Source organism: Aethalodelphis obliquidens, unplaced genomic scaffold (genome assembly GCF_003676395.1).
Source record: "Aethalodelphis obliquidens isolate GAN/ISIS:26980383/991018 unplaced genomic scaffold, ASM367639v1 scaffold29, whole genome shotgun sequence".
Classification (NCBI taxonomy): Eukaryota; Metazoa; Chordata; class Mammalia; order Artiodactyla; family Delphinidae; genus Aethalodelphis; species Aethalodelphis obliquidens.
In genome coordinates, this window is record NW_020837973.1 from 11,377,900 (window position 1) to 11,649,592 (window position 271,693).

Sequence of the window (271,693 nt, forward strand, 5' to 3'; positions counted from 1 at the left end):
AAAATTTTAAGGAAAAGAAAACAAATGGGATTTACATATGTGGTAAGTAGCACAACATTGTCTCTCTTTTTTTTGTCATTAACCCACCCCCAGCACTTCCTAGCACGTTTGTATCAGAGTTACCATGCTGTGCTGCCCTCTGTATGTGCTATAGTACGCAGAGGGACCAGCAAATAAAATTTCAATTCAGATATAAGACATATAATCATAACATGATAGTCATTTCTTCATGAAGGAGAAATTGAGCTGTTTTTAAAATTACTTAAGGCAAGAGGATTCTGAGAGGTTACATTACTTTTTGTTTTCTAACTTTCAAATTAGAATTAAGAATAAGAAGTAAAGATAGTTACTTAGGTGCCCAAGGGGAGCTGTGGTTCAGGTTTAGCGTCCTCTTTTTCAGTTCGTGGATTGCATACTAGAGTAATTTATCAACAGCCCCAAGTGCTTTATTTGCCCCAGTGAAGGACTTTATTAAAGGTGTGATTTCCCCTAGTCCACTTTCAGCTGCTCCAATGCAGCATAACCATCTTAGACATTTAAGACACCCTATTTAAAAGACAATCAAAATCATGCTTCCACGAGACATGCTCAGATTAGCAGAGTGTATTACAGAAGCCAACTGCTAGAGTTCCAATCCTAGTTCCACCCCGTATCAGATATGTGACCTTACCCTCTGTAAGGCTCAGTTATCCCTCAAAAGACAAGTGAACATTTTAATAAAATCTACATCACAAGGCTGGTTTGAGTATCATATTAAATAACGCATACAAGGTGTTTTGTACAATACCTAGCATTTCCCATGTTTTCTAAAACACGTGTAATATAGAAGTTGCCAACCACACCTCTTGTGCTATGGGAACCCTAACTGCTGTCACTCACTCAGGCCTTTCTGAATGGTCATTTGCACATGGATCCCATGACTTGAAGCCCAGCCAAGGTGGATTTGACCAGGGCAGGGAGCCTGGAACAAGGACAGGTAATCTATAGGCCGATGAGAGAGCCGTAAGGTGGCCTAAGGCTAAATCTTTGCTCTAAAGGTATGACTGCAATTTACGAAACCAACCGAAAAATGCTCTTGGGCAGGAAGAATGAGACATAGCAGAAGAATCCAGTGGTGGCTATGGTAGAAGCTAAATGATACATACGTGGGGGACGGTCAGTAGAAGACATGAGGGAACAGAAGTTACAAATAAGCAGAAGCACGAGACAAGGAGAGAGTCAGCCTGTAGTGGCAACTGGTAGGAGAGGGCCAGACAGTGAGAACAGGAGTCAACACAGCGAGTTTACAGCAGGACAAAATAAATGCTGGTTGCTAAGGAGGCCAGAGAATACGCTGGCGTCTGTGCCATTCTCTCCAGCTGGGCCCATCCTGCCTGCGCACAGGCAAGGGCAGAGGGCGTATGTCTGGCGGTCCGTTGCCCAGATTACTCAGAAACCAGGTCCGCGAGCCTTCCCTTCTTCTTAGTCCTCGGGCTGCAGGGTTTCCACACAAGCAGCAATGCTGAAGAGAAGCCACAATGTAAAAGCATAGCTGCCTGCTTTATTGCCCCTGTGGACTTCGGCAGAGCCAGCAGGAAGAGCTGTACTTTTCCAGTCCCCAGAAACTATCTGAAAAGCGCTGGCTCAGATCAGCCCCGTGTACAGAGTGTCTCGGTCCCTGACTTTTTCTGATTCCCTGGCTCCCTCAGCCAGACCTTCACTTCCTCGGTTCTTCCTACATTTGTATGTGCACTAATTGCTACAGCAAGCACCTCATTCTCATAATATTTTCAGTTATTCTGTTTTCCTGACTAATACTACTTCTAACCCTAATTAATGATAATTTAAAGGGCTGGTGGGTTTTGTGTGTGTGTGTGTGTTTACCTTATACCAGACGCTGGTCTGAGATTGCTACATGAATTCGATCTTTTATTCCCCACAAAAATTAAATCAGTTGGTATTGTCATAATCTCCATTTTATAGGTGAAGAAATTACAGGGTGGCAATTCTAAGTAATTAGTTCAATATCATTTCCCCTAAAGTTTATAAGTATGGCTGTTCATGTTTTATTTGCTTCTCACTATGTCATTACAATAAGTCCAAATACCCCGTTTAACGTGTATGTGTGTTGGTTTCTTGAAACCTTAAAAAAAGCCTGACTGAAATTCTTTAATCTATTTTCATATGTATGTGTCCTTACATATTTTTTCTTTGAAAGTCAGTACAAAGAGATTACTTACTAATGCAGATTCATAAAGAATCACACTTATGTCCAATACAAATGGCATTGATGTAATTAAGAAACAGGGGGCCAGTGTGGCATTACAAACAGAAGCAGGGGCAAAGTGATAGGAGGTGAAGTCAGAGTAGTAGCTGGTGACAAGATCATATAAGACCTAGCAGGATGTGGTGGGGATCTTGGTAAGGCCAACAGGACAGCAATCCTTTGCAGATTTTGAACAAGGGTAGGGCATAACATGATTTGTGTTTTAAATGGATAACTCTGACTGCTATTTGGAGAAAAAAAAACAGTTGAGATGTGAGGGTAGAAGAAGGAAGACCAACTAGCAATCTGTTACAATCGTCCAAACAAAAAACATTGGTGGCTTTGATTAGAGAAGAAGAGGTGAGCAGGTAAAGAAGGGATGAGATTCTGGCTCTGTTGAAGAGGTAACTGTCAAGATTTGCCGAAGGTCTGGATGTGATGTGTGCATTACTTTTCTATTGCTGCACAACAAATTAGCACAAAATTAGCAGCTTAAAGCAGCAGCCATTTGTTATCCTGCGGTTTCTGTGCATCAGGAGTCCAAGCATGGCTCACACAAGTTCTGTCTTCAGGGCCTCATGAAGGTGAAGTCAAGTGTTACCTAGGCTACATCCCTATCTGAAAGCTCAAGAAGGGAAGGATCCACTTTATAGCCTCCTCAGGGTGTAGGCAGAATTACTTTCCTTGCAGCTGTAGAACTCATGGCATCCTGCTTCTCCAAAGCCAGCAAGAAAGATAAAGAAAGACTCTGCTATTTGAACAATTCTCTGTCTTCAGGGAACGTCCAGGTCCTCTAATAATAGGCTCGCCTAACCAGGTCAGGGCCACCCAGGGTAATCTCTCCTCTGATTAGCTCAAAGTCAACTTCTTAAGGATCTGATCTCTTGACTTTTACCACACAACATAACATAATCGTGGGTGTTATACCCCATGCACTGTGTATGCCATATTCTATAGCATAGAAGCACATCGTGGGTCCCAGAGGCCACAGCATGTTACTTCCCACTCACACTCAAGAGTAAAGGATTTCACAAGGATATGGATACAAGGGGGTAGAATCATGGGGTGCACCCTAGGGTATGACCACCAGAAATTGTAAGAGAAAAAGAAGGGGCCTGGATGGCTGCAGGTCTTTCACCCAAGCAACTGTAAGAATTGAGCTTCCATTGACTAAAATAGAGAAGATGGAATAGAAGGTTTGACATGAGAGTGGAAAACCAAGAGTTTGGTTTCAGGAATATTGTATTTAAGATGTTTATTTGACATACCAGTGGAGATGTCAAACTGGGCATATGCAAATTGCAGGTGACATGGGAAGACTGCATGACTGTCCAGGCAGAAACTAACATGTGGTACCTGCCTGGGTGAATTATCCACATTGCAGATTCCTTGCCTTCCATCTCGATAGTTCTGAAATGTGATGGGTCAGTGTTCCACAACTGATCAGCCTGAGTCTGCTCACTCATAAAAGACTAAAAAAAAACAATAACAAGAACATATCAATTCACTGTAGCAAATGTCACTATAAAGCAGACTGGATATTCACATAACTATAGTGAGCACTTCCCCTATACAGGTCTGGGGTGGACACTGCTAATCTAATGACTCCCATTTTTCTAGGAATAGACTATAACTGACTACCTGCCCTACCAATGGACATATTCCTTCCTTAACTCAGAAAATGTCCCCCTTTCTTTTCTTCTTACCAACCACTCTTGAAATATGACCTACTTCCATAAGAAGTAGTGGCTCATTACAATGATAATTTCTAAAAGGATGGAAAGGCTTTTTAATAGAAGGATGGAAAGTATAGGAGTCTTGGAAAAGCCTCACCACTACCACATATCATTCTGAAATGTGTCCTGAGTAAGATAACTCCCTCTTGAGACTCCCCGCTTTGGTTTTTAATAGGATGCTGCTCTTAAATGTTATATATTCATTTCATAACTCTCCAAGAACAGTTTATCACTTTATTTTAAATTTTCTTGAGGTTCACCTAACTGTGGCCACAGTGTCCATACCTAATAAGGTATACATCATTTCCAATTTTACAGATGAAAATTGAAGCTCAAAAAAGTTAAACAACATCCCTAAATCCCACATCTAGACAGGATCAGGGAAGTTCAAGCTCAAATCTAGAAAACCTCAAAGGCACACATTCTTTCTTAAACAACTACAATTTTAAAACTGTGCTCTATGGAGGCTAGGGTATAAGGGAGTTATGGTGGCGGGGAGGTGGGGAATAAGTTTAAAGAATTAGGAAATTCTTTCTTCCTGTGCAGAGTAATTAGAAGTTAGTTGAATAGTCCTAGAAAACAATTGTCTATCATTCTTCCAATATAGTTTCAATAAGTGGAATAAGCAGATTAATACATCTCCAAATCCCTATTTCCTCCTGAAATCACCATTGATCCTTCAATATCTAAGTTCAAATGACTCTTTAGTAAACCCCAGACAAAATAAATAGCCCTCTCATAATGTTCAAGACATGCATCTATTTTAGTACTTACTATATTTATTATAATTATGTCCCTCTCTGGCTGTCTCCCTCACTAGTCTAGGAGTATCTTGAAGGTGGATGGTGTGTCTCAAGAAGCTTTATTTCTTCAGCACCTAGGACAGTTCACCTGACCCTAAAGGGACTGTTGAATGAATGAAGAAAGAATGAACAAATGAAAAAGCAAATGAACAGCGTTTTATGACCTATCACTGTCACTATTATTGCAATAATACAATGCCGAGGACAGAATTCTCCAAGATGGAATTTTCTTCTATTTGATTAAACCAAACAAGAAACAACTTAAAATGTAAATTCCAATTTACATCCTGAAATATGTATAGCTTTAAATAAATGAAATGGCTCTTAATTATGGAGTATAAGTTTACTCTGTGCCAAACACTGCGCTGTGCCCTTTACATATATCATCACGTTTTTTATTGTTGTTGTTGTTGTTTTTCCGGTACACGAGCCGCTCACTGTTGTGGCTTCTCCCATTGCAGAGCACAGGCTCCGGATGCGCAGGCTCAGCGGCCATGGCTCACGGGCCCAGCCGCTCCATGGCATGTGGGATCTTCCTGGACTGGGGCACGAACCCGTGTCCCCTGCATCGGCAGGCGGACTCTCAACCACTGCGCCACCAGAGAAGCCCTCATGAGTTTTAATCTTAACAAAAGTATGAAGAAGTAGGTATTAGTATCTCCATTTCCATACATAGTAACTGATTCTCAGACCATCCTGCAAAAACCACACATTTAGCACATTATACAGCCAGGATTTAAACCCAGCCTGTCTGGTTCTAAAGTTCATACTCTTCACCACTAGTTTATAATACCCTTAAAAATGCTGCTAAATAAATCAAGGTCTGTGGTAATTCAATGTGGAAGAAAATATAAAACAGAATGAAAAGCTTATTGTTTTGCTTTAGTTTCTTTGACTATTTGTTCAGTGCTTCAGGGCGTGTATACCTTGAATAGCTATTTTATTGGGGAACATTTAGAGTGACTCTCTGGGGAAGCTCTTTTATCACTGTAGCATCTCAGTATGGCACTAGTTCCAGTTTGTCTGTCTGCTGTTTGTCTGCTGAAGCTGTTTCATCTGAGACTTCTTTGCATCTAATGTTCATGTGTGTCTTACACTGTGTCCAACCATTCTGGTAGTAGCATATGGTTAGTTTTGTTAATTGGGCTTTTTGTTATGCTGTGTCTGCAAAGCTTCTTTTAATTTATATTCAAATATTTGTCATCCTCTGGCAGCCTATTTTGTGATGTCTGTGTTTGTTGTGTGACCCATGACTATAGCATGTTTTTCAAGCTGTGTTGTGACACACCATTTGAAGATGCCCACCATATGCTAGCTTCTTACTACAATATAATTCCTGCTCTGCCTCCTTAACTAGCCAGTAGAGTTGGCCTTGGGAGAGGGTAGGGAAAAGCAAGAGTCATTGTTTCAGCCATTCTAGGCAACTAGCTTGTTAGGAATGATACAGATGGGATGAAAGTTGGATTGTTTATCAAAGACAGAGCTCTAGATGATTCATGTAGCATCAAACATCTATAAAAGCCTACCTTTTTAAGGAACCTCCATACTGTTCTCCATAGTGGCTGTACCAATTTACATTCCCACCAAGAGAGCAAGAGGGTTAAATTGAGTTATTTGTAGTGAGGTGGATGGACCTAGAGTCTGTCATACAGAGTGAAATAAGTCACAAAGAGAAAAACAAATACCATATGCTAACACATATATATGGAATCTAAAAAAAAAGAAAAGAAAGGGTTCTGAAGAAACTAGGGGCAGGACAGGAATAAAGATGCAGACGTAGAGAATGGACTTGAGGACATGGGGATGGGGAAGGGTAAGCTGGGATGACCGGTGAGAGTAGCATGGACATATATACACTACCAAACGTAGAATAGATAGCTAGTGAGAAGCAGCCGCATAGCACAGGGAGATCAGCTCGGTGCTCTGTGTCCACCTAGAGGGGTGGGATAGCGAGGGGGGGAGGGAGGGAGACGCAAGAGGGAGGAGATATGGGGATACATGTATATGTATCACTTTGCTATAAAGCAGAAACTAACAACAATTGTAAAGCAATTATACTCCAATAAAAAGAAAAACAGTTAAAAAAAAAAAAAAGCCTACCTTTTGCCAAGCTCCGTGCATGGGTCAGGCTCAGGAGATTTAGTAAAAGAAGATAAAGTAGGGAGACCACCAAGAATAGTACTAATTCCAGACTTTTGAACCTAACTGCCTGCATTGGAATCTCAGTTCCACTAATTACCAGCTGTATGCCCTTAGACAAGATACTTTACCTCTCTCTGCCTTAGTTTTCTTGTCTATATAATGTGGGTGACAATAACCTATATTTCATGGGATTGGTGGAAAGATTAATGAACTAGCACCTGTAAAGCACTTAGAATAGTGCCTGGGACACAGTAATACTCAGTAAATATTACCCATTATTGCTATTACTTTTTTATACAATTTCTAATAAATATAGAAATCTGGTTAGTACAAGGTCTGTTGCAAAGCAGAAATAAAAAGTCCAAAAGAGTCTTATCAATATTTTCCAAACTACATTCTGGAGCAAATTAACAAGTTTAAAGAAAAATGGTCCTGAGGTTACACACACATGGAAAATTCTGAGTTGAATAGATGGCTGTACACATCACAAAGTCTGCAATAGGCTGATGTATATTGTGACTCTCCAAGAGGAAAGAGAATATGCAGCCCTCAAGTGTTTTGAATACAGGAATTTCATCTAGATGTACATCTTAAAGGACGAGTTTCCATATAAAATCCTTTAGGAAGTTCTGTTCTGGGTAAAAATTATTAACAATTACAGCTAGCAATTAGAGGGAAGTTAGAGTTGCAGATATTAACCATATTCATAAATATTTAAGATTGAATTCTTGGATGTTCATGTGAAATTGCAATTATGTGACCCGCCCCCCACACACACACACACAGAATTAATCCACAAAGCAATCTTCGGTATTGCCACAGGAGACCAAATCCTGTGACATTTTTGGTATCTTGTTCTTTCTGGAATGACATTTCTCAGAGGAGAAGCCCTAGAGCCCCTAAATCTCCAAAATAAAAGAGAGAAAATGCAGCTGGGATTCTGCAGACTGCTGACACCTCTACACTGCTCATGTGAAATCATGAAGATAGAGAATATTGTGCCCTGGCAGAGAATGTAAAAACCTATTGATTTTCTTGTTTGTCCTATAATTTATCAAATGTTTCTCTAATTATGGGGGAGTTGAAGAAGAAAGAGGGTAAAGAGAGGACCTAAGGGAATGTAATGACAGTAGCCAGAAAGTAATAATGTCTGGCAGACAGCAGTATATAGAAACATTTCCTCTTGGCTAAGGAACTCTTTTATTAGTCTTTTTTTTTCTATTAAAAAAAGTTTGTATGGAAATATTTGACCAGTTTTAATGCAAATATAAAGCTTAAATATTCTTTCTACACTGTGATAGATGCTAAGGGGGAAATGATGAGTGTGACACAACAGTCTCACACCTCTCCTCACAGGTAATCACACAATTTCAGTTCATAGCACTGAGCAAGGTAGTTTAGGAGCTGGAGAAACACATGGATGAGTCATTTAAACTCAAGCTGGCTGGGGAAGAGTCAGGGGAATCCTTCCAGGGGAAGTGAAAGCTAAGCTGAGGAGTAAATAGGAGTTAGCAAGGTGATGGTATGTGGGAGGAAAGATGAGTTTTACAAAAGAGAAAAGCCTAAGGGCAAGAGAAAGAAGAACAGGGCTGAGAACTAGAAATAAGCTTCATATGATTGCAGTGCAGAGTGCACAGGAGCAGAATGATGAGAGGTGAGAGGGAGAGGGAGCCCTGGGTAGACAACGAATGATTTCATGTCAAGTTAAACAGCTTGCTTTTTCTCTTGAAGATTATAGGGAGCTATGCAAGTGTTTTCAGCAGAGCAGGAACATGATCAACTGCCCTTTAGAACAACTCTAGCTGCTATGAGGAAATGAGTTTGGTTGGGAACAATATTTGTAGCCAGAAGACCATTTAGGAGACTGCGTCTGTTTAAAAAAAAAAAAAAGGCAAGAAATGATGGTGGGAGAGATGTGAGAAATTCAGGAGGTAAAATGTGTGATTGGTTTAAAGTAGGAGATGAAAAGGGGAGGAAGGATTAAAGGATGACTCACAATTCCTTAGATGTGGATGCCACTCATTGATTTCGGAGGACAGAGAAGCAGAACAAAGGTTGAAGGTAGTTCGTTTAACATGGAGACGACCAATGGGCAGTTGGAGAAGTGGACCTGGATCTCGGTTGTGAGTCATCTATGCTGGAGACACGTTTGGGTGGTGCCTAAAGGAGTGTATTGAGAGAGAATTTCTAGGGTGATACCTGAAGGAGAACCAGAGACAAAGAACCACCAGAGAGACTGAGAAGTGATGACCATAACTGGAAAAGGAAAATCAGCAAGAAGAATAAAAGCATGCTCAGCTGCACTGTGTGATGCTAAGAAGTGAGAAAGGTTAAGTCTGGGAAGCATCCTTTAAGTGCAACACCATTTCCACTGTTTCTGTAAACCAGTAGCAACCGCAGAGTGAGCTGAAGACTGAGCAAAGACAAGGAAGTAGGGTGAGGATGTGCTCTCCAGGGGTGGCTGTGAATCAAGGAAGAGTGATGTAACAGGGAGCTGTAGGAAGATGCAAGATCATGGAACGAGGGTTTCTCCTGGGATCAAATTTCATTTAGAGAGGAAAGACTTGGATGTTTAAATACTGATGAAAAGGAGACAGTAGATAGAAAAAAAATTTTTTTGGAATAGTAGATTGAGTAAGGCCTCTGCAGAGACAAGAAGGGATAAGATCCTGAGGTCAATAGCCCTTGGTTTTGTATTCATGTCAAAAAAAACACAGACGTACATCTATCATATCACCATTCCATGGGCCTTTTGAGTCTCCTTTGTAATAGTTGTCTGTAGTGAGCTACATGCAGACAAGACCTGTAACTATCTTACTCATCAATGTACCCATCATACCCACAGATGATGCTTGGTAAACATGTAGTTAGATATAACAGGTAATTTTTAGTACTTCCATAATGGAGGGTTTAAGAAAGAGGACTTGGTATAAGGACCAGAGGCCACAGCATGTTATTTCAGGACCTAAATGTTTCCCAAACTTACTAGTAGCTCAAAAACATCCTCTGCTAACTCAAACCTTAAGATGCTACCAAGAGGCAACATGGCTTAGTGCATGTTCATTCCACTGCCTTTGGACCCAGTAGGCCTGGGTTTGAGTCCCATACTCTACCAGTTATTAGGAGTGGTGGACCTCAGATGTAGTGTTCAATATCTCTTAACCTCAGTTTCTTGCTCAGCAGAAGCTAGGAGGAAGAAAGACCTGGCACGGGGAGAGACAGGAGCTGAAGCAACCCCAGAGCCACAGAACCCTCCAATGGGCTGTCAGGGAGCAAACATTCAGAACCAAGGACTGTATATATTGGCATCCAAAAGTTTTCAGGATTTGGTAAAGAAAAATCTAACAGAGCTCTACCAAATAGCTATTTTTAGGAACTTGCTTTATTCATAACTAAGGATGATTTTTAGTAGCGTTGGAATTGTACATAAGACTGTTTAAAACATTTGTTCTCTTAAGCTCCTCTCCAGTAGACTGATGGTCCCAGCCCAGCCTCATATCACACAGCAAGTAACAAAGCTAGAATTCAAATCCATATCTAACATAAAACCTAGATATCAAATCCCTCTTACAAATCTACTATGATATGATAACCTATAGAAAGATGGGCAAGAGACTGAAAAGGCACTTCATGGAAAAAAAAAAAAGATATCCAATAGGTAATAAATATATGCAATGATGCTCAATATTATTGATCATCAGGGAAATGCAAAGTAAATCCACAAGGAGATACCACCAAACCCTAACATAATGGGTGAAACTTAGGAGTTGCTGGAATAGTCAGGCATCTTATCTTTAGAACACAGGAGTCTTCTGGGGTTACCGTTTGGTTTCGTTTGGTTTGATTCAATTTATCTGTTTCAATTCTCAATTTTCCCTTCAGAGTCTAGCTGCCAGATAGGCAAATGTTATCTTTATTGCTATGTATTTATATATTGCATATTAATATATACATATATCTATTTATTGAGTTCTACACTGCTGATATGTGCACTTTCTTGAAATATTATATCAATACTTCAATAAAAATTCTCTAAAAACAAAGAAATAAATTTTCCTGCTCCTACTCTGCTTCTCTTCTCTTCGTCTTACCTGATTCGTGGTCTACATACCCCACTGCACTTCTGTCCCTTTCTAGCTGGTGGACACTACCTTCTACCCAAGCCTTCCTCTGGAATGTGCTTGCCCTCAGTCTACACATCTTCCCTGAGAAGCCAGCTCCCCTTTCCTCTCCTAAGACCTACCCTCCCCCTTCCCACAGGGAACCTCTCTGACTGTGCTGGGTCTTCTCACAACCCCTTACCATGGTCTCTTTAGGAGAGGGGAAGAAGGAGCATGTATTCCACCATAGGTTAGCTTTCTACATATTGGATCTATTTGCCTCTTATACTCTGTATATTTCAAAATGATGTTGATATGGACCTGGCTGTTTATTTCAGAAACTTTCCAGCTAACATTTTACCATCTGGGCCACTTAGAGGATGATAGCTAGATATACACATGCCCACATATATACTAACATCTTTTGATGACATCATAATGCCTCCTTTTAGTATTATCCAGGTACACAAATACCCTGTTTTATTGTGATGACTGACACCATGAGGCAGTATTGGCCGTCTATGCGATATTTCAGAATGGACTTTTTATTACATGGGGAAAAAGAGGAGAAAGCAGCTTTCTTAAATCAGGAAGTTTCTTCTTTTTAAATTATAGATACGCTAAAATAACATCTTGCTCTGTAAGCAGAAAAGTTCTTATAATTTACCTACAAGTAGTTATGAAGCTAATATGAGAAGCCTCTGTGATTATTTTTAAGATTACTTTGCTGACACCTACTGGATAGGACCTTTTACACAAACATATAACACAAGTGAAGCAATAAAGATTCCCTAGTCTAACTGGAATGCATGACATCTTTTTTTAAATAATGAAATGGATGGGATTAACTAATTAAATTAATTTCAATTCCGTGTGTGGTCTAGATTAATTTTCTTTCCCTTCATTTTCTTTGTTTCTTTCTTTTTTTATGGGCAGGAAATGTATAAAGATCAAATATTTCAAATTTTTTCAGCTTGGAAAGAAAAGATATCACTTTTCTTTAATACAATAATGAATTGAGAAAGTCTATTTATACTTAACACGCTGTATCTAAATTGTCATGTTCCTGCTGGTAGATTTCCCAGTTTAACAAAACAGATGAGATGAAACAATATTATGTAATTAATCAGTTGGTATCTAATGAGAAGTTAATATGCTCTCTTTAGTCTTTAGATAAAGTCCTTTTAATCCCATCCAGGTGATTATGAACATGAATTCCAAAATAAAACTAAAATTTATTTAATGGTTAACTAGAGGTAATAAAGCTATAATTTTTAGAGAAGGGATAAGATCCTGAGGTCAATAGCCCTTGGTTTTGTATTCATGTTTAAAGGGTTTTGTACTCATGTTTTAAAATTTTAAAACCCTTAATAAATTTACAGCTACAATGGAACTTAAAATTTATTTAGTCTGAACATTTGATTTTTTAATTGTACAAAGAGGGAAACCAGAACCTAAATCCCAGACCATGGCTTCATAGAGTTTCTACTGTATCATTGGCCCTTAAATATTGCCTTGTTATTTATCCCATGATATCAACTCTTTGCATTATATAATGGATTAAGATCATTCATTCAACTCCTTGGTTTATCAGATGCTCACAATGGAGCAGATGATCTGGTGACAAATTTAGAAAAAAAGGTATTATCTACTGATGCATAATCAATAACCACAAACACAGCAGCATAAAACAACACGTTTATTATGCATAGTTTCTGTAAATAGTAGCTATAGTTTCTGTGGGTCAGGAGTCCAAGCATGGCTTAGCTGGGTCCTCTGCCTCAGGGTCTGACAAGCCTGAAACCAAGATGCTTGTTGGGGTTGTGGTCTCATCAGAGGCTCAGCTTGGGGAGGACCTACTTCCAAGCTCTCTCAGGTTATTGGTAGAGTTCATTTCCTTGTAGCTGCAGGACCAAAGGCCTCATCTTCTTGCTGTTTGTAGGAAAGAGATTGCCCTTATCTCCTAAGCACTGCCTGGAGTTCCCTGTGTGTGGGCTTTCCCAACATGGCTGCCCACTTCTTCAAAACCAAGAAGGGAGAGCAATACTCCCACAAGACAGTGTTACAGTTTTATGTAGCATGACCACAGAATCATGCCATAAATGTAATCACAAAGATCCATCACCTTTGCCCTGCTCTATTGGTTAGAATCAAGTCACAGGTCCTGCCCACACTCAAGAGAACTCTAGGAGGTGGGGATCTTGGTAACCACTCTAGAACCTGTCCCCCCGACAAACGACATCCAAAAATATTAAACTCGGGTTCATATCCATCTGGCATCTAAAAATATGAAAGTGGCCACGTATACAATTTTGCCTGTAAAGTGCTAACGTGTGTATGTTTAATTTAATATAAAATAACACCCAAGTGCTGCTGGTCCCTTGCACAAATGAAACAGCTCCAGAGAAATGTCCTAGAGTGAAGCAACCTCTGACCAGGCACCACCAATAACTGCAGGAAGATTCCATCACTCCAAGGAGTCTGTGAATGCACTTCAGGGAGAAATGATAGATGTGACAGAGGAAAGCTTGCCTCAAAACAGCCACAAAATAAGCAAAAATAATGAAATAAATCCATTTGCATGAACTCTACATAACACATAACTATTTTAAGTTTTAAAACTAATTCTTCTGGAAAGTGTACAACCAAAATATTTATTGCTGACAGTATACCACATTTTTCAACACCTCTTTCAATTGTCTTGACTATAGTTTTAAAATAACATTATTTGAGAGGCTTCTGCTATGAGCCAAGCAGTTAGTTTTTTTCAACTTATTCATCCTTCATTAATTCTTGGAGTTCATGGACTTGGATTTGAGAAGCACCATAGAGAGTACTAGAACAGATGTAGGGAATGTTTTACTGACATGAATAAGCAATACTTAGTTGTCTCCTATGTTGCAAGCGTTTGGCTATGACAATATGTGAGGGTAATTTTGTGGTTTTAAAGATGAATTACAACTAACTAAGCACTGACTCAGCAAGTTAGCATACCACCAAATTGATAATGGATATTCAATCATTCTTATTTATTCTTCAAAATAGCCTTGTAAGTCACAGTATTACCCTTACTTTATAGATGAGGAAAACAGTGCTTAGAAGTTAGGCAACTAGCTCAACATCAAGCAGATAATGAGTAGGAGTGTGCTGACTTCATATCCAGTACTATTTCCATCATAGAATAAATACCTAATGTTCTTCTTTTAAATCAACTTAATTCCTATGTCTTAAAATATCTAAAGGAAATGTCTTTGCTCCCAATTGATACTATTTGCTGTAGTTGGCCAAAAGGCTTATACCTATGTCTGTTTTAAGTTGATTTGAAACGTGTGAGTGTGTACTTCACAATTATTTTTTTAATACCCATTGGATAAACAAATGAAATGTATAAAAAGCAGAATGTCCTTGATTATCCAAACACTGCTATGATGGTGGTGTGTAGAGAGGGGAGATCTCTGGTTGAGCTCTGGGCCACTGAGATCCACAGATTCCTTGGGGGCTGTGAGGCTCCCAAGAGAAGCTGTGGAGATTTCATGACAAGAAGCGCATTGTGGCAAATAGTGGAGCTATCAGTCCTCTATGTGCCCTGCACCTATATATGGCAGTTTAGATTTTAAAAACCATATCTCTTGGAGGGGGAAGGGTAAGCTGTGATAAAGTGAGAGAGTGGCATGGACGTATATACACTACCAAACGTAAAACAGATAGCTAGTGGGAAGTAGCCGCATAGCACAGGGAGATCAGCTAGGTGGTTTGTGACCACCTAGAGGGGTGGGATAGGGAGGGTTGGAGGGAGGGAGACGCAAGAGGGAAGAGATATGGGAACATATGTATATGTATAACTGATTCACTTTGTTATAAAGGAGAAACTAACACACCATTGTAAAGCAATTATACTCCAATAAAGATGTTAAAAAAACAACAACAATAAAACCATACCTCTTAAAATCAGGTGAGGAAGCATGAGTTATTCAATAGGTTTTGGAAATTGTCTATTTTAAAAAATAGATTTACTTCACCCCAAAACCCAATTTTTACTGCATTAAATATAATTGTAAAAACACCAAAAATATGATACTTCTGTGTTGGGAAAAGTTTTTCCTAGTGTATCACCAAAGTATACACAGACACAGACACACAGACACACACACACACACACACACATACACACACACACACATGACTGTAGACGTACTCTATTGTTCTGTCCTGCCAGCATCCGTTGCCTCCTTTTTTCTAGTAAGAGAATACGTCTGATGATTTCAGGAATCATCCCTTCCTATTGCTTAGTCCTTGTGACTCATCATCTCTACTCTGCAGTTTCAGATCAAGACCAACCCCTGGTCCATCAGAGCCACATCCTTCAGGACACTTCACATTCATGGAGATGTGACCTGAGCCAGGCCAGGCAAAGCCTTTTAAGGGATCTGCTAAGAGTCTGGGAAAAGACTCTCTCTCCTGGGTCTTGGGAACTAAAGATCCAGTAAGTCTGAATCTGCTGAAGGGGTAAAGAAGGTTAAGGAGGAGAGAAGTGTTGAAGAGGGGAAGGAGGACAGCAGAAAAGATAAGAAAGCAAATGCAAGATGAAGGAGAAAAAGAAAAAGAAGACAAAGATGAAGACTCCTCCCTCTGCAACATATTTTTGAAATAAATTGTTTTAGCCTTAGGATGGTATTTAAGCCTCAAAATTACTTTGAATTATGGAATGGAAGGGAATTACCAATTTTCAACAGTTGAATTTCTTTAAATGACTATATTCAATCTTGCTGTTTTGGGAAATCCTTCAAAATTAAAACAGAAAAATGGTCTACTGATGGAAGTGAAAAATACTTTCATTAAGAAAGGAAGCTGTGAATGTGTGTGTTTTCTATTTTGTTTTATCCTATACAGGAGTCTAATTAAGAACCTTTTCCATTTCCCTTCATCACTCGTTATTGAAATTCATGGGGTTTGAAGGAACCTTAAGGATAATGAGGAGGATATGATTTATTATTATTCAGAAAATTTTACTGATCAGAGAAACCAAGAGCTTATGTTAGCATAAAATACTTAACATCACATTCTGTATTTACCAAAATTGATGCACAATTATATCAACTAAGTTACACTTAAACTGTTGTTGGAATAATTTATCTATGAAAATTAACTTGAATAACATTACAATCAGTGGAAGGACTGGGAAAGGAGAAAGCATAAATAGCATAAGTAACTAATGAAGTGAAATAGTAAGTGAAAAGGGACTGTAGTTCACACTTAGAAACAAGTTAGGGCTGTGTGTTTTCCCTTCACATGGAAGATGAGTAAAAGTGATCTGGTGTGCAAATGTCACTGATGGTGGAATGGCTGAACTCCTGCGTTTCAGGGTATGGCTTTATTTTAGACCAACCACTGTCTTCCTACATGCTCTGTCCACATTCTTGTCTCTGCAGTTTCCAATATTTGTGGAAGATTCCATCTTTTCCTGGTTATTTTCAGTTTTGAGAACAATTTCATTCAGGTAACTATTAAAGGCACTTATTCTCACTCCTCACATATACAAGTAGAAGAACATTCATTGAAAGAAGCTCTCATCTCTCTTTTGTGCCTCCCTCATTACTTCTTTTTTTTTTAATATTTATTTATTTGGCTGCGCCGGGTCTTAGTTGCGGCATGCGGGATCCAGTTCCCTGACCAAGGATCAAACCCAGGCCCCCTGCATTGGGAGCAAGACATCTTCACCTCTGGACCACCAGGGAAGTCCCTCTCATTACTTCTGGAGTAGTAATCGTCCAACTCTTCTGTGACTGGGTGAGCAAGTTGATTCTAGGATAAGGTTTTAGCTGAGCTGTATCAGACACAATAAAAGCCTTATTCTCCAACCAGCTTTATCTGTCAAAAGTTGAAATGATGCTGTATTTTAAATTTCCCTCTTTCCAACTCCTAAATCATTCAGTTGATTTACATAAAGATCAGGCAAGGAAGAAGGATGTTAACTGTTGGCTTCCTGAATCCCAGTGATAAGTGAGATGCCCTTTCAGTCATGAGAATTATGGCCTAATATTACATTTAATTCGAAACTTCTCCTCTTCCTTCATACAGGCTTGACCCATTGTCCACGTACCTCCAGTGGGAAGGTGTGGTTCATTCTTTCATTCTTCTGATCTCTATTCACTAGGCAATGCCCACCCTTCTAGGCCTCTGTGATGGCCCTACTCAGCTCTCCTTTCTCACAGCCAAGGGTTCCCACACCACAGCAAGCTGCTGTCTTGGGAGAGTTCTTTCAAGATAGTTTGAGCCCAGTCACCCATCAGGGAGGCAGTATGGCAGCCAGACTCACAGTATTTAAACCTGAGTTTTTCGTTTACCATCCAAGTGACCTTGAACGAGTCTCAGTGCCCCATACATAAAGTAGAAAAGCTAAATTACCAGTATCAAATGGTTGGTTAAGGATTAAATGAGTTAATATACATATAAAGTGTTTAATATAGTGCCTTGCATTTTGTACTTGTTATGTAAGTGTTAAATAAAATTAAGATGCCAGGGTCCCTTTCCAGGAGGTACTCCCAATCTTTCCAGTGGTTCTCTTGGTGCCTTTCACTTGCCCGGGATCAGAAGCAGATCCTCAGCACTGTCCCTAGGCTGACAACCTCCTTCTCTCAGGGATTCCTCCCATGAACTTCCATTTAGAGTCTAGACTTCTGCTTTTATAGGTTAGAGGAAGTATAGGGGGAGTTTCAAAGGACCGTCTTGGCTATCTCTTAGCAAGTCCTGGGATGGGGGTATCTGGCTATGGTCTTTATGATGTGAAATACTAAATGCCAACTTACAAACATAACCAACATTCTGGGCAACAGTCAATTACTTATGGAAAGCTTTCACTACATGCAGCAGAATGTTACACACAGTGACTGAACTGAAAACCCTCAAACAATATGAGTCAGCTCTGGTTAAACCACATCAGATTAGGGAGGTAGAGTATGAGACACCTAGTTAACAGAGATGCATGTCTCTCTATACCTTTCTAGTCTCTCATCTCAGCATCCCTATACTCTTTCCCTCTGTTCTCACTGAACTATTTTTAATTGCTTAAACCTCACTTTTCGCACTTCTCTGCTTCCCTGCAGCTCCTCTGCAAGGTGTGCCCTTTCAATCCCTCTCTTAAGAAACCTTATGCTGCTGCCCAGAAAGCAAGTCATTCCTGTAGCCCCTGCACGCACCCCCTACTTCGTCCTTCGCACACAGTTGCTGTGAGTTATTCCCATGTCTGTTGCCTATAGGAGACAGAGAGGCCCTCAGGTGCAAGAACCATCTTCCTGTCTTGGGGCCCCACCTTATGACATGGCACCTGGCTCCTTCACAGCCATTCAGGGTTTTAGTAAATAAGTGATATAAGATTGTACATCATGGAGGAATCTAAAAAATCTAAAAAATAAACTAGTGAATATAACAAAAAAGAAACAGGCTCACAGATATAAAGGACAAACTAGTGGTGACCAGTGGGGAGAGGGAAGAGAGGAGGGGCAAGATAGGGGTAGAGTATTAAGTACAAACTATTATGTATAAAATAAGTTACAAGGATATATTGTACAACACAGGGGATATAGCCAATATTTTGTAATAACTATAAATGGAGCACAACCTTTCAAAATAGTGAATTACTATATTGTACCCCTGTTAACTTATATAATATACAGCAACGATACTTCAATAATTTAAAAATTTTTTTTAATAAAAATAAACAAAATATTGGCTATTAAAACATAAGATCATATATTATGGGATAAACTTTTGTTCATCTGAGACCTGGATTGCAGAATTTGTCCTGGGAGAAAGGAGCTAACTTGATTCACTCATCACCTTAATGGGCCAATTTTGTCTGGAGAAGAGGAGTAGGGGTAAAAACAACTAAATTTTTTTTAAAAAGCAAGAGTTGTTTGGGATCAAATAAAAAGCAAGGAAAGAGAGGAGAGGAAGTCAGGCAAGAGAGAGGCTGAGCAACTGCATGATGGGAAGCTGGAGACTGAGTAAAAGAGATGCCCAGTAAAAACTGCATGGGCAGGCAGGACTTCCAGAATGGTCAAGTGACAGTGTGTAACCTCAACACAACATCCATTTAACTGGTGAGATTACTTTAAAAAAAAAAAAAAACGTGTATAGTCTCTGGAAATTGTCATAAGCAAATAGCATACAGCAAATGGAGAAACGTGTATTAAAGAAAATTCACTAAATCTCAGTAAAAATAGTGAAAGTGTGGCATTGAACTACGATGTGTTCCCACCCTCACCTCCATCTGTGTGTTATGAAATCTTTACACCAGGAAGGTTCATTCAAGAAGATGGGGCTTTCTCTCCGCTCTCTCAGCTCCCAGTCTAAGGCTAAGGTTTCACCTCAGGAGGGCCAGGTTACTGCTGTTTCTCAACACCCCAGTTCTCTGTTACAGAAACTCTATTCCCAGTGGGCATGGTGGAGGGGATTGAGGCTTGCTACCTTCACCCTACAGTCACTTTGGGGCGGAAGTTCTATTCCCAGAATGGCAGGTCAAAAACATTGGGACCCCATCACCTCCTCCTTGCTCATAAAGCAGAGTTTGCATGCTTGGAAAAGCAAGACAATAGACCAGGGGTGCCCTCTTCCAGAGCAGGGAGTGTCACTTGGGTTTTGCCCAGAGAGAGAGGCAGGACTTATGGACAAAGAGCTGCACAGCTCTGCCTGAGGGAACTGAGTTTATCTGGAACAGAGTATGAAAAATTGCATGCCTAAGTGTCAAAAACAATGGAGATATTGGTGGTAAGCAATTAAGAAAGGCAGTAGTTCCATAACATCAGTAGCAACCAATGAAATGAAAGAGCAGTAGAACTTTAACAAAGAAAGCCAAGGAAAGAGATGGCCAAGAGAACCTCCCAGAGGTTGCAGTCAACTCAGGAACACTGTGTCAGCATTCGACTGCCTCCACTCAGGAGCAATAAGAGCAGGGCGTGGGGTAAACTTAAAAGCAATCTCTAAGCCACACAAAGAAGCATCAGCAAGGGGCAGAAGCCTTATTGTCACTAGAGGCTTAGTAGGTCCCACATCTTTTCAAACCCTGTCTAAAACTAAGCTGTTCTAATCCAGAAGCAACTCCTAGGAAGCCAGGTTTCAAAATAAAATCATACTCATCCTTTGTAGTCTGGAAGACTACACGTCTTCAAAACTGCACCGTCTCAAGGGTGATTAGAGAAGGAACTTGCAAACTACTGGTCCCTGGCTGAATGTGGGACAAAAATCACAAAATCCCTAAAATGTGAAAGCAGTCTCAAAGCCACTCATATATCCAATGAAAAAGAAGGAAATTCTAACTGGCTAAGAAGCTAAAGCACAATTTTTGACCAATGACACAGAAGCTGATGCAGGAGCCACACCTAGGTAGCTAGGCTATAAGACAAAAACAAAGGGGAAAAAAATCTAAGCAGGGACATCTGAGCCTACCGACTGCTACCACTACCGACAGAACCAGTTCAGCCAAGTCTCTAAACAAATCAACAATTGATGAAACAAACAACTAAAACAAGCCCCGTGGGGGAGGAGTAGGATCAGTATCCAGACTGACTACAGTTTGTTATCTAAAACTGTCCCTTTTCAGCAAAAAAATTATGAGACGTTCAAAGAAACAGAAATTTGACCCATGCCTAAGGGTAAAAAGCAAGCAATAGAAATTGCCTTTGAGGGGATCCAGATGTTGGACTTAACAAAGATTTCAAAATACCTATTATAAATATGTTCAAATGACTTTTAAAAAGCCCTGTTTAAAGAATTAAAAGAATTCATCAAGTAGAGAATATTACTGAAAATATAGAAATTTTAAAAAGAATCAAATGGCAATTCTATCAATAGCATTGAAAAGTACAATGCTGAACTTTTTTTTTTAAAATCACTAAAGGAATGTGTATTAGTTTGGTAGGGCTTCCATAACAAGGTATCACAAACTGGGCAGTTTAAACAACAGAAATTTGTTGTCTCATAGTTCTGGAGGCCAGAAGTCTGAGATCAAGATATTGACAGGGTGGGTCCCTTCTGAGGGGAAAATCTGTTCCAGATCTCTCTCCTAGCTTCTGGCAATCTTTAGCATTCCTTGACTTTGGCCATCACCTCAATCTCTGCTTTCATCTACACATGGCTTTCTCCCTGTGTGTGTGTCTCTGTGTTCAGATGTCCCTTTTTCATAAGGACACCAGTCTTATTGGACTAAGGGCCTACCCTACTCCAGCACGACCTCATCTTAATTAATTTCATCTGCAACAACTCTATTTTCAAATAAGGGCATCTTCTTTACACGGTCCAACCCATAACGGAGTGCAAAAGTAGATTTGATTTGACATAAGAAAGAATCAGCAAACTTGAAAATAGATCAATAGAGATTATAAAATCTGAAGAATAAAGAGGAAAAAGAATTAGGGAAAATGAACAGAGCCTCAGAGAAATGTAGGCTTCATTAAACACACCAACATATGCACAACAGAAGTACCTGAAGGAGGGGAGAAAATATATTCAAAGAAATAATGCCTGAAATTGATGGGAACTAGAGGGTTGGAAGGGGCAGCAAGAAAATAAGTGGGGTAGAAAGTAACTACAACATGTTTTATAGCAGCAATATCTACTCAATTTTAATTTTTACTATCTGTGGTGCTTTGTTATTTTGTTACCATATAACCCAAACCTTCAGCAAAACTCTACTGTACACAACAGCCATGTGCAACTAGTGTTGGGGAAATTAAGGAAAAGAACCACTGAGGTAGGAAAGAAAGCACTGGGCACAAGTAGCAAAATGGAAGGAAGATCAAGAAATCAAAGCCAGGGCTAACTGAGCCAAAGCAGCCAGGAATCAGCTGAACGATTGCAAGAGATGTTGGGCTTCCTCTTAAGACTACACTTAAGATGGGGTTTGAACCACTTTTAACGGAATCTTCAGGGACAAGGTTAAAACCAGCCAGGTTGAAATTTTTATTATAAGTTCAAAAATGGAGAATATAGTTATCGTCCAAATGGTATAAAAGCTCTGTGGAAAAAGAACTTGGTCTTAGTTGCTTTTTTATAACTTAACACATGGTTTCAAAATATGTCTAAACAATGAGCTGCAGAGCACAGGAAACCATATGGCTTTTTTCTTGCATCAGATACATGTGTGTTTTTCTTTTAAGGGTGATTTAATTCACATCACATTTTCACATACTTTGGGGAATGGGAGTAAGTCGAACGTAACAACCGTAATTTCTCCTGTAAGATCATTTCCACATCTTTCAACGTGAATCTTCTCACCAGAGGGAAAGAGCTCCAAATTGCTTGGCTGCCGGCTCACTTCATAATGCATCAAAACTTCAGATATACTCCAGCAGGGAGCCATTCCAGAAGGGACCCACCATTCACATCATTGCAAGTCTCTTCAAAAATTGTGTACCCATTTTGTTCAAGGCAAACCCTTTTGTGTAAAACATAAACGCATTTTAATAAAGATTCTGTAAATCTTAGATTTGAGGACATCTGTGAACTGTAAACAAATATATATGAATGCAGAGAAGAGTGAGGTGAACTAACAGGAAAGTCTTCCCTTGAGTGCAGAGAATGTCAACATTGGGGTTTTTCTATTTTTAATGACATGTACCATGGCAACTGTCCTCTTTTCCTCTTTAACACAATAAAAACAGCATTATTCTTGAATGAGAAAGACTAACATTAATGTCATCCTTTTCCTTGGAATAGAAAATTATTTTTCCTAGTGTTAAGCAAACCTGAGACTTAGATTTAGCAAAGTGAAAGCACTGCTGAGAAATGTGCAGTGGAAGCTCCCGGACCCCAGTCAACCTGTAGATGGAGGAATACCTGATAGAGAATGTGTTGTCTCCAAGCTGAATTTCAGGGTGAGCTGATAAAGACTAGTTGAGATTAATGAGGGTGATACAGCCCTGAAGCCGGAGCACCTACAGGAAGGAATGTAAGCACTGCAGCCAGGAAGACATCATTTACAGGCTGTGCGAACTTGGCCCCTGGCCAAGCTACCTTTTTTGCACCTTGTTTTTCTCACATATAAAAGTAAGAATACTTTTTAACCTCACAAGGTTTTTCTGGGGCATAAACGAGACACTGCGGATAAAACACCTATATGCTAATGTCGTGCATATAGGTTTTTTTTCCTACTGTCATCCCCAACTTATAAAATAGGTTTAAGATAAAATCTTTACAATCAGAGATCTAAGATAAAATCTTTACAAATCAATGATTAAAGGACTGATCATTTTGTATAAATATTTGTTCTAAGAAGAGCATTTTTGTTGTTAATAAACACATCATGCAGAGAATTCATGACCATAATTTAGAATGAAAGGAGAGTTGAGCTGAAAACAATGTTTGATGCTCAGATAAAGGAAAGTAAAGAGACAACTCATGTCACCTAGAAGCATCACACCTAGTAGCACTTCCTGAGAAATTGTTAATTTAAATCAGTAGACATGAAGTTATTAGGAGACAGAAAATGCCACAAAGCCCCTGTAACCCTTTCATAGACTCTTAACAGGTCTTTACCCTCCTGCAATGCAGCATGTGTACTTGTCAGCTTCTTCATCTATGCAAATAAACAGGAGACAGATGGTAAGGGTTATACTTGTGTTCTGGTTCTAATTGCCTTATTGTTTTTTAATTTTCTGCAAAATAAATTCATTTCATTAGCCAACATTCAGACAATTGACTAACTGATCCTTTTAGCAAGTCTACTAACTGATCCTTTTAGCAAGTCTACAGCATTTATCTAGGACAATACTATTTAAAATTGCTGTTTTTAGGGCATCCTATAGGGCTGATATTAAGTAAATGACTAGCTTGGAGAAACTGAGAACATACTATAAACTCTTGGGACTTACAGGGGCTGCTGGAAAGCAGGTTTCCCTGTGTCCTTAGTGAGCCAACATCCATTTTGCTGTATGAAGAAACAGAACATCATAAATGCTTAATGGCACATCTGGGAAAAGGCAGATCTGACCCAGATTACAGGCTCCACTCCTGCTAATTAAGTGGCTTTGAGCAAGTGACCCAGACTTTTTCAACCTTGTGTTTTTTGTTTGTAAAACAGGTGCTGACAAAAATACCTGCATTGGGCTTCCCTGGTGGCGCAGTGGTTGAGAGTCTGCCTGCCGATGCAAGGGACACGGGTTCGTGCCCCGGTCCGGGAAGATCCCACATGCCGTGGAGCGGCTGGGCCCGTGAGCCATGGCCACTGAGCCTGTGCGTCCGGAGCCTGTGCTCCGCAACGGGAGAGAAAAAAAATACCTGCATTATAGAGTATTTATGAGGTTTGAATAAGTTAATACCAAAAAGAACTTACTCAAACTTTAATGTTCAGGCAAATCAGTAGGAATCCTGGTAAAATGCAGACTCTGATTCAGTAGATGTAATTCAAGACCAAGATCATGCACTTCTACAGGGTCCCAGGTGTTTCAATGCTTTTGGTCTCCAGACCATCTTTTCAACAGCAAGCCTTTAAAAAAGCCTTCTCAGGTCTGGCACATTGTAAATACTCAGTAAATATTTGCTTTATTATTGTGATTAATAATTAATTAAGGGCCCCAAATCAAAGAACTCTGCATGCAGTCCTTCCTTTCAGCTATGGAATGCCTTCATAATTCCCTACTAACCCACAGAAATAGTGTTTTTCAAGAAAAGTTTGCAGACAGTAAAATTAAAATAACATTGGGGTAGTAGGCTAAGTAATGGCCACCCAGAGATATCATGTCCTATGTCAGGAACAGATATGCAGATACCTGGAACCTGTAAATGTTACTTTATAAGGAAAAGGGGCTTTTGCAGATGTGATTAAGTTTAGAATTTGGAAATGAGGACATTATCCTAGATTATCTGGGTGGGTCCTAAATGCCATCACAAGTGTCCTTGTAAGAGAATGACAGAGGAACACTAGACATACCTACAGAGGAGAAGGTGACACGAAGAAGGAGCTAGAGATTGGAGGTAGGCAGCCAGAAACCAAGGAATGCTGGCAGCTGCCAGAATCTGGAAGAGGCAAAGAAGGATCCTCCTAGAGCTTCCAGAGGAAACAGAACTACTGGCACCTGGACTTTGGACTTCTGGGGGCCAGAACTGCAACAAAATTTATTTCTATTATTTAAGCCACCAAGTTTGTGATACTTTATTACAGCACTCATAGGAAATGAATACAATTGGTTTAAGTAAAATGTTTATATGTATACAAGTTAAGTTGCTAATCACTAGAAAGCTAAGCATGTTTACATAGTAAATTTTTTCTCTTTGCTTAAATAAAGGGTCCGACCTTCATGAAAGTCATAAAGAGATTGATGGCATATTAACAATGAGATTTTATTTTAGGAAATTAGAAAGATCCTATATTCTGCTTCCACACAAAATGTACAAAGTTTCAAAGAAAGTTGCCCCCATTCTAATGGTGAGAAAAAGCCAGAAACTATAAAATTATAACTTGTGTGAGATGAAGACCTGGAATTGAAGAGACCTCTGTTTTGTGTGCTTCACTGGCCTAGATTATTATTTTCACCTCTCAGGAAACACTCCCCTAATTTTCACGGAAGCATTTTTGTGATGTAGAAGGTGGTTGACCTAGAATATATCTGAGGCCCTTCCTGTCCTCCATGCCCTGGAAGAGGCCCTGACTCAGCTATGTTCAGCCTTTCACATCTGAGAGTACCAGATTTTATCAGAAGACATCCTGCCGGCCATCCCTGAAAGAAATGGAAAAAGGAAATGGATTATTTGGTTATCACAGTTTTGTTTTCAAATTTAACCATATGTTAAAAGGGTTTTAAAGAAAAAAGCTGACAACCCAGGGCTTCCCTCGTGGCGCAGTGGTTCAGAGTCCACCTGCCGATGCAGGGGACATGGGTTCGTGCCCCGGTCTGGGAAGATCCCACATGCCACGGAGCGGCTGGGCCCGTGAGCCATGGCCGCTGAGCCTGCGCGTCTGGAGTCTGTGCTCCGCAACGGGAGAGGCCACAACAGTGAGAAGTCCGCGTACTGAAAAAAAAAAAAACAAAATAACCTGACAACCCAGAATTCTATACACCACAAAAAATTTTAGGTGAAATACTTTTCTGGACAACATAAGCTGAAAAATGCCAGCAGAAACATTCTTCAAGTAATGTTCAAAATTCATCAAGCAAAAGCGCTATGATAGCAGATGCAAACTCACATGTACACAAAGAAAGGAAGAGTGAAGAAAATGGGGACAAAAAGTCAGATAAATACATTTTTTCTTATTTTTAATCATTCTCAAAGGTAACTGGCCAAGATAAGATTGTTACAGTTATGGCGCTTAGAACACATTTAAAAGTAAAATGTATACCAATTATGGCAGAAAGGATGAGAGAGAGGGACTGTAAGGTTCTGATACCTGAAGTGATGTAATTTGAAAGTAGATGGTGATAAGAAAGAGTGTACATTGTAAACCCTTGTGAAAGAAAAATTGCCCTGGACAATTGTTAAAAAACAGCAAGGAAGACTTTATTGAAGACTATTGCAATAGGGGGAGAGAGATTGAACTCAACTCCATAGAAACAAAAGACGAGAGGATTTTTACACACTGGGTGAGCTGATGGAAATTAGGGCAGGACGTGAGGGGGAGATTTTATTGATGTGAGCAGGCAATCTGTGTTGGCTAATTGTTGCTTATTGAAGTTAGGCTCCTACCCTCCCACAAAGACTAGGAGGCAGGGCCCCATCTTCCTTGAGGATCACATTCCAAAGGGAGGGCTCCCAGGCCCTTGAGAAAGACTTACCTCTCAAAGGCTCAGAGAAAGAAATTACAAGAGAAGGGAAGACAGGGCCCTGTAGTCAGGAATTAGCCTGTCTACACTTGGGTCAAGGTGAGAGGTCAGTAAGGCAATCTTGGTCACCCTAGGACAACCATCGAAAAGAAAGGAAAATGAATGAGTTGTAACTAATAAGCCAATAGTGGAGATAAAATGGAGTCATAAACAATACTCAATAAAAAAGTAGACGGAAAAAGAAAAAAAAGGAAGAAGAGATGGAACAAACAGAAAGCTAGTAAGATGGTAGATTTAAATCGTCATACCAATAATTACATGAAATATAAATGGTCTATACACGTCAATTAAAAAAGACATTACCTGTTTATTATTAAAAAGAACAGAACTTTATAAGAAACCCATTTTAAGTGGGAGGTTGGGTTAGCAGATGTAAGCCATTATATATGGAATGGCTAAACAACAAGGTCCTACTGTATAGTACAGAGAACTATATTCAGTATCCTATGATAAGCCATAATGGAATGGAATATACTAAAAAAAAGAATGTATGTATATGTATAACTGAATCATTTTGCTGTACAGCAGAAATGAACACAACATTGTGAATCAACTATACTTCAATTTAAAAAAAGAAACCCATTTTAATTATAAAGGCACAGATAGGTTGAAAAGAAAATAAAATGATGGGAAAATGTAATCAAAAGAAATCTGGAATGGCTAGATTAACATCAAACAAAGAAACATCAGGAGAAGGAATATTACCAAGAAGTTTCACACAATAATAAAGGAGTCAATTCACCAGGAAGACACAAGCATCCTCAAAGTGTATGTATGTAAAAACAGAGCTTCAAAATCCACGAAGGGATATCACATAGTGTCTTGTCAGCAGCATTGGTACCACCTAGGAGCTCTGCTAGAAATGCAGAGCCTGCCCTACTGATTATAATCTGCATTGATAACAAGATCCCCAGGTGATCTGAGCAAATAGTAAAATCTAAGAATACTGATATAGTGCATCATGTCACATTTCTAATACGGAACTCCGATGATATGTTTTCACAGCACTTCTCCCAACCAGAAAAAAAAGAGGGTAACTATGTGAACTGATGATATGTTGATTAATTTGATTGTAGTGATTATGTCACAATGTATACATATACCAATCATCAAATTTCATACCTTAAATATATACAATTTTTAATTGGCAATTAAACTTCAACAAAGCTGGGGAAAATAGTCAATTAAAATATATATTCCTCCACAAATGCTGCAATAAGATAAAACAAATCTATAAATCTATACATAACTCAGTCTAATAATTTCTATTACCTTAATTTTTTTTTTTGGTACGCGGGCCTCTCACTGTTGTGGCCTCTCCCCGTTGCGGAGCACAGGCTCCGGACGCGCAGGCTCAGCGGCCATGGCTCATGGGACCAGCCGCTCCATGGTATGTGGGATCTTCCCGTACCGGGGCACGAACCCGTAGTCCCCTGCATCGGCAGGCGGACTCTCAACCACTGCGCCACCAGGGAAGCCCTATATCTTTTTCTATGTATCGCTCACACATGTCAGGCTATCCAGTCTTAAACTGAGATCATATAAAATTACCTGCCTGAATAACTGCTTATTTTCTGTGTCTCGTCCTCTTATGTGAATGAAATCAGGGACTGTGACAATTTTTTTCCCACCATCATTCCACCAGGGCACCAGAGTGCCTGACACGCAGGAGGTGCAAAGTAAATATCTTTAATAAATCAGTATTGAGACAGATGAAAAAGATGGCTCTATCACCCTGCTATGGCAACGGGACCCTCACTGTAGTTTTCTCCACATCCAAGGTGGTCAGGGACTCTCTCCATCAACTGGAAAATTCAGTCAATTGGTCTTCCCTTGATCCCCTGATTCAGTAGGATGCTGAGCACCCTTCAATGGGTGGGAGCTGGGGAGTGGGGAGTGGAGGTGAAGCAGGAAGGGGCCTCACTGGCATCTCCACGCTTTAGTGATGACCCTTGCTGAATTAGTTCCTAAAAATTTCTAGCTGTTTTCATGGTGTTCTTTTCTACTTTGGGTCTCCAAAACTCATACACATATACCTATGGAGTATATCACAAAATTATATAAATTATACATTTTCAAGTTATTTGATTATAAAAGCCAGTTTTGGAAGCTTATTTCTGGTTACTCAATGGCACTCACCCCCTTGTTCATAAATAGAAATTACAATTCAGACATTCATTAACAACTTTTTATTAATCTGCATTATTTTTACATTTTCATTATGTATTCTTCAAAATAAAATGATTGTTTTACAGCAATTCACACAAATCAACTGATATATTAATTCAGACCAAAAGAAGCTACTCAAATGAAAATAGCATTGTCCAGGATGGGTAGGTATCACATGAACCACTCAGGCCTAATTCTCATCATACTTAGCATAAAATGATACTTGTCACAGAGCAAATCCTAGTGAGAGGGACCCACACTGGTCTCCTTGTAACCCTTCCTCCCTATAAAAAAACTTTTTATCATTGGAAGCATGAAGTTACACAGATCTGAAGTTACCCAATTCTATGCTGCAATTCTAAGTTAACACTGACCAAATTTCCTAGTCAACAGGTTATAGATGAAACAATTTTATAATTTATAATCATAATTTAAAATAAAAATATGTGAAAAGTTCCTTAGGTAGTATTTTCCTAATTAATAAAAACTTATGTGAAGTTCCCACCCACTATCTACGACTTTTATCCTTTCTCTACTTTTTTCTTCCAATCATTGCATTTGTTCAAGTCAACTGAAAACTCTACCATTGGATCATACCTGTTTTTATTTTCCATGTTATTTTCTAATTTTTGTCCACACCAGATACATTTTACACTTATAATCACAGTGTACTTGATATTTTGTTAACTATGTCTTTCAATTAACAGTATGTGCTCACCATTTCTGTGTTATGAAATCTTCACTATTGTTTTTCATGATTGCCAAATACTTCTGATTTCCTTAAGATAGACTTATTTTTGAACTTTTAGGGTATTTTTTATGCTATTAAATACATTTATATATATGTATATATATATTTCTTCAGTCTTTTAAATTGTTTCCTGGGTGTAGATTTCCAGGAGAGAAAATAAGGATCAAAGCATGGAATGTTTTTATGATTCTTTCTGTGCTTAGTTATTTAATCATTTTACAAAAAGGATGGGTCAATTTACATTGCTCAAGGAGTCTGTGAGTGTATCACTTTTACAAAGACCTCACCACGGTTCACTTTAGCTTTAATTTTTTAATTCTAACAAATATCAGTTAGTATCTCATTAATAACTATCAGTGGGGTTGAATGCTATTCTAAATGTTTATCCTGTAGGATTACCTGAATTGTCTATTCATCTATTCACATTCTTAACCCACCCTTCTATTTCCTTCCATTTTTTTAAAAGGTCTATTTAATTGGCTACTTGAGCCATGAAAACAAATCTCTTACCTGACCTAAATGCAAAAGGCAACAGAAGCAGAATCAGCACAAACTTGTCATGATACCTTAGAGAATTGGGCTGTCACTAGAACCACCACATTAACAGAAGAATAATCCCTTCAAGGGAAATACCATCTGTTTAGCCTAGTCAGTCCTTGGAGTTGAAGAAGAAAATGTATTATTGTGGATTTGAGGGCCGCACGTCATTAGAAAGTTGTAAATTTTACTTTTAAATCACCAAATAACTTTTCACAAAAACACAGTGATTGGTCATGAACGATGAAACAGGCTAAATGTAATCAAGCATCCCGCTAGAATAGGGAACACTGATACAGCTCTCACTGCATGACCAACCTGATTTACACACTGTCCACACAGAAGAAAAAGGTTATGATACTTCAGATCCTGCATTTATTGGGTGAGAGACATGCCCCATGTTACTTGACATCACAGAGAAGGGCGACCCCCCGGAGCACCCAGTGTTCGGGGGCCTGGGCCGTCCTGAGGTCCACAGCAGCGATGTAGTTCAGATCTGTTCGGACTGGCTTCTTGTAGATGGGACAGGAGTACAACCGAGGGTCTCTTACAGCTACAAAAAAATTCATAAAAAAAACCTTGGTGAATTTCTAATTTAAGCAGCCCCAAGCCCAAACAGAATGCAGAGCCAACTCTGTGCACTCCGAAGGTCATTCCAAAGAGAGATGGGTTTAGTAGAATGAGGGAAATTCTTCCTGAGGTCAGATAATCCCTAGATGCGAAGCAGAGGCTACCACAGGTTTCCAGTGGGTGTGACAAGACACCCAGACGTCCTCACATTTACCCCACTCACCCCCTGTCACATGTCCTTGACATTAACCCCTGCCCATGTGACATGACCGTGAACCCCCCATTGCTCCCTCCCTCTCCTTTCCACCTGTCAATTCAACACCCCTCCTCCACCCCGTCCCCTGTACTTCTTCCCCACCAAATCTTGTGCCCACACACCCTCTCTATATTTCCCTTGTGACTTGCCTTTGTCTTTTAATCAGACATCCAGCACCAATGCTCACTATTATTTCACTATTATTATTGCAAAATCCCATCTTCAACCCTCTGTGCCACAGTCCAAACCACATTTGAAATCACAGGACAGAGAATGTTCCCCACCCCTACCAGGTGTTGTGAGTTCTCCATGTGCGTAGAGACATAAAAACGGCAGGGAAGCAGAGAACCATGCCACCGTTCAGCTCTCTAAGATTCAATCTACCTTTTTGGAGTACATGAACAGATGAAGTCTCCAAAATCACATATGCAATGAAAGACAATCTGCCCCTTCTTCAAAGGTCTTCTTTTATGCATTCTGTCCAGCCTTGGCATCCCCATATTGAGGACTGATGCAGGTCTTGTGGGGCCTCAAACTTACACAGTTTGGGGGAGGGGCTTCTTTTAAGAAAAAAGTACAATTTGCAAATATAAAATTAAGCTTTGGAAGGAGCCTCTGCACTGAGCAGCCTTAGAGTTTAAGCTTCACCTGCTTCTGGTTAAATCCACTCTACCTACAGTAGTTTATCTGCACATCTTGTAACACCCATCTCGGGAAGCAGTATATTATTTCCTCTTCTCTCCCGGACTATAAATTATTTCAGGATGAAAGTTGTGTCTGCACTCATCCGTGTACTTCTCTGGAAGGCCAATATTATAAATGACCCTCACATAATTATTGAGATGAAAACATACTTAACTAAGAGGATAACTTTGCTTTGGTGACTTAGTGTAACAAACATGTAACTTTCAAAATGCAATATTAATATATTAATGATACTGAATTTATTTCCCCAAACTAATTTACTCAATAATTTAGCTTTTCCTGACACATCAAAAAAGTAAGGCACTATCAGAAATTAAAGTCTCATTTTTTGACCCAAGAAAACCTTCAGCCTACTGTGCCATGTGTTTTTATACCTCCACTAAATTTAATTAATTTTATTGGAAGAAGTTAAACATTTGAATATGATAATATTATACAAAAGTTTCAATATAAAATAATCTAAAACTGTAATTCTTAACCAGGTGTGATTTTTAGCAGGGGACATTTGCCAATATCTAGAGACATTTTTAGTTGTCTAAAATGGGAAGGACATTTGCCAATATCTGGAGACATTTTTAGTTGTCTAAAATGGGAAGATGCTACTGGCAACAAGTAGGTCGAGGCCAGGAATGCTGCTAACATCCTATAATGCACAAGACAGACCCTCACAACAAGAGTTATCTGGACCAAAAATGTCAATAATACAAAGGTTGAGAAATGCTGTTCTAAAACATAGTCATGACATATATACACTAATATGTATAAAATAGATAACTAATAAGAACCTGCTGTATAATAAATCAATTAATTTAATTTTTAAAAAATAAAGAAAAAAATATTTAAATATACAAAACAAAGATGGCTCAATGTCAGAAAATCTACCCATGTAATTCACCACATTACACAACTAAGATAGGAGATATGATTATCTCAATGTAGAAAAAATCGTTTAATAAAGTTCAGTACAATTTATAATTTAAAATTCTGAGCAGGGCTTCCCTGGTGGCGCAGTGGTTGAGAATCCGCCTGCCAATGCAGGGGACACAGGTTCGTGCCCTGGTCCGGGAAGATCCCACATGCCGCGGAGCGGCTGGGCCTGTGAGCCATGGCCGCTGAGCCTGCGCGTCCAGAACCTGTGCTCCGCAACGGGAGAGGCCACAACAGTGAGAGGCCCGCATACCGCAAAAAAAACAAAAAAACAAAATTCTGAGCAAACCAGGAATAAAAAGGAACTTCCTAAACTTAGTAAAGGTTATGTTAAAATTTATAGCATATAATATACTTAGAGAAATTTTACATGGATTTTCTTGAGGCTCAGAAACAATTTTGATCAAGAACATTAAGAAGAGAAAAATAAATAAAATTGGTAAGAATTAGAAGAGCAGAGTATCAACTATCACAATAGAAAAACAAAATCAACAAACTTTTAGAACAATTAAGAATATTCACCAACTAGTAAGGATCTTGCTGGATTCAAGATCAACCTGTGCTGGCAACTGCCAACTAAAAGTTTTAATAAAAAATAGGATACAGGGCTTCCCTGGTGGCGCAGTGTTTGAGAGCCCGCCTGCCGAGGCAGGGGACGCGGGTTCGTGCCCCGGTCCGGGAAGATCCCACACGCCGCGGAGCGGCTGGGCCCGTGAGCCATGGTCGCTGAGCCTGCGTGTCCGAAGCCTGTGCTCCGCAACTGGAGAGGCCACAACAGTGAGAGGCCCGCGTACCGCAAAAAAAAAAAAAAAAATAGGATACAGTTTTTTAATTTTGACAAAACCATAAAGTATCAGGGAATTAACCAAGTGATCTGTATAGAAAATACTTTAAAACTTTAATAAAAGATATAATAAGGATGATCTGAAAAAATTAAAAAATAAATAAAACAAAGTCGCAGATATTTTACAGTACTTTAAAATTATGTATTTGCTTAATCCCATGAAATTAATTATTAGAAACCATCTAAATTAATGTAACACCTAATTTTAAGTCTAGATGCTAATTTTTAATTACCATGAGAATGTCATTAGTGATAATAATTAGGCAAACATACAAAAAATCTGATTAAATAAATGAATGACAGTGAATTTGAGGAGTGCAGTTAATGCTAACTACACTGATATATTTAAACCCTTTAATCCTAAGACCTGAACATATAACAAATATTTAACTAATCGTTCTTCTTGATGCACACTTGACCAACAATCATTTAATAAATCTTGATGTAAGCCCTTGGAGTTTTACATTTGAATCAAGTGATAATTATAACTGCACCTTGGGAAGTATTCGATTACTTGGGTTTTAATCCCAAAAGAAAAATAGAATTGGAAAAAATAGCATTCTTTTCAAGAAGCAGTAAAAAAAAAAAAGCAATTCTCTGAAATATTTATCCAATTTTATTTATTTTTAATTGCTTCAGAAGGGAAGGAGCCCACACCAAGTCACAGCATGCAGCAACCTTCTGCAGCAGGATTAGCAACCACCGAAAATATAATTTCAGGGCAAAAGTGCTGACAGATGCTAAACAAGCACATAAAGAGATGATTTGAAACCGTTACCTCTGGTTAGACAAATAACTTTGAAGACAAAAATAAACATGCTAAGTAGGTAGAACAAATTAGCTAAATATGTTTAAAGCCTTGGGGCTCCAGAAGGAGGAGAAGAGGGTATCTAAACCGCGAGCTGTGTGCTTTAGTGTGCTAAAGGTTTTAATAAAACGCCTTGAGGAAATTTCATTTTCTAGCTCGATAACTTCCCTCTCTAGCCTACATTTTTCATCCAAACGTAAGTATATCATTGCATCATATATTCCTTCTAATATCCAGAATAACCAAGTTACATAGAGATTCCTTATGTCATTCCTTTATTTAGTCCCTCTTTTGCTAATAACATTTAGGTTATTAAACAGTGCACTCTTCCATGTGTTATTTCTTTTAATCCTTCAACAAGCATGAGAGTTATATTAATAATAATAAAATTTTTATTGTTATCTATTGTATGCTAATTATGTGCTGGACATTGTCAGTTTAATTCTCTCAACAACCCAATGAGATGGGTACCATGATTAAATCCATTTTACAGATGAGAAAACTGGAAGAACATAAGGAGGTGAGTTACTTATCCAAGGTTGCAGAGCTGTAGGTGATGAGTCAAACCTGGCCAGAATGGATCCAGAGCCTAAGCTCTTAATCTCAGCAATAGTGTGACGTACTATGCGTATGTGTCTCCATATCTTTGCAGAAATATGTAAATGTGGACCAGAGATAACTAGATACCTGACTTCAACTTGTGGCATAGCTGAGACTCCTCCAAAGCTACATGACTAACTGCTAAGGTGATAAAGCCATGAAAGCACCCCAAATATCCAGGCTCCTGGCTCACTGCCTTTTACCTGAGGACATGTGCCCCCCTATGGGGCAGGGAGGTGACCTTCAGCATGGGGAGAGGAGCCACAGGGGGTGACAGCTCTCACGTGCATAGGGCAGAGGGCTTTACTCTGTCTACTTCACCAGGTACCTGAGAAATATTAATACATGACTTCAAAATGCAAGGAAACTGTCCTCATTTCCAATTAAGCCTGTATTTTCAAGCTTCATCCCTAAATGCAGTCTTAAGTAGAACACTACCACAAGAATTCCCAGAGATCTGCATTCATCCCACAACAGACAAATGTGATTCTCATAGCAGTTTTAGTAGCCAGGAATCATAGGCAAATTACCTAATATCTCTAAACCTTCATTTTCCCATCTGCAAAATCGTCATGATACATCTTACAGAGTTGTTGTAAAGACTAAATAAGTTAATATATGTGAATGCCTAGCATAGTATAATGCTTGCAATGCAGTAGATGCCCAAGATGTGTTAGATTTCTCCCCTCGCTCCCTGTACATACACACACACACACACACACACACACACACACACACACACACACATGCACATATACACTTACCTTTTCACTAAAACAAATTGCCCAGTCTCAGGTTCCCCGTGACTTTAACAGAGTTCAGGTTTACAAACTGAAAGTGGATTAAACGTTGTGGGGCTCAGGAGTTAGGAGGTCTCCAGCTCCAGGTCGCTGTGCGGGGCTATTCCCACTCCAGGCCCACAACAGCACGGTGTTGGATCAGGGTGGGTCCTAGGGCGTTCTTAGAAACACTGTTCCTCTAGCAGGAAATAGTCTCATTAGCTGCAGGGACCCTGAGATTCTTCACATCTTACTTAGTGACCAGAGATACATGTAAGTCTTGCTTTGTTCCCCCAAAATTCTAACCACTGCTTTCCCATCACATGGGCTTCAGCACCGAAGTTGTTAGAAGCATCACTCTCTCTCTATAGGAGACACATATTTCCTGTAGCTGCCTCTTTTCAACTTCCTTTGAGAACAGAGGATCTAGAGTGGGTACGGGTGGCTTTACTCTCTTGGAGTATTTCGTACTATTTGGGTGACTCTCCCGTGACAAGAAATATAAATAAAACAAACATTTGGGGATATAGCTCAATATAGAGCTCAATTTTGATATATTGATAAACTCAATTTTTAGCTTTGAAATAAATATCTAGACTTCCTTTTAAAAACAAATAAACCAGTCCTATATGTAAAATTCAATGGTGAATGATTTAAACTGAAATTGCCCTTCCTATTAACATAAAAAACAATCCATTACAAGAATTTTAATTTTAAAACACTACACTTTTGGAGCGTCCTCTAGCCATTAATGATGTTAAACCTCTTTAGCTCAATTAGAGCCCTATTTAGTCATCCAAATGGACTGAAAATTAGATTTACAGTAGGAAAAGAGTAATGGAATGTTAGTTTTCTATCACAAACAAAACACCTCTTCAACCACAAAGCAATTTGGCAAAAAGTTTCCACCAACTTCTACTGAAGCCAAAAAAAGAATAAAGAATTACAGTTTTCCTTTACTTTTTTCTTAGTACTTTGAAATTAGTGAGTCACTTTTTCCTTTGCTTATTTTTATTTCCTCCCTAACCCTACAGCTAACGAGCATCACCACAGACTAAAGCCCAGCAGCGTAAGTACAGTCCTTCCATACCAACGTATTCTTAACTCATAAAGGACTGCCTGTATTATAAACTTATTGCTTTATTACTACGCTGCTGAGATGTTCAAGGTCATGTGGCAATGGATTTTTACAATTTAGTCACAAGAAATAAAGTAACACCTAACTGAATGTGAGAAAGATTTTTCTTTCACTTTATAAGGGCAACATTTTTCCAACAATGTTGACTAGATGCAACAAAATTTCTAAAATATTACTTTTGGCTAAAAGAACATTTGATTATTATTTCTATAAAATAATCACTGTCCTGGGACTTCACACGACCGTAATTGATTATTATTTCTAGAATATAATCACTGTCCTGGGACTTCACATGACCATAATTGATTATTATTTCTAGAAAACAATCACTGTCCTGGGACGTCACATGACCGTAAGGATTAATGAACATGAAGCCACAGGCAGTGTGTTTGCTGAAGCCCAGGCAGACACATGGATAATTTCAGATGCAGCGAGGGCATAATGAGCGACACCCTGTACCAGGAGGCATACTGAGTACTCTACGTCTCTCTTCTGATGCTCAGCTCTCCTCATGGGCTCCCCTTCCTTCACACACCGTCTTTCTGTTCCTCAAACACAGCACATTCGTTGCTACCTCTTGCCTCTGCACTCTTGCCTTTGCCCCATGGATACTAGTCCAATGTTCAATGTTCTCTCCTCAGCAAAGCCTTCCCTGAACCCCTGAATTCTCTCACTCCCTGACACACCGTGTGTATGTGTTCTTTACAGAAACAAGAACTATCTGAAAGTGGTATGTTCATTTACACTTGATCCTCGTTATTCCTGGGACATACGAATCTAAAATCTCACGGAGTCTGAATTACCGATGGCTGCTCGGGGAAATACAGGGTCAGGTTCCTGCAAGCCTCTGGTCAGAGCATTTCCATCAGCCCATCAATACGTAACCTTGTTCTATGTGTGTTTCTGTTTAAAGTCACCTTATTAATATACACTGTTGATTCATTCACATTGAACTCAAGGTCAACAGCACTATGACTCATGCCTGATCAGAGCATGTCTAACACACATGTTTTCTCCGTAAGGCACATCGCCGCCTTCTTGCTCTCAGGGACACTAGACAACACTTCAGCACTGCACACTGGGGCCATTTTCAACAATGAAAAGTAGAAAAATGTGAAAAACATAGCACAAAATAGACCATGGAAAGGACACTTGTTTACGGTCTGAGCTGAAACAAGAAGTAGAGCACAGGCTTGTTCAACCTCAACTAGGAACACTCATGTCAGGAAACTCAAACGTTTCACTGCTTTGTACATGTCCATGAAAGACCGCGAAAGTGCCACAAGCAGTGACACTGGGGTCACAGATAAATTTTAGAGTGTAGGCAAAATCATACAGAATCCCTGCGTAACAAGGATTGACTATATTTGCTTCTTTTTTCAGCTACCTTCCCTCTTTGAGACTGAGCTCCTTGCAAATGGGGATTCTGCTTGGCCTTTTCTCATTGTTGCACCCCCAGCAATACAGTAGTGTGTGTCAGATGGTCGACACCAGATAAATATTAAATGGATGACCCAGTGAGCCAGAGCTCTTTCCCTCTGCCAAGGAAAGTCTAACTCTAATGCCCTCTCATGCTCACCCTTATCCTCCAAAAGTCATCTCAGAAGCAGTCTCCACCAACCTCCCAGGCCTAGTTATGTTCTACTTCTAGATTCCCTGACCATCCTGACAGCATCTCTATCATAACATGTGTCAAATTCTACTTAAATTATTTATTTACTTATCAGGCTCCCTCACCAGACTGTGAGTCCCTTGTGGGTGTGATCTGATTCATAATTATCTTTCTGTCTCTTGCAGGTAAGCTTGTGGCTGGTATAATTAGTCATGCAGCAAACATCAATATTCGCCTAAAAAATACTCAAAGTTTATACACTCTCTTCCCTTGACATATATTTACAAATGTAGTACTTATCTAAAGGATGGAGGTACTAAAAGCTCTCTTTTAAAGAGAGATTGTTTTATCCCTTGCTTGTTTAAAGAAAAATCTTTTGTGCTTCTGTTGTAAAATTAGTACTTCCTTGGGAGCCACTATCCTGGCTTCCTCTTGAGTTTATGGCTTAATAGTGACCATCTCACTATGTATATGTATATCAAATCATCATGTTACACACCTTAAATATATGCAATTTTTATTTAAAAAGGAAAATAAATAATTTTTTAAAAAAATAAAAAGAACAGGGAATCTCCTCATATGGTGAACGGTGGTTACTGCTGAGGAGATGTTAGCTGAGTGCAATGCAACATCAAAAACCTCTAGAAAACATCAAGCCAACAATGGAAAATAGTTTAGGTGTTTTTAGCCTTGTCAAACAGAGCTTTGATAACTTTGTCAAAGTATTCTTCTTTGACATGTGTGTTTCATAGAAGTATTATCACATTCATAGGCTGATATGTGAACCCAGCGTTTTACCCTTAGCTACTGGATTAAGTTGAATGTCCCTGAATTCAAACTGGATTTCACAACCTGGCTTAAATCTCCAAGCTGGTGGAGACACCACCTCCCGTAGCCCTGTGCAGTCCTGCCTGGAAAGCCTTCTTTCCACTACTTACCTCATCATCCAAGCCCCATCTATCCTTCCAAGCCCATCCAGGCCCAACTGCCCCTAAGATCCAGCCCCTAACTATTTCATCCCACTGTTATCTCACCCTCCTTTCTCACCACTTATTTACTATTCCAAACACCTGTTTCTTATCTCATTAGCTAATGCTACTTTATCTACTTTATTAGATAGGCAAGAACTATCTAGAACCATTGCCTCCCAGGAGCGCTCAAGAAAGAGTTCAGCAGTCAGTCAGTACTCATTAAACACAGGTGTGAATGTGAAGCCACTTGATAACATAGTATAATCCTTATCCCATGATAACAAAAATGACGATATCCTGTGTTTATAACATCATCCAACCTAATAATACCAACCATCCCTCAATGCACAAGACAACTTACTGCTGTTTTCGGCATAAATTCTTATCACAGGCATTAACTCGAAGAGCACTTTCGGTTTGGACTCGATGAGTTTCATGTTCCTCTTGTCCCAGCCAGCACCTTCAAGATACAAGCCGTAGACGTAGATGCCCTCTGTGGGAGGGGCAGAAATGTCATCCTTCATCCACTTGGTGACTTCGTTGCAGAGCACCATATTGTCCAGAGCCCAACCTTCATTGGCCCGAGTTATTTCCTACTCAGGGCAAGAGCAAAAGCAAAGGATGAATGAAATCAGCAACTAGAGGTTTGTCTTCATATAAAGAGCATTATCGTGATGACACTGTAGCCCCAAATTATCCAGATCCAAAGAAGGTAGGATAGTATTTAAAGAGTTTTAAAAGATTCTCTTATAAGCAATACCCATGTCCTAATTTAACCCCTTGTACTTTAAAAGAAATATCAAATCAAATCAAATATAACAATAACAAATATTTTGAAATCCCAGCTAGCAGCCTGAGAACAAGCGGGATTTATGTTCAGGACAAAGTAACTGCTGGTGTCAAGAAGAGACAATCATTCTCTGTCTTATTCTACTCTTTAAAACCATAATGAAAGAAGAAAGCCTGGGAGAGGAAAATTATAATAACACAAGTGAAAATCAGAGCTATTACCTGTCGCATTGCAGTTAAAAATCCTTGGGGGTTAAAAAAGCCTGTCATCCAGAAGCAGTGGGGCCGGTCATTGAAAACCCAAGAGGTAAACTGGCAGTTTCTTTCAATAAGCTCAGTAAACCAGAAACCCAATGTACTTGAAACCCAAGATTCCTGAAATGCATACATTAAACCATGAATTAATATAGGTTTAATTCTGCCGTGTAACTGGCTACGTTCACAGAAGAAAACAGTGGTGAAATAACAATTTCACTCTTAGAATTTAGAAGTCCCTAAGACATAAATTTTCCATGGGTTATGACATTTAAGTTTTCAAATTATTCTTCCTCCTTAATGATATATGATAGAATCAGCTAGTCATCACATGGATTTCAGGTCAATCCAGTTCAGCACACTGTTCAACACATCTGTTTTCAGTAGAATCTCCTTCCACATACAAATATAGTCATGACCAATTTTGCCATAAAGAAATTAATTGAATTAAATTTAACAGGTTTCAACTATTTTTCCTTAGGCTACATTTTCAGTAGATACATTATAAAATAAGATTTCTATTTATATAAATGTGCTCATGGCCTTATCAGCACTTTAAAATATATTTTGTGAATGATAAATCATAGAAGCCTTTCTCCACTTATCATTTTTTATGAGGCAAACAACAGTTATTCTCTGAAGTTTTTGTCCCTTAGACTGCACTTTTATTTCCTCTGATGAAGGGGTAGAAATGGAAACACAGGTCTCTTTACCACAAATTAATTGCATTCATTGCCTGTAACGTTCTGCCTGAATTCACATGTGGAACTCCTATTACTACAATTGGCATGGAAATGTCAGTAATGTTATCAGCAGCCACACTAGAAGGTATCTCCAAATCATATTTTATAACATTTTACTGTAACTGCAATATTTTATGTGTGAATAAATGTAGTGATCAACCTGGATAGATAAACTACTTGAATTTCAAATATCTTAAGAATTGATATGCCTATTTTTCAAGAGACAGTGAGATTCCCAAAGACTGATAATAAGTAGAATAAAAACCTGTATAAAATGATATTAATTTAAAAATGAGGTAACTCATTCTATCACCTCTTTATAGATGTGTTAACTGAAAGAGGTGTGTTTATATGACATTTGGTCTGAGGGCACAGGGACTCAATAAGGGGATGTCTCCAGGCAAGGATCCCTGTTACAGAGCCTGCAGGTGCTGACCAAGCTGGGCGAGCTGTTTAGTGGAAAATGAGCCTGCAAGGGCCAGTGACCGCAGAGGTTCTTCCTCTGTCACTGGCAATGAGAAGAGTGCCTCTGGCCTTGGCAATGAATTTTTTGAAGGTGAGGAGAGAAAGGAGTCTGGTCAAAGCTGATTCTGAGTTTCTAGACTGCGTGACTAGAGGGATGGATGGTGGTTCACCAAATAAGATGGAGAAGACAGTAGAACACTCCCCAGTTACCATATACTGCCTTTGGGACCCACTGCCTTGGAATCTGCCAAAGCCCTGGGTGAGATATCAGAGTCTCAGCACTAAGTGAATCTCTTCTGAGAGACTCTCAGTTCTAACCCCATCCTGTCTCACCATCCCATTTACCTGAGTATCCTCCAGAAGGTTCCAGTCACCCCAGGACCCAATATCGTCTCTATAAGTTGCCCTCCCTGGATAACCCCACCCTCCTGCCTCCCAAGTCCTTCCCCTGGACCCTCAGCATCTTCAGAGCCATGATCAGCAAACACCTCTACAGAGACACTCAGGTACTCATTTTACTCTTCCAAGTAAAAAAAAAATTTCTTAAAACCACATCTATCATACAAACTGTTATATGTAGAATGGATAAACAACAGGTCCTACTGTATAGCACAGGGAACTATATTCAATATCCTGTAATAAACCATAATGGAAAAGAATTTTTTTTAAAAACCCAGATCTTGGTGCATATATATAATGGAATATTACTCAGCCATTAAAAAGAATGAAATAATGCCATTTGCAGCAACATGGATAGACCTAGAGATTATTATATGAAGCCAAGTAAGTCAGAAAGAGAAACACAAATACCATATATCACTTATATGTTGAATCTAAAATACGACACAAACAAACATACCTATGAAACAGATTCACAGACGTAGAGAACAGACATGCAGCTGTCAAGGGAGAGGGGCTGCGGGGGAAGGACTGGGAGTTTGGGATTAGCAGATGCAAACTATTATATATAGAATGGATAAACAACAAGGTCCTACTGTAGAGCACAGAGAACTATATTCAATAGATTGTGATAAACCATAGTGGAAAAGAATATGAAACAGAATATATATGTATAACTGAGTCACTTTGCTGTGAAGCACAAATTAACACAACATTACACACCAATGATACTTCAATAAAACTTAAAAAACCCACACCTGTCATTTAGCACAATTAACAATACATAATAAGCATACAGTTAAATTATTATCTTGTTATCTTGAGAGATACATACTCACATATTTACCGACGAAGCAAGGAAAAATGTGTCTCTTTGGTGTGACTTTTGATACCTGCGTGTGTCTAGGAACATTCCCTTCTATAAGACTAACATCACGAGCTTTGAAATCCATGAGCTTGGGTTTACATTCTGATTCTTAGACTTCCAAGGTGTGTGATCTGGGAAAAGATTAAACACCCCCCCCCCAACCTCAAGTTCCTCATCTGTAAACTAAGGGTAATAAATTGCAAGATTTAAATGAAACAGTGCATATAAATTGCCTAGCAGAGAACCTGAGATGTGGGAGATGCTAAATTATTTCCTTCCCTACCCACAATCCAAAACTACAGGGCTCTAAGGAGATTAGTCCCTAAGCAAAAGAACATTATTAAGTACATTATTAACATCTTAAGAGCATCTTAAGTACATTATTCTTACGTGCTTTTCACTGGCCAATTACAACTATTCACAACAACAAAGTGATTAGGCAGAATAAGAGCTGAGCTAAACGTACTTTTTTCCACCGAGCAGGAATTCTGGCATCGAACATGCAATTCAGTGCGTCTTGTAGATTTTCACTCATGATGATGGTACCATCAATGGCAAGTTTTAGCTCGGTCAGGGTGCTTCGGACTAGGGTGAGTACCCTTTGCATTCTGTCTATCTCCTGCCTGAGGAAAATGTTCATCGGCTGGAATGGCCCCATCTTTTGCAGCCTCTCCTTTACCTGCCGTGGAGACACCCAGCACGTGAAAAAGTAGACAGCTACTAACGTTATATAACTGGTACCCTAGGGCTTCTGAAAGGGCCCCAAATTTTACAGTTCCATAAACAGTAAGCTTTTGTTTTTTTTTTTTCACTGCCAGAAAACCAAGAAGAAATAAAGAAGAAACGTCTGTTAAATGACCAGCTGATTTTTCATCCCATGTGAGAGAAGACAGGCCTCCATAAATTCACAGAATATACAATCCATGTCCACAAACATGTAGCCTTCCAAACAGCAACTGCACTTATTGGGGAATATTCACGACTGCCACTCCAAGACTTGCGAACACACACATGGACACACACAAGCAGATGTGTACACATACACAACAATTCTTAAGGCTGCCTCAAAACACGAGACTTCTGTTTTAAAAGCTTTCGTTTTTTCCATCAAAGCATCTATCCATCCACCCACCCATGCATTTCTGTCTTACAAGTGTTTATTCAGAGTCTTTTGTGGATCAGATATCATGCCACGTTGAGTTGCTTTATCCTAAGCAAATTTAGCAAAAGGAAGGTGTCTCTTCTAAACCCCATACTTACCATGTTTATTTATGTAATTATTATTATATTTTTAAGGCATTTTTATTGCTTTATAAATATTTCAACCACTGTTAGACATGAATGACCGCTTTCCTGATACTATAATGAAAGGTGCTTACGAAAGCTGGTAGCAGTATTGATTTTTTCCGAGCAAGTGATCAGAGATTCTTCCAAGGGAAATGAGTCCCTTGGTGACAGTTCCTTGAGTTCAGACTGCAGTACTAGTACCCAAAATGGCCTGCTTCATGGAAAATAATAGGATGCTCAAGTAACAAAATGCTGCAGACTTCCTTCTGAAAACCAGGTGGAAAGGGCAATATATAAAGAAACACAGTGGTCTTGTGACAAAAATGTCACAAGGTTAGTCCAGGTCATCTCTTAAGACTACATGGATGGGACTTCCCTGGTGGTCCAGTGGTTAAGACTCAGTGCTTCCACTGCAGAGGGCATGGGTTCAATCCCTGGCTGGGGAACTAAGATCCCGCATGCCGTGGGGTACAGCAAAAAAAAAAAAAAAAAACTGCATGGAAAGTAAGCCACTTACTTTTGCTTTTCTCAAAGACTTAAACATGTTATCAGGGTAAACCTTTTCACAATAATTGCTAAAATGTCAAAAAAAATTAACTTTCACAATCATCAATTTTGCTTAGAAGTTACTTGCGTATTAAAAAGACAAATCAATTTTCCAAACCCATGAGATGAAGAAGCTGCGGAGTTAACGATATAACTATAGACTCCCTGAAATTAAGAAGGCCTGAATTACACAACATTTTTCTAAATAATCAATGCTTTACTCTAAGAATACATTTTTTTTTCCTCTGAACAAATGACAATGTGCAGTGCCTCCAGGGAACGTTTTAGAAAAGCAATCCTAATCCATCGGTCCACACTTGTAATTTAATTATGAAGATTAACGTTCTCATCAGGTTTCTTTATTATTTCTCGTTTGAGATGATTACATTTATAAATTCAAACACTTCTTTTTCTGGTTCTTCAAGAAGCAAGTTTTTTAAATGATTTTTTTTAATTTCAGAAAAATTATTTTTTGCCCTCCTCCCTTCGTCCTCACTCCCCCAACCAACCAGACACATCCACAGCTGACGTTTTGTCAGGATGCCATCAACTCACTTCAAATGGACCATAGTCTGGGGGCAGCTTCTCTAGCATGTCATCAGCCAGCCGGGCCACCACCGCCTCTCGGGTCTCATCCCCTCCACCAGAGCTATCCTTGGGCTGGATGCCCAGAATGGTGTCCAGCACGTCCTTGGCCAGCTTGCTCTGGTAGGTGATGTCGGCATTGGGGTGCAGCCAGAACACCTCAGGGCTGTCGTAGGTGGGCAAGCTCTGAACAACACAGACCGTAAGCACAGAGCTGCTGACACAAGTACCAGTTAAATTACACTGTCTTAGCAAATAAGTACGTTTTTATTAGGATAAGCATTTACATGATATGTCTTATTCATGGCAGGCTGCAACCTCAAAAATTTTTCCAGGGAAGAATCAAAAGTTGTCTTGAAAAACAATCAACATAATTGGCTCATGGTTCTTTAATATCTGCACTTCAAGCAAATTCAATCAAAAAGACACTATCTTGTTTTATAATATATTTGTAAGATGGAAAGGGAACTATGGATTGGTATTTTGTTTTTTGAAGGTCTCGTCTAATTCAAACCAATTGTTTAAATAAATGGTGTATAACTGTTACTAAAAATGACAGTTTTAGAAATTATGGCCCAATAAGACCAGAGGTGGGAAATGTACTTTCCCAAGGAGAAGGACAGAGACTAAGAAAAATGAGAAATATTGAAAGAGCAACAAAGTTACAGAGAAAAACAGACAGCAAATGAGAAGCAAAACTAGCAGGTAAATACTCTGCCAGCTACCTGAAAAAAAGAAAATTTACCTACAATTTGATGTATAATTTTATGTGCGAATTGTATCCTTACCTTTATTCATGGTTTCCCTCCCTTCTAGTCCATTATTTTATTCCTTTTTACGTAATGCCTTTTTATGAGCTACCTCAAATTCATTGTGAAATGAGGCGTATGTAAATAAATATAACGTGCAGGTATACCTAAATTTATACCTTCATAGGCATTCTCCTATTCAGTGCTAATGATTTAAAGCACATATAGTACAGTTAAGACACATATATTTGTAGATTTGAATTAATAAAAGTGTAGGGGTGGTGATATATGATAAACTCATCACACTTATATATAACGAACCTCTAAATATACTGATAAATTTAGCACTTGGCAGGCTGTTGTGCTTTACTTTGTTTATCCTGAGATAAATCTTAGAGGCAAAAGAGATCACTAAATGATGATCTAATGAATTCAAGGGATTGAGACAGAAAATGTAGTTACCTGGAAGGACAAATCATATTTTTTCCCAAATCTCCTGTCAAAATCCTATTCCTACTTAGAGCAGGCCTTCTCAGTTGGAGGCGATTTTGCCCCCTCCAGGGACATTTGGCAATGTCTGGAGACATGGTAGGTTGTCACAACTGGGTAGAAAGTGAAACTGACATCTAATGGGTAGAGGCGAGGGAGGCTGCTAACCATTCTATACAGGTCAGTCCCCCACTCAAGGAAGTATCCAGCCCTGAATGTCAACGGAGCCGAGGCTGAGAAACCCAATCTTAGAGGAAGCTCTTCTACAGAGTGCGTTCCTGAACATACTCATAAGCTGTCCATCAGGCCAGGATTAAGGAACAGATGTCACGGGATAATGCAAGTGGATTGAAACAGAACAGATTGAGTCTAGAGGCTGCCTTTGGGTAGAGAGCTCCAGGGGATTTGTGTAGGTTCCCTGGTTCTAAATCTGCCCAGTCTATCGTCTCTCCAAAGAATATTCCTCATGGGGCATTAAAAGGGGAGGAAAGAAGGGAATTCACATAAAACACACCCTCCGAACAAATATAAACAGTTTAATCATTAGGTGAATATAAACATATGAAGACAGCATCTATGGTGCTCGGAACCTTCCATGTTCAGTATGAATCACCATTAAAATTTATTTTCAAAGAAGTACATACAGTACAAATAAATATCAAAAAGTCAACTTGCTATAGATACTTGCTCTATACAAAAAATTCTGAAGACGACAAACCTGAATATACTGAAGATAGTTCTCCACCGTGCTGCATTTTGGAATATTATATCCTTGGTAAAAGCTAAAATCCGGTCCAAACATATTTTCACTGAACCAAACCTTAGTAAGTGTGTTCAACAATCTCTTGTCATAGTCATCAGTGACTCTGCCTCCGTACTGAATCTCTCCTATCATGTAGCGTACGGTGGTCCAGGAGACGCCCTGGGAAAATTTATAGAATGATTGTGGACTGACTACTGTCTCACCCCCTTTTTCCCTGCCAAGTAACACCCATGTAATCATTGTCATCAATGTCATTTACTCATTCATTTATTCACTCCTCAGTAATGCGAAAAGTGCAGAAAGAAAGTTAAATAGGCAGACATGAGGGGTAACTCAAAGCTCGTGATCATGACCTGAGATAGATTCTCTTGGTGCATTCATGTTTCTATACTTTGATTTCAATAGAAAAAAAATTGTTTATTTTTTGAGAAGATAGAGGCTGTTCTTTAAAAAGCACACACTCCAAAAGTAACCCAGACTCTAAATTTTTCATGTTTTAGGATTTTAAAAAACACACTTCTTCATCCATTCCCCCCTCCCTCCAACAGACCCCGTTAGGTTGTCTTACTTGTAATGTCAACTTGTCTTTGAGAAGTAAAAACATAACCAAAATTTGTTCTTTTTTTCCCTAAAATCAAGAGGCTAGTGTGACCCAAGCTGCTATGACTTAAAGAGAATGACTTTGCCAGCACAGAAAATCATCACTCTTACAGGATTAACGCCAAGGCTGGGCGGTCATGTTAGTTCAAGGACCCAAGTCCACAATCACCGGGGGCACGAAGCAGTGTGTGCACAGTACCTTTTTGAGATCCATGTCGTCTAAGTGGTTTTGGATGAACTGCACCGTGGCATTAAAGTCGGCTTGGTTAAATTCGTAGGGTATGTTCCACCCCAGGGGGCCGAACTTGCGCCTCTCCTGGACGGTGGAGTGCAGGAAAGCCACGGCATACAGCATGGGCTTCCACTGGGCTACAGCACTCACGTCCAGCAGGTCTTGGCTCACACCTGTTGTGGTCAGTTAGGTGAAAAACTATATCATCTCTCAAACATCTTTACTTTCTACTACTTTTATAATCTATTAATTATTTTTTGTAAATTCCTGATATTAAACTTCACTTATCTTGAATTACTCTTACCATATTCATATGACAGTTATAATTTAACTTTTGGGTACCCAGAGGGCATTCCTCTCTGAAAAAGATGCACAGAGATTTGAGGCGGTTGGGGGCTTGCTAACATGGATCAAGTTCTTGGCCAACCTAACAAGATAATGCAGGGATAAAACAGAGATGGAAGAATAGTGGCAGTAAAATAAATATTGCTGCTATTACTACAACTACTACTACTAATAATACCTATTACTACTACTAGGGGCATGTACACAGGTTGCAATGGCTTCTATATACTCTTTTAACAATTTAATATTAATTAAAATCGTGTATATAGAAGCCCATTACTACTGAAAAGTACTAACTATTAGATATAAAATAAGCTGTAAGGATATATTGTACAACATGGGGAATATAGGCAATATTTTATAAATGGAGTAGAGTCTTTAAAAATTGTGAATCACTCTATTACACACCCATAACGTATAATATTGTACAGCAACTATATCTCAATTAAAAAGAATAAAATATAATAATAAAATAAAAAAGAAGCCCATTGCAACCTGAGTATACTCCCCCAAAATAATTATGATTCCTATATATGTACATATTATATTGCATATATAATTATAATTTTTTCACTTGAAATCTTTTTTTACTGACATCATCCTTCCACATCTATTTTATTGGCAAAAATTTGAGACTTGCTGACAACTCCAAAAAAATTTCTTTGTAGATTTTTCAGATTGCTATGTAATAATTATTATCTTGATGATTATTATTAAATACACTATTTTAAATTAAATTTACTCCAATTGTCCTGGATAGTTTTTATTATCACTATTTTAGGCACAAGAAAACTGAAACTCAGGTTGTTTGAGTGATTAGCGCCCAAGAGAAAAAAGCATTTGTTCAGGCAGTATCAGAGCCGGGATTTCTAACTCCAAGTCCATACTCTTTCTGTGACAATGAGCCTCAGACAGGAAGCTATGACACAGAAGGAGCAAATGAACAGAGAGTAATCTCAGCTCCAGTTGTGATAGGAGGGGCATTTTGGTCTGGTTTGGTGGCCATTGTCGGATTTCTAACTTAGCTCACATTCTGACATCCTGACACACAACTTCATGCAATGAAAGTAGAGACCATAATTGTGACTCAGCCTCTCCTCTTGCAAGAGGCTACTGCCCTACGTTAGGTATGGAGCACGAAGACCATAAACGACATTATCCATTTTAGATGTTAACTTAGAAAGGCAAGTGTCTAGCAGAGAATAGCATAGGCCAAAGTAGAGCAATAGTGGGGAAATAGCAAAAATATAAGGTGGAAACCTGAGCTCTAACGCCATAACACGGCCAGCGGATATTCCACACGGAGCAGGACAGAGTGGGCTATCCCCTCACCATCATGTTGAGTCATAGCACCACTTCCTATAACTAATCCTAGCTAATTCATTTTTCATAATTTCTTTAAGAAAACAATTTAAGCACAAGAACTCCCGCAAACTTGGAAGTATTCCTCGACTCACCACCATATGTTCTTTTCAGTCCTGCCCGGAGTCCCTGGGGGGGCTCATTGGCAAATTTAATGGACATCTGAAGGAGGGTAATGGGAAACTGTTTATGAGCCTCGGTCGTCATCCACAGGCGGAAAGCATCATGTACAATCTCGGTTTCTATAATTATGTCCATTAGCTCATCCATGAAATCGAGTCCCAGATGGCAGTTCTGCAAAAGTGCCCATCCTCCCTACATCAACAACAATACATGGAAATTAGTCGATTTTGTGTTTCACCCAGAGATTTAAATTAGTATGTTCTTTAGAAATTAAGTAATTAAAATTTAATAGAAAAGCACGCTAACCCCTTTCAAGTACTCTAGGTCCAATCTAAGGATATGATCATGTTGAACTGGGATAGGTTACATTTCTTCTTATTCCATGTATGTGTCTCACAGTATACTAGTATGCCACCTGGAGTAATAATATATAGTGGGGGTCATGAACATCACCAAAGTGAAACATAAAAAGAGATAACGGCACTTCCAAGTAAAGATGTTTGACTGAAAACCGTCACTTAGCTGCCTCCCCAAATTCCATGAAAAGTACAACGAAGGGACTTGTTTAAAGGTATGAACTCTGAAGGAAAAGATAGTGAAGGTGAAGACAATGTCAATAACACTGAAAACAGACTCAAGAAAGCTGAACCCTAAACTGACTGCTCGGGGAGAGCTGAGACGTAAACTGATTTATAGCATATAACTCCCAAAACACTCAAGAAGAGGTGACGAAGGTCCTTCTGGAAGTGGGGGAAGACGATGGACTAATACAAGAAGATTGAAAGTCCAGACCCCTGACCTGTTTCCTTAATGGAAGGTGGAAAGTTGATTTTCTTTAGAAGGCGAAACAGACAGGGTTTGCAGTGGAAGAGAGCAGCCTGTTAAGAGTATAGGAACCTCACTGAAAACAGGTAAAAGAAAGCTTACCTATTGAATTTGGAGACCTATTACCTTCCTTCTCCCACTGAGTTCCCAGAATACAGGCAGCAAGGTATATACCCTCTAGAATAAGGAAGAACCTTCTCTGGGGAATCTGACCACTCTAACAGTAAGAGCCTTAGAAAATAAAAAGCCATATCTCTTGTATAAATTATTCTATGAGCATAAGAAGATTCTTGTATAAAGCAACACAGGCAAAAATTTAGGTCATGAAATAATAATTTATTCAATACCTAATCTATAGAACATCTTTTGCCAAAATCATCTACCATACCCAGATCATAACCTCGAGTTGTTTTCTTGACTCTCTGACTTTGGATCACTTAGATTTGATTAGTGTAAAGATTTGATTAGTGTAACCTGAGATATTTTTCTTTCCAAGAAACAAACTAAGCACCAGATATAAAATCTTAGTCAAGTTACATGTAAAACTGATCATTTTGGAATGTCACATATTCCCTTACATTTTCTTCAGAAGTATATAGCACTGCTGAATAAATAACTATTTATTTTGTCCTATGAAAATTTAATTGACACTATCCACAATTCAAAAAAAAGGGAAATTAAATATAAAACATAACTACAAAAAGCCTTCAGATGCTCTCTTTCATCCAGCATACAAGTGACTCCTGATCTAAGTTTCTTAGGTGAGAACTTGGAAGGTTCAATCTTCACCCGTGGAAAGGAATCTTTGGCCAAAGTTGTTTCTTTGGCATTGCCACACTCTGTATGAATATTCTGTGTTCTTACTGAGCAGATCATCCATTTTGCTATTCTTGGGTAGTTGGTTCACTCTGTCAGAAAACACTATTGTCTCTGACAAGTTATAAGCATGCTAATAATAATAAAGATTTTTAAAAATTTTTTACTTGAAATTAAACTACTAAACAAAAAACACAGATAAATTGAAGGCTAAAAATATTCCATTTAAATTCGAATTTAGTTGCCTGAAGCTATTAGTTACACCATTATTTATTTTAAATTCAAGATAACTCCATGTCCTGTGAATGTTAGTGTTTTTGCTCTAAGTACAGTACTATGCAGAGGAAGGAAGTCAAGGGGGAGGGAGGATGACGGGGGAGAGGCCAGGACGGAGGCCCACCAAGCCCTCGTGTCAGACCAGACCTAGGATTCTGAATCATGGATGTATTTTTTCATCTCTCAGCATATTTAAATCAGGTGCTTTCTGCCCTCTCCCTCCCAACTACAAACTAAGTGCATCAGACAGAGCACAGCACACATGAGAGACCTCTCCCTTTCGCCAAAGCTGAGGGCAGGGCACAGCTTGAGGACGGAAGAGGTAAATATGGAGCTTCCAGAACACAGTAAGCTCAGTTCCAGACCAGGGGAAGGGGACCAGGATGCAGCACAGTGGTAAGATTCTAGAGTCAGCAGCTGGGACCTAGAACCCAATGGTTTCAGGGTGAGCTTAGCGTTTGGTCTGCTCTGTACACTGTTGAATTTGCAAGCTGCAAAGGGCTCTAGGAGACCCACCTGGAAGGCAACAGGCCAGGTTTCCTGAAAACCTCTGGTACCACCACAGGATAATAGCAGATTCCTGGCCTCTGGGATTGGGGGCAGGCCTAGGGGACCCCAGGGCACAGATGATGCATTCTGGAACCCAAGAAAGGCATGGTGCTGTAGATTCTGGAGGGTTATGGATTCCAAGAGCAGAGCTGGAGGGGTTGGAGCGTATGGCAGAGAGGAGGAACTATGAACCCTACAGAGCGTTTGGGACCTGCAGTGGGGTTGAGCGTTATGCAAACTGGTCAGGAAATAAGATGTTCTGACTGGGCAAGTTTTCCATAAGTCAAGGCTCAGCAGAAAATGTTTTAAGTGTGTCCATTTTTCCATGGAAATTTTCTAATAGATATCATGCTTTTTCCTGTTTAGTAAACAGAATACAATACCTAAGTTTAAACTCTTAAGGATTCATAAGCTCTCTGCATCGTTATTCTATAACCTGCAATGTCAACATCATAACACAAAAGGAGACATCTGGTCTCACATTCGCCATGGTCTGCTGCAGGAGCTTGCGAGCGTGGACCTCCTGGCCCTGCCCCATGGACACGTAGCGGGTTTCTCTTTTTAATCTCTTCCCCAAGGCGATGATGGAACCTGTGGGGTCTGAGCCCATAGACAGGAGACAGATGAGTGGTGTCCGTGGATCAGATTCCTCCCATGTCTTTTCCAAGTCCAGGATAACACCTTCCGCATACTTTTCTCCCATGGAGTCCACGATGTACTTACGTGCCTGCCAAAAACAGTACACGGGTCACCAAAACTAGCTCCAACTCCTTCTTGTGCATAATTCAATGTGGTTTCCAAAATTCATTTTTGTAGATTATCTCAACGATGTCTACAGTAACCCTGCCAGGAAAATAGGGCAGAGGCTTTTTTCTCGTTGGTTTATCTGTTTGTTCGCTTGCTTGTTTGAATCCTCACTCTGTAGAAGCTGAGTTACTTGCCAAAAACACAATCACCCACTTAAAAGACTAGAACCCAGGTTGGCTGACTCCTTGTCTGGGACCTGTTTCCATACACCAGCTGCTTCATGCTATACAAAAGATTTAAAATATCAGGCAACTCTATTATTGAGGATGCTTTAAGGGAAAAGTACATGCATTCAAGTAATCAAGTAAACAGTACAATGCCTGGGATTTAATGGGTACTTAACAAATAGATAATTACTGCTGAGTGACTACTTATGTAGTGAAATTTATTGCATACTTATCAAATTAATTAATTTTTAAAGATTTAATCCAATTGCATTTGGAGCACACGGTACCACTTAATTTTGTACCTCTTAATATTTTTTCAAGGTTGGCCAGATCCAGGATTGAAGTCTCTAACCTGAGTATAAATGCCTGTACATTTTTTACAGCTTTCTGAAAGGTACTTTACAAGTGTGCCTGACATGTTCTTTGGCTTCTCCAAAAGTCTACTTGTTTACACCTTCATCACAGCCACTGGGCAGTGTGCTTCACGATCAGGAAGGACTTCAAAGGCTGGACGCTCAGGTGTTCCACAAATTGCAGTTGTTTCTCAGCCACAGGCACCTGGGTACCTGCCATCATTGCAGCATCTCTCAGGATCCAGGTGTTTTGTCCTCTGGCATAGCAAGGAGTTCAAAATGGCCAATCTTGCCATAGAATTCAGCACTGACCCCACCTGGACATTTCCATCCAAGCTATGAGCTAACATACTGTTACCTACACATACATCAGGAGCCAGGTAGTAAATATATTAGGCCTTCGTGGCCATACAGACTCTGTTGCCCAATTCAACCTACCACTGCAGCATAAACAAATGATAGTTCATAAATAAATGAGCATGGCTATGTTCCAATAAAAGTTTATAGACACTGGAATTTGAATGTTATATAATTTTCACATATCACAAAACATTATTCTTCTTGGCTTTTTTTCAACCATTTAAAACTATAAAAACCATTCTTAGCTCACAGCTGTACATAAACAGGCAGTAGCACAAGACACCCTCTGACAGTGTGTTCTTCTTGCAACCAGGCTTTTGAATGTCCCTGGACATGCACTCATGCTCAGTCAAAATGCTACGGACAAGCCTGATGTTGCTTGTGGGGAATGGGGATTAAATATGTCCACATTGTAGACCTTGTAATATGCTTCCCCAAATGGTGTCTGGTTGAAAATCACAAAAGGAATCTAATATGAGAATAAAAACTTCAGAGGAGAGAACATTTTTCCAAGGGGCCTTCTAGATCTTGCTTAAGACTTGGGTGTTACCATAAGGGCCATGGGAAGCCATTAAAGGAATACCATAATGATATTTCTGTTTCTTCTAGAATATACAAGATGGACTAGACTGGGCAAGAATGAACTACAGGAGACCAGTTAGAAAGACTGTGGCTGTCATCAGCCTAAGGGTGACAGAGGCCAGAATGAAGATGACAAAGTTACAAAGGGGTGGTAGACACTTAAATTTCAGCACTGAACCCAATAAAGTGTTATGAAAAATATAAAAAGGGAAGGAAGGAGAGAGGGAGGGAAGGGAGGGAGGGAGGGAGGAAGGAGAGAAGGAAGGGGAAAAGAAGAGAAACTTCTACACTCCCCTTAAATAAGGCGACTGTTTGACAATTCATTTGGGCAGGATAAAAGTAATGAAGTTGAGAAGAAAAACCAAAGGAAGGGTGATCTCAGTGCCCTGAGTTGCAAAACTCATTTTCCTTTTCACAATAAATGATTGAATCTAGTTGTTTTCATGATTCCACAGTACCCAGGTGGTTACTCCATATGTTTTTAACACTCCCTCTGGAGAGTGAAGGGGAAAAATTCCTACATTCTATTAGAAATCCCAGCCTACTGTTATTTTATGACTTATTTAAAGAAGGCCTTAAAAAAAAAAAATCAATGTCTGTGAATAGTAGAGTTCAACTTTTAGCTGTGAAGGCAAGACACCACAAGTCTGTTTCATGGGTAAATTTCCATGACGGTAAGGCCAACAGATTAAAAGTCTTTGAAAAGATGGATCTTGTAGAGCCAGGGTTTACATTTAAACCACATGTATCGTTCAAAGAAATTTAGGCAAACCTTCTTTCTCACATCGAGGTTTGTGACACATCCTGGTGTAATGGCTACGGATTTGGGGATGCTATACTGCCCTGTAGTCTTCCTCTCCCCTCCCCAGTACCTGAGCAGTCTTTCTATTCAAGAAACATCACTTTACTACTAGCAAAATGGAGTAGCCATATCTTTTTTGAGTTAATATAAAAATAATATGGAAAAACAATGCATTACCTTCACATTAGACCTATATAACCACCTTACATAGTTTCCTCATTCACTCTTGTTGTATCACTTAGACCAAAGGAAATTATTAAATCACTTAGCCCAAATATACTCCTCCGTACACTTACTTGTTGTTTATTTTTCCATTTTTCACAATTGTATTGCTAGAAAATTACACAGAAGCCGACACAAAAATTCTCATTGGGATTAATATTTTAAATATTCTTTTAAATTTAAAAGGAAATGTTCCTTTAAAATATTCTCCTATTTTTAAAATATGTACTTTTTACCTGGGCAATGGTTCTGTCGGGACACCAGGATCTAATAAGGAGAAGACGTCTAAAGCCGTCTAGAGATTTATCGTAGGCATTTGGAAGGGGTTCCTCCTCAGGGTTTTTCTTATCAAACCAAATTTTCCACATTTTCTCATTTCTTGATATCTGAAAATACCAGGGGATAAGAAAAGTGTCACACCACAGAAAAATCTTTCAGTAAGCATTCACAGATATTTTTTCTCTTTCTGACCATTCCAGGCATGTGTGAATGCTATTCCTTGAGTATTTTTTAAAATTTTATATCCTAGCACCAAAAAGTTGAGAGTCTAAAATCAAATGTGATTTGCTCTAAAGTCAGTCTGTACTAACACCAGCCTCCGGCTCCCTCTTAAAGGAGGGAGAGCCCTGGGTTGTGGAATTTCTTCTATGACTTTGTGGGAACAAATCTGCAAAGAATAGAGAAATCAATGGAAATTCATTTTCATTATTTTAAGGAAATCTGTTTTGCTCCATGAGATCCCCTATGACTAAGAACCAAGTCTCAGGCTTCCCTGGTGGCGCAGTGGTTAAGAATCTGCCTGCCAATGAAGGGGACATGGGTTCGATCCCTGGTCCGGGAAGATCCCACACGCCGGGAAGCAACTAGGCCCGTAAGCCACAGCTACTGAGCCTGCGCTCTAGAGCCCTCGAGTCACAACTACTGAAGCCCATGCTCCTAGAGCCCGTGCTCCACAACAAGAGAAGCCAATGCAACGTGAACCACAATGAGGAGTAGCCCCCACTCGCCACAACTAGAGAAAGCCCGTGCGCAACGAAGACCCAACGCAGCCAAAAATAAATAAATTTATTATTTTATTTATTTATTTATCTTTTTATTTTTGGCTGCCTTGGGTCTTCATTGCTGCACATGGGCTCTCTCTAGTTGCGGCGAGCAGGGGCTACTCTTTGTTGCGGTGCGCGGACTTCTCATTGCAGTGGCTTCTCTTGTTGCGGAGCACGGGCTCTAGGCGCACGGGCTCAGTAGTTGTGGCACGTGGGCTTAGTAGTTGTGGCTCCCAGGCTCTAGAGCTCAGGCTCAGTAGCTGTGGTGCATGGGCTTAGTTGCTCCACGGCATGTGGGATCTTCCCAGACCAGGGCTCGAACCCATGTCCCCTGCACTGGCAGGCGGATTCTTAACCACTGCGCCACCAGGGAAGTCCCAAAATAAAACAAATAAATTTATTTTAAAAAAAAAGAACCAAGTCTCATTCACTTATGTTTCCTCATTTCCCAGGACCATTCTTGGAACAAAAGAAGACATTTAATACATGTTTATTATTGAAGTCTCTTGGTCAATACTCTATTAATCTACAGTAATTTGAAATACACCACTTAATATCAGCATCAAATGAATAATCACACTTGCTTCCTTTAGGCAATTGATAAAGGAAAAAAACACAGTCCATTATCATTTGAAGCTTAAAAAATCAAAGAGAGGCAAGCATTACATGGGCAAGCACCTCAAAATCATAGAATAAATCACATCTGCAGATAAACATGATCTTATGTTCTCTGGTATATTCCCTTTGATTACAGCCCCAAGTGTTTTCCTTGGAGATCTAATCAAAGGAAAAACCATTTGGGTTCATATTTAGAAAATATCATGTAAGAATAAAAAAATAACCTCTTTCAATCATGAAACACTACATAATATGGAGGGATTTCAGGTATACAATATAATCTCCAGAAGACAGCTACTTCAATGACTGATAATGGTCCAGGAAAGGTCACTAGGAGTCATCCCATGGGGGAACAAGCTAGAATGCATTAAATCTCCCCCCCAAAAAAGCTATTTAACCCAAAAGAATGGCTTATACCCTAATTACACGGTAATCACCAGGTGTAAGCCAAAACATAAAAATATAGCAGAGCTTAAGCTTCCAGTCAATTTAAACTGGCAAAGTCAAGAAAGAGCATTAGGACAAATACCATATGATATCATTTATATGTGGAACCTAAAATATGATACAAATAAATTTATCTATGAAACAGAAACAGACTCACAGACATAGAACACAAACTTACAGCTACCAAAGGGGAAAGGGGGTGGGGGAGGGAGAAATTAGGAGCTTGGGATTAACAGATACAAACTACTGTATATAAAATAGATAAACAACAAGGTCCTACTGTAAAGCACAGGGAACTATAGTCGATATCTTGTAATAAACCCTAATGGAAAAGAATATAGGTATATATATGCACAACTAAATCACTTTCTTGTACACCAGAAACTAACGTAACATTGTAAATCAACTATACTTTAATGATAAAAAAAAAAAAAGAACCAGTGTTAAGACATTTTCTGGTGAAAAAGAGCCTTCATCTGGCAGCTGAAGAAAGCCACCTTGCGGTCCATGCAGCTTCTCGCTGGTCATCAGATTCTCAAGAAGCTATTTCCTGGCTTGTCCCAATTCAACTTTCTATACCCAAGTTCCATAATACCCATATATACACAATTCATCAGGAACTTGCTGCTTATGAAAGGACAACGACTTCTAAAGATAAAAGGCCAGGTGTTTGTGTTAGATTCAGACCCAGATGCCTAGCTAAGGCAGTATAAGGAGGAGAGGAAGAAGAGAGAAACAAGAGGTAAGAATGGATATTTATTACTTAGAGGAAGGGTGTTCTTATTACTTTTCATTTGATCTTTAGAAAGACGGCAAGACCTTTTAATCATATCTAATCATTTAATCGAATTGAATCTGTTTCCCCACTCGAGGGTCTCCAATTGGTGATACTGACATATCATCCAGGTCAGCGTTGGTTAAACTTCCCAGGTAACTAATTTCTTCCTGCGAGACCAGCCTGCCATGGATGGAGTGTGCTTTATCAGAGTATGAGTGAGCGGGGAGGAAAGTCAAGCACTGGTCATACCATTTTAAGAGTGACAAAGAAATCTCTCTCTTCCCCAAGTAGTGTAGCCAAATGATAAATCAGGAAGCTGCTCACTGTGACATGATCATAAGTTTACTCAAAGCACAAGTTACCTGATCAAGGACATCAGAAAACTGTCTAAGTTTGCTCAGTTCCACCAAATTCAGCCAGGTCATGTCCAGGATCCATTTGGCTGGTTTAGGAGGACAGGCTTTCAAGTCCAACGAGGCACCACCTTTCAAGTTAAACATATTAAGTTATTAAATTTTTCTTTCTTTACTGTAAAACAATCTCTTTATAAAAAGCTTTTGCTGGAACTATTTTAATATCAATTCTTTTACTACCTAGACATTTATTAAACTCAGAAATATAAGTCATAGTGATGAACAAGCTTTAACATTTAATAAAGGAATAGATGATTTTAGAAAAACACATTTAAGGATCAATAATATAGCTTTGGATTTAGGTAAGTAGTGGATTCTGTCTTAGCTCCAGCTGGCCAAGGTCTGGGACAAGCCAGCTCATCTGTCTGGAACTCTGTTTCCAAATATGTACAATGGGAATAAGTGATAGGTGTTGTGATAATGGCAGAAAATATATAAAGTGAGTGTACAGCACTCAAAACAGGATCAAGGACAAAGCAGAGGGTCACTAAATGAGCAGCTATTGTCAGCATTAAGAATTGCCAAATATTGGCACAAGCTCATTTTAAGGAGATAATTTATCTAGAAACGTTAGTAGCACTACCTGCGTTTGAAGGGTTCTCCTCTATAAATCAGTATATTATTTACATCCATTTTGAGCACACCCAAGGGCCCTGTGCTATGTCACTTATTTTTCGTCAATCTACCCACAACAAACATTTCCATTTGGTACTGACGCCTATCTTTTTGCTGATGACTTACCTACGCTCACATAACTCATATAACTCTCACAGCACCAGAAAACAAATGACAGTTTAAAAAGTTATTGTTGCCCATCCCAGAAAAACTAAATGTGTGAACAATCATATTTTAGGTCAAAGAAAGGGTTAGCAAGTCTTCTATAGGATAAAATATACTGTTCAATAAATAACATCTATTAAAATGTTTCAGGGAAAATATGCTCTAACCATAATTCTTAGAAAGATATAACCAATCCATTTGGCTACAATCTTTTTTTGAACAGAGCAGGTCATAAACAAGTAATAATACTCAAGATATTTACTGAGCCAATCTCTACTTTATTCAGGTACCATGGACCCCACGAAATTGCTGTCTTTTGCCAAATCCATCTTAGTAGACGTCCAAGGTAAGTGGAACAAGAGGTAAGTGAAGCCATTTCGGTGAAAATATTAGCTTATGAAAGCAAAACAGATTGCTTGAACACCAGGAAGCAGTTAAAGACCTAAGGACAATGCCACTGTGTTGAAAACTGTCACACCAATTTCCATGGAAACTGTCCATTTTCCAACAAACTGAAAAGAATAATGTATTCACCACAGGATTAGGGAGAAGCTTTTCGTGGAAAAGAGTGTTCCTTGCAGCCAAAGATTATTCATTGTTTAATAGAGGGTAACACTGTCATGAATATCTTGCCTGCCTCAAAAGTATACTTTGAGCAACAAAGAATGTTGTAATGGCAGGGAGTGGGGAACATATTCCTGGATAATATGGCATGAGATTAGATGGACTTTTGATGAATAAACTGCTGGGATAGGAATAATTCAAACTAAATTCTCAAGATGATTGAGAATTAGGCCAGTCCCTTCATCCCTCAAACCCTTGCTTTGGGAGAAAGAAGGTTTAAATCTTTATCATTATACCTTGTAAAAGTGAAACATGCTTACAATGATTTATACAAGTTGTACCTTGTATCGTGAAGCGGCATAGCTAAGGCAGACGTAGTCATCCAGCCTGATGCTTTCCCATCTTAGAGATGAGTAAATTAAAAAATCAGTATCAAAACACTGTTGCTATCTAAATAACATTTTCAAACAAGTGATTTTAAAGTCCTTACAGAAAGAGTTCATGTCATTGGGTAGCTTTCACCAACATAACTAACGAAGGGAAATCTTATGAAACTCTGTGGCCTAAAGGAGTATAAGAAATAGCTGTTGAATGCCAAAGTCCCACAAAATCCTGTCCAACCTACGCAAACCTCAGACTAATCGAAATAAACTAAAAAACTAAAGATAATATAACAATGCCTATCATCTGTTGAGCTGTTCTATGTGCCAGGGTTTATATAAGTTGTGCGAATTCTCAATAATCCTGTTATGTAAATTTGACTATCTTTGTTTCATAGCTGAGGCAACTGAAGCTTGAAAAGTGTAAATAACCTGATCAAAACCACTCATCCAGAAGGTGGCAAAGCCACTGTTTTCCCTTAGAGTCTTCCCAACTCTAAATCCCATGTTTGTTTCGATCACGCCAAACTGTAACACACTTTACAGTATTTCTGGACACTATGTTCAATGACATTTCCATAGGGAAATGCATCTCACGCCTGAATTGAGGGTGTCAGGAACAACTTTCCCATAGGAAGCTCCATCAGCTGGAGGACCAGAGTCACTGAGGCCAGAAATCATTTATATACGAAGGACTCACTGAAGAAGGCAACTCCTACACCTACATGTCCACCTAAGGTGATGTCTCACCAGACCATTCATCTTCCATGTGCTCCGATTTAGGACACTTGGAACAAAAAGAAACCTAAGGGTCAAGGGTTCAACGTTTAGAAACAAGAGAGAGAAAGAGAAAGAGAGATCATCCACAAATCATAATTTCTGAGTTTTCAAGTCTAACTAAATAAGTCTTTATTGCTACCATAAGATACATAGATATAGTTATAGATGCATAAGCATAGGTATATGAACATGAATATGCATTTGTGTATGTATAAGTATGACTCTGACCTACATACCCCCATGTGTGCCCTTCTCTACTGCCCCCACTGGGATCCTCTTCAAGTTCCTCTGCAAATCTACTCTCCATGTAGGTGAAGTCAATGAAAATCCACCCCTCCAAAGATAAAGTTGTGCCTTAGCTTTAAAGATAAGCCTTTGTTTAAAAAGGTAGAGTAGATAAAACCATTTCGAGCCTAGCATCATTTCCACTGTTCCTTTAAATACTTTTTGTCCAGACATTCAAGAATGTGATAGCAAATGTGTGTTTCCCAGCCTTCCACAGCAGAGGGGCCCTGTCTGTGATCAATGCTACAATAGATACAGAGGAAATATCCATGGGATGAGTGGCATGGTCACCTCACCCACTCTGCTCCAGCCGCCCTGGTTGCTTTGCTTTGCCTTCATCATAGGACGCCCTCTCCCACTAGAGGCATTGATGTCACCTCCTCAACCTTCAGCACTTTCTCTAAACATCCCCAGGACCAGCATCCCCTGGTCCCTCAGGTCTTGGCCACCTGTCCATCTCTCGGGAATCCTACCCAATGAGAGATCCCATTAAATATCCCATTAAAAATTTTAAACCTTCCCCACTCCACATACTAAACATTCCCCAACTCCCTTATCCTTCTCCGTTTTTCCATAGTGCTTACGAGCTCCTCACACACTGCACAATTTACTTACTGTTTATTATGTTTCAAGCGCCTATTCTGTGTCCTGGCATGCAATAGTTTCCCAATAAATATTCATGCAATTAATGAACAAATAAAATAGCTCAGACTTCCCTGGTGGCGCAGTGGTTAAGAATCCACCTGCCAATGCAGGGGACACGGGTTCGATCCCTGGTCCAGGAAAATCCCACATGCCATGGAGCAACTGAGCCCGTGCACCACAACTACTGAGCCCGCATGCCACAACTACTGAAGCCCGCATGCCTAGAGCCCGTGCTCCACAACAAGAAAAGCCACCACAATGAGAAGCCCGCACACCACAACGAAGAGTAGCCCCCGCTCGCCGCAACTAGAGAAAGCCCGTGCACAGCAACAAAGACACAACACAGCCAAAAATAAAAAGATTAATTAATTAGTGATTAATTTTTTTAATGTTAAAAAAAATCTCACATAAATGTAATCTTCAGTGAAATGCAAGGAAACTGCTATTGCTAAAAAGAAAAATGCACAAGACCTTCACTATAATTCCTGCATCTGCACAATGCTTTCTATTCTAATACTGACCTTTAATAAGGGTGAGAAACTCTTCATGCTTGACTCGGTTCCTCTGCATGTCAATCTTTAGGGTAAGCAGCAGGGTGAAGAGAAATTTGTGCCCCTCGTACAAACCCCGAGCCGTGTACTTATAAACCTCATAGGTCATGTGCTCAATGATATTAGCGATCCTCTTGCTTGTAACTGGGCTCTTGACAGACCTGGAGAAGAGAACATTTAAATCAGCCTTGCCCCATCCTTTTCAATTGTCCCTAAAAACAACGCCTTTAATGGAAAATAAGTAACTCTGGAGGACCAATTCTTATTTTTTACACATCAAGAGTAAGCCTCCTAAATCTAAAATAACAAGCACTCTCTCCACATGAAATAACAGAATCCCCCATGTTGTCTGAATCAATTTTACCTGCGGAGTATTATTACTCACAACAATGTCTGGGGAATTTTCTTGTTTAACAGAAACTTGGGGAAACCAAAGGAATCAATCAGTGGATGAATAGTTGGTAGAGCTTTCTCTAAGCATAAAATGACAAATGAGAATGATTTGTTAACACACTGGTAATTACACTCAACTTAGATTTAAAGAAAAAGAAGCAGCTTAGTTGCAAAGGGAAAATAAGTTATCAATGTAATGTCACCGTTCTAACCCACAGATACAGAATTCAGCTTGGCTTCCTGAGTACAGACGTACCTGGCCAAGGAAAGGTCAAACAAGCCAAGAAACTGGCGGAGCGAAGTCTGATACATCTCACTAACCAGGCACATTTCCGTGATGAGGAAGTAGAGGATGCTGCCCCGAGTAGCAACTAAAAGACAAAGAGCAACGATGCACTTGCTACAAGTGCAGAAAATAAATGACCCATGCACAGATCAGTCTAAATGCTAAATGAAACAAGTTTTATTTGTACGTCTTAGTAATGACTATCTACCAACAATGGGAGTCTAGAGCAATGTCATCATATATATTTAATTCTTCTTTGTAAGCTTTGAACAAGTAGTCTGCTATTTGGGTTCATTAAATGATACTTTCTGTTTTAGAATCTCTAGATTCCTTACAAATAAATTTTATTACACTCTTTCATAGGTAGAAAAGACAAACAGTGGGACAGCATGGATTGTATTGTAACATCCGGCAAACTGGGTAGGCATTGTTAAGGACCTCATTCTTAAGCTCCGTGAGGAAGCCCTGACTAAACTTGGCCTCAAGGTGGTAAGCCAAGGCATCGCAAAGATGACACTCCTGACTCTCCACCAGTAGATATTGTTTCAATTATTTTTCCAAAAGGCATGATAAATTACTAAAGGAAATTGAATTCTTTTAGCAGGTTCCCTTTATAACCCATGAACAACACTGATTTGCTGATCTGTGGATAAGGTTGAAGAGTTCCCATGAGACCAGAGAACTACCTGGACTCATGGGAACTCTACAGGACTACAAACAAAATACAGGCTTATTGTTACCAAATGATAAACAACTAGTGAACAGCCCACAAATGCAGCACAAATTCCTCAGACTTCACTAGTTTGTAGTCGGAGGTCTTTAATAATTCTCCTCTTTACTTTCTGGTTTAAAAATAAGTTCACAGGAATCTTAAAGAATTTGCCAATAACATGAATTATAAGCACCTAGAAAATTTACACCATTATAAAATTTCTTCGTCTCAATTTTACTGAATATTTAAAGAAATGCCACACAACACAAATGGCCACCCCACGTTGCATAGTTGTTTTCATAACATCCTTACTTCAATTTCTCTAATTCTCATTTCTCGCTTCATTTTCCTGTGACATTTGTCTTTTATTACCAAACTCACCAGGTCTATATTCCTCTCGGGCTGAGTTAATTTGAATTTCTGTCTCAGTTGAGATTTCCAGCTTCTGGGTCACCTCCTCGGCTGTCTTTTTTGTGTTACTCAACACAAGGATGATACTCTCATCTTCCACCAGGGACCCCTGGGTACTGGTCAGACGGTAAAGCAAATTATCTTCTAGCTCCTTCATTCTCCTCTTGTTTGCAGTTACATCTTCCATGAGATGAGTTCTTTCTTTCTCCAGTTCCTGTTAATTTGCATAAATATCTTTTTTTCTTAATGAACACCTATGGTTTGGCCATTCCTTAAAAAGTTTACCTATGGGGCTGCTCTCGAGTTCCTGTACTGTAGTTATCATATTTGACTGCAGGAAATACGGACATCAAAATTAGAGGAGGAGAATTAATGGAGGAAAGAAGAATTGGTGGCAAACAATGTAAAATGTGCTAAAAATATTACCAGTATTAACTATTTACCATCTATTTATTTCCTAAAGTCAACTCATTTTTAAGGGACTTCTGTGATCATATTTACTCCTGTTTCGAAACTGAAATTTATTTGAAGACAATATATGCGTCTCAGATTAAATACATTTACCTCTGTCTGGTTTCTTGTTTAAAAGAGCTCTATGGTTGTTTGAATGTGATTATTCTCAACTTGTATGTTGAAATAGTATCCAACTCTGTGACAAGCAAGTGTCCAAAAGTTAGGCAAGCAAACTGCGCTGCTACCGCAGGTACATTTAAATTGAAAAATCATCTTGACCTGAAAAGAATAGATGCTGTCCTCTCCAAGAGAAGGGACATTCTGAATCCTTCCTAAAAGGCTTTTATGGGTAGCTGGGGAGAGAATGGCTTTGGAAGATTATTGCCCTTATTGGCTATTCCTTCCTTTTGGTAGTTTGGAGAGGGAGAGACAGTGAAAGAGAAGGAAAGAAAAGATGGGGTTGGTGAGGGTGAGGGAAGGAGGAAACAGCCATGACACTCAACAAGCCAAGGGCAGCAGGAAACCCAGAGGCTGGGAGACGCTGCCAGCACCAAGTCAAATTGTACATGAAAGTCAAATTGTTTCATGAGAGACTCTAACTTGAAGTTAATAAAAGATTCAAAAGAGGAAAACACAATGAGGAAATAGAACTTAAAATTGGAAGAGAAAGATATGCATTAGCAAGTTTGCTTGAAAAGCTTTCTAAATATAGTGTCCATTGACAAGGTACCTATGCTTACCTGCATTACTAAAGTTACGCACATTTCAGTGTAAATACAGTATGGGGAAACGAGGGTTAAATGCAGGTGACTTGAACAGGAGAGCACTGTCGGCACTTCCAGGTGTGCGGGTACCTGGGCATGTGATACCAAGCTCACACTGCTAGAGCAGCTTCAGAAAGGTAAATACTCAGTTAGGTATTCTGGATATGGCTCAGCAGGTTTTGTAGATTCTACCCCCTATCGAGAAAACTACAAATCTAAAGTTATATGCAGTGATGAATCACATGAAATCATATAAAATATAATAGGACTATTCATTAATTATGTGATTATTTACTTTCTTTCTAATAACGTATAAATTACTTAATAGTTATGCTGCAAGCATTTTTTGGTTCATTGATACATTCTCCATCTCTTAGTACAATGTCCGATACGTAGTAGGCTCTCAATATTGCCCGGTGAATGATTAAATGCTATACCCCTTTTCAAACTGATAAACTGAAACACATTAGTGTACCAGAAAATCTAGTCATGTCGTAGTGCCAGAAATACAGACATGAAAATTCTCCCTTTGTAACAAAAACCATGAAGTTAAAAATAAAGGTCATGGTAGCAAAACTGCACGAAGGCAAAAAGCAAAGAGCACTGGCCTCTGCTGTATGTTCTAGCTAGTTAATCACCATTGGTTGAACAGTTATGGTGGGTGGGACCCTACCAGGCTCCCAACTCATGCTCTGAGCACAGTGAGTCAGGTCCTGGAACATTCTAGAAAAAAGAAAAATTCCCTCTTTAAGCAAAACAAAAGCTCAAACTTGCATCAATTCTTAATTCTTTGAGATACAGCAATGCAATTAAGACCTGCTCTTACTGTCTTTGCTTCCATGTGTTATTTGGTTACATTTGAAAGCTTCCTTACTGGTCATTTTATTTATTTTTTTTAACATCTTTAGTGGAGAATAATTGCTTTACATTGCTGTGTTAGTTGCTGCTGCATAACAAAGTGAATCAGCTATACATATACATATATCCCCATATCCCCTCCCTCTTGCGTCTCCCTCCCACCCTCCCTATCCCACCCCTCTAGGTGGACGCAAAGCACCGAGCTGACCTCCCTGTGCTAGGCAGCTGCGTCCCACTAGCTATATATTTTACGTTTGGAAGTGTATATATGTCCATGCCACTCTCTCACTTTGTTCCAGCTTACCCTTCCCCCTCCCGGTGTCATCAAGTCCATTCTCTACGTCTGCATCTTTATTCCTGTCCTGCCCCTAGGTTCTTCAGAACCATTTTTTTTTCTTTTAGATTCCATATAATGTGTTAGCATCCAGTATTTTTCTCTACCTGACTTACTTCACTCTGTATGACAGACTCTAGGTCCATCCACCTCACTACAAATAACTCAATTTCGTTCCTTTTTATGGCTGAGTAATATTCCATTGTATATATGTGCCACATCTTCTTTATCCATTCATCTGTTGATGGACACTTAGGTTGCTTCCATGACCTGGCTATTGTAAACAGTGCTGCAATGAACATTGGGGTGCATGTGTCTTTTTGAATTATGGCTTTCTCAGGGTATATGCCCAGTACTGGGATTGCTGGGTCATATGGTAGTTCTATTTTTAGTTTTTTAAGGAACCTCCATATTGTTCTCCATAGTGGCTGTATCAATTTACATTCCCACCAACAGTGCAAGAGGGTTCCCTTTTCTCCACACCCTCTCCAGCATTTATTGTTTGTAGATTTTTTGATAATGGCCATTCTAACTGGTGTGAGGTGATACCTCATTGTAGTTGCCATTTGCATTTCTCTAATGATTAGTGATGTTGAGCATCCTTTCATGTGTTTGTTGGCACTATCCTTACTGGTCATTTTAATTCATTTATTTACCAGATAATAATCTTGTATTTGAGATAATGTAGAAATTAGTATAAACAAGTGACATTCAATGGTTACGATAAAATTCCTTTCCATGGGCAGTTATAATAAATGCACTCACAATATGGTTACACTAGGAAACAAAGTGATAATAAAATTAAATGGAAAGAATTCAAGTATTTTTATTGCCATATTCTTAAATTTTACACACTCTCATTATCGTTTCTGAGTTCTTAAAGGTGAGCCTGATAAAAGTCCGCACATGAAGACAGGTAAGGGAAGGAAAGTAAAACAGTGAGAAGAGTGAGCATTTTGACATCAGGAAGACACTTTAAATTCTAACACCCAGGACTTATTAACTGCATGACCTTGGCCATGTTAAGCAAGTCTATAAGCCTCAGTTTCTTCATCTGCAAAATGGACATAAAAACAGCTCAGAGAGTGATTGTAAGAATATCATTAGCAAAGAAGCTCAAACCAGTGACTGGATCATGACAGCTGCTCAGAAGACGTCTCTTCTCTCTATCCCCTCCCTTCACTCGTTTCCAGCATGGATTTTTCAGATGCACTGTAATATTTATTTGGAAATGAGTAGTTTGAAAAGTAAAATTATAAGTTGGTACAAAATAAATCACACTTTAGAATTTCACCTATCATTGTAAAAGCATAATAATGGAGCTGAAAGGGATTTTTTTTAAGGAGAACTTTCTAATCTTGCACTTACAATGCTAAGGATGCATGCTTTCATGTCTGCTGGAGATGAGACCATGGGCTATCAAATCCGAAATCGGCACCAAGTCTTACTGAGGCTTCCTGCATAAGCCTTCCTCCATTTTTTTCCAATTACATAGCAATTGCCCTAATGTAGGCTTTAATTACTGCTTGGGGGACTACACTAACCATAACTGGTCTCCCCACTGATCTTTTGCTCTGCCATCACCCCCTTCTCTGCTCCCAGTCATAGACCTTTCCTTTACTATTTGGAAAGGTCCAAAATTTTCAACATAGTTTGCAAAACCTGTTACAACCTACATTTCCAATCTCATCTCCACTTGAGAACTACAGGATTGAGACTAAAATTATGCCTCCACAGTGCTTATGAAAACCATTATTAAGAAAATAAACATACTTACTAGTAATACATACAATAAAGTACAAATTATTCCTTTCCTGATTTTAAAGATAGTAAGTAAAAGCTTGAACATTATTGAGTTGATTATGGTCAATTTAATGTCATTGTTAACATTAATTAAATAAAATTGTCACTTAAAGAAATGCTTATATTCCCAAAGGATTAAAATAAGGCTAAGGAGTACATTTCCCCCATAGTTTGAAACTGATGAAATAATATACTCTAAAGTAAATACTACAACCTAAAGTAATATTTGGAATTCCAAAAGCAAACTGTTCATTAAATAGCACACCAGTGGCCAAACAGTAGACTAGAACAATAGTTATGGGGCAAAGAAAGATACCTCTGAAAGAAAATAGAACAATTGCTATTTGCTTTTCATTTGAGTTTTAAAAATGGAAAACCTATGGGATAAAGTTTTAGGCATATTTTCATTTGTATGACAGATTTAAACATATTTCTGTTGAACTACAACTTTAGTTCCATAATACAGTTCTTTTACAAATTAATACGAAGGGGCAAAATTAATCAAAATAATTTTGTCTATTAGCATTTTTCCCACCAAAGGGATTATCTCTTAGCACACACACATGCACACACGCACACACACACACATTTGTGCTATATATTCTATACATTAAGACCACAACGTAAAAATTTTATATAAACTGTGATAATGTGAAAAGTATCCCTGAATTGAATAAGAAAGTACATCAGTGATTCAGTACAACTTCATGAAATGTACTATTGATCAATTACATGATCAAAAGTTAAGTGGCTCAACAAGGATGCAAATGAAAACTCAAATTCTTTCTGTTCATAAACTTCAACTATAACCAAAGTTTTGGAATCAATAAAAGGAAATAGATGACAGCCTTCCACAGTTCTCATTTTTAACGTATCACCCAGGCTTTATTCCCAAAGATTCTTTCTCTCTGTACCTTGCACTGGTAATTAAAATGAAAGATTAAACAACTGAACTCAGAAACAGATTTATTTTTTCTCCACCACCAATAACAATGGTGATAACAATGTCTATTTAGTGTCTTTATTAAGTTATTTCCCATGTCAGTTCCACCAAGTTTAGGTCCTTCCAGCTCCAAAAGAAATAAATCATACACCTGTTTGCTCATCCGAAATTCTGAACAAGGATGACACTTGAGGCTTTGTATTGTGCGGCTAGTGGAAGCTGTTAATTGATATTAATATTTTTCTCCTAATAGTACATAGTTTTCTTTGAGATTCCTTCTTATTCTCTAGGATCAAGGTGAGGGTGACCCGAAGAGACCAGGTTTCTTTAAAGGAAAGTTTCCGGAGGGCTACTGGTTTGCTGCCTATTTAAAATGGTCTTGATACATCACCTTCTGATGACAACAGCAGGCCGTCTAAATATACTCACAGGTACATCAGGTGAACAATTGAATATGACCTTGATGTGAACTTGAACAGCCCATGCATTTAAAAAGACTGCCTTGAAGCACACAGAAAAGTATAAAGTCAGTTAAAAATCTGCCTTCCTTTTGCTTTCATAGGCTCTGAGGTTTCCCTTTGTCTCTTAAACAAACAAACCTGCTCAGGCTGTACAGCTGAGCATTCATGAGACCAGATCCTGCACGATAATAAGGTTCCTCACTGCCTGTATTCCCAGAACACTGGACAGCTGGTGGATTTATGGACTCAAAGAACTAAGAGTAGCCTTTCCCTTGTATCCTAAGTTACTGTTCCAAGCTGCCTTTCACAAGAAGAATCAACAGACCAGTGAAGGCATAACTCATCCTGACTGAAGATGTTCACCATTTGTTTCAATGCTCTCTACATTTAGGGAATTTCTTAGATGCTATCCAACATCAACTTCCTATCTGTGGGATCTTCCTAGCTTTCAAGAGCCCCCCCGCCTTGGCCCAAAAACATTTCATATTGATATTTTTACCATCACCCAAGATGTGATCATAGTAAGAGAGACTTCCAGGTCGCTGAAGTCAAAGAAACAATTTGGACTTAACGTTTTAGATCTGTATCCATAGGCATAGACATAGGCTCTTTTCAACTGAGTCACTAGATGATAAAAAAAAAAATACCCTGAAAGCACCAGAGACCAACTCAGACCCACTTGCCACCACCCAGGCTGAAAAGATTCAGCAAAGTGAGCAAATTCAGGAGCATGATGGGCAGAAAAGATGCTGCAAAGGGAAAAGCTGCTGGCAGAAAGGAGGCTACTTAAAATCCATCACAAATAAGTCTAGCAGCTCACTTTGCTTTAGAGAAACAAAAAATACAGGTTACGTGTTGTATTCTAACGTGGTTCAGGGTAAAATGACTATTAGAACAGAATGAGTGTCACGTCACTCTGACCACACTTTTGTGAGAATCATTTCCTTTGAGACTGGGACAAATTCTGATAATGAGATGATGGTAAGAGAAGAATGTCTGAAGGCACCCAACTTTCCCAGGAAGTAAGAAAAAGCCTGGCCTGGGATCCATTACTGGCTTTTCAAGGCTGTTCAAAATCTTCCAGTGAGCTTCCAGTGCCCCATACTTCATCTTAAAACTCTGCTGCAACAATTACAGCTCAGTCCTGGAGTTGTTGCTGTGTTTTGTGGCAACCAAAAATCTGGGAAGCCAAATTATTTTTTTCCAAGGAGACTGTATTCATCTCAGCTGAATCGTAAGAAAGCCGAGGACAAGGATATTATTCAAAGTGCTATCAAAGCCCCTTATCTACCTGAAGCCAGCACTACAGGTGAAAGCAGAGCCTACAGTACGGGCAATGGCTACTGCCCGAGGACTCTCAGGGATGCCCCGGCTCCACAGATATGCTGTTGATCAAGAACCCCTGTCCTTCCTGAAATAAGGGTGTGGCAGCGCTAAACTTCCTCAACCACCTCTACTGAGATTTCAAAAATAAACACGTAGATATTTGGAAGGATGTTATTTCTTCAACAGTCAGTCTGTGGTAGGAACGCTAGCATCGGTTCCTGCCATACTGAGGTCACCAACCGTGTGAGTTTATGAAGTTGGATTAAAGGCTTTGAATGCAATTTCCAACCGTATAACTCTATGATTTATGTACAACAAATTAAAAAGTAAACAGAGAAGATTCATAAACAAGGAAGAGGGGAAGAGAGAGAGAGAAAGAGAGAAACATAAGGAAGGGCTCAGAAGGCCAAGCATGGTACGACATACAGAAAAGGTAAAAAGAATGGGAGGGACAGATTTCAAAGGTTTTGCCAATAGATTTAACCTAAATAACTCTTTAGGTCAGTGTAGAAGGGAGGTATAAAGTAAACCAAACTCCACATTGCCATCGAACTCAGGAAAAAAATCAATAGCAACTTTCAGAGTTCACGCAGTTTCACCAAAGCAGTCCTATTAAAATCCTCCAGATTTCTTTCCTTAAGGCTCAGATGTTCCCCGGAGAAAATGGTGACTCAGAACACAGAAGTTATAAATTATTGGCCATTTTTCATTGAGAGAAAACAGATATGGAGTTATGCTTAGAGCATAATGAATCCGGTAGCCCTCAGAAGGTGCACAGTGAAACCTAGTGTCACCAACTTCTATCTTCTCACGACATACACAGAGCTCTCTTGGATAACAAATAAGAATTGGCAACGTCATGTTATCTGAGTAAAACGTTTTAATTTTATATTCCAAAAGCATAATAATGAATCGAATGAAAGAAAATCTAGATGTGTACTAGAAAGCTAAAAATCAACAGGTGACTAGAATTAATAATAGAACAAACTTCAGAAAAATAAAGTAATATAAATCCAGAACAATGATGCTGATACTGAGACTGATAGTCTCATAGTTACACCAGTCCCCTATATAAAATCAGTTGATGATCTATATGATTTATGCGATGCAGATGCAACATACTGGGTAGATAATTGGTTAGTAGTTATTTAAGACACTTGGAAATTAATAATGGAAGAAACATAGGAATTAAAGGAGGAGACTCAATCCTATTACAACTTTCATCATATCATTTTTGTCAATGAAAAAAATCGCAACATAATGCAGAAAGCGGTAGGGCCATACTTCACTCACCTGCTTCTCTGTGAGAATGACTCTCCCCAGTAACTGATCTTCTAGACCTTTCATGGTGACAGTGAAGTCAATGATGGAGGTCCGCGCACTTATTTCAGGGGTGTAGGCTGGATTGGGCAGCTTGGTGGTAATGTAGAGTCTGAAGCCATCCATCACATCTACCTCTTTGTCACCGACCTTCACCTTTTTTATAAAAAAGAAAGTTAAAAGTCATAAAACAGAGATACACCTTACTTTGTGCTTTTTGTATAGGATCCAGTATTGCTTTTAACAGCTGTGTACCTAGAGATCATCTGTATACTAAAAAAGAAATGGTCATTAGGCATTCACAGGGCTTTAAGCCACTAGGATGAAAGGAAAGAAGGATGGAAATAAGAGAGGAAGGAAGGGAGGGAGGGAGGGAGGGAAGAAAGGGGGGAAGGAAGGAAGTTTATTCAATATACACCATACAATATACACCATACAATATGGTGTACAATATACACCATACAATACATATATACAATATACACCACACCAAAATTGTTGTGGTCATACTGCAGAAGTGAGAGGGTTCCCCATCCAAAATTTGGTTCAGAAGTCAAGACTGATGATGTCACTCATGTAACAAAAAGATATGAAAATGTTTATTATTCACATGAGACTTTCTGGAAATATTAGGGTAGGCTCCCAAACAGGTCCAAAAAAAACCTCACTTGAGAGAGTAGGGAGGGGAAGCTGTTTTAGAGTTTTATGGTGGTTACCCAATGGGGCTGGGATGAAGTTTCCCAGACATGGTCATGAGCAGAGAGCTGCATGATTTGAACTTCCCACCAGTGCCAAAGGAGAGTGGACCCGCGTTTTCTTATCAGCTTGCCCACATTGGGGATGGAAGGGGAGAGGGTCATGACAGGGCTTGAAAACTGTCCAAAGTCAAACATCACAATGGAGTCAGACTTTATTATACAAGTGAAGTAGATATTCCTATAAAGACGGCTCTTGATCCCAACTCAGGAAGCGTAGAAGAAAAAAGCAAATGCCTCAAATTTGAATTGCTGCCTATTGAGAAACTGTCACCTATGTCACATTTACCTGGCCTCATGGTAATTATTCTGCACATTGTCATCTATAGGTTTAACCTACCTTAAAGGTAGACCCGGTCTTAATGAAGTTTCTCTCCAGAACATTATCCAGGGCTGGATCTAGTTCCTCCGCAACATCTTCGATAAGCAAGGGCCTTCCAAGAGAAAGACTGTCCTCTAGGTGGTTTCTGAAGTACTTGTGATTTAGAGATGTGATCTAGAAAGAAGATCGAAATGCTGCTCTAAACTGTTTCCATTCTTCACCTTAGCAAACCATCAATCCCTTACTTATTTTTTTTAATTGAAGTATAGTTGATTTACAATGTTGTGTTAGTTTCAGGTGTACAGCAAAGTGATTCAGTTATACATAATTTTTTTCAGATTCTTTTCTCTTATAGGTTATTACAAAATGTCGAGTATAGCTACCTGTGCTCTATAGTAGGTCCTTGTTGGTTATCTATTTTATATATAGTAGTGGGTTTATGTCAATCCTAAACTTCTAATTTTTCCATCTCCCCCACTTTTCCCCTTTGGTAACCATAAGTTTGTTTTCTATGTCTGTGAGCCTGTTTCTGTTTTGTATATAACTTCATTTGTATCATTTTTTTTTACACTCCACATATAAGTGATATCATATGATATTTGTCTTTCTCTGTCTGGCTTACTTCACTTTGTATGATAATCTCTAGGTCCAGCCATGTTGCTGCAAACAGCATTATTTCATTCTTTTTTATGGCTGAGTAATATTCCACTGTATAAATATACATCTTCTTTATCCATTCCTCTGTTGATGGACATTTAGGTTGCTTCCATGTCGGAGCTATTGTAAACAGTGCTGCAATGAACATTGGGGTGCATGTACCTTTTTGAATTATGGTTTTCTCCAGATATATGCCCAGGAGTGGGATTGCAGGATCATATGGTAGCTCTATTTTTAGTTTTTTAAGGAGGCTCCTGAGCATTTGACTGCACCATTCCCTTTTACTGACAAGCAAGTAAAGGTTGTATGGCAATGTTGCCTTTTCCTCACCACCACCGTATTTGTGACAAATAATCATGGAATAATTATGAAGTGTCTTTATAAAGTGCTGTATACTTAGTGTGATATAGCTCCACCCTGCTCTGTTTATGAATGAGGGCCCTAGGACCTAACAGAAGGGAGTCTGAAACCTTTGAAAGACGGCATTGGAGAGATCAACAAGAATGCAAATAATGCAATTTTTAGAAATCATTTCTAAATACTAATATCTAAATATTAATAATAAAATTATTTCTAAATATGAAATATTTCTTTATTCTCAGATACTTGTTGATCTGGGTCACTAAAATTGATTAGTAGCATAAATAGACTCAAACCCAGATTACCTGGAGTTCATTTTGGTTTTCTTTATTTTTAACCCAGATCTTCCCTTGAGTCTGTGGATCTATTAACAAAGGGTAGCGAGATGCCTTTGTGACAATAATTCCATTCTGAATGGACAGGTCATCGTTTGGCAGGCCTTGGAGGTTCCATTCACTAATGGTAGGAGCATCAATCAACATCTCATTGAGATTTAGGTTGTCTCCAAATGGAATTTTCCGGGCTTTCATTTCCTTCTGCCAGTCATTTAACAGCAAATTGCGAAATTCTTGGTTAAACGGACCAGAATAAGACAGGAAAGCTGTAGCCAACAACACATCCCCTAAAACGGAAAACGAAACATCACTGAAATACTCTGTGATCAGCCCTGTAATTGTGCAGAATGTTAGAAATGAAAAAAAAGACAACCATTCTTTCAAACGAAATTTCAGAAACCAAATTGTAACCACAAGTTGCTGTGTCTTGTGAATAGCAGTAGCTTAGTTCATTGTTAATGAGTCCACATGGTCCACCAAGTAATAGCTGCTAGTAGTCACGCACCAGATTATGTTGACTCTTGTTGGATATGAGAGGATGATTTCCGAGTTTAAGAGATACACCAAAACCTCAGAAGACAGAGCCTCCATTCTAAGTGACCTTGATCGATATGGCCATTCACTCGTGGGAGAATTCAAAAATGACCTGATAATAAGAGGTTGAAATCTAATAAGCGTTGCCTAAATGCCAGACCAATATTCATCCTTTTGAAATAGCTGGACACACACACACACACACACACACACACACACACACACACAGAAATTTGAAGTAATAGAGTGCTGATGGATATTCTGATTAAAACTTAAGTTTGCTCACTCCCTATCATAGTCAACACGTAATCTCATTAATAAAGGAATTACATACCTACAAGTCTTTTAGTTTGTGCAGCAAACTCCTTGCTCTGCTCTGTCCATCTTTCTTTTTCCCCCGCCAGTCCCCCGATCAGCGCGGAAGCCGTCTGCATTTTATGTCTGCACCTCTCTGCATCTTCAAGCAAGGTCTAAAAACAGATAGAACCAGAAGAAAACCTTTGTTCAGATAAATGTATCCTGGAGCTCAAAAACATAATTTTAAAACATCATATGTTATCTTCCTTTCTGAGATATGTGAGCCACTTATTCCACAGGAAGCGTTAGATTCCATTTCTGTGGGTCTGTCTCAGCCCAGCCTGTGTCTTAAGCCCTATCTATGGAACATAGATGGATTCCTCAGGAGGGACCCTGAGCCAATGGGCAAACCCTCCCCAGATGTTAATAAACTGAGAAACAATGGAGATTTGCATCATTTATGATGTTCGTATCAAAAAATTAGAAATAAAGTATCAACATACATGCTAATATCACACAGCACAACAAAATGTAAAGAAATACATATCCCTACTTAAAAATGAGGAATATTTCTCATGTTAAAGTTCTAGCATCAGTACTGCTTTGCCTAACTGCACATCTCCTTTTACTTTAGGTGAAACTTTAGATTGTCTTCAGGTTGTGGAGTCCTGAAGCATTCACAAATGCTGGCCACACTGACTTAGTAGGTCCCTCTCTGCTGTTCTTGTGTCAGTAAAAGACCTTTAACCGGACTTCCACACACTATTGCACGCAGGGCTTTGTTCTTAATAACAAATGGCTCCAGGGGCTTCCCAGGTGGTGCAGTGGTTGAGAGTCCGCCTGCCGATGCAGGGGACGCGGGTTCGTGCCCCGGTCCGGGAGGATCCCACATGCCACGGAGCAGCTGGGCCCGTGGGCCATGGCCGCTGAGCCTGCGCGTCCAGAGCCTGTGTTCCGCAATGGGAGAGGCCACAGCAGTGAGAGGCCCGCGTACCGCAAAAAAAAAACAAAAAACAAATGGTTCCATTTCTCTATGTTGAAAAGACAGCTGCTAATTCTATTTGTAAAAATGTATACTTATGGTACAATAATGGATATGGCTAAAGATTTGGCTATGTGACCAGTCACTGGAAGTTCACATATAATATTTATATATATTTATATAATGTACATATGGCATATATACGCTAAATGTCTAACAATAGAGGATAATTTACATAGATTATGGTATATTGTGAACAAGAATGCTCTGAAGCCATTAAAAATATAATCATTAAGAAAAATAATCATTAAGTTAAAGAAAAACAGTCATTAGCTAAAAATTCAATTTATAAAGCAGTATGTACTCAATTATCTGCTACAATTTTACATGGATTTTAAATATATGTAAATCAGGCATATGTGCAGATATGAAATGATAAAGAGTAAAATATTTTTAGGCTTCAGCTCCAGGGTTACCTATGTGTATTTTCTATAAGGAACATGAATTGCTGTTGTAATAATAACACGATACAGTGTTTTTCAGAAGCAAGATATTTGTTCCAGTTTGTTCTAGTCTGCTCTGTTTTCCTTCCCACTAGAGTTAATGCAGAAAACCCAAAATCCCAGCTGAGAGATGTACCCACACATCGACACCATCCATATTTGTTTGTTTGTTTCTCCCCAAGAAGAAAGATGTCAGCTGGAAGTATAATACGACATCATTTATTTCTGCCTACCTTTAAAACAAACTTTTCACATGACAGATATTTTTAATACGTTATCCTCCCTAAGTTCCCCGTCCCCACTGCCATGTGGCCAAATAAAAAATGGCCAACCCCTCCCGTCCTGGCTGTCGCTTTCTGGAAACCCAGGCTCCTTTAGGGGATTGGGAAATGGAGGATGGGAGAGAAGCAAATGAGCACACAGGACTGAAAAGCAGATTTTCCCTCCAAGCCTGGCTAGGGGAGTGTGCAGAATTCCTTGCGTTCCGTGGGTAGTGCCCCCGGCCCTCTCTCTCCTAGTGCCCCAGAGTCTGACTAGCCACCCAGAGGCCCTGTGGAAGCGGACCCTCTGCAAAGGCACTGACTGCCCTGTGCACAGAGCAGCAGGACACACACCCCTCCAGGGACTGCACAGACCTGGTGGTGAGGTTGCCAGTGGTGACCATGAGCTGTAGACTTGAGAGCCCTCCTCTGGCCCCTGTAGTCTGTAACTCCCTGGACTCTTCACGGAGCCCCATGGAGAAAGAAGGAGCAACACAATGACTACAGGTCAAGTTCACTCCAACATGCTGGGAGCAGGTGGGCACACAGCCAGATTTTGTTTTCTTAATGAAAAACATTTGACATTTGTTGAGATCCAAGTTTTAAAGTTAGAGCCACACCTTTATAGTAGCCATTCTTATGTGGTCCCTATAATTGCTTACCTAACAAATAGTGGATATTCAGAAACAAAAAAGCTTATTGAGCGAACTAATGCAAAATTGTTCAAACTGAACCATAATAAAATGAGGCTGTAAAAATATTTTTACGGTATGTAGTAGTGCTTCCTGATATAAGTGAGTGTCTAAATGGTAGAAATTAAGGTGTCTTCCTCACAGTTTCTAAAGTAGACGCTCAAATTGCAAAGTTAATTTTCTCTTCATATTATGGTAGTAAATTTCATAGAACATAAATAACAAACCCAAATAGGTGATATATAATTACTTCTCTAAAATTTCTGAAAAGCTCTTATGTTGTTTTCAGGAGGCTTATCTTTAAGAGGAAATACCATATACCTTGTATATAGTGAAACTGAAATGTTTATCTAAATTCCCTCATTGGGACCCCTATAAGGGAACAGACTAACAGAGCAGGAATCTCAATCCAGCTGAGTGAGGGCTGAGAAGAGGCAGAGGTGGGCTCCGTATAATCATCGAGGAAAGAACAGAGAGAATCTAGCTCTTATTTATCAAGCACAGGTTTTCTCAGAGGCAGATACAGATTTTGTGAGGCCAGATGCTTATCTAAGCTGGGGACCACTTTAAAAAAATCATTAAAGAATTTTTACAAATACCAAAGTGAACATGTAATGAGAATTGGGGAAAGAAATCACTACAAAGTCCTGATAATTGAGAAATTCAGGTACCTTTCCCCTGGGATCTCCAGGTATTTTTATCTGAATGCTTACACACAAATGCTCGTCAATCATAATCTGGTTTCCCCTCCCCACAGAACTCTCTACAACTCCCAGTCACCCCAGCATTCATGGGGCCTGTGCAAGTGAGGGGCCAGAAAACTGAAGCTACATTAGGTTTATGTTAAATCTGCCTCTATTACCAGAAGGAAGGAGGCCCCAGTGGAGCCAGACTGAGTATAAATCAACTAAAGAGCTTGCTGCCCAGGGGAGAGGAAATATACGAGCCTTGATTCCGAAATGTGCTAAAGCTACAAACAGGCATAGGTTGAGAAGGCTGTAGGTGGTCATTGTCACTGGGACACAGCCACGTGGTCAGGTACGTTGGTCCAGCAGAAAGACCCGAGTAGACATCAGAAGATCAAGGTCTAATCCAGCCCTATGACCAATGCCCATGCCTGGGAGTCCTCCTCTTGTCCTCTCTGGGCCTAAGTTCCTTTCTGTAAAATGAGAGTAAAATAGGGCTTCCCTGGTGGCACAGTGGTTGAGAATCTGCCTGCTAATGCAGGGGACACAGGTTCGAGCCCTGGTCTGGGAAGATCTCACATGCCGCGGAGCAACTAGGCCCGTGAGCCACAACTACTGAGCGTGCGCATCTGGAGCCTGTGCTCCGCAACAAGAGAGGCCGTGATAGTGAGAGGCCTGCGCACCGCGACAAAGAGTGGCCCCCGCTTGCCACAACTAGAGAAAGCCCTCGCACGGAAACGAAGACCCAACACAGCAAAAATTAATTAATTAATTAATAAACTCCTACCCCCAACATCTAAAAAAAAAGAAAGAGAGTAAAATAAAAATATCTACCCTGCCTACCTTGAAAGATTCTTTCCAATATTAAATGAGATAAAGTGGGAGGACATGATTTGAAAAATATGTTAAAAATGCTGCACAGGATGCTGTTATCCTCACCGTTAATAAGGAAACTCAGAACATGCGTCTTCCAGCAGTAACTTCTGTTTTGGCTGAATATCCTGACCTCTCACCAAAGGTCCTCTCGGTGTCCGTTAGAAACAAACTCCAGGGCTTAGCAAGGGAGTATGTGCTGTGTGTGTATGTATGTATATGTGTATTGTATCGTATATCAATTAAATGAATCCCTGCTGGAAACCAAACCCTTGGAGAGAGAAAGCAGGAGAGGAATGAAGGGCTGACCACAGCCAGGAGGGCCTGTGACGTCACCACCCGCCCCAAACCCCTACGGCAAGAAGACAGTGACCTGCTTTTCGGTCATGGCCTGTTCATACTCGGCCTGCACCACATCCAGCTCGGCTTGCCTGTCGTCCAGCTCAGCCTGGGCCTTCTGCAGATCCTGCATGGCCAACACGTAGCGATTCTCCTGCACCACCAGGTTGGCCTGCACGGGACACACACAGGGTGAAGAGATGGGCAGCAAACCGAACACCCAGCATGTCGGAGTCTGAGAGCTCAGCAGCCACGTGTTAACACCTGTTCTTTGATCCGCCCCTAGACTCCTCTCAAATTGCATGGTGAGGAACAAACCTTAATGTGAACTTGACATGTCTATAAGCAGAAACTTATAATTCATTAGAAGAGAGTCAGCAAATTTTTTCCGTAAAGTGCCAGAGAGTAAATATTTTAGGCTTTTGGGGCCAAGAGGCAAAATCAAGACTATTGTTCAGGTACTGAATTTAAAATTTCACGAGCCACACAAATACAGGTGGCGGGTTAGATTCAGCCTGCGGACCATAGTTTGCCAATCCCTAAATCAAAACATTGTAATATTAAATGTATATAGGCAAATCACAGAACATTTTAATATTGAGTTGTAGAAAAAAAGAATCTGAATATTTAGAACCATCTGCCTAGCAGGGCTCATCACTGTTAATGAGGACGTTAAAACAAGACAAAGGATGAAACATGATTAACCACTGAATAAGAAGATCTAGGTTTTATGGGTGGTGATGGACTTGATAGCATGCCTGTCATTTGCATATATTGCTTGCCATCCAGAAAAGAACAGATACTTGAGCTGTGATCAAATAATAATATTTGCTTTTAGGAAGCTACTAAAAAAGACTCAAAAGACATAATCAAAGCAATATTGGAAAAAGATGAGGTGTAGAAAATAGTCCATGGAATTAAAATCCTTTCAAAAAAAATTTGAAATCAATGTTCTCCCTTTAAGTCTTACTAAAGTAACCCACTAATGTCAAACTACTGCAGCCCCAAAGATCTTGAATATTTTCTAGGACTTTACTCAAGAGGGAGGGGGATATATATATACATATAGCTTATTCACTTCATGCTACAGGAGAAGCTAACACAACATTGTAAAGCAATTATACTCCAATAAAAATAATAATAATATGAATTTTTTTAATGAAACTCTCAAAAGCTACTAATCAAAGGGTATAAAATCTTTCAAATCCAGCTGCTCACCTTAGAAGCCATAGGACTCTATTAAGATTACTTAAACTCTGCAAGCCTCAGTTTCTCCATTAAGATATTGAAAAACTACCTCCTAGTATTTGTGAGTGTGTGTGTGTGTGTGTATTACATAAAATAACATATGTAAAAACCCAAGTCTGGGACCTGGCATATAACAAGAGTTTGATTAAATAATACAATAGATATTATTTTTATTATCCGTGTTCAATATTTAAGACTCTACTGTTGTTATGTTTTGCTTATGTAAACTAACATTTACTGGTTTTCAAAGAGTGTCCAAGGAGAAATCTCATATGAATGAAATTGAATAGAATCTAAATTGCTACTCTTATAATTAAATTTGTTTAAGTTTACTCGCTACTAGAAGTCACTTGGCCCATCTATAGGAATTGTAAGATGAAAGAAGAGTCTCCTTCGCTAATTAGTGGTGAAGAGGTTCCCACAGGAGTTTAAGGAGTGTCCTCAATCCCTCTTTACTTGGAAAGCAGGAGTTCGCAAGCGAAGCCCCTCCAGGAATAAGTGAAGTTAGAGCTCTTGGTCTGTATTTCTTAATATATTGAGCAGAGCTGCCGATGATAACCTGCCCTTTCTTTGTCTTCTACTTCCCTCTAAGCGGTGAATGTGTAGCATCTACAAAGCTACATTTATTTTTCTGACAATGGCAATTAGGAGAGACCTGACAAACTGAAGACTCCCAGATGCTGGATGCTCCTAAGGACATAGGGGGCACTCCCAGAACAGGCTTCTCAGAAGAGAAGCATAGGTTCCAGGCACAAGTAAAAGGTCCCCCCTCCTGCCTGTGTTCCCTTCACTTCCTACTGTAGGACCTATGTTGTCCTGGGACTGGGTGGAGCCTGAAACGTACAGAATGTAAGGGAGGAGATGTCATCGTTCTTACATAAGGCTTGTTCAGAGCATCCATTATTTTGTACTGGTTTCAGCTCATTTTATTTAAAGTAACTGCAACAAAATAAAAACTCCCCATTGTGAATTCGACTGTAATTCCCTTAAAGACACTTATGTATGCTTACCCACTGGAAATATTTGCAAAGGATGCCCTGTACTTTTCACTGGATATGGTTGTTATAATTCAGTCAATATCAGAATGTCCGATTGTGAGCTATGTTGGAGTCTTCATTGGTCCCCAAATCCGCAAAGCCCAACAGGATGACATCAACTATTTGCTCTAAAAATCTCTGAGCCAAATGAATCCCTTCTCTTTTAAGTTGCCCTTGGACCCCAAGGGCCTCCACCACTGAATAAATGGCCCTGTTATGGGAACAATGAGAAAATAAAATGGGACTTGCAACTGGATCCCTATGTTCTTTTCATTCTTGATTATTTTTAGCGTGATTATTAAGTTCCTTGGGTAGTTTATAAGTGTACGTGGATTTTAGTTAATGGTTGAGTAAGATCAGACTTACAAAAAGCAAAATAATCAACAAAGCCATAACGTATGAGTTCTGAGGCATCAGTATTTCATTTTCAAGACAGGTACCTGCCTCTCCATCTGCTAAAGACTGAGTGTCACTGAATGCTGGGGGGATGTGGACAAATGAAGCTGAGAAATGCAATTACTCAAAGGGAAACACTGGTATGCTCTCAAATTATTTTAAATAAAGGATGATATTCAGTTTCTTTCCTGAGGGACAAGAGAGGGAGAGGGAATAAATACTATGTTGTACCTGCAGCCAAGACCAGACACCAGTGACTGTGTCCACCCTGCCTCATTCACCTGAGTCCCTGGCAGGAGATCTTGGACATTGTTGGTGGATCCTATGCTAGAGTTTCCTGTGTTTCTTTTTTTCAAGTTGACATTGTGGGGGAAAAAAGTGTCCAGCAGCCCACAATGGACTTAGTACCCTTGTAGAGAGTCCATGCTTAAGGCTCAGACAATACCAATTGGAGCTGGATTACAGAGAAGAAAGAAACATCCTATGCTCGGCCTGTCTATCGCTAGCTCTCCCCATGGACTTGGGTACAATAAAACCTGAGGCTTCTGTGTTGCATGAAAGACAAGTCCAGTTGACGCAAAGACCTCCCTGCCGGCTCACGTCCTGCAGTTCCACCGAGGAGGCTTACCTTCAGGGGCAACACCTCTCTGTTTATAGAAAAGAAGGAAGCCATGGCCTTGGTCCAGGAACAAAGCCCCGCTACATTCCCACATACACGTTTAGCAGTTTCGATGTTGTAGTCTGCCATCTCAAAGTAAGGATTCAAAAATTCTATCACTTCTTCATTGATTGTGTCTTTGGGGAATTGCTATGGAAGAATGGAGTAAAATAAAGTCAAAATACCTCTTTCCATGAAGTCATAATCACATTATGTTCACAATGCCACTGAAACTGTTAAAACCAAGAATGGATGAATGATACCATATTTTGTTGATATTTCAGGTTATTAGGCAAAAATCATATCTATTTAGGCATATGAAATGGTACATATATTTAGCATTGTATATAAAAATGTAAAGCATATATATTTAGACATAAATATTTAGCAGCAACCAAATGCTTAATGCATTCAGAGGGAGGTTCTATTAAACTCACCTGAAATGTGAAGAAAATAATTTGGACATTAGGCCTTCAGGGTGATGACTTAACTTTTAATCATAGAACTATCAAGATTATGAGATAATTGTTCTTTTCTGGAGGGATAAAATTTTAAAATAGTAGCAGAAATTGATTATGAGGGCCTTCTTGTATTAAGAGAGAAGACCGACCAAACAATGAAATTGGATCTTTGAAAAGTGGTGTTTGATCATCTAACCGAGGATAATTAAATATTTTCCAAGTAGAAAGAAACTTAGCACCTAAATAATTCAGAGAAATAAGCCTTCACAGAACATACATAACACAGAGCAAAACACACTTTCATCCAGACCTCTTTAAATGCAAGTTTCTTTTATGAGACTTGAAAAATAGTGAAGCCAGAAGAATATCTGGGAACAACAGAAGGATGGTGGTGACAAAAGGCAAATAGCAAGGTTGCTTCCAAGAGCAGTGGCTTTGCACCAGGTATGTAAGGCAAGTGCAATTCCACAGCACATTTTTCAGTGGACGCTTTTTAAGCTCCCCCCTACCCAAGGACCACTGCCATTCCACACGCTCAGTCTGATTAATCACTACCTCCTATCCAATCAAATAGCATGTTATTCCTTCATGGTGGCCCTTACATCACAGAGGCTTATATTTTAATTATCTGAAATGAGTCTGTATGGCCCACTGGTTTCAGAAGCTATTTGGTGTTATAGCTGCTGTAAGGCGCCTCACAAGGTGCTCTGGCCATAGCAGCCACTTGGGCAATGATAAATTAAAAACTGAATGAAAGACAGTGCTGAAGTTACTGCTTGGGTTATGGATGGGGGATGAGTATTCCCAGTTAGTTGTCTCAAGATCTAAATATTAAAGATAAAACAATATAACTGCCAGAAGAAAACACAGAAGCATTTATTCTGCCTTAGAGATGGGCAAAGATTTCCTAAACAGAACACAGAAAGCACTGTAAGGAAAATATTGATAAATTGGACTATACTAAACTTAAGAATATCTCCTTATCAAAAGACACCATTAATGGAATGAACAACTAAGGCAGAAAGTGGGAGAAGGTATTTGCAAACATATAAATGACAAATTACCCATATTTTATATATAAATTCTACAAAATAATAAAAAATTTAAATGTACAGGAGATCTGTACATTTAAATGTACAGGCACTTAACCAAAGAGTTCCCAAAGGGCTCATAAACTGATGAAAAGATTTTCAGCATCATTTGTCATCAGAGAAATGCAAACTAACCCACAATAATAAGACAACACAACAAACCCATCAGAATAGTTAAAAGTAGAAAATGGTTAAGACATGGAGCAACTTATACACTGCTTGCGGGTATGTAAACTGATACAACAATTTTTGAAACCTCTTTGGCACTATCTACTAAGGCTGATTAAATGTATAACCTAAGACCCAGAAATTCCACTCCTGAGTATAGAGCCAATAGAAATGAAAACATGCCCACTAAATGACCAATATTCATAGTAGCTTTATTTATAATAGCCCAAAACTAGTAACGTCTCAAAAATCCATCAACAATACACGGACAAACAATTTAAAGCGCATTACAGCATTTCACGCTGGTGCTGGTAGATATAAACTTATGAGAAACGATTACTAAATTTTCAGAAATTTTACAGACTTGTTAAATACAGCCATTATTTAAAATTAAATTATAAAAACTTACAATTAAATGTTATTTTGAACAAAAATAATGTATAGTCAAAAGTCATCACCTTCTAATTATTTTGCTACATTTTACTATCTACATTTTTGAGGTCATTTACATTTATTGTATCTACCCAGTGGGACTACCTTATCACAGCATGCTACCATGTACCTCTTCCCAACTCTACATTCAGCAACATTATTCTGGTAGCTTGAAATCAGCCATTGTGGGGATATTTACACTATGAAAATTGGCAAACACTACAAATCAGAGCTTTTTCTTTTTTCTCACCAGAGAACCAGTTGTTAAACATTTGTCACACACTATTGCATATTCATCTACTGGAAAGCTGTGTAGCAATGAAAAAAGAATGAAATACTGTCTTGTGCAACAATAAGAAAGAATCTCACAGACGTGTTGAATGAAAGAGGCCAAAACAAAAGAGTTCATATGATATGATTTCATGTACGTAAATTTCAAAACAGGTGAAACTAATTATTGGGATAAAGGTCAGAATAATGTTTATCTTGGGAGATTACTGACTGTGTTGGGACACAAAAGAGATTGCTGGCGTCTGGAAATACAAATCTTGATTTCAGTGTTCATTAATAGGTATAGACATGTAAATATTCATTAAGCTATACCCTTTTTTTAATTAAATTTTTATTTTATATTGGAGTGTAGTTGATTTGCAATATACACTTTAAATTTGTGCATTTTATCATATGTAAATGTTACCTCATAATAAAATTTAAAAGATGCAAGTTAATACTCAAAAAATTACAATTGAGACTTGTGAAATAAAAATATATATGTACTCATATGCAAATAATATATGCACATATGTTTGGGTTCCTTAAAATGATTTTTTTAACTTTTACTGAAATATGCTGCTGATGATGTTTTAATATGCCTAAAATCTGCCAGGAAAAGCTCTAATACTTACAATGCCTTATATTTGAAAGAGAAATTCTACTCTGAAAAAATACGTAAATATAAGTTGAAAATATGTATGTTGACTATTATTCAGGCTTAAAACAGAAGGAAATTCTGCCATTTGTGACAACATGGATGGACCGTTATGCGAAGTGCTATAAGCCAGAGAGAGACAAAGCCTTCATGGTGTCACTTATAATAGTCAAACTCATAGAAGCAGAGAATAGAATGGTGGTAGCCAGGAGCTGGGGGGAGGAAGAAAGGGGAAGATGTTGGTCAAGGGTCAAGGGTCACTCATGCAAGATGAGAAGGTCCTGGGGACCTAATGTACAGCAATGTGAATATCGTTAACAATACTGTATTGTTTACTTGAAATTTGCTAGGAGGGTAGATCTTAAATGCTCTCACCACAAAAAAAAAAGGAAAAAACGGTAATTATGTGAGGTGATGGATATTTAATTGGCGATTTATTGGATTTAGTGGATGGATTTTGGTGAAATCATTTCACAATGTATTAACATATATCAAAACATCAAGTCATACACCTTAATTATATAAAAGTGTTATTTATCAATTATACCCCAATAAAGATGAAAAAAATTAGTAAGTTAAAAATATGTCCACAGGGTAGATTCTCTTCAGAAACATCTTCTATTAAAGGACCCAGATACTCTAATGAATTCTGAGTCCCCTCCTAGCCCATCATTATTGAACCACCAACCTGTAAATTCTGTAAAAAGTTTCCTGTGGTCATCAGTTTTAAAGATTCCTGCCAGGAAGGAATTGTACAGCCTTTTGCCAGGTCAATTTTCACTGCACTGACTTTCCTCTGAAACAGCAGCAGCACGCAATCCATGATCCTCATGATGAGATGTGGGGGTCGGCCCAGCGTGCGGACAGTAGCAATGTCAGAAGGCTTGATGGTCTGGGGAGGAAAGGAGGTCATCACCCAATCTCAGACAAGATAAGTGAAAACAAACCTTTACTCTCTAAAGGCTACTACTTCAACAGAGGAAAGAAAGCATTTTTAAGTTTGATGCAGTCATGGGAGCTAGATGCATATTTAATCCCCAAGAAAAACCACACATCCCCCAAAGTTCACATTTTTACAATTCAAAGTGACAGCCAAAGGAGATATAGTGAGAGGCGTGTTCTCGAGCAGATAAGGAGCTGTGACTTCTCTAAAATTGTAACGACAACTTAGCCTCAGAAAAAAACTTATCTGAAAGGAAAAGAATCGTCAGCACTTAAGTAGATTCCAGGGATTCTAAACCAGGAAAACTCCAGAATTTGCAGTGCTTTTTTTTACTCATTAGTTATGTAGGTCAAGAATCTGCCTCTCTCTCTCTTAAGACTTGTCACCAGGGACTGACACTAGTTGTAGCCTCAGGGCTGCCAGATTGAATAGTTAGAGGTTTCTTAGCTGGGAACTAACCTTTAAATGATGGAACTTGAGCAATAGGAATTTCACTAAGCTCTTAGAAAAGTTCTGTTCCATTTCTAGTACAGAGATTCTTATACAGAAAATTACTTAATAGTCACCTAGACTTGTTGTAGTCGATAACTTTTCTATCAAACTCTTTATGGAATAAACATTGAAAAAATATTAAAGATAAGCATATGACACTGTCCTATTTCTAGGACATAGTGTACATTAATTCCTTCTAGGTCTTGAAAAACCTTCCATCCGATTTGTATTGGCATCCCTCCTGTCAAAGAAAGGTACAAACCCCCTTCACATCAAAGCTAATGATCTTTTCTCTGAGAACTGGGACAAAAAAGAAGAAAACCACTGAACTTCGTCATTAGAAATGGAACTATCTACTTTGAAAAGGTCTGTTTCAACACACTAGCATATGTGAATTCTAGACAGCTGGAAGTGAAGGGGAATTTGTGGTAAAGAACTGGAAATTGCAGATAGACCTTAATTTGAGATGCTTGGCTATAAAAGAAAGGAGAGAAATATAATACCTGCCAATAGGGAAAGAAGGATCAAATTAAAATGGATATAAAAGAGCTGGACATGCTTATTTCACTTTAGTTTTTTATTTGTTTGTTTTAAAATTTACTTTATTGAAGTATAGTTGATTTACGATGCTGTGTTAGTTTCAGGTGTACAGCACAGTGATTCAGTTATACATATATATGTAATAGTTTGCATCTGCTAACCCCAAACTCCCAATCGAACCATTCCCCACCTCCCCCTTGGCAACCACAAGTCTGTTCTCTGTGTCTGTGAGTCTGTTTCTGTTTCATAGATAATTTCATTTGTGCCATATTTTAGATTCCACATATAAGTGATATCATATGGTATTTGTCTTTCTCTGTCTGACTTACTTCACTTAGTATGATAATCTCTAGGTCCATCCACATTGCTGCAAATGGCATTATTTCATTCTTTTTTATGGCTGAGTAGTATTCCATTGTATGTATATACCTCATCTTCTTTATCCATTCCTCTGTCAATGGACGTTTAGGTTGCTTCCGTGTCTTGGCTATTGTAAATAGTGCTTCAGTGAAAACTGGGGTTCATGTATCTTTTCAAATTATAGTTTTCTCTGGATATATACCCAGGAGCAGGATTGCTGGATCATATGGTAGTTCTACTTTTAGTTTTGTAAGGAACCTCCATACCGTTCTCCATAGTGGCTGCACCAATTTACATTCCCACCAAAAATGTAGGAGGGTTCCCTTTTCTCCACACCCTTCCAGCATTTATTATTTGTAGACTTTTTGATGTTGGCCATTCCGACCCCTGTGAGGTTGTATCTCATTGTACTTTTGATTTGCATTTCTCTAATAATTAGTGGTATTGAGCATCTTTTCATGTGCCTATTGGCCATCTGTATGTCTTCTTTGGAGAAATGTCTATTTAGATCTTCTGCCCATTTTTTGATTGGGTGGTTTGTTTTTTTGATATTGAGCTATATGAGCCATTTGTATATTTTGGAAATTAAGCCCTTGTCAGTCTCATCATTTGCGAACATTTTTTCCCAGTCCGTAGGTTGTCTTTTTTGTTTTGTTTATGGTTTCCGTTGCTGTGCAAAACCTTATAAGTTTGATTAGGTCCTATTTGTTTATTTTCACTTTAGCTTTAAAAGGGGGAATTTTCAAACAGAACTGGACTCAATTATGTTAGGTACCCAGGTAAAAAGAGTCCGGGAGAGGAGTATATCTGAAGCGCAACTTATTTCAGCTAAGTATTAGATTCCTGTTTTTTTCTGCAGGCAAAGCAATATGGCTGTTATATATAAATACATATTTATATATATCTGTGTCAAGTCAGGTGAGCATTGAGATAGGATGAGACACATTCTTTGCTGTTACCTTATTTGTTGTGTAGATTTACGTGGCCTGATGCCAAAAGAGAGTTTGGATGTACCCAGAACTTTCTTAGTATAAATTAGTAGTACCAGACTTCAAGATTTCAAAAGCTCATAAAGAGGCAATAAAATGTAGACAGAACCAATGAAGGAAATTATTGAAAACCTCTCCTGTATATTCCCTCACCTTACCCCTGTTCCCACACATTTCTGCATTGATGATTATGTTGAATATTTTAGTGGTAGAGAGTACTAAATTAGAAGGATACTGGAAAATATTTTATAATATCAAAACAAATGCTAAGCTTTTAAATTTTGCGAAAATGTAAATGTGTAAGAACTGAGATACCATATGCTCAGTTCCTATGATGCTGTTAGGTATCATGAGTTCAATAAAGGTTTAGAAGTTACACAATCATTGTCTTCTCTCTGTTGATCAGAGACTCTCGGTGAAGCCAGAGTACCTTAAAAGGGGCAGGGGGAGGATGAGGTCCAGGATCTTAAAGAGATATCTGCACCCCCATGTTCACTGCAGTATTATTCACAATGGCCAAGATATGGAAGCAACGTAAATGTCCATTGACGGATGAATGGACAAAGAAAATGTGGTATTTACATACAATGGAATGTTATTCAGCCCTTAAAAAAAATGGAAACCCTGCCATTTGCAACAATATGGATAGATCTGGAGGACATTATGACAAGTGAAATAAGCTAAAAAGAAAGACAAATACTGCACAATCTCATTTATATGTGGAATCTAAAACAGATTCATAGAAGCAGACAGTAGAAGGGTGGTTGCCAGGGACTGGAGGAAGAAGCAAATGGGAAGGTGATGGTCAAAGAGTACAAAGTTTTCTACCATACAACCCAGCAATCCCACTACTGGGCATATACCCTGATAAAACCATAATTCAAAAAGAGTCATGTACCACAATGTTCATTGCAGCTCTATTTACAATAGCCATGACATGGAACCAACCTAAGTGTCCATCGACAGATGAATGGATAAAGAAGATGTGGCACATATATACAATGGAATATTAGCCGTAAAAAGAAACAAAATTGAGTTATTTGTAGTGAGGTGGATGGACCTAGAGTCTGTCATACAGAGTGAAGTACGTCAGAAAGAGAAAAACAAATACTGTGTGCTAACACATATATATGGAATCTAAAAAAAAAAAAAATGAAATGGTCATGAAGAACCTAGGGGCAAGATGGGAATAAAGATGCAGACCTACTAGAGAATGGACTTGAGGACACGGGGAGGGGTAAGGGTAGGCTGGGACAAAGTGAGAGAGTGGTAGTGTATATATAGACATATATGCACTACCAAATGTAAAATAGATAGCTAGTAGGAAGCAGTCACATAGCACAGGGAGATCAGCTCAGTGCTTTGTGACCACCTAGAGGGGTGGGATAGGGAGGGTGGGAGGGAGGGAGACGCAAGAGGGAAGAGATATGGGAACATATGTATATGTATAACTGATTCACTTTGTTATATAGCAGAAAATAACACACCATTGTAAAGCAATTATACTCCAATAAAGATGTAAAAAAATTTTTTTTAAAAAGAGTACAGTTTTCGTTATGCGAGATAAATAAATTCTAGAGCTCTACTACACAGCATAGTGCCCGTAGTTATCAATACTTTATTGCATACTTAAATTTTGTTAAGGGGGTAGAGCTTAAGCTGTGTTCTTATCACAAAAAAATAGTAATAATAATAAAGGGAGCTGGAGGAAACTTTGGGCATTGATGGATATATCTATGACCTTGAAGATGGTGATGGTTTCATAGGCATACACTCATCCCAAACTCAGTGAGCTATACGGATTAAATACGTACAGCTTTTTATACGTCAATCTTACCTTCATAAATTGGCTTTTTAAAAGTGGGGCGGGGGAGATGAGGTACCCACCAATCTGAGAGACTAAAGACCCTGGAGGACTTCAAGGATTAAGGAGGACAGTTTAGCCAGTGCAAGGAGGGATGGAGAAAAAATAAGGAAAGATATATCACATAAAACAGTAGCGTGAAAATTGGAAAGATAAAAAAAGAAGACAATATCTTCATTGCCTCAAAAGAGTAGAAATTCTCTTATACAATATGTTGTATATTGACTCAGAAAGCTTAAAGACTTAACTTGGATCAAAAGCATTTAGAAGTGTTTCAGGTGGTGAGCTGAGAAGGTGGTGAAAAATAATAATTACATTATCAAGTAATGATGCATGTTCAATTGAGGTTATATAACTTGAATTAGCAGTGGACAGATCAGCACATTCAGCCACATTCTAAGCCAGGAATCAATAACATAAGGCAGTAGTTGAGTAAGACTAAAGTAAAAGCAATTGTGAGTCCAAAACATCTCAAATTGGGTCTTCCAAACTCGACCAGCCCTTGAAGGTGTGGCCTATTTCACTAAACTCAACATATTTTCTCTGAACCCAACCTCTTTCCTAATTTCACCATTTCTGTTCTTGCCACACAATCGCACTGAGTAACTGTGTTGGAACTCTGACATTAACGTGGTACGTTAGCTCAGTAGTCCTTTATTTGGATAATTCATATACACACTCAGAGAATGTTGTATCTTACCAACCTACTCCAACGTCCACAATGAATGAGTGAAAAAGAAATATTATTTTAGAAATTTTATGTGACTTTCCCAATGTCACATAGCTTATTGGTTACAGAGTTGAAATGAGAACCCAGGACTCCAGATCACCATTGTATGACACTGCCCATCACTCATGAGTGAGAAAGATGAGATGTGAAGTGCCATGTGCAGTATCTAAAAATCTCAAATAACATCTCCAAGCAGAAAATATGACTTGAAATCATTCCAGTAGAAAGAGCTTTCATCTGAAGCGGTAGAACATTTCCTTGTTGTTATTCATCTTTTCTGCCTTAATCTTCCTCCAAGGCCCTAAAAGGTGGCATCTGTTATATCACAAAGATATACCTGCAAGGCTGCTTCTGCTTCTTCTAACGCTGGCTTTGCTGCTTCCAGCTTTTCCTCAGCAATGGCTTTATCTTTAGAGATGCTGTCAACAATGGCCTGGGCTTTGTCCTTCACCATCTGTACCTCAACTTTGACCTTTTCGGCAGCCTGTGCTTTCATTGTCACTTCTTTTAAGACCTAATTTAATATAAAACAAAAAAGTACATCAAAAATTACCAAAGACCCAGCTGGAAATGCACAGTTTTGCCTTGATGTGTTGATTTTGTCCACTGACACAATTCTTCGTACACAGAATTAAGAGTATGGTATTCTAATGGAAATAAATAATTTGCACTTCCATGGTTATAATTTAGTGAAGGAGCATACATCATTAACATTTATGAGCTGGGAATTCAAAATGAATATGGTCCACGTGTCGATGTCTACTCACTGTGTCGGCTTTATCATTGGCCATTTGGAGCTCCTTTTCTTTCACTTCCAATTCTTTGCTCAGGGCCGCAACAGACTCCGAAGCTTCTTTTAGCTTTTCCAATCCAGTATTCATTCTGAGATTAAAAAGCCAAGTGGGGAGTGTAAAACGTGTGGTTCTTGGCCACATTTTCTAAGCACTGGTCTACTGATATATATAGTAATGGTCATATTTGAAGAATAATGTATATACGGTAGCAAACCCGAGAGGGCTTGACAAAGAGAGTAAATGTCCAGGCTTGATTCCACACTAAAGACAATTGTATGTTCTTCATAGACCATGTGTGAAAAGAGTTAAGTCTGCTAAGAACACTGTGTGACATGAGGAACGACAGTGTCTAGAATCTGTCTCATGCAGGAAACATGCTTAATGAACTTTAGCTGAAGGACAATAGACTTCAAATGCTTGAAGTCTTATCATGGAGAAAGGGAAATATATAACCTCTGTTTTTCTAACGAGACCAATGAAATTAAAAGAAGAAACATTTGGGATCAAGCAAAGAAACAAATTTAAAGCCATCAGAACAGCCTCGTGAAGGGCCCGACTGCCTGCTTGACTCTGAAATAATGTGATCTTAAAGACAGGAGGCCTCAGAGTCATTCAGTCCAATCACCCACCCAGAGGTCCCTTACGTAACAACCTTGGCTGATTCTTGGCTATATTCAGGCAGAAGATATAAGTGTTCAGAAAAGAGCAAGGCAGAGCAGGGAAATTGGGAACAAGCTTCAGTGAATAGGGTTGTACTATGCAGAGAACGTAAGCATCAGGCAGACTTTTCTATCCCAGACACTCAGAATGTGCAGGAAGAAAGAGATGAGTAGAGCGGGGAGGGGATGTCTGTATTCTCAGCTTTCTTCCAGGTCCACGGTTTCTATTATTGTCATTCAATATTATAGAAAGTGGGAGGCCACATGAAAACTTGGCAACATTTAATCCTATTGGGCAAGAAAAAGCCCCTAGCAACCAGGGAATAATCCTTTGAACAAACTTGAGAGGAAGGTTTCTCAGTCTCAGCACCAGTGGTATTCGGGGCTGAATAACACTTTGCAGTGGAGGATGGTCCTGTGCACTGTTAGGATGTTTAGCAGCATCCCTGACCGCTAACTCTTCTGATGCCAGTAGCACCTCTCCACCCCCTCCACCCTAGTTGTAACAAACAAAAAGGTCTCCAGTTATTGCAAAATGTCCACTAGGAGCAAATTTGCCCCTAGTTAAAAGCTGTTGCTTTAAAATAACTTTGTATTTGGGGCTTCCCTGGTGGCGCAGTGGTTGAGAGTCCGCCTGCCAATGCAGGGGACACGGGTTCGTGCCCCGGTCCGGGAGGATCCCGCGTGTCGCGGAGCGGCTGGGCCCGTGAGCCATGGCTGCTGAGCCTGTGCGTCTGGAGCCTGTGCTCCGCGGCGGGAGAGGCCACAACAGTGAGAGGCCCGCGTACCGCAAAAAAAAAAAAAAAAAAAACTTTATATTTGATCCTCACACTTACCTGTTGGCCAGAGTTTGCACTTCCACCTGCTTTTCTCCATATATGAACTTATAGCCCTGAATAAAGGAGAGGTATGATTTGGGTGTCACGTGGGTAGAACGTCGGAATCGCTGGAAATAATCAACACACTTCTCAGCTACCCCATCCTGGAAGGAGCCCATGCACTGGACCACTTCCTTCTTGGTTTCCAAACTGCAGTCAATATCATAGGAAGAGAGGAAGTGTTCAGACACTAGAAAGAATAAAGACAACAGCATGTGAAATACGAAAGAGAATTACCATTTTAAAAGTTAACTGGCTTGAGTCACAGATGTAGAAAACAAATTTATGGTTACCAGGGGTGAAAAGAGGCAGAAGGAATAAATTGGGAGATTGGGATTGACATATACACACTACTATATATAGAATAGATAATTAATAAGAACATACTGAATAATGCAGAGAACTCTATTCAATACTCTGTAATGACCTATATGAGAATAGAATCTAAAAACAAGTGGATATATGTATATGTATAACTGACTCACTTTGCTGTACAGCAGAAACTAACACAACATTGTAAATCAACTATACTGCAATTAAAAAAAATTTTTTTTTTAAGTTGGGACTTCCCTGGCTGTCCAGTGGTTAAGACTCTTCACTTCCAATGCAGGGGGCACGGGTCTGATCCCTGGTCGGGGAACTAAGATCCCACATGCCATGCAGCGTGGCCGAAAAGTAAGAAAAAAGAAAAAAGTTAACTGGATATTTTTATAAACTAAAGACAATTCTTAGGAATGCATGCCATTTTTATAGCCCCAGCTAGGTAGATATATGTCAGCATTTTTGGCCCCAGGCCTATGACATTAACAATTTTATTTTCCCTTTCATGTACAAAACTATAACAGACTTTAAGCCTATCATAATTCTTTGTTTTCTGGTACATGTACAAAGAAGTTTCTTCTACACAGCTGCAGGTTCTTGTCAGCAGCCAGACTGTTTTATGGTTTACATAAGGACAAAAGTGGTACAAATAACTCAGAAATCAGTGCCCACCTGGTATTCATATTTAACAACCCCATTTATTATTTTTTTTAACTCAGAGCCTGCCATAACCTTAATTCCCCCAGGCTCTGATTGCATTTGGCATGTGGAATGTTCATCACTAAATTTTTTTACGCCTTGGCCATCTTATTCTTAAATGTGGCAGCTGGCCATCTGTCAATTCTAATTTATGGTATCCTTTAAAAATGTATGAGTAAAAATCTTCTGTTGTAGACCTTTATCTTCTCAACAGTGCCAGACATGGGACCAATTCTAAGACAGCATTTCTATTATAAGAATAGCCCATAAAGTCAGAGCTAATCCGTCATCACATATATGTAGAGTGTGTGCTAAGCACCCACCACTATGAAACTTGGTTTCCATCCCAAGGAGTTTACAAGGGTTATACATAACCCAGTTAAAAATGATCACAACCATCTTTATTCATCGGAGAAGAAAATGGCCTATGGATTTCCTTTAAAAGTGCTAAAAGTATTGAAAAATGTGCCTAAGAGCTGCAAATACAAATATGGTCAATAAGGAGGGAGGGAAAGAGAAGGAATGGAGTGAACAAACCTATCAGGTGATAGCTAGCAGAGAAATTAAAAAATGGTATCTTCTCACTGTTAGTAATTAAAGTTCTTAATGATGTAATTGTGGGGCAGTATTTACACCTATGTAAATAATAGAGACAATTTATCAGCTTGGTTACAAATACAGTTTACTGTAGATTATGAAAGGCAATAAATTAAGACACTCAGAAGTCATTTTTTCATATGAGTTAAGCAACCACTATAAAGAACAATTTAAATTCTAGGAAGTTTAAGTCTGGTTATTGGAAACATACAAACTATTCTTGCCTATGACAAATTGTTTGTAGGTTTTAACCACAATGGCAGCAATATTTACTATGTGCCAGGCATGATACCAAGTGCTTTACCTGGCATTATGGGATATTCTCAGGGACATTCCCACTTTCTGGAAACTTTCCTGTATTTACCATGTAATGATTTTTATCCTTACATGAACAGAGAGTATCAATAATGGTGACTTTTTCTTTATTTAGCAAGTTGTCTTTTTATGTCTCCAAAAAGTCAAAGAAAAAAAAATGGAATGGATTCTAAGTATATTTTTCCATATAACCACAATCTCTAATGCAGGAAAGGTTAAAAAAAGGACCAGTTCCTCTTAGGGTTACCCAAGCCTGCTGAGACTCAGACAAAAGGCCATGGAAAACCCTTTAGTCATCTTCAATATCCAACCACCAAGGCAGCAATGCCAGTTTTGGGGCCCAACTTTAGGCTGATGTCTGAGGTTGGTATAGATTATATCCTGGTATTGTTTGTTCACTTCACTTGATGTAGAATAAGGTGATGGATGTGTGGGATAGAAGGGAGTGCAGTGGCCCCAGTCCCTGAATTTTGGTGCCCTCAAATTCCCACTTCATTTGGATTAAAAGAACTGAAGTAATAAAGTGAGAAGGGCACATTAGTTGCCTATCCAGTAGCCATACCCTCTCTTTGTTACTAAAAGAATCTGGATTTTGCTCAGAGTAACAATCTGCCCAACTAAAAGTCTTTTGATTCTCCAAACCCTCATGTAGCTGGGAGTGACTCAGTTCTGGCCAAAGACATGCAGACAAAAGTCCCTGGGGAAGAATCCTGTCCTGACATAAAAGGCAAAGCTTCATGAGACAACAACAGACACAAAGCCTTGAGATGCAGCAGCCCTCTTGTGCCTATAAGAACAAGAGGCACACCCTAAGGACGACAGCAAGCTAGGAGTAAGGTCCCCACTGGCTTTGTTCTAGGCTGCACATCTGTGTCCTTTCTTGGTAGCAGGAAAACGAGGAAAAAAAAAAAAAACTACTTGTTTATGCCACTGCTGCTCTGGTTTTCTCTTACAGCCAAACAGATTCTTAATTTCTACATTCAGAAGGCAAGCATATCTAATCCTGGCAGATCCTAAACCACAAAACTTTATTAATTAATCCTTAGGATATCCTTAAGTGATGGATATCACTATGTATATTTTATACACAAGGAAAATGAAGCTTAGAGAAGTTTGCCTGTAGGTAGGAGGATTGGAATTCAAAGCCCAAGATGATGAATTCCAATGCCTACAGCACCTTGATTTAGAAATTCAAATACAACAAAACTATATAGAGTTTTTAGACTGTTAACAAACATTTTTTCATGGAAGCCCGAAGTTCAAAAATATCTCCTGATTAATGTGCTTCATAAACAAAATATGCTAGTTTTTCTGGGAAACAGTGGGAACTACGTGGTTGGTATTACTTTCTGAGTGGTTATTGTGTGCAGTTGCCTCATTTCTCTTTATGATACACCATTAGTTGTGAGCAGTTGCAGAAGCAGTGGTGACTAACTCCTAAGGCCAAAATCTTGCATAGTATAAATCAAGAAATAATTTTCAAAGAGGGCCAGTTTCCTTACATAACTAAAATGGCCTTCTTTGAAAAGAAATATATGCCATATATATGCTATTGATTTTGTTGAAACTTTAGTTACAAATAAGGATGGCCTATTTTAATAATAATCTGCTGATTTAAAACAGAGTCTAGTAGAACATTATTAATTATCTTTACCTTGGAGAAATCTAAATGAACTTAATTGATTTAGTAGTGATTTTGGAATCACAGTGTTTCATTAAGAAATACAATATCACCAGAATAAAGATAATACAGATACTTAGAAGCAATTCAAAACAACTCCACATAAAGATAAAAACAAAGATTTGCCAAAACAGAGATTACTAAATGGTGGGAAGGACAAGAATTTTATGAAATAAACTAAAGCGTATATTTCTTTAAATGTTTCATCTAGAGATTCAGTCCATTTAAATTCATACATATAAAAATCTCACTTTTTTTCAGAAGCAATATAATCACTACAAAATCTAGTATTTATGGTATGTGTGGGATAAAGAGGAGGACACTTGGCTTTTTCTGAGTATCTTTAAATTAGAAAAATGCTCTAAACAATAAGAATAAACTACCCAAAATTAAGAAAATAGTACCATTTACAAGAGCATCAAAAAATAAAATTAAATACTTAGACATAAACTCAACCAATGGTGTGAAAGACTTGTACTGAAAACTATAAAACACTAATAAAAAAATTACAGGGCTTCCCTGGTGACACAGTGGTTGGGAGTCTGCCTGCCGATGTAGGGGACACAGGTTCGTGACCCGGTCCGGGAAGATCCCACATGCCACGGAGCGGCTGGGCCCGTGAGCCATGGCTGCTGAGCCTGCGTGTCCGGAGTCTGTGCTCCGCAACAGGAGAGGCCACAGCAGTGAGAGGCCCGCGTACCGCCAAAAAAAAAAATTACAGTAGATATAAATATATAGAAAGACATCATATGTTCACAGGTTGGAAGAATTAATATTGTTAAAATGTCTATACTACCCAAAGTAATTTACAGATTTAATACAATCCTTATCAAAATTCCAAAGGCATTTTATACAGCAATAGAAAATAAAAATGCTAAAATTCATATGGAAGCACAGAAGACTCCCAATTTTGAGCAAGGACAAATCAGAATCACGTCCTGATTTTAAAATATATAACAAACCTACAAAAATTAAAACAGCATGGTACTAGCACAAACACAAACATGTAGACCAATGGAACAGAATAGAGAGCCCAGAAATAAGCCCACACATGTACAGTCATATGATCTTCAACAAGGGTGCCAAGAATACACAATGGTGAAAAGATAGCCTCTTCAGTAAATGGTGAAAACTGGATATCCATATGCAAGAGAATGAAATTGGACCCTTATCCTACATCATACACAAAAATCAACTCACTCAAAATGGATTAAACACTTAAGCATAAGACCTGAACCATAAAGGTTTTAGAAGAAAATGTAGAGGAAAAGCTTCTTAACATTGGTCTTGGTAATGATTTTTTGGATGTGACACCTAAGGCACAGGTAACAAAAGCAAAAATAGATGAGTGGGATTACAAACTAAAAAGCTTATGTACACCAAAGGGAACAATCAATAAATGAACAGGCAACTTATGCAATGGGAGACAATATTTGCAAACCTAATAAAGGGTTAAATATATATTTTTATTTTATTTTATATATATTTATATATATATATATATATATATATATATATGGAACTCCTACAACTCAATAGCAAAAAACACGTAACCTGATTAAAATGAGCAAAGGAACTAAACAGATATTTTTCCAAAGAAGATATATGAATATAAATACCAACAGGTATATGAAAAGATGCTCAACATCACTAATCATCAGGGAAATGCAAATCAAAACCACAATAAGAAACTGCTAGAAGAAAACATAGTACAGAGGATACTCTTTGACCTAAATCACAGCAATATCTTTTTGGATCTGTCTCCTAGAGTAATGGAAATAAAAAATAAACTAAAAAAATGGGACATAATTAAACTTAAAAGCTATTGCACAGCAAAGGAAACCATAAACAAAATGAAAAGACAGCCTACAGAATGGGACAAAATATTTGCAAATGATGCAACCAACAAGGGATTAATCTCCAAAATAAAGAGCTCATACAGTTCAACATCAAAAAAACAAACAACCCAATTGAAAAATGGGCAAAAGCGCTAAATAGACATTTCTCCAAAGAAGACATACAGTTGAAAAGATGAAAAGATGCTCAACATCACTAATCATTAGAGAAATGCAAATCAAAACTACAATGAGGTATCACCTCATACCAGTCAGAATAGCCATCATCAAAAAGTCTACAAATAATATAAAAAATAAAAAAATAAAGTCTACAAATAATAAATGCTGGAGAGGGTGTGGAGAAAAGGAAACCCTCTTACACTGTTGGTGGGAATGTAAATTGGTACAGCCATTATGGAGAACAGTATGGCAGTTCCTTAAAAAACTAAAAATAGCTCTACCATATGATCCTGCAATCCCATTCCTGGGTATATATCCAGAGAAAACCATAATTTGAAAAGATACGTACATCTCAATGTTCACTGCAGCAATATTTACAATAACCAAGATATGGAAGCAACCTAAATGTCCATCGACAGATGAATGGATAAAGAAGATGTGGTAATATATACAATGGAATACTACTCAGCCATAAAAAAGAATGAAATAATGCTATTTGCAGCAACATGAATGGACATAGGTATTATCATACTAAGTGAAGTAAGTCAGACAGAGAAAAACAAATATATGATATCACTTATATGTGGAATCTAAAAAAAAAAGATACAAATGAACTTATTTACAAAACAGAAACAGACTCATAAACATAGAAAACAAACTTATGGTTACCAAAGGGGAAAGGGGGGGGAGGGAAAAATTAGGAATTTGGGAGTAACATATACACACTGTTATATATAAAATAGATAAACAACAAGGACCTACTATATGGTACAGGGAACTATACCCAATATTTTATAATAACCTATATGGGAAAAGAATTTGAAAAAGAATATATACATATATATATATAACTGAATCACTTTGTTGTGCACCTGAAACCAGCACAACATTGTAAATCAACTCTACTTCAATAAAAAATAAAAATAATTAAAAAAAACAAAACCACAATGAGATATCACCTCATACCTGTTAGGATGTCTATTATCAGGAAAAAAAAAGATAACAAGTGTTGGCCAGGATGTAGAGAAATGAGAACCCTTGTACACTACTGGTGGAGATGTAAATTGGTACAACCACCATGAAAAACAGTAAGAGGTTTCTCAAAAAGTCAAAAATAGAACTGTCATATGATCCAGCAATCCCACTTCTGGGTATATATCCAAAGAAATTGAAATCAAGATCCTGAAGAGATATCTGCACTCCCATGTTCACTGCAGCATTATTCACAATAAACAAGACATGGAAACAGCTCAAGTGTCCATCCACGGATGAATGGATAAAGAAAATGCAGTATTTACATACAATGGAATATTATTCAGCCTTTAAAAAAGAAGGAAATTCTGCCATTTGCAAAAACACGGATGAACCTGGAGGGCATTATGCTAAGTGATATAAGCCAGACAACAAGAACAAATAATACATGATGTCACTCACATGAGGAACCTAAAATAATCAAATCATAGAAACAGAGAGTAGACTGGTGGTTGCCAAGGGCTAGGAGGAGGAAATGGGGAGGTATTAGTCAAAAGATACGAAGTTTCAGTTATACATATGAATAGGTCCTATAGACCTTCTGTATGCCATAGTGCCTATAGTTACCCATACTGTATTGTATAGTCAAAAAATTTTGCTAAGAGGGTATATCTTATGCTAAGTGTTCTTATCACAAAACAATCATTATCGTCTTCATCATTCAAGTGAGGAGGAATCTTTTAGAGGTAATAATGGATATGTTTATGGCATAGGTTATATAGTTTCACAGGTATATACCTATGTCCAAACTTGTCAAGTTGTATATATTAAATATGCACAGATCTTTTTATGTCATCCATACCTCAATAAAGTGGTTTAAAAAAATTAAAATAAAGTATATCTTAAGGAATAAATAAATTAGAAAAATACACAATAATTTAATACTTTTATAGAAAATATTATAATATAAATAAAATATGCTAAAAATGATATATTTTCTCATTAATGTGACTGGAGATAATAATTTAATTCAGAATCAGGATCATAAAAGCAATTTAAATGGTTTTTCTAGAAAGCTTCCTGCTAATTTTCTAAAAAGAATATATAACACTTAAATCCCTAAATGTATTGAAGTACTTCCAATACCTGCAGATGGTATTCTTTCAAAATAACGTAAGGCAGGTTGGTATTAAGTGTAGATGCTGGTTTTCCCAACAAGATTTTATATTTATAAAAGAAAGGAGGTATGTCTCATGTCTTATAATTATTTTATCCACTACTGTGACTATCACAGTACTATATATTCATGTAGTATACTGGCTCTAAATATTTACTAGACTAGATTGGAGGCTCACTGGTTATCAAAAGGTTTGAAAAGACTGAAATGCCTAGGTGCATTATATAAAGTTTAAGTGCTAAAGATATAGGAGGTTTAAGAAAAGGGGGAAAAAATATTCCTAAGCAAACAAAGGAAGAGTGAAGGATCTGATGGGTCTTGATTAAGCTTTGGAACTTAGATAAACCAAGATGAGAGAGAAGATTCTTGATAAAGGGGGACTATGTGTGGAAGAATAAAGATGATTAAAGGATGCTCAGAAATCAAACAAAAGATGTATATCTGAAAAAAACCAAGAGAAGTTCGTGTTGGATTAGAGAAGACTGCAAGTAAGTTAGGGCCATATTATCGAAGGATGATGAATTTTGACAGTCTGATCCATTGGCTGAACTCTGTAGGTGTTGAATACTGGTAGCTGCTGAAATTGTGAACAAAGATATGTAGTCCTTGAGCCCATGGAGTTTTAGTTTAGCAGGACAGATAAGCATTCATCAAATCATATAACTAAGTACTTAAATTGCAAACTGTGGTTAGTCCCAGGAAGCAAAAGCACAGAGTGCTGTGAAATATGTAACAGTGGAACTGGCTTTGGGGGTGTGGGGAGGGGGTGGGAACAGGGGAAGTTTTCCCTGAGGAAGTGACATTTAGCTGAGCCAGGAGTATCCAGACAAGAGGGAGGAGGGCTCAGGGAGAATGGGAGGAAGAGGGCATTGCATGGGAAGAAAAAGGCCATATTCAAGAATCAAGGAGAACAGATCAGGAGGAAAAAGTGACCTCAGGTAAGGCTGAGGAGGTAGGTGGGGTCAGCTTTTCCCAGCCTTGAAGGCCAAGCTAGAGACTGCTGTTTCCTAAGAGCGGTGGAAGGTTTTAAATAGAAAGCAACGTGACTGGGTTGATGTTTTTCTCACTGTTCTGTCCGCATCGTGAGATGGATGAGAGACAGGTGAAAGAGGAGGAGGGATCATTAGAAAGCTCTTTGAGTTTTCCAGGTGTGTTACAATGACAGCTTGGCCTAGGATGCCAGTGAAAGGGAAAGAGTTGGATAGATCCCACCAATATTTAGGAGACAAAATTGGCATGACTTAGTGATGGAGCAGACTTGAGAGTTGAAGAAAAGAAAGGTGTTAAAGACAAAGAGTTTTCTGTTGCCAAGTTTCGTGGACGATCGTGGGACTTCCTGGGAGAGAGTGACCAGAGCTGAACCAGTTCAGTTTTAGACACTTTGAGTTTAAGGAGCCTATGAAACATCTACAAGAACGTATCAAGCAGGCAGTTGAGTGCACAGATTTCAAGCCAGAGGACAGACGAGACCAGAGATAAAAACTGATGGGGCATATTACACAGGAGCCTGTGGATGAGTTTGCCAGGGAAGAGGATCTGGGGCAAAGAAATGGGTCTGCCTTGCCCTCCAATATGCCTGGCTCCATAAATGGCGTATGAAGCTCAATAATTATGTTCTGAATACACGAAAAAATAGATGCATGCATGAAAGTCAGGACACTTGCTAGGAACTGCTGACACAGAAATGAAAGCTTCCCTGCCCTCCATGTAACCTTGGCTTGGGTTGATGCAATGAGATTTAAAACAATGGGGAAGATTTGTGAGAAATCAACAAAGGAACAACCTTTTATCTTGCAATAGAAGGGACAATTGAAATAAAGACTTGCCAGGAAGGGCTCCGTTATTTAAATTAAGTCATCCTAATTATAGTATATTACAGTGTTTGTCGCCTGAAATTATTTTTATTATTAATAATAATACCTTACATGATATTCTACAAACCACTTGCGTACTAATTATCACAGTTCATAGTAAACTTAAAATAGCTCTTAACTACTGTGGTTTTGTGCTCTGCATTTATATCCTACTTCAAGGAATTTTAAAGTTTTACCCTTAGTTGTATTCAAATTTTAACAGGACTTAAAATTTTAAATCATGGATGTTTTCTCAAATCTTATAAGAGACAACACTGTACATTTGTACTTCAAATATATTAAAATATTTTGTGTTTAAAAGCCACAGATCAGAAAAACCATTATTATCAAGAGTAGTGTGCTGAGAATATATATATACTATATATGTGTGTGTATATATACACACGTTGGCTATAGCTATTGGCTTCTTGCACCTCTGATAATTACTTCAGCTCCACTGTCCCCAGTTCTCCATCTATAAAGGGCAGGAGACGGTTAATCAGTCGTTCTCCAACTGGGTACACATAGCTGGAGAGGCAGATGCAGAAGAAGCAGCTGGCAGCACGTGAAAGGGCGAGGCTTCAGAGTCTTTCCTGTCCTCTGCTCTTCGCTGTTTTATCTATTAGGGCTACCTGTCATGTTTTACTGGAAAACAAGACTCCTCTTAATTATTATGACAACACAATAATCAGACAAAACATTTGAAAGCTACTGCCCTGAATCAGGGTTCTTCTGAAGTTCTGCTACAATAGGTCAGAGGTGAGACCTAACTATCTCTATCTTTTAAAACAGCCACAGACAATTTCTCACCAAAAGCTGAAAAAAACGTAAACTTAAGGGATGATTTCTAACATCTCCTATACAACGTTTGTGTTCAATTTCATGTATAGAATAAGAGAAGCATTCATGTTCCATAGGATGGAAGACTAGACAGAAGCAGAAGCAGCAAGGGCTCCAGTCATAAAAGTCTCTGTTTAACGTCTTGTTTCAGGCACAGAAGCCATCAGAGGATGGCTGACAACATTTTCCTCTTGGATCTCCAGCACTGCAGCCACAAGAAGGAAACGTCCAAGAGTTCCTTTGCTTAAACTACTCTGAGGTTGGCCAACCCACTTAAAAAAGAACACAAATGAGATTAAAACCTCAGTGTCCTCCTGTGACGTCCTAGAACCGGCCTGGGGACCAACTGAGACAAAGCTTTCCACCACAATGAAAACACTAGAATCACTGTAAATTAACCCACGGAGGCACAGACTGAAGATCTCATTCGCTGATAATCACGCTCTGGGAAAAAAATGCTGCCAAAGGAGAGAGAGCAACAGTCTTGCAAAAACCCTCAAACCCTGGACAAAGTGACTTTTGGCTCAATCCAGTAGAGAGACAGCAAAGAGCACAGAATATAAATACACACACACACACACACACACACACACACACGGTAAACCAGAAACTCTGATATAAAAATTTCCACCACACTAACCAGCAGCTAAGGCATCCTTAGGCCATCGGCTGAACCAGACAATAGTGCATCCTGAAATAAGGGCAGGAAACTTCAAAGCGCGATTTCGAAATCTCTCCCCCACTGGCGAAAAGCAGAGCACAATGTGAAGGTTCTGCCGGACCCGGCTCATGAAGTAATCATACAGGTTCTCATTCGTAGGAGGGCGCCTGGGGCACTCTATTTTCATGACTGATATGAGATCACTATTAATTTCATCAATTTCTTCGCAGGCAAATAGGTTGGAGACCTTCGAGAAAAGTGCAGACGTTCAAATTCAATACAGGCATATGAAAACAGATCAAAATATACAGCTCAATATGTATAATCTCTTGCCTTCATTTGTGTCCTTAAACTCACCTTTCATGTATAGAATAAGAGAAGTATTAATGTTCCATAGGATGGAAGATTAGACAGAATTTTAAACCGTGTTTTAAAATACACAAATGATTCTATTACTAACTGGAAAGTCATAGCCCGTTAAGGGGGTAAATGGACATATCAAAAATCCAACCAGCTTTCCTTGCAACCTTCTTCTTCCGTTTTTCCATTTCTCACTTGGAGCTTTCAGTAACGTTTTCAATGCATAGCTCCACGTTTTGACTGGGATTTTTATTCTTCGAAAACCCAACAGAAAAACCCATTCTTCCTACCGACCACCTAATCCCAATAATAGCACTTATTCAGTTCTTTAACGGAAGGAAATACACAGAGCCCTAACACTGGAGGGAATCTGAAGAGGCAAAACACATCAAGAATAAATGAGCTCCTACCTCACCCGATGATAAAACATTATTCATATATTCCAGAAACGACTCATCTTTAATCTCATTGTCTGTGAAAATAAAAGTGATTCCTTTGCCTTGCTGACCAGCTGTTCTGTACAAAATCTTCAGGTCTTCCATCAGATTTGATGCGTTGTAGGACCTAAAGAAATATTGTCATCGTATCATCAGCTAAAATATGTTAATGGGAAGGAAAGACCCTTATAACAATGCTTTATGCCATATCGTTAACAAAAAATGCTGATATTGTGCCATCAGACAGGTCTTTTATTGTATGCAAATATTACTTGTTCATTATATTTACTTGCAGAAATTAAAATAATTTTTAAGACTCCACATTTTATAAAACATTATATTTTTACACACAAAAAACATCTAGAGTGAAAAATCAACCTGAAGCAGAAGTATAATTTTTAACCACACCATAATGCCATCAGAATGTATATACATGTTTCATTTTGAAAATATTTGTTGGTAAAGGTAAGGGAGGGCTTCTCTGGTGGCGCAGTGGTTGAGAGTCCGCCTGCCGATGCAGGGGACACGGGTTCGTGCCCTGGTCCGGGAAGATCCCACATGCCGCAGAGCGGCTGGGCCCGTGAGCCATGGCCGCTGAGCCTGCGCGTCCGGAGCCTGTGCTCCGCAGCGGGAGAGGCCACAACAGTGAGAGGCCCGCGTACAGCAAAAAAAAAAAAAAAAAAGGTAAGGGAAATGTCAAATTCTAATATTTACTAAGCACCCATCTGCAATTGATATTTTAGAAGATACCTCATAAATTGAACTAATCTAAACTAAAGCATTCCCAACACAACTATTTTCATTGCATCTTTGGACGTCACATGAAAGAGTTTTCTGAGCAATCAGTACACTATAGTAGAATCGTTGGAAACATTAAATATCCCACTCTAAATCTCTCACATCCAAAGCAATCACTTAGTGGAAGTCAACTTGCAATCATGAAATGTTAGACAATATAGAGTAGCCCATTACTGCCAAAAGTAAAAATTAGAATATTCCAGTCCTGGAGACTCAGACTCACTAAATTATTATTTGAATTTTGTGTCACTAAATAAACTCAGAGTTCAGAGCACAAGAGCAAATGGCCTTCTGATTTTTAAAAAGCTACCAAATATTTAACTTCTATACTCTGCTTTTTTAACGTTTAAAACCTAAACCCTAGAACCAGAAATACCACTACCATGCATCAATATTTCAAGAAGACTGCGAGAAAAGTGAGATCTGAGATACCAGAAAACATGTTCAAAGACACAGTCCCGTGAAAGAGAGAGAGAAAGAATAAAGAGAGAAAGGGAGGGAAGGAGGAAGGAAAGAAGGAAGGAAGGAAGGAAGAGGGGTGGGGAGGGAGGGAGAGGACAAAGGAAAATAGCTCGCCCCAGCTTCTTGTGATATGGGGAGAACTTTCAGTCCAGTCCCCTGGATCTCAAGGACCCCCCTGCCTCAAATAATATGACCTGAGTCATCTAACAAATGGCTGTGCTTCCCAAAGGAGAGGCCCTTGCTTCCTGAGCCTTGGTCATGTGGCTATGCAAAGGCTAAGGCAGTAGGATCGTCTCTGGAAGGTTATAAGAATCCAGAGAAGGCCCTGACCCTCCTTTTCATCAGTAGTGGAGCAGTCCCAATATGACCTGCAGAGGAACCAATTTATCACAAAGAGAGGACTCGTAAGGTGTTTTTTCTGAGGCAGCACGGTGTAGTTAAAGTCATGGCAGACCAGAAACCAGAAATCTTGTGGTTAATTCCCAGGTTTATCTGGGGCTTCAGGCAAATCATAGCCTCTCTGAACCTCAGCTGTGATATGTCCTGCTAACCCACAAAGCCACAAAGTTCTTTTGAAGATCAAATTAGCCTGCGCATGTAAAAGCGCTTTGAAAACGATAAGGTTTTATACAAAATGTCAGGAACAAAAATCTCAGAGTTCAATCCCCTTCCTGTACAGGTTACCTTTTATCTAACATCGCTTCTATCCACAAACTAGAAGAATTATACACAAGGCAACTAAGATTATTTCTCTCTGTTTCAGTACTTGAAAGACACAGTAATGTTTTAGATTGATTCTCCAAGCAGAATCCAGTCATTTAGACCAAATAAAAGGTGTAACAACAACAACTTGAGTATTCGGATCTCCAAACCCAATGTTTAATCATTTCCAACCTTTGTCCCAGTAGGGGGCTATGGCCCTCCATCAGTGAGATAGATCAGTAGCATGTTTTGCCTACAGCTCCAAGCCAACGCTTAGTCAATGCCCGACAGGCAAGACTCTCACACCTAGAAATTAACTTCTAATAATATTCAGCCCAAATAAACTTCCCAAACTGGCCTCTTGCTTCTCGCCTTATCTCGGTTGATCCTCAAGTTCTGTTTAGCCTCTCTACATGTCCCTTTTCCACTTCCTATTTCTCCCCGCACTGCACACACATGGCCGAGGACAACTCTTCTGGGATTCCCTACCCTGATGAGTAGCAGCGCCAACTATCCAGTTTCCCAAGCCAAAACCAGGATGTACCAAGTCCAAAAGCTCCAGCTTCCTAAGGATATCTTGAATCTTCCCTCTTTTCTCCTCTTTCACTTCCACCCCTCGGGACACCACCATCTGTTGCTGAGATCCCTGAGACAGGCTTATAACCCTTCCAGCTTAGCTCCTTCTTCCACCTTCTCCACATGCAGATGTGACATGCCTCCCCTAGGGGTGACACATTAATGGTTTCCCACTGCTCTAGGATGAAGTCCAAATTCCTTATGGTACCTTCAAAGATCTCCATTTCTCTTCCTTTCCCACTTCCCACCTTATGCTATATACCAGCCATATTTAACTGCTTCCAGGCCCTCAAATGTAACTTCACATGTGCTGATCCTTTTGCCTGGAACATTCTTTACTGTTTCTCTTCTCTGAGATAATTCTTACTCATATTCATGTCTCAGCTGAAACATCTCTTTCTCCAGGAAGCCTTTTCTGACCATCCCTTAGACAAGATTAGGAGTCCTTCCCTCATTTTTCAACAGACTCTGGTCTGGTCTGCATTTATTTCCTTATCAGAGAGAGCACCTACGTATCACATCTTATTGAGTGAGTTGCTCAACTGTCCCCATTGAACTGCTGTAAATTCCATGATGACACAGGCCAGGTTTATCTTGCTTACCGTGTATCTCAGCACTAAGCCAGTGCCTGACACACAGTTGGTGTTCAATGAATATTTTTAAATGTATGAATGAGTAAACCAGCATAAACTTTTCATCTGTTTTTCCAGTTTAATAACATTCTTGAAACCTGAATTAACATTTAGTAGGGACAAATTTCTTTTGAAATGCACTAAAAGGAATATACACAATACTCATATCAAGCATAACATGAAAACAGAGAGGCATCTGTTCACTGAAATGAGAGGCTAAAGTGTTTCAAAAGTAAATCATTCATGTGAAATTTTCATGGTCTATGACAGAGGTTGAAAAGGGAGGATAATAAGTCAATATTCAAGAAGAAAAACGATTATGATTCCCTTATGTATAAGAAAAACGCATCTTAACCCCAAGTGGCTTCTGAGAACCATTTATCAAAATCCATTTCAGGTTAATTAAAGCGAAAACGTGTTACCTTGTCAGAGTGATCTGGAAGGAAGTGTAGCCAGCAATGAATGAAGCCAACCTGGTCAGGCTCTGCTTTCCCGATCCACCCACCCCGACCAAGAGGGCATTTCCCCGGGGAGTACGAATGACACGTGAGATCTAGAATATGAAACAGAAAAAGCATGTATCATTTAATGTGCAAATATTTCACTTTTTTCCTATTTATTCAACACAGGCATACCTAGGAGATATTGCAGGTTCAGTTCCATACCACCATAATAAAACAAATATTGCAATAAAGCAAGTTTTTGGTTTCCCGGTACACATAAAGTTATGTTTACACTATCTATTAATTTTGCAATAGCATTATGTCTAAAAAAACAATGTACATACCTTAATTGAAAAATACTTTATTGCTAAAAAATGCTACCCATCATCTGAGCCTTCAGTGAGGGATAATCTTTTTGCTGGTAGAGGGTTTGAAGTATTGTGAGAATTACCAAAACATGACACAGCGAAACGAAGTGAGCAAAAGTTGGAAAAATGACACCAATAGACTTGCTTGACACAGGGTAGCCACAAACCTTCAATTTGTAAAAAACTGCATATTTGCTAAGTGCATTAAAGCAAAGGGCAAGAAAATACGGTATGCCTGTATAAGCATTTTAGAAGCTGTACATGTCTTAGGATCAGAATACAAAGATATACTGGTTGGACTAATGAAGGCATTTCTGAAATATAACAGTGTTTAAGAAGTATTGGACAGGGTGGGAAGCGGGGCGTGTGCCTTTAGGAAACTAGGATAGGAGGAGACCAGTAGAGAAAAGTCATCAGACAGCCCAGACTGTGGCTTGCTCTGGGTTTTCAAGGAGAGAAATAAAGGGGACTTTGAGGTTTCCTTTTAGTTTGCCAATCTACTTCAGTAGGATAGGAAAAAGAACAGAAATTTCAAAACAATATGTATCCTTGGAACACAGAACACAAGGTTAATTAGAGTATCCTCCACATTTGAAAACTAACATAGTTTAAATAGAAGGCAAGAAAATTTCCAAAATATGGCATAGATGATGGAATTTAAAAAGAAGAAAATAAGCATAAACACTCTTCTTATTATTTGGCAAAGATAGTGATACCTAAGGTATCTACTAAGTGATTATGGGTAGACCAGAAGTCCACTCTATGCCAGTCAGTAGCCCCAGACCATTCCAGGTCATATTTGTGGTAAAAGTCCATGATTCTTTGGCTTTATTTGTATTTGATAAACTACTTTCACCGTCAGGTCTCCAACCCCACCTAAAGGGGATTCGCTGTAGAATTCTCTTGGATGCATTTTTCACCTTATGTGATGACTGTCTTTCCCTCCTAACTGCAGTTTGAGCCTGCAGTTTTGCTGTAATGCCAGCTTTTCTCTAAACTAATGATAGAAAGCTATCTGGGGGCTGAGAAAGGATCACTTCTCTGGTGCTGGCAGAAGCCTTCCGGCACAACCTCGGCTCTGCATTCTGACAAGGTTTTGTTAAACATCCTTTTTCAGGATTCCCTCCACTGGCAGGGGCTATACCCTATTCCTATTGGGACTACCACTGCTTTTGGATTATATCCCCCAATTTAGTGTGAGCCCTTGGAAATGGAGACCATTTTTTTGTTGTGGACCTAAGAACCTGGTCCACCAATCCCGGTGAGATTAGTAAGTGATATGCTCTGCTCTTCCAGCCTCCTACTCATCCTCTCCATGTGATGCTCTCCTAAGTTGCTATAGGCAGGGGAGGAGTGGTACTGGCAAGAATTCTTAGGATTTTGCCAGCGTCTATTCCTACTCTTTCCCTGGTGTTACTTCAAGAGGCATAGATAGATAAGACAGGTAAGAAGCTACTGCAGGCCATCCTAGAATCGTCTGTGTTGTTTCTTGGTTAACTTTTTCAAAATATATAACTTTTTTCATAAACCATTTCCTTTAGTTGATGCTGGTGAATATATTAGGGTTTTAAATAATTGTTGTTAATCAAGTATAAGGAACTTTCATCCCAACACCTTTTCCTGCAACTGGGCTTAGGTGTTAAACTAAAGTTTTCCATTCCCAGTTTCTAGCACATGAGAAGTTCTTAAAACATATTTGACAAATGATCATATATAAACAAATAGAAGACTTTAAAAGCAGACTCAAAAAACTCATAATCTAGTTAAAAACAGAAACTATAAGAGAAAACACAGTCAAGTGAGAACTTCAAATGGGACTATCCTGTCCTATTATCTATAGATTGTAACATACGGATACTCATTTTTTAATTTCTTTAGCAAATATTTTAAAACTTAATAATGCCCATCCTGCCTTACAGGTGCTCACATCCTGAGAGACCTATTAATAGAAACATGCAATAATGCCCCATGGTGAATGCTGGGGTGGATAGGAATGATGGCAACTGGAAAGAATGCAAAGGAAACAACACTGCTTGTGAAGGCGAGTCTTAGGTGTGGACCTGGAATTTGATCTAGATCTTGAACGATAACTAGAAGTTTATGATGCAAAGAAAATGGCACACTGGGAGGAAGTGAGCTAAATTTTAAGAAGAGGGAATGGGATGCACAAAGTCTCAGAATCAGCAAAAGGCCTGAGGTGTCCTCATAGGGATGGGAACTTCAGTACCAGGTATGGAAATATCAGGAAATAAGGTGCAAAGCGTTGTTTAGGGCCATATTGGGGACTTGGTTAAATTCTAAACCTATTTATCAAGCATCACAAGTGTGCCTGTCTCAGCAATACTCCATCCTGTGAATATGAAGGGGAATAAAGTGGGTGCCTGCCCTCACAGAGCTTACAGTCTGGCAGAAAAGACAAATACAAACAAATAAATTCTATACAACAGAACACCTGCTGGGAATGCAGCATTGATGAGGTGCTCTGGAATCAGGATGTGTTTAAGCACAAGCGGTTGATTTTTCTGGATTACACCCTAAGCAGAGCACCACGCACAAGGGGTAGAGTGGTAGGCAAGGACTAGATCATGAAAAACAATACACACCATGATTTGAATTTTAACCAAAGAGGCAAAAGAGATATCGCAGAGATATTCTTGGTTTTAAAAGAAAGTTGTTATTTTGATTAAGAAAGGAACTAAGAAACACACTTGGTTTCAGATCACATCCTGTTTTGCTGCAGTTTTCATCTTCAATCCTGTCTCTTGGCTTCTATCATGTCTTATAACTAGGTCACATATTTCAAGGCTCACACCCACATGACAGAGTTTGGATGTAACTGTACACAGAAAGCAAGAGTATAGAAGAGAAGGTTGGCCTAGAAAACAGTGAGGAATGTAGCATTTTAGCTCAGAAACTCCAATCATGGATTCTTTGGCCAATCCCAGAGCAGGCACACTAGAGGCTGAGAGTGAGGGAAAACACAGTCAAGGACCTGTACTGAGGCACACATGCCTTTAATGTCATACCCAAAGTAAAGAAATGCATCATCTGTGCTGCAAAACCCAGAAAAAAAAACATTTCTAACGAACATCCTCAAGCACAAGACTAACATAAATAACCTCATTTCAATTTAAGCTGTTATGGAATCCCAAGCCAATCAGATTTTGTCTCCATAGACACTTAGTCATGAAGTTGCCTTTGATATTATTTATTTAGAAAATGTTATTCTTTTTGTCTTCTTCCTTTTAATCATTAAATATGATAGTATCTCCATTCTTCCTTTTGACTTTTAGTCAACTATAAATTAGGAGCTAATTTCAAAATGTTATTTATATTTGGCTTTGGAAGAACATTTGCGCTCATAATTCAGTAGATATCTCAGATTCTGAGAATTCAGTTTCCAAGCTAAGTGTCCTCATGCTGGGGACATCCAACCTCAGAACACACTCTCTGTTTTCCTCCTTCTCCCTGACTTAGTCTGGCCTCCTCAATTTTCAGAGGGAGAGTTGACTAAGTAACCTCTAAAACCCTCTCCAGTTCTAAGGTTTTGTAATTATTAGAGGTGACAACTTGTGAGTATGAGGTTGTTCCTCACGGTTAAGCCTAAGTAATGGGAGACAGCCTCAAATTGTCTTCGTTCTCATTAAAAGGATGTAGTCTGAAAAAATAATTGACATCAATAAAGTGAGAATATCAACGACGAACTTTAAATGGCATTATCTCCCACCATCAATAAATTAGATCATGTAAGTTATCAAGTAAATAATATATTTTACTTCTAACCTTTGAGGGGCAATCATTACTGTGATTGGAAATTGTAATGACTCATATGACAAAGTAGAAAGGCAACTGTACTTTCCTGGTGGATTTCATTGTAACAGAATTTTCATCCCAACTCAAAATCAACTGTTTATGCACTATTTTTAATTATTATTTCTAACTGTGGTAAAATACACACAACATAAAGTTTACCATCTTAACCATTTTTAAGAGTATAGTCCAGTGGCATTAAGTACATCCACATTGTTGTGCAGCCATCCCCACCATCCATCTCCAGGACTCTTCATCTTGCAAAAATAAAACTGTACCATTAAACGTTCCTCATTCACCTCCCCTCAGCCCCCAGCAACCACCATTCTTTCTGTCTCTATGAACTGACTACTCTAGGGACCTCATATAAGTGGAATCATACAGTATTTGTAGGTTTGTGACTGGTTTATTTCACTTAGCATAATGTCCTCAAAACTAATGTACTATTTTTTATAGTTATCCTTTGCATTATGCAAAATATAAGCAGACTTTGTGCCTGTGCTTTGAACTCAGATGCCAACCACATTCATTCTATGTAGTGAAAACACTGAGCTGGAAACAGTATAGCCACAGTGAATAAAATTATCATATCACACATTTGAAGTACACCTGCTCTGATTTTAAACCTATAGGTGTGACATGTTGCATTCAGTTCGGAAATTAAATTGGAATAGAGCATTGGGTTTATTTTTAAACTGAATTTTCTCCTAGAAGAAGAAAATGAAAGAGGAGGGAAAAAATTCTGGTGTAAAGGCAAGGGTCTGTCATTTTGTGGGTGCTACCAGGCGTGGCCGCTGACCTTGACTAAGTGGACCATCGCATCTGCAAAGAACACCAAATCCATGCCAGCGCCACGGATGCTCTCGTTATAGAGCTGCAGGAACATATTCAAACGATCCTTCAGCTGATCAAAAGACTCAACTGGCTCATAAATTTTGGGCATCTCAGTATCAGCCTCCTCAGATGTTTCACCTGGGGTTGGGGAAGAAAAATCAATTAAGTTTCTTCAAATCACTGGACTTTACCACTTCCTTCAACCTAAATTAATACACTCATAGCTCTACAATTTAGCACTGAATAATACTGATTTTTATCCAAATGTCAGAGTATGTATTTTTAGAAAAGAAAAGAAAGCACACAGTAGTCAAAGCATTAGAATGTTTGTGATCGTATGCAGTCTTAATTCTTAAATGTATAGAAAAGGTCAATTTCAAATAATGTCGTATACATTGAATTTAATTTGAATCCATAATAGACCATTGGCATGTCAAGGATCTTCCCAGAGATATTTGCTAATGAAGATTGAAAAAGTAGGGATTTAATGTCAAAATCAGCAAGAGAAATCAAAAATTAAATTATTTTTAATAAGAATAAAAAGAAAAAGGTCACTGCATTTGCTTAGGAAAATTTTATGAGTCAGAAATTTTACGTTAGTGGTGAGAATAGAAGTGAATTTGGGGGAATGGAGGTGAAGGGTAGAGATAAAATAGAAACAATGATTTCCTAAATAAATAAACATTGAGTTATCTCACTGGGAAAAGTATTAAAATCACTAATCTTTTTTTAAAAATTAGAAACACATAACATACCAGCTTAATACTTTTCCAACTTTGACTATAAAGCATAGTGCCAAAGAAAAAGCTAAATTGGGCATAGGTAAATTCACTATCAGTTAACATCAGTTGAATATACTGATACAGTAACAACCCAGAAATTCACTGGGTACTAGAAGAGTGAGTGGATCTTCCAAATCTAATAGTACATAATTACTTTCAATTGACCCTGTCCTAATATAAAGTATTTTAACCTTTTTATGACAAAGCAAGGAAATTGATTTAACATAATTATTAGGATTGGTCCATTTGCAAAGCTCCCACTAACTGAATTTCAATAGTCACTTCCTTATTTCATAGATGTTCATTTCAAGCTTTGACAAAGTGCTTTGAAGTCACTGAAAGGTTCTGTGCTTCCCTCTAGACTCATTCACCCCATCCCCAACCAAACTCCCCACCTCCAGCCCCCGCCCCACAATGCTGCAGTTGCGCTTTGCTCCTAGAAAACCGTAATCTAGTTACTTATCCTTCTGAACTAGAGGAAATAAAATACATAAATTCTAATTACTTTGTAAATTCTCTTACCTTTACATGATTTTTGGATGTGGGGGGCCTGATTGAAAATAAACTGTATCAGCTTCTTTTTGTGGAAGGATCAGTCCAACTGCATAGCCAGCAATAAACCTCCCTTTGCAATTGTCACTCAGAAACTTAACAGATCACATACATCCTTATCTAATCTAGTAAGGGGCTGCCTGGTCATTTTCAATCATTTAGAAGATATAAATAGCATGTGTTTAAACATGCCTCTTTGAATATGAAAATTAACTTAAAATTCCTCCTCAGTATTAGAAGAGGTTTCTAAATGAAAGAAAAATATTCTACTTAAGCTCAGTTATTTCTGAAGGAAAAAAATAATTGGAGCCCCACCTCTTTTCATAAGTAATATATCTCAATTTTTTATGGAACCATAACCACAAAATCTTCCCTCAACATCACCCACCTCTTTCTAATTGTATTCAACAGCCCTCTCAGAGGATGTGAGGTTTTTCTTGTTATTTTCAGCACCTGGAATACTCGAGTAATAATTATCATAGTTTTGCTATGTTTCATCTGGCAGTGAGTACAAGCCACGGACTGCCCAAGCCATCCACAGATAACATTTCATTTATTCCCCACAGTGCCCCATGACTCATATATTAATATTTCTATTTTTATAAATGAGGAGAATGAGGTTCAAGAAAGTTCAGAGACTTGCCCAGGTAATGTGTGGGAGATCCCTTCCTTAAATCTACCTCTATGTGACAGCTGTAAGTCTTTAGCACTGTCTTCTGCCATAGTATGCCTCCCAAATCTACCTTAATATCCAAGACTGCTGTGCATTAAAATGATTAATCTTTGAACTCCATCAGTATGCATTTATCTACTCATTCTGTATTTATTGAGCACCTAATATGTGCCAGGCTTGTCTCAGTAAAGTTTACTAAACAGAAATTCAACATCCCTGAACTGAACTTGTCTTCAGATATCACTTTTGGGAATTTCAAATTCTGCTTCAATAGTTTACCTGTAGCTTCAGGTGCATCCCTCAAGAAATCCACAAAATAAGTGTCAATTCCGCAATTCACCAAGAGTTTTTTCTCTTCACCAAACTCCTCCTCCACCAAGTTTACTAAAGTCATATCAAACCAGGTCACATCATCAGACACCGTGAAACGATCGGCTATAACACGTTTACACTCATGCTTCCACAGCCTTAACAGTTCCTGTCAAAAGCATCATTAAAATGTGTTATTAATTCCCATTAACCCGGAGTTGGGAATTCAAGTGGACGATATCACAGAGCAGCATCCTTCCTGATTTAAGATACTACATTTTAAAAAGTTAAGATTAACACTACTGGTTTCCTTTTAATGTGAACAACAGCTTTGGGAGCACATTAGAAACAAAATCCTAGACTAATGGTTTTCATTTGGTGTATTATGACCAAAAAAGGACATTTTGGGGTTGTCAAAATGACGTGGGAGATGTTACTGCCATTTGTACAGGGGATACAAGGATATAAAACATGCTTTGCACAGTCTTAGTATACAACAAATTGTTCATGAATATAACTGTCCTATTAAAAATAAATAAAATAAGTTAAAATGTACTTAACTTCATTTCAAATTGGTCTCATTCAAGTATAGTAAATAGAGAGTAGTGTATATTCCTTTTCAGCCTTTAAATTAAAACAAAAACATTCCTAGACAAAATACTAAATCACTCTGAACAACCAACAAACTAATACTCTACATAAAAGTCTTATGTTTGTGATCAATTAGTCTGTTTGGATAAGACACCTACATTCATGTGGCCAGAGCATAATATAAAAAGTTGCATATAGGGCTTCCCTGGTGGCGCAGTGATTGAGAGTCCGCCTGCCGATGCAGGGGACACGGGTTCGTGACCCAGTCCGGGAAGATCCCACATGCCGCGGAGCGGCTGGGCCCATGAGCCATGGCCACTGAGCCTGCGCATCCGGGGCCTGTGCTCCGCAACAGGAGAGGCCACAGCAGTGAGAGGCCCACATACCGCAAAAAAAAAAAAAAAAGTTGCATATAAACAACTCTCATGTATGCAACTGAGATCATGACAAAGATATATTTACTTAACACAGTGTGAAGGAAATTTATGGCAAAAATCTGGATTATCTGCATAAAGCAATCACCTAGTCTAGATAATCCAGGACCCAAAATTAACTGGAAGTTGAGAGAATTAATTGCTCAATATACCTGTTCCTATAGCAAGCATAACAAATGTTTGTCTAAGCTAATTATTTAATACGAAACACTGGTGGAAATTTCTTACCTTGGTAACGTTTTGCAAGTTAGAAGGCTTTTAAGCCATTATATTACTAATGATCAAATGTTCTTTGGTGGCCAGAAAATAAAATTTTAGTAAAATATATTTAATGATTCACTTATGACAAAAGTTCATGACAAACCAATTGCTAGACCAGTTTATGCTGATTTTAAATAAGCACCAAAAAATGGCTACACAAAAAGTAATTTTGGAAGACTGCATTCCACAACACTATTCATTTGTCAATAACTCTGAGGGAAAAAAATCAAGTTAACATGTTCACTGCTGTTAAAATGACTCCCCAATTCTCTGTAACGAGGAGACTGAGTTTTCCCCAAAACGTCCTCTTGCAGTCAGTCAGTGTGGTTACCTACTTTGTGAGCATCTGAGGCAAAGCTGAGTTTTTTTTAATAGTCCACATTGGATGTGTCTAGTGACAGTTTGGTTGATATCTCAACTTTTAAGTGGAGAAGTCCCCTAAAACCTATTTGCTTAACTACAACCTTGGTTCCATAAAAGGATGGAAAAACAGGCTGATGTTGCCTTAGCCTTATGCTTTGGCAAAAAAAGGCATACTGCATTTTTACATACTACATACTTTACAATTTTACATATTACATACATACTGCATTTTACGTACTAGAATTCCCTTTTAGTTCGAAGAGCATTCTTATAATGCTAGGAACTCTTTTATTCGAGCGTACGTACAAACGCTCATTTTTCTGTCAAATGAACTTTCTACTCTTCTGTCTCTTTTCAGTTTTACCAATATATGTATTTCTTTTAGTACATCAAGTTATATGGGAAAGAAAGATCATGGATGATTAACAACAAAATGGTTTCATTCTTCAATTTTGAAAGTTTATTTATAAAGATAATTACTTTTTAAAGTTAAAATGTCAGGTTTATGATATGAAGTTTATAATATGAATAATAGGAAGACATATAATAAGATCAACAGGGATTCTTTCCATTATTTAGTATAAGAAAATGATGAAAAAACAAAATCAATTTTTCCTTTTACTCTATTCATTAGAAAATAATTGTATATAATATTTCCTTAAACATAAATCAAATTTATTTGGAATTTTTAAAATTTATGTATTTATTTATGTATTTTTTATTTTTGGCTGCATTGGGTCTTTGTTGCTGTGCGCGGGCTTTCTCTAGTTGGCAGCGAGCGGGGCCTACTCTTTGCTATGGTGCACAGGTTTCTCATTGCGGTGGCTTCTCTTGTTGCGGAGCACGGGCTCTAGGCGCGCGGGGTTCAGTAGTTGCAGCACACAGGCTCAGTAGTTGTGTCTCACGGGCTCTAGAGCGCAGGCTCAGTAGCTGTGGCGCACGGGCTTAGTTGCTCCGCTGCATGTGGGATCTTCCCTGACCAGGGCTCGAACCCGTGTTACCTGCATTGGCAGGCGGATTCTTAACCACTGTGCCACCAGGGAAGTCCTAATTGAAACTTTTAAAGAGAAATATTTTGGCATACTTTTCCCTTATTTATGTTCGTGAAAAGCAGCAAAGAAAAAAATATCCATGCTAAAACATCCCAAAATATTTTCATAATGCCACTAAAAATTGCATTACTAAGAATATTTAGAGTTTATAATAAATAACAAAGTTACTTGTTTTACTCTCTTGTGTATCACTTACATCTGGTTCCTTGATAACCTCTGAAGTAGTGTTCAACATTCCCTGCCAGATCCTAGAAAGATCTCGAAGGTTAAAAATATAATGGAATTTTGCAGGGGTAGGGAGCATTTGAATCTTAGTCATCTGCCACAGTCGGCGTGTCAGGGGAACCAGTTTCGTCACTGAATCTCTCACTTCTTCTGAGAAGCCCCTTTGGGTACAGTAGTATCCTATCCCAATCACACCTGAAAGGGGAAAAAAGTCATAACATTTTGACTGACAGTTCAGATCACCTAAATGAAAATGAAAAACATTATAATGCAGAGTACAAAAATAATTAAACATTTTAATAGTTAACCACATATTAAAGAAATTTCTATTAATTAATGTTCTTTGGGGTTTTTTTAAACCTACCAAGTAGGTATAGTTACAAGCAAGTTAGCATTCAAATACTGAAAAGTTGACTAAGAAATACTACTGAAAACTCTAGCTGAACTGATTCAGTATTATTAAATGGGTAACAATGATGAATATATAAAGGTGCCTTAGAAAAAGATAAAAAAAGGGAGGTTTCGTGAATCCGCTAAGATTTCTCCATTTTTTTTTGTTGCCTTTCCATGCATTATAAAATATTTTAAGTTACTTTACAGGTAAAATTTTCCAGGCAAAAAAGAATAATTAAAAGCAATAATAGTCATTCCTTCTAGTCTATTTTACTTCTCCCAAGTTTAGATAATTCCCATGTCATTTGGTTTCCAAACCTTTGCCCACCACTGTGATTGAAGGCAGATACTGCCATACTCCACTACCCTAGGGCACTAAGAAGACATTCTTAGTCTGCCAGAAATTTATTAGGGTAATCTTAGTTAGTTTTTTCTCAGTTGCAATTTCAGAAATGGTAAATTAGTACCTAACACGAATACATGCATAACTTTACACTTTTTCTGAAAAGAGTGATTCCATAATCAGTTTCTAAACTCATTTTCATTTCTCAGTTAAATAATTATGGTTATCGATTGCGCTAGTGTTTCTTGGGTGAATTTATCTCTGAAACGCTGCATATGTAATCAATCAGTAATTTATTACAACCCTATTAATTACTCTGAGGATCAGACTCTGGCTAATCTCCACTCTGTGCAATATTATTTCTTTGGCCAAAATCATTATATGGGTTGGTTAGGTATCAGCTACATAAACTTTTGGTATGGCATTATATCAATGCAGACCTCAAATATGTATACCCACGAGGAAAGCATCTCATCGTGTCTAAGACCATTTAATGTTTAACCTTCTGCCTTAAGAAGCTAGCGACAGTTTCTTAAAGAAATACATAGGCAGAAAAAATCTACTTAGCACTCAACTCAGTACATACATAATAAAGTAAATCTTTATATAAACAAAATACACTGCTTGAGAGTGATGAAGCCCATAGACTAAGGAACCACCCAATGCTCTTTCTGTGTTGACCTCTAGGTGGATATATTCTCACTGGAACCCAAGCAGGGATTCTTCCCTCCCATGCCCCACTGACATTCACTTTACCAAAGATCTTGTCCACAGAAGCATCAGAGGGCAACGTGCAGTTAAATATAGAGAACTGCCTCTTGAGCCTTTGGGGTATATCATTGCGTCCGCCCCCAGGATGGATCATAGCTGCTAAAAACTGTATGTCCACAATGCTGGTAAACTCCCCAGGCTTCTCTAGGTTATAAAATCCATTCTGTTCCATCAGCTGTCGTACTATCTCATTAGTAACCTAAGAAAGACAACTTTTAGAATTAAAATGTCATTCCTTTATATCCCAGGACCTAACTCTTTGAGTGTTTCCAAATAATGGACCTTATTGGAATTTAGGAATTGCAAGTTGAAAAAGTAAAAAATATTTACTCATCAAAAAATAAATCAATGAGGAATTAGGCAAATAAAGTGCACAATAGGATTGATATACCTGGTCTCCCCACTCATTGATTATTGGCATATTCACATCATCAATAAAAACAGTCATCTTCTTTCCTGCTGGAGGGCCATATGTTGTGCCCATGCGTTTATCCACATAGCTCTCTATTGTCCTCTGTTAAATAGAAAAGTCAACAGGAACATCTGTGAAAATATCCCCTGACATGGTTAATTATTTTAAAAATCCAGGAAACTTTGAAATGACAGAAATTACTCAGAAAAAAACCAAAAATGTCCCTTAATTCTGGAAAGCAGGGCATGAGGTACCTAACTTTTCTTGCATAACGTTTATAACCTTTGAAAATCTGGTTTAATTTAGGAGTAAAGAAAATTCTGATCAATGTAAATCTTGAATGGGATGAGACTCTTCTGTTTATTTCTACAGACTTAGTTTTGTCTTATTGTGCCCACGTTGGTGACAATATAATATAACCCTAACCCCCATTATTCAAAGGTCCAGCCCTCCTCCAAGTTTCCTTATAATCATAGACAAAGCTAAACAGGGCTACTGTCCAAGAGGCTTCTCAGGTCTTGTTCTGAGCTCCACAGGCGGCCATAATCTGAAGATTGTTCTCTCTTTGTTGAGAAATCTGCCAGCTGGCTTCTGTAGCCTGACACAGTCTGCTTTGGGCAGATGCAATCACACTGAATCACTTCTCTTCCCCTTCACAAAGTGGAGGACAATGCCCCCTCTTTTCTATCCAATACATTCTGAGCTTTGGTGGTACAGGAGGAAACTGCACTGTGCTCTATAAAAAAATGCCCTAGCAATGTGGAGAGGAATACTAAAACTGACAGAAGGGGTGTTGGAAGGAGTAATGGGGACATGAGGGAAGAACCCCAGACTACTGACTACAGTATTAACATTTCCATGGTCATAGAGTGTAGTTTGGAAATCAATCAGTTGTTCAGAATATATGTACTGAGTAAGCAGAGCCAGCACTGCAAAGAAAACAGAAAGGGCTCACACTTCTCATGCTCCAGAAACTCAACCTTAAAGACCTCATTTTATTCCCACTGATTCATGATTTAAGTCATGCTAAAGATAATGTATAAAATATAAGAGAAAGTGGAGGTGTACTGAGATAAAATGCATTCTCATCCTATCCAAAAAAGTTTCCTTATTTCATGAAGAGCAAACCAGTTAAAATGACATTAATAACCCTTCAAGATACAACCAAGAAATAAGGCCAAGATATAAACAAAAATCTATACATCTGTCCTTGAAAATTCCCCCAGTTTGGTAATTTCAAATTGTAATTTTCTGTCATCATTTTAATGAACAATAGCAAAAGATGTGAACATTTTTCACCATTTTAAAATAGAAAGATATATAAACATATCACACAAATTTCCCATGACAACAGTACAATGGCAAGAATTTCATATTCCCCTGACATAAAAGAAAACTGTTTAAAGTAATGTACTAGGCTAAATTTAGCTCTCCTCAATGAATTTAAATGGATAAAGCAATTAATAATCTCTTGACAACCCCCTATGGCAAACTAGAGCCTTCCAGATATTCCCTTATCTGTTAATGAGAACTCATAGGCACATGAAGATTTTATGTCTTGGGGGGGCCTTCTAAGAGCTAAAAGCCATAGGTGGAACAGGTGAAATAATATGGAGTAATAGCCACATACCTGCACTTTCTTCCCCTTCATTATGACCCTAATTTCTTTGAAATAGCAGGAAATTACTAGAAGGAATTCATTTTAATATATAAAATTATTACTTTTATATATATATATATATATATATAATTAAAAAGCTAAGTTGATAAAAACAAAGGAGGGAGAAAAATTAAATAGCTTGTGAACCTAGAAGCTGAGACTTCTTCCTGTGTTCATAACTGCTGGCCATTAAATAGTTACCGAATGAACTGGGGTGTTGGATAAGATCTCCCAAAAGCCTGAAACACAGTAACTTCATGTTCTCCTCCATCACAGATCTATGTGTTTGGGAATATTTAGGAAAACCATATACTTGGACTAGTGTCTCCAACTGGACTTCCCCACTTAGATGATCCATCGCATCACAGAACCAACATATCCAAACGCAGACATCTCTGCCGCATCACAAAATCTGCACCCGCTCCTAGGTGCTCATCTCAGGGCTAGCACCAACTACCTAAATCTCAACCAAGCATTCCCACATCCAACATCGATAAGGCCTATTGCAATTCAAATACTGCTTTTTAATGTATCTCATCCTCTCTGAAAAATGATATGCCCTTGATCAGTTAGTTGTCTTTCTCATATGGATTAATGTCACAACGTTTTAAATTGCCCTCCCTGCCTCCAGTCAGGCCTGGAAACTTCTTTATAAGTCATATACAATGTCTATATTGTGTGATTTACAATTTTGTCTAGACTCTTCTGTCTCCCCAAAGAAATCAGTTTAAAGAATAATTTATCATCTTTGTAGTATTCTGCCAGCCACCTTCTCCCTGGTCTCCTTGATCTACTGTCCCACCTCATCCATCTTTTTGGTGATATAAACCATAGTCCAGTTAATAAAACCAAATAGGTATATTCATTGACTTGATTATTGTCTGTCTCTCCCACTAGAATGCAAGGGAGGCAGGCACCTTGTTTATCTTGTTCATCACGTGCTCCTCAGTGTCTAGAAAGGTGTCTGGTACAAAATATTTATCTGTAAATATTTGATACATAGATCAATAAAGACAAGAAACTTGGGAGTCATCTCTAACTTTTTTTCTCTCTCTCCCATCCCTCTCCTCCAACAATATCCACTCAACCAAAAACGAGTCCTGTCTGTTCTGCTTCTCAACCACAATTTGAACACATTCTTGTGCTCTTTCCATTCCCACTCTTACTATCTTGGTCCACGTCAACCTCTCTCTGGAGGAATTACTGTAACCATCTCCTCTCAAGTCTCTCTGAGTACAGCCCTCTCTCTTCCATCTGCAGCCAGAATGAACTTGCTGAGTGCTGATGTAATCCTGCTTAGTATTCCAGTGGTTCCTTATTAATGACTTACAAGGAACACCATGATGCTCCCTGCTCACCTTCCAGTCTCATTTCTAAACATTCCTTTTCAGGCTCTTGGTTCCGGCCCATCACGGTCTTCATTCGTTCATAGTCAGTTAACAATAAAACAATAAAATGATGCTCCTCTCAGACTGATTTACAGTGTTCATTAAGAGATCCTTATTTACATATTCCTAACATAGCCATTTCTGAGCCAGAAATCTCTCAGCATTAGTAGTACCCAAACACAATTTGTGAAATATTGACTTAGATAAATGATCTTCCATAAAAGTCACTTCTCTCAACCCAGCTTATTGGTAAAGAGTTGAAATCTCTAGCAAGGGCCTGGACTAAGGGTAGTATGCTGTTCTCTGAGAATAGACAATAACTTGACTCTGAAATAGGAGAATGGTAGTCAGCATGACATCATCTGAACCAATCTATGGCACCTAAACAACTTTCTGACCTCATTGTCTGTCTAGCTCACACATACATGGGATACTAGAGCGAACCCCAGCTGTGACAGTGACATTTTAGACATAAAAAACAGATGGTTAGTCATCCAGATAGACTTAGGAATGGGGTTGAGGAAAGCCATTCTACGCTACTCTTCTTCATTCCAAATGAAAAGCTCTAAAACTAGGGCAATTCAATTTTCTGAATTAGTCTCTTAATAGACAATTCAGCCTCTGTAATCCCTAAATTATTAACATTATATAAATATTAAATTCCCCCAAGTAATGGTCAACTCTTTCATTACATTTTGTCCTGTAATTCCCTAACGAAATGAATCCCCTCCTCCTCTGGGCTCCAGGGTACTTAGATTACTCCATAAGTAGCACTTATCACATCAGCTATACTTGATTGTACACATGTCTGTTTCCCCAGCCAGGGGGAGGAACAGGTACAGTTGAGGAGGTTGTGCACTGCCCAGTTCTTGGGTTCACTATTCACATTATTGTCTCTGTGAATGGGACATAACACAAAATGTGCGTAAACTGCAATGGCCTTATGCAATAGCTCTGACTGGGTTTAAAGTTAGAAAAAAAGGGGTTAAACGGCTACTTCCCCCACTTATTAGCTTTATGACTTATAAGTCATTTTAAACCACATAAGTCACTGAACCACAGCTCAAAAGTGGGAATGTATATAGAGATACATAAATCATGTACATGTGTGTATACACACAACAGAATATTATCCATAAATGATATAATACATGTGAAGGCACTTAGTGAATTTAATGCATCATAAAAATGAAAGATATTTTTTATTACTATAGGTATCTCTATATATCAGCACTTAAATCATTTTTCATACATATTACATCCAATCAAACTGAAATATAAAATATACTTAAGTTTAGGCTTCCATGTATCTGCTATTTAGCTAAAAGATAAAAATGGAGAGCTTATGCTTTTTATTAAGAAATCTACCTTTCCATTTTATTGTAACTCATCAAAACCAAATGAAAACAGGCTTATATTAGTAAAGTTTAAAATTCTCAATAGCATATTACAAAAAGTAAAATTACACCAAAAATAACATCAAAATATAATAATATATAACTAAAAGATAAAAATTTAAAAATGCACTGTGATAAATCAGCCATTTTAATATTAATAGGAATAAAGAAAAGTCATTGGAAGGATCAGATGGGTGAACTGGAAAAGCACAGTGGAAGACATGGGAACTTGGTTTCTCACCCAGGTTCTGCCACCAACTAACTATCTGGGAACTCAAATGAGTATTTCAATCTTCCTCAACCTGAGTGTGTTAATATTAACAGTGAAACCTGACATTTTTAGAGAGCTTTTTACCATAAAAAAATACTTTCACATATTATATCTTAAGAGTCTCCTCTGGAAACTGGTCTTCAGGCTATGCTCTGAAGCATAGAAAGGATTTTCTTCAATCACACGGGCCCCTACAGGAAGCAAGAAGGAGGTTGGAAGGGATTTCAGGAGGCCAGCTCCAATTCCATCAAAGCAAATCCCTTGTTACCTGTTTGATAGATTAGTCTTCTACATAAGATTTCATTAGGAAAAGTGGTTCTGAGTCTAGGAAAAAATGTGGAATTTCCTTCCAAGCTCTACAATTGTCATTTTTAAAAAACAAAACCTATTGCTACACAAACATTTGTAAGACGATTGTTGCACTCGGAATACTTCGAGATTATTTTTAGAACAGAGAAATCTTTTCAGAAATTCTCTTAAGAAATTTTCTTTTTTGTCTTATTTTCTGTATTGTTTACATTTTTAAAGGTACGTGTGAATTACTTTCAAAAATAAAAAAATTAAAACAATATTTGTTTTGAAAAAAAAAATCATCTCTCTTAAAAGACTAACTGAAATTTCCTTAGCCAAAAAGAGGGTGACCATATAATTTTGGTCCAAACTTCATACTTTGGATAGTAACAGGGATGCTATTCATTATTCATCTGAGACAACAGAAGTTAACTGGACAGTCTCAGGAAAAGAGGGACATAGAGTCTGTCCTCCTGCTGATAAAAGATGTGAAAGTGACACCATGGTAAAAACAAAGGAAGTTCAGATGAAAACAACCTGTCAAGTAACAGATGTGTGTCCTTGACACATGTGCCATCATGGCAACACGGGAGGGATGGACGGTATCTATCTTCTCATCTACGATTTCAATTTGGTTTGGATCCAAATAAATGGGACACACAGAGACAAATGCTCAGTTCCATCAGCCCTTGTTTAGCATGAACGGCTGAAAATTATAGTGAGAAAGTTAATTACAGCACTTTGGCTAATTGGAAGTTTTCTAAAACTAATGAGTCTAGCTTAATTGAAAGCCCTGATGCTTAGCAGTCAAAACAGGCACTAAACAGACCAGATGATTCTGTGATGCCTCTGAACAGAAAAAGAAATAGTGAAGTGTTGAGACCACTTCTTACTGAAGGATAGGAAGGATTTGGGTTAAACATCAATAGTTGTGAATCAGATAATGGAACCCTAAAGAATACAGATGTTCATGTTATGAAAACCTGTTTTTTTCTTCTTCTAATTTATTATACTTCGATATGGTACTGCTTCTAGAAATTTATTACACAGTTTATGAATTTGTATATTAATAAACAGGATGTTTTCTAGATTACGTGTGCCTTTTTCTAGGAAATTAATAAGTATTTCATGCTATAGAGACATAAAGCACAGGTCTTTACCACCTGAGAGGGGTAAATATCACCAAGAGTTACTAGCAAAAATACGTGACAACTCCTTGCCATATACTAAAGAATTTGGCTAGCCTTTGTCCCTGGTTCCTAGGAGGGAGCCTTTAAACCCTTGGAATTTCCCGCATAATAAGAACGTCTTTGTTATTCATTGTGGGTCCCTCAGACCACTCATGCCAGAAAGACCAAACTACGATTAGAGTGTTAGGGCTTTAAACCACATGATATCAGCTGACTTCCCAGGGGGAAGGGGTTTGGAGACTGACTTCAATCATGTGGCCAACCAATCATGCCTATGTAATAAAACTTCAGTAAAAACTCTGGACATGAGGCTCAGGTGAGCTTCCTGGTTGCTGATATACACAGATATGCATGGAGAGTAATACATCCTGAGGACAAAGAAGGTTCACATTCGGGACCCTCCCAGACCTTGCCCTATGCATCTTCTTTGGGCTGATCCCAATTCATATCTTTTATAATAAAACCATAATCATAAGCATAGCATTTTCCTAAATTCTGTGAGTCATTCTGGTGAATTATCAAAACTGACAGGGTCATAGAAACCTTTCAGTTTGCAGCCAATTGTTCAGAAGTGTTGGTAGCCTGGGAACCCCTGAGCTTGTGGCTGGTTCTGAAGTGAGAGAAGTTTTGTGGGGACTGAGCCCTTCACCTGTGAAGTCTGCACTAACTCCAGGTGGTTGCTGTCAGAATTGCACTACAGCCCTAAAGATTCAATCCACTCCCAAGAAATGTGAAGAGCTAGGTAGCTACCTTACATAATGAAAAAAAAAATCACACTTTGATTTAATGCTTAACAATCTGTATCCACAAGCAACGTTATATTATAACCTTTAAAGAGATGTTCTCCAAAAGTAAAACAAACTTTTAAAAATATAAAATAGTATCAATGGAATATGTATAATGTTAGCACCTTGCCAGCCTAGGATAATCTAGTGTGCAATTCCCCAAACACAAAAATACCACTGCTGAGTCACTGCAATCTGGGGTTCACCTTCGATCCAGACCTTCCCAACACAACAGTGTGTAAATGATATTCATTAATGATAGAAGGCTAGCCAGTTTTGGAAATTCCATCTCTAACAGAGGAGCATAATGTTTTGACAGTCTTATTTAGAAACTTAATCAATGGTCTTAGTTTTTTGGCACTCTGTAGTCACCAATTACATTAAGTGATTAAAAAGTCATGATTTAGCCTTGTTCTCAAGAATTTTCATTGCTCTTTGATATTTTCATTCCAACAACTAAAGAACAACGAAGTTAATCAAAAATGAAGTTCTTTGGAGTTGAATTCCCCTAAAAATTTCCCTTCCATTTTCAATTTATGAATGTACCTTTTCCTAACTCTTTTTCATATGTATCTTTTCAAATGTACCCTTTCATACATTTCAATTTATAAAATGTATCTTTTATTAATGTATTAACATTCTAATAAAGGTATCATAGATTATTTGCAAACAATTAAAGCATGGACTGAAGTTTAAGATTTACTCTCCAGTTTCTTAAATAATTTAGGAATAGGAGAAAAAGAACCAGTTAGCCACTGCAAGCCCTGGTCAATCTTGGCAGTTTCATTGACAAAAGTCATGCAAACTTGAGAGTTGTTCTCTGTTCCTCCTCAATGATACCATAAGCAAAATCTTTAATGTGCTAAGATTCTAAGATTGTATTCCTTGCTGCAATTGATAATAGGAGCCACTGTGGAATGTTAAGTCAGTGAACAACAAGATAAATAGGAACCAGAGATTGGAAAAAGAATAGAAACTAGATTTGAAGAAGATCAGACTTGAAGCAAGACCAGCTTCAAGATTCTTTGATGCTAATACCCTGTTGTGGAATCATGAAGTAGATTATGTAGAGGTGGATAGGGGGAAGGGAGAAAAAGGAAACAACATGAAAAGTATTTCCTTAGATATATTAGCAGTCCTTGACTCAAGAGAGAGACCATCAAAGATGACTCCAGTGTGTCTATCCTAATGACTAGAATAATAGTAACACCCACAGAAAAGCAGACAGTAGGGAGAAGAAGTAGGTTTAGGTGGGGAATAAAAAATATTTCTTTCAATTTTGGATTTTGCATGTTCACAGGCTTTTCTACAGAGATATTCTAAACAGAGTTGAGGCTTTTAACACCATATATAATCTTTTTATTTCTCCATAATTTAAGATTATATGTTATCATCTAACTAGGGGAAGATTCTATTGCAACAGAAAAATAGAGATAATGGAAGACGTATGTAGGGGATTTACTATGGCTGTGAAAGTGCACATGAAGTTCAGTGGGTACAGAAGAACAGCATGAGATTTGAGCCTCCAAAGCTTATCACAAACCTGGGCTGAACCAGCAGCACCAGTGAGCCAGTACCTGAAACATCAGCGGGGTGGTTGCAGAAGAAAAGTTCAGATTCTTGATCATGTGGCTTTCAGGATCATACTTTGACATAAATCCCTTGATTATGACCGTTTTGGCTGTTCCTTGTTCACCAATTAACAGCACAGCCTAAAATAGGAGTTGAGAAAGAAATCCAAGAAATACAATAAAATTATTGTCATGGGCTGGATTGTGTCCCCACAAAATTTATATGTGGAAGCCCTAACCCCCAGTACCGCAGAATGTGACTACATTTGGAGACAGGGTCTTTAAAGGGATGATTACATGAAAAATGAGGCCGTTCAGGTAGGCTCTTGTTCAGTCTAACAGGCATCCTTACAAGAAGAGGACATTTTGACACACAGAAAAACAAAGATGCACACACAAGGACCATGGGAAGACACAGTGAGAAGACAGCCATCTGCAAGCCAAGGAGAGAGAAAGGGCTCCAAAAAAACTAAACCCACCAACAGCTTAATCTTGCATTTCAAGGCTCCAGAACTGTACAGAAAGAAATGTTCAAGCCTGTGGTATTTTGTTATGGCAGCCATGGCAAAATAATATAATGATCAAAAGAGAAGGATTTCTCTTTAGAAAAACAAGTCAAAATTCACTCTCTCTCAATATATGAAAAATCATTACTTAATTATGAATTAAAGCTATTCAACTTTAATATTGTTACTGAGGAATAATAAAAGAAGTATATTAATTTGGCTAATACTTTTATTTATTCTAAACAGCAACATAAAACATTCTAAAATAAATGCAACATGCTTCATGTTTTCTTTTTTCTCTTTTTAACATCTTGATAGGAGTATAATTGCTTTACAATGTTGTGTTAGTTTCTGCCGTATAACAAAGTGAATCAGCTATATGTATACATATATCCCCTCCCTCTTGCATCTCCCTCCCACCCTCCCTATCACACCCTTCTAGGTGGTCACAAGATGCTTCATGTTTTCAAGGGACATTTTTAAATATGTACTTTTAATAAAAGTGAAAGAGCCATACCTTGCCCTGTTTAGCGATGGTTTTAATTAGGAAGTCAGTTCTCACATTGTCAACATTTGGCACCAGGATGGAGCCATATTCTGGGGTGATATTAGATGGATACACATATTCCTCAGTACACGTCTTCCAGTGCATCCACTTACCTGAGGTGAACAGAGAACATTTACATCTTCTTATTCCTATTAATAATTTAATTCCTAATTATTATGAGCAGACTTCCTTGAATCTCATGAAGCCATCTTCCAAAAATTCCCCACAAAGTAAAATTCATTAAATTCAGACATCTAAGTATTTCAGTATGTGTTCGCTGATTCAAAATTTCCCAAGAAACTATTCCCAAAGTGGTAATATTAGGAAATAGTAAGAAGTATCTTGGAATTTTCTTTTTAAACATGTAGGTTTTCAAAAACAAAAAGTGTGTATAGAAATACAGGACAGGGGACTTCCCTCGTGGCGCAGTGGTTAAGAATCCACCTGCCAATGCAGGGGACATAGGTTTGATCCCCTGTCCAGGAAGATCCCACATGCCACAGAGCAACTTAGCCCATGCACCATGACTACTGAGCCCGCGCACCACAACTACTGAAGCCCGCGCGCCTAGAGCCTGTGCTCCACAACAAGAGAAGCCACCGCAATGAGAAGCCCGCACACCGCAACGAAGAGCAGGCCCCGCTTGCCGCAACTAGAGAAAGCCCGCGCGCAGCAACAAAGACCCAGTGCAGCCAAATGAATAAATAATTTATTAAAAAGAAAAATACAGGAGAGTGATAGTCGTATATACCTAAAATCATTTTTCATTATGTACTTCCCTAACTGTAAAACCAAAAATAAAACATCCTAGGATGCCATATATAAATATTATGTATATTTGTACTTCATATATGTATATATATGTACTTTATATATATATATGCACATTTAAATAAACTTAAAGTATTGCAATACATGCATAGATACAGATGTATAGATATACACACCTATTTCATAAAAATATACCTACTTTGTCATTTTTTTATAAGTTGCTGATTATATCGAATGAATGGCTGAAATGGATCTGATTTGGTGATTTTTTTTTCATTTGTTTTTATTTCATTAAAAGTTCAGTACACGATATATTTAACAAGAAAATGTGCATTTGGATCTCAATTGAAATAAATATTTGAAAAAGGAACAATTGACTCTCATACGCACATAAACATTTCCATTTCAATTTTACAGCCAAGAGTTTTCATTACCATTTAGAAATATAGATGATAGCTAGCTAGCTAGCTAGATGATAGATTGATAGATGATAGATAGATGACAGGTAGATAGATAAATAGAGTGTAAGTATTAGCCATTTTGAAAAAAACTGGTCCCACGTGTGATGGTTGGATAGAAGAGAGGGGCTCACCATCAGATGCGACGTAATAGTCAAACATGGTGTCGTCAGGCCCTGCTAGAGGCGGCAGGTCCAAGGCTAGCCTCTCCTGGGAGCACAGCCAGTGTTCCATGCGGCGCCGGCCATCCTGTTCCAGCACTGCCCCGACGCTCCACATTAGGGAGAAGACATAGAGTCTCCCCAGGTGCTCCGGCGTGACCTCCCCACCTTGTTCCTGAGCACGAAAGAAACTTTTCTTTTACTTACTTAATTCTCAAACCAAAACTTGGCTTTGACATTTTAATGAAAATAGCAAAGTTCTAAAAGGGATAACAGTTTTCCCCCAAAACAAGAATGAGGGAAAGATGAATAAAACTGGAGAACAAATGCAGAACTGATCTCTGGGAATACCAAGCTGGTCTCCAAAATAAATTTTGAATGCTTGTTAGACGACTGAGAACCTGCCCCTAATCCACAAATCTGTGGTTTGCTTTGTGGAAAAAAACAAACAGAAAAAAGAAATGAAAGAAAAACACAAAATATGCAGTGTCCATGTTTGAAACCTCCCCACTTCTCCATGGTTCTAAGAATCATGTTCAAATATCACAGACCCTGCACAGTATGGCTCAGCTAAAAGGAGAGAGAGTTCTAGAAAGTTAAGTGATTTACCTTGGAAGGGATCAGGCCTTGAAGCATGTTGATGCTTTGCATGATCACAAAGGCCTCCAGCATCTCCATCTGGTGTTCTAAGTTCTGAATACTGAAGTGATACAGGTCTGGAAATGACTTGGTGTACAGTTGACGAAGAATTTCAGCTTCTTGAGGCGAACGTGTTTTAAGAAAACCCTGTTGGTTTGCAGATGCATGCATTAATTGAATTTATTAGCACACCAGAAAAATGGCCATTTTTGGACAAAAGTTTTCTAAATATCGGTTAACAATGATAATAATAATATCTAATGATTATACTGCACTTCTGATGTACCAGACCTTGATATAAATTCTTTCATGTATTACCTCATTTAATGCTCAAAACAACTCTGTGAGGTAGGAATTGTTATTATCCTTTTACAGATGAGGAAACTAAGGCCCAAGGAGTTTAAGCAACATGACCAGGATCCCACAGCTGGTAGGTGTCAAAATTCAAACCCAGAGTCTGATTCCAACATCCCTACATTCAGCTACTACACTACACATAAGCTCAGGTCTTGAAGCAAGATGGAGGGAAAAGTTTTCGGCTCTTGATTAAAATATGCTAGGAGAAAATGAGGAGGCATATACATGGAAATAACTTAGAAAAAGGAATAAAAGATGAACAAAGGAAATCCATCCCCAGATTTTTCAAAATAGGAAACAAAGGTTTATCACAATTTTATTTCTTCTAATTTAATGAATAACCAATGTATAAAAAATATCAAAGAATACTCAGGAAAATGGGGAATTTAGTCATTTGGAAACCCAATCTTAGGAAACTACATGTGATTCATAACAAAATATCACTTAACACAATATTTTCTTCAGGTGAGGAAAGTCATCAAGAGATCGGGTCATTCTTAGAGATTCTGAACAGAAGCAATAAAATATTGATTCTCAATCATCCATCATTTCATGAATTCAACATGATTGCACAGCAACAAAAAGGAAACATAGCACTTTCAAGCTGATGGTGCTATGCAATCAGCGTGGCTCACAGAGGCTCGTGGAGTCCCATGAACACAACTTCCCCATTGGTCTGCCCTCTAGTTGTTCTCTCAGAGCTGCCCTGCCCTGCTCTAAACACCTCCAGTCTTGTGAGTCTTTCTTCTTGCCAACCATTTGTAAGCAACTTAGCGGTAAAGGCCTTATTCAGCCTCAACATGGACAGAAGCTCATAGAAGCTTCTCATATAATAGAAGTTCATTTCATAAATAGCAAACTGTAAATATTTATTAGCAAATAGTGTAAAAGTATTGTTTAAAAGCCTTTGTGAATTTAAAGTATTTGGGGGAAAATCACAAATTCATTTTCACTTGGAGTTTGCTGCATCTGTGGTTACCAAGGCTGAATGCATTGTGGTACTTTTTAAAAAAAAATTTTTAAACACAATAACTCCTGCACCTTCCTCCTCAGAGATTCTAAATTGATAGACTGAGGTATGACACAGTCATCTGTATTTTTTTTTCTTTTTTTTTTTTGCAGTACGCGGGCCTCTCACTGTTGTGGCCTCTCCTATCGCGGCGCACAGGATCCAGACGTGCAGGCTCAGCGGCCATGGCTCATGGGCCCAGCCGCTCTGCAGCACGTGGGATCTTCCCGGACCGGGGCACGAACCCGCGTCCCCTGCATCGGCAGGCGGACTCTCAACCACTGCGCCACCAGGGAAGCCCAGTCATCTGTATTTTAAAGAACTGTCATTGGTGATTATTCTTGCAAAGCCAAGGTTGAGAACTCTTGCTCTGTATTCTTCTTAAAGGATGGATAATTTAACTGTGAAATCTGAAATCTTCAGAAGCATTTTCAATGACATTTTAAACTGTACTTCAGTATCATTTTGCTTTAAAATCCCCTCCTTCTTCACATCTTCATCTACTTGATTTAAAATATGAATTCATAAGTTTTCAATCAAAATTATCTCCGAAAAACTTATGTAAATAAAAATAATAATTTGACCAACAATGTCAAAAAAGATTTTACAGGTGGCTTGTCTAATAAGCATTCTGCCTTACACTATAATACTTATTTAGTAAAATATCTAAGTATGCAAGGCATTCAATTATAATCTTATGATAATCAACATACTCTAACATACATTAGTAGTAATAAAATAATATACCTTATCATGAATTGAAAAGATATTATCTGAAATATTATTTCCAAGTGTGAACTTAAAACTAACGTTATGACTATTGAATCTCATAAAAATTCTTTATATGAATTTTAATAAATTGTCTCTTCGAGTTAATATTCTAAGACAGTTGTATTCATGGGAATCCACGAGCAACTGAATGAGTACCTTTTTAAAATATCATGAATCCCCAAAGTGATACAATTAAATTTTCCTTATTCACTCACAGTTTGGTGGGATTGTTTTTTTTAATATTTACTTGGCTGCGCTGGGTCTTAGTTGTGGCATGCGGGCTCTTAGTTATGGCATATGGGATCTAGCTCCCTGACCAGGGATCAAACCCAGGCCCCCTGAATTGAGAGCTCAGAGTCTTAACCACTGGACCACCAGAGAAGTCTCTAGTGGGATTATTGATTCACCTAGGCCTTGCAATTATTCCCCAGTCCACGGGGTGTGATTCACAGTTCTAAAATTATTAGAACTGAAGAACCCTGAGCACTGAAGAAACCTGTAAGGGACAACCTGGGCTGAAGGTCCCAGAGCATTCAAGGATCTTCCACAAACATCAGCATTAAAATGCAATTACAGCAACAGGTCTGCAGAAAAATCAGCGCACACTCTAAAAGAATGCTAAAGGATCTGTTTCACTCTTTAATTATACCAAAAAAAAAAAAAAGATTCCAATCATACCTCAAGAATAGGACTCCAATCAAGGACAGAAGAACTCATGAAAACCATCCCATTTCTTGAGACAGTAGCAGGCGAAGCATTGTCAATGTTATGAGGTTCGAAAACAATCTTGCAGTTTGGAGCCATGGGAATCCGATCACCATTGGCAAGGGTTAGAGTTTTGTTATCATCCAAAACAGAATTCAGATTTTCAATCCATATGGCATCTACTGGCCCATCAAGAACTATCCAGATATGCTCCCCTAGAACATCCCAAGGGCAGGGAGAAAAGCATACACACACATATATGCATATATACGTAACTACTATGCTTGAAGAAGTGCTATAATTTGATGTCATTTTCATTAATTTTTAAATAAAGCTTTGATCTAAATGATTATCGTATTTTGTCACAGAGGACTCTTCCTGTTCTTTATATAGCAGTTGTTTCAAGCCCATAATCAAGAAAAAGTCATTAGTTCATTGAACAGATATTCCCTGAGCACCTTCTCTGTATCAGCACAGTTCAAGGGATATTGTGATAAAAAAGACAACATCCTGCCTTCACAGAGCTGACTTTCTAAGGGGTAGACATGACAATCAAACCAATATGCAAAGAAATATATGAGAAAAATTCAGCAGGATAAGAGGGTGAGGCATTTTAGATAAGGTGGTCAATGAAGTATTTCTGGAGGAGAATGAAGTGATGTAAAGATCTAGAGCTAGAATTTTTCAGGCAGTGGAAACAGTAGTTGCAAAGGTCCTGAAGTGGGTACAAGCTTAGGGTGATCATGTTCCAGGAACAGCGGGAAGTCGAACCTGTTTAGAAAGAAGAAGGGTAGGGGGAAAGGGATGTGAGTGATGTCAGAAAGGCAGAGCCACGGAATCCATTCTGGTCTGCACACGTTTAGTCTGAGATGTCCAACAGACAGCCCATAGAGCTGTTGAGTTGGGAATTCAAGGGCTAGAGATTAAAATGTAGAAGCCATCAGCTTAGAGATGGCATTGAGAACCATGGCCTGGGTAAGTTTCTTCTGGATCATAAGTATAGATAGAGACAAGAGCTCTGAGGACACAAGCACTTCAACGTTTAGCCTTCTGGTAGGGTCTCCTCCACTGCTTCCTCCTTCTGCTGAGTTTCAGTGAAACAGAAGTAGGAGGCGAGTCAGCCAGTAAGGTATCCCTGAAGTCAAGTGGTGGAAGAGTTTCAAGAATAAGAGTGATTGGGCTTCCCTGGTGGCGCAGTGGTTGAGAGTCCGCCTGCCGATGCAGGGGACGCGGGTTCGTGCCCCGGTCCGGGAAGATCCCACATGCCATGGAGCAGCTGGGCCCGTGAGCCGTGGCCGCTGAGCCTGTGCGTCCGGAGCCTGTGCTCCTCAACGGGAGAGGCCACAACAGTGAGAGGCCCGCATACCGCAAAAAAAACAAAAAAAAAAAAAAAAAAAATAGAATAAGAGTGATTAACTGTGCCAGATGCTACTGAGAGCAGGGTTATACTGAGAATCGATAGAATGTCCAACAGAAACGCCCTTGTAAATTTAGGTGTTCAGTTTAATAGTTACTCTTAATTTCTTAACCACGAGTTAACTCTTACTTACCAACACCATGACCAAGTTTGCAGTTCTAATTTTTATCTCTAATTTAACAACTGTGGAATATTCTAAGTCAAATCAAATACTATGAAATTCCTAATCGTGCTCATTCAACTAGCAGTTTAAGTAAAATGATGATCTGATCACCAGAGTCCCTGTGAAAGAAAAAGCATATGTTGCCTTTCTAGAAAGGATTTAAGAAAAAACCTCTCTAAGCACCTATTCTTTAAGGTAACATTTGGTTACTGGATCTGTGTTTGCACAGGATTACTAGAACAAATCAGACACAAAATTTTATTTTATCCCCGTATAACAACAGCAGTTTCTAATATGAGCACGCTTTAGAAATGAAGCGCTTTCTTTTCTCTTTTAACAATTGGTGTTGGGTTGATCAGCCACATTCTCTCAAAGAGAACGTCAGTGGTGCCACTTTAAACGTTTTTCAACAGAACACTGTTGCCCGAAGTGTGGACTCGTGAAGTAAGCCAAATGTCTTGTCCTCCTCCTATATTCTTATTTGTCCCTGCAATTGCTTGCACTGTGCTTTTCTCTTACTTATTCAGGAGTGAGAGGAGAATTGCTATCACCTCTTCCATCAGAGCTTATTTTCTGGGACCACTGGGCTCAAGTCCCTAAGTAAGAGAATATTCAGAGTGAACCACTAGCCCTTAAGGAGTGTGTTTAAACAAAAAACACCCATGTACATCTAAAACAGAATAATTTGTTAGACTTCATTTTTTGATATACACAATTTTCTTTCCAAAGAAGCCCATTTCCTCCTGTGATTTTATAGGAGAATCGGTTTTCTAAAAATAGGCCATACTTAAACAAGAGTACCACTTTTTAACGCTTCAGTGAAAACAGTGATGATGAAATCACTTGAATACAGTACTATCAATGTTCCTTAACAGCTTTTTCTAACTATTTTATCCTAAGTTTTCAAAGGAATATAGAAATATTTTTTTCAAAAGGAAAATAATTCCCTTTGTAACCAAAAAAAAAGGGAGGGGGTGTTTTAAATACACTAACCAGTCATTTCAGTATTTCAACATTCACAAATATCATACTGATTTATGAGTTCTTGGTCTAGGATAAGATATAATATGGAGACTACAGTTGTTCTACTAATTTTAAATAGCCACAAAGGATGTTATTTAGAAGTACATGTCAAAAATTATACTTGTAATTCCTCTTCTACCTTTCTTAGCCCTCAATGTTTTCCTCCAAAGAGTAGAAAATATCCCATCGGTCCAATCATTCGTTGCCACGTCAAGCCGACCAAACATCTGTGGAGCCGTAATCGCTTTGGGATTCATCCTCATTTCCCGGTGTGGTTTTCCACAATCTATACCAAGTAAATACAAATTTTAAACAACTCCCATGTAGAATGAGCCATCATTAGGCAACATTGAACCAATTTGCAGTGTACTGTCAGCAGGTGTTCAAAACATGAAAAAATGCAAAATTACATTGAAAATACATGTCTTACTGCATTTCAAGTTATCATAATTACCCTCATTATATTTTATTGACTAAAGCACTTTTCATCTTCTGGAAAAGAAAGTTGCATGTTACATAAGGGGGAAAATGCTACCATGCTGGAAGTGATGAAGGAATTAATGTAGGATGGAAGTTCTTCAAATTTCACAGCTCAAAACTCTTTTGGTTTATGGCGTATTAGATTAACTTTTATATCTGAAATGTCACTTAAAGACACCTGATTCTCTCCATTAACAGCTTTGATTTGCTGAGATATGGTCTTACTCATTTGGAAAAAAATCAGCTAAACTAATGTTACAAAAATCAAGGATTTTTCTTCTGTGGTCAGCTTCAGAAAAGGTATTCAAATCTTTCAAACCCTAAAACTATTCTTAAATAAGATGGATTCTGTACATAGGGGATGGTAGTTACTAAGTAAAAAATTGAAGAATAAGATTTAAAGTATATTATATGTGGAATCTAAAAAAATGGTGCAGAAGAACTTATTTACAAAACAGAAATAGACTCACAGACATAGAAAACAAACTTATGGCTATCAAATGGGAAAGGGTGGGGAGGGATAAGTTAAGACTTTGGGATTAAAATATACACACTACTATATGTAAAATAGATAATCAGCAAGGACCTACTGTATAGCACAGGGAACTCTGCTCAATATTCTGTAATATCCTAAATGGGAAAAGAACTTGAAAAAGAATAGATACATGTATATGTATTAACTGAATCACTTTGCTGTACACCTGAAACTAATACAATATAGTAAATCAACTGTATTTCAATTTAAGAAGTTTAAAGATTTAAAGTATAAAATCATAAAAATAGAGGCTAAAATATTACATACTGTGTGAAAGATTGACAAACACAGGCACACATACATAGATATGTACACTGGAAAAGGTGTTACATTAAAACCTATCTAGAAAATTAGAGAATAGTTCTCTTTTTCCAAAATCACAAAAAAGAATCAGGGTAATTATTTACAATATTTTACAGTGCTGAAAAATTCAACTTAGTCACAGTTCAGCTTTTTCAATACATGATATCCGTAAGACTGGCAACATTTTTAAAAAATCTAATCACACTTTACAAAAGGCCAGCAACCTCTTCAAATGTATCACAGGTGAAAACTGGACTTGGTCTGTTGCCCATACAAGAGAAACTATCAAAAATTATTTCATTATGGTTGTAGGTAGAATTATATCATTTTCATTTAAAATATGATACCATAACATTTTTATAAGAGCACTCTAAGGAAAAAAAAAAAGGTTGACTTTTTAAATGTTGGTTAAACTAATTCCTCTTAACTCTTCTCCTAGGCATTTCGTGACTGTCCTGATCACTCCACCTTCATGGACTCTGCCCCAGAGTAAGCACCCTTTTCTTGCTGTCACCTTCTTAGGACCTCCTTATGGAAGTTCCCAGACAGCCCCTCCTGTCCCAGTCTATTCTCTACGTGGCCACCGGATGGTCTTCTACACACAGGGCTGATCACACCACTCCCCAGCTCTATGGCTTCCCATCACCCACAGGATAAAATCTCGGTATTTATTGTGACTTACAGAGCTTCTCATGCCATGCCCTCTGTACTAATTTGAATTCCCCCTGGAAGCTAAGCCTGAGACAAAGACATGGGAACTGAGAGTTTGGATTCAGGGGAAAGAGAGAGTGAGACAGGAAAGGAGAGAGAGCCAATAAAGGGCTCATTGGTGAGCCGGTCACAGATGGAGTGTCCCTCTAAAAGACAGGAGGTGGGACATTTCCCTTCCACTCCTTCCCTCATTGGTTAAGGGTATGGCTGCCTCAGGAGCATTAATTCTCACCCAACTCCTTCTTCCAGGCTGAGCCAGTTCTCTAGCTTCAAGGAAAGTCATAAGGCTGAAAAACCGGGAGACACCGCTGGCATCTGGGGTAAAAACTCTCCAACAGTTGCATCTGCAGCAGGAGAGGGCCAAAGGGATGCGGCCCTAGGCACCAATAGCATCTGCTATACCTCCTCATCTCCCCCACTCCCACAAATTAGATTTCATCCATGCCAGAGAGCTTCTCCAGGCATATCAAGCTCTCGTCAGTCCCTCCTACCTGCTCAGCCTCTTCATTCTGCTAAGAATGCCTTTCATCCATCTGCTACTCAACCCGCAAACCTCAGATGAAGTAGCACCTGCTCTGTAAGCCTTTCTAGAATTCCTTCGAAAGGTTTCTGATCTCCTTTGCCTCTGCTCACATCATAATTGTCCAAATCTTCCTCATGTCCAATCTTCCATGCTGAGTTACAATTACCTGTGTCACTACACTACACTGTAAACTCCTTAAAGACATGGTCATTTTTTTTCCATGCCTGCTTTCCCATTTCTAGCACAGAACCTCAAAGTACAGAACATCAAAGATATTTGATGAACAAATACATGATGAATAAGGGAACAAATAACATACATGGGTCCTGCAGAAGTTCAACCCAATTACTTTCTCAATCTTTTGGATAATCCAAGTTTTCAGTAAAAAACAATATCATTTAATATAACAAATGTTTACCCTACATACTAAAACCAAGAACAGGTTAATAAACAGAAAATAGTCTAATAATTTATTCATCTTTGCAAAGAACTTCTCCAAAACCAGTGATGCCATATTGATTACATCATTTAGACATATTATACACAATGTATCTCTATTGTTTAATATTTAGTACTCATTTTGTTCAAGTCATTGTACCCAGTGCATTTGTAGTTTATTATTAACAGAAGGCAGCTTCATAACAACAACAAAAGCATCTTGAAGTATAATTTGAGAAGGAGAATACATCATTTTAATGCTATGTAAAAATCCCAAAGCAGAACCTTAATAGTACACATGAAAACCATGTGGTAAGTTTTGCAGGTGTGACCTCTCAGTTTTGGTGGAGGTAGGTGCTAGCTGAGAGCATAAGCCTGTCTCAGTGTGAAGACCCCCTGGTAGAGTCCTGAGGTACAGAATTCACTTTGTCCCATAGCTGAGGAAATTGAGACTAAATCTAATGTATGCAGGACCCTAGAATAAATACAGACCATAGTCACCAACCAATATAGATAACTTTAGGTTAGGGACTTAGATGTAAAACTTAGGGACATCTGGAAATTAAATACATTTATTTCACTTCACAAGAAAAATATCTGATTCTGGGTGGGAAATTATAATTAGGGTGATTTTTCAGTACATAGAATTTAAGAGTTGGGATTAGAATTAGAATTATATTTATTGAGAGGTAGCATCTTGTGTTAAGTCATAAGTGGCAAATGGTATGGTTTACTGGGAAAATTCTGGGTTTTTCGTTAATGGGACCTGACCTTAATTTTGAGTCTCATCATTTACCATCTTTTTGACACTGAATATTTCTGAAGTTAAATTTTGACTTTTTGGTACAAAATGGGGATAATGATAGCCACATCTCAAGATCATTTTGAAAACTAAATGTTTTCAAATGTTTTACATAACATATGTAAAACATATAGCACAGTCCATAAAATCACTTTAAAAAAATGTTTTTCCTGAAGCATTATTCAGAAAAGCCAAGATATGGAAACAACCTATGTGTCTACCAATGGATGAATGAATAAAGAAGATGTGGTATACATACACAATGGAATGTTATTCATCCATGAAAAATAAGGACATCCTGACATTTGTGAAAACATGGAGGGACCTTGAGGGCATTATGCTAAGTGAAATAAGTCAGACAGAGAAAGAAAAATACTGTATGATATCACTTATATGTGGAATCGAAAAATGTCAAACCCAGAGAAACAGATTGTAGAACGGTGGTCACCAGGGATTGGAGGTGAGGGAAATGGGGAGATATTGGAAAAGGCTACAAACTTCCAGTTATAAGATTAACAAATTTGGGGATCTAATGTACAGCATGGTGATTATAGCTAATAATACTGTATCACATACTTGAATATTCCTATGAAAGTAGATCTTAAATGCTCTCATCACAAAAAAGAAATGGTCATTATGTGATACGATGGTGGTGGTAGCTAATGCTATGGTGATAATTTTGCAACATATAAATGTATCAAATCAACACACTGTACACCTTAAACTTGCAAGTTATGTGTCCGAATTATATTCGTATACAATAAAGCTGGAAAAAAAACCGTTTTTCTCCTCTGGTCCATTAATGTACTGTGTTATCTCTAAAATCTACCCAATAGTCAAAAAAGCGGCATCCCCTCCTATAAATATATGCTAACATACATCTACATTTGTGTCCCTCTTGGGGCATTCACATGTGTCACAACAGTGTAAATGTGTCTCCAGATTGACCGCCCCTTACCTGCCATGGCGTTCATCAAGGTGTGGATGCAGGCGGTTTTCCCTGCTCCACTAGGCCCCAGGGTCATCATTCCATGCCGCACTCTCTGTGTTTCAAACAACTGGATGACTTTCAGCTTCCAAGGAGGATGGTTGATTAAACCAGCTTCTTCAACCTGAAAACATAACAAACCGCCCACATTGGGCCACATGAACAGATATCTGGACTTACCATTGTGCTCAAAATAAGTATAGACATGGAGCGAGGTTAGAGAAATGGGGAATTATTGTTAATGCCTATGAAGTTTCAGTTGGGAAAGATGAAAAAAGTTCTGAAGACAGACAGTGGTGAGGTTTGCACAATACTATGAATATACTTAATGCCACTGAACTGTACACTTAAAAAATAGTTAAAATGGTGCATTTTATGTCATGTGTTTTACCACAATGAAATATGTATACTTTTGGCTGCACTGCAGGGCTTGTGGGATCTTAGTGCCCCAACCAGGGATGGAACCCGGGTCCACGGCAGTGAAAGCCCAAGTCTTAACCACTGGACTGCCAGGGAATTCCCAATAAAAAAATATATTGCATAAAAAATATATATACATAGGCAAAAGCAGGCTGAACATAATCAAAATGATATCCCAGGCAAACAAGAAACACCTACAGTTGACTTTGGGAATTAAATACACTTATATTAACATTTTATTGAATGTATGTATTAGGAGCAACTTAAGAATAAAGGCTCAAATATCAAAATGTGTTTTAAATGTTTAATTTAAAAGATGATATTTAATTTAAAAGATAATTTCAAGCATACCAAGTTGACTGATATTCTATATCAATGACAAGCCATCTTTATAAATCTTCTGCATAGTTTTTATCTATCAAACACATGTATGGAAGCTACGCTGCCAAACGCTATTCTAAGTTTAATCTTCTATGAGATTAGTACTATTGGTGTCTTCATTTTATAGGTAAGGAAACTGGGGCACAAAGAGACTAAGCAATTTATCCAAGATTATTAGTTGTTAAGTTATAGAGTAGGGATTGGAACCCAAGAAATTCAGCCCTATGGTCCATGCTCTTAACCATCATGCTATGCTTAAATTCACTATAAATGATGCTCTTATTTTTACTTAAATAATTTTGGATAATAATCATGTATCATTTTATGCTATGTATTTTCTCTTCAGATTTTTCATATGCTATAAATTACTAATGTAAGTCACTTTATAAATTAGTTTATACTTAGCTTTTTAGGCAATGCTACAATTAATTTGGCCATATGACGAAGAAGCCATTTGCAAAATGAATTATCACTTTTACCTGATTAGGAAATTAAGATCTTTATATACTGCTATTTAAAGGGGAAATGGCCATAAAATACTACCATGTTGATTTTTATTACAAATATCTTCAAAGAATTGAAATGTATTTTATAAATATGAGTTAATCACCATTTCTATAAAAAATTTTTTAAAAAAACTCTTTTTCATAGGAAAGGAAGTTGAGGCCCAAGGTTTTCATGATTCATTTCCATTCCTAGGAAGACTATAAAAAGTTACAGCTGCACCAGGTATCATGGGAAATCCAGACACCTAATGATACACTTAACATGATGGATCCCCCCAGAGCCCAAGGAAGAAATCACAAGTGATCTTGGGCCTGGGGAAAAAGAATGACAGCTAAGGAGCCATATGAGATCACTGCAAATGACACTCAGTAGCTACAGTCCTGAGACCAAAGCAATGTGGTAAACACCAGGGCCACAGAGAGAAACAAAACCAGCATGGGCGATGCAGCCGGCCAACCTCCACCGGCCCCTGCTGACCCATCACATTTCATTGGGAATCTGGTGTGGAATGGTCTCCATCAATAATGGGGCCACTAGCACATGGCTAACTGGACCTGTAGCTGAGTGATGGTAGGAGACCCCCTGGGAGGAAAAGCTCTATCAGTGGTGAGCAACGGCTTCTCTTAAAACTGTAGTCACAGCCTCAGTGTTGTTCTCGGAACCTGTAGATTTAGGCCACAACAGCTCCACTTGATTCCCATGAAGTTCAGATGAAAGGGACACTGTACTTGATGTCCTGTGAAATATATTACCTGTCTACTAATTGCCATTTCCAGTTCCGGGTAACCGGCCTTGTCCAGAAGAATATTTGGGAAGAGATCTTCAATCAGACTCAAAAATAAGGGTTCATCCTCATCAATCTCAGAAAGAAAATAAAGGGAGATCAGACCAAATCTTTTGGCATAAACATGGCAATATCAGATAAACTGAAGATGTCCAATACAGCCCAGATTACTTTGTCACAAACAGTAATAAATAAAATATCACCTCCACTGAAGTTGAGAACTATTTTCATCATGTTTACTAAATTAAAAATCAGTTTTTTAAAAAAGGGGTGTGGGGGAGAAGAGAAAAAAAAAAGGAAGGAAATAGAAGGAAAGAAAATATTGCCTACATGACAACCTTTCCATAAAACCACCAGATTGGGGAATTTACTAAATAACCTACAATTTCTCATTTAACTTAAAAATAATTTTTTAAAAGGAGAATAGTGGCAAATTCATGAATTGGAATTTGGTTCATACTCTTATTTTGAAATAAAAATATATCATTCTGTCATCCAGTACATGGATCCACTGATACTGGACAACTGATTGTTCAGTCTCTACTGTGAAATCAGAGAATGTGAAATTATTATGCACTTGTAAAATTCACATACAATTTCCTTCCAAGGTCTACTTTCACCAAGGTAAAAGGGATTTTAGCTCTACAGCACAAAAATTTCAAGGTATTTGGAAATGTAAGACGTGGATTTTTAAAAATCCATTTTAATTCTATTGGAATAGACATGTTAGACTAGAGATGAGCCACCACAAAAATTGCTCCTGAAAAAATGTAATTTAAAGTTATGCTCTGTGTAATTTAAATTTATGTTATGCTCTATGTATTTATCTGATAATTAAGCATTTTAAATGAGCACTTTAAATAAATATTTCTAATCGCATTTGTGCTTAGTTAAACTGAAATTTAAGTGGGTGGAACATTTCCATCTGTGAATCTTACCAGTTTGGAAAGATTCATATCTCGTAGTACACGCATGACAATTGTGGACTCCGTATCCGTGGGGTTGGCTCTTTTGGCTGCTCCCAGAGTTCGCAGAACAGACAGAATATTACGCAGACCAAAGTCATAATGTACCTGAAGAATATGAGGTACACTGGGCTTATTTTCAATATTAACTTATCCATAGAAACTGTACAAATTTGACAAAGACATAATGAATAAATGCTGATTTTCCTTTAGAAAATTTGTACAGTTAGTGGGGCAATAAATTTTTTTATCAATAGATTCTTTTTTTTAGCAAATGGAGAATACCCAAAAGAATCCTCTCCTGTACCATCATTAATTTAAGCCCTTAGATCAGAACTAATAGATCTTGACAGACAGAAAGGAATAAATTTCCTCCTGGAGATACATGTCCCCTTGAGCCCTTCTTAACCAATCATCCATAAGAAAATTTCCTCATATCTTGAAAGCTAAAATTCTGAACCAGAATTAAACTGAGACCTCACTCATGAACATCATATAAGTTTAAAAGACAGGGGTATTGAGGAGAAAGAATAGTAGCTACATTCCAGGATTACCTAGAGGGGGAAACAATAAGGACAAATCAGAAAGTCAAGCCCCCAGCTTTGTTGTCCCCTTGATAGGTATTTATCAAAGCTCAATCATGCCAAATTTCAACACATATAAAGTGAATAATTAAAAACCAATTATCCAACCACTATAGGAAAGAGTATCCCTGGCAGTTGGTCAAACAATTTACCATATCATACAGCAATCCCACTTCAGGGAATATATTCAAAAGAATTGAAAGCAGAGTCTCAAAAAGATATTTAAACACTCATGTTCATAGGAACACTATTCACAATAGCCAGGAGGTGGAAGCAACCCAAATGCCCATCGACTGATGAATGGATAAACAAAACATGGCATACATTTAAAAATAAGAATGTTTTCAACCAGGAAAAGGAAGCAAGTATAATACTATCACATGCTACACCATGGATGAAACTTGAGAACATTATACTAAATTAAATAAGCCAGTCACAAAAAGACAAATACTGTATCCTGTATGGTTCCACTTATATGAGCTATCTAAAGTAGCCAAATACATGGAAACACAAAGTAGAATTGTGGTTGCCAGGGAATGGGGGGGAAGGGAAGAGTGGAGTTGTTTAATGGGTATAGAGTTTCAGTTTTGCAAGACAAAAAAGTTATGGAGATCTGTTTCACAACAATGTGCATTTACTTAACACTACTGAACTATATGCTTAAAAATGGTTAAGTGATAAATTTAATATTTTTTCATCATAATTCTAAAAACCTATAGAAAAAAAAACATTATCTGCTAATTGGGAGCAGTATGCATCACTTAATACCAATCGTTTGAAGGATAGAGCACATAAAAATATTCAGACCGAGTTCCTGCCTTCAAGGAGTTTAAATTCTAATTGTGGCAATAAAATAAAAATATGAGCAAGCTTGCATAAAAGTACAATAACAATGACTTGAAAGTACTGGTGAGTGGAATTAATTAAGGAAAACTTATCAGCATTAGACTCTGTTAAATCTGTGGGCATGAAGTGAGATTCACAGAATGCTCACCAAGGGATCAGCATGGGGCCAATTGTTTTGTACACATGGACTCATTTCATTTCCCTTGTGACCTTGTGACCTTGTGAACAAGGGCAATAGGAGTGAAGGAGGAGAAATGAAATTAGAGAGGAAGAGGGCAGGAGTCAGTGATGTGGGAGTTTCTCTACCTGCAAGAAACAGCAGGGAAAAGGGAAGAATCAGTGAGTAAAGGTTGCAATAATCAGAAGAAACCAAGAATGTTTTGAGTGAGAATGGAATATAGTTGAACCTGTGGGTATAACCTAGATTCGAAAAAGTTTGGATTGAGAGGTTCCTCAAAACCATGAGGACACATGACATACATTATGATGAGTGAACAGGTGAGATAAAAAGCAAACATCAATATTCATAATTCTTTGGCTCTTAAGTCAGTTCAGATAGTGTTAACTTCATTTCTATGCCTTAAATGTTAATTTCTTCAAATGTTAATTTCTTCAAATGTACTTAGTAAAACTATGCATGTAAAATTGTTTTTGCCATGATACAACTTTCTACTTTGTATATATGAGGTACCTTGTCAACAACCCCAGTCCACAATTTTTTTTAATTTTTATTTTATATTAGAGTATAGCTGATTTACAATATTGTGTTCGTTTCAGGTGTACAGCAAAGTGATTCAGTTATACATATACATATGTGTATTCTTTTTAAGATTCTTTTCTGGTACAGGTTATTACACAATATTGAGTACAGTTCCCTGTGCTATACAGTAGGTCTTTGTTGTGTACCTATTTTATATATAGCAGTATGTATATGTTAATCCCAAACTCCTAATCTACCCCTCCCCCTGCCTTCCCCTTTGGTAACCATAGGCTTGTTTTCTATATCTGTGAGTCTATTTCTGTTTTGTAAATAAGTTCCTTTGTATCATTTTTTTAGATTCCACATGTAATTGATATCATATGATATTTGTCTTTCTCTGCCTGACTTCACTTAGTATGATCATCTCTAGGCCCACCCATGTTGCTACAAACGGCATTATTTCATTCTTTTTTATGGCTGAGTAATATTCCACTGTATATATGTACCGCTTCTTTACCCATTCATCTTTTGATGGACATTTAGGTTGCTTCCATGTCTTGGCTATTATAAGCTGTGCTGCAATGAACATTGGGGTGCATGTATCTTTTCGAATTACAGTTTTGTCTGGATATATGCCCAGGAGAGGGATTGCTGTGTCATATGGTAGTTCTATTTTTAGTTTTCTGAGGAACCTCCATACTGTTTTCCACAGTGGCTGCACCAACTTACATTCCCCCCAACAGTGTAGAAAGATTCCCTTTTCTCCACACCCTCTCCAGCACTGAATAAAAAGTTTAAATATGCCTAAGTACATAGGGACCTTCAGAATGTCACACCTGCTTAGAAAGCTGCTCCTCACACAGCTTGTAGAGCGTGAAAAACTTCCTGGCCAAAACAATGTTGTCAGTGAAGCCGCAACTAGCCAACTTCACCCTGATGATAATCTGTCGGTCAGGCACCATCATGGCCACGGAGCGGAAGTTAATCTTCAAGTTTTCAGGGAGTTCCTGACGCCCAGCATAGCCAGGATTCTATACAGAAAATAAAACATAGCCAGGATTCTATACAGAAAATAAAACCCAAGGATGAATGATACGGTCATGGGGTAACAAGCGCAACACATCAGCATGATATTAAAAGATTCATTATGCACACACAACAAATCTGGAATGACAACCAGAAAATTCATTTACATATCTCACTCTCCTTTTAACTGGAGAGACTAAGTCATGAGTTATTAATATGAGCTCTGTTTAACACCAAAGGTTTTCAAACAGGAGTGAAAATTACAATCCCAATTTCCATTCATGGAAAATAAGTGACATATGAACAGGGACATGTGTGAAAACTGTGAAAAGAAGGCTGAAGTTCAGTAGCTCTTCTTGTGGTTCCTTACCATAGTCAGAAAAAGCCCAAATTCAGGGTTCATAGTCACATTATCTCCATCAGTAAAAATAAAAGATTTTTTACGCTCCTTTTTACATGTCAGAATAATGGAAATCTGCTGGGCTGCAACGGAGAGAACTGGTAGGTCGATACGATTAAATTCGTCAAAACAACCCCAGGATCCAGACTGAGCCAGTCCTTAGAACGGAAATTAAATAGAAAATCCAATTAGTACATAATTTTGGAAAGTCAAAGAAAAAGAGCATTATGCAACTGCCAGGTCAAGCCACAGATAAGTTTGCTCAAACATAAAGTTGAACAAATAGATCATACATAAAATGCCTCCAAATAACGCACAATGTGACCCTTTATCTGTAAACACCCAACCCGCAGGGATAAAGGAACATTACAAAGGCAAGTGATATTGACATTTGACCCACACAACACTGGTAAGATTCAGGTTTCCCAAAAAGTTTTACAAAGTTGGAAAATGACACTAAGATGTAGCCAATTGTTGAAAAATAAATCTTAACAAGATATTCCACCTTAGCTTAAATTTCTCATGAAATAAAAAAAATATAACCCTCACCTTTAAAAATCCGTCCAAGTCCTCGGAAATCCATCTGGTCTGAACAATTGAAAACCACGACGTATTTCCCAAGACATCGTCCCATATCTTTGGTCGTTTCTGTTTTGCCTGTTCCTGCTGGTCCAGCGGGGGCTCCCCCCATGCTCATTCCCAGAGCTTGAGCCAACGTGATATAACACCTGGAGGGGGAGGGGTAGAGAAATCACTAGAACCACACCACTGGCATCTGGAAGATACTTCTGAGACATCACAGTGACATGATACGGGCACAAAATTGAAAAAAGGAAGATCCTGACCATTATCCCTACATAACCTTTCCAAAACTGCATCCTAAAATACACTTATCCTTATGGATATTAACATGTGTTGAGAAAAAAGGAAGGAGGGAGTGGTCTATGGTCAAATATGTTTGAAAACTCTTAAAAAGTTTCAACAGGATTTTTTTATGATAATGTATATTCACAATCTTCAATTATGAAAAAGAGTACATAGCATTTCCAAAACTTATTTGGCAACTTTTTCAAAGAAGTCTACCAACATCTAAAGAAGAGTATTCTAGGAAGCAGACTGGGGGCCGTTATGTAGATTAATCCCCTTCTGAATCTAAGAGTCGATGATTTGATAAACTTGGAAACCAATGATCACATGAGATTTAAACCACACATTGCTAAATAATCACACCTTAAATCTATTTCTGGGAGCACCTACTAAACCTGCAAATACCTTCTACTGTATCTTACAGTATGATATTAACAAATAAAAGATTCTGGTGAGAGAATACAAGAATGCCTGTGAAGGAAAACAACCGATAACTTGCTGATGAATTGCTCAATTTCCCGGCATCACCCAGTGCCGTAAAAGGAGGTAATCTATAATGTAATGCAGTTTAGGGCTTTCTTACAGCTAAACTCTAAAGCATTCATCTGGACTTGAAAAAATTTTTTGAAGAAAATAAAGTGGTTATCCAGCAATGAAGTGTGGGAATGAGAAGTGAGCACACCCATCCGGAGGCATTTAGGTTCTCAATTTTATTGGGTTTGGGTTCCCCAAAAGGCAGGTAAATGACTCAGCCCCAAATGCAAAAAATGAGCCTGGATTCAAAGAAGGAAATGTGGGTATAAAACCAGAAGGATGCCTGATCTCACTTTGATCCTGCCTTTTAACCCAAGGTCTTATCTTTCCTCTTGAAGTCTTGTTATCCCTTGCACAGCAGTCTCTGTAATAACAGCTAACATGTCACAATAGCTGCACCTACACTATGGCACTTAAACCCCACTGAACCCTGCAGGGAAGCCACTTATTTTCACCATTTTACAGATGAGGAGAGAGGCTCACAGAGATGGAATAATTTTTCTCAGGGTCATGGTGGAGGGAGCAGAGATTTCAGCCAGTCTGTGTGGCCACAAGCTCTCATGCTGCCCAGGTCTAGGACACGTCCACACTCTCACGGTAAGGAATAAATCTCCAGGAACTCTGGCCACCCAGTTGCTCTGTCTTGCAAATCCTCCTTATCATGGGATCATTTGGGTTTATATTTAAACTGAAGAAGTAGCAAGTTGTTAAGCTGCCAGAAAGAAATCATGCTATTTACATGAAGAAAGGGCAGCCATGCCCGGTGATCTATCCCTCACTTTCTCCAATAGGTGGGACTTCAGTCCAATTGATACCAAGCAGGACCCTGTGCGGCTCCTGGGCACAAAAGCTGTTCTGTGTCCCCTATTTCTTGATTACAGGAAACAGGCTTCATTCAGCCTCCAAGACCTTCCCTGAGTTCCAAGGAGCAGGTTCAAACAGTTGCTAATTAGGGAAGAGGGGAGATGTGAGACAAGGGAGGAGCAGTCAAAAGAAACAACAGCGCAGCCTTGGGGCAGGGTCCTGGTTCCCCACCACAGGATATTCATAACAATATCTTTGAGCTGTTTTGCAGATACTGAAACCCCCTGCCAGGTGGGAGAAGTTAACTGCATGCTGCCCACAAGCACGTAGACCCCAGACCAGTTGAAACCAGAAGGTTGATGATGCCGACTCCCACTTAGCTCCCCACCAACCAATCAGAAGAATGTCCACAGGCTGATCACACCCTCTCTGAACCATTACTATAAAACTCCTCACTACCCCCTCCAGATCGGGACACACAGTTTTGAGGGCATCAGCCCGTTGTGGCCCCCTTAACCTGGCAAAGCAATAAAGCTATGCTTTTGTACTTCACCCCAAACTCTGTCTCTGAGAATTAATTTGGTGTTGGGGTACAGAGGCCAATATGCTGGCACCCAAACCCTCTAGGACTTGCCTTTCAGAGACAAGCATGGACCTGCCAGAACATCTTCATGTACTTGTTGACATGATTCTCTCCAGAGCATTCTACATGTAAGTGTACCTCACCCCCTCCCTTCTCTGCTTTCCTTTCCAGTCTCTGCTGCTTTCAAAAATCTTATCATTCCTGAACGGGTTTGAAGTTTATGTGATCTAGTGGCCTTTTAGCAGCTCTACTATACTTTCCTGCCTCCCCACTAGATGGCCATAAGCTCTCTGCTGTCAGGAACTACTTTTACTCCCAGCTATTTTCCTAACCCTTGTCACCCAGTATTCTGTGAACATCTGTTGAATAAATGGCTTGTGCTGGTCCAGCCATACACTTTTATCTGCTTCCTCCTTTCCCAGTAGCTACTAGAGTTAGAGATGTAGAATGTGACCCTGGCACCAAATGAACAATGACCAACCCCATGACCCAAGGCTCATTAGCAGGCAAGTATAGTATTAAGTATTCATAGTGATCTAGATGCATTTCACCACACGTAAACCAGAAGTGCTTTCAGCTCCTATTCTTAAACAGTATTGATTCTAAAATGCTGAAAAACTTGTCAAGACAACAGGGTATATGCATCAGAAAGTTAATTATCTTTGTTGAGAACTTGGATTAGTTATAGATTCTTTGATTATAGGACAGGCTTAAGGAGAAATGAAAGGAAAGGTTGGTAAAGAATGTGTTATCAATGATTAACTCAATATTGAAAAACCAAACAACCCAATCAAAAAATGGACAGAAGACCAAAATAGACATTTGTCCAAAGAAGTCATACAGATGGCCAACAGGCACATGAAAAGATGTTCAATATCGCTAACTATTAGAGAAATGCAAATCAAAACTGCAATGAGGTATCACCTCACACCAGTTAGAATGGCCACCATTAAAATGTCTACAAATTACAAATGCTGGAGAGGGTGTGGAGAAAAGGGAACCCTCCTGCACTGTTGGTGGGAATGTAAATTGGTGCAGCCACTATGGAAAACAGTATGGAGGTTCCTTAAAAAAACTAAAAACAGAGTCACTGTATGGTCCAGCAATCCCACCCCTGGGCATACAACCAGAAAAGACGAAAACTCTAATTCAAAAAGATACGTGCACCGCAATGTTCACAGCTGCAATATTTACAACATCCAAGACACGGAAACAACCCAAGTGCCCATCAACAAAGGATTGGCTTAAGATGTGGTGTGTGTATATATATACACACACGCACACACAATGGAATACTACTCATTCACAAAAAAAAAAAAAAAGAAATAGTGCCACATGCAACAATGTGGATGAACCTAGAGAATATTAGTGAAGTAAGTCAGAGAAAGACAAATGCTATATGATATCGCATATGTGGAATCTAAGAAAAAAATACAAATGAATATATATATAAAACAGAAACAGACTCACAAACAGAAAAAAAACTTACCGTTACCAAGTAGGAGAGAGAGGGAGGGACAAATTAGGAGTATGGGATTAACAGATACACACTACTATACATAAAATAGATAAGTAACAAGGAGTTATGGTATAGCACGGGGAATTATATTCAATATCTTATAATAACCTATAATGGAACATAATCTGAAAAAAAATAACTGAAGCAATTTGCTGTACACTTGAAACTAACACAATATTGTAAATCAACTATACTTCAATTTAAAAAATTCTAGGGCTTCCCTGGTGGTGCAGTGGTTAAGAATCCTCCTGTCAATGCAGGGGACACGGGCTCGAGCCCTGGTCTGGGAAGATCCCACATGCCGCGGAGCAACTAAGCCCATGCGCCACAACTACTAAGCCTGTGCTCTAGAGCCCACGAGCCACAACTGCTGAGCCTGTGTGCCACAACTACTGAAGCCCACGTGCCTAGAGCCCATGCTCCACAAGAGAAGCCACCGCAATGAGAAGCCGGCACACCACAACGAACAGTAGCCCCCACTCACTGCAACTAGAGAAAGCCCACATATAGCAACAAAGACCCAACGCAGCCAAAAATAAATAAATAAATAAAAATTTTAAAATAAAAAATTCTAAACAAACAAAAAAAAGAATGAAAAACAATAGTCATAGCAACATTATTAATGATGACTAACATTTACTCAGTGGCAGGCCCAGTGCTGGGTCCCTACCTACATTAATGTAGGTCCCTATCTACATTACATCTAGTCCACACAATGATTACAAAAGAAGGGACTCAGAAAGGTTAGCTGTCTTGGCAAAGACTACACAGCCCAGTGGTCAAGATCCAGGTATAACTCACGGCAGCTGTGAGAATGTTAGAGAAAGAACACACGTCATGAGGCCTGTCTATGTTTGTTTTTTTTTTGGCCACACTGTGCGGCTTGTGGGATGTTAGTTCCCCAACCAGGGATCAAACCCAGGTCCTCTACAGTGAGAGTGCAGAGTCCTAACCACTGGACCACCAGGGAATTCCCCTGTTTACATTTCTTATCAAGAAGATAAGATGTCTCCATCAGTCTTCAATTTCTGCTGCCCTCGGTCTTAAGTGATAGCGGTACAGCAAGTCCCCCACATAAGAACCGTAAAGTTGCGAACTTTCAAAGATGCGAACGTGCGTTCCATCAACATCATGCATGAGTGGAATTGCAGCTTTCCCTCTGTCTCCTATTGCTGACAATCCTTCAGCTCTACCATCTCCCACCTCCTCTCCCTCCTCCAGTCAGTAACTCTATTTGCCTGTTCACTCGATGCCAGCCCCTGGATGCCAGCTGTTGTACTGTACTTTTCAAGGTACTGTAAGATTAAACATGTTTTCTTTATTTTTTGTGTTTGTTTGTTTTTTATGTATTATTTGTGTGAAAAGTATTATAAACCTATTACAGTACAGTACTATGTAGCCGATTGTGTTAGTTGGGTACCTAGGCTAACTTTGCTGGACTTACGAACAAATTGGACTTACGAACGTGCTCTCGGAATGGAACTCATTTGTATGTAGGGGACTTACTGTAGTAAGAAAGATTCCAGACTTCTCGACTTGTGCTCAAAAGTAGAAGGAAGGACTGGTCATGAAAAATACCATGAGCTTTTCGAAAAAGGCACTATATGTTTTTAGCATATTTATTGACTATTTTGTCATCTGAAATATCTGCAACTCCATCCAAATGATGTCACGTTTCCCAGAGACTATCACTATCAACATTGTTGAATTTTCACAGGGCAGTCAGTGAAAAGCTGACAAGATGTCAAGGTCTCTGGCCTTTGTTTTATTCAAGTATTAATCTTAGTGAGGAATTCTTTTGTAAAAAGGCAGCCAATCTTGCAATGCAATCCCAATGACCAGCAAAAAATGGTGACTCACTCCTCCCGTAATCAACTTAGAGAAGAACAAACAAGTGAACATTTAGAGTGAAACAGGGGGAAACAAACTTTAGAATCACCTCCACTTACATAATTTGTTTTTAAAGTTCTCAAGTTTTTTGATACAGAAATATATACAAGATAATTAATACAGTGAAAGAATCAAGTTGCAAAAAAGTTTGTATAATCTGATACCTATATATGAAAGTTAAAAAGAATCTTGACATATAAGCATTTAAAATTTCTTAGAAAATAAACTACTAATCATTTTGAAAAATAGAAAAATTTTCCTCTCATACTTTCAACTTTATATCTTTAGGTACGACTTAATTTTTTTGCCACAAAGATGTGACTTTGAAAATAAACATTTCTTCATTCATTTGGGAAATTTTATTTAGTACCTATTATGGCACAGAACTGTTCTAGGGGCAGTGAATAAATCACAGGAAATCTATACCTCAAAGGATATACCTGATATCCTAAAGGAAGGAAATAAACTATTCAAAAGTAGAAAACAGGAAAAATCAAGCTGGTTAGGAGGGTTCAGGAGTGTGGGGATTGCTGCTTCAAATGTGTCAAGTCCAAAGACCCATGTGCGATGACATTCAATCGGAGACCCGGAGAAGAGGAAGTGAGCTATGCCAGTATTGAAAGGAAAAGGGTTCCCAGTTAAGGCAACAGCAAGTGCAAAGGTCCTGAGGCAGCAGTGTGCTGAGACTATTCAAGGAACAGCCAAGGAGCAAGTAGCTGGAGCTCAATGAGGAAGGAGAAAGAGTAGCAGGGATCAGATCATGGCAGGTCTTATAGGCCAATGTAAGGACACTGGCTTTTACTTTGGGTGAGATGGAAAGACAGTGGAGATCAAGGCAAAGGGATGATAGGACCTGACTTATATTCCAGTGTCTGAATTGAGAGGCAATGGCAGAAGCAGGAAACCAGATAAAAGACTATTGCAGTCATCCAGCCTAGGCATTATGGTGGCCTGGACTAACATGATAACAGCAAAGGGGAGAAAAGTGGTCACATCCTAAGTGAGTTCTGAAAGTGGTGGTGACCAAACTTGATGACAGATTGGATAATAAAGTGAGAGAAAGAAAGGCATTTAGGATACTCCAAGGATTTTGGCTTGAGCAACTGAAGGATGGAATTCCCATTTGCAAAGCCGGAGAAGAGGGCAGTTTTGTGGGCAGACAATCAACCATAAGTGTGAATTCCCAGTAAGTATCCAAGAAAACATGTCACACAGGCAAGTGAATGTGTGTGTCTGGAGTTCAAGGGAGAAGCCCTGTCAGGGTGCAGAGATTGGGGAGTCTACATCTAGATGGTATTTAAAGCCATGTGAGATCACCTGAGGAGTGAGTGATGGAGAAGAGCCTTGGTGCGTTCAGTGATTAGGGGTCAAGAAGATGAAGAGGAACCAGTAGGAGATGGTATGAAGGGACAACCAGAACAAGAGGAACTAGGTGAATGTTGTGTCCTGGAAGCCACATGAAGAAAGTATATCAAAAAGGAGACAGCGATCACCCATGCAAATGCTGCTGACTAGTCAAGGAAGGTCAGAACTAGAAATGACCATTGGATTTAGCAACATGAGGATCTGGGTGACTGCCCTACTGGGGGAAGAAAGTGTGATGGGCAGAATAATGGTGCCCCAAAGATATCCACATCCCAATCCCTGGAACTTGTAAATATGTTACCTTACACAGCTAAAGGGACTTTGCAGATGCAATTAATGTGAAAGGCCTTAAGATGGGGAGATTATCCTGAATTACGCAGTGGACCCCATCTAATCTCATGAGTCCTTAAAAGGGGAAGAGGGAGGCGGAAGACTGGGTCAGAGACATTAGACGGGAAAAGGAAAAGAGACTGGAAACATGAAGGAGCCTCAACCTATGGTTGTGGCTGTGAAGATGAAGGAAGGGGTCACAAGCCAAGAAATACGGCAGCCTCTAGACACTGGGAACAGCCCTCAGCTGACAGTCCACAGGGAAGTGGGGACATAGGTCCTGCAACCACAAGAAAAACAATTCTGCCAACAAACTAGAAAACAAAAAGCAGATTCTCCCCTAGAGACTCTAGGAGGGACCACAGTCCTGCTGACACCTGATGTTAGTCCAACAAGGTGTGCACCACATTTCTGACGTACACAACTGTGAAATAATTTGTGCTGTTTAAGCTTCTAAACGTGTGGTCATTTGTTATGAAAGCAACAGAAAACTAATACATAGAACCTGAATGGTGTGAATTCAAGGTAAAACAGATAGAAAAAACTGTGATTTTGAGGCGTTTTGATGGGAGTACAGAAATGGGAGGGAAACTAGAGGATTCACGGTAGGATTTCCTTTCTGGAAGCCATTATAGCACATCGTACGTTGATGAGAATGATCCAGTGGAAAGTGAAAATTGATGATGCTCCCAGAGAGAAAATAACTGTTTCAGTGGAAGGTGTTGGCTTTGGATGGCTGCACAAAATCCATTCCTAAAACCAGGAGAGAAAGTGGACAGCATAAGGATAGGGGCTTGGTTGGCAGACATGACGGTGGGGAATGAGTACAGGTACTCTCCTGTGGTAGCATCTATCTTCTCAGTAAAACAGGAAATTGGGCCTTCAGTTGAGAGAGGAAGAGAGGGGGATGCTTGAGGTCTGGAAGGAGAGAAGGTGTGAAATAGCTGTTACAAGTGTTTCAAGGAATTCTCCACATTTTGTCATTATTCACCTCTGCACTTCAAAACAAAGAGAACAACTCCAAAAAGACATCCAAGTAGAAAAAAGCATCCAGTAGAAATCATCTTTTGTAGAAAATAAACATATGGTTACCAGGGGATATGGGGGGAGGGATAAATTGGGAGATTGGGATTGATATACACACACTACTATTGACATATATAAAATAGATAACTAATAAGAACCTAGTGTGTAGCACAGGGAAGTCTACTCAGCACTCTGTAATGGCCTATATGGAAAAGAATCTAAAAAAAGAGTGGATATATGTATATGTACAACTAATTCACTTTGCTGTACACCTGAAACTAACATCTGTAAATCAACTAAACTCCAATAAAAATTTAAAAAAAAAAAAGAAATCATCTTTAATGAGACATAAGAAGGAATATGGAGTGTATGAAGACAAAGAAAATGTGAGGAGAAAAGGACAGTAAAATCTTCTGCTACTCCTCAATCCTCAGGTAAAAGTGAACATTTCATTCAGTATCACAGCTGAGCAGAGGGGGAAATCTCACAGACAGGGCTATTACATCAAACTTTTATACTTTGTCTGATAATATTTTCAATCTAATAGCCCAGGGGTTCATCCTGTGAAAATGACTGATATTTAGCTTCTCCTTAGGCCCAATGTGGATTTTAACACTCAGCCATTTTGTCCAACATAAGTATTCAAAGCATCCCTGAACAGCACATATACAATTAGCTGATGCCACAAAGCTCAAATTAAACTAAGTGAATTACAGGCTATTAGCCATGGAGGAAGGACCCCTGGAGATAACCTAGTACATCTTACAGATGAGGAAACTGAGTCCAGGGAAACTGCATGGCAGCTCTGGCTAACACAGTCGGTAAATAACAGGCAGAGGGCAGGACAGGTCAATGTCCTCTCCATCACGATTCACCAATGTTCATACTCAATTTCCTTCCTGCTAAAAAACCACCTTATTGTCTCTGTAATGACAGTAAGTGCCACCGTCCCCTAAAGCTAGCCCTCAAAGCCCATGGTGATTTGCACCTATTGATACATAGCGATTAATTCGCTTTTTTCCCATTTGATGTCCACGGAGGTCATTTAAACTTTGACTCTATAAGACTGAAGGCAAAGGAAGCAAAGTCTGTTTTAGTCACAAACCTACTAAATCCCACGTGAAGACGTGTGTAAAGCTAAACGCACCGAATTTCGAAGACTTTAATATAAAGGAGCCTGTAAACGCGAACGAGACCGTCAGCCAAAATCCCTTGAGCGCCTGGAGAGAATGAGAAGGTTGGGGGCGGAGGAGGGAGAAGTTGAGGATTCACCGAACCCTTCCATCACCTGTCTGTGAGGGGAGTTATGACGAGCCTGTCCGTGCAGCCTACAAACTCATTCTGGTATGTGAACGGCACATCTGTGATGTGAATCATCATCTTGTCGGAATCTTCGTTAAAATAAAATCTGCACTGTTTCAGCCACTCAAAGTCTGCAGGGCTCTTGATTTGCATGTGACGCTGAAATGCAAAAGGTATGTGTTAAAACTGAGATGAGAACCGCTCATTAACTACACGCATTAGCATTCAGGTAGATCATAACGTGAAGTTAATGGAACGCAAAGAGAGCCCAACTACTTGGGAGATGTCAGCTACATCACCATCCAACCCATTCATTTATTGATCAGCAAAAAAAGATACTTTCAACGATATGAGAAAAGGAGAAGTCAAGAGAAACTAATTGTGGCCCTCAATTTAAATAACGTGATCTATTTTAAGAGGAAGGTATTCATTTCTTAAATTTCACCCTTAAATGTCCAATACCACAGTCCTAACCATGAAATACAACCTATGAAAAAACACATTTGGCTTACAAAGATACAGCTAAACAATCTCCTTAGGAAAAAAAGTCATCTCTTATGATTATGATAAAGTACATTCTTGGGTTTTTTTTTTTAATCCGTTAATTACCCTTCCTAGGATTTGCAGGGGGCCAAAATTTCTAACATCTAAATGGCAGGTTATTGCCCAGCAATGCTTTTTTCTGAATATTTTTAACCAAAATTTTAAGCCACTTTAATCATTTTTCTTTGACAAATAAGAAATCTAAAACTACCTACCCTGAGCCCTCTATTTCTCATTGAGGCAAACAGTGTGCTTAACGATTAAGAGAGGAGATTAGCACATAACAGCTTGAATGCATTGCCTTTATTTCCATTACATCAGAACCAATCTTTCATAATCTTTTTTAAATAACAGGGTGAGACATGATCCAGAAAATTATTATGAAAATAAGAGCTTCATGCCTGTTATTTAATGTTGTATTTTATAGTAGAGGACAAATATCATTTCTTTTCCCATTTTCTATAGCTACGAAACTCTCTTTTCCATCCCTGTTCTTTCTTTAAAGGTAAAATCCGCATGTCTCCTGAATGTCAGAAACTATATTAGGAAAGACCATTTGCAATCAATGACATAAAATGTAGCATAACTTGTTAAAGCTGTGATTTATGAAGAGCCTTAAAGGAACTACTAAGCAGTTCTACTAGCAATATCACTTATTATTTCTATAGCAAGAAACTGGTCATCTTCAATCTAATAATCAAAAGGAGCACAAGACAAATAAAAGCTTTTCAGGATGCTACATGACATTTCAGCATTAAAAATGATCACATAAAGAATTTTAAAATGAAGTCTAATTGCCTCCATAACACCTTAGCCGAGATCATTGGAAAAGAGCTGAAATTTCAGCTAAAGACTGAAAAGAAAGTCTGACAAACAATCTCTCATCATGAAGATGCTTCTTTGCCTGAATTTTACCTTTTCTTTGAATTCATTCAAACTATTCCCAGTGGGTAAACAAAGAGAGTTTCTAGTATTTGCTTTTCTGTATATGCCACAGCATTTGTAAAGCATTTACCAGGTCATCAAAGATATCTCTTTGGTGCACATGAATAGTAATCAAAGTCTCATATTTAACTCGTTCCACGGAACTCAGATCCTTGGTTGTCATGTCTATCAATGTGTTCAGTAGCTCCAGGAAAGACTGATTGGTTTTCTGCATGATTTTTTTATCAGACTTGGCATTTCTAAGAGCCTCTTCTGAATCCCGTGTCCATATCATTTGAATTCCTAATAATCCAACCTTATGGAAATAAAAAAGGCTTTATGAGTGCGTATGGCATATGGATATATTGAAATAGAAATCACAATATAGTAAACAGCTGTGATTATTATGCAAATGTCAGGCCACCCTTGATTACATCAACTTGATGCGTTGTTTCAAAACCTATGGAGACTCTATTCATATTGTTTACCTGACAATTAAGTACATACAGCCTCATGACATGTCTACAGATCTTTTCTTCTCATTCTAAGTCGTATTTCTCCCTAGATAGATTTTAAGTTACTGGTACGGAAAGAATACGTCTTAAACCTACTTTCCCCAAACTAACACTATGTGTCTACACATAGTAGACACAAAATCTCTATTGATCACATGACTAAGAAAACATCATTTTCTGTATTTTATTGCTGAAACATATTTCTCATTTTTCTGGTAAAACACACCCAGTACCTTTTATGATTTATGTACTGAAGAGATTCAGTAGGAAAAAAATATTTTAAGTTAAAGAAAACATATCAAATATCTCAGCACAAATATATGTATATTTATAAATATATATGTATAGATACAGATACATAACACCAAATAATCTGTAGTTGAAATCTTTAAGCTTATCTATATTTAACAAATCCTAATGAAAATCTTAATATTGGTCTAGAGTTAAACTATAGGCAGTTGTGTAGTTTACAATAGACAATATCTGAGATCTAAAATGACTATTCTATAAAAAAATACTTTCCAATTTCAATACACTGACCTGAGCAGGGAAGGAAGAAAGAAATTCAATCAGTTGGAAACCTGTTTCTTGAATATTTGCAGCTGCCTGGCGAATCACAAGATGTAATGAGGCCCGAGATTCCTCCAAGAGAGAATTAAGCCAAACTTCCACATTGCCCTCTGCCATCACGGGTTTATCCAATTCAATCGTCTCACCCTCTCGAGAGGAAACTGACAGAATGCGATCATAGATCTGTGTTAGAAGCCCAAAAAGAAGCTATATTTACACAAAGAATGAATTCCTCCATTGCCCTCTTGTCAACGTTATCCTTCCTGTAGAAAGTTAAGCCACATTTTATAAAATAAAAGGCAAAGTATGATACAAAATCAATTCCAAAACAATTTTTTAAAAAGCTATCCGTGAAATCGAAAAGGGAATACTAAATCAATTTCGAATAGTCTATATCGGAGAGGGGAAAACTTGTTTTCTAAGAGAAATGTTCAATACAAATGTGATAATCAAAAAAAACCTCTAAAGTTTCCCAAGATGAAATAGGACTCTCTAAGAACCTGTCATCCACACCACGAGATTATCAAGTTGACATTAGCAATGACCTGGTCAAAATGATCAATGCAAACATCTCACAAGGCAATTCCAATTCTATACTAAACATTGTGCTCTTTACAGGAGCTGTTGGTTGCGCATAATATATTCTAATGCAAACCCAGCTCCCAGTCTGGTCATCTCACTTCAATTTCCATGCAGTATGGCATAATGAGAATATGTGGAGTATTTGGAATTCTAAAATACGGTTCAAATGGTGCTGTGCTATTCACTGACCTTCCAAGGTTGGAAGACACATCTCGGAGACTAAATTTCTTGCTTCTATTTAGTCATTAAAAATCATGCCTGTCCTAGTTCCCAACTCACCTTACAGGACACTCATGCCAGTTATGCAAAATACAGTTGGCCCTCCATATCCACGGTTTCTGAATCCACAAACTCAACCAACCTCTGATCAATATTTGAAAAAAAAAATTCCAGAAAGTTCCAAAAAGCAAAAGTTGAATTTGCCACATGCTGGCAACTATTTACGTAACCTTTACATTGTATTGTATTATAAGTAATCTAGAAACCATGTGTAGGTATATCCAAATATTACAGTATTTTATGTGAGACTTAAGCCTCCACAGATTTTGGTATCTGCTGGGGTCCTGGAACCAATCCTCCCCACAGACACCAAGGAACAACTGTGATGCAAACTATAAAGTAAATGCAAATGTTTGTTGTTGTTTTGTTCTCTAGTAAGTGGAACATTGTTCCCTTGGGCCCAGATTTAGTCTGTATTAATGAAATCCTCCTTAGTTGTCCACAGAAGTGATCTACCAAGAAGCTAATGAGCCTTAAGTTTCAGGGTCCCTCACTTGCACAGACCCTTCTAGGTCCTGAATATAAGTTTGTATTTATAATTTTATAAGATTTAGGACCCACAAAACCAGGATCTGCCCCTGGCTGTAGAAACCTTATGGTAGGAACAGCAACAAGAAAAAAAAAAAATCAATGCTATTTGTTTTTAAGAAGTAATTGCTAGGAACAGAGGCTGAAAATGAGGAAGCTTCAATTATCTTCAATGTACAATCAAACAATGAGAAGCTTCACTCTAGGACCATGAAGTCCTGGTGCTAAAGCAGAAGCATTTGAGGAAAACATCAAGAAGAACTTCCTCGGTAATTCAATGCCCTCTTTCAACCCATGCATCCAGTAGATCTAAAAGAAAGATCAATTTTTAAACCATTCAATCCATACGGTCTCCTCTTTCTCTCCACCCACCCGCTTTGTTGTAGCAACTCGGCCTGACTTTGCAATCACTTTCGAAGCTGGTTTCCTTGCCCCCTTCCATTCTGCCTCCTACTCTGAGCCAGAGGCTCTTTCTGAAACACACATCAGGTCACTGCTCTGCTGAAAACCTCCCACACCTTTTGTCACGTTCATGATGAAGTACGTTCCATAGTGTGATGCACTTGACCTTCTGGAATATGGTCCATGCCTCCTTCTCCCTCTTTTCCCTTTGCTCATCACCCCATGTTGTGGGTTAAACTGTCTCCTCCAAAAATATATATTGAAGCCCCAACCCCTAGTACCTGTGAGTGGGACCTGATTTGGAAATGGGATGTTTGAAGGGGCAGTCAAGTTAAGATGAGGTCATCTTGGATGTTGGTGGACCCGAATCCAATGACCTTAGAAGAAGAAGGAAATTTAGACACAGACACACAAGGAGAATGTCAAGTGAAGACAAAGGTGGAGGTCAAATTGATGTGTCTGCAAGACAAGGAAAACAAAGGATTGCTGACCACCACTGGGAACTAGGAGACAGGCACTAAACAGACTCTCCTGCAGAGCCTCCGGTCGGAACCAACCCTGCCAACACCTTAGTCAGGATGTCTAGCCTCCGGAACTGTGAGAGAATAATTTTCTGTTGTTTTAATCCATGGAAGCCCTAGGAAAGTAATACACTCCTTCACATACCCACACTTCTGACATCCTAGACCACCCACACCTCCGGGCCATTGCACTTGCCCTTCCTCTGGCCAGACTGTGCGTCCCTTCCCCACTTGCCTGGTTATGTTCCACTCACCTTCAAAAAATCAGTTCAAACACCACATTGTCCTTCAGGAAGCTTTCTCTTACACCCCTTACACCCAGGTTAGGGCTCCCTGGTGGGCATTTCCATGCTCCTTGTGCATCACACAAACACAGCAAGTCAAAAATATCGATGGTTTAATTGCCAAATTTCTCTTGAATGTTGTACTGCATAAAAACAACTGCAGTATGGATTGCGATATATTCTTCCTTGGAACCCCAGGACTGGCATCATGCCTGGCACACAGCGAGGGGCTTGAACTTAACTGACTGGCTTTTAATGACCTCCAATAGACTAGCTCTACCACTGCACAAGCTGCACTCTGTAGACCCCACCAGAGCACGAGAACCCTGAGGATGGTATATTCCCATTGTTAAGCACAACATCTAGTGCGTGGTATTTGCTCAACAGATGCAAGTTGCATGCTGGGATGAATAAATAAATGATACTAAGGTTTGTATGAAACACCATAAGGGAGCTGAATATGTTATCCAATTGGAAGGGTCACTTTTTTAGGGAGTTTGCGGTAAAGGGGTAGATTAGACAATATCTTCTGGCAGCTAGGCAAATGTATAGTCTTCCTCATGTTGGATAACTTCTTTTGGGTCCCATACAACTCCATGATTCTAGAAATTGGTGGGAGTGTTTAAAAAAAAAAAGGAAAGAAAAGGTTTTCAATGGAGTATGATGAAAAACATGGAGGACCATCATGCCAAAAACATCTGAAGCCTGATTAAAACAAGTCACTGTGGAATTCTGTTCAGTCAAGGCACTATTTGATGAGCAATTTGTTCCTTTGTTTTGTTGAATTTCTAAACAGTTAACTTGGCATGTGAAGCTATGAATGCTACATACGAAGCATTCCTAATCACATTTAAACTATCTGTTATTCAAATCTACACTTTGGATATTAAGAAGTCACATAGTTCTGAAGGCAAATTGGGCCCAAAAGTATCTTTTTAGTCACCGGGTGATATTTAATGGACAGGGAAGTAACTCTTTGTAAACACTATTGGAGAGCAATTCAATAAAGACAGTTGAGATTCTAAGATACGTAAATTGCTGGCCAGCAATTAGAATTAGGCAAACCTTTTCGTGGAACTTGACCGTTTTGATGTTGTCAAACACACTCAGCAAATGGGCTTGTATAGCGTGTGCGTCTGATGCCTGCCCCAGAATCTCCAGAAGAGCGGGGTCCGAGATGAAGAAGAACCGAGGAAAGCAAAGCCGTTTTTTCTCCAAGTACCTAAGTGGGGAGGAAAAGATAAACTTCATAAGCACACAAAACAGGTCTTTCTAGGAATAAATTAATCTGGATGGGAAAAAGGGAAAAGACTTTGAGAGAATCTAGTTTTCCCCACACTGTTCAATGTTTTTGTTTTGTTTTGTGTTTTTGTTGTTTTTTTTTTTTTTTCATTACTAATTTTGCCAAGTGGGAGTCCATATTCTGATTGGGAGACTATTTTTTTCCAGAATTAATAGAATTTCCTCATTTTTCACAAGTATAATGTATACATTTGACTTAACCTGGAAATATTTGTACTTTCTTTGTAGAAGACAGGAAGATTTACACACAGGGAGTCTTTTGGTTTTGTGTTTGTTTTATTTTATTTGCAAGCACAGTGCTATGTCAGCTAAAGGCTGACAATTCCAATTCTTAGGATTGTATCTTAAAAGAATCCAATGAATCTATCACTGAAGCAGAAACAAAATCCAGCTCCATGGAAGGAAGGGTCTTGACACTGTTCTCTGCCTCGAGGAGTTACAAAAACCCAGTGAATGTTTGTTCTACCTGTCATCACCCTACTTTTGCTGCACTTTTGTTTCCCTATTTAACATATTTCTACTTAGTGATTTTATCGTGATTAGCCAAAGGGCAAGAAAATTATTTGTTACTCTTGGAGTTCCTCCAGCCTCCATCTATGTAAGTGTGGGTGTGGGTGTGGGTGTGTCAGTGTATATTGCTAGGTATTAGATTAGGCTCTCATTTTTGTATAATCTTGGCTGCTTGTGTACACTACACACTGTTCATATTGTTCTTCATTGAGTATAATGAAATATTTTGCTTCTTCAGATGTTTATCCAAGAAGGAGATCAGAAAAACAGGTATATTAATTTTAAAAACAAGGACTGTTTGAGAATATTTACAAGCTCTTGTCCCAGTGGCGGAAGAAGCCATAAAGCCTATAATTTAAACATCAGAGACAATCTAGTAACTGCTTGGAGAGACGATAAGCCTCCAAACTATCAGTTTTATCTATGCCACCACGTTAGACATGAATTGAGTCTAAGCAAAAGAACACCCATTTGGCTAATCCTGTCTCGTGTCTCTGGTCCCTTTCATCTCTAGGATGCTTGGAGTGAACTTACCCAGTAAGGGATTTCTGGCAGATTTCCAACTGGTCCAGCAAGTGTGGCAACAGCTGCCCCATGGTCTCATCTCCAACACAACACTGAACCACACTGGGCATCTCATGTGCCCGACTCATGATCTTCACCCAGGATTTATCTATGTTGGAAAAGCGCTTGGCCTCCTATGAGCACAAGGTAACAAAGCACACTTGGACACGTCTGTGATCCCAAGGACAGAGTGTCTCACATACCTCCCGCTGAGGTCAGACTTGTAACCGTTCTGGATACCCTGTGCATACATGAAATATCACACATGTTCTATTTCAATTTTCCTTGGGTCTTTTGCACCAGAGCACCCCCTTTCTTAAATAAGAATCTTTAGCTCAACCCTGGGACCTACATTGTTAACTAAAAGCAGGAAGCAGGTATAAAAATAATAACACAAATTGGGAGACTGGGATTGACATATACACCCTACGACATATAATACATAACTAATAAGAACCTACTGTATAGCACAGGGAATTCTACTCAGTACCCTGTAATGGCCTATATGGGAAAAGAATCTAAAAACAGAGTGGATATATGTATACATATAATTGATTGACTTTGCTGTACACCTGAAACTAACATAACATTGTAAATCAACTACAGTCCAATAAATATTAAAAATAATAATAATAATACAACACAAGATAATTTAGGAGACAAGCACCCTCCCAACTGTTTTCAATTACCTCCAAATTAAGTGAATCTTATGTTTTTCAAGTTTTCTACACTGAGCATTATTTGTGTATTTAGAAAACAAACATTTAAAAATAAGATACAGGGCTTCCCTGGTGGCGCAGTGGTTGAGAGTCCACCTGCCGATGCAGGGGACGCGGGTTCGTGCCCCGGTCTGGGAAGATCCCACATGCCGCGGAGCGGCTGGGCCTGTGAGCCATGGCCGCTGAGCCTATGCGTCCGGAGCCTGTGCTCCGCAACGGGAGAGGCCACAACAGTGAGAGGCCCGTGTACCGCAAAAAAAAATAAAAATAAGATACAAAATTAATTATAGTGTGACCCTAATATTCTGAAATTTTTTAAATAGATTTTTGAGGAAAAATGGAAAATGTGCAGATTAATTTGAGAGAGTAGGAATAATTGTGATTTTCTTCCTTAAAACTTTCTATATTTTACCAATGAGCACATACTATCAAGTATGAGAGCAAGAAACTCCACCTAACTCCTTCAATATTGTATGTGAAAGTTTCCATTAAGTCCAATTTGAGACTCTTCACCCATCAAGAGGAAAAACACGCCCAAATATAAAAGAAAAATAAATACCTAAAATTATAATGTATGGATACATTTCACTGGTAGCCAAAAAATAAATCAGCTAATGGGTCTGCCCTCTATAATTACACTGAAAACTAACCAAAGAGAAAGCTAAGGAAACCTAAGTGAAAAGAACACTCAACATAATCATGCTTCTAAAACTGAAATGTATTGTTAACACGTTATAATTTAGCAAACAATTTAACGTAATTGGGTAAGAATCCTTGAGTTTTTCCTTGCCGATTTCCACTCCATTTTACAGTACTGATATAATTGGGTATATTGTAGAGTGTGGGTTATTTTAAACTGTCAGTAGTAGAGAACAAATTATCCTACCACTGTCAAGATAACCACTCTGTAATTCTACACTGTTCCAAGTTCCACCTTCAAATTATCTGAAGAAGTATATCAACTATGCAGGCATTCAGTCTTTGTTTTTTAACCCTCCATTTCCTATAAAACCTCACCATTTTGAAGCATTCTTCCTCTCATTTTCACACCCCTCTTTTCCACAATTACCCTCTCTCTCTTTGAAGAACAGCTTGACAGCAACAACCAAAAGACTGGAGAAGGGGTGGCTCAGTAGAGGTTGAAATTTATTGCATTTTTAAGGGCATTCTGAGTTATTAGCTAGTTCTCTAAGTTTAAAAGCCGAATGAAATCATAAAGAAATTTCTAAGACCTTGGGAAGCTGCTTGGCAATGTCTCCTCCTACAAAGACGGCTTCTAAGTAAATCCACAAGTTTTGCACCATCATCCAATTCTCAATGATGTCTGCTGAGTTGGAAAGGTATTGCACCCACTTTTGAATCTGGCCTTTGAATGGCATATTGTACCTAAAACGAGAAATACATTCAGAATTTGTTTTTTTAGTGTTTTGTTTTTATTGTTGTTGTTTTCAAACTAAAGAGGTTTTTTAAAAAATCCTGATTTTCACCTGTTTCTTTACAACTTTGATTACGTTGCTGGCTTTTAAAATGACGCTACCAAGTGATGCATTCATCACCATATACTGGGCATTGTTAAACTGACTTTTTCCCTTTTGACCCAGGGCATAGAGAAGTGGGAGACGTATCATCTAAGAAGCAGATCAAGCATTAGACTTGACTCCGCCCAGCTGCTGGAACAGTATCATTCTGGTCATTGTTGCTGTCGCCAAGGGAATAACATTCTCTCCACTGAGCTTCTGTGCCTATTCTGTGAAGTCTCTTGTTTTTCATGTAATGTGGAGCCATTACAGAGCCGTTGGCAGGGACAGAACAACAAATTCCGTTTTCAAATATGATACTATCTGGACTCTCTCTTTAGCCTGCCCTCTTCTGAGCCTCCTTCCAACTTCCCATCCACTCCTGTCCACCCCACTCATGTCTGTGTGTACATGTATGCATGAGGCTTTCTGCGTGTACACACATAAAGCCTGAGAGCCACTTTTCTTCCTCTCTCATAGTTAATCTATCTTCCCTTTTTCCTCGTGAGACAGAAACAGACAGTGGTCCCCCAATATCTTTTCCTCCTTCTTCTTTAGATACAGAACCCCATTTCTACCTAGACTCATAGCTGCCCAGTTAAAATACTGAAGTTCGCAGCCTCCTTTGCAGCAATGTGCAGTCCCGGGATTAAGCTCCACATCAATATTTCTCAACTCTAGCTGCACATTCTAATCATCCGATAAATATTAAAAACTACCAATACCTTAAAACAAACAACAACAACAAAAAACCCTACCAATACCTGCCTGGATCCCACCCCTAGGAACTTTGATTCGATCAGTCTGGGATGTGGCCCAGGCTTTGGGATTTTTTAAAGTTCCTTAGGTGTGTCTAGTGTGTAGCCAAGTCTGAAAACCACTCTTCCGGATGGGAAGAGAGCAGCAGCATTGGATGTAACGGGTAGAAGGAGGAGAAGGGCTCCCAAGAGCCATCAACCTTGGGACTTTTTTTACTTGAGAAAGACATACACTTCAGTCTTGTTCAAGCAATGTTGTATGTGGTGCTTCTGTTATTTGTAGACAACCCTACTCCTAAACGATTGTCCTGCCTTTTGTTGTTTTTCCTCTTCTCCTTCTTCACCCTTTCTTGATCTCTCCAGTCCAACATGATACGGGCTTGAAGTCATCTCAAATATTAGTCATATTAGTGAATAAAATTTTAATTTTCATAGTCTTAAGTGTTAAGCAGATTGCTTTAATATTCTACACATCTTTCTGGGGTTTTTTGCTTGTTTATGCTTTTCACAAGAATATAGGTCCATAGCAACAGAAATCTTTGTTTTATTCACCCTTCTAACCACAGCACCTAGAAGACCACATGGCACGTGGTAGGTATTCTGTAAATTTCTGTTGAATATGCGTTCCTCATACAACTCTGTCTGTGGGTTCAATGCCATTGGTAAGAAAAGTTTACCCATTCCTAACACAGATGATGTTTAGTTAATGTATATGTGTACTTCTTCTACCTCCATAGGGTATGTTATCTTCCATCTGTCCTTAATTCTGGTTGGGTGTGACCAGTAACCAAATTCATTAAAACTCACCAAATTCTAAGTAGTTCAGACTCAATATTACCAATAGTCTGAATCTCTAAGACCTAATTTTATATTCTATATTACTCATTTCAAACACTTACACAATTACCATATATTTGAGGAAATCCTGGTGAACAAAAAAATTATTTCAAAAAGCACCAGAGGAAGCATTGAACCAAAGAAATCTAAGTTTATGCATCTCTGGCTCGCACGTCCAAAGCATGACAGCTCTGCTGCTACCATCAAACAGAAATGTTAGTATGGTATCGGTCTGAGCTGCTTTACTTCTCTTTATGAATTAACTTCATTCTCTATCTTAATCTGTCATCTCATTAAAGTGTGTACACAACTAAGAGTTTCTAGTCCATAGGTGTTGACCAAAAGGTTTCCGAAGTAATTATTCTAAAATTCAGAATAATTTTCCTTCTGGAATCTAGAGCCTGTCGAGCTGTCAGCTGTGCAGTGAGGCCTGTCAGCAGCAAAGCTGAAATGTTCCACAAGATCCAAGTGGCTAATTACATGGTGCATGATTTTGTCCAACTGATGGTCTCAGACACATCCCCCAAATAGAGGATAATGAAATCAAAACAGTTTTATCCATGCCGTGCCAAAGGCTAAAATTAAAACAAGTACTTTCAATGTTGAATAGATTGTATGAGGGGTATTGTTGCATTTGTTTAATTAATTTCCCTTGAAGTGTTTGTTTTTATGGTTCTCAAACCTCAGGGGAAAGAAGGACGGTTTTCCTACCTGTTGCCCAGTAGGGAGCCCAGTAACATCAAGCTGTCCTCCATGTTGGAGATGATTTCCGATGTACTGTCTCCTCTCAAGAGGAGCTCTCCACGGGTTTTAAAGTTGCCAAATGTGAATGTTTTGTTGTCCCATTCATTAATCACCTGCTTCAGCTTTTGTTCAACGTCCCTCTCTTTCACCGCACTGATACAGATGTCCTATTAAAAGTGCAAGCTCTCATTTTATCACATGAAAGTCACACATCCTTCTCAAATAGTCTTGGTTCAACAGAGGTCCTGTCTATACCCTTTCCTTTATATGTATCTATAAATACTTACATTTCCAGATCTAAACTGCAATATAATAAATGGTGTGTGTGTGTAGATATAATATAGATTTATCCTAATCTGTAAAATTTATCACCAAACTATTCCAGAAAGAAGACAGAAAAGATATACAGCAGTGGAAGATTTTCAGCCACGATAAAAAAGAAAATCCTGCCATTTGTGACAGCATGGTGGGACCCTGAGGATACTGGGTTAAGTGAGATAAGTCAGACAAAGACAAATATTATATGATAGCCCTTATATGTGGAATCTTAAAAAAAAAAAACCAACAACAACAAAAAAAAAAAACTTGAAAAAACAGAAAGTGGAATGGTAGTTAACAGGGGCTGGGGGTGGGGGAATGAGAGAGATGTTATATCTATTTACAGCTAATAGATAAATATGTCCTAGAGATCCAATCCACAGTACAGTGATTATAGACAACAAAACTGTATCCTAAACATTCAATTTTCTAAAAGACTAGATCTCAATTGTTCCCACCACTAGAAGAAATGATAACTGAGGTGTTAGTTAACACTACAGTGGAGCTTATATTGCAATATAAATGTATCAAATCACTATGTTGAACACCGTAAACTTACACAATGTTAAATGTCAATTATATCTCAATAAAAAGTAGGATAAAAAAGATATGCAATAACCTTTTAAATTTTGCCACTTTCATCAAAGACTCAAAATGTAATGTGTCTCTGATTTAACTCTAAAGTCAAATCAATGCAGTACGAGAGGAGGGAATGAACAGAAACCTGACTTCTTCCCAGCTCTCTGATCACTCTCCCTGTCTTCTCTGCAGCCTTATCTTCTCCTGGACCATTGGTCAAACCTGTCCTTGCCCTCTTCTTGTCCCTCTCTGGATGAGCATATCCACACCTGTGCAGTCAGCAACCTTTTGTATCTCCAGGAAAGACCCACACCCACTGCTTACTGGGCTTCTCTGTTTGGATACATCAAGGAAACCCAAAACACAATCTGTGAAATATCAAACTCATGCCCAAAATCAAGCTCATAGTCTTTGCACTTTGTCATTCCACCTGATCACCTTCCAACATTCCCCATCTCAGTCACAAGCACCATCATCCACTTAGATCTCTCAGCAAGAACTCTAGGGTTCATCCTCAGCCCCTCCCATTTCCCTACCATGTTCACTCCGTCAAATTCTATCCTCCTAACGATCTCTTCAATCTTGTCTCCCCTCTTCAGCTTCACTACCTGCCTCCTCATCTGACACATCATTATCTGTTGCCGGGGATATTCAAGTAACCTCCCAATTGGTTTCCCAGCATTCCCCCTTTCCGTTTTCCAATTCTTTCTCCTCACAGCTACCGGAGTGATCTTTACAAAATGCAAATTTAACCACGTCATCCCCCAATCAAAATACATCTCCCAGTTGGCTACCGACTGCTTCAAAGACTGAAATCAATAACACATTCTAGACCCACTCCATCTCCCCAACCTTATCTGTCTCCTCTCTCGCCCACCTCCACATCTCGGCCATCTGGTCCCCTAAACACACCTCAGACCCTTCACATATGCTGTTCCACCTGCCTGACACTGTCTTCTCTGCACTTTCCAAGCTCCTTACCCCCTCACCACACAAGCACACCCCGTTCACCCAGCACCCAGTCTTCCTGACCTTCATTGCCCTCGCCCCACCCCCAGAGAGGTCAACCCCATTATTAGAGGCCCTCATAGAGCAGCATACTTCCATTTCAATGGTATTTACTGCAGTTTGTAACTACACCTTCATTTGTACAATTATTTAATTATACAAATTATTTAATGATCTGTAAACACAGGAACGTATGTCCCCAGCACTTAACACAGAACCTGTTATATAAACGTTTGTTGAAGAAATAATAGCTGAGTACCAGGAAAAGAGTTTTGATTGTTCTAGCATGATGTACTGCACCAACAGACCATGATGTAGGAAGACTCTCAAATCCCCTGGGACCTTCCAATCTCCCACCACATCATACACTCAATCATTGTACCTCTATTTCCTCTTTGTATTTCAGAAGAGGTGCCTCCATGATATGTCTTAACTTAAAAGTTTCATTCCCCACATCTAGACTGTGCCCAGTGAGAGCAGTTATCCTTTCCCAGTGCCTTTCCATCATGGCCTTACTGGCCATGCGCTCCAGCAGGGGACAACACTCGCTGAAATCATCAATGGTCTTCTTCAGATCCAAAAAAGCCTGCCAGTCCTTCAAGGCCCGGGGCAGCTTCCGACACCTGCGAAGAAAAGCCAACGTGAAAGTTCATTCGAATATAAGCCTGGAATGTCTCCAATCCAAGACTGTCTGCTAGCATTTCCATCAAAAAACAGTCACCTCAAATACCCATCACACTGGTAAATCTCATGACTCAGTGGATAGCTGTTAATATAACCCACTTTTACATTGCAGAAATTTGCTCCTCCCAACCAGGAATGACTTTTTTCAATTTCCTCATAAAAATTAGGTAAAAGGCATTATTTTAAAGAATAGAGGTGCTTCCCAATTCAATTCAATTCTCCAAACATGTTTTGAGACCCTACCAAGTACAAAGCGCAGCAGAGTGTCTCAGGCTGTCAACTGAAAAGTACAACAAATGATCCTCCATTTTGGGGGGGGTTCAACACTTCAAGGATGTAGAAATATCACAGGGCTCTTGCTTTTATTCCAAATAAATCATCTAACATAAACTTCAAATGTTGGTAAGTGCAATATAAATAGAGATCAGCTCTCTCTAAGATGCAGGAAAGCCCTTGGCAAGATTCATCCAGGTTTAAAGGATGTGCTTGTCTCACCAGGCACACATAGGGGTAATTAATAAATCGCATTTGACAAGGGTGATGTCAGTGGACAACAGCAATGAAGCATGATGTGCTTTCGAAACATCTGGGTGAAAAAAGAACCCTGACAGCCTATCAAAGAAGAAAGTATTTGAGGTTCAATAGCTCTGGGCATGATAAACATTAATTTCTCACCTGTTCTGGAACTCTGAAAGTTCGCAGTTGATTTTTTCAATATTTACTTCTGACCACAGAAGATCATGATAGCTATTTACAGTTTCTATGACACTGTTGTACAGAGCATATATTTTCTGTAGAAGACTTAGTTGCTTCTTGATTTCGAGAAGCTGAGGATACTGTGTGACTGGCAGACCAAAAAGCTCCTCTCCTCCAGTATAGGTGATATATTTCCGATAGATATTATCAAATTGATTCTAATAAAAATACAAGTGAAAACTCATCAAAAATGATTTACATGTGAATAAACATGCAAATGAAAAAAAAAGATTGGCCAATAAGCAAACATGTATGATCTCTGAGCACATGTAAATGAGAACTAAATGAGTACAATTAATGACATAGAAACCAACGTTAACCATACCAAATCACAGTTTTTAAAAGGTAAGTACATACTATATTCCACAATGGGCTTCTCTATATTAAGCAGAAAAAAAGTATGTGTTTAAAAGACATTGAGGTTTTGGTTATATAGAAAGTCAAAGAAACTAAAAAGATCACCTGAAATATGATAAGTCTATCACTGGCTTCCTGGGGTTTCAAGCCGCTAGCCATTGGACCATTCTGACACAAAAAGTTAAAATAAACATAAAGTAAAATGAAGCAAATGCATACAAATTTCATGAGCACTATGTATTTGAATATCAAATTTTGTTTACATGCATGTCACATACAGGATAGGAAACTTACTTTTTATTTGTAAAAAAGGACTCAGGAAAGTAACTCATTTGGAAATATTTTCAAGGCCAAAAAAAAGCCAAATTGAGGTCACAGCTTTCATATGTCAAGAAATTTTGAAAATTAAAACTATGTGCTATTAATTTATCAGGTGACATGAAGGGTAAATAACTATTCTGTAAGAAGCACAAACGGTGTCTGGTTTGAACTAGAACACTAATGCCACATGACACACAGAGTTCACCACTCTAATATCTATTTGTAAAGTGACCTGTAATGTTAACATTCCAATCAGGTTTTCCTATATTAGACCACCTTAAATAACTGGATTTCTGTGCTTCTTCATCCGTGAAGTTGGTTCATGAATCCAATCTCCTAATTTCATTTACTTTGTGGTTTGGCGTGTTACCAGTTAGTAAGTACAAGTTTTACCCTATACTCTACACATTTCCCTTCTGTAGCACATTGTAATTGGCTGGAAGTGGGTCTCCTTAAGCAGCATATTCCCAGCAGAAGATTTTGCATGAAAACTTATGTATGTATGATTAAAATATGGACTCAATCTGTCTTGTCCACTTTTGCGTCTTCAGCACCAAGGGCAGTTCTACAGTATTTGCAGAACTAATGAATACTGTGTGAAGGATGATCATGACAACTATAAGCGAATAATATTTATCTACACAAATCTAGAAAAGCTACCAAAATAACTTCAGTACGAAACCAATGGTATAAATAAAGAGCACTTTTAAATTTCCATTTACTGTTGAAATTATTCTGGATGAATTCTAAGCAGAAAGGATTGTGAAAGGGAAATATCTTTGCTCTTGTGAAAATAAAATTTCCATTCCTAGGGAATTTCATTAAATCTGACATATTGTGTGGGCCAAAAGGTTCATTTGGTTTTTTCGTAAGACGGCTCTCGTTGTCTTTAACTGCATTCGAAACAGTTTTGTTAGATTGTATTGTGACAGCTGTCATATCATTTAAAAACAGGCATCAAAATTGGTGAATTTTTGTGTAGCCATTTTAATATTGAAGATGGAGGAAAAAAAGTAACATTTTCAGCATATTATGCTTTATTATTTCAAGAAAGGTAAAAACGCAACTGAAATGCACAAAAAGATTTATGCAGTATATGGAGAAGGTGCTGTGACTGATCGAGCATGTCAAAAGTGGTTTGCGAAGTTTCGTGCTGGAGATTTCTCCCTGGACAATGCTCCACGGTCTGGTAGACCAGTTGAAGTTGATAGTGATCAAATCAAAACAATAATTGAGAAAAATCAACATTATACCATGCGGGAGATAGCCGACACACTAAAAATATCCAAATCAAGCGCTGAAAATCATTCGCACCAGCTTGGTTACGTTCATCGCTTTGACATTTGGGTTCCACGTAAGTTAAGTGAAAAAAACCTTCTTGACCATATTTCCACGTGCGATTCTCTACTGAAACGTAATGAAAACATTCTGTTTTTAAAACAAATTGTGACAGGCGATGAAAAGTGGATACTGTACAACAATGTGGAACGGAAGAGATCATGGGACAAGCGAAATGAACCATCGCCAACCCTACCTAAGGCCAGTCTTCATCCAAAGAAGGTGATGTTGTGTATATGGTGGGATTGGAAGGGAGTCCTCTATTATAAGCTCCTTCCAGAAAACCAGACGATTAATTCCAACAAGTACTGCTCCCAATTAGACCAACTGAAAGCGGCACTCAACGAAAAGTGTCCAGAATTAGTCAACAGAAAACGCATAATCTTCCATCAGGATAACTCAAGATCACATGTTTCTTTGATGACCAGGCAAAACCTGTTACAGCTTGGCTGGGAAGTTCTGATTCATCCACCTTATTCACCAGACATTGAACCTTCGGATTTCCATTTATTTCACTCTTTACAAAATTCTCTTAATGGAAAAAAATTTCAATTCCCTGGAAGACTGTAAAAGGCACCTGGAACATTTCTTTGTTCAAAAAGATAAAGTTTTGGGAAGATGGAATTATGAAGTTGCCTGAAAAATGGCAGAAGGTAGTGGAACAAAAGGATGAATACGTTGTTCAATAAAGTTCTTGGTGAAAATGAAAAATGTGTCTTTATTTTTACCTAAAAAACCAAAGGCACTTTTTGGCCCACCCAATATTATCTTTAAACAACTACATTTTGCATGCTGTAGTCACTCTTCTCCCAAAATACACAGAGAAAGCTAGAGTTGTACCAAATCGTAGTCCAGGTAGAACTGGTGACAGTCTTGGAGGAAGACCTCCACGGTACTAATAAGCTCTTTCCTGAAACTGGGCTGCAGTGAGACTAATTCATTCTGCACTTCACTGGCACGTGCCAGAAGCTTCTCCCAAGTGTAACGCAGAGTATCCACTTTGTCCATCTCTTCCTTTGCTATCAGAAGCCCATATTTGTTAAGCAGGGCATAGGATTCCTACACAAAAGAAGAAAAATTTAATTTCTGCCAGTCAGGTGCATAAATGTATGCACAGTCATTTTTTAAAGCATTAGAATGGAAAAGATCCACATGACAGGGAAACTGCCCAGAGAGTTCTTGTTACTCTACTTGCAAACTTGGAAAAGCTTAAGTGAGCAACTGAGCCACTTAACTTCAGTTTCCTCATCTGTAAAACAGGAAGATTCCCTGGCTGCTTCATAGGATTTTCGTGAATATCAAAAAATATATCAATTTAAATGCATTTTGAAAACTATAAATTATACAAATAAAAGGTATTTTTACTTAGGCCCCTAAATTGTATTTGAAGACTACAAAATTAAATCAAGTAAATGAAAAACATAAAACAATTTAACTGCTAATTTTAGAATAACAAAATGAATCAGAGTTTTAACTCTATCCTATTTCACTTTGTTGGTAAAAGGTTCCAACAGTAAGACATAAGAGGGCATTCTTGAATCAGAGCCTAAGCCAAGTTATTGCCCTCAGGACACAAAATCCTGGACTATTCTCTTGTCTAGAAGATTAAAATAAGGCAAAGTTTGGTTTTCATGAGAAAGGATTTTTCCTAAATATCCCTGGCCTCTTCTCCCACCATTACTCTTCCCCAAAGACATAGAATGAACACCTGATTGTTGATTTGGGGAAAAGATTGTTGATTTGGGCAAGCATAGCCCAGTGCCTCTCTTCCTCTTCCCTCTTTCTCCTTGAAGGCATGCCTCCAGTCTACACCCCAGTACCAATCAAAGCAACACAGAGACCTGCAGCTTTCCAATGCTCCCTTTGATGGATGAGTAAGTACAATTCTGGAACTTAGTGCTCACAAGGCCATAGTGTGTGTGAATAGGGTGGGGAGATGGGGAAAGTAAGATACAATGGGAATATGGGAACTGAACACTAAATCAGGTCTTTCAAATAAGTTCTATCAGTACTGAAGATTGCATGTTGAGCTTGAATACTTGACAACAGTTTGTCTTAACGCTCACATCAGGGGGAAAGGCTTGGCAATTGCTGGACCTCCTCTTCAAACCCCTTCTCCAAACTACCCTGGTCCAAGTAGGGGCTCTTTGCCTTGATGTTTCAATTCCAAAGAAGAACACAATGGACCACGTGATTTCCCTGACCCAACACATTAGAGGTGCAAACCTTCAGTCATCTCTGCCATTTTCATGGTAATTTGAAATTTTTCAAAATTCAAAGAGACGTGCAGAAAATATGAGACAAGAGTATGATCCTGACCATCAGAGTTTAAGTCCAGACACTTAAGTTATGGTGTGATGAAAAGATAATGTTTTTATAACTGGAATTGTTCTAATGCTACAGTTATACTAGTCTCGTTTAAAAGAATATAGTAACCCATTGCTGATAAAGCGTTTGCATCTAGAAAAGAGAGTATGATAATAAAAACAAAAGTAATGTGCAACATTAATCAAACTGCATGATTTCTTTGACCCTCAGTTTCCTTGTTTGTAAGTGGAGTGTTGTAGGAAGGATTAAACAAGTTAATACAGAGTAAACCCATGAATGGACACTGTCAGTGCCCCATCCAGGTCCTGTTTACCAGCTGGTATTTGCAACCCAGATTGTTGGGTGTGTTGACTATAGGAATCAAGCTGCCTTCTTCCCTTGAAAATGGTCCTCAGCTGATAGGAGCCTCCTCATGAGGAAATAGTGGTCAATGACCAACTGATTTGGGGGAATAAAGACAGTCCCCCTTGCCTCAAAATGGGGCCAACTGTGTGGTACAATTCATGTTCCAGAACACTCCCTGGGGGATCAGGCCGAAGTTAGTCTACAGCTAAGATCACACCCTGGCTTAGCTTCCTCCCACCCCCAACCTCATCCTTTTCTGTTTCGTTCACTCTACTTCTCCCATGAGCACTCATCAATAAATCACTTATACAGAAATCCTCATCTCAGGCTCTGCTCTTCAACACCTTAAATGCTGTGTAAAGTACTAGAACTGCCCATACGAGGCACCCTATAGGTTAGGTATCATTACTGAAATCGTTGTTCTTGGGTTTAGCGTCCATTTGTAATTCCAGTCCAGATCTGGTCAATAGTTCATCTAATAGAGCCCAACATATGGAGGTATTTCTATAGAACAAGTGATTATCAGTTTACCTCAATAGGTCCCACTTGAAAGTCAATGGAGATTTGCTGCTCCCTAATTTCCTTCAGTGCCAGAATAGCAATTCGAACATCATCTAGGTCTTTAATTGGGCGATTCAGTTTCTTACTGAATTCTTCAACAAGTGTAAAAATGTTTTCCATCTCACTTCTGTATTTTTTGTTACAGTGACGGCCAGTGACAACCATCCAGGCCCTCGTCTCAGCGGTCAAGGTGAACTTCAAGTCAGCTGTAAAACCCACATGTCCACCGTTCAGTTTGAAAAACTAGAACCAGTATAAGGAGACCCAGTGTAACGGTTTACCAACAGTAAATACTTTGCAGCTGATAGCCCTCTAACACATGAAAAATCAAACTGGAAAATAATTAGTTTTTCCCAATCATTATATATCCATTCATGTCATAAAGCCTATTTGTAACAATTCAAAACACATTCTAAAATGGGGAAAAAAAAAAACAAAACAGTACCTATCGAAACTGTCGGAGATAAGCCTCAAATCTTTGTTATTGTTATTTATTAAAGAAAGGGTACATTTTAATTCCAAATATGACAGACTCATCCCTTATCTGAATTAGCATTTATTTTCAAGGTTTAGCAGCAGAGTGTTCAAAATAGTCCAGAATAAATAATTACGCAGAAGGGAATTAAAAACAAGTCTATAAGTTGGTCTTAAAGCTTGAGGCCAATAAAAGGAAAGTCAATCTTTAAGATAGCTAGAACTCTCTGGAATACTAATCTAGGTAAAGAGACAGAGTAATACGTTGAATTTTTATGACTGTCTGAAAGAAAATGAACCAACCTGTGTACAGAGCAATGGTACCCGCACAGATATACTCAGGCTCAGTGTTAATTTCTTGCTCTAGTTTTTGGAAATAGAGAATCTGGGATTCAAATTCAGAAAGCGAGGGGTTTTTCATAATAAATGTCACAATGGTTTCTTCTTTCTCCTTTTGCCAAATGTGATTGTAGCGTTTGAAGCAGTCGGTGGATGCAATAACTTCCTAGAATACAAATAACGTATTTGTGTAGAGAAGGAAGAATCAGAAACGGTATCATGATATAAATAAACATTTGCCAGTTGCTGGTGGTTCCCATGGATTTATTAAAATGTTTAATTAGTGAACCGTGTGACTAGTTGAAAATGCCACAGGACTGGAACTGGATACAATAGTGTAAATAGTAACCTGGGACTAGTAACAATGTAACTGGTACCATCCTAGCCAAAAAGAGACGGGAACAGTTTCTCAGGAAAAAAAAAAGAGAGAGAGAGAGAGACAGTGTCCATAAAATCTCTTGTGAACCAGGCCCTACTGATTGAAGCTGGACCTTAGGTCAAAAAACACAGCTCAAATCATGCCACAGAGAGGGTGATGCTATGGGGAAAAAAAATACGCTGAGGTCACTTTTTCCCATTGCACAAACTCCTCCAAGACTCTCATTGGTGAAATCTACTGGAAGTCTCAATGGAAACCCATTGACTTGTTCCCTAAGGTCAGAGCATGGAGATTAGATCTAGAGGGACAAATAGAATATATCCAGCATCAAGCCCCATTGAAAGATTGCATGGAATCACACAAAATGTATAAATATATTAGATAAGGACTGACATCCATACAACATTAAATCTTCCCATGTGTTTCTAAATCTTCTCACCTCTTTTTCTTTAATTCCTTGTTAAGTTTTAGAGAACTCTTCAAAAAGACCCTACAAACTTCTCATTATGTACGCTCCTAGGTATTTTTCAATGATGTTGTTATTGTAAAAAGGATCTTTTTTCCACTTTCCTTATAACTGTATGGATGGCATATAAGTTTTTTTAAAAACTGTTTTTTTAACAAATGGTCTGCTTTGTTACAAAGTGTGCTTCTGTAAGATGAATTGGCTCTCTCACAACTGGCAAATAAGAAATGATGTCAATATAACAGGAAGGTCACATTACCAAATGCTGTTTTTCCTAACACTTCATTTTGTACCCACTAAAGCAGCAAACCAAAGAGGGGCACAATGCTTTTTGTCTCTTCTTTCTTTTGGGTTAATTTGTTCTCCACTTTGTTTTGAGAATGTTCTTTGCACAGTTAGACCTGATCTTTGTATATTTTATATTTGTCTCCATAACTCAGTATTTTCAACTGTTTCTTACACCTTGTTACAACTTCTACCAAGTTTCTTTCACCTTTCGATAGTATGTAAAGTTCTATACTGACTACAGCGTTGTTAAACAGGTTAATATTTTACTATGATTGTTATTGTTTTTGGTATTACTCTGGTTACAGAAGTTCCTAGGTTGTGTGTGTCTATCTCAACCTCTTTTTTCTCATAAGCCCTATTAGATGTGCAACTTTGCAAAACTGGCTTTTCAGGAACATGTTTATTGCATTACAGCAGAAATGCCTATAGTTACCTTTCAACTGACTACTAATTTAACTCTTCTTGGGCCATATGTATTTTTTAGATTAGCGCTTTTGGATTTACTTGATAGATAATCATATCATCTCCAAATAATTAAAATTTGTCTCCTCATTTCTAATGTTTATACCTCTTGGTAGTCAACTTTTTCTATTGGCTTACATTATAATTTCAGAGTTACATCTGCATGAGAAAAAAAAAATTTCAACTGAGATAGAGCGAAAAGTGGCATTATTTGAAAGAATAGAGCATTACCAACGGCATTCTAAATGGTCTGATTATTTTAAGTAAATTTCACCAACCTGAACCAAGCCAAGCAGTAGCTTTACTCTAGTTCCCCATGTGCAGCTAAAGATGCCTCTTGAAACCTCAGGATTAATGAGTGTTGACACTTCACACCCACTAAAATGCAGAAAGCTAAGCCTGCCCCCGCTTGTCCCAGCTACCCCTGATGCCCTGGCACGGGCTGAGATGTTGACATGCACACCCAGAATGCACTGCAACAGCATCTAGACATATTCACAAATGTATGATGGTTTGGAGAATGAATTACAGATTATCAAAGATCCCTGAATATGGGTAAAATTCCAGAATCCTGAGCTCTTTCAACACCCAAGAGTTTATAATATTAAGAACGTACCTGGGACTTGCCTGGTGGCACAGTGGTTAAGAATCCACCTGCCAATGCAGGGGACATGGGTTTGAGCCCTGGTCTGGGAAGACCCACATTCCACGATCAACTAGGCCCTTGTGCCACAACTACTGAGCCTGAGCTCTAGAGCCCGCGAGCCACAACTACTGAAGCCTGCAAGCCACAACTACTGAAGCCTGCAAGCCACAACTACTGAGCCTGGGTGCCACAACTACTGAGCCTGTGCTCTAGAGCCCACAAGCCACAAGTACTGAGCCTGTGTGCCACAGCTACTGAAGCCCACAAGCCTAGAGCCCATGCTCCGCAACAAGAGAAGCCACGGCAATGAGAAGCCCGTGCACCGCAACAAAGAGTAGCCCCCGCTCACCACAACTATAGAGAAAGCCCATGCACAGCAACAAAGACACAACGCAGCCTGAATAAATAAATAAATAAGTAGATAGATAGATTTATTTAAAAAAAAAAGAACATACCCTAACTAAATAAGTTTTAGACTCTCATTTATTTTATCTGAGTCAATCTTTATTAAACTGGAACTTTTGAAAGCAGAGGTAACCTAAAGCCTAAAGGAAAAATTACTTGAACTACATATGTAGGGCTGATCTACTTAAGTTATTTTAATTGCCATGGTTATTTTGATTGTTTGGTCCAGCTCATCTTTTCAAGCCAGGCAGTGTTATAAGTCGATGGCCAAACTATGGATGTGCTGAATGTAGGTCAGGTTTGTATTCTGATCCAACCAGTTATTGTAAGAGGAAAGGGGCTGGGGTCAGAGGATTTTCTGTGGTCGAGGAAGGGTCAGCCACAGAAAATTCAGAAGGGTCTGTGGCTGTGGAGAGCCACGTCTAGCACTATGACCAAGTGTGCATATAGTCTTCCAGAAACAATCTGGCCATCCTATCCATCTGGATAAAGTCCTTCAAGTTATTCTAAGTGTCAACCCTTTCTATTATCTTAAGGAAGACTGTACTAAGATCTGTACATTTCCTTCACATAGTATAAAGGCAAATGCAACAACAATGACACAGACATAAGTACCTTGTTGCCTGCAGTACATTAATTTCAACTACTCTGTCTTACCCTTAGATTTTCATAACAGTGGCTGCTTATTGATCTATTTTATTGTATTTTCCATGATTACTGAGACATTTGAAAGCACACTTGAATGTTTATTATCATCATAGAATACTCTACTTACCTTTATCGTTTAGTACAGAGCTTGATAAACTAAGCACTAGACAAATATTTGTTAAATTGAATTATGTGAACGCAGTCCCTAGGGCAAAATTAAGTACAAGACCTTCAAGATATTAAGAAGGAAAATTGAAAATGTATAAATGCAAAAGCTTCCAGTTCCCTCAGGAATACATTAAAATTAAACTTAATATTTCCTCACATGGTTACAGCAAAGGCAGCTTTTCAAAACACTTTCAAACAAGTGAAACTCATTCTATCAAAACTGAGTAATAGAAAAGATATATTTACTGAGTGACAACTGTTCCCTCAACAATGAGAAACATTTTTAAAGAGTCAGCAGGTCTTAGTGCCAATGTGAATATTTTCTTTTAAGTAGAAATTGACACCAGGATTTTGAGTCTTTTTAACCACAAAGACAGATTTGCCTGAACAGAAAAGGGAAAGGTGAGAGAAGAGCAGTTTGGAAGAAAAAATTAACCTGAATTTACATCCATGTCCAGTACCAGTACGTGCTGAAAATATTTTCGAAATTCCCAGTATTATCTTATTTCCATGATATACATACATGTATATACAATATATATAAATTTTCATCTATTTTGTAAGATTTGCCCAACTACAGAAACACAAAAACTGAATGTAAACTTATTCTATTTCAAATGATTCAAGTCAGTTCCAGCATCACTGACTCTTTGAAGGTGAACTGCAGCAACAGTCTGACCTGGGGTTTGAGACATCTTGAATTTTTTAACAGACTTATCTGTACTACATAAATACATAAAGAGTTTAAAGGCATTAAACAGAAGACAATATAAAACACAGAAATAATAATTGTCTTTCACCGTGCAACCTAGAATGAAAAATCTTGAGTTAAACAAACATTTGCTGGGCACGTACGAGATTCCATAAGCTGCTCACTGAAGGTACAGTGTGTGAGACCCAGGCTACATGAAGGACAAGCTTAAATGTTCAACTTCAATCTTGCTGTAAAGCAAAAGACCCTGGCTGCAGATCCTCTTGGCATACCTTTTTGGTGGAGCTGATGATTGTGCTAAGCACAGAGACTAATTTTAGAATCTCTTTGTTGTCAGAAACATTCTTATAATAATTCCTGTTTTGCACAGGAATGGGTAAGTTCACAGATGCTATCTCAAAGGTATCTAAAAGCAAAAAAAAAAGAGAGAGAGAGAGAGAAACATTTATATCAACAGTATATAGAACATGCTTTAAAAAGATGAGTGAATTTCTGTAATGGTAAAGTAAGGACCTCTGAAAAAATCTTCTTTATAAAAGCAATTGAAAACACTGGGCAAATTTGTCAATAATAATTTTTTCAGGACTCTGGACATTAACCAAAGCTTGCAACAATTCAAGGAATTGTTTATTAGAGAAATATTTTGAAATTTGAGTAACAACAGTGAGTTTTGTCACTGTTTTGTTAATCGGTTCTACGTACACTGCCCCTTGCTGGCTATGCGGCAGCCTCGAGAAACAGGAGCTTCGCAATGACCGTGGCTGTGAAAACCACAGCCAGCAGCAGGCCACATTCACCAGAGGGACCAGCCTGGGCTTAAGGCTCCTCAAGAAGTCCCACAGAATTGTCCCTACTTGACTTGTCTGGAAGCTCCCTGGGCAAGCCCCATTCAAAGAGGTTATCTTTATTTGACCTGACTCAGAACCCACTGACAGAAAATCCCTATCCCCAAGGTGTTTGTCAAAAAACAATGAGAACAAAACAGAAGCAGACTCATAGATACAGAGAACAAACTAGTCCTTGCCAGAGGGAGGGGAAAGGAGGATGGGCAAAATCAATAAAGGGGATTAAGAAGTCCAGTTATAAAATAAATAAGTCACAGGATGTAGTGTACAATACAGGGAATATAGTCAATAATACTGTAATAACTTTATATGGTGATAGATGGTAACTAGATTCATAGTGGTGATCGTTTCATAATGTCTAAAAATACCAATCACTATGTTGAAGTACATAAGTCACTTACTTATGAAGTAAGTCAACTATACTTCAATTAAAAAAAAAAAAAATCAGTGACATTTAACTTCACAGCTGTCTGAGGCAATGATATCTGTTGGGGCAATGGAAAGGGTGGCCAAAAAAGTTAAAGATCTGGGGAACGAGATGTCCACAGAAGGCCTTATAGGGCCCTGACATATTCCTGGGGTTCTAGAAGGTCATGTGTATGTACAGAGCTGTGCACATGCCCAGGAAAGACCTAAAAATGTCCCAATCTTTCATGCTGGCTCATGAATTGAGGTCTTGCACAAATAGTAAATAAAGGCTAGAGCAGTGTTGAAAACTTTCTGAGCTTTCAGCATGCTCCAGTGCACACACAAACTCCCTAGGCAAAGCATGGAAGTCTTACTTGTTCAAAGCATTAAAGGAAATCTCTGTGCAATCATAGTTAACTGCTAAACTAACCAAGCACAGACTATAGCGGTGCAGTCCACAGGGAAGACAAGTTTTACAGAATTGGTCCAGGAAAGTCAATATAAAACAGTAGTAACAACAATAACAACAGACCCTGGGAGAAAGAATCAGATTTGCTACATTATACTCTTTAACATATCAAGTTTTAAACAAAAATTAAAATTGTGAGACATGCAAAGATACAGGAAAGTCATGCCCACCCATAGGAACAAAAACAGCCAATAGAAATATACATGAGAAAGCCCACTTTTGGAATTACTAGGCAAAAAGAAATTTTTATTGACATACAGTTGATTGACAAGGTTCTGTTAGATTCAGGTGTACAACATAGTGACTCAAATTTTTTATAGATTGTACTCCATTTAAAGTTATTATAAAATACTGGCTATACTCCCTGTGCTGTATATTTCCTTGTAGCTTATTTATTTACTTATTTTATACATAGTAGTTTGTATCTCTTAATCCCATACCCCTATCTTTTCCCTTCCCCCCTTCCCTCTCCCCACTGGTCACCTCAAAGTTTGTTCTCTATATCTGTAAATCTGTTTCTGTTTTGCTATATCCTTTCCTCTGTTTTATTTTTTAGATTCCACATATAAGTGATAACATAGAGCATTTGTCTTTCTCTGTATGACTTAATTCACTAACATAATACCGTCCAGGTCTATCCATCTTGTTGCAAATGGCAAAATTTCATTCTTTTTTATGGCTGAGTAATAGCTCATTGTATATATGTATCACAGCTTCTTAATCCAATTGTCTGTTGATGGGCACTTGGATTGCTTCCTAGCTACTGTAAATCATGCTGCTATAAACACTGGGGTGTGTATATTTTTCGAATTACTGTTTTCATTTTTCCAGATATATACTCAGGAGTGGAAATGCTGAATCATATGGTAGTTCTATTTTTAGTTTTTCTGAGGAACCTCCATACTGTTCTCCACAGTGGCTGTACCAATTTACATTCCCACCAACAGTGTAAGTGGGTTCCCTTTTCTCCACATCTGTGCCAACATTTGTTATTTATGTTCTTTTTAATGATGGTCATTTTGATGGGTGTGAGGTGATATCTGATTGTGGTTTTAATTTGCATTTCTCTGATGAGTAGTGATGTTGAGCATCTTTTCATGTGCCTGCTGGCCATCTGTATGTCTTCTTTGGGGAAATGTCTGTTCAGGTCTTCTGTCCATTTTTCAAACAGGTTGTTTGTTTTTTGATATTGAGTTGTATGAGCTGTTTATATAGTTTTGATATTAACCCCTTATTGGTCATATCATTTGCAAATATTTCCTCCCATTCAGTAGATTATCTTTTCATTTTGTTGATGGTTTCCTTTGCTGTGCAAAAGCTTTCTCACACCATGTACAAAAATAAACTCAAAATGGATTAAAGACCTACACGTAAGACTGGAAACCATAAAACTAGAAGAAAACATAAGCAGAACACTCTAACATAGATCATAGCAACATTTTTTTATTTGTCTCCCAATGCAAAGGAAACAAAAGCAAAAATAAACAAATGGGACCTAATTAAACTTAGAGAAAAATTTAAAATCAGCTATTAAAATATGTTCAAGGAACTACAGAAAACCCTATCTGAAGAATTAAAGTACGAGAAGTATGTCTCAAAAAATAGAGAATATCAATAATGATATAGAAATGTAGAAGAGAATCAAATACAAGTTCTAAAGTTGAAAAAAACAATAAATGAAATGAATATTCACTTGCAAGGCTCAACAGATTTTAGCTTGTAGAAGAAAGAATCAGTGACCTTGAAGTTAAGTTTCTTAAAACCTAGAAAGCTAGGTTATTGATTTGAGATATTTCTTCTTTTTTAGTATCAGTGTTTAAGACTATAAATTTCCCTCTAAGCAGTGTTTTAACTGCAGTTCATAAGTTTTGGCATTTTGTGTTTTCCTTTGCATTTATCCTAAAACTATTTCCTAATTCCCTTTGTGATTTCTTCTTTGACTCATTGGTTATTTAGGAGTATATTGTTTAATTTTCATGTATTAGTGAATTTCCCAAATCTCCTATCACTGATTTTTAATTTCATTTCACTGTGGTTGGAGAAGATACTTTGTATTATTTCAGTTTTTTTAAATTTCATTTCAATAGTCTCCAGATTGACTTACAGATTCAGCACATCCCAAAAATCACAAATCTTTTTTGTAGAAATTAACAGGCTGATGATTTCAAAATTCATACAGAAATAAAAGAGATCCAGAATATTCAAAAACAATCTTGAAAAAGAAGAAAAATGTTGGAAGACTCACACTCCTGACTTCAAAATTTACTTCAAAGCTATAGTAATCAAGACAGTGGGGTTCTGGAATAAGTATAGACATAAGATCAATGGAATAAAATCCAGAGTACAGAAATAAATGCTTACATTTGCACTTGCAGTTAACTGATTTTCAACAGGGGTCTCAAGAAAATTCAATTGGGAAAAAATAGTCTTTGCAACAAATGGTGCTAGGACAACTGAATACCCACAGGCAAAAGAATGAATTTGGACCCCTACTTCACTCAAAATGCACCATAGACCTAAATATAAGAGATAAAAATATAAAATGTTTAAAGAAAACATAGGAGTAAACATTCATGACCTTAAGTTAAGCAACAGTTCCTTAAATACACAATCAAAAGCACCAAAAGAAAAAGTAGCTAAGCTGGACTGAATCAAAATTAAAACTTTTATACTTCAAAAGATACCATTAAGAAAGTGAAAAAACAGGGCTTCGCTGGTGGCGCAGTGGTTGAGAGTCCGCCTGCTGATGCAGGGGACACGGGTTCGTGCCCCGGTCCAGGAAAATCCCACATGCCACAAAGCGGCTGGGCCCACGAGCCATGGCCACTGAGCCTGTGCGTCCGGAGCCTGTGCTCCGCAACGGGAGAGGCCACAACAGTGAGAGGCCCGCGTACCGCAAAAAAAATGGAGAAAAAAAAAAAAAAAAAGAAAGTGAAAAAGCAACCCACAGAATGTAAGAAAATATTTCAAATTACATATTTACATATCTGGTAAGGGATTTGTATTCAGAATAAATAAACAACAATAAAAAGACAAATAGTCCAATTATTAAAAACTTGGGCAAAGAATAGACATTTCTCCAAATAAGATATATAAACGGAAAAAAAAAATAAAAGCTACACATACAGACATGAAAAGATGTTCAATATCATTGGTCTTTATGGAAATGCAAATCAAAACTGCAGGGAGATACCACTTCACACACACTAGAATGGCTATAATCAAAAGGCAGACAACAACAACTGTTGGTGAGGATACAAGGAAAACAAAAAAGAGAGAGAGAGAGACCTTCATACACTGCTGGTAGGAAGGTAAAATGGTCTAATTGCTTTGGACAACAGTTTGGCATTTCCTCAAAATGTTAAGCATAAGTTACCATATGATTCGGGGCATGACTATCATACCCAAGAGAAATGAAAAAATATGTCCACGCAGAAACTTTACACAAATGTTCACAGCATTATCTATTCTTAACAGTCCAAAAGTGCAAACAACCCAAATGCTCATCAGCTGATGAATGGAGAAAACGTAGTGTATCCATACAATGGACTATTTATCCAGCAATAAAAAGAAATGATACATAAAAAGAGATGAAGAAATGATATATGCTACAACATAGTTAGAACTTGAAAGTTAGTTACAAAAGACCACATGTAGCATGATTCCATTTATATGAAACGTTCAGAATAGGCAAATCCATAAGGACAGAAAGTAGATTAATGGTTGCCAGGGGCTGGGGGAAGGGAACGAGAAATGACTGCTAACAGGTACAGGCTTTCTTTTGGAGGGGATGAAAATGTTCTAAAATTAGATAGTGGTAAAAAAAATAAATAAATAAATAAAAATAAAATAAAATAAAATAAAATAAAATAAAATTAGATAGTGGTGATGGCTGTACAACTCTGAATATACTAAAAACCACTGAACTGTACACTTTAAAAGGGTGAATTTTATGTTATGTAAATTATATCTCAAAGCTGTTATTTTTAAAAGGTGCGGCTTATTTCTTCTGTTAACTCTTTTATCATGACAAGAATATATGTCTAATTTTCCATTAAACATTTTTCCTCTCAATTTAAGATATAATTCATGATTGAACATATTTCGAGTTTAGAAAATTCTGAATTTTAAGCTATTCTAGGAAGTTAAGCAATGTTTCCAAACAATATCAAAATTGAAATTAACACAGTAATATAGATTTTTAGCTTAAATAAATAATATTGTAAGTTGTGGACAAAGTTGTTTTGAGCTGTCTTTAGCCTCCTCAGTAACAGACTATTTTAAAGAGGAACTTGTTTTAGTTTCTTCCTTGTGGTTAGTTCTCAGGGGATATGAGCACTAATTGAAAATTACACACGCCCTGTTTGCAAGGTTGCTTTAAAAGAAGTTTGTAGGACTAAACTACATTTATCATATATCATTAGCAACTTGGATGTCATACGCTACCTAATACTACAGAATATAAATGAAAACCATAAGATCTACAGCAAAAATCACAGCATGTTAGCAAAACAGGACATATAATGGCTCAAAATACAAAATAGCTCTTAAATGTCAGGAAATGTTCATTGTGATGATGACAAGTTTCTCTTTAAACTGTGAAACTAAAATCCTACTTGTCCCCTAGTATGTCTTGTGAGATACCCATTTAAAATACACTATTCATGGGGCTTCCCCCGTGGCGCAGTGGTTGAGAGTCTGCCTGCCGATGTAGGGGACGTGGGTTCGTGCCCCGGTCCGGGAGGATCCCACATGCCGCGAAGTGGCTGGGCCCGTGAGCCGTGGCCGCTGGGCCTGTGCATCCGGAGCCTGTGCTCCACGGTGGGAGAGGCCACGGCAGTGAGAGGCCCGTGTGCCGCAAAAAAAAAAAAAAAAAAAATACACTATTCATGATGGTGATATTAAAATACATGGATCTTCATATTTTATAAACTAGAAATTGGCTCATAGATTAATATTCCGATCTAATCTGATTTGAGAATTGCATGGAGGGAAAATACCTTTTAGCTCAATATATTTTGATTTAGAATGACTACTTAGAAAGAACTAAAAGAACATTTACCCTGAGGTTCATTTTCTCCCATTTCAACATCAGAATCGCTGTCTTCATTACTCTGCAAAGCAGCCATTTTTCTTTCGTGCATCTTTTTCTACAGCGGAAAAGGACATATTTCAGTCATATGACCTTGAAACATAATAAACCATGCCACCAATCATATGATTCATTTCAATCATATGAAATGATTTCCTCATCCCACACCCACCTTGGACCATAGCTCACTGTTCCACTGTCTAACCCCCTTGGTGACAGTGACGATGCACTCCACGGCTTTGTTCAGCGTCTGCTGTATGTCTTCTAGGGCTGGGGCCATGGTGATGTTGGGAATGGCCAGAGTGATGCTTGCCCGGAAAATGGGCAGAACGTTCTGCTTCATTTTAGAGGTACTGTTAGTGTCTGAGTTAACACAAAACAGGGAGGATTTAATCTTTTTGATTTAAAATGTATTAACTTAGTTAATAAATTTTTAATTTATTTCATTTTTAACCAGAAAAATTAAAGCACCTAGAACAATACATAATAGGTATATCATTGGACAATACTGTATGTATTTGTTGAATGAATGAATAAAAACTAATGGAGGATCTAGTTTTGCTCAATGTAACAGAGCAGCTCGATGGAACCCAAGCCATTTTCTGCTGATTACAATCTATGGGTACACTCTCCATAAAGGAAACCCACTGCCTGGAGTCAGATTTAATTACGTAAACTCTGGCCTAAAAGGGCGCGGTTAAACAGTAGAGAAGAAATAAAGTGTAATTTACCATTTACACCATACCCAAGGGGCTTTTAAAGTCGGATATAGGTATAGGTGTCTAAATATGTATATGTGTGTGCGTGTTAACTCTATATATACAGTTGGAAATACCTGTAATATATAAAGTTGAGGAAGACGTGACAATATTCAGCATATCAACAGTTGATAAGTTCTAATATTATCCCCATGTCAAAGGAAAGTACTATCCTCCATTCTGAAGTAAAATAAAACATAATAAGCCATGCCACCAATCAAAAAATTATTTTAATGTTTCCACTTTTATTCATCCACTTTTAATTAAATATTAGAGATGCTTTCCCTTAAATGCCAATATGCAAAATAAATTAAAATAGTTTGTTATCCTATTGTTTTTTCAATTTTAATTAATTACTGTTACTTTATTTTTTATATCTTTTTAATTTAAAATTTAATTTCAGAATGTCTCTAAATTTGATGGATTTTTGTGGCCCCTCTGGGAAATGCAACACCTATTTCTGAATGGTGCCGAGGAGAGATGGCTGTACTGAGAATGAAGAAATCAGTTGGAAAGTACTAAAGTGACACGAAAATAGTAAAAACAATTTCTGCTTTGGAGATCATGGCATTAATAAGATCTTTCTCTCTTTATAAGATTGGCTAATAATCTAATAATTTAACAATGAAATTATCTTTCTGGATATCTTCTTTTTAAAGTATGTATTTTTTCTTTCACTAATTAAAATAATTCATTTCACACATTTTCACCTTATTACAAAAAAGATTAAACGTGATGCTGATTATGATGTTATTAACAAGAGCTAAGCAACGTTAAGCAAATTACTTAACCTCCCTGGACTCAGTCTTAAATGAGTGGAATGATAGTGTCTACTTCATAGAATTGTTGGGATAATCCAAGTTCATAATATTTAAACTTACAAGGAGGCACTCAAGAAATGGTGGGGGTTTTTATTATTTAAATTTAACAGGAACACACACACACACAACCAGCAACCAGACTTGGCCAGCCAGGAGGCAAATGGTGTGGGATCATTACCCCGGAAGCTGGTCATGTGGGAGGAATGAATGCGCTTGCGAACGGCCTCTAGCGTGTTCCTTGTAACTTTCAGCAGAGCACCCAGGTTCTGGTGATTGAAGTGAGAGAGCAACTCGCGGGCTCCTTCCTGTAACACCTCGGTCTCTTTCTTCTTTCTCGCGACTGTCGTCAAAGGCAGGAGGCCCACCCCAGCATTAAGAGAAGATGTCAAGGTGTCGCAATGTCCTTCTTCTCTTTTTGCTGTTACACAATGAGAGAAATTGAAAGAGATGGGAACGGGGAAAGAGAGAAAGAGACAGACAGACAGAAAACCATCTACTGCAGTTAAAGAGAAGAAAATTAAGATAAATTACATGCAAGTTGAATAACACTCAAAGGTCACACTTCTTATGAAATGAGGCCATCAAAGGATAGGGAGACGAACTCGGGGCACCAGGCAGTCTGAGGAGGCCTCTCCTCCTCGATGTGCGGAAACAGGAGGAGAGGCAGAAGCTATGGCCACAAAAGAACGGCAGGGCCTGGGCGCCTGGGTGCTCGTTCTCTGGGTTCTCTCTTCCACCAATAACCATAAACCCTTGGGGAACAGCGACCGTCCTCAGCCTCTCAGTGTCCTCCTCTGTCCTGCACGCCCTTTGCTCTGGTGTAGACGTACCTCAGTGGGGATTCCAATCCATAAACCATCCTACTCTACTGATAGTGAAAAAACATACCTTTAGACCTCAATGCAAAGAGAGCTAACAAGGGCCAATGCAAAGCACATGCTTGTAGAGTTGAACAAAAAGTAATGGGAATGAATGACATGGCATCATTAAAATGTGCTCTGAATCATAATTTCAGATTTATAAATGTCCTTATAAAATTGGGAGGGTCTTTTTAGAGTGTGAAATTCATTGCCATGTAGAAAATTAAATTTTAGTTTTCAGTAATGTCCTAGAAAAACAAGACCCTTCCATTACCCCGTCTTACCCGAAATTTCATTTTTTGAATCAGTACTATTCATATTGGATGCTTTCTCTCTGTCTTCCTTAGACGAAACTTCCACATCCAGCAATATATTTATTAGCTCATTGACTGCTTCCTCCACTAATGAGCTTTTAAAGTGTAGTATCTGAGCACCATTTACACAAAGGTCCTATCAAAAAAAAAATAAAAATTAGCACCGTGTCATATTTGTTTAACTAGCTCTTGTGGGCACATAGGTTCAGCCTCCAGATGAGATCTTGGTCCCCAACGATGCTTGGCCATGCCTCTCACACTACCCCAGGCCAGGCATCCTGTAAAGGAACGTGTTAAAGACAAGAGAACCAACTGGATCGTAGATGGACCAAAATTATGCTTACTTCTCCAGCAATGGAGGAAATAACTCCAAAAGTCATGAACTGCCTCTCTTCCCATGAAGTTTCCTTCATTTCATATAAATCTGCTCTAGCCAGCCTTCCTTCTCTCTTCACCTTTGCCAACAGTCCATCATCAACCCCTAATTAATTTCAGATATTCCCCTGCCTCCAACTGGATTATGCATTTCTCAAAAATGAGATTTAACAAACATAAATGAATATACTGGAGCACTTTAATCAAGACAGACAGAGAGATAGTCAGTGATTTACCACCTGGTTGGAAAACAAGCCCATAAAGCAATACACTGTGAGTAGGTCATAGTCTCCAGCTCCTTCCCAAGTTCCACCATGATTCATCTCAAGATTCTCTAATGTGCTCATGGACCCTCCACTCTAAGCATTAGCTTCACGGTTCATTTACCTCGTCATTACCCATGACATTCACGTCCATTCCACTGCTGTAGGGCATATGGCATTTTGATATCATTAAAACAGGAAGATTCTGATGTGTTCTGAAACTATTAAACTTCTTTACCATCAAATAAAGTATAAAATAACTCCCAGCTCAGAACTTCACTTAACTAATAATCACCATCCTTAGCCTACAGACAGTTATGAAAAAGATGCAGGTCAGAGGTTGGGTAAGGGAGGGAATAGAGTTAGCGCCGTCCAGCAACAAGTACAGTAACAAGTACCAAACTACCTGGATTCAAATCCTAGCTCTGTGTGATTCTGGAAGATCTTGGGCCTTGATTCCCACATCTGTAAAATGCTGATTATGGTAGAACCTACCTCAGATTGTTGTGAGAATTCCAAAAGGCAATGTATGTAAAATGATAAGAACAGTGCCTGCCACAAAGTAAGTACCCAAGAAGTGCTTGTTATTATTATTGATCAGCAAATCACACACAAACACAGGAGGACGTTTGTTTGCGAAGCTTGCTTACCTCATTCCATATAAACAATGAACTAACTCCCTGTTCTCTGAGAGATTGCTAACATTTTTTAAAGCCTTCATCTTAAATCCTCTGACTCTACACACCCTCCCCTAAGGACATGATTTCCCACATCGATCATTCCTTTGCCAACAGCCTTTACTCCATCACCTGTTTCCACAGCCCTACCCAGGAGAAGCCCAACCCAAATGAACCAGGGCATCTACCCTCTCCACTTGCACACAGAGGTCATGGCAAGGCAGGTGTTGGTCCTGGAAATCCATGGTCCCCAAACTCAGGCAGGCCCCTAATGCTACCCAAGGATCATTCTACATGACTCCAGTCATATTTCTCTGCCAGGCCCCATAACTGCTGTGTCCTCAAATTCTTGCGTCCTCAAATCCTTACACCATCCTCCCTCATCGTCCTCAGATAATAACCCTGATTTCTATAGCACAAAGCAAATGGAGGCCACAACATGGCCCTGACCCCATGCCCTTATCCAGAAGACAAATCAGCCTCCATCAGTAACCCCTTTTCCTCCTTTGTCAGTGAATGCAATGTTTATTCTTCTATTTAAGAATACATAGGGACTTCCCTGGTAGTGCAGTGGTTAAGAATCCGCCTGCCAATGCAGGGGACACGGATTCAAGCCCTGGTCCGGGAAGATCCCACATGCCGTGGAGCAACTAAGCCTGTGCACCACAATTACTGAGCCTGAGCTCTAGAGCCTGCAAGCCACAACTACTGAGCCCACGCACTTAGAGCCCGTGCTCCACAAGAGAAGCTACCGTAATGAGAAGCCCGCGCACTGCAAAGAAGAGTAGCTCCCACTGGCCGCAACTAGAGAAAGCCCACGCCCAGCAATGAAGACCCAATGCAGCCAAAAATTAATTAATTTTTAAAAAAAGAATACATAATCACACAATCTGAGTTCTAAGTCACACTCTGCTGCTTCGCCAGAGACTATGCTTACCAACCATTCCCTTTTTCCTTCTCTACTTGATTTTCCCCCCAGCATATGAACATACTCAATGAACTTCAACTCAACATCCTTCTACCATAAGAAGCTTCTGCCTCGGGGCCTTTTCACTTGCTGTTCCCTCTGCCTGGAATGTTTTTCCCCAAAGATATTCACATGGCTTGCTCCCTCACTTCCTATGTTCAGATGTAATCACATAAGTCGTCCCTGACCATCAACATAAAATCACAACTCTCTGTCAGGTACTCCTTTCCTCCACTATCCTCTTAGTTTTTCTCCATTGAACTTATCATCCCCTGGCATGTTGTTTGTTTATTGGCTTTTTTTGTTTGCTTGTTTTTCTGTATCTTCCACTTGAAAGTGGGCATCACAATGGCAAGGATTGCATCAGTTTTGTTCACTGTTTTATTCCCAAATAGTGGTTCGCATAGGAGCTCCACAAAAATTGTTGAAGGACTAAACGAATTATAAGAAGTAAACATATTCAAGAGAAAGCATTCTTTTATATTGGTAATCATTCACTTTGGTAATCAAAATGCAAATTAAAATTTGAGAAATAATGGATTAAAGAAAGTTAACTAGACACTCCCAGGAGCCCTTCTGAAGGTCTTTATTCTAAAACGTTAATGTGAAGAGAATCTGAATGGGGAAAGGAACGTACAGTCTTTACCCCAAGCAGGTTGAACACAGACCCCGCCTTTTCCAGCTTTCCCAGCAATGGCTCCAGAACCGTGTGCCACAGAACACCAGTTTGGGAAACGCTGCTCTACAGAAACGTTTAAAGAAGAAATTCTACCCAGAAACTGTTTAAAACAATTATTTTCCTAATTAACCCTAGCTTATTAGAAGCTCTTCAGCAAAATAGCTCTATTCTTCACAAACTATAGGAAATGAGAAATGTGTTGCATGGCAATTTCCCTCCTACTGATCTGAAAAGAGATGATTTGCTCTTCATGTCTACGTGACCCCTCAGGTACATTCCTCTTCATTTTCAGATTATTGTCTGAAGCCTCCTCGTTTGAATCACATCTATCACAGACCAGTCATGCATAGAGAAAACAAATTTAATTTATGCTCCCAAAAATGCCCTTTATAGAAAAATGAATCACAAAACAAAATTTAAATAAAAACATCAGTCTTCTAATAACCTTTGTCATTTGGAGAAACTCTTCACAGGTAAGTGGCTCCTCCCTGGGGAGATGACAAAGAGGCGTGCCGCTCATTTCTTCCAGGATGGCATCGATGCGGAACTCGATCAAATCATTGACCCTGTCAATCAGCAACTCCAGGGCCTCTTTGGGAAAAAATAAAAGAGATTAAGCATTTTGTTTAAAAAAAAAAACAACATGATTAAATTTCAGTAGCAAAGTCAGGATTAAAGTTGCTCCATAGAGCTGTTTCATACTTGGTTTTCTCACACTGTTCTTTCTTTCTTTTTTTTTTTAATTTTACTTATTTATTTATTTTTGTCTGTGTTGGGTCTTCGTTGCTGCGCGCGGGCTTTCTCTAGTTGCGGTGAGCGGGGGCTACTCTTTGTTGTGGTACACAGGCTTCTCATTGCGGTGGCTTCTCTTGTTGTGGAGCACGGGCTCTAGGCGCGTGAGCTTCAGTAGTTGTGGCACGTGGGCTCAGTAGTTGTGGCTCGCAGGCTCTAGAGCGCAGGCTCGGTAGTTGTGGCTCATGGGCTTAGTGGCTCCACAGCATGTGGGATCTTCCTGGAGCAGGGCTTGATCCCATGTCCCCTGCATTGGCAGATGGACTCTCAACCACTGTGCCACCAGGGAAGTCCCAACACACTGTTCTTTCTTAAACCAGTTTCCCAGCTTTCTCAGCCTGCCTTACTCTGACTCAAACTTGAAGTCAGCTCAAACGCATCTCCCGCAGGAGGCTTTCTGTGAATCTGCCCATATTCGCATGGCCCCCTCCTCCTGTGCCGGCATCGACCCCTGAGCACTCCTCCATCTCAGAGGATCTTCTCCATTCTTATAATGCTATGGTTCATGCATTTTATATTATTCAACCTTCGAATTGTAATGAGCCTAAAACATATCTCATGCATATCCAAAGACCCCTTCACAATTTATCCTTGAATCTAGTCCCCAAATCTACAAAGCAAAACAAAGAGGGTAAGAGGGTTCAACCATAAATTCCTCACTCCTCTACCCCACCCAACCCAGTACCTATAAATATTCTTGAGTATAGTGAACCTGGTAAAGTAAATAGGTGGACCCTTCTGAGCTCTAAGTTACTTGGAAGGTACAGTGAAAACATACTAATAAGACAATCTCTTTAAAAATTAGGATATAAAAAGACTAGGTACTATTTCAGCAGCCACAAATACGAGAGAAAGAGAGAGAGAATAAAAGCAGTTATCACGAGGGGTATGTAGAAGGGAGGCTCAGGAAGGAGGGACCCAGAAATGAGGTGATGGGATCAAAGGGTAGGAAAGGGGTTATGGAGAAAAAGAAATGTTAAGAGATTAACTATATAAAACTATTGCAGTTATGAATCCATGTGTGTCTGGGTGTCTAGTACAAACCCAACTCAGAGTAATACAAAAGCATAAGAAAGAGCCTGATTTTCAAGCCCTTTGCAGTCAGTATGGGGAGAAAGATAGAACCATTAGAAGAAACCAAAATACAGATTCTTTAGTGCCAATGTGAAACGGAAGTCACAGGAAAAAGTGGTCCTGTGTGGTAGGATAGTCTGAGTGGGCTTCTTGGGAGTGGGACGTACTCTGGGGTATAAAACATGGGGAGAATTAGGGCATGGAGAGCAGGTGAGGACACTGTGTAGGAGAGGAGAATGGTGATTTCTAAGTCTTCCTAGAACAATCCCTCTATCACCATGTTCCAACCTGTGTTCCACTGTCCACCACAGAGGGTCTACAAGGTGTTAACGTGCTTTCCTGGTAAGCAGCCAAGGAATTCTGGGAAATGCCACCTACAGGAGCCGACTTTTGGAGACCACTAAATACTGGCATATCAAGGGCTCTGAAAAGTCCTCCAGAAGAGAAATCTGCCTGACTTTGTTTAACCTGGATTTCCCAGACTTATCTGAGCCTAGACTTCTTTGCAGCATACTGGTACACATTCTGGGAAACTGTATTTAATGGAATACACCACGTTACATATATTTTAAAGTATATTATATCCCTCATTAGGAAAAAATGTTTGCTTAAACTTTTCCCATGTATCCTGCTGTTCAGCAGTCTGCTGCGTCCAAATCACATCTTTTAAATTGGGGTCTCAGGGGGCTTCCCTGGTGGCGCAGTGGTTGAGAGTCCGCCTGCCAATGCAGGGGACACGGGTTCGTGCCCTGGTCCGGGAAGATCCCACATGCCGCGGAGCGGCTGGGCCCGTGAGCCATGGCCACTGAGCCTGCGCTCTGCAACGGGAGAGGCCACAACAGTGAGAGGCCCGCGTACTGCAAAAAAAAAAAAAAAAAAAAAAATCGGGGTCTCAGAATACACTAACCTATTAATATAAAAAGCTTAATGACTCAAGTTCCTTTAAAGTCTAATGGCCAACAGTAAGTATAATTTTAAAATGTAGTTAGCCTCGGGGGATAAAATTAAATACTGAATATATATAGTTTCCAGGAAATTAATGACTTCATATACTTGGTAAAAATTCCTTAGGGAACAGCTTAAGAATATCACTCCTTGTTTCATTATTTATATCACAACATCTATAAGAAATTATACCACAGACCTTAAAAACTCAGCCTTTTGAATTGAAAAATAATAACCATTTAAACAGACTTACTGATCTTTGCAAAAGCATTTTTCAAGTACATCTTAATATTCAGGGATGTCCAGGTCAGTGCAGCCAGGCCAGGCTGCAGAGCTTCATCCACCTTTGCCAAATGAGGGACCATCAGTTGCTCTATAATGGGAGGCATTTTTGACTTCACTCTCTGATATTCAGCCAGCATCATCTGCAGGGAAATAGGGGTGAAGTAATCAAATAATATCTCACTTTGAATATCTAGTAATAGCTCATTTTTATCCAAAACGATTACTTTTATTTAGGGTCCAGTTGCAGGGCTCCAATAGCAGCCTGGCAAGTAAAGCAGCCAAAACATAATAAGAATAGAACAGGCAAGAAATCTCTCCATAGACACAAATTCCTAATCTAATGAAATACCACTGAGAAGGAGAGAAAAAGAACTTAAGAGCAAGTTAAAGGACAAGAATGTTGTCTGCTTTGTTCAATGTGCCTGAAACAGTGCCTGGCACATAGAAGATGATCAATCAATATTTCTCTGATTAATTAACTAGCTGTTATTAGAACGAGCATTTGTGATCAGAAACTCATGGTCCTCCACTGAAATTTACCTGCTGTATAATGTTAAATTGTGTCAGTATTTTGTTCACATGTTACCATATTTAAATAAGATTGATAGTACTTCCAGCCTACCTTTTATAGCAATGTTAATATTAATAATAATTAATTATAAGAAAGCAACTTTAATGCACTTCTTAAATACAATTGTTTTTAAGCTCATCTTTGTAATGTGCGTGTGAGTATTACTTTGTCATTAGATCACTGTTTCCCAAGGTGTTTACGCTGAAATGCAAGCCACAAGAGATTCTGTAAGAAAAATGGTCCCTGGGTGGATAAGTTTGGAAAACACTGTACACAATATCTCCCTTCTTTGACAGTCACAATTAATAGTAATGATTCTGAGAAAATTGCAAGAAGGAAGTAAGAAGCCCAACAGTCTTTGTGAATTGTGTTAAACTCAACATTTCCCATTGGACTACATAATCCTTTCTTCATTTAATACTTTTCCACAATTTCTGTAATATCCTTTCAATTTCCATGAAACACCTAAAGTTGATGGTTCTATTAGCAGCTACTTATACATTTCCTGAACCGTTTATCCACTGCTTACCTTTTTTTCAATGTTCATCACTTATCCTATTTGGGAAGCAATTCTTAAATCAGCCTCCAGCAGGCCTTTTACTTCCTACCTTAATCCTTTAATCTAGGAGGTATTATTCACCCATTTTATAAATGAAAAACTGAGGCTTAGAAGGGTAAAGTAATTTGCCCAAAGATAATGCTTTGAATCCAGATTGACTTCAGAATCTGTATTCGTAACTATTAGTCTATGTTGGCTCATCTCTTTCTAGTTTGAACTGCCTTCCAAAGAATAGATGAAGAAAACAAACTCTCAGCTACTCCAGCATGTCTGTAGAAGCCTGAAAACTGTTAAATATTCAGCACAATAACTCAGCAATACCTGAGATAGTCTCCAAAACATGTCAATAGATCTGCTCTTACCAGGTACTTGCAGTGAGTGGGAACCTTTAATGCTTTCAACCTCAAGATACAATAAATGTCACCCAGATGATAATTCACTTGTTAGAATTATCATTTACAGCTGTGGTGGTTTTAAAACATTCTTTGACCGTCCTCCCTTAATGGGGTGGGGTTTATGTCCCCTCTCCTTGAATCTGGGTGGGCTTATGAAGCCCAACAGAAGACAACAGAAATGATGCTATGAGACATCTGAGGCTGTCCAAAAGACCATGTGGCTTCCTCCCTGCCTACTGTAACACCCACCGTTGGAATCCTGAATTGCATTATAAGAAATTCTACTACCCTGAGGCCTCCCTCCATCCTGGAATGCTCTCATAGATTCTCCAGTCCTTAGCCCCAGCTAAGCGAAACTTCCAGCCATTCCCACCAAAGAACCAGAGAATGAGTCCTTCTTGGACCTTCCAGATCAAACATCTGCCAACTGAACTAAGTGATCTTAGCCAATGCCACAGGGAACAGAAGGATCACCTAGCCAAGCCTTGCTTAAATTCTTTATTCACAGAATCATGAGGTATAATGAAATGGTTGCTTTAAGCCACTGTATTTTGGGATTGTTTGTTACGTGCAACAGATAACTGAAACAGCAATTCTGTGGACAAAATTATCATTAGTAATTTTATATTCTGATAAACAGTGTTTCTTAATAAAAATAACTACTTTCTTTTTCCTTTTTTATTTATTTTTTATTGAAGTATATTTAATTTACAATGTTGTATTAGTTTCAGATGTACAGCAAAGTGATTCAGTTATACACACACACATATATATATACATATTCTTTTTCAGATTCTTTTCCATTATAGGTTATTACAAGATACTGAGTATAGTTCCCTGTGCTCTAGAGTGGGTCCCTGTTGTTTATCTATTTTATATATAGTAAAACTAACTGTTTCTTTACAAATATGTAGATTGACTTAGCTATTTTTCTAACATCCAAGAAAAATCTAAAAGGGAATTCCAACATTCTGACTAGTATCTGATGAGCTTACATTTGAGGAATGTCTGTCCATTGCCAATATTAACTTTTTAATATAACATGAAAGAGTGGGAAAACAGTAGACTACAAGTTTGGGTTCTTGTCCTACCTCTGCAACTTACTAGCTATGAGACCTTGGCTACGTCATTTGATTTCTCTAAGCCACGGTTTTGTCATCTCTAAAATAATATAATAGTACTCCATTCCAATTACCTAACATGGCTGTAGAAAATATCAAATGGAATGATGAATATGAAAACGGTTTGAAATGTAAAGAATTATGCAAATGTGTGGCCTTATAGGGCTTGTCCTATGATATCGGCCACTATAAAGTTCTAACAATGGTTTCCATGTTGTCAAATATCGTGGCAGCACCTCTGACCTCATCTTGAGCATCCTCTGGGCAGCATTTGTCACTGGTGACCATTCCCTCCATCATGAGGTTTTTCTTACCCTTGGCTTCCTTGACACTTGGTTTCCACCTGCCTCAAAGGGCAATCCTTAACTTTACTAGCATATTTGTCCTCTTCTATCAGACCTGTTAATATTGGAACAACTCAGGGTCCAATGTAGGCCCTCTACGCTTCTTTATATTCTCCTCCTTGGAAATCTCATACAGGACAATGACTTTAAATAGCAACTGTATTCTAATAACTCTCAAAAATACACCTTCAACTTTGACTTCTCCACTCAACTCCAGACCTACATATCTATCTGCATGGATAACACCTCTACTTGGATCTCTAAAAATCATCTTATACTTAAGATGGGAGATATTAATTCCTTTCTGCCCCCCAAAACAAGCTAGTTCCAGTCTTTGCCATCTCCACGAGTGGAACTTCCATTTGGGGCCACTGCATGTTACTGAACATGTGTGCAGAATACAACCAACGTAACGACTGAATAATTCCATTGAGTTGCTCACACCAAAAACAAAGGGATCATCCTTGAGTTCTCTCATAACCTGCCTGTTGACATCATTCTCTAATTCACTGATCTACTACTCTGCTGCATCCTAGTTCAAGCTGCCATCATCTCCATCCTGAACCAGTGCAACAGCTCTCAAACTAGCCTCACACTGACCCTTTTTGTCCCCTTAGAATCTATTCCTCACCCAGCAGAAAGAATGATTTTTATTGTAAAAGACATCATGCCTTTTTCTCCTGCTCAGATTCCTCTAATGGCTTCCTGGTGCACTCGAACGTGTAACCTTGGTTTACAAGCTCTATGATGACCTGGCCCTCGCCAACTCTACATTCTAGCCTCAGTCACTCCACTACAGTCGTCCTGGACACTTTCTGCTTCTCAACAGTGACACACCACCAGATTTTTTTTTAATGCACACTGGGGCTAGCCAAGAAGGGAAAAAAAAATAAAAGTACTATACCTTCATGTTACTGAAGTTCTTTTTGTATATGTCTCGTTTCCGGAAAAGGGAAGCTGCAAATGGTGAAACTTCCAGACCCATCTGTGACATGCACTCTGTTTCTCTAAATAAGGTTAATATCTGAGGATCAAAGTTTACAAACAATTCCCCTGTGCCGGGAGCCTTCACCAATAAAGAAGCCTCAAGTCCTACATGAATTTCTTCAGTCTGTGAGAAGAGATCAACATTGTTACTAGTAGAGGGTTCAATGCAGACACAGGGTATCTAGCTTGGCCATTTCTGGGAATGAAGGTCATTACGTCTTCTTCCATGGATTTGAGCTTCTCAAACTAAAGACAATGGGGTCTCTCACTCTTCTCCTAACTTCACTCTCAGGAAAGAGTTTTCAAGTTCTTGGTGGTATGTACAGTCAATTCAACAAAATGCTTGGGTCATGCATCTCTCACACCTGATAAGTGGATACTGTGACAAAGGTGACTTCTCAAAAGCCACTTCACTCCCTGATACCTTCGTGCCTACTCAGTTATTTTTCCTAATAAAAGTTTCAAGAAACCTACCAAGCTCAGTCTTCAGTTATTTAGAAAAGCAAGGTAAAACACTACAGAGACATCTCTGTTGTTGATTCAGACACCAAAATTTGAACTAGGAGAATGAGATACCATTTTAGAGGCCTTGTTAGGCTGAATTTTATCCTCCAAAATACTTCCTGTCAATCTACAAAGAAATACAAGTGTTGGTAGTGTATGAAATATAATTTGATTAACCTAATATGGCCAAATAAAATTTAAAACTTTGTTTAACAGGCATACTAGTGTTCACAGACACAATGGAGAAAAAAAAAGAAAGAGAAATCCTCATCAACCAGGTACAGGATCCCATAAACAAGATCTTCTTCCTTAGGAGTTTATAAATTAAATAAAAATGAGTTTCTGGGGCTTCCCTGGTGACGCAGTGCTTAAGAATCCGCCTGCCAATGCAGGGGACACGGGTTCGAGCCGAGGTCTGGGAAGATCCCACATGCCGCGGAGCAATTAAGCCCGTGTGCCACAACTACTAAGCCTGCGCTCTAGAGCCCACGAGCCACAACTACTGAAGCCCACGTGCCTAGAGCCTGTGCTCCGCAACAAGAGAAGCCACCGCAATGAGAAGCCTGCGCACCAAGTCGAAGAGTAGGCCCCCGCTCACCGCAACCATAGAACGCCCGCACGCAGCAACGAAGACCCAACACAGCCAATAAATAAATAACTAATTTATTTTTTAAAAAATGAGTTTCTGTTACCTGGCTTACGATCTTTTTTCCAAAATTAATTATTGTTTTTCTTCAGGGACATATTACACTCTTTGATTACTTAGAGTCAACGAACCCTGTCTTATAAAATACCCACAAACTCAACTTTCTATGGGAATAAAACTGCCCAATGCGAGCAGTTTATAAACTCTTATGGAGTCGTCTTTGAAGAGCATACATGCAGAGACTCACTTGCTGAAGCCATGCCCTGTGGTAGAGAACCTCAAACGCCAGGAGGACCTTGGCCACCCTGTTGTAACTGCGAATCACAGGCTTGGCTTCCGCCGTCTGGAGCACAGACGGGTGCTGCTGGAAAAGCTGCATTGGTTGCTGAATCCGGTGGAAGAGCTGTCGGGCCCACAGAATCTTCCCAGCAATGGGAGGCTGGTCTCGAGCCAAAGGAGGATCGTCTTTCTGCTTCATATACAGCTTCGAGATCATATCAATGTCAGCCCCATAGTTTTCAAGGATACGCCGGTATTTGTCATCAATTCCAAGATTAGGTATATCCAATCTGATTTTTTTTTAAAGTGAAAGGCTTGAATTAATGGGATGATATTGAGAAATCTTATTTATTAAGACTTACTATAAAAACATATGCTGATGGAAGAGAATGAAATATTTGTGTTAGCATATTAAAAAATCAAAATGGAATCAGTCTGTCAATCATATCACAATAGAGAGGTTATAGCTTTTCGGTTTGTTTCTTTTTTTTTTTTTTGTCTTATGGGATCTTAGTTCCCCAACCAGGGAGTGAACCCGGGACCTCGGCAATGAGAGTACAAAGTCCTAACCACTGGACCACCAGGGAATTCCCTAGAGTGTTTTTTGGTTTTTGGTTGTTTTTTTTTTTTTTAAATAGTATCAATCCTTAAAACCTAGTCAAAACTTTTGGTAAGAGTGTCTTCAAATTACTTAAACACTGGGCTTCCCTGGTGTCGCGGTGGTTGAGAGTCTGCCTGCCGATTCAGGGGACACAGGTTCGTGCCCAGGTCTGGGAAGATCCCACATGCCGCGGAGCAGCTGGGGCCGTGAGCCATGGCCACTGAGCCTGCGCGTCCGGAGCCTGTGCTCCGCAACGGGAGAGGCCACAACAGTGAGAGGCCCGCGTACCACAAAAAAAAAAAAAAAAAATTACTTAAACATTAAATGATATTATGATAGGCAGTCACAAGGTACTTCAAAGCTGAGAGGAAATAAAACAAACTCTTAATCCTCTGAAGAACTTTAAAACTGTGGCCTTGTTATTCAGATTGTCAAGAGAGGATTTCCTTCCCACTAGAATATGAAATAATAATAACGTAAGCTAAACCATGTTCATAACCCCAATTTAGAAAATAGAATTTAGAAGAGTCTTTCAAATTTTTACCTTTCAAATTTCTTTAACATACTTAGAGCTTGATTTGTGTTTTTAATCTTTTCAAACGTAACATCCATGAACTTCTGCAACTCATTCTAAAACAGAATAAAGTCTGATTATGAACAGTGAATTAGCATTGCAAAAAATTCTACTTAGCAACAAGATAAAAGAGCTCCCCACCTCTGCAAACACATACAATATAGGACAAAGTATAACAGAGAAGATAATACTCATCTAAACTTAAAGAAAGGTAAATGTCCAGAACAAAGAGGGACGTGAAGGCCAGAGCAGTCATAGGGTTTGGTGCCATGGCAGGCCCCAGGGATACTGGACCAGATATTTCTTCCACAAACGTCACATCTTAGGATCAAGAAATCTTCTTGCACTGAAGAACTGTACAGTTAGCCTATCTAAATAAACACTCAAATTTTTTCACGACATAAAAATATCCGAGTATAAACTATACAGAACTTGAGACACAGTAAATCTTTACTGAGCCCTAACGCTTGGACCTGGTTTTCCTTGCTTTTCCAACTTATGGCTTCACAAAGGCCTACACTGAGCTTTTCATGAACACCTAAGACCTCAATTTAGTCTTTTCTCTCTGAGCCTTAGGTCCATTCTTTCAGTCTTTTGGAGTCTGGTGTGGAATCTTCTAGTCCTCTTAGCTCTGGGCTCTCAGGCCCTACTCAGTTTTTCTTAAGGCGGCTTGCCACCTCAAACGCTGGTCCTTTACTAAACAGTGCCTTACTTTGCCCACTGGAGACAATATCCTTCTAGACTTCCAATGGCCCGCCTGGTTCTAACGTGCTGCACCTCTTTGATATTAGTATAAGCATGAGCCCGAAATCTGGACAGGATCCCAGCCTCTGATGCCCTTGACAGCAGATCCCTGGACACAACCCTGATCCAAGTCACTCATGGACAGTATATCTCATGCTCCCACACACACACACCCTCCAGTCTCACATCTTGGAGATGCCACAGTTACTGGTTTTCTCCATTCCGTCTCCAAGACTCATCACCCCCGCTCACTACACCCAGAGTCATGGGAAGGTCAGTATATGCCTCCCAGTTTTACAGAAACAAAGGCTGAATTCATGACAGTGCGTGAATTATTTAAAGGAGAGAGTATAAAAATGTTAGTTAAGAGAAAGTGGATGGAGAAAGGGAAAAGGAAGTCAGAGGAAAACTGGTCAGCAAACCGAGGAGAGAAGTGGACCATTTTTGAGATGGAAGACAAGATGAATAAAAGTGTTGAATGAGGGCTTCCCTGGTGGCGCAGCGGTTGAGAGTCCACCTGCCGATGCAGGGGACACAGGTTCGTGCCCCGGTCCGGGAAGATCCCACATGCCGCGGAGTGGCTGGGCCCGTGAGCCATGGCCGCTGAGCCTGCGCATCCGGAGCCTGTGCTCCGCAACGGGAGAGGCCACAACAGTGAGAGGCCCGTGTACCGCAAAAAAAAAAAAAAAAAAAAAAAGCGTTGAATGAAAAAAAAAAATTCAAGAAGACTAGGAATTAGTATCTATAACTAGTGCTTAAAAAACAGACTTTAAAACATTTATAAAATTATATTCTCAGTATGATAAAAAGTGGCACAGTCTTGAAACGGTCTTCCCATTACTCTCATTTCCGCTCCATTTACTTGGAAAACATCAATCATGTTCTCACACCAAGCATGGCCTCCTCTCTGGAGCCTTTCCTAATCCCAGTCAAGCAACAATATGGAACTGTTTTTCTCCTAGGTTCACACCCTACCTTATGGGTTGTAGCAGTTCTCAGAGTCTATGTAATGTTTTGCAGGTCTGTTCTCCATATAAGTTTCTTTAGAACTTCTTTGGAATATGTCAACTTATCTTTGGATCCTTACTTCCCAGTACAATATCAGAATATTATACTTTTATAATTAGCCATTTTAGCCACTCTTTGCCCTTCTTTAATAATATATTCATTACTCTGTTCTATAACATATACGTACTTATATTTCAATCATATCACGTGTCTGATGTGATTTCTGAGGGCAAATCAACTTGATTTATTTCTGTATCCATAAGCTACAGCATAGAAGTCTATACATAAATAATGTACAGTAAATGCATGTTTAATTGCAATAAATCTAGTTCTTATTTTTTTGTTACCTTATCAGTAATTATCTTTCTTTTCCATTCTTTTCTTAAACATTTTATTGGGTCATTTCATTTATGTTCCATTTAAAGTAAAACCTGTGCTTTTTTTCAGATCTGATGCCCCTGATATATGTGGAACTGGGATGTGATTTTTTAAGGTTATACTCCATTTATAGTTATTATAAAATATTGGCTATATTCCCCATGTTGAACAATATATCCTTGTAGCTTATTTTATACCGAATAGTTTATACCTCTTAATCCCCTACCCCTATATTACCCCTCTCCTCTTCCCTCTCCCCACCGGTAACCACTAATTTGTTCTCTATTTCTCTGAGTCTGCTTCTCTTTTGTTATATTCACTGATTTGTTGTATTTTTTTGGATTCCATATATGTGATATCACACAGTATTTGTCTTTCTCTGCTTGACTTATTTCACTTAGCAGTCTACTCCTTATTATTTCGCAACTCATACACTAATTCAGCAAACATTCTTCGCTCTCCAGTAACATAAGGTCCTATCCCCTAGGCCTTGGAGACATAAATAGGAATGAACACAATTCCTGCCCTCAAGGTGTTCACCATCTACCTATATCCCACATACAAACTACTGAAGTACCATGTGATCAGAAACTGCTAGGACACACAAATGAAGATTTGACAAATAAACACTGACCGTGGAGCACAGACTCAGGATCTGCCACCGCCCATCAACAAGAGATCAAGACCCACACTCCTTACGTCTGAATCGGCCCCCAAAAGAGATCAGTGCTTAAATTATTACCGGCACTCTATCTTCCCATCACCTGAAACGTGTCTTACAGCATAATGGTTTAAAACTTGAATCCTAGAGCCAGATAGCCTGCCACTTGTCATCTCTGTGACCTTGGGCAAATCACTTAACCTCATTGTGAATCGGTCTCCTCCTCTCCAAAAAGAGGGTAATAAGAGCACCCACTTTATCAGATTATTGTGAGTATTAAATGAATTAACATCTATAAAGTGCTGAGAACAGACCTGACACATAGAATCAGCTAGTTTTATTATGAGTCCTACACTGAACTCATCCCTCCAGAAATGCTTTGGAGCTCTTTTTCCCTTGAAGTGTATAAATTTATTTCAAACTAAAAATTCTGGAAAAGAAGAAACAGAATGATCCTTTTCCTTTAATAATCAGAAAGGTGCACACTTTAGATCTCACTGGGATGGAAAGAAGTCTGCATGTTGATTATAGTGGACACCTGTTAGGTTGTCTCCCAATCTTACCTGGTTCTCCTCAGCTGATAATAAACGCTCCCAACCACGCAAGTGGATCTCATCCCCTCTGCTTTTACCATATGACCCCACAGTTAACAGGTCCAGGACAAGGCACCACATTAGAATTGGCTAACCCAACCTTTTCCTTAGGAACTTGGAGATGAGGCTGGTTCCGTGATATGTTCTCAGAAGCCGCTGACGGCCATACGCTGCTCCTGTGGACTGGTCCGGGGGTGGGAGGAGGGACAAGAGAAGGAAGAGAGAATGGGGCTTCGAGACCAAGAGGGGTCCAGGTGCTGAGCCGGTCCTGGTACCACTGTTTCAAGGCCAGCTGTAACCCTGCCTTTGAGATCTGCCAGGCATTGCTGATCATTTATTTGCTCAAGCTACCTCTGGTCACAATCATTGCTAAAGTAACAAACAAATGGAAACAAATTTCTATATTCTAATAATGCTGTTTCAACAGAAGATAAAAGTTAATTTTCTAAGATCTAAGACGGAACACATGCAGAAGTCTGTGATCACAGATCATTACCCAAAGCTATATTTATGACCCTTTAATCCATGAAAAAGAGCCTTCAGTCATTAATCTGAAATCACAAAATGCAGGCCAAGCTTGCTATCGGTCACCTCCATGATGAAGATGCCTCTCCCTTCTGAATGGGTAATGACAACGAGCATTACACAGAACGGAAAAAATAAACACCAGACTGTCAACAGGAGTTTCATTAACCAACCTACGTGAAGGTCATTAGTCTGCTTGCAAAACTCTTCATAATCCTGCTCAAAATCCATTTTCCGCTGGTCTAAGAAATTATATTCCTTTCCCTTTATGGTGGCAACAATACCCTGAAATGTTATGAAAGAAATAAGACAATATTTCAATATTCTTGCATTACTTAGGTAAATATGACCTTTAAATATAGAACCTGTGCAATCATTCCCCAAAAATCAATTTAAGAGGAGCCTTATTTCTTTAATTATTCTCATTGCTTCATGTATATTACAGGTAGTATAATATTGCCGAATGCATTCAAATACATAATTTTGAAAGCATTTTCATGAGACTTTATGTATTTCTGAAGAAAAATATCAAATAAAAACCTCACCTGAAAATTAGGAAAGATGTTCTGTCTAAAAATTTCTTACAAATTACATCGGAAGTAATGAAAAAGAAAAAGAAGCCCAGGGAACTTCCCTAGTGGCCCAGTGGTAAAGAATCCACCTTGCAATGCAAGGGACGCACGTTCAATCCCTGGTGGGGAACCAAGATCCCACATGCCACGACGCAACTAAGCCCTCATGCCACAACTACTGAGCTCACGTGCCTCAGCTAGAGAGCTTGCATGCCGCAACTACAGAGCCCATGCACCCTGGAGCCTGCACGCCACAACTAGAGAAAGAGAAAACCCGCACACAACAACTAGAGAGAAGCCCGTGCGCCTCAAGGGAAGAGCAAGGGAAGATCCCGCATGCCTCAACGAAGATCCCATGTGCTGCAACTAAGACCTGACGCAGCCGAAAGAAAGGAAGGGAGGGAGGGAGGGAGGGAGGGAGGGAGGGAGGAAGGAAGGAAGCAAGCAAGCCCAAAGTAGAATTTACTAAAATATTTTTCATTGAAAAGTTTGTCTTCTCAGAAAATAAATAAGACTTTAACAGAATACAAACAACTTAGGAAGAACACAGTTATAACATCTGCAGATGAAAAACTATCCTCCAAGCCTCAAATGTCCTAAATAAAATATCAAACCATAATCTACTATTTAAAGAATCTCTAGAATTAATTGCTTCCTCCAAAGCTGCAGTCTGTGACTATAACAGTGCAAATTAGGAAACTCATTTTCTTGAAAATACTATTATCCAAAGTTCTGTTTGCTCTGAATAATGAGCTCTAATGCTCTGTGATCATTCTTAACCAGGTACTAAGCCGTTCTCAAACTTGGTGCCCGCACTGTTGATACAGGCCTATAATCTTTATGAAGAATGTTGGGCCAGCTTCCACAAACGCTTCTTCAAAGATATTTCCATTTAAACATCACCTCAAGTGTCTCAATAGACAAGAGTGTATAAGCTGCATAACTTCTTGAATCAAGTTTACAAGTTAAAACAACCTACTCTTTCATGCCGTATAACTACAAAATTAGGTCTATTCAGAAACTGTGTATATATAATGTTATAATGCTACCCATCATGTTATAGGAAATGTGTAAAAGAAGTATGGAAAAGCTACATTCCTACATTTTAAAGTTATATTTTAAAAGATTTGCGGCCCTTAGAAAATTCTGCTTTGTGATTGGATTTAATGGTCACTTAAGAGTATTAAGTAAATAAGCTGATTAATCATGACCTTTAAACCAACTAATCAAACTCAATCTACTAAATCATTTACTTGACAGATATTTATTGCACACCTATTATATGCCAGCAAACTTGGAAGATACAGAAATGAACAGAACAAAGAAACATCCCTGCCCTCGGGAATTTACATCCTCGGTCGGGGAGAGAGGGTGGGAATCTATATAAGTCACAAATAAATGAACAGGATAATTGCAGACAGTGAAAAAATAAGTAACATAGAGTGACTGAGGTGAAACAGAGCTCAAGGAAAACTTAATTGAGAGGGTCATTTAAATCAAGATCTAGAGGCCAAGGAGAAAATAACCATGTGATGATTCAGAGGCAGAACTTTCTATATATATATAGAAAAGGTTTTTTCTTTTTCTCTCCCCAAATCTGATATACTCAGGAAATGAAAAGATTTCTTATATAGACCTAAACTTTTAGAGTAGAAAAATCAATGAGTGACAGTAAATTATATGATCCTTTTCAAATTCAAGTACAAAAAAAATTAAGGTTTAGTGGCACTGTCCCCAAACAAGAAAAAACTGACTATATCCACATTAAAAATGCAAAGCACATCGTGTTTGCAAATTGTTTTTTAAAAATCTTCGAAACATTAGATCCCTGTGCCCACTTTAAAAACTAAGATTAGTTACACATATATCCTTACAACATAAAGCTGTCAGAAGTCGAAATAATTAAGAATAGTAGAGCTAGGGCTTCCCTGGGGGTGCAGTGGTTGAGAGTCTGCCTGCTGATGCAGGGGACATAGGTTCGTGCCTGGGTCCAGGAAGATCCCACATGCCGCGGAGCGGCTGGGCCCGTGAGCCATTGCCGCTGGGCCTGCGCGTCCGGAGCCCGTGCTCCACAAGGGGAGAGGCCATAACAGTGAGAGGCCCACGTACCGCAAAAAAAAAAAAATAGTAGAGCTAAAATAAAATCCAATCCCTATTATTTTTTTAACATGAGTCCATATAAATGCTTAACTGCAGATATAATCAGATACCAACCACTCAGAACTCAGGGTCAACGAGAGACTGACACGCAGTATATGCTTGATGAAATATTTCTTGCATGAATAAATGAAATAATAAGTTATATTTAAACATTTTTCTTGTGCTACTAATGAAAACGCTTTTGCTAATGATGATTAATTTTAGGCTATAGGGAAGTCATTCTCATAATCACATAGCTGAAAAGAATATATTAGCACCATTACACAATTCTTAAATAGATTTAACTTCTTTATTGTTTAAGGGCCATGAGCTTATCTTTTACATTAGAGACTGATTATTTAAAGCTTTCTGAATACAGTCATTTGCATAACACATTAACGTTTTATTATGGATAAGGGTAGCAAATTTAGTTTTGAAAACAGTACCTGGTATTTAGTGACCATGTTTTCCAGTCCTTCAATCTTAGAATCTTCTAGGACTGAATATGTCTTGAAGGTAGTAAAGATGTCCATTATCTTGGCAAGACGTCTGTGGAAAGTTTCAAATTTTCCAAAAATATACATCTCACTGAATTCAAATTGTTTTTCATTTGGATCTTGTTTAAGCTTTTGTTTGGTCTTGTGAAAGCAGTGCTGGTATTCCTTAAAGTAAAAACCAAAATACAAGAAAGGGAACACAACAAAGATATCAACCTTATTCTCTTAAGTGAAAGCGACAGCAAATTTAGGGTGGAATTACAAAACCTTTCAGTTTCATGCCTCTGTAGCTACTCCTTCATCAGCCTGGGATGTCATCTTTTCCCATCCCCCAACCTAGCAAACTCTTAATTTTTTTTTTTTTTTTTTTCTTTTTGGCCACATGGCATACGGAACTTCCCTGACCAGGGATCAAACCCATGCACCCTGCGTTGGAAACGTGGAGTCCTAACCACTGGACCACCAGGGAAGTTCAAACTCCTAATTATTCATAAGGTGACTCAAAGATGCAGCCTTTCCCCCTGGGTCCCACTGTGTTAGTAGAAGCTTAACTCTTTGTGTATCTCTCCATTCGTCTACAAGAAGCTTAAGGAAAACTACTTCATTTTTGTATCTCTAGTACTTAGTGTGGTGTTGGCACATAGCAGGCCCTCAAAAAGGGTAAAGTAAGTGAACACATGTGGGGGACTGATTTATTAACATTCAAGTTTTCTTAACAGTAAAAGATTACCATTCCTTTTAGCAACCACTAATATGATAACTGCTAAATGATTTAAGGTGCATTGGCAAAAAACAATGTAAAAATAATAAAAAATCTAAATATATTATCAAGTTGACTGTTACCTGCTTCAGTTTAATTGCAGATAATATTTTTTCCACAGCAACATCCTGTGGTTGGCTCCAGATCGAAGCAGTTCCATTGTTGGTAATATAGGCTTTACATGCAGATATCATCTGATTGGTCACCTGGAATTTTCCAATACAATGATGCCAAGGACATTAAGCAGTCATCAAACATAAATTGGGCTAAAGGGTCCCTAGCTCTCCTACCTCTCAGAGTATAAAATCTGTAAATAAATCTTTGGATGTATTGTTTTTCCATCACAACTATGATCAAGCACTAACCCTCTTTCTTTCCAGCTTTACTGAAGTATAATTGACGAACAAAAATTGTATATATTTAAGGTGTGCAATGTGAGCCCTGATACACATATACATAATGAAATGATTAGCAAAATCGAGTATTAACACATCCAACACTTCAGATAATTACCATTGTGTGTGTGTGTTGAGAAAACTTAAGATCTGCTCTCTTAGCAATTTTCAAGTGTACAATACAATATCAGCCATAGTCACCATGCTGTACATTAGGTCCCAGAACTCAGTCACCTTATAACTCAAAGTCTGTAGCCTTTAACCCACATCTCCCCATGTTCCACACTCCCCCAGACCCTGGCAACCACCATTTTACTCTCTGCTTCTATTTGTTCAACTTTTTAAGTTCTACACATCTATTATCAAAGTCATTTGTAAAATCACAGAGCTGGAAGCACTACAGAAAATTGCCGATTCAGACCCCTGTGTTAATGCAGGATGAACATCTTAACCAACCAAGAAGGGATTCACTTCCCTACCTAAAAGCTGTCAAGAGCTTCCCCCACCCCGTCTCCTTCTTCGGCAGCCTGCTCTAAAATCTAACTCACGGTTTCCCAGTGCCATGAGACGAATTGTCCACCCTGATCATTTCACGCCACCATGATCTGTAGCAGAAATGTCAAAAGCAGAAGGCAACAGAGGAAAGAGGAAAGATAATGTGTGTAACTGCCAACATTTTATTTATCCCTCCAAACTTAAAAAAAAAAAAAAAAAAGACTTCAGAATTCTTTTGGTGATTTTTTAATAAATTAAAAGGAAAACTAGAGGTCTATACTGTAGGTATGGAATGACATGATGTCTGGGATTTGCAGTGCAAAGGTTAGGTGCAACAAAATCGGCCATGTGTTGATAGCTGATGATTGGGTGACACGTACATATACATACAATTCTCTTTCCTTTTGTACCTGCTACAAATTTTTCATAATGAAAGGTTTTTGAAAATGAGAGAAATGGCGGTTTCACAATTATGTTCCAAAATAAGCCTTGCAAATGCATGAAACTTGGAGTAATAACACAAATTGACTTTTGAGTCTTCTTCTCAGGGAATACCCCTCCCGACCCCAACATAACATTAATGTGTGAAGAAGTTGGAAGAGGGTCTTGTGGATTCCCCTCCTTTCTTCCTGAGTACGAGAGCAGAAGGAAGTTTCCCATCAAGCTCTCAAGGCTGGATGTCCCTATTCCTGGGAAGAATCATGCCTCTTACTGCATTAGTATTCACAACACAGTCCTGATGAGTCAAAAATGCCTCTATTTTAATACAACATTTAAAACTTTCGCCTTGGTAATGAAAAAGTCATTTACTTCTTAGAGACTGTTCAAAAATGGGAAAAAGCAACAATGCTCACCATAAACACTTATGAGTTAGGACATAAGGTTTAAACATCGTTATGGTTTTGGGCAGAATCATTATAATTGCTTTATGGATTACTGGAACGTTGCAAGTGGCTCTTATTACCATGATTACTGTTCTAATAACACCAAGTAAACAACTGTGGCATCAAATAAATTTGGAGCAGTGGCACATAAAATACGAAACTGAAGATAGCCAGTTAAATATAGTTTTTCTTAATTAAAATTTACCCAATAGATAGAAATCATGTGCTAAATAAAATAAGGAAAGAAATTCTAAAAAGAATCTTTCTTTCATTTTTATTATATATAAAAAATATAAATATATATTTATATACATATATATAAATAATACAATATTTATTATATTAATTACTTTGGGAAATAATGCCTTATGATTTGCTAGAGTCAGCCTCCTCTCTCTATTGAGAGATTAAGCTTTTTTTTTTAATTGTAGGGTACATAGACATTGGATTGCACCAATGTGGTAATTTCTTTTTTAAAAAAAAAGATTTATGGGTTTTTTTAATATTTATTTATTTATTTTTGGCTGTGTTGGGTCTTAGTTGTAGCACGCAGGCTGCTCTCTAGTTGTGGCATGCCGGCTCGGTAGTTGTGGCCTGTGGGCTCTAGAGCATGCAGGCTTAGTTGCTCCATAGCATGTGGGATCTTAGTTCCCTGACCAGGGACCAAACCCGCGTCCCCTGCATTGGAAGGCGGATTCTTAACCACTGGACCACCAGGGAAGTCCCATGGTCATTTCTAATTATAAAAAAAAAAAAAAAATTAACCATTGGCAAAGAAATCTAAGTGACCATGGACTCTATGCTATGCACTTACCTTTACAAACAAAGACGTGATCTTCTCAGAGGTGTTATAGTAATGAGAGATACTATAGATCATTTTAATTGCATTTATAAGTGCAGGAATAGCATCAATCATGGACATCTGGAAAACATCACAAAAGTTTTCAGGGAAACAGATATCAAACTCAGCAAAATTCCAATAGGCTAATCCTTCCTACTTCATTAGAAAAAAATTTAGGTAAAAGATTTTTATTTAAATTTTTAAAATATTATCTATCACTCCACATAAATAGAATATATTTAGGGGTAATTTTATTTTTATTATTTAGTCACACACAGTTAATCAAATTTTGTTTCAATGCAAGAAACACTAACTTTCTGTTATGGACAAGGAAGTTGTGTTAACAGTTAATTTTGTAATAAATAAAAACAGGCACATCCTAAAGTTAAAATTTAAAAAAAAGAAGAAGAAAAAGAATGAGCCAATAACTCTTCCCACAGTTATTTGAGTATAGTCCAGGATGTCAACTGCAATATTTAATAGGAAATGGAATATGCAATAAATGTTTTTAAAATATAACGTCGCATGTCCTGTCCATCTTATCTGGATAGATAAATAGATGCTAGACAGACAGATATATGATATAAATATTATATATAGAGAGATATATAGAGAGAGACACAGAAGTAGATAGACAAGTATATATATATATATATATAAAACTTTCTTAAGAATAAAAAGAAGTTTCTAAGACTTTTCCAACAGACTGTAATAATCACAAACCAAAACTCCACACTCAATTCAGTTAGTGCGAAAGGGTCATCAGTACACCAAGCGGGTAGAAATCTCTAACTCACAGGGTCACTACTGTACAAGGGGTCACAGCATTTCTCAAGTGTGTACAGATATTTGACATTGTCCTTTGCTTCATTAGCTGCATCAGTGATTCGAATATCCATCTCCCGCCAAGTCTAAGCACAGTACAGGGAAGAAATTTTAATGCAATTATTAATAGAGGAAATTCCACTATAACAGCTGCTAAAAGTCATCACAAGTCCCATGGGTCAGACTTTCAGTCTGCCCTATGCATCTCACATAAAACTGAATCCAGAGGGGTGGGGGGCATTGCCACACGGAAGAGCAATTTAAATTTTTTGACAACATTTTCAAAGGTATCTCTTCCAGGCCTTCTCTTAGGACATCTATTCAATAACTAGGACAAAGCCTCAAGAGGGCAGCACCTCCATTTAAACCTACACCCTTGCTCCTCCACAGACTGCTGAATCCATTTTGCACCTCACTCCCATATTGTCTGTGGTAAAGAACGGAAGGGAGCCTCCAGCCAACAGCCGGCAAGGAACTGAATCCCACAACAATCACATAAGCAACTTGGAAGCAAATCCCAGTCAGGCCTTCAGATGAGCCAACACCCTGACTGCAGCCTCAGGCTAGATCTCAAGTCAGATGCTCCCAGCTAAGCTGCACCCAAACCCCTGACCCACAGACTATGAGATAATGTTTGTTGTTTCAGGTGGCTAAGTGTTGGGGTAATGTGTTACACAGGGATATAAAGCAAATACACCAGTGCTAAAAAAAAAAAAAAAATAGATAAGGTAAGGTTTCATTATTACTACTCCTCGTTGGTCTGAATTCATAATATATATACAATCATGTTATTATGTTACATCTTAACGACTTGCAGTACCCTCTAATAATACATGTACACCAGCCAACAAATACCTTTCATTCAAAGGCTATTTCCACAGTATCCAAAATTATAAAAGGACAGTATAATCCAATCTTAAAGTTGTTTTCATAGAGGTAGAATGACATTTTTTGTTCCTAATTCCCCCAGGACATATGCATACAGAATTCTCATTCCCACTTCATAAAGCAAAAAGCAACCTTCAGAAGTTTCGACCTGGAAGCAGCAAGCACTGCCAACACAGCCTTCACATCTGGGCTCTTCCACTGATCCAGAAGGTAGTTAAATTTAGACAGTCTTCTTTTCCAGTACTCCAACTCTGCTCGGGGCCCAAGGTCATCCGCTTCCGTCCGTAGCTGATTGCTTCCGGCAAGGACCTGCAAGTGCACAGAAGGCCCATGAACCAGTGAGTAGGGCTGGAGATATAAAAGTTATACATAAGCAAAACATAAGGAAAGAAGTGAATTCTGCTATCTGAATCGTGATATATTTTTATTCATCTGCATGCTTCAAATGACAGCCTTTTACTAACTTAACATGTATCCATTTTTTAAATTTCAACAAAAATTTAGTTGACTCATTCTAATGGAAAACTATTTGTTAAAGGAGCTTTCATGAACTTTCGGAGGACGTGACCTCAGAAAGTTTCTTGGCTATTCACTTAGAACCTCAGAGAACAATAACCTTGGAAAGCCCTCATGCCTTCAGTTGGTTAATTTCCATTATGCTTCCTTATTGATGTAACATCCAGCTTCACTTTGGACTTTTCTGAAAATATTTATTTATTTTTAATTTTTTTTTTTTTTTTTTCGCGGTACGCGGGCCTCTGACTGTTGCGGCCTCTCCCATTGCAGAGCACAGGCTCCGGACGCGCAGGCTCAGCGGCCATGGCTCACGGGCCCAGCCGCTCCGCGGCATGTGGGATCTTCCCGGACCGGGGCACGAACCCGTGTCCCCTGCATCGGCAGGCAGACTCTCAGCCACTGCACCACCAGGGAAGCCCTGAAAATATTTTTTTTTAAGGTTAAGTCTTGAGCTTTGTTTTGGAGGACACACTGAATTAGAAAGCTTCTTGTACTTCTACAGAGAGATTCTCTTCAAAGTAACTTACACCTTTCAGAAAAAAAACTGGCCAAGTACAGTCATTTAGTTATATAAAGTTATTTACTTTCATCTCCTAGAATTCTTACTATCTCTTAACTAATGACTATAAATTAAAATTGCATTGCACCTGTCACCTTGTTAGGGACTTGTGGTAAAATACTTAGGCAAATGGGAATGGGATGTGACATACCTTCTTCCACTGGCTGGTTCAGTAACATGGCATCTGAACTAGTCAGTGTTCAGATAGCTAGTTTCTGATGTTTCGTTTCTGAAAATTACCTGCTCTGTTTGTTTGATCCATACTTTCATACAACCTTCTATTTTTTCCAAAGTCTCAGGGTTATTAGCTAGAGTCAAGTAGTCTACAGGTTCCTTCAGGGTTTTCAGTTCAAATATGTCACACTTTTGAAGGTTCACCTAATTAAAATGAAAGTTAAATAATCAGATGATGCTATTTTAACACACACAAACACGCACTTCTGACTGATCCAAAAGGATCTTAAGGGGATTCTCTCTAGTCTAAACTATCTTGCTTCCTGAGAAATGTCCTTGAAAACACAGTGAGACACATTGCATTGAGCACACCAGTAGAGGTGATTGGTTCTGAGGTCAAATTTTGGGTCAAAAAAAAAAACACCAAACAGTGAACTAGAGAGAGAGAGAGAGACATAATATCACAGAATTTGAGAATTGATAGGGAACTTGGAAATTAAGTAGTCAACTCATGAAACCAAAGAAAGTGGGGGGCCTTCAAAAAAATTGACTGGGGGGGAGGGGTAATTCTAATCTATCATATTCTTTTTGGAAACTAACCAGAGGAAAAGACGTTCATGTCCTTATCCAAAAACTTCCTTATGGTTAGCAAGTTCAATGGCAAATACACAGATTCATTTCAGGAGGGAGGGGTGGAGAGGGGTAGGAAAAGAGGTGTGTTGGATTTTGACTTGACAAAGAAACCTAGGATATTTTTAAACACACATAACCCCAAAACACCTCAATATTTGATGAGGACATTTTCCTTCTGGTAAGAGTGCACCTGGCCCTGTGAGTCTCTCAACTGAGGTCTCAGCACCCCACTCCTCACTCCTGACAGACACTGCACCCTCCGTCTGCCACACCTCCTGGACCTCTCCTTGGTTTTACAGGGGAGGCTTCCAGGCTTCATGAAGTGGCACTGCCTGTCTCCTGTGTGAGGTTCCATCCCACATTTTTTAAAACCTCTACCGCAGTATAAAGTGGAACCATATGAAAACACTACTCTTTTCAGTAGAACAACTATTTAATTTGGCTCAACTTGCATTTAGGATGGCCTGCATCATAGTTAATTGCAAATAGAGCTCAGATGTTAGCTGGAATCATCCTGCCCCTGTCTGGATAACATTTAGTCAACTCCCCCATCCCACATCCTTTAAAAGGCCTATAGCATCCCTCCCTGCCAATATCCCAATAGGTCCCAAAAGTTCTCAGTATTCCCTGGAGAGTAGTGAACGTTACACTGCCATTGGTCTAATGGGATCCATTTCTCTATCTCCCACTCATGCCTGCCCTGGGCTGTCATCTATCACGGTTTTGTATCCACCACCATCTACCCCAGGTAATCACTAACACAGGTTTACTGTAGGTGGCACAAATTTTATTGAAGCTAAATCCTGAAAATGCCAAACTGATTCTTAAAGGCGCTTTTGCTCACTGGCTGGACCACAGGACCCAACCCACTCTCTCTAGATATGTCAATTCGTCTCTCCTTCTCCCTCCTCTTCAAGACTTCCTCCCATCCCTACCCACCATCACCCCCCCATCTTCCCCCAGCACACAGCTATCACTAACCACCCCCCCTCACACACACACACACACACACACCACACACACACACACACACACACACACACACATACCACACACACCACACTCTGGGTCCAAATTCCTTTCCTTCTAGGCTGCAGAGCAATACCAGAAGCACTTCATACTCTTCTCTTTGCAGTCCAACATCTGACATGACAGAGTAAAACCCTCCATTGCGGCCAACATTTCTTTGGAACCCCTAATGCACTCATCACTCTAAATTATAGGAATTTAAATCTAGTCACCGCCACCTCTTCAGGGGGCAACAAAAACACCCACAAAATATTTTCCAGATTTGCAAGTAGTGGAATCAAGACCCTCTAAGAGAAGTATTACACACTTACATATTGTTCACCATCAGATAATGTTTGAAGGAATAACATGTTTGTTCTTACCTTCTCCTTCAAACTCTCCTGTGCACTGACCAGGACACTCACGAAGCCTTCCAGGGAGCCCAGGAACTCCTGCTGAAGGCTGGAGGCTTCCGGAAGGCCCTCGAGCTCACCCCAGCCGTGGCTTGTGGCCCTGAGAGCAGGAATGAAGATGTCCGACAGCAGACGTCTCACACTGTTGAGCAAACCCCCGTCTGCCGTGTCAAGCATGTTGAAGCTCACCTCCTGCAAAACAATCCGGAAAACCTTTATGGTAAAAATTATCTTCAACTGCAACCTAGCTACTGAGTCATTTCTGTTGGTGTTCATTAACCAAATATCCTATGGGAATAAATGAAGACCAACCAAATGAGAAAAGCAAAGGCTGTTTATTCAGAGCAAGAATTGATTCCTTGCAATAGCAAGGGAGTCGGCCACCATCACTTGCATTTCAGCAGAGACCCAAAAGCAGGCAGAGGAGTGGGAAAGCTTCCTAGTGGAGAAAAGGGAGGCTCAGGTGGGCCCTGAGGGGAGGTTGTTGGCCTGGGGAAGCTGAAGGTGGGCTCACTAGAAGCAGGGCATCCTATGTGATTGGTTAAGGGTGCACACTTGGCCTTCTCTGGTTGGCCCCAAGGAAGTATGTTGAAAGTACAGACAAAAATTGAGGCTGGCAGTCATGAATCAAGTCCTGGCCATTTCGACCAATTGTTAGAGGAGTTATTAATTCATTTCCTAGCTGGCTTCCTACCAGGCTGACACAGCGGTCTGGCTACCTGTGTTGTTTATTGCAGGTAAGGGAGGTTGATTTCCTGAGCAGATTGCTGCGGGCTGTCGGTCAAAGTCTTTTGGTAGATGGTCTGTTTGTATATTGTCTCTTGATCCAGTAAATTATTATTTTGACACCTAGTTAAGACATAAGCTTTATACTCTTCTAAATTTCAATCATCAAATAAAAGCATGGGGTGACTTCCCTGATGGTCCAGTGGTTAAGACTCTGCGCTCCCAATGCAGGGATCCCAGGTTCGATCCCTGGTCAGGGAATTAGATCCCACATCCATGCTGCAACTAAAGATCCCGCATGCCACGACTAAGACCCAGCACAGCCAAATAAATAAATTTAAAAAATAAAAGCATGGGGACTTCCCTGGTGGCACAGTGGTTAAGAATCCGCCTGCCAATGCAGGGGACATGGGTTCAATCCCTGGTCCAGGAAGATCTCACATGCCGCGGAGCAACTAAGCCCATGCACCACAACTATTGAGCCCATGAGCCACAACTACTGAAGCCCACGCGCCTAGAGCCTGTGCAGCACAACGAAGAGTAGCCCCCGCTCACTGCAACTGAAGAAAGCCCGTGCCCAGCAACGGAGACCCAACGCACCAAAATAAATAAATAATTAATTAATTAATTTTTTAAAGAGATTTTAAAATAAATAAAAATAAAAGCAGAAATAAGTAGAATACCAGATGTTTACCAGTTTATTTGCTCCAAGCAGCTAATGCACCCATTGAAGGAAGGGGAGACTTGTACAGATGCATTTTATTTTGCAAAAAAAAATAAAGTTATACAGAAGACCCTTGAGTAATGCTGGGGTTACGGGCTCCCACCCTACGAGCAGTTGGAAAATCTGGGTGTAACGTATAGCCAGCCCTCCATATCCGCAGTTTCTTATCCCTGGTTTCGCATCCCTCAGATTCAGCCGTGGACCATATAGTACTGTAGTATTTACTACTGAAAAAAATCCACGTATAAATGGACCCACACAATTCAAACCTGTGTTGTTCAAGGGTATATCCGCTGTAATAAATCTTATTTTAAATGTAAGAAGTATGCCATTAAGTAAATGAGGTAGAGGAATTGTTTTTAAAAGGAAAGACCTCACTGTTTTACACACACTCACAGACACAATGTTATATCAATTTGTGTTAATAAATTGAATATTAAGTCCTCTTACTCAACAGATTTTAAGGAACTGTCCTCTTAATTGCTTGCTTTTAGTGCTTTTAAAATATTTCTTTGAAAGTAGTTTTAAATACTTAATATGATGGTTGTTTCCATGGGAAGGGATATTTTGGTAGAATTTATGTGATTTTTGGTCATTTGGGATAAAGGATTGCTGTTGCCTCTTACCTGATGAATGTTCTCAGGGGTGATGGGTCTGGAAGGGTTGGTCCTGATGAAGAACACACAAACCCCAGTAAGAGCAACATCTTTTCCCTCCGTCACGAACACCTTAGGTTTTTTAATCTTTCCAGAAATACGATTTATTCCTCCTGGAGAGCCAAGTTGCCCTACAAATGCAAAAGAATTTTAGTTTTACAAATACTGTTTCCATGTGGTCGCCTCTTAGAATGAAGTTTCCTTGCTAAAATATTGATATGTTGACTCAGCCACGTGCCCTAGAAGTTCCACCTCTTGGACAACCTCTAGCCTGAGGCCTAAAGGGATCCTAAAAGGATCTTCTTTATCATGGTGATCATTTTATGATGGACAAAAATATCGAATCCCTGCACTGTACACCTGAAACTAATCTAATATTGTAAGTCAATTATATGTCAATAAAATAAATAAAATAAATAAAAAAGTAAATAAAAGGATCTGCTCGACTGCAGACCACAGTTCATTTCAAAACTGTTGCCCCAGGCAAAAACCGGAATGGGAGAAACCGGAGTAAGACAGTTTGGTCCAGAGCAGCTTCTTGCTGGAGCTACAAAAGTCATCATTCATGGGAGAAAGGGTGAGGAAGGAGACAGCATCTATTGGCGTGTGTCCTGTGTGAGGCCCTCTGCTTGGCACCGTGTCTACATTATTAAAACTCCCTACAACCCTGAGAGCAGCGGTGACCCGCGCCAAGTCACACACCAACAGAGCCGACATCAAAAACCTGTTCTGACTACAGAACTCCAGAACGTCTACCTCCTGCTGTCCTGGTCCAGCTGGCCCTGCAGTATCACTAGAATCAGGAGGCTGCTGTAGCGGTAGGACGGCATAGGGATGGGTGACGTGGGCTCTGCAGTCAGTCTCCCGGGGTTTCCATCTCGGGCTGAGCTTCCGAGCCACGTGACCTGGAGCAAGTTACTTAATCTTTCTGTGCCTCAGTCTTCCCATCTGAGCAAGGCCCAGAGAACGCCAGGCCAGTCAGCTCACGACAGATGTCAGTCAAGTAAAACCTTGGCCGCTACCTCTTAGCTGTAATCTCTGCCCTGCTTCAAGCCTGACTCAGTCAGAAACTATGATTAACATGATTGGGCAAGGGGTAGAAGGAGAAGTTGAGGGAGAAAAGGAGACCCACGGGCTCCTCCACCACTGCAAACACTGACCTTCAGAGGGCCCTGCTGCAAGGGTGTTGGGGGATGGAAGGAAGGGGGAGGGCCAAGAGTAGAGAAGATTTAACTTTAGATCGACTAGTTTTGATCAACTGGATATTTTTAGCTTCTGAATTGAGACTGTGTTTGTAATTGGAAACAACCATGGGCACTTTTCTTATCTAAGAATATCTAGAAAACTTCATGGGGTTGTCTGGATTTCAATTCAAGGTCAGAAAAAAAGATACTCCTACCGAAAAGGTTTAAAGGGAGAGTGGGAAACAAGAACAAGCTTGCATTTGCGTTTACGTCCATGAATCTTTCTTACTCAATGTAAGACTGACACACAAAGGCCAGCTTCACCCAGTGTCGTTCACGGGTGAACTTATTCACCTGAGCTTATGTTTTGCAATCTGAGATATAATTTAAAATTTTTGTCTTCTGATTTTTTCACTCAAAATGTAGTGCCCTTTCTGACCACAAAACATAAAACAGGTAATTTTGGGAAAATGCCAGGCACTTATGCGTGCATAATTTCCTCAGTTTTTAAACAAAAACCATGGTCACACTGTATGCCAAGAGCGATAACTATTTTCCTTTTCTTCCAAGAGGTCATAAAGGGATGGACCCTATATATGATTTTAATATAATCATAATATATTTTTATGTCCCTAGTTTGGCTTTAAAATTGCATTAATTCACATAAAAGTAGAATGGGATATGCCAGTTGAACCCACATGAAGATTTGCAAGTTTTTCTTAAGTGAAAATGGCTAAACTTGTCATTCAATATTATTCCTTTGAATCACAGTCAGCAGAAAATGAACATGATATGATATTTAACTAAAAAACTACTGTTACTGGCAACAATTCCTATGCTAAAAAGAAATAGAAAAGAAGCAGATGCCCAAAAGAAGTTCTAGAACATAACTGCACAGAATGCGCTAACATGTAAGGAAGGGAAGTCTCAAAATGTAAATCATTTTATTATTCTCCAGTCACCAGCACAGCCTGAAAAGGAAAACAAAATATCCCAAATAAAGTTAGAACAACCAGGCTACATACCCACCACCATTTGTCCTTTGCTTGGGGTGAAAACAGAACCTGTTCCATTGGGCTTCACCCACCACACCTCACCACTCCCCACCCGTCCCACCCGCCAAGGTAAAAGTGGTCAGTGCTCCCAGTGGCCTCCTGCTTCATGCCATACTTGGATCATCTAACAACACATTTCTGGGTTATGTCACATCAAATTTAAATACCTGTTTCCGCTACCTCCACATCCTGATAGTAAAACATGAGGTGACGAAGACCTCCACCAGCAAAAAGCTGATCGATTCTTTCAATCTGGGAAAAAAGGAAAGGCAAAGTAATGACTGAATCAGAAACCACGTTAAATCAGCAGTTACTATCATCTTTCTTATCTGCATAGGACTTCAGCAAACCATATAGAAAGGATCATATCTTTTTAACATAAAACCATAAAAGACTAAATATCTTACCACAGTAAAGACTAAGTTCACAGAAGTGCATTGATTAATCATAAAAATATTTGTGGCATACACACATTTGAAAAAGACTGTCTCTCCATATTGGCTGATTTCCTAAAGTGCTGAGCTGTTAAAGGCAGATATAAATAGAGATGAGTGTCGGGCTTCCCTGGTGGCGCAGTGGTTGGGAGTGCGCCTGCCGATGCAGGGGACGCGGGTTCGTGCCCCGGTCCGGGAAGATCTCACATGCCGCGGAGCGGCTGGGCCCGTGAGCCATGGCCGCTGAGCTTGCGCGTCCGGAGCCTGTGCTCCGCAACGGGAGAGGCCACAACAGTGAGAGGCCCGGGTACCGCAAAAAAAAAAAAAAAAAAAAAAAACCCTCCCTCCCCGCCCTCTCCCCACCCTCTGGCTCAGTAAGCCTGATACAGGATGTTGTCTTTAAGCCTCCCGGGTCCTGACATTTCTGGGTCCTGAATACGGCATAGAGTGTGACTTGGGACTCCTACAGTTCAGAGCTCTTATTCAGTTATTCCATCTGCATTATGCCAAATCCAATTGTCTCTCCACGCCTGAACTTGTCTCCTTCTATGCCTCCTTTGGGGGGAATAATTTTATCTACTTCCTGGTATTACGAAGATTAAATGGGATAATAGATAAAAATCAGCACAGAGACTGACATATGGTGAATATTCAATAAATGTTAGCTATGAGGAGGAGAAAAAGGAAAAGGACATTTCCTCAACTCTTAATTGATGCATTCTGTAGTTTAACTATTTTAGTGTTATCCACCCTGAATTGGTCCACTGACCCCAATTAACCCTACCCAAGTGGCACTGCAGGAAGGGATAAAGCCAGTAGAGGGCTACAGCCGGCTCGTACAGGCTTGGGACAGCCAACTGACCACAACTCCTCCCAACTCAGTGTTTAGTAACATCATGTTGGTCGTTTGGAATCAGCCATGGTGGGAATATTTACTCCACAGAATCAGGAAACGCTCAAACTAGTGCTTTCCTTTCCCCTTGCCCAAAGCTGGTTGTCAAACCTTTACAAGCCTATCACTAAAAAGTATTATCAACAATGTGACATCCCTGTCAACAAAAAGGGCTTCCTTCCTTTCTTCTCTTTATTTCTTTTTTAATGCCTAAAAAGTTTAAAAAAAAAAAAAAACTTCAGGAAACACCACAGCTCCTGGAATGCCTTCCTCCCTGCCCAGGAAACTGTATCTTCCCGTATTTCGGTCTCCCCACCAACGAAATCACGCCCCAGGCTTTGGAGGGATATCAGGGCAGAAGATGGAAGTCAGGTCAGGAACAAAAGAAACCAGTTCAGCTGCCGAATCAAAGCCAAAGCCAGAAAAGTATGGCGCAGTTCAATCTCCCAGGCTAGAAAAGGATAAACTCAAAAACAAAGAAAAAAAAAAACAAGATAAATCAACAGCTGAGACGAGATTCTGTTCTCTAACCTCAGGTTCTAAAATGGTGCCTGAGCCCAGCTTCACTGGATGTAGAGAGACACAGACATCACTGTCAGAATGTCAATTCTAAATACCCCACTCAACATGGAGAGCTGGAGAGCCCAAGCTCATTCTGCCACCACCCATACCAAGCCAGAATAGGGTCCTGAGCATGTTGAAACAGACACCCTTCCCTAAGGCCCAGCACAGACCCTGCCACAGGACAAGCCAGCTGTGCCCTCCATAATCAAGTCAGTGAGAACTCAAATGCATCGCACCTGATTCCCCTCTAGAATGGCATCCTCCACTTCGGTTTTGTTGAGGTCCACACAGGAAGCTACAATCGCAAATAAGTAATCATGTCTCCCATCCAGACGAGCCCGCTTGGCTTCCTTCTCTTCCTTCAATCTTTGCTACAAGAACGGAAGAAAAATGTTATGTGGCAACTGCTGTTCTCAAATGGATTCATTCTGTAATCATTTCCTACTACTGGTGCTCTTTCAAGTCTTGGGTATTCAGATAACAGCTTAATGGTACCAGTTTTTAGGTACTATCTTCTGTTTTTAGAAATAATGTTATTTCTATTATGAAAATAAGATGTGCTCGTTGTTTTGAAATTACATAACACAGATAAGCCAAAAGTAGAAATAAAATTCATCTGCCAACCAGACAGTATTACCATTAACATTTTGTTCCAAATCTTTACAGACTTAATTTTACCCATATATAAGCATTCAACAGACACACACCAAAATCAAAAAGATCTCCACTTTTGTAAACATTTCCTAGGCTGCTAAAGTAATACTTATTCTTGTACACTATCTCCTATGTTTCTTGTTTGTCTACAGGTTCATATCTGGTTTTGAAATTAATTTCTGAATACCAGTGCTTAATTTTTCCCTGTTGACTGTTAATTACAATAACAAAGCAAGTTCACTGTAACCAACATTGGCAGTTTGAAGCATATCTTTCCATATGTGCTCTGTTCATACAAACATATGCAAACATATATACACATTTCTATTTATATATAGTATAAAATTTTTTCATGTATTTTTCCCTTAATAATACATCACAGACTTCTTTTTAGTTTAGTACAGCCCACTCCAACTCCCGTAATAGCTGCAAAATATTCAACAATATGGACGTACCATAATCAACCATTTTACCATTGGCGGATATTCAACTTCTAGTTCATTTTTTGAATTAAGGGCATTATCTTTAATGCTAGCCAGTAGCTCCTGCTAGGTAGCCCCTCTGGATCCTTTCTTGTATTCAACAGTTACTGAACCTCAAATATGTACAAGCTCTCTAGAGGTAAACACTACCCAGTGACCTCAAAAAAACTCATAGCCTGGTTGGCAGAATGTAAGCAGAAAATGTAAATATGAGAGGATGGCATTATGGTTGCTACAGGGGCATCAGATTTATGCAGGGGCATTAATGGGTCTTCAGAGAAGGAGCTGAAGGGAGGATTCCCCCTCTAGCCCAGGGCTGAAGAGGGGTGGAGGTACAGGAAAAGTTTCAGGAAGAGGTGGCTTGAGCTCAAGTTGAAGGAGAGTTGGCCACACTCCCTGGGATAGAGGCATTTCTGCACATGCAGAGGCCAAAAGACGTAAGAAAGCTTAGCATGTCTGGAAACCACAAGGCAGCCAGGATGGCTGAACTGAAAATAACTAGAAAGGCATAATAGGAGGGACTTCCCTAGCGGTCCAGTGGTTAAGACTCTATGCTTCCACTGCAGGGGGGCACAGGTTCAATCCCTGGTTGGGGAATTAAGATCCCACATGCCATGCAGCGAGGCCAAAAAAGAAAAAAAAAGAAAAAGGCGTAATAGGAAATGAGAAAAAAAGTCAGACCATAAAATATCTTATGGGCCATGTTAGAAAGTATAAATATTATCTGAAGTCCATGGAGAGTCACTGATGAGTTTCAAATCAGGAAAGATGTTTAGCTGTCTGTGCTGCCTCAAAACATCAGTCATTCTGAAAGCAGTATAAAAAGTAGATTGGAGGGGGCTTCCCTGGTGGCGCAGTGGATCAGAATCTGCCTGCCAATGCAGGAGACACAGGTTCGAGCGCTGGTCCGGGAAGATCCCACATGCCACGGAGCAACTAAGCCCGTGCGCCACAACTACTGAGCCTGCACTCTAAAGCCCACGAGCCACAACTACTGAGCTCACGTGCCGCAACTACTGAAGCCCACATGCCTAGAGCCCGTGCTCTGCAACAAGAGAAGCCACAGCAAGGAAAAGCCCACGTACCGCAACGAAGAGTAACCCCCGCTCACCGCAACTAGAGAAAGCCCACATGCAGCAACGAAGACCCAACACGGCCAAAAATAAATAAAATTAAATCTTAAAAAAAAAAAAAAAAAGTGGACTGGAGTGATGCAAGCCTGAAGACAGGAAGGCCAGGCAGGTGGATTGTGGCCGCATTTCCCAGAGCATGGGAAATGTCTGTCCCAGACAGACCACTGGGAATGTGGATCTGGAGCCCAAGGTGAAATTGCATTGCAGAGACAGATACAGATACTGGTTCTCAATACAGCACAATAGACAATATGGGCCAGATCTTTCCTGTAATTGTGTTTACAAGATGACTGCAGCACCCTCACAGCTCTTCTGCAATGTGGTTGTACCAATAACCTATCAAGAAATGGACTCTATATCCCCTCCTCTTGAATCTGGCTGGCCCTGTGACCAGTTTTCACCAAAAGGATGTGGGAAGAAGTGAGACTGTAAAACTTCCTAGGCTAGTCCTTAAGAGACTTTCGGCTTCTGCCTTTGCACTTGGGAATGCTCCCTCAGAACCCAGCCACCAAGCTATGAGAAGTCCAAACCCATGGAGAGACCACACGGAGAAAATCCAAGGCATTCTGGCTGACAGCCCAGAAGATCTCCTAGCTGATACCCCAGCATCAACTTTCAAACTGCCTTGGACATTCCAACCTAGTCAAGCCAACAGATGACTGCAACCCAGCCAAGGCCACATGAAACAGAAGAACCATCCAGCTGAGCCCAGCCACCCACAGAATCAAGAGAGATAATAGATAGTTGTTAAGAGATAATAGATAATTGATAACAGATAGTTAAGCCATTAGCTCTCTTACGGTTTGTTATGCAGCAGTAGGTAACAGAGTAATCCTTGTTAGAATAATTCCATTGGTTGCACAGAAAACAAATGGATTCAGACTTGAGAAAAGAATGATTGGTAAAAGAGAAATCATTCATGGAATGAATATCTCCACTTTTTTTTTTTTTTTTTCCTTTGGCCACACCACATGGCATGTGGGATCTTAGTTACTGGACTAGGGATCGAACCTGCACCGCCTGCATTGGAAGCATGGAGTCTTAACCACTGGACCGCCAGGGAAGTCCTATACATGAAACCTATATAATGTTATAAACCAATGTTACCTCAATAAAAATAAATTTTAAAAAATAATAAAGGTACTGAATATAAACTATTCCTTCCAGAAACTTGACTATAAAGGAAAGAAATGTGGTTACTAGTAGAAAGAAGGGAAGTTAGAGTCAAAGGAGAATTTTTTAAGATACAAAAGACTTAAGAAAAAGTAAAGAGGAAAAAGTTGGGGATTTCCGAGTGATTGAAAGGCAATCGCTAGACATGTGTGATTTATGTTCTTTTTTCCAAAACTGAAGGGAGACAAATTAGTTGGGCTTGGGGGTGGGGATGCAGGGCAAGGTTAAGGTTTAAAAAAATAAACGATCTACCTACTTTTTTGCCATTTCCCTAAAAAGAGAACACACGGGTCTTGACACAAAGTATACATTCCATAAACATCAAAAAGAAGTAAATTTAAATCTCTTTTCAACTATGGCTAAAACCAGGTGAATGTCCTGTTCTTCGTTTTCCACACTCTCATCAGGGAGGAATAAAGGCTTTTCTCAGAGTGATCTTTCTGGGTTTGTACTAAATGTCTTCAGCAGCTTGAAGACATGGTGGGCAACCAGGGGAGCCAGGGATTCAGCAACAAACCAACAAGATGGCAAATGCTGGGCAGCCAAAAAGACATTAAAAAGCTATAGAACCAGGGACTTCCTTGGTGGTCCAGTTGTTAAGACTCTGCGCTCCCAGTGCAGGGGCTCCGGGTTCAATCCCTGGTCAGGGAATTAGATCCCTTATGCCGCAACTAAGACCCGGCACAGCCAAACAGATAAATATTTTAAAAAAAAAAAAAAACTAGAGAACTAGAAAAGTCAGGATGTAAACCAACTGAAGGCTTCCAAAGAATCCAGAAACTTCTATAACATTCTGCCATGGCAACACATTATTCTATGACCTGATTTTACAGGGCTCCAAAGGAAAAAACTATACATTCTAGTGGAGGAAAGGAGAGATTGGCCTCTAAAACAGAACACTAATTATTCTATTTTCACCTAAATATCACAGATGAAAAAACCTTCCAAAGCAATTTTACATATAAAAGCAAATTATCAAAAAAAAAAGCAAATTATCAGTGTGTTTTTAAAGAAAATGTTTTCAAAGCTATATTCAAAAGCACGTTAAGCATTGAATATGTTCTTACATAAACTATTCTATCTCCTGATAAGTAATATGAAGTCAACCCCAGTGCCATGTACATGAAAGAGCACAATGTTTATCAATGTCAACTTTCATTGCCTTATACCGAGGTATGCGGGTACAATGAGGGACTTTTATTTTACTACCACAAAAAGTCAATAATGTCAAATAAATATTTGCTGATGGGATCAGTGCATTGTCACTCCCTAAACTTAAACTTGCAGCTTTCTGGCTGCCAGGGAACTGCAAGAACAAGCAGTCAGATGACTAACTGGAGGTGGCTTGTCCTGTCGCCTTTGAAACATCTAGGACACTTGGAGAGGGAGGGCAGAGTGGGATGACAAAGGCGAGAGGAGAACCATGGAATTCTTTTTTTTTTTTTAAGGATTACGTTAAAATTGTTTTGCGTTGCATGCACAAGCACCAACTGATGGGAGTGGGGAGGGTGGCCAGAAATCTATTCAATGTCCAAGGAAATCTAGAACAGTATTTATCACATTTCTGCAACTTGGTAACAAGGAATGTTACTATCACCTTGGGACAAAACAGGGACTAATGTGCTACCTCCCAAGAAGCAAGTGGTGCTTTCGAGATGGGGCAACTTCACGTACACAAACGAGCCCTGGTGCCAGAGTGGGGTCCAGACTCAGGCCTGCCATTAATTGTAAGACTTTGCATCTGTCATTTAACCATTCCAGGCTTCAGGTTCTGCAACTCTAAAATCAAAGTGTTGGACTATGCAACAGCTAAGCTCTGTTTCTTCTCTAGCATTCGGGCTGCTTCCCATTGGTTCAAAAGTTAATACAGACAAGAGACTTGAGGGGGTTTTTTGGTTTTTTGTTTGTTGGCTTTGGTTCTTGGAATCTTTTGATTGGATCGGGAGGTGTCTGGGGTGAAACTTGGGATTTTAAAATGTGAATCCCAACGAAGACCCAATGCCACGTGCTTTCATAATAAAGCTCTGTGACTTTTTCTCATGACAAACCCATCCTTCCAATTTTTTTTAATATACTAACCTTTGCCTTTAACTCTGTAGAACCAAAGCCCAGGTCTACACGTTCATGTACGTAAACTGTGCGTGAACCACACACATTTCATTTTGGCTCCAGGTTATAACCCCCAACTCCAACAGAGACCTTACCCTTGTCTGTAAAATGGGGATAAAAGTCCAAACTTGAAGGTATTTGCAAAGATTAAATGGGGTGTGGTTTGGGGATAATACTAAGGCAATCAGCGCATGAATTAAAACGGCATGACCGAAACTTTGACCCTGGACATCAAAATTCAGGCGACAAAACTTAATCACGATTTTTCAGTTGTACAAATGCTGAAACTCCCTCCACCATTAGAAAGCCCAGTCCTGTTGGCGGCATTGTTTCAGATCCAGGCCCACCCCACTCATGTCTCTGGCAACGAGAAATGGACGGAGGATGGAGCTGTCGGGTCTGAGAAACCCTCTGTTGGCTGAGCAAGGACACCCTTGTCCCCAACCCTCCTGAAGATGTCAGGGTACATTTTGCTCTCTTTGCCCCGGATGCATTGCTAGCTTTGGATCAGCAAGTCATCATTTGCTTCCTGTGCTTAGGTATAATTGTCACAAAAGCCCTATGAACCAGACATGATTATTTCCACACAAGGAAATCAAGACTACGGACCACTCACAACTTTCCCAAGAGCACACTGCTAAGTAAGTGGCGGGGCTGGGCTTCAAGCCCTGGCGTGTCTGCAGGGCCAGGCCAAGACACGGGGTGTCCCGGGCAACTGAGAATTTTGCATCCATCCAAACTGACATTCTCTAAATTTCCACTCAAGGGTTATCTAGAGCACTCTTGGGAGGAGACCCCATATACACTGCATGGGTTATAGAAGGATTTGTGGGTGGAGACTGGCGTTAACTGACACCATTTTCTGAATTACACCGGTAATATTTTAGTGCCAGGATGGACTGGTGCCCAGCCGGCTTCCAGCTGGCGTGCTCTGTGTCCAGCTCCCCTACCACACGACTGTGTCTCAGCAAATGGTAACTCCCTACCCCATCCTCGTCTCCTGAAGTGCCTAGGACTCAGGCTCCCTGCCTGGGTGGGCAGCCAGTGGGCTGGGCTCCCTGCTTCGCCCAACCCATTACTGGACAATTTCACTTTTATCTATATCGTACTGTTCACACCACGCCTTCATAGGATGCTTTTGCACAGAAGAGTGTGAGGCAAGGGGCAGGTTCTACAGCCAAAAAAATATACATATATTTCTTTGTTGAAAAAAAAAAAGTTTTTCTAGGCAATATGATTAGCCTAGTTGCAGATCTGAATCTGAGAAAGAGATCTGTTTTAATGTCAGTCTGTTGCCTATTTTTGAGTGAATTTATTTCCATTTTTTTATTTGGGTGTTTTGTTCTCTTATGCATATGTGTGCTTATAGCAATGTCACAAACATAGCAGGGGAGAGTATAACGTAGATTTAAATCCCCACTGGAGATCACTCTAAATAATGTGGAGTCTACAAATTACAATTGAAACTCCTTATCTTAAATCACCAAAGTAAATACCCCTGAGACAGATTTCACTTTGGCTCTCAGTATCAATCGCAAGGCCAGAGATAATTAATCACCTGATGAAACAGTGCCAAAGAGGCCAAGGACGTGGGTTTGATCATCTTAGGCCAGTTAGTTTCACTTTATTCCATTTTCCCCAGCTGTGGATGAATCAGGACAAATCCATGAGCAGAGGAAAAATTACTCCAAGTGTAGGCCTAGCTAAAATGCCTGGTTATCGGTAAAAGATGTCCTTCTTTTTCTTTTTTTAAGAGAGATAACCAAATGGCCCAGGCTAGTTTAACTCGCTTGTCTGCTATATATATAACCCGATCCTTCTCGTCTCCTGAGGGGTAAACTAAAATAAATATCACCTGAATCTCATCATTCCTACAAGAGTATCAGCTCCACAGGGAGGGATATTTTCTATTTTGATTTTTGCAATATCTCCAGAGCCCAGAACAGGGCCTGGCACTTAGTAAAACCTCAACTGATATCTAATCCAGGGACGATTAACCAAGTTTATCATTTACAAGTCACTCTCAAGTAATTAAGGCCTCGTGCAAATGATTCTAGCTCTGTGTGCGTCCATGATTGCAGGTGCAGAATTCAGTCAACAAGCTCCCGGGTCTTCCATGCTGTTCGGGCTTCAGCATAAACCACTGCACGAAATTCCACCATTAGTATGGATTACGGCTCTCCCTCAATTCACAGCAAATATAACTAACCTCGCTTAGCCTACATCCCATTTAAATGTGCTGAATTACAGAAACTGAGGGAAGTACTTCTACTCATTTCTCCAAATGAAAGAGCCCTCTCCACAAAGTTAACCCAATTTCCATGTCTTCAAACAAAGAAAAGCCTCCCTTTTTGGCTTCCAGCATTTTCACTTTAACCCACAGGGCCCTGTTTCCTCTCTGGGAGCGGCTCCTCTGTGACGCTTCCTGGACCGTCCAAACCTGCTCGTTAATTGGCTGGAAGAACCACAGTTGAGCCACTCTCAACTCCTAACTGTACTTTTCGCGTCTTAACTTGCCTTGTGTTTTATTTCTCCAGGTGAAGGGCCACAGCTGCAGAGGAAGCACCACACCTCCTTCCCACACGAAGAGCACTTGAGAAAAGTGGTGCCTGGAAGGGAAGACACTCCACGCTGGCTAATCCACTCACAGCAGGTGCTACAGTGAAGCCCTCTTTTATTTAACGAGAACGGCACTCTCCTTCGCTTGCAAAGAGCCTAGCGCTTAAACGGAGAGGGTTCCATCAATTTTCTTTTGTGCTGACAGTAAGCTCTGGAACCTTGTCTATTTTTGCTGGAGTTTTCAAGGCCCCTAAATCTCCCCATTTACGAACTCCCTTATCGGTCATTCTTTCCAAGCAAATAAAAGATGCCTCTTTACCTTTCACTATATGTGGATTTTTCACCCAAGCAGACCCAAAACCTGCTAAAGGGGTATCCCATTCACCACAACCTCTTCTCCCCCCAATATTACACTATCCAAACTCTAACTTAGAGCCCATTTTCTACACCCCACATATCTGGACCTGATCCAGACTTAGTGGGCCTTCACATGGCCATATATTCTATCTTCCCCCAATCCTACACTGGTTTTACTCTAAAACCAGGAGTAAATTCTTGTAGAATTCCAAGAGTCCCCTCTGGCAGCAGAGGCCACATAATTCAAGTGGTTTTCGCTCATTTGCTAAAAAGTACGTATATAACGTCATCATTCACATTCTATATGGCACAGGGGTGAAATTCGAAAACCTCCCTTGTTTATCACAATGAACCAGAGTGCTTACAGCTGATGCTCATCACAATCACCTGGGAACTTTGAAATGCTGATTCCTTTGCCTCCCAAGAAACTCTGACCCCTCTTGCCTGGCATGGGGACCTGGCATTGGTGTTTCTCAAAAGTTCCCCTGGCAACTATCGTGGCAGCCCAGCCTGAGAACACTGCTCCAACGGAAAGCATTTTATGACTTGATCATGATTGACTCGTGCTACCAGGTTCTCACTTGAAGTAGGAACTCAGTAAAGTCCAAGGGCATAAATCTGGGATCCCTGCAACTCTAGACCTTTTCTGTTTCTTGTTACTAGAGTCGTGCAAAAATTGACAGGAAGGACAAGTTTCAGCTCAACCCCACGAGGCCCGGACGTGCTCTTCCCCACTGTCCTGTGAAGCACAGCACCTGGTACAAAGTAGGTGTTCAACAGTACTAGCGGAATGGATGGATCTGCACCTAGAGTCACATCCTCCCGGGCTCTGGCTATGGTGTAAGTACGAGGTGGCCCCATGGGGCATTGACGCCTTCAGGTTCAGAAGCCCTCACCTGGGCACTAAAAAGCAGCACCTGTCCCCTCCCCACAGCTGCATCCTAGAGCCATTCACCTCCCAACGCTCCAGGAAAGTTGTTTTGATCTGTGCATGTGAAATGTGTTCACAGGGCCAAACATGTCTGGGCCTGATTAAGAGGATTCTGAAACCGGTTTGACTATTTTGCCAAAGAATAACAACACTGATATCCTTTCAGCTTTCAAAACATATCTGAGAGCAAAGGGTCTTTCCTTGTCTTGTCTTCCACTGTGCACCCGCAGGGCAACAATGGCCCCTCCCTGGGGAGTTTCTCAGTAGGGAAAGGAGCTGCCCTCTCTCCCCTGCCAGTCTCTAGCCCCACTGCGAGGATCACTGTTTAGAGAAACCTAGCAATCTGAAATTCAAGGAGCAACGGTATTCCCTAGCATCAATACATCAGTGGAAACATGAACGATATACATTCCAGCAGCAGGGAGAAAACGGGTCTCCATTTCAAAACTAGCTTTGCAATTAGGTGAATTTAGGTCAAGAGGACTGTCATAAATCTTTCAAGTGTGTTTTTTCTAAAGGTCAACAAAGTCAACCAGCAAAATTATATATTTCAGTTTAATTTTAGGGAAAGAAAGAAAAACAAAATCCGTAAGTCTGGAATTCATGTCCATTGTATGCTTGGAAGTTGGTACTGAGCTCTCTTCACCAAAGAGAAAAGCAAAAAAGAAGGCAGACATCATATCTGAGCCATACTTTTGTATATAAGTGAGTCAATATATACAGAATTATTTCGAGCTTTTTCATTGAAAAGCATTTGTGTTTATTACACAACAAAAAGGATATATGGCTTGACTTTTCTAAACCCAGAGAGCTTATGGTTTATTTGGCTGTGTATTCTGAATACAGTCAATTATTATATTACAATAACCTAATTATAATATGGCATCATTAAGTAATATTTCCAGACTAAGGTTAAATAGAGATTTATAGTTTGTAATGTTAAGTGGTTTTGGATTCTTTCTCATTGATTATGTTAGATGACAAAGTTACAATTTAATAAATTGTCAAATCAATGCATTAAACAAAAAAATGTGTAATTATTTACATAATACACTGCAACAGTATTAAGGTAATTCTGTTAACCTCATACATCACGGGGGTGAACAGAGCCAGCAACCTAAATATATAGAAACTTCCAAAAAACATACTCCCAGAAGGTCATCCGTGCCAAAAAAGAATCTAATTCATTAATTATACTTGAGATTTTATCAGCAACTTTAATTTTTTAGACTTGGTATTGAAGCATGGAAAAGTGAAATGAAGAATTGGAAACACATTCAGACATGTGAAGAGTTTAATTCATCCAACTGATTGCACAAGCATAAATTAAGGTGTATTTAGTACCAGATTCTGTGTTACCAGAAGGCTATTTAAAAATGAAGGAAGCATCATCCCTTTCCTCCAGGGAATCACAAGTAGACAAATGTCATTTCACTGCAGTGATGTGACGAGGGCTCTAGCAGCCAGAGGAGCAAAGCGCTGAGACCCCGCCGCCTCCTCAAAGTGTCAGGGAGGCTTCTCGGAGGAGGCGACACTTGCATTCGGTCTTAAGAAATAAGCGTTTGCAGCCAAACAAGTTCAAGGGCTTGGCTGGAAGATGTTGACCTTGGGAAGGATGCGTCAGAATGGTGGGGCGAGGGGAAGTGGAGGATGGCTGGTGGCAGAGTGCTTAGGAAATGCAGAGACAGCATCCCTGTGTCTTGTGGTGGAAAAGCGGCTGCAAGACTGGCCAGAATCATCTGGCTGCTGGGGACGCATAAAAGATACAGTGATTGGGCTTCTCTGGTGGCGCAGTGGTTGAGAGTCCGCCTGCCGATGCAGGGGACACGGGTTCGTGCCCCGGTCCGGGAAGATGCCACATGCCGCGGAGCGTCTGGGCCCGTGAGCCATGGCCGCTGAGCCTGCGCGTCCGGAGCCTGTGCTCCGCAACAGGAGAGGCCACAACAGTGAGAGAGGCCCGCGTACCGCAAAAAAAAAAAAAAAAAAAGATACAACGATCAAGCCCTGAGGAAGCATGCCTCAATGTTGAGAACAGAGTTCTGGAGAACACTCCATTTTCTTCTGACATTAATCAGCCATGGAAGAGGCTCCAAACATCTCTTTACGCATCTGCGTAATCAAAAGCGGCTGTGAGTCCCAGGCTAGGGAAGCTCGTTCTTCAATGTGACTCCAAAGGCACATCCTTGCATCTCATGATCTGTGACCACATTTCTGGGCCTTTAGAAGGCGGAGAGGGGTGTCATTTCAAAGGGCTTAGAAAACTTGCAGCCTAGAATCTGCCTTAATTATTTCTCATCACCAACAAAAGCTTACAGGTCTGGGAGAATGCAGTCACCAAAGCACTCTGAATGGGTTTTTTTTCCATCAGGCAAGCATCATCTCAAAAGCTGAAGCCTGTCTTTCTACAAGTAGTTCTCGTTTATGTGGCAACGTGCAGAGAAGCCTAAAGATGCACTCCCCTTTTTTTTTTAATTTGAAATATCAACATATAGCCTTATGGGCTATCCAAAAATTAGTAGACAAAGTGTTGCTCACAAATTCATCTGAATATAACTTTGGAATTTTTTAAGGTTTTTTGCACACAGGTGCGAGGGATGATGATCTAAGACACACGTGCAAGCTTACAAACAGCAACTCCTTACCGTTAAAACCCAGGTGATGCTCTGCTTCCAGAACTGTCTCCTACCCATCCTAAACATCACAGCAATCTGCTCAGCTTATGGACTCTTCCAGAATGATCTTCTAACTCCTGGGAGCCCTACTCATCATCCAATAGGCTTTCACATGAAAAGTCCCTCGGAGGACCAGAAGTTCACGTTCACATGTCTAATTTGAAGGTATTAGTCACCATATACACGGAATAAAAATTAAAAGCGCACCTATACTCTCCTTGTTTTCCTTCTACAGTCGCTCCCCTTTGCCCTCTCCTCTGTTCCAAAGCCTTGTGTTGTTAGGGCAATACCGTTTACCTGCTATACAGTTTAACTGTGCCTCTCATCCATGCTTATCAACCAATCAAAGCATTTGAACTGCTGGGTTGCAACACAACCTCTGATGTCCATTTAATTCTATACACTGCCCAACAGTAAACTTGGAGTCAACAGAGATATTTGAATCATTTCTTTGAAAAGTGAGTAACTTTAAACCATATCAAAATAGAAAGCAGAGAAGCCACAGCTCGGAATAAGTTGTACAAGAAATTCAGTCTGTCTTTGTCTAAACAACTGTGTGGTTAACTACCAGCATTGTGGCTGTGACCATCAGATAGGCGGATTGTAACCCAAATGAGCTATTTTCTCCCCATAAAGAACAAGCAGCCTAGTTCACATGTAAATAGAAAATGATGTCCATAGATTACTTGTGCTCACACAGTTGTACATACAAATAAACCAGGGTAATTTATTCTTTGTGACTAAACATCTTGATCATCCTTACTGTAAAGATATGATGGGAAATCATAGACAGTGTGATTTGAGAGATCTAATCTATGTGATTTATCTCATCAAGATGAATAAAAGGAGCTTCCCTGTGGCGCAGTAGTTAAGAATCCGCCTGCCAATGCAGGGGACACGGGTTTGAGCCCTGGTCCAGGAAGATCCCACATGCCGCGGAGCAACAAAGCCCGTGCACCACAACTACTGAGCCTGCGCTCTAGAGCCCGTGAGCCACAACTACTGAGCCTGCGTGCCGCAACTAGTGAAGCCCACGCACCTAGAGCCCATGCTCCACAACGAAAGAAGCCACCACAATGAGAAGCCCGCGCACCGCAACTAAGAGTAGCCCCTGCTCGCCGCAACTAGAGAAACCCCATGCGCAGCAACAAAGACCCAACGCAGCCGAAGATAATAAATAAATAAATAAATAAATAAATAAATTTCTTTAAAAAAAGATGAATAAAAGGCAGGACATGTAAGGTTGGGCATGTTGAATCCAGGATTTAGTCCTTGAAGTTCAAGTTTCAGGAACTCAAATCCAATCAGGTCATCCAAGGATAAACAGGAAATAGGGAACCCATCCCACCAATATCCTGCTAATTAACCTCACAAGAGACTGATTTGAAAGCCAGGATGCTAATCTGGTACTGACACCTACCACTAATTTGGATGCTAATTTGGCACCTGAACTTGGGAAATTCACCTGCTCCACAGCCGGTATTAGGGCGTGGCCTCCATATGTAGAGTTAACAGAGAGATAGCACTTAGACCTAAATATTGTTTGGTAAGCAAAGCGCTAGAGCACAGGAAGTTAGAGTTTGTTTACGGAATACTTTTTAAATCAGCCTCTGGGTATTAGTAAGCAGCTGTTTTCTGTTCTAATGATGAATGAAGACAGTATCTAGACTAGTAGTCATTCTCCTCTGTGCGGTGTTGAAAGGTCACCAGCAAATCACAGAATTTTCTCATCCTCCTTGCTCAGCATCTCAGTATCAGTCCCAAGAATCCTGTGTCAACACATGACCTCAGGACAGAGGTCACAATTCATTATATCATCCATTCTCTTTCATTAGTTACATTGAAACTGGAGCTTCCCTAATGGTATTTTAGGCACCATCCTCATTTCATCAGCAGCCCATTTACAACCTTCTCTCTTGGGAAGAGTTACTTTCTGGGAAGACTTCCACAGATGGCTGATGGCATTCATTCTGTGTTTGTCAGGCGTCACCATGGCTCTCTCGAGGCTTTGCAGTAAACTGCAAAGTCTTCAACCTCTGTGGCTGAATTTCAGCCTCAAAGTGGGCAAGGCAGAGGCAGTAGGTATCTTAAGGAATCCCCTTGAGTAAAGGAAGCTCGCTGAGAATTGTCATAAAGCAGCACAAACAAAGCAAAGCACAAGCCTGAATCTGCATCTGACCACCTGCCCTTAATTGCCAGCCTGCAATAAAATGGGTTTCTGGTCCTTGGAGAAGAGTCAACAAACAATGCCCAGAGGGAGACCCAAGAGGGTTTTCCTATGAGCAGTTTCCACCAGGCAACAGCTTCAGCGGGCAAGACTCCTCCTCCAGGAACTTTTAAACTGAGGTCGACCTCCAGCCCTATCTTTGTGGATGACGCACTGTTTCAGACTGAGACTACTGGTCATTCCCAAACCTTAAGTCAGACATAACGAGAAAACAAGAGCGGACAATGGGCCTCATGTAGGCAGGAGGCTTCATCCAGAAATTCAAGTACCTTCAGGCAAAGTTTAAAGTTTCATTTTCATTCACTCATTCATTCATTCAACAAATGTGAGTACCTTTTATGGGGCCAGGCACTGTACTACATACTAAGCTAACCAAAACACACACTTAGTCAAGCACTAAAAACTATTAATTGTAAGATGCATAATTGTTTTATAGAACACTCAAAGAGAAAAACATCAAATGCTGTCAACTACCCTTAAATACAACCTCAATTTTAAGCTGCATTCTGAATTCACAGATGTTAAAATGTGGAAAACGTACATCTCAGAACCAATGAAAAGCCAACGTTCCTGTCTTCCCTGGGAGGAGATATAAAATAAATAAATATAAATGCATACATAATTATAAATAAAATGATCACAAATTGTGGAGAGTGCCATAAAAAAAGAAAATTGGGGGCAAAGCTTCACTCGGATCTGTGTTTTGAATTATTGCCATTTTATGCTTACATTCCGAAGTGTGAAATTTCCTGAACTCATTCCTAAATTATGAAGAGTTACCTACCTTAGGCCTTGCAGCCCTATATGTACAACCTAGGCCATGTGGTATAATAAACAATTGCAAGCACTGGGGTCAGACACACCTGGATTTAAATCCCAGCTCTGTCCTCTTTTAGCTATATGACATCAGAGCTTTTGTTTCCTAAATGGTACATTAGAAATAAAGCCACCTGCCTAACAGACTTGTGATAATTTAAATATATGTAAAACTCCTGGATCCTCCCAGGTACATAATACATGAAAAATACGACTATATTTTTTATTTGCGAAACAGTTATGACTACAATTAGTGACAATACGAACGTAGGGTACAAACTCCCAAGGAATTTAACCTAACCCAATCTGGAGCTATCTGGAAATTTTGCTCTTGATTTCCCAATATGTCCTAAGAGAAAGAGTAAATCCAGGTTTTATTGGTTACCATCTACACATTTTTCATAGGTTTCTACTTCTAAATGTCCTACCGACGCCCAGCAGAATTAAACACATTCATCAGTTTAATGGCTTTGTAAACAATGATACAGGGGCAGCATATAAAAATGGTAAATGAGTTCAGTGGGATGAGAAAGTACCATATTTCATCCATTCGGAGTTGCACATTTTTTTGCACTTTTTACCATATTGAAATTGGGTCCACCTGCTATGCACCCTTATAAATGTTGGTCAACAGCAATCATGACATAGTTGTCATTGCCAGTTTGCATAGACTCAGTGGCACTCCGGACAGCATGACAAGGCCACTGCAGCACCTCAGTATCACAGTCAACAAACTACTGAAGATCCATTTGAGGGAGGAATGTGTGTCCTGGTTGTTTTCTGAAAATCTTCCACTGACACCTTCTGGGAAGATCAAGGAAACACCAGCCTCCCAATTTACAGAATGAATGACAGTAGACGGAAAGAAAATCCCGGGAGAGTCAGACCCTGAACGTGAAGAAGTTGTAGAAATTTCTTAACCTATTCATTGCACCTATTTTTGTATGGATGCACGAGGGTGACACAATTTTTTTTAAATCTATGTTTAATTAAGTCTGAAAGAGCTTTTTTCGATTAAAATAAATAAAGTTCTAAGAAAGCAGTGCATCCTAGATTAACCGACAGTTATTTTTCTTAGTGGTGAAGGAAACAGTGGTGCGTCTTTTATCTGATAATGGCTTAGATCAGATGACATACAGTTTTATGATATCTACTGATCAAAGAAAACTTCTTGGTGAAGGGATTTAAGTCAAGCTCTGAATGACAGTAAGATTCAAATAGGAAGAGGTAGGGCATAACATGGGGAAAATATCACCAGCAAAGCACAGAGGTTGCAGTTCAAAAGAAAGCCTTTCCCGTGCTGCAGTTATGAGGAAACATGAGTGATTAACCTCTGAAAGGTATGTGGAGGCTGAACTGCGGGTGTCAACCTATGGCACTGGCCTTTGCTGGCATTAGGGAGTCATTGAAGAATAAGCTGATGAAAGTCTTGATTAGGAAGATTATGCTGAAGGATGGGAGTAAAGAAAGATTGAAGTCAGAATCCTAGGCACGTGGAAATAAAGGATTTGACAGAGGGGCGGAGGCAGTGGTCACCCAAGCCACTCAAAAACAAACAAGGAAATAAAAAAAGGCAAGTCCTCTTATCCCATCCACCATTTTGCCACCCCTGAGCTACTCCTATATAGAAATCCTGGTTGAAGGAGTGGGAAGGAACAGAGAAATGGAACTTGACAATTGGTAATGGGGGAAGTAGACACATTTGTCCAAGGTGATTCCATTTGATCAAGCTTGGTAAAGTGAAGAATCATAATAACTCAACAGGAATGGGGGAATTTAGAGAAAGCGTGCATGTTGAAGACGAGATGACTAAAGAAATGGAAATAAAGCTCTGGTTCTTTGCTCTTCCTATTGGTCTTTTCATCTTGAAAACGTGAAGGTCAGTATATGAAAGACCAAAAACAACCAGCACCTTTTTCTTTATTTCTAAATTCATAATAGAAAGGAAAAACTCATAATTAAAAGAGAATACAAGAGCCAATCATATACGAATTCAATAATCATTTGAGCTGCTTCCTCTCAAAAAAACTTTTTGAAAGCTTAAATTACGTGGTGTGGTTTGCTGGTTTTGCCACCAGTTCCATGAGTGGAAATTGCACAGCAAAAGCAAAAAAAGATACGTAAGTTTTCCGAAAGCCTCATCTGCCAAAATTCAAGAGAGGAAGGAGGAAACACAGGTGAAATCCCAGAGGATGATACAGAAAGCTGATGCATTCAGAGTAAAGCATACAGTAAACAGAACATCCAAGTTCTGCAGGTATACACTGAAGGAAGAGAGATGCTCGATGCAAAAGCACATTCCAGGTGTTATTTTGTATAGTACCTTTCAAGCAGAAAGTGTAAGAATTAGGAATATTTGGTACTGGGAGAGGGGTATATACATATCAAGAAAAGCTCAGGAACAACCTTCTGACTTCTTGTCTTCCCCCTGGTGACACTTCAACGTATTCATAGAAACAGTGTCGTCCTGGCTTTGGGAAGCCATGCTTTTGATCTTGACTCCCACCTAAAAGGTGGTTGTGTGATGTTGATAAACCAGCAGCCATACTGGCCCCACTTTCCCCGTGAACAATACACGGTAGGTGGCCAGATGATCTTACAAGTACTGTCCAGCTCTAAGCAAGATGCATGAACTAAGTGAGTGATCTCTGCCACTTGGATCCCAAGCACACAGCCTCTTAAAGTCATCGAAACATTATTTTAACATGAATTTTACACACACAATCTTACAACGTGGCATACAAAACACTGAAAAAATTATGATATCATTGGAATCATCTGAAATGAGGCTGATCACTTTAACGGTACAGTGCTGTAACAACTTTGATATTATTGTTTTCCCCATAGGAATTTTTTCCCATTCTAGATGCCCAATTTTGAACAAATGACATCCCCTGGACCATGACACTTGTTCTTTGTGTATAAAGCTATAGTGCTTTCAATGGAATTACTGAGCCATAAAAAAAGAATGAAATAATGCCATTTGCAGCAATATAGACGGACCTAGAGCTTATCATACGAAGTGAAGTAAGTCAGACTGAGAAAGACAAATATCATATGATATCACTAATATGTGGAATCTAAAAAAATGATACAAATGAACTTATTTACAAAACAGAAATAGACTCACAGACATAGAAAACAAACTTATGGTTACCAAAGGGGGAAGGGGTGGAGGGATAAATTAGGAGTTTGGGATTAAAATACACACATTACTATATATAAAACAGATAACCAACAAGGACCTACTGTATAGCACAGGGAACTATACTCAACATCTTATAATAACCTATAACGGAAAAGAATCTAAAAAAGAATAGAGATGTATATGTACGACCGAATCACTTTGCTGTACACCTGAAACTAACACAGCATTGTTAATCAACATTTCAATAAAAATTTTTAAAAATAAAACAATAAAGCTGTAATGCTTTATATGATTCTCCTCCCAAACCAAAACACAGGCTCAGGAGCTCCGAATGAAGATATGGAAATCAAATTTTGGCTGCAGGGTCTTCCCTGGTGGCGCAGTGGTTGAGGGTCCCCCTGCCGATGCAGGGGACACGGGTTCGTGCCCCGGTCCGGGAGGATCCCACATGCCGCGGAGCTGCTGGGCCCGTGAGCCATGGCCGCTGAGCCTGCGCGTCCGGAGCCTGTGGTCCGCAACGGGAGAGGTCACAACAGTGAGAGGCCCGCATACAGAAAAAAAAAAAAAAAAAAAAAAATTTCGGCTGCAAATCTCGGAGTTCATGGTAATAAGTCCAGCCAGTATCCTGCTTTGGGGTTGGCTGCTTAGCATGGTTATAATTTTTCATATTAATCCTTTCCAGATCAGTTATCCCACTCGCTCTTTGTTTAAGACCAAAATTTTAGCATTATTTCACACACAACTGAGAAAATATTTCTTTAAGTAGAATCTTGTTTGTAGTTATAATCTAAAGGATAAGCAACAGCTTGGGAATGATCCTATGCCTTAATTACATGTTTTTTCCGAAATCCAAGGTTCAAACAAATATAAGACCAGTATTAATTAGAGAGATATGAAGCGAGTCCTTATTAATGTGATAGTTCTTTCTTTATAAAAGCGGCAGACAGAAATGACCTTTACCTTTATGTTACCTTTTAGTTGCTACTGTTTCACACATGGGCTTTCTAAGGCACCAAGGCATGATCATTTTCCTGAATATAAAACAACAGAGGGCTTCCCTTCCCTTCCCTTCCCTGGTGGCGCAGTGGTTGAGAGTCCGCCTGCCGATGCAGCGGACGCGGGTTCGAGCCCCGGTCCGGGAGGATCCCACATGCCGCGGAGCGGCTGGGCCCGTGAGCCATGGCCGCTGAGCCTGCGCGTCCAGAGCCTGTGCTCCGCAGCGGGAGAGGCCACGACAGTGAAAAAAGAAAGATAGAAACTTCAACTCGTATTCCATCTTTTTTGGTTCTGATTTAGTTTATCGGGTATTTATTTAGGGGAAAACTATATTTCATTACATAAGTCACTGCCCATCCCCAGATCTGACCTCTGGTACTGAAGACATTGGGGACCAGTGAATAATACTGAGAAGTCCCTCAGCGCCTATCCGCCTGCTCTTACTGACTCGCCAACAGACACAGACAACCCTCCAGGAAGCCAAGACTACAGCTTTAGAATGACGATCAGGGGCCCAGGGTGCACTGGAGGACCATTTTAAGGGCTATCTGCTGTTATCACAGTTGTGCTTGTTTTGTTAAACAGGGAAAGAAAAAAGTAGAGAATCAGGTTCACCAGCAAACATCAAAATTCTTACTTAATCCTGCATCTGGTTCCTCTTTGCTTTTCTCTTGTGCTAAAATGTCATGAAATGGTAATCTCAAAATGGTGTTCCTTTCCTTTAGAGAATGAAGTCAAATGTCATTCAGTGTAAAACTCAAAGCCTAATATTAGAGATGATTAGTTGCTTCACTCAAGATACATCTTCTAAAAGCAATAAAGAAGAATACCTCCCAGGGCTTCTAATATCACCCCATCGGAAGCACATTAATTAGCCACCATCATGGGAAACTTCCCAATGTATGATAGCTTGACTTTGCAAACCCTCAGTTAATATGATATTTATCATAAATACAAACCCATGAAAATAACCAAGACATATTTATAAACACCAGTGGTTAGCACTCATACCCATGCCAAGGTGTCTGGCAGTAAAATGAGACACATTGACTCGTGAGGCAGAAAAACTTTTGATTACAAGAACGTGATCAGATACAGAAAACCCATGTATCTGGAACCAAGCAGTAATTTCTCGAAAGAATGTTTTGTCTCTCTTTGAAAAGCTTAAGGGTAAACTTGGGGAGACATCAAAGGAAAATGTGTCCAGTCAGAGCCAAGAATGATCGCTTCAGAAAAGAAAAGAAAGCAGCTGATAGAAGGTCTGAGTTCCAGGGGAGGCTCAGATGCTTTGCTTTTGGTGACCTCTGACCTCCACCAATACCACTGCAAACTCTAAGAGGTCAAGGATGGATCTGTCTGCATCACAGCTGTATTTCTGGATCTTTGCACTGCTCATTAAGTGAATGAACAGTCCCATTTATAACCTCATCCAGGAGCTAATTAGGTCTTTAAACCCCAAACAACCTACAGTTACAAATAAGTTACTCTGCTACCAAGAGAGCAAAATTTCTTTTGCCAATGAAGACAAAAATAACCCAGTTTATTTACCTGTTCATATTTTCTAGACTTCACCTTTCTTAAAGACCGTAACATAATTTGTAATAAATGTCATTACTGCCTATAGGTTTCACAAGGCAAATCTCAAACACTGCCATTTCCTTCGACAGCAAAAGTGTGAAAATATCATTTCAGAGAGGAAACATAAACTCCATTACTGCATACATAAAGAATAAATTCATTTTATTGCTAACAAAACTAAGTTATGTAAATGCTGTGCATCCCAAATGTTCTTTCTAAGCTTCTTTAGGATGAGTTTTCATGCTTACGACTTACAAAACCAGCATCACAACTTTCCTGACAGAGTGGGGATGAAAGGACACCCAGTTAATATTAATATATATACATGCGTTTCCTATCACAAGTACACTTAACCATTGTTAAGCAACCATTGTTGCTTTATAATGCAACATCTCGTTCCTGCTACTTAATTACCTGCTACTTAATTACCAGCTCCCTGGTTTTTCTATCTGTTACTAAAACTCTTCCACCGAAAACGGTTGACGTTGGGTCTTGTACTCAAAGGCAGCTCCCAGGTAGATTCAAATATCCAAGTAAAATGGTACAATTAATTACATAAATAAAATTCCATTGATTAATTCCATTATTATGGGGACATAAATGTACCAGGTACGAAAATGTGAAGGCCAGGATAAGGCAAGGTTTTTGAAAATGTAGCCCTTACCTGGTGATTCAGTGTTTGACATGAAATTAATCTGAACAATTACTTTCTTTGTATTGTTTTAACTTTCAAACATTCCATCATCAAAAATATGGGAATGTTCTTGTTTAAAAGTAACCAAAGATGCAAAGAAAAACGCTAAGGATAAAACCTGGTTGTAGAATTCCTTCCCTATTTCCATATTTTAGGTGTGATTTAAGTAAAAGTGTTATATATTTTAAGAAAATATTTTAGTATAGCTCATTAATCTCATCAAAGTCAACCACCATTATATTTATTGAGCTTCTCTGATACACCCAACATAATGTTATTCAAGTATAAGATATAAAGAGTTTATAATCTAGCAAAGGTGACAAAACCACAATTAGTCAATAATGAAGGACTAAATTATAAGAACCTATCAAGGTATATTGGAATCCAGGCTGCGATATCAAATCGATGTGTGTAAAATATACCCTTAATATGCAATAAGGTTTAAAAGATAAGAACTTTTCATAAAACTCAGTTTTGAGGGAATTCTCTGGAGGTCCGGTTGTCAGGGCTCTGAGCTTTCATTGCCAGGGGCCCGGGTTCAAACCCTGGTTGGGGAACTAAGATCCTGCAAGCCGCACAGTGCGGCCAAAAATTTTAAAAGAAAAAAATAAAACAAAAACGCAGTTTTGAAATTAGTCTAAATCACGTAATTAGAGTAGGAGCAAGAGTACACTTAAAAACTAAAGGGAAAAATTAAAAAGCTAAAAAATTCTGTACCATTTTCCTTTCACAACACAAGATAAAGGAAAATATGTTCTTGCAGTTAAATGTTCTGAAAGTGAGCTAGAGCAGGCCAGGAGAAAATACTTTCTGCTTTTCCATTGCCTCCCCCTTTACCAAAGCAAAGGGTTAACATGTGAATCTGCTCCAAGAGAAAATTCTAGAAGGAAGACAGTGCCTCCCTGTTCCCCATGAAACCACCCCAGCATTCATATCACTGCCATTTCCTGAGGGAGGCCTATCCCACCTTCTACATCTGGGTCTTCCTCATTCTCTCTTAACCTCCCCCTCTGCTTCAGTCTCCCTCCTTTCTTAACCTCAAGCCTAAAGGAAGATCACCTCTCAACCAAATCTCACGCGCTCTCTTGCACATCATCACCGATTCTCTTGCCATTCTGAGCATCATTTTGAAACAAATCAGGATCACACCATCAACCAGAAGACTGAGGCAGACCACAGAATCGTTCGGCGAGTGGGTTTTTCAGCCAAACAACACAAGGAAGAAAACATGGTGTGCCCAATTGCTTATTACATTATAATAACAAAGCACAGAAACACAAAAATTGAAGGTGTTAATCCACTGAGTGCTGTAGACTAATAGGAGAAAATCTATTGCTTTTCTAATCCAGAAAATACACAAAGCCGAAAACAGCCATCTCCTAAGAGAAAATGTGAGGCAATTACGAATATAAGAACTACAGGTGAAGGCGATTTTCCTCCCACCTGTCATCCTCATTGGGGAATTACATTTGACCTTTTTAAAAAAAAAAAAATTAATGAAATGGAGAACATTTTTAAGTCACAAAAATTTGTCCTGTAGAAAGTTTTCCAAGTGGTAAGCAGTCTATCAGACTTTATTTTTCTCTAATTAGTTCCATTCGACTCTTATTGAGATTCAATCTCATTAAAATCAGGTCAAAACTCTTGTTTAAGTATTAAAATTTTATTCTGATATATAGGGAAAAGCAAGACTTGAAGGGGAGGGGAGGTCCTGGCCAAAAATGTGCAACAGTGAAGAAAGAAAAGAGCTTCAAGCCATTTCCTTCCCTTTCCTACAAACCTCCCCCTTGGGCAAGGACATCACCCATCGCCCACTCTCCCCAATGAGGGTCCACGTTCTTCTCCAAACGAACCTTCAGAATCTGTCTGAAACCCACATCCCTCCTTCTGTGCAGGTTAAAGTCCCATTCATGTGTCAAGGGTATGTCCCCATGTCCCTTCCTCTATGGAGTCCTTCCTGAATCTCAAGGTTCCCTTCTCTGAAATTCTATTGCTCATTCCTTGATTCAAATAGTTTTCATCCTGAATAATAATTACATTTTAGAAATATAATTTGTACTAGGATATTTTTTGAAATAAAGGTTTTGAATATTGTGAATTGCAGCATCTCACACATAGCAGGTGATCATTTTTAAATTAACCTATAGTGTATATAGTAATAAACAAAAATGGTATTTCTTTCTGTTAAGTAGTCCCTCTATTTTTATTAACCCTGTTGAAGGTGTTTTTCATGCCACTGTTGTTCTCATTCTTTCTGTTGTTTTCCTTTTTTTTTTTTTTTTTTTTTTTTTTTTGCGGTACGCGGGCCTCTCACTGTTGTGGCCTCTCCCGTTGCAGAGCACAGGCTCCGGACGCGCAGGCTCAGCGGCCATGGCTCACGGGCCCAGCCGCTCCGCGGCATGTGGGATCTTCCCGGACCGGGGCACGAACCCGTGTCCCCTGCATCGGCAGGCGGACTCTCAACCACTGCGCCACCAGGGAAGCCCTGTTTTCCTTTTTTAATGTGTTGAATCGGTAGCAGTAGTGTTATTTGGGGTGTGCAGCAGAAGAAAGCATTGATAAATGTGAAAGGCAATTCCAGCCCCCCTGTGTCACTTTTCTTCCTCTGTGTCCCTAGTTAAATAGAGGATGCATACTTACTTATTCTGCATTTCTACTTTCCTTAATTAGCCTAGACTGAAGCTTGAGGTTTACACCACAATCAACTCTAACATTTTTTTTCTTGCACTGAAATATACGAGCAGGTGCTCTTTTTTAATTATCATTTTACTGAGTGATTATCAAATGGGATAGAATTGCAAACTGGAATTTTGTGAACTGAATTATTCATTAGAGTGAATTTCAATATACCGAACATCAACTTACCATTGCTCGGAGCCATCAGCTAAAGTTTACAAATATTTCCTTACAGGGAATTGTTGTTGCAATAGTATTTCTAGCAGGGGAACGTCAAGTTGGTAAAGCTCTACTATTAACAATGGATCTGTAGACACATGAAAGGAGCACTGTGCCTGCAATCAACAGGCTTAGGCTTCTCAGGCTTTTTTTTTTCTTTTTAAAAAGAAATCTTCAGAAATCCAGTTACAAGATTTACAGCATCTCAGTCTTATGACCTTTAAAATCTTATGTTTGGAGGTTAATAAAATAGATTGATCCAGAGATACTGCATGTTGGAGTCTTTTCTTTTTTCCTTTCAAATGCACTACATTAGATGATGCAGTCTTAAGCTATGGAAAGAGGGATATAGAAACAACTGACTACTAGTGCATGTTAGCTGCCATCCAGCGGCTGGAAGTATAATTCACCCACACCCACTGCCCAATGAGCTAAGGAAATGCTGAACGGAGCCACGTCTCATAAGTACAACAAAGGCTAACAGTAATATACATTTACTGTCTCATATTTATGTAAAGACAGAATGATGGGAAAATTATTGAATGCTTTATTGGAAGTGAAGCCAAAGTCTCCTCCTTTATAATTCTAAGCCATAAGAAACTTATCTTTATGTTCAAACGGTTTCCCTTTAAAAAATGCCGAATTTAGAAAATTTGCCTATCTATGTCATATGAACCAAACTAAATAATAAAATGATTATCAATGATAAAATAGATCTGACTGCATGGGATACAGCACATTGAAGGGGCAAAAATTTTGATATCAATCTCTAGGGAAGAAAAACATGCAAATATATCCATAGTGATCCCAATATGGTTACAGTTACATAGTGAATTCATTCTGAATGATTTTTATCATTTTCGCGCATGTAAAATGTAATACCATTCTCTTATTTTAAATCTTTAACCTCTTTTAAACAATTATAATACCAATGTTTTTAAATACTTTTTGACAATTATTTATTATAAAAATGATGCACATTTATTGTAAAAAGGTAAAAAAAATAAATATCACCATAATCTGAGCATTATTAACAGTGTGCTTTCTAAGAGAAATGCTCTGATTCCCATCTCCCTTTTCTTAAAAAAATATTTTATATGTATATATGTATATGCATATGTACACCTTTAATTTTAGTTTACAAGATATCATGAAAATGTTCTACTGAATATTCCTCAAATTATGATTTAATGGTTACATATCATATTGTTAGGCCTTAATTTATTTAGCCAATATTTTTTTTAGCTTTTAGATTGGTTCCAATTTTTTACTGTTATAAATAACAATATAGTGAATATCTCGGTGGTCAAATCCTTGCATAGATCTCTGCTTATTTATTTCAATAAATTATTAGAAAAAATTATTCCTTAAAAATTATATCCACTGGTTCCCATGAGAAATTAATTTTGTTTCGTCTTTGTCTATATGATAGATGGGAAATGGCTGTTACGCCATTGCTAGTTTAATTCGCAAGTCTTTGACAATAGTGAAGCTAAACATTTCTTAAATATTTATTGGCCATTTGGGATGGGGGGGTTTGTAAATTGCCTGTCCACGTCCCTATTTTTCTCCTAGTGATTTTCTTTCTCCTGATTTATAATTGCTCCTTTTAAGATTGGATAAAGATAGCACACACACAGAAAATGAATAGCTGCTTCAATATTACTATCATACAAAGTAGAATTAAAGACAAAAGCCGAAAAGATTTGGACCAAGATAAGCATTTTACTTTTATAAAAGGTATAATCCACTACGAGTATATGGTAGCTATGTACTGAATAACAGTCCTAAAGTAAAATAAGCAAAACCTGGTAGAAATACAGGCAACATGAACAGAAAAACCGTAATAAAAGGCTGTTCTAAAAGAATGTCATAGAAATACCCTGACACTCCCCAAATAATATTAGTCTTTTAAAGTGCTGTGTAGATGGTCAACAAAAGTAATCATTTGCTGGACCACAGAAACCACACAAGTCACAGTCGCCAACAATAATGTTGTAAATTGGAAATTAATCTTGAAGGAATTTTATTCTCTCAACTGCTTTAAAGTTTAGAAAATCTTCTTTGAAATTACTACTGGATTCTTGCAGAACTCCAAACTGCAAATAGAGGCCATTTGGAATGTAATAAATCCCACTAAAGACTCAAGAGGACTGAATAGCAGAGAGGGAAGGGACTGCATTCACTCCCAGCATCCCGGGAACACAGGGCAGAGAAGGTCAGGAGAGGGGCACCCCTAGTCAGGCTGAGTTGGCACCTCTAACTCAGGGACGGCACTCTGCCTCTTCATGCCTTGAGTGCAGGTCTTTCAGGACCAACCCAGAGCCCACAAGTCCTTGGAGCCCCCCAGGTGCTTGGGAGAATAGATGGGGCCCCAAAGTGAGTCCAGGGCAGGAAGAACAGGTGAGAACTGGAGGTGGTATTACCACCTAAAGTCTCCTTGTTCATTCCTTAACTGGTTCTCAGCTCCCTTTCTGGAATTCTGGGTGTGTTCTATCAAGATTCCTCATTCCCCTCTCCAGGAAAGGAGCTCCCAAATCTGGACTCACTCCGTGCTACAGTTGAATATGAAGGTCAGAGTAGAAAATAAGTGCTCAGATGAGGAAACACAGTCCGAAAGGTAAAGTGACTTGTCCAAAGCCTGTGGACAAAGTGTCCATGTTCATAACAGAGCATTATAAGTCATCTTTTTAAGATGCTTCTCCCATTATTTCTACTAACCCTTGACTCTCAACTCCCTTGCCAGCTGAGTCACATCTTACCTGCTCCAAGAATGGTGCCCTGATTGACACTGACCCTGAGTACTCCTCTACAGAGAAATTAATCCTTAAAGCCTTTACTATTTGTATATATTATTTTATTTGTATCTGTCATATGTTTTACTTTGAATTCAAAGCATGTGGCAATGTGTATAGATTCTTTTCTATAACGGATAAGCACCTGAATTCTTGTGTGTAAATGGAATATTAGAAAATCAAATAATATTTTCTAATTTATATGTCATCATTTAAGTTTTTCACAGAAAAAGAAAGCGAATCCAAGAAATAATGAAAAATCATGTTTTGATACTTTAGAAAGCAATAAATTTGTAATAAAACATTCAATATGTTTAATTTTTAATATTATAGAACACGTCTGTGTTTTTCAAGATTCTTTTGAATCGCAAGGAACAGAAAAACACTCTTATGAATACAGGTGTTAACAAGAAACCTCAATGGACACTTGTTAAAATGGCAAGACAGATTTTATTCAAGCTATTGCAGTAAGGAAGCAAGATCTTAATACAGAACTGAGCTTAACTCTAAATACAGCAGGGGCAGCTGCTGGTTTATAGCCAATAGTCAGGGGTCAATGGATAGAAAACACTAAGAGGAACTCGATTAGATTCAAGGGTGGGGAGATTCTCACTATACTGGCTTAGCAGGATTCTGGCTAAAACTGGGCTTTGCAGGCCAAGCACTGGGCCAAGGATGAGGCAGAGTCACAAAGAGGGCTCAGAGGAGCCTGACTAAAGTTTGGTCAAGGGTGGAGTCCTTGCCAGAGGTAATGGGAGTTTAAGAATAAATGAACGAATGACAAACTGTCGTGGCAGCTGCTCGGCCAGCCTCACAGAGAAATGCCACATCCATCACACCCCACAGTGGCTTCCGGCAGTGCCTCCCTCACTACAGTGGTCAGGCTCCGGAGCAGGGAGCATCTTCCATGCCCAAGTGTTCCACCTCTTTGATGACTCAGCAACCTTCTCCTTCTCCTTTTGTTTCAACTGTTCCTATTACTCCTTGGATCAACCAGAACTCCTGGTTGCAGACAACTGGAATCAACTCTGGATAAATGGCAGAAAAGGAATCTATTAGAATGATCATTTAAAAGGTACAGAGGATAGACAGAAAGACTAGAAGATCGGGCTCAGAAGTTAGATGGGAACCAAGAGATGCTGGAGGTCAAAGATCCGCCAAGGTCACACTATGTGACACGGTCTCCAGATGCCCCCTGACTCCCAGTGCTGCCTCAGCTACCACCACAAATAGGCTGTAAACACACTTGACCTTGTTTCACTCCCCCTAGATTTCAAGTCCCAAACCAGGGCACCTGACTGGAGGCCCTGAACCAAGGCAGCAGCCACGGGAATGGAGACGACACAGAACTGGAAGAACCTGCTGGCTGAGTAGAAGTTGGGGATAAAAAGATCTGAAGGAGATGCCAAGATTTCTCATTTGAACCACAAGGTAAGTGGTAAAGCTATTATCTGAGATGAGAATTCAGTGGTCCGTTGAACTCGAGGTCTCTGAATGTTCCAGTGAAAAGCTGAAAATGAAAATCTGTATTTCAGAAAAGAAACGGGGGCTTCATGATATGGATCTAAGAATCATCAGCATAAAAGTGATACTAATGTAATCACCCCAAGAAGAAGGTAAACATTGAGAAGAGAGGTGAACGTTGGGGCATCAGGGATCAGTGAGATTCAGTGTGAGTTGAGAAAAAGGAACAAATTATAGAAACTGAGACCAGTCAGAGGGGCAGCATGAGAGCCAAGGAAGAGGAATGTATTGGAACTCAAGGCAAAGAAGAAAAATGTTTCAAAGAAAGAAAAAAGGAGCCAAGAGTGTTAAAGCTCAATCCAAATGTCCCTCAAGAAGGGACTGTTTGAATAAACCATGATACAGCCATACAATGGAGTAGAGAGGCACGGGGAGACCTCTACATCCTGCTGTGTGTGATCCCTCAGACACAGGTGAAAAAAAGCACAGTGCAGAGCAGTGTGTCGTATGTCACTTTTGGTGTAAAAAGGGGGAACACACAAATGCATGCATGCGCACGTATTTGCTTATATTTTTAAAATCAAACAATGGAAGAGTAAGCCAAAAACCTAAAGTCAAAAAGTTACCTACAAGGGGAGAAGACAACAATGAAAACTGGAACTCCCTAAATGCACCATATTTTATAGTTTTGACTTATCACGGTTCAACACATAATCATAAAACACAGGGTATCAAATTCTTTTTAAAAACAATCTCTAAAAATGGAAAGTAAATTGAAAAAGAAATGGCTCTGGGAATTCCCTGGAGGTCCAGTGGTTAGGAGTTGGCGCTTTCACTGCAGGGGCCCAGGTTCGATCCCTGGTCAAGGAACTAAGGTCCCACAAGCCACGTGACATGGCCAAAAAAAAAAGAAAACATAGAAATGGCCCTCATTATGTCTCAAGTTGGTGGCTTAACCACAAACAGAAGAACTATTTTAAGCTACTTTAAAATGAAGTAATTTTTTTGTGTATATCTATGATATATACTGAAGATCGAAAGAACCTCAAAGAAGTATTAAATTGTTTTCAGTAATCATACTGTTGGTAATAATAATATGATTGTTATTGGGAATATATAATGGATAGTCTATATCCTACCATATAGTAGGATAAAGCAAATAAGCAACTAGGGTAATGTCATTAGGAACTAGGATTTTCAGTGTAAAAGAAAAGGAACACAAACATAAAAATCAAATAAGTAAAAGGTGTTTAATCTTTTTTCTTTAATTTATTTATTTTATTTTTGCCTGCTTTGAGTCTTTGTTGCTGTGCACAGGCTTTCTCTAGTTGCAGTGAGCAGGGGCTACTCCTCGTTGCGGTGTGGACGCTTCTCACTGCAGTGGTTTCTCTTTGTTGCGGAGCATGGGCTCTAGGTGCGTGGGCTTCAGTAGTTGTGGCACGTGGGCTCAGTAGTTGTGGCTCAAAGGCTCTAGAGCGCAGGCTCAGTAGTTGTGGCACATGGGCTTAGTTGCTCTGTGGTATGTGGGATCTTCCTGGACCAGGGCTCAAACCTGTGTCCCCTGCATTGGCAGGAGGATTATTAACCACTCTGCCACCAGAGAAGTCCCAAAGCTGGTTAATCTTAATTTTGACTGGAAATACCTTTATGAACTCAGATGTATGTTTCTCCTTTTGAAAACAATGTATTTCCTTGCTCTATCCACTGAAATAGTGATAAACAACGATCAACTCAGCAGCAATGAACACCCCTAGGACCCAGACTAGAGTCTCTAAATACATCCCCAATGAAATGGAACCAGATTTCCTTGGATTCCTAGAGTGGAGCAGGAAATAGACAAGGTGAGCCTGGAGCATCTTCATACCAGAAAGCACGGAAGCTGTCAAAGACAACTGAAGTCATGTCAAAGAACACAGGAGCCAACTTGCAGCATCTCCTATGGACCAAAGAGGAAACGTAAACAATAAAAACAATAATGACTGCAATGGATTGAAACAGAAAATATACAAGATCCATGATTTCATGGTGATATTTAAAAAGCAAAAACCAAAAACACTTTGGTCATTTCAGGAAGTTGCTCTGGCACCAACTTACTTTGAAAACTGATAAAGGGAAAGGATCAATCATTGTTCCTGCTTTTCCAGGACAAACTGTATTTCACAGCAATCAAACAGCTTATGAGATGGTCGAATTTAAAGAAAAACTCTAGCTTTAAAATGCAGAATAAATGAGAGTAAGTCACCATTTGAACCCTTAATGAAACAGTGAATCTAGGCAGCAAGTATCAATAGATGCTAAAACCAGGACTTCCCTGGTGGCGCAGTGGTTAAGAATCCACCTGCTAATGCAGGGGACACAGGTTCGAGCGCTGGTCTGGGAAGATTCCACATGCCGCGGAGCAACTAAGCCCGTGCACCACAACTACTGAGCCTGAGCTCTAGAGCCCCCGAGCCACAACTACTGAGCCCGTGTACCACAACTACTGAGGCCCGCGCGCCTAGAGCCCGTGCTCCGCAACAAGAGAAGCCACCACAATGAGAAGCCCGCGCACCGCAATGAAGAGTAGCCCCCGCTCACCACAACTAGGGAAAGCCTGCACGCAGGAACGAAGACCCAACGCAGCCAAAAATAAATTAATTAATTTTTTAGAAAAACAGATGTTAAAACCATTGTGTGGAAGATTGATGGAGAATTTTACAGTAGAAAAATGAGGGCAAATTCATTGATCAATCTTAACGTCATTAAAAGAGAGATTACAAGACATTATGCCCCTTAATGCAATGTTATAGGAGCTACACAGCACTGCCTATGAAATATTCTTGTCAAAATAAGAAAAAAGAAAAGTGATTCTCATCAAGCTTCTATATCTAACTACCAGTTAAGGGAAAGGTGGGGACAGAGGAAATTGTTAGATGACACCATGATGATGAGGTCAACCAAACTCACAACAGGGAAAACTCTAACAGTATAAATGACACTGTTTCTTCAACCAGCAAGAAGTGATGCTTAAATGGGGGGGGGGGGGGGGCCTTCCCTGGTGGCGCAGTGGTTGAGAGTCCGCCTGCCGATGCAGGGGACGCAGGTTCGTGTCCTAGTCCGGGAAGATCCCACATGCCGCGGAGCGGCTGGGCCCGTGAGCCATGGCCACTGAGCCTGCACGTCCGGAGCCTGTGCTCCGCAATGGGAGAGGCCACAACAGTGAGAGGCCCGCATACCGCAAAAAAAAAAAAAAGGAGAGTAGGGGAGGAGCTGCTATAGATTGAAAGAGATTTACAAGACACACCAACCCAGGTCAGTATACTAACCTTCTAATAAACCAACAGCTTCCAAATTGTTTAAATAAAAGGACATGGAGTGAGTACTAAAGACACTGAGAATAGGTGGGTGTGATAAATGATACTGTGATTTTTTTGGTCTTTACTTGTTAAACATACATACATGATGTGATGTTTGGGATTTGCTTTAAAATCCCCTGGCAACAACAAAGGAGAAGAAAAAATAAAACAATTCTCCAAAACTGTCAGAGAATGTGGCTAATTGTTGAGCTGGGTGATGAGTATCATGGAGGTTTCATTCGACTTTTTTGTCTACTTTTGTGTATTCTTTAAATTTTCCATAATAAAAAGCTATAAAAAATGTTTTTAATGGTTTACAGTGTTTAAATTGACATGGAGTCCAAGCAGGAGAAGGATTGAGAAGTATCCATCTGATGTGAGAGAATAATGTGAACATCGTGAACAGAAACCACACTGTCTTGTTGCTTTGGGGTCCCAGGCTTCTTCCTCACCCCAAACCCCCTCTCTCTACACCCTTTTATACCATCTGCTCTAGTTACACCACAATGTCCAAAACACCTGTCTGGTACCAGTCCTCCTATGTTGGGAAAAATGCCCTGTGCCTTGTCCATTTGCTAAGTTCCTATTCTTTGCTTCCAACTTGCTTAGGACTCACCTTAGGAAAGATTTCCCCAACGCCACCCGCTGTTCTCCATCCTTACACCCTTCCCTGCTTGCACACAGTACAATGTAATGTAATCGTGTGTTCAGATAATTCTCTCCCCTCTACTAGACTGAGCCCTTCAAGCATTTATTGTTGGGGGTATATTAATAATATTTAACAACCTATACACGAAAAAAAATCAATATATAAACCAACATATAAATTGGATGTTTTAATACTTTCCCTTTTATCTCTAGAGAAAATACATTATATATATTATAAAACAACAAGGTCTTATAGCACATCAGCTTAAAATACATATCTGGTCTAAGGCATTATTTGATATAATCAATAATCTTCCAATAAATCTCCCCCATTGATTTGACAGTCATTAGTGGCATAGTCTTGGAGAATTTTTAATATCAGCTCTATTATTCATGGGGCTGAATATTCACCCAGTTTCTACTGAATTAATGGCAAATATATTCAAAATTTTCCTAGCCCTCCTAATACTGAGATTCTTACATATTCAAAATCTCCGCTAACAACAGTGGTAGGCTGAATATCATTATTCAGCCCCCAAAAACGTCCATGTCCTGACCCGCAAATCTATGAATTACTGTACATGAAAAAAGTGACTTCGCAAAGGTGAATAAACTAAGGACCCGGGGAAGGGAGAGGATATCCTGGATTATCCAGGTGGGCTCACTGTCATCACAAGGGTCTGTCTAAGCAGGAAACAGGAGGGTCAGACTCAAGAGAGAAGTTGATGTGATAAAGGACGGGGTGTTGGAACAATGCCAGGAGGGGGCCACGAGCCAAGCAATGCAAGTGACCTTGAGAAACCACAGAAGGAAAGGAAATGGATTCACCCCAGAATCCGGAAGGAATGCCTGCCAACACCTTGATTTTACCCAGTGAAATGGACTTTGGGCTTCTGACCTCCAAAACTGTATGAGAAGAAATGTGGGTTAAGTCACCGAGTTAGTGGTCATTTGTGACAGCGGCAGTAGGAAACTAATAAACAACTAAGTCTTCAGGGTGTTTGCTGGCATGTCGTATTTAAGGTCGAACCCAACCATTCAGGTTCTGTGAGAGATGGTGCAGTGGTGTGGGTAAGAGGGATGGCTCTAGGCTGGGTTGCCTCCTGTAGAATTTTGGTGTAAAGTATCTTCTCTATGCTTCAGTTTTCTCCTTCATAAAATGGTGGGGGGAAGAGGATGCTAATTATAGTACCCAAATTAATTTTCTTTTAGAACATGTTTGGCACAGAGCAGTGAGATATATATATATATATATATATATATATATATATTCGTTAATGCCTATGATAGGTTGGCATTGGCATTGAGGGGTTTTAATGACTTTTCCAGGGATGTTGAAAAGCAACTTCCCTGGCCCCATACCACCCACACAAGTCCCATGCATCCTCTAGGGTCTCTCTCCAGCCTCAGGAGTACCCATGATGTCCAGGGAGACTGACACTCCACATCAGTGCCTGGGTGGCCCCCATTGCCACTCACACTCTTTCCCTGGCTTCCTTACAGCCAAAGTCCTAAGGAGACCAGTTTCTACAAGAGTGCACAGCCACAGCTTCATGGGCCAGATGGGCACCAGGTGTTTGCCCATTGGGGTGCCAATGCTACCACCACCATTCACTGTTTCCCTATCGCCTCTGAGCCCACTGTGAGAGGCATGTGGATGACCCAGAAGCCATGGAAAGCGTGTCTAGGTGGTTAGGAGGCTGGTAGAGACTAGGATGGCTGAATGGCAGGCTCCCTTGGGACTTCCCAGGACGTGGGGAGTATTGATGGAGCACAGACTGACCCTCTGGAGTCTACATGGGGAGGGGGCAAATAGCAGGCATCCAAGAGGCAGAACTTTAGGGGATGGACTTGGGCACCAACAAAAAGAAGAGATGCCAGTCTACAGCTCTGCCCAGGCGGAAGTCTTTAAATTGCTGGATAATGGAGAAGAATCATGGACTCCCAGTGAGGGGACAGAGAGTACCCAGGGCAACAACGGGGCCCTTGAGAGTTCAGAAGCAAGGGTTTACTTACCATATGGAATGGAGGTACCCAACATTTCAACAATTAGTATGGCTGTACCAGTATGTATCTGCCGAATTTCAGCCTTGTCTAAAATTCCATCTTGTATTCTGCAGTGGATATCGAAGATTCACTCATTCAACATCCATGCCAATCCATTTCTAGTAATTTTTTTTTTGTTCTGTAGTAACTTGACAGCTAAAAACTACATTTCCCAGACTCCTTTGCAGCTCCCTTGCAGCTAGGGATCCATATGTCATTTAGGTTCTTCCCATCAGGTGAACTTGCATGAGATTTTGAATCAGACCAAGCTCTGATGGGAGGTAGGGTGTGAGACATCCACTTTGCTAGTGCAAATTACGGCAGAGGTGATGTGGCCATGGGACCAGGACCAGGCTGGCAGTTCACTGATCAAGTAGACGCCACGTTTCCTTTAGTGGCCCAGCTCTGTGGTGTGGCTTTGGAAGCTCAGCTGCTTATTTTTATATTTTATACTGTTTATTTTGTTCAAAACTTCACACTCGATTCAGTGTGACAGCTGAACCCCTTGATAAAGTCCTTTGCACTTTAAACAGGAAAGTGGATGCTGATGTCTATAACTGAGAACAATGACCGAGCAAATGGTACCAGAAATGAAATTCAGGCAACAGCTCCTCACAGGAATGTGGAATCTGAGCTTGGCTACCTGTACCCAGATGCTTTCAGACACGGGGACACTAACAGTCACAGCACACAGTGGCAAAGCAGTTACTTAGATAGTCACTTGTAGTGGTCCGGAATGAAGCGACGTTGGAGGCCATGGCCTTAGAAACCCCAAGGTCTCCTGCAATTAACAATTACGGGGAATGTAAAGAATACAGCGCTGTAGGGTAACTGCCACTGAGCAAGGTAACTGCACCGGGGAAGGGAGATTCCCAGACCCTTGGAAATTAGTGAATCCTGCTCTGAGCTGGCAAAGCATGCCATGGTGGGCCACCAGTCAAAGCAGGGGAGTCTGGGGTTAGTGATAAATGGTGTTTGACTCCAAGTCTCTCTCCAGTGGACCCAGTGGATACATGGACTCATCCTGTGAGCCAATGGACAACTGAACTCGTCCAGTGGTTGCTTCCACAATGCCTAAGTGTATCATCAGAACAGACATCCTTGGCAAATGACAGAACCCTCCATTTTCTCAGGTATAGATCCTCCCGGAACATCCTCTCCCACTGAAAACAGAAAGCGGTGCCACTGTCAAAGCTGTGACAGGTGCAGGTGGCAATCCCCACCGCAAACCCTTCTAATCCTCCTCTTCTACCAGTACCTGTCTCAAGACAAATGACTCTGGAGCAGGGCTCCTCAGTCTCGGCACTCCTGGTCTTTGGGGTGGATAAATCTTGCACTGTGGGACGGTTAGCAGCACCCCTGGCTTCTAGCCACTAGGTGCCAGTAGCACACCCTCTCCAGTTGCGATGTTGTCTCCAGACATTACCAAATGCCCCCTGGGGGACAAAACTGCTCCTGGGTGAGAAGCCCTGAACAACACGAAATAAGCTTAATCAGAGATTGACTCTAATTACAGCTGCTGTTTCCAAATATGATTTCTTGAACTAGAAAGGAGCACAAGTTTTGTTGAGCCTCTTTGGCTTTTGGAAGCGATATATCCCATATTGGGGGGCACTGCTCCTGCCATGGACATAGTAATGTATAACGCTTCCAGCTCTGAGTCGGGGCGCAGGGAGCCTAGAGCAAGACACGGCTCCTCTGACCCTCTGACCCAGCTTGAAGCTCCTGGGGAAGATGGAATGCTGCATAGAGGCCTGGGAAGAAAATCATAGCAAAGGCCCCCTGCCCGCTTTGGAAATAACTCTTCTCTTCCTGAAACAGCTCCTAGCTTGCTACTGGGGCCAGTAGAAACTCCAAGTGCCGTGGTACCTGAAATTCCCCTCATAAACCCAGTGTTTTCTGATCCTTCAGGTCATAAATGTGGGCTTTTGCAATGACTGTCCACCAGATCCGGAAGGCACAGGTAAGTTCCGTGAGCAGGGAGCTCACATTCCCGGGGCAGCTACACCTGGGCACCTAGGCACCACCTCCTCTCTCACAACCCACACGTGGGGCCTCTTGGGGGGGCGGGCAGCATCGTGCAATGCTTCCGGTTTGCTCCTACGCTTAAACCGGAAAGGTGGAATCTTACAAGATCAATTTCCTCGCAGGACAGATTAGGAAACTGGTCCCTGGAGAAGTTCAGTCGCTTCCCCCAGATGAGGGAGGCAGGTGGTGACTGGCCAGGACGAGAACTCAGGGCTCCTTGTTTATGGTCTTTTTGCACATTTGAAGGTGAAGAGTTGGTCTAAGATTCTCTAGTTAAGAAGTGATTCTGCATCCTACCTCAGCCCTTTCCTTAATATTAACCATACCTAGAGAAAGAAAATCTAGCCATCTGCTGCATTTCATGACATTGTTAAGCTTCTAGAAAAACAGAGGGAGTTTCAACTACATTAACACAAAACCTTCTCATCCATCCAGCTCTGTTTCATTGCTCTATCCTTAGATGGTTTACCCAGCCTCCTCGAGTTTATAGGAATCTTTATTCATGTCCAAGCTAATCATAATCATCCTTGATTTGCTTAGAATTCACATAAGCGAGTGGAGTAGAATCATGACAATAATGCTTCGTGCAGGAAATTAAAGGTAAGCCATCTAGACTTTGTTTAAGAAATGAGTGCAATTAGAGTCAGTATCATTTGCTGAAATAACTTCATCACCTATGAAAAATAACATCTATAAGTTTCACACAAAATGTACTGGTCTGATTACATGAAATTTCATGGTATTTTCCCAAAAGGGTAATAATATTAAAATTCAAATGCATTTTGCTTCAATTCCTTAACCTTGAGCAGTAAGTCACTGAAATATTTTTAGGCTTCTCCACAAGATGGGGCTACTCTCCAAGCAATTCTGTTGCTAAGCCGTGTGGCATTTTGAAAATGTTTGATTATAAAGTGTCACTCACGCTAGCTGTCTTGAAAGGATGGCTCATTAACTGCAACTCTAGGAATCATTAATTAAGGTGAAGGGTAGGAATTTCCAGCACCATTTGAGGAGCTGTAACTCCTCAGCCTCTGCTTGTTCATGCAATTGTCTTCAAGTCCAGGCTTGCGTTCTACAGCCCCCAGTTCTCGACTTCACTAGGAAAGCCAGTGTGAAGGGCACTCTTCCATCTCTGCTCCCAGTGACCTTGCACCTCCTTATTCCCTGATCCCCTCCAAACAAAATGCCATGACTTCACGCCGACTATGGACGCAAACAAAGCCGGTCTTGAGAAAGAGATGGACAAGAGTGAAGCAAACACCCCACGTGTGCAGAGATGAGAGTCCAGGGTACTTGCCAGTCCTGACTCTTGCCCTTTTCTCAAATCCAGCCTCGTTGCTGCCCACACTGTGATTCCCCAGGGCAACCCTGGCCACTTGGGCTTTAACCCTTCCCTGCTTTCATTGGTTTAGGTTTTTGCAACCAAAAGGATCCTAATCTATGCACGATATCACCATTAGAAGGAATCTTACAGGAAGCATTTACTAAAAAATATATGAAAATCCATAACCAATATTTATTTAGTTCCTTGATGGGCTCCCGTGAGCAGAATCTGGGCTAAACACACTAAACAAGGTCACTGAGTCCCACACTTTCAAGCACCACCTCTCATCCGTTCAGCCTCACCTGTCTCTGAGGCCCTGGACCACCTGTTCTGGCCCAGCTGTGGCTTTGTATCCAACTCTGGGTGGGCGCTGACCACCTCTGCATACACACGGCCCACAACAGTTCTTGCTTCATTTCCAGACTGTATGCCCCTCACCTCCTGCCCAAGGTTTCACTGTTGCCACAAGACACCTGGAATCTGCTTGTCACCCATGACGCACAACCAGAAGAAAAAGGGAATTAATTAATGTCGATGAAGCAAACGTTCACCAGTGGGAAAGTACAGCACAAGGCAAGTTCTCCCTTCCCCCTCCTGCTGCATGGCCGGCCTCATGCTCCCAGCGGCCTCCTGGCGAAGAGTCCCACCAGACTGCTACCTGGAAGCATCCAGCTAAATAACACACCCTCCTAGGTTTTCCCTCTTTCCCTCTCTCACTCCTCTTTCCCCTCAATGCCTGCTTTCCTGGGACCGCACTCCTAACAAATTGGTAACACAAATCCATGCCCCGGCTCTGCATTTTTAGGGAACTCATTCCAAGATGTTCTTGATTTAAATGAGGTCTATGGTCAAGTTAGAAGCTGAACATGGTAGAGACGAAAAATTCCTGGCTAGTTTTCTTTTCAGTAACTGAAAATGCAATAGGATACATGTCTCCTGGACAGGAGACATGAAGCAATTTATCCCCCTGTAAGTGGGTTCCACTGAGTGTTGCCGTAGTAACAGATCAGCAATCGATTTCCCACACAAGAGAATGAAGGGAAAGATCCTATTAGCAAATGAACTAAGTTTACTGCCTCGTTCTATACCAGATATGAGCGAATTTAATGAGATGCTTCAATGGGACTTCTCAAGTAATAACTACTTTGCCTGGAGAAAAATGAACACATCGTGATAAGCCTGTTACACAGAAACCAGAACTGAAAAAGGCCAGATTCAAGGAAGCCACTTCCTGGGCAGCCACTAGATGGAGAGCTTAACCATCCCTTGGATTCTTTACCTAAAAGAGACACTCCAGGCTTGGCTCTGCCCTTATTCTGGTTGTTAAGACTTCGCTATTTGACAAATAAAGATCTACTTGCACTAACCTGAGAATGTAAGAACTGTCTAAATTTAAAAAGTTGAGAATTGTTTTATTATAGATAATACAAAAGTAGGATAAACATAGAGCATAGAGAACATTTTAGTTGTCCAGGGGCTGTATTTTTTTCCTGCTGCTCCATTAGCTTCCTACTCTTTGGCGGGAGGCATTATTATAGTGTTTGATGAGGGCTTTGCTTTGTTTTACTTTACTTTGAAGGGGTATCGGTGTTTGCTGGTTTTCTTTTTAATATTTTAATTTTATTGGAGTATAGTTGATCTACCATGTTGTTAGTTTCAGTTGTATAGCAAAATGATTCAGTTAAACATATACATGTATTCACTCTTTTTTAGATTCTTTTCTCACAGAGGTTATCACAGAATAGTGAGTAGAGTTCCCTGTGCTATCCAGTAGGTCCTTGTTAGTCATCTATCTTATATTTTGTAGTGTTTGTGTGTTCATCCCAAGCTCCTGATTTATCCCTCCCCCTAACATTTCCCCTTTAGTAACCATAAGTTTGTTTTCGATACATATAAACCTGCTTCTATATTGTAAATAAGTTCATTTGTATTTTTTATTAGATTCCACGTATAAGTGATATCATATATTTGTCTTTCTCTTTCTGACTTACTTCCCTTAGTCTGATCATCTCTAGGTCCATTCATGCTGCTGCAAATGGCATTATTTCATTCCTTTTTATGGCTAATATTCCATTGTATATATATATATATATATATATATATATATATATATATATA

General features: G+C 39.2%; 1 protein-coding gene, 1 non-coding gene and 1 pseudogene across 2 annotated transcripts; 1 reads left to right on the top strand and 2 right to left on the bottom strand.

Moving 5' to 3' along the window:
* LOC113630190 (signal transducer CD24-like) overlaps window positions 1-9,058 on the bottom strand; it is a 19,976-nt pseudogene extending 10,918 nt beyond the window's left edge.
* Window positions 9,059-29,872: 20,814 nt separating this feature from the next.
* DNAH5 (dynein axonemal heavy chain 5) lies at window positions 29,873-231,876 on the bottom strand. Its single transcript, XM_027125332.1, has 78 exons — window positions 231,748-231,876; window positions 229,789-229,873; window positions 227,353-227,513; window positions 225,247-225,468; window positions 223,289-223,426; window positions 222,106-222,282; window positions 221,058-221,171; window positions 220,234-220,341; window positions 217,729-217,851; window positions 216,835-217,050; window positions 213,855-213,962; window positions 209,739-209,824; window positions 208,562-208,883; window positions 207,082-207,288; window positions 203,156-203,327; window positions 200,537-200,682; window positions 197,101-197,266; window positions 196,135-196,374; window positions 194,550-194,740; window positions 194,348-194,435; window positions 187,836-187,969; window positions 183,354-183,555; window positions 182,547-182,782; window positions 180,183-180,401; window positions 177,789-177,851; window positions 177,246-177,484; window positions 176,269-176,509; window positions 173,949-174,148; window positions 171,358-171,511; window positions 169,377-169,540; window positions 168,096-168,252; window positions 164,405-164,617; window positions 163,441-163,665; window positions 161,869-162,041; window positions 152,212-152,390; window positions 151,633-151,820; window positions 151,073-151,267; window positions 148,080-148,214; window positions 147,110-147,217; window positions 145,020-145,173; window positions 140,409-140,555; window positions 137,640-137,881; window positions 134,795-134,971; window positions 134,159-134,360; window positions 132,766-132,908; window positions 131,749-131,883; window positions 123,169-123,291; window positions 122,763-122,976; window positions 121,242-121,465; window positions 118,315-118,513; window positions 115,994-116,166; window positions 110,996-111,126; window positions 107,377-107,530; window positions 106,586-106,853; window positions 95,434-95,665; window positions 93,912-94,026; window positions 93,482-93,658; window positions 87,915-88,118; window positions 84,117-84,296; window positions 80,842-80,979; window positions 76,510-76,645; window positions 75,612-75,928; window positions 74,308-74,463; window positions 73,186-73,368; window positions 64,921-65,164; window positions 63,798-63,912; window positions 63,119-63,309; window positions 59,113-59,234; window positions 56,101-56,250; window positions 53,053-53,298; window positions 50,078-50,297; window positions 48,243-48,448; window positions 47,399-47,602; window positions 45,413-45,628; window positions 43,491-43,703; window positions 40,517-40,669; window positions 39,867-40,098; window positions 29,873-30,848 (listed from the first exon to the last, which is right to left on the bottom strand). Exons 2-78 carry the CDS (start codon window positions 229,823-229,825, stop codon window positions 30,697-30,699), a joined length of 13,635 nt encoding a protein of 4,544 aa, XP_026981133.1. The 5' UTR covers window positions 229,826-229,873; window positions 231,748-231,876; the 3' UTR covers window positions 29,873-30,696.
* On the top strand, window positions 226,191-226,263 carry TRNAG-CCC (transfer RNA glycine (anticodon CCC)). Its single transcript has one exon. It is a non-coding gene; the product is annotated as a tRNA-Gly (tRNA).
* Window positions 231,877-271,693: the final 39,817 nt, after the last annotated feature.

Excerpts from the sequence above, each read along its gene's own strand:
- DNAH5 (XM_027125332.1), bottom strand. The coding sequence starts at position 229,825 with ATGTTTTACTATCAGGATGTGGAGGTAGCGGAAACAG. Across the intron at positions 217,852-220,233 it reads TCACGTCTTTGTTTGTAAAG|GTGACCAATCAGATGATATC; the intron begins GTAAGTGCATAG and ends GGAAAATTCCAG. Across the intron at positions 151,821-152,211 it reads ACTTGGACGGATTTTTAAAG|GACTGGCTCAGTCTGGATCC; the intron begins GTGAGGGTTATA and ends TTCCGTTCTAAG.